General features: G+C 38.3%; 4 protein-coding genes and 1 pseudogene across 5 annotated transcripts; 2 read left to right on the top strand and 3 right to left on the bottom strand.

Moving 5' to 3' along the window:
* Positions 1-71,924: 71,924 nt before the first annotated feature.
* On the top strand, positions 71,925-120,934 carry GPR155 (G protein-coupled receptor 155). Its single transcript, XM_020990995.2, is given in 17 exon segments — positions 71,925-73,042; positions 77,784-77,983; positions 77,985-78,291; positions 85,882-86,281; positions 88,561-88,726; positions 89,986-90,141; positions 93,042-93,125; positions 94,439-94,556; positions 97,488-97,572; positions 97,668-97,758; positions 98,839-99,052; positions 106,948-107,052; positions 111,261-111,394; positions 112,231-112,326; positions 114,717-114,781; positions 116,740-116,877; positions 118,848-120,934. Coding segments are annotated over 16 exon segments (2,628 nt in total). The 5' UTR covers positions 71,925-73,042; positions 77,784-77,815; the 3' UTR covers positions 119,149-120,934.
* Positions 120,935-121,080: 146 nt separating this feature from the next.
* Positions 121,081-126,733, bottom strand: LOC144454550 (ubiquitin-conjugating enzyme E2 C pseudogene; annotated as a pseudogene).
* A 2,550-nt stretch (positions 126,734-129,283) lies between these two features.
* Positions 129,284-158,913, bottom strand: SCRN3 (secernin 3). Of its 2 annotated transcripts, XM_020990999.2 has the most exons (8): positions 158,774-158,911; positions 154,414-154,585; positions 149,249-149,430; positions 148,701-148,897; positions 146,440-146,652; positions 140,154-140,316; positions 139,621-139,801; positions 129,284-132,192 (listed from the first exon to the last, which is right to left on the bottom strand). In XM_020990999.2, exons 2-8 carry the CDS (start codon positions 154,567-154,569, stop codon positions 131,977-131,979), a joined length of 1,308 nt encoding a protein of 435 aa, XP_020846658.1. In that variant the 5' UTR covers positions 154,570-154,585; positions 158,774-158,911; the 3' UTR covers positions 129,284-131,976. The 2 variants fall into 2 exon arrangements, with proteins under 2 accessions (XP_020846658.1, XP_078003094.1); XM_078146968.1 differs by lacking the exon at positions 146,440-146,652 and having other exon boundaries at positions 158,774-158,913.
* Positions 158,914-158,958: 45 nt separating this feature from the next.
* Positions 158,959-193,643, top strand: CIRSR (corepressor of RBPJ and splicing regulator). Its single transcript, XM_020991000.2, is given in 12 exon segments — positions 158,959-159,096; positions 161,830-161,924; positions 163,992-164,065; positions 164,753-164,763; positions 164,870-164,934; positions 165,334-165,382; positions 166,641-166,758; positions 190,200-190,306; positions 191,167-191,252; positions 192,762-192,916; positions 192,919-193,047; positions 193,050-193,643. Coding segments are annotated over 12 exon segments (1,530 nt in total). The 5' UTR covers positions 158,959-159,024; the 3' UTR covers positions 193,619-193,643.
* A 10,101-nt stretch (positions 193,644-203,744) lies between these two features.
* SP9 (Sp9 transcription factor) lies at positions 203,745-207,495 on the bottom strand. The gene is given in 3 exon segments (XM_020990833.2): positions 203,745-206,075; positions 206,077-206,187; positions 207,346-207,495. Coding segments are annotated over 3 exon segments (1,449 nt in total). The 5' UTR covers positions 207,367-207,495; the 3' UTR covers positions 203,745-204,758.
* Positions 207,496-219,837: the final 12,342 nt, after the last annotated feature.

The following is a 219,837-nucleotide window of genomic DNA, read 5'->3' on the forward strand; positions in this document are numbered from 1 at the left end:
ATACCAGGAACAGCAGAAAAAATTAATTTGGCAAATTAGCATCTTAATAACATCAAGAGAAAGTGAGAATCCCCTACCCTGTCAGTACTTTGGGTTGATCTCTTCAGGCTATATTATGATTGGACATGGATAAGAGTGACACAGTCTAGAGAGTCATAAATGGGGTGGCGGCAATCTGCATGATTGGAGGGAGCATGCACATCAGTGAGATCACAGATTCATGGAATTATTGGAGTGATGATTTTTGAAAATTATTATCAATTCTGTATTAATTATAGCTAGGTATCTAGCTACACAGGCGGATCATAGCTAAAATAGACTCCACACTCCCCATCTGATCACCAGCCAACTTACTTTGACATTTGGATGGAGAGGGGTCTGCGTACGTGTTGTTTTGCCATCTTCAAGAATGAAGACTTTCACTGGCATCTTTCTATCCCCAACACCTAGAGATGTTGAGCCTGAGAACATGTAATGGGTGCTTCATAAATCGGGCCACTAGATGGCGCAGTGGACAACATGCCAGGTTCACCTGAAGTCGGGAAGATGAAATTCCTCTCTAGATCTTTCCTAGCTGTGTGACCCTGGGCAGGTTACTAACTAAACTTCTCTCAGCCTCAGTTTATTCATCTGTAAAATGAAAATAATAATAACACCTGTCTCCCAGCAACTCTGTGCAGATAGCAACCCATCCACACCTTTTTAGAACTCAAATAGCTGGATTTTTTTTTTTAGTATTTTAGAGTCTTTTAGGGGAAAGAAGCAAATGAAAACAGACCTTTCCCTGCTCAAAAAAAAAAAACCTTCAAGGCTAAGATCTGGGATCAGTTCACCTCTGATCCAGTCGCTTACATCATCAACATTACAGCACTGTTGCATTCAGTTTACAATCACAGAATTGTTGAGTTGCAATAGGCCTTCAAGATCACCTCATTCAACCCTCTCGTTTTACTGATAAGAAAAATGAGACCCACAGAGTTTTTAAATCATAAAAGGTCACAAAACCAGTTAGTGACAGAGGAGATCACACATTCTCTCAAGATTGAAGGGGGCTCCTTTTTTTCATTTTTGTCTTTGTAGCCTCTGGTATCTAGCATAGTACCTGGAGTACAGCAATCACTTAATAAATGCTTGTTGAATTAAATGTACTCCAATCTATACCTATATAAGAATCCCCTCTATAGCATACCTGACAAGAGGACACTCAGCCTTGCTTAAAGACCTCCTGTGAGGAGACGCCTACTTCCTCCTTTTAAATTGCTAATTATTACAAAATGTTTATGTCAAGCCTAAATTTGCTTTTTTACAACTTCCACCCATTCATTTCTCCTAAGACCCATCAGAAGTAGTCTAATGGCTCTTTGGTGTGATAGCCCTTCAAATATGTGGAGAGGGCTATCAAGTTCCCCCTAAGCCTTCTCTCCAGGTTAAACAGCCCCAAGCCAGCAAATGACCTTTGCACAACATGAACTTGAATCCCTTCACCATCTAGCTTGTCCCTCTCAGGGTGGTCTCCACCCTGAAGAACTGGATACAATATGCCAGGTGTGTTCTAGCCAAAATGCAGAGGTTACTGTTATGCTCTTAGTCTCACACACCATGCCTCCCTTAAGGTAGCCTGAGATTGTGTTAGCTTTCTTGGTTACCATACCATACTGCTAAATTAGTCCAGTAATAATGATAACTAGAATTTATTAGATACTACATCTTAGAAACTGTGGCTTTTACAGATATTATCTCATTTGATCTTCACAACTCTGTGAGGTAGATGCTGTTATTATCCCCATTTTACATTTTACCTTGAACCTAAGACAAACCGATTAAGTGATTTGCTCAGGGTCACACAATGAGTGTCTGAAATCACATTTGAACACAGATCTTTCTAACTCCAAGCAGTTAGGTGGGGCAGTGGATAGAGCTCCAGGCCTGGAGTCAAGGAGACCCAAGTTCAAATCCAGCTTCAGATACTTACTACCTGTGTGACCCTGGGCAAGTCACTTAACCTTGTTTGCCTCACTTTCCTCATCTCTAAAATGAGCTGGAGAAGGAAATAGCAAACCGTTCCTATATTTTTGTCCAAAAAAACCCAAAAACCTCATTTGGGGTCACGAAGACACACACAACTGATTAACAACTTTTAACTCCAGGACCAATGCTCTATCTACCTTACCCCCTAGCATGAGGTCCACTAAAATCCCTAGATTTTTTTCAGACGAATTGCTGCCTAGCAGTCTTTCCTCCATTCCGTACTTCTGAAAATGACTTGGAAAACAATTATATTTATCCCTATGAAATTTCATCTTGTTAATTAAGCTCAAAATTCAATATTCTAGTTTGTCATAGTAGGTCATAGTGCCTGGCGCATAGCAGGTGCTTAATAAATGTTGATTGATTTTGTCCACTGCACGCAGGTGACCTCGGAGGCCAATGTTTTCATTAGATTCTTGAAAGCTTCTCCCTTCTCCTCATCAACTCCCCTGACTTTCTGATGGTAGCTATACATCTAGTGAGTCACTAGTTGTAAGAATAAACATAACAGTTGAAGCCCAGGAGTAGATGAGATTGCCAATGGAGAAAGAGAAGAGAACAGGACTGAAGAGAGGGGGAAGTAAGAGAAGCCAACAAAGGAGAAACAAGGAGAAATTACTAAGATGAGAGATGGGAGATGGGAGAAGAGTCAGGAGCATCTTCAGTTACGGAAGCCAATACAAGACAATTTAGGTAGAAGACGGCATTTTAGAAATTTTTTTTCTTTTTTTTTATTAATTTATTTTTATTGATCAACAATCACTTCCATAAACTTTTGGGTTTTAATTTTTCTCCCCCTCACTCTCCACCTCCCTCCCCAAGACAGTGCGCAAATTGATGTAGGCTATACATATATATTCTAATAAGAATATATACTATAATAATTCTAATAAGCATACATATAAAACATATTTTCACATTAGTGATGTTGTAAGTAAGAATTAGAACCAATAGGAACCACAAGAAAGAAAACAATAAAACAGAAGAAAAAAATAGCAAATAATATGCTTCGATCTGCATTCAAACTCTATAGCTCTTTCTTTGGATGTGGATAGCATTTTCCATTATTGAGACCTTTGGAGATGTCTTAGATCCTTGCATTGCTGAGAAGGGCTAAGTCTGTCAATATTAGTCATCGCACAACATGACTGTTACTGTGTACAACGTTCTCCTGCTTCTGCTCACTTTACTCAGCATCAGTCTATACAAGTCTTTCCAGGTTTTTCTGAAGTTTGCCTGCTCATCATTTCTTATAGCACAATAGTATTCCATTACATTCATATACCACAACTTGTTCGGCCATTCCTCAATTGATGGGCATCCTCTCAATTTCCAATTCTTTGCCATCGCAAAAAGAGCTACTATAAATATTTTTATACATGTGGGTCCTTTTCCCATTTGTATGATCTCTTTGGGATACAGCCCTAGAAAAGCTATTGCTGGGTCAAAGGGTATGCACAATTTTATAGCCCTTTGGGCATAGTTCCAAATTGCTCTCCAAAATGGTTGGATTATTTCACAACTCCACTAACAATGCATTAGTGTTCCAATTTTCCCACATCTTCTCTAACATTTATCATTTTCCTGTTTTTGTCATGTTGGCCCATCTGATAGGTATAATATAATACCTCAGAGTTGTTTTGATTTGCATTTCAAATCAATAGTGATTTAGAGTATTTTTTCATATGACTATAGATGGCTTTAATTTCTTCATCTGAGAACTGCCTGTTCATATCCTTTGACCATTTATCAATTGGGGAATGACTTGTAGTCTTATAAATTTGACTTAATTCTCTATATATTTTAGAAATGAGGCTAGAAAAAATTTTAATAACAAAGGCTCAAGCCTTTCAGCTAACTTTAAAAAAAAAATGAAAGGTCCTGTTCCCTGACCCTTTCAATTCAACAAAGTTTTACTGAATATACCATTGTCATTCTAGAAGTACCCTTACTTCTCTGCTAACCACTATTTATTTTTTCCATGCTTCAAGTCAACAAGTATTTGTTGCACCTACTATGTGCCACAAACTGTACTGGGGATGCAAAGGAAGATAAGAACAGTCCCTGCCCTCAAGGAGTTCACAATCTAATATGGAAAACAACATGTGTCAATTTCTGTGATTCAGTGGATGGTCTTCAGGAGTTGCTATGCTAGCTGTGTGACCCTGGGCAACTCACTTAACCCCATTGCCTAGCCAAAAAAAAAAACCACAAGAATTGCTATGGCCAGACAATTTATCACCCTGCATTCAATCTTGTGTCAATTTAAGTAGATTCTAAAATTATTTATTAAATGTCTGCTACATGTAAAACAGTCTGTGTGTACGTGTGAAGAGCCAGAGATAAAAAGTATGGATAGATAGAGGAAAATTAAAATGAAAGGGAGAACAAATGGCTGAGAGGGTGGGCAGAGAGCAGGGGAGGGTTCATGGAAGTGGCACCTTAGCTGGGTCTCTATGAGAGTCAAGCATTCTGAAAGGTAGAGTTGAGGAAGTGCATTCCAGGCTTGAAGGCTAGCTTATGAGAGCTCATGGAGTAGAAAGGTTAAGGAAAGACTAGTAGTCCAGTTTGGTTGGAATGTAGAGCTCATGAAAGGGCATAATATGAAATAAGATTGGAAGGGCTAAGTGGAAGCCAGACGGCAGGGGACTTTGTTGTTGTTCATCTTTCATTTTCAAAGAGAACCAGTGACATCACGGTGTGATGTCTTGTAGATGAATTGGGTTTAAGTGGGGCAGAGTTGCATGAAGTCGTCAGCCCCAATCTCTTCCGGAGTCACTGACGTCCAGTGGCAAGACAAAAGTCAAGACAACTGGCAAAGGCCCAGGTTGCGGTGGATGACCTTGGCATCTTTGATGTCTGACCAAGCTCTAAGCACTCCACAGCACCTGCTTCAGCCATCTTCATGGCTGTTGGAACAAATTGTTCTCATCCAGCCATGAGTAGGGGACCTTAAATACCAGCCTAACAAGTTTGTTTCACTTTAAAGGCAATAAAGACTTATTGAAGATTTTTGAGGTTTTGATATGGTAATAACCATGCTTGACAAAAATGATTTTGGCAGGGGCATGTAAGATGGATTAGAGATGGAGAAACTGGAAACAAGGAAACCAATTAGGAAGTTATAGCTATAGTAATACAAACAAGAGGTATGATGAGGGCCAGAACTAGGATAGTGGCTATATGAGTAGAGAGAAAGGCAAGGTTGCTGGGAGAGAAGAAGGATGATGTGTAGGTAGAATCCTAGAATATCTACCCAGTTAGATTTTTGAGCTAAAAGGGACCTTAAGCCCAATTCTCTTACTTTACAGATGAGGAAAAGAAACTGAGGCCCAGAGGGATTAAATTATTTGGCCATTGTCACAAAGCTAGTAAGTATCTGGGTTATGATTTGAAGCCAGGCTTTCCTACTTTCAGATCCATTGATCCACTATATCGCATTGTAAGACTAAACAATTGACTGGATGTGGTGGGTGAAGGAGGAAGAAGATTCATGGGCATTTCTGAGCTTAGGAACAGGGTGACTGAATGAAGAATAAGATAATGGTTCCATGAACAAAAGGAGAGGAGTTTAAAGGAGGGATACATTTGGGGAAGGAGAGAATGAGTAGTTCAGTTTGATTTTGGTTTGGGGTTTTTTTGTTTGTTTTTGGCCAGGCAATGGGGTTCAGTGACTTGCCCAGGGTCACACAGCTAGTAAGTGTTATGTGTCTGAGGCCGGATTTGAACTTAGGTCTTCCTGAATCCAGGGCCAGTGCTCTATCCACTGCGCCACCTAGCTACCCCTCAGTTTGATTTTGGAAAAATTGAGTTTGAAGTGCTTATTGGATATCTCAAAAGATATCCCATATGGGACAGGAAGGAGAGAATGTGATACAGGAAGAAGATGAGGAACATGTTACTGATGACAGACCATTTCATTCAGCATGCCCCTGACCCAACCAGAAACTCAAAAGTTTCTATAGTGACCAAGTTATTGGAGGAAACGTATTTCTTAGTACATAATTTCTGTTAGGATCCATTCTAACCAAGGTTGAGATTTTGAGAGGAAGCGACTCAAGACATCAGAATCAAGTTCTAAATGGAGATACGCCTTACCATTCTCAGAGAGATCATTAGCCAGTGTTTCAATTGCTGATGAACTTACTGAATTTACTAAACATTACTGAACTTACTAAAAATTCTGATGCCTGAGAAGATGCAGCCAACTTAACAGCTGGCATTTCCGGGACATGAGGATGCTACCAAGAATTACGGCATTACTCCCGACCAGCTGATGTTTGGACAAGAGCCACATTTACCTCTTAACTTGTGCTTTAGCATTTCAGAAGACAAAGAGGACGTGGAGACTGATGACCAGTATGTCTTTTGGCCAAATTCAGTTGAAAGAGGACAACATCCTAACTCTGGTCTCAGCTTGAAAAGACACAAGGGACAGTATGAAAATCAAGTTTGGGACAAAGCTCCAACCTAGGGGACAGATTTCTACTAAGAAAATTTGGCCTGTGGATGTTCTGGGCTAGGCCTGAATCAGGTTAGTTCACTGATAAGTTAGGTTTGATATTGGAATAAAATGAGATACTTGTAGGATGTCTGTTGTGCCTGTTCTAATATTTCACACGATTAACACAGGTTCAACACAAAGTGTACCTTAATTATGACTTTCCCCATATTTAATCATATCATGCACAGTTACATACAACAGCCAAATGTATAGGTTGCCTGTTCTTATAGCATCAGTATAAGTCAAGGAAGTATATATCAGCAGCATATTCCAAATATTGCACTTCTGCATGCATATCAAAACTACATTCACAGTGAAGAGGTAGTTTCATAGCAACAACACAAATAAAACATAATGCAGCGGCTTGCAAAACATGCTATGTATATTTCATTAATAAATTATGTCTGGCTGCATGAGTAATCATTTCTTCCATAACTAAGTTTGGTCCAGGGAGAGAAAATTATATAAAGGGGGAGATCTTGGGCCTTCTCTCTTCAGAGGGCAATGTATGACCCCATGGAAAACAGGCCTTAGTCATTGGCCTCACTGTATAGGAAGGGCAGGAGTGGGGAACCTGTGGCCATGAGAACACATGTGGCCCTCTAGGTCCTCAAGTGTGGCCCTTTCACTGAATTCAAACTTCATAGAACAAATCACCTTAATAAAAGGATTTGTTCTGTAAACCTTGGACTCAGTCAAAAAGCCGTACTCAAGGGCCTAGAAGGCCACATGTGGCCTCAAGGCCACAAGTTCCCCACCCCTGGTGAAGGGGATCATCTGAAGAATCCAATAATCTCTTTATCACCAAGTCTAATGGCCTTTTTTCACTCCTCACTTTTCTTGACCTCTCTACTGCCTTTGACACTGTTGATGACCTTCTTGATTTATTCTTCTCTCTAGCTTTTCATGACTCTCTTCTCTCCTGGTTCTCCGCCCACCTGTGTGACCTCTCCTCAGTCTCTTTCGCTTAATTTTCATCCAGGTCATGCTAATTAACTGTGGGTGTCCCACAAGTCTCTGTGTTAGTACCCTTTTTTCCTTGTAAAATATTTCACTTAGTGAGCTCATCAGCTCATGTGGATTCAATTATCGTCATTATGCTGATGACTCCCAGATCTACTTATGCAGTTCTAACCTCTCTCCTGACCCCCAGGCTCACATCTCCAACCACCTATTTGGACATCTCAATTTGGATGAGATAAACATGCCTAAAACTGAACTCATTATCTTTGCACCCCCACACCCTCTCCTGTTCCTAACTTTCCTATTACTCTGAGGGAACCACCATCCTCCCATTTACCCAGGCTCACAACTTAGCTGTTATCCTTGACTCTTTACTGTCTTATGCATCCTCCTCTCCCCAGCCAATCTGTTGCTAAGTCCTGTTAACTCTACTTTTACATCTCTCCTATAAGCCACCTTCTTTCCACAGTGACATTAGTACAGGCCCTTATCACCTCACTGCTGTACTGTTGCAGTAGCCTTCTGGTTGGTCTCCCTTCCTCGTCTCCCTGCCTCTCCAATCCAGTTTCCACCCCGATGTCAAATTTATCTTCCCAGAGTGTAGGTCTGAACTCCCTATTCAATATACTACAGTGGCTCCCTCCAGGATAAATATAAAATCTATCTGGCTTTTAAAGCCCTTCATAACATGGTACCCTCTTACCTTTCCATTCTTCTGCCTTACCCCCTCTTCTCCCCTTCCCTTAACCCCAACATACCCTGTGATCACCTAACCTCCCTGCTGTTCTTTGCACAGGATATTGTCTCCTGACTCCAGACATTTTCAATGGGTATCCTCCATGTGTAGAATTCTCTCCCTCTTCATCTCTATATCTTGGCTTCAGCTAAAATTCCATCTCTTACAAAGAGCCTTTCCCCAATCTCCCTTAATGCTAGTGCCTTCGAACACCTGATTATCTCCAATGTATCATATATGTGTGTGTGTATATTTATATATACACACATATATATGTTGTCTGTACATAGTTGTTTATGTGTTTTCTCCTTAAGAGGATGAAATGGGTTTTTGTTTGTTTATTTTTGGCCTCTGTATCCCTAGCACTTAGTACAATGCCTGGCACATAGAAGGCACTCAGTAAATTCTATTTGACTGGAACACCTCAATCCAACTTCATGAGTTTTGAAAGATCAGGAGAGCAAGCCTCTCAGTTTTCCAGTATCCTGGGAACCTAATTTTATAATCAGCTAAGTCCAAGGAGCAAGAAGAAACCTTCTAGGGGCAGCTAAGTGGTGCAGTGCATACAGCACCAGCCCTGAAGTCAGGAGGACCTGAGTTCAAATCCAGCCTCAGACCAAACACTTGACACTTACTAGCTGTGCGACCTTGGGCAAGTCACTTAACTCCAATTGACTAAAAAAAAAAAAAAAAAGAAAAAAAGAAACCTTCCAAACCCAAGAGACTAGGCTAGGATGTCCAGAGCCCCCTGACCTTTCAAAACATAGTTTCAGAGAGGGGGAAAAAAAAACAAAACCAAGGGAGGTAAAAGACCAAGGTCTGTTTCACAGGGCCACATGTCCGCAGTACCATCTATCACCAGTTGCACTCAATGAAAGAATTGAAGAGAAAGTGGATGAGGAAAAAAGAATGTCAGAGGCTGACTGAGGCCTTTTTAGAGGCACATCTAGTTCCAATTTCACAACTGTGGCCAATTGAAAAGGCTTCTCCTCATTTGGTGGCTTGGAGGCCAGAACCAGTTATAGGATGTGTTGTTTTCTCTCTCTGTGTGTGTGTGTGTGTGTGTGTGTGTGTGTGTGTGTGTGTGTCACTTGCTCATAGTCTCTCCCATTTCCATTACACTCATCACTGTTCTCTCAGAAATAGACACCTTCACTTCTCCTACCTGGGAGTGCCATGGGTCTTTACCAGGTCCCCATTAACAGAGGGTTCCCTTCAGATAAAGAAACACAGACTTAGAGCTAAAAAGGACCTTAGAGGTCATCTAGTCCAACCCATTCATTTTACAGGTTAAAAAAAGGAAAACCAGAGAGGTGAAGGAAATTGCCCAAACCTACACAGGTAAGTAGCAGAGTGCAGGATTTGAACCCAGATCCAAATCTATTGTTCTGTTCACTGAACTATGCTGACTCTTCACACTCTGTATTTTTATCAGACCAATTGGTTAGGGGCAGAGCACTCAACAAACTGATCAGACACACATGTAGGGGATATACAATGTGGTAGAAGCTCTACTTTGGCTGAAGCATAGTGCATAAAGGGCAGTAATACAAAATAAGGTTGGAAAGATAGTTTGGATCAAGATTTTGGAAGACCCAGCCCTTTTTTTACTTTCTATTTGTCTTTATTTTATGAGAAAAACAAAACAAAACTTCATCCTTTTTTTTTCAATTTTAAGAATTACTCATTAAAATACTACCAGTTTCAACCAGTCTCAGAAATATAGCTTAGTGGTTAATGGGGAAACCTAAGTTCCAAAGGTTGGGTTTCAGGAGATAATATGAAGTTGTAAATACCACACTTGGAAGTAATGGGGTGAGATTAAATTCCAGGCTCCAAAGTAGACTTTTGTCTACAGGCCCTTTGCCCCTAAATGTTTCAGAATCAGCCCTCCAATTCGGCCTGCCCATTTTCTCGACTACCAAATGCTTCAGGGATGGCTTAGGTCTTGGGCATGACTGTGTACAAAGGGAAAGACCTCTTGTATTTGCTTATTAGAGGCTTACATTTATGAGAAAGATATGGAAGAGTCTCATCCAACCACACACAGAAAAGGGAGAAACATCACAATGTTTGTGGTAGTAAAAACAGGATGCTTCTATTATCAAGGCTTGGGGAACAATTTACCCGACCTTATCTAGATCTTATTAGTACTTTATCTTGCAGCCCTTAGTGTCATGTGTAACATGTGAAATATGTATGAGGAACGAGATTTCTAACTGCTTAAGTGTTTTGGGTTGGGTTGGGTTGAAGGACAGTGGTGAGGTCTACAAGTTTTACTTTAAAATGGTATAGGAGATTCAATTCAATTTAATGATATTTATTGAGAAGCCACAATGTGAAAGCGTTGGGGACAGGGAGGGTAGAGATGGGAGTTTACAACCTTGTAAGATATAGCACCCATTCTTTTTTAAAACTCATCTTCTCTTCTTACATGATTTGTGTTGTCCGGCTGAAATTTAAAGGTGATTTAGAGCTCCCCTCTTAGAAATTCAAGCTCTCTTTTCTGCACATCAACCCCCCTGATATAACTAGAGAAGGACAATCAAGGAACCAAAGAAATAGAAGTCCTGAGGGGTGCTGGAGCCAGTTCCTAACAATTCAAAAATGCCAATTGTTCAATTTTCTTTTTTTTTTCGGTTGGGCAGTGGGGGTTAAGTGACTTGCCCAGGGTCACACAGCTAGTAAGTGTTATGTGTCTGAGGCTAGATTTGAACTCAGGTCCTTCTGGATCCAAAGCCAGTGCTCTATCCACTGTGCCACCTAGCTGCCCCCCAATTGTCAAATTTTCAATGTGAGCACTTTCACCTCAGAAATTGGCTACAAGTAAGAACCTAATTTATGGTTTGTTGATTGTCTAAACCTAAGAAAGTGATGGAGAAAATATTAACGCAGGTTAAACTTAAAGATTTGTCATGCTTTTTAGAGAGGCAGTTGTCAAATATTTACCAGTGTACCCTTGAACTTTCAGGGAGAGTAATCTGACCTGTAATTGGGACAGTTAGCTTGTTGCCTTGCCTATACTTCACCACCCTGAGGAGGCAGGGTAATGAAGGGGAAAGAGGGCCAGAACTGGAATCAGAAGACCTGAATTCAAATCCTGGCTCTGATACTTATTACATAAGCAGTCTTTGACAATCACTTCCCTTTCTGTGGGGCTCAGTAAAAGGAGGAGGGTCCCTGATTCTCTTTCTCTGTACTTCTAAAGCTGTGGTGATGCAGTTTTTCAATTTCTACCCTAAACTGTATTAAATTATTGTATAATTGTACTTGAAAAAGAAAGGATGATCTTGTTTTTCCAATAATAGTATACTGTTTTCCAAAAATGGCTAGGAAGAAAAATTATGTCCTATGCCTATGTCATGTAGGCTGACACTAGAAACTGAGAAATTAGTCAAGGCTAAGGAAATCATGCAATGTATGGCAACTTTCAGCCTGGTACACTATATTGTGACTCTCTAGAGGGCTGAACTGGTCAAAAGGATAAATTGAATTCAAATACTCTATCAGACAAATGTCCAGGAAAACACAAGCTGTGTGACCCTGAGTCAGTCAATTAACTTTTCTGAGTCCCAGTTTCCTCAATTGAAAATTGGGGACAATGGCTACGGCTCATGCTATAGCATTCTGTAGAATTTTATGAAATAATGTACATAAAGTACTTTGGCAAGCAAAGCATTACATAAATGCTGATTGTTATTATTTAAGAAAAATTAAACTGGCAATAGACACCTGGAGACAAATAATAAAGACTGGAAACTGTTAGACCTAAAGGATCTTAGAGTATTCAAATCAAACGAGTAAATGTCTTGTCGATTCTTTCTTTGAAGTGATTCTCAATTCCATTTCTTCTTTTCCATTCCCACTGACACCACCCAGGTCTAAGCCCTTGCTATCTTGTTGCTGGATTATGGGAACCACCTCCTCCCAGGTCTCTCGGCTTCTTATCTTTATTCCAATCTGTCCTAGGTCCCACAGCCAGACCAATCTTCCTAAAACACTGATTTAATCTTTTCTTCAATTACTTAACCTGCTATTATGCCAGTAATCTGTCCCTGGGGCTATTTAACCTGATTGATTGTCTGCTGAGCCTCAGCTCGGATCACTGGTCCCACTGTCCTCCTTACATGCTGTCCTTTCTTCATGCTATTTCCTCATCTAAAGAACCATTCCCTTCCTTCCTTCCTTCCTTCCTTCCTTCCTTCCTTCCTTCCTTCCTTCCTTCCTTCCTTCCTTCCTTCCATACGCTCACAAACACTTAGCTCCTATTATGCACTATGCTAAGATGTTGGTAGCGATGTAAGGATAAATAAAACATGATGTCGGTCCTCCAGAAGCTTATAACTTAATAGAGGCAATAAGAGATACACATATAATTATGATACAAATTAGATCTGGCAATATTTCGGACCTTATCGGAAATCCAGGTTTCACTGCCTCAGAATAACCTTAGCATCACAGACTCACCTCTTAAAAAAAAAAAAAAGTTACCTCCAGTATCAAAAAGGTACTGAGCATAGTCAAGAAACACAAAAGACTCAAGGGAGAGGAAAACTATAGAGGTAACGAACGGCTTCCCCAGTCACCTTTCCACAGGTGAGCATATTGGAAGAAATGCAAGAACATACACATATTAGGGAAACTTCCCGAGGAGCTTAGATACTGCAGCCTCATCATTCCTTATGCCTAGAGCTGACCTAGACTTGCTTTGAAAGTCTACTAGAGAGTAATACATTTCAACCTGCCTAATCACTGCTCCCTTTTGGTCTATGCCAGGAATGGCAAATGCTGCTCAGCTTTGGCCTGCCCAGTCTGCTGCCTCACACAGCCCTGTTGTTAACAATATTCCCCTTCTCTGACCTCTCAGAAAAGGTTGGACTCCACCGGCAAAAATCTAATCTGGGAAGAGACGTAGCTATTGTTGGCAAACTCTTCCATGCAGTCCTCTGGGTTATCCCCTTCCCAATGAATTTGTAGTAGCACTGCCCCATTTCTGTGTGCCACTCCTCATTCTTCCATTTCTTACCTACATTAAAATGGTTTGCTTCTGTTGTTTCCATGGAAATTTGGGGAAACAGGATGGTTTGTTATAGAACTCAAAAACGAAGTCGAATTTTCAGGTTTTTGGCAGTTGCAGCTCAAAGATTATAGGGTTGTTATCTAGAGACGGTGAATAGGTATGGATCTGTCACCTCAATCCTAGAAGAACCTATGTACTTGGATCTATGTGTCCTATAATCAGACTTAGTCTTCAGGTTACAACAATGAAGCACCCTTGTTCTTCATCAGTCCCCCTTTACTAATACCTCTGTTGCCTTACCTACTCCTAGAGGCTTGCTTAACAACTTGTATTCCTTTCTACAGGGGTTATTCCCAATTCCTCAAGGCTGAGCTTTGTAGAGTATTTGATATGTCAGCCAGGAACAGAGTGGTGAGAATCTAGATAATCTAAAAACGTAAGCAATCAAAAACAAAGTATATGACATGGTCCTAGGCAAACTCTGTTGGCAGCAGGAAACAGACCCAGTCGTACCATAAGTGTGTGATGTAATAGTACAGTTACAGCTTGATATCTTGGTTTGCATGTGTTATATGTCCATTGTAGTGCAGGTGAGATATAATGAAAAGAGCAAGAAGTCAAGAAGATTTGGATTCACATCCTGACTCTAATATTTGCTAACTGAGTGGCCCTTGGCAAGAAATTTAGCTACTCTGAGCCTCAGTTTTCTCTACTATAACATAGGTATAATAATAGTTGTAGTACCTACTTCACTTGATTGTTGCAGAATCAAATGAGATGCTAGTTATGGGACACAGACATTGACATGGATACTTAACCTCTCTGTGTCTCAGTTTCCTCATCTGTAAAACCTCACAAGGTCATTGTGAGGATCAAATGAGATAACATGCACAAAACTTTGAAAGCCTAAAAGCATTATATAAATGCTAGCTGTAAATATTATGCATATTATTATGATGTCCATAAAATGCTTTGCAAGCTTTAAGTTAATACTACCTGAATGTCACAACTATCACTATTATCATTGTTATTTACCTAGAATTGTTGGATTGTGATGAGAGCTGAACCCCTAACTTTTTTGAAATTCCTTCCAAAGTTTGGATTAAAATGCATGTCCCTCTCTGATATAATATGTATGGGGAATCCATGCAGGTATATGATCTCCTTCAAAAAATACCACACTATTCTTGGGAGGGGGGTGGACTATAGCTTGGGATTATTAGTAGTAATACCAGTAGTAATAATAGTTAGCATTAATATAATGCTTTAAGGTTCACAAAACACTTTACAAAAATCTCATCCTCACCATGACCCTAAGTGATAAATGCTATCATCATCCCCCATTTTACAAATGAGGAAACTGAGGCAAACAAGGATTAAATGACTTGGCAGGATTGTATAGCTAATAAATTTCTAAGCTGAATTTGAACCTGTTCATTGAATTACTCCAACTCTAGGTCCAACGCTTTATCTACTATACTTCCTAGCTACCTAGAATAACTGGGATGTTCTCAATAAGTGATCCACCAGATGGTGGTATTCCCTTGCAAAAGTGGGATATGAATTCTATAGTCAAGCTCTACCTAAAACTATGCAGGGGGTATTGAAGCTCATACGACTTCTGCCAGGAGTTCTACATGTATTGATCCCAGCCTGGATTAGTATTGACACCGGATAGCCAAAGCTTAATCAGGACATCAGTAGTACAACTAATTAGTAGTTGTACTACTGATGTCCTGATTAAGCTTTGGCTTAATTCCTAGCTGAACACCACTTGAAAATCTTGAAAATTCCTTTGATTCTTCCATTATGAGAAGTAACTATAGCCAAAGTAGAAGCATTGGGAATTGCTGGGTGTGCCCCATAAATTCTTATTTGGGAAAACTAAAAGACTCAGTTCCATTAAATGTTGAGATTATATGATCTCAGTCAAAGTTGGCCAAATACCAACTCAACTACAGCCATGTCTGTTATCCTGAGTGTCCATCACTTGGGTCGCATGCCCCATTCCCTGAATCTTCTCATGCACCAACTCCAAACCAGGCTCTCTCTTCCCAAAATGGTCTAGGTGAGTTGTGCTAACAGTATTGACAGATTTAATTTGAGGTTTTAATCTCTTTCAAATGTCCATGTCGCAGGGCATCAGGGTAAGACTTCAAGACTTCCCTTTATAGTATGGTAGCGCTATGACCTACCCCTAGAGGAATCATAGTTGGGGTCATCCCTGCTTCCCTACCACTGTTGCATATTACCTTCAAGTGAAGCAATAGTTTTGTCCTCAGGATCCAAACTTTAAGAAAGTCTCAATTTTTTTTCATAGATTTAGAGTTGGAAGAAAACTTAAAGGTCACCTATTCCAATCCCTTCATTTTAAAATTGAGGAAAATGAGGCCCAGAGAAGAGAAATGAGTTGCCCAGAGTCATACAGGTTATAAACAACAGAACCAGAATTTGAATTTACTTCTTATCACTTCAAATCCTACACTCAATTGACTCAAGGGTTTTTCACCCCAAATAAATACATGAATCACCCACAGAGAGGGGAAAAAAAAACCCACAATACTACTTAAAATAATTTATATACTTAGTGCTATACCAATCAAACTACGAAAAGTAGAGGATACAGAGCTTTGTCAACTCTTTGGAGAATAAACTAGAGAGAGAGGAGGCAAAGCAGGGAGATCAAAAACAAGGTTGTTGCATTAGTCTAGGTGATAGGTGATAAGGGCCCAAACCAGGGTTAGATCGTATGATTGGAGAGAAAGGGCCTGATGTGTGTGATGTTGTAGAAGTGGAATCAATAAGACTTGTTCCTTTATTGGATATGAGGGGTGAAGGAAAGTGAAGAGTTGAGGATAATTTTGAGATTATGAACCTCAGAAATAAAGTTCAGAAGTGGAATGGGTTTTGAGGGAAGATAATGAGTTCTGTTTTGGACATTTTGAGTTTGAGATGCCTACAGAACATTCAGTCCGAAATCCAATAAGCCATTGGTGATGCATGCCTGCCTGCCATATTTCCAGGCTATCTCTTATGCCACACTTGCAGAGATGCTGCCTACTTCCTGGTTCAATGGAGCCCTGTCTCAGGACAATCTGCAATACAGTGCTACCTTCTGCAGATAAGATCTCTTCCATGTCCTGCCCCCTAAAACCTTCTCCAGGAACACCAAGGCAGCAACTCTGCCTCCTCACTGGGCTCCCATGCCTCCTTTTGCACCTGCCTGATGTGACACAGTTTTTTAGAGTCTAAGAGGACACGGTATCTCCATCTACCAGTAGATTCAACCTCAAGGAAGGACTTCTGACTAATCTTAATATAATCTTATGTCTCCTCAACAGACTTCTCCCCAATCACTGATATTTGGCCTATACTCACTGCTAAATTGTTAATATACTCTCATCTTCTTATATTCACGCAATCCCAGTGATCCTGAACCCCTTGTGGCGAAGGTACAAATCGCATGCCCCATTATCAATTCACCACTCTCTCACACTATTCACCTCAACACTATCCTCCACTTCTCTGTGTCTCAATTCAGACCTTGCCACCCCTTCCATGGTTCTGGAATTCCTGATCCATAATTAACAAAGTTCTCATTCAGACATGGCTCTATGCTGACACTATCCTGACCACTTCCCTTGCCACCCTTCCTGGTACTGGCTACACTTTCTCTCATATTCCCAATTCACTGACTGTGATGAGAAATTTGGAATACTCTTTGCCTCCTCCCCATTGCTACTTTGAGACTTTCTTGACTTCTTTTCCTTTGAGGTCCATGATATCCAAATTTATTACCCAGTCCAGATCCTGGTGTCAATGTCCTGGTCCCACTCCAAGACATTCTCCTTCCTTCCTCTTCTTCCTTCCTTGGCTCACAGTTTTCCTCTCTTCCCTGCCTCTTGCTCTCATACTGGGGAGCTTCAAAAGTCATATTGATATCCCTTCAAATACCCTGGTTTCCCAATTACTCAATTCCTATGACCTACTCCACTGCACCTCAGCTACATACAGAGATGGTTACACCCTTGACTTTACCATCAACCACTTTCTTGTTCAGCAGCTCAAAAACTCCTTTATCTGATCATAACATTTTATTGTTCCATCTTTCTCTATGTCCCATGACATATCCTCTATTCTATCCTCTTCATACACCATAACATCACCTTAAGATTAAGGCCTCCTCCCCTGATTGGTAAGTTCTGGGTCAGGTTACTTCATGAGGGGCCCCAGCCATGCTCACCTTATCCCCAGCTCAAATTACTCTCTGGACTGCTGCATTTCCTCAGCTGTAGCTTTATTCATTCTAAGTTAACTCTGCCCTGGGACCTTCTTTCCTGATGGATGAGTCCCTGGATGGGATCACCATTTCATAAAAGATTCTAGCTGTACTCTTTTCACTCCCATATCAACTCACTGTCCTGCCTGCACCACCTTCTTACCAGCAGCCTTGTCTCTCTCCTTCTTTCCCCACCTTGAGCTTTCCAGCTCTCTTTTGTTTTATCTTTCCCTATTAAGCTCTAGGAGAGAAGGAACTATCTTCTTTCCTTGTATTTGTATCCCCAGCACTTAGCACAGTGCCTGGTAGATAGCTAATGTTTAATGAATGCTTTATCTATCTCTCAATACCATTGTGACCTTTATTCTCTCCAGTCACGACTTTTCAGATCACCTCCCTTCTACTCCATATACATCTCATAAGTTCCTATTAATATACATGTTGTCTCCCCCTAAGAATGTATGTGCATTAAGAGCAGGGACAGTGTTTGCTTTGTTTTGCTTTTCTTCGCATCTTCAGAATTTAGCACAATGCTTTGCTTATTGTAATACCAGATGACTGACTGACAAGGGATTGCAGATTGGTAAAGAGACTAGGGCTGAATATATCTGTCTGGGAGTCATGTGCATACAAATGATTAAATATCCATGGGAGCTAATGAGGTCACTGAAAGAGTGTGGAGAGAAAAGAAAAGAAGCCCCAGAACGGATCCTTGAGGAATAGCTGTGGCTAGGGTATGGAACATGATTGGAATCCAGTAAAGGAAACTGAAGTATCCCCAGAGGGGTAGGAGAACCAAAAGAAATTAGTGTCATGAAAATCCAGAAGAAAAAGTATCCAGTGTCAGATACTGCAGAAAGATCAAGAAGGATGAGCACTGAAAAAAATAACGTAGTTGGATTTGACATTGGTAACTCTGAGGAGAGTTACTTCAGTTGAATTATAAGGTGGACTATTTGTGCCTGACCTATGGTAGAGCATTCTGAGCTAGTATTTGTCTGATAAGCCACAATTGGACACGCTGTAACTTGACTCTAGCATAGTGATGTCATTTTTGGTCCTCTTCAAGAATGAAGGACAACAACCAAAGTGAGTAGTTGAATTTCAAGTGGTTAAGAAATGAGATGAGTGGAAGTGGAGACTTCTCTAGAATTTGGTATGAAAGGGAGGATAGACATAGGAGATCATGGGGGTGCCATGCCCTTGACCTCAGTGGTGTTGAAGGAATAACTGTAATTAGAAGACTTAACTTTGGCAAGGAGAAGGGCTACCTTTTCATTAGATGCTTGAGTAAAAGACAGGAAAATGATGGATGACAATGGTTTTAAGACAGAATAGAGGATAAGGGGTAGTACATGGCTAATAGCTTCTCTTTTCTCAATAAAATATGAAGAGAGGGGGAAAAATCTCTCAGAAAAGATCTAAAATAGTCACTGTTCAATAAAAACACAACTAATGGAAAATAAAAAGATAATTTGTTGCATTATGGACCCTGTTGAAATTAGATAGCATACATTTATAGTAAATCCAGTCAGCATATTGTGAGACCTCTTCTGTGGCATCTCATACCCTATGATGGCACCCAACTCTACCTCAAACTTTTCATAATTGCTTAAGAAATAACTCTCCTCCTTCATCAGAAGAAGTATGGAGTCACCCTTCCTGCACCCAAAAGGCTAGACCTGAATCTGATTACCCATTACACCAAAGGACAATAGAGCTACAGACAAAACAACCTTGTTATTCTCTAAGAAGCGTCACCACATTACCTCATCCTTAATATCCCAATTATATGTTGCCTATGTGCACTAGATATAGAAGCAAAACATGTGAATTACCATTAGCTCTGCTGATTCACTTTGAGTTGGTACCCAACGGCTACCAGCACTACCATCTTGTCTTGCCATGGTACTTGCAACCCCCCTACTATACTGCAAACTCCCTGAGGGCAAGAACTGTGTGTGTGCTATTATTATTTTCATATTCCCAACACCTGGCACAGTGCCTTACACAGAGTAAGCATTCAATATCCTTATTGAATGAATGAACTCCAGAAGCACCTATTGAGTACTAATGTGTTTTAATGACTTCAAACATGATAGCAACTTTTGTTGTTGTTGTTGTTGGGTAAAGGGCACAAAGGTTTTGCTGAGATGTCAGGAATGCCAGCAGAGGGACTCATTGAATGTGCCTGCTCCACTTTTGCACACCCTCCACCTTCATGCTGCCTCAAAGCCTATAAAAGTTTCAATAATGCTTGTATGGGAAGGTCATCATGGGAGCTGAAAGGCCCATTTGTCTATTGACACCCTCAGAAAAATGCCTTGGGAAGTTTGGTCAGAATGGAAGGCATCTGCCTTTCTCTGAAGTGGAGAAGTAAATGAAAATCACTCACCTTGAGCCAGGAAGAAATCAAGGTTGGGGACCATGGGTGGAGAGAAATGAGGAAATGTCTCATAGCAATTGCCTGGCGTACCTTTTTAGGTGCCATTTAGATGGAGCTCTGAGCCAGGTTTAAAAAAAGAAACAGACCAATAATTTGATGGTTAAGTGGTACAATGGATAGAGTACTAGACCTGGAATCAGTAAGACCTGAGTTCAGATCTGGCCTCAGATATTTCCTAGCAGTGGGACTCTAGGCAAGTCACTTAATCTCTGTATGCCTCAGTTTCCTCATCTAATGAGGATGCTAATTACATCTACCTGCCAGGGTTTTTGTGAGGATCATAAAATAATATTTGTAAAGGGCCTAGTATACCTTAAAGCTCTATTTAAATGCTATTATTATCATTAGTCCAGATGGTCTCTGAAAGAACTATTCTAGAAGACCACTAACCATTGGAAACAGTAGAAAACAACTAGATGGCAGTGAAAAAACCTGAGACAGCCCAAGGGACAACAAGCAGTCCTGGTTTCAGCTGCATAGGGGGAGCTTCAGGGACTGATGGCAGAGAGGAAACTTTAGGATGAAGTGACAGATGTGGAGGAGGGACTGAGTCCTGAGAGTAGAGGAGGTGGAGCTGAAACAGCTGCCAGCTAGGAGGTGGTGGAGCTGTGCGTGATATAATAGCGGCAGAGGCCAGAGGCAAGCCCTGACCAGTGACAGCTGGGGAAGCCAAGAACTGCCTAGAGAAGTTAGCTTGACTTAAGGCAGCTGTCCCTTTTATGTCTTGCAGAAAGTGCTTTCCCTCCCTATAGATGCCCTACCCCAGAGGAAATCGACTCTCTTTTCCACTGGAGAAGCAAGTTAGGAAATTGTTTTCTATTAATTTATGCAGGGTTAAGAATGATTTTATTACATGAGATTTCTTGTAGTTATATTTCATTAGGTTTAGTATTGAGGCAGCTAGGTGGCACAGTGGATAGAGAACCAGGCCTGGAGTCAGGATGACTCCTCTTCATGAGTTCCAATCCAGCCTCAGATACCACTAGTTGTGTGACCCTAGGTAAGTCACTTAACCCTGTTTGCCTCAGTTTCCTCACCTGCAAAATGAGCTAGAGAAGGCAATGGAGAACCATTCCAGTATCTTTGCCAAGAAAACCCTAGATGGAGTCATGAAGAGTTGGACACAACCAAGTTATTTGATTTCTGGATATGTTCTTATTCTATATAGATAGATAGATAGATATTCTATATATATCTATATATGCATATATAGATATACATTCTATATATATCTATATATCAAGTCTGTACTAGATGACGGCTTGAGCTGAGAGAATACATTCTCTTTCCCACAAGGAGTCTGTACATTGTATAGGGATCTCTCTTCTACCCCTACCCCACCCACCAGCAGAATGGAACACCCCCAGCACATTTTTAACTCAAATAATGCCATCCTTTATCTATGAAAAGGGTGTAAAAGTGACACCGCTCTCTGACCAGCAATATGATTCATTTTTCACAATAGTTTTACCAGTATTAGGGATGGATTTGAAGTATTTTTTTCTGTCTTGTACCTTGTAACCAAGGCAGACACTTGCAAGATGGCTGGCCAAAATCAACAGACCATGGCAATGAAGTGTTTCTTTATAAAAGATTGAACCTCAAATGTTAACTTGCCTCATTAGCTCCACATTCTAATCATTTGAAGTACTTCAACCAGACTACCTAAAGAGTTGTGGAAGAGTTGGCAAGGTTTCCTTGACCCTGAAACATTGTTGTAAGCTTTTAAAATTACTTAACGCCATTTATTTGACATTTGATTATAATATACCTGGTTTTTTTTTTCTTTTTTGGCTTTACCATTTATTCAGCTGAAGAAAAAAAAAATCCAAATGTTGATTGTGGATTTTTAAAAATCAAAACAAAACACCAAAATCATGAAAAGATGATTCATGAAAGCCGTGACAGGCCTTCATCCTTAATCATCATCTAAAGGTTAAATAATGATCAGATTTCTTTCAGTTGAACCACTTGAGCTGCAGCTTGATCCTTTACCATCATATAAATAACTTTGCTATTAGGTGCTATTTTTCCTTGCAGATGAAATTGATGTCTCTTTGCAGGGTGTATTCTGACATAGTAAAATTGTTATTCTGTAGGTAGGATATTCATAAAAATGTAATTATCGTAATCAGAACAGTCTTTAAGCACAGGAGAGGGGATTGCCAGATTAGTGATTGGCAGTTTTCAATCATTTCCTTTATAATAAAAGGACTTCTTAAAGCAGCTTTTAGAATCACTAATGCCTCACAGAAAGAAGCTATTCTGATCAAACAACAAAAAGCATTGAGAGATTACAATTAGAACACAAGTCAGTTGCCTATGTCTTGTCTTGCAATAGGGTTTGCTCATACCATTTAACTTCCCTCATTCTGTTTGCGCATCTCTTATTTGTAGACAATACTTCTTGGGAAAATGCTTTGTGGTGAAAGGGATAATAGAAAGCAATTTTTTAGGCATTCATCAGAAATAAAGTTACTTATTATAGGAACACATCATTCTTTTAGGCAGGTACATAACAACCCGAAATCTTATATTCAAGTTTCTTGACGCCAAAGACTTAATCTCAGTTTGGGAGAACTTGGTAAGTGGTAGTTTTCATGAGGGTAAGGCTAGGGCAACTGTTGGGCCGTTTTCCTCAGTGGTCTACATGACAGTATAGGAAACATGCTAAATCAATCAACAAATATTTCTTAAACACTTACTGTGTATCAAACACTGCTAGCTGCTAGAAATACATGTATAAAAATGAAATAAAATCCACTCACAAAGAGCTTAGAGTCTACTGGGGAATACAAGAATACATAAAAATATATACAGCTTGAATATAAAGTGAATAAATAGAAATACATACAACATAGTTAAATACAAGATAATTGAGAGGAAGAGGAGCATCAGGAAAAGTTTCATGTAGAAGATGGTACCTGAGCTGCATCTTAAAAGAAGAGAGAGTGTCTATATGGCAGACATAAGGATGGAGGGCATCCATGTGGGATGGCCCACACAAGGGCATGTAAATAGGAGATGGAAGGTCATGTATGAGGAAAAGAAAGGCCAGTTTGGAAGAATGGAGCAGTGCAAGAGAGCTAATCATGTGGAATGAATCTGGAAAGACAGGTTAAGGTCTCTGTATAGGTCTTTAAAAGCTAAATAAATTTATATTGGATCTTATAAGCATAGAAAGCCATTGGGATTAAATGAGTTAGAGGAGTCATATGTTCACATCTGTGTTTAAGGAAAATTATTTTGGCAGTATTATGTAGGATGGACTGGAATAAGGAGAGACTTGAGGAAAGGAGACCAATCAGGAGGCTGTTGCAATAATTTGGTAAGAGGTAATGAGAAAGGGTAGCTAGGTGGCATAGTGGATAGAGCACCAGCCCTGGAATCAGGAGGACCTGAGTTCAAATCCAGCCTCAGACACTTGACACTTACTAGCTGTGGGACCCTGGGTAAGTCACTTAACCTCAATGGCCTTGTAATTTAAAAAAAAAAAAAGAGGTCACGAGAGCCTGAACTCAGGTGATAACTGTGGAGAAAAGGGATCAGAAAGTAAAAATGGTGATGTCTAACAACTGATTAGGCCAGGGGAAGGGGGGATGGAGATGAAGGAGATTAAGGATTCATGAATAATGTCAGGGTTATGAACCTGGAAAACTATAAGGAAGGTGGCATCTTTAACTGAAATAGATAAGTTTGATAAGTTACGTTAAATAGATAAGTTTGGGAGTGAGGGAGGGAATAACTAGATAAGTTTTAGACATGTTGAGTTTAAGATGTCTCCAGGATATCCAATTTGAAATGTGCAATAGGCAATTGGTAATGGGAGACTGAAGCTCAGGAGAAACTTGAGTTACACATGTATGTGTACATATGTACATAAAAATATATACATATACATATATCTATATGTGTATATGTATAAACATACACATATATGTATGTGTGTGTGTGATCTGAATAGAGATCATAGTTAAACCCATGGGAATTGATGGGATTACTGAAAGTATAGACGGGCAAAGAGAAGAGCATCAAGATTCAAAGATGCCATCTATATAGGAGGCAGGTTAGCACTTTGTAGGAGAATTTGCCTCTCTAGATTAGGAAAATGGAAGCAAACAGAACAAAACTGAATAGGCTACAAAGTCTGAAGAGGAAAAACAGATCGCATAAATACAAAAGGAGAAATAAATAATTAAATGCTGACAGTCACCATGAAAAATAAATGGCTGCTTTGAGCAACTATTTCAGGACATGTACACAGCTAGCAAAACTAAGAAACATTAATTAGGATTTGGGGAAGAAAAAAAATAAGTGTTGCAATGCGATTAAATATATTAGCTAGAACGTTACACAAACCTAAGTACATTGACTGTTTAATTAAGCAAGTACTGTATACAGAAGCCCAGATCCTACTGCAGGATCACCATACTGGATCCTATGTCTAGAGAGGGGCTGGCCTTGACATACCAGTGGAGCTCCCCATGTTCTATCCAAGGTAGGCCTAGTCAGGACCTAAAATAAGTAAATAATGGTAAATAAATGCAATAGTAACCCCAGATTCCCCCCACTTATGACCATGGGAAAGAGAGCCCTTCAAATATCTTTTCCCCCAGTTCTCAAATTTCCAGTGGCTCATCTTGGCCTGATATTTTAAATGGTTTTAATTGTAGGAAAAACAATCTATTTTAAATGGTACTTTCTTTCCAAAGAGCACTTTTGTTGTTCAGTCATTTTTCAGTAGTATCCAACTCTTCCTGACCCCATTTGGGGTTTTCTTGGCAAAGATACTACAATGGTTTGCCATTCTTTCTCCATTTCATTGTACAGATGAGAAAATTAAGATAAACAGAATTAAGTGACTTGCCCAGGGTCACACAGCTAATAAGTGTCTGAGGCCAGATTGGAACTCAAGAAGTCTTCCTGACTCCAGATGTGGCACTCTATCCACTTTGCCACCCAGCTGCCCTATCTCAAAGAGCACTACTACCAGTTAAGTTCCACTCTTGCTCACAGTGAGCATTTCTTCTGAAAATTATTTTTGAAGGACCTGACAGTCTGAAAGGGTTTTGGGTAAGACACAGCTCTCTGGGTAAATGTCTCAGTTGCCCTAAGAAATATTAATCCAGGGCTAAACTTCCTTGTACTCACAGAAAGCTGCAGGGTCAGCATTTAAAAAGAAAAGAAAAGCAAATCCCCACAATGAGGAAACTTTCTGTCTATGTATAACCATTCCCATAAGCATTTAGACTTGCATTGCCCTTCTCTATCAAAAACAACAGCTTAAGTAAAGTGAATCTAAATAGAAAATTATCTATTCATTTGATTCTATAAGTATTTAATGAGTATTTCCTATGTGTTGGTCAAGTGTCAAAAATAATGCCCTTTATCTACTCTGGATGGTGAATTTATTCCAATCTAACTGTTCTGCTAAGTCCCAAGGCCCTACCTCAATGACCCAATAAACAATAGCCAATTGTGTCACAGCAGTGTGCTGGCTAATGTTTAACAATTGGCTCTCTGTGGAGGAAATATGTACACTACACACTTTTAAGTTTAATTTGCATTATTAACATTTTACCTATTATTTTCTTCAATCCAGATAATTAGCAAATTGCCAAATTAAACCTGAATTTGTTTACCAACTTCTGAGGTATAAATGCTGCCAATATCCCCGTGCCAGGACCACCCCTCTCTTTCTACTCCTCTCTTTTTACTACTATGAAACACCCTGTTTTCCAGAGCTAAGGCCCAGCAAGAAAGCTGTGCCCTGAGCTTATCATAACAACAATCCTTTACCTTCACTCTCTGGATGAACTCGGCTGCAGCAAAATCACAGGATTGACTCCCATTAGCTCCAAATGATCTCATGCAGCTGCAGGAACCATGTTCCATCACGAAGCCCTGCTATGAATCAAACTTGCCTCATTGTTACCGTTTTCCCTTCATTGCCCCCCACCTACAGCTCACTGCTTGTTTCTTTGTCTGGCCACTACTATATGTATCAAGGCTTGGCCTTACTGCAGTGGGTCTCCTCACTATCAGAGCAGAACCTGGCACGCATGTCGTTTCCCTCCTCCAGTGGAATAAAGAAAGTTTTTTGCTTATAACCACTGTTAGCTCTTTGGTTTTATTTTATTTTATTTTTTCCGAATTAACAGTGATTGCATAACTGCTGTGGCTCTTGGGTCATTTATTTTGTTTGCCAGAGCTAGCAGTTGGGGTATTACTTCTGTGAGCTCTTTGGCATATTTTTCAGAGTTAACAGAGGTTGCATAACCTCTGTGACTCTTTGGTCATTTATTTTCAGAGCTGACAATGCTGTTACTAAACATTTAATAATTGGCTTTGTTGAATGCAGCTGACTATGAGCTGACCTTGCCTGATCCCAGAGTTGTGAATTGCCTGAGGGCAATTGAAACCAGTTTTTTAAAAAGGAGGAAAGAAAGGAGCCCCAGTTCTGACCAGATGTTACCACTCCCCAGCCTCCCCCAGCCTCCTCTATGGACTTTCACTTGTGTAAAACAACTTGGTTGGCAGCTTCCAGAGTCTGTGTTTCCCCTGGGACTGCCTCCCTGTGGAAGCATATTTAACCCTGTCCCTTTCTGTCCCTGTCAGGCACTCTAGTCCTTCAGTGCTGTGTGGTGGTCCTGAAGTGCAATTCCATTGCCTACATTAAAGATTCTAGTTTTTGCTACTTTGATAGCATCAGTTCTGCTGTTGGTATGGTATAAGATTTTATAATGCTTACACCTGAGAGCTGCAAGATTCAGAAGTGGAAGAACTAATTTCATACCCAGCTAGAATGGGAAAGTTTACAAATTTACAAAGTAAGTTCCACCCACATTTATTTAGCTGTATTAAGGTCACCTTCTTACCTTAGAAAGAGGAAAGGTATGGATTTTCAGACTATAGGAGAGATGTATGACAAGGAAAAGAAGGTCTGAATAGCCCTCAATCTTTAGAGAGACAAAGCCTCCTCCCTTGTGTAATTACATTATTAAATGACTCTAGAGAAGTGGAGAGCTACTGGGCTGGGAATACTCCTCAGCCCTAGTTTACTCAATCTTTGTTACATATTTTTCTTTTATATGATAATTTAAATTACTAATGCCTTGGTCTGAGAAAACCCTAAACTCAGTGGTTTCCATCTAGAATCATAACCTGGGAATCTGAGGAAAACCAACCTTACCAAGGTTATCCTGTTGATTGGAAGCCTGCCCGGCTTGGAGACTGGTGAGGCAACATGGAATACTAGATAGAGAAGTCATCTCCAAGCCAAGAACACCCTGGTTCAATTCTCTCCTCTTAGATACTCCCCTCAGCATAATGATTCTGTGACCCTGGGCAAATCACTTGGCCTCTCACTGTAAATAATGTAACTGAGGCATACCTTCTCTTTAGACAATTTAGATCTCTCTTTCCCCCCGAAGGGAGAAGAAAGCAAAGACCAGTTCTTGAGATCTAAATCCCCCTTTTCCCTAAAGGGAAGAAAACCAGAGGAAGACGATGCTGTGAAAATGAAGATTTTTATTAAGCAGGAAAGCAAAACACGCACAAGAGAGCTGTAAGCCTAATGTTGGACAGCTCAGCTTAGTAATGGATGTGGAGAATATATGGATATATACACTTTTCAAACAAAGGAAGGCAGGGAAATGGGGAGAAAGGCAGGAATTGGGTAGGTCCTAGAAAGGAATGAGGTAAAAAGCCTCATTCCCAAGGGGAGGAGGAGATCCAGGAAACAGAGGGAGTGAGGAATTCCAAGTGTCAGAGCCACCGCCCTTTGATACATAAATCAGAAGGCATTCTTGGTGATAAGCAGTCCATAGTTCAAGGCTTCAGCACAGACAATAACAGAAGGGGATGTCTTCCAAAACCATAAAACAGGATGTGTCCGAGAGCCCCATAACCAACAATTAGAAGAGTCTGAAAATATGGATGTCTCTTGAAGGGTCATAAACTATCAAATGGCTCAGAGTCTGCTCCAAAGCTGGTATGAGCTTGATTGGCTTCAGAGTTGCTGATTTTCTGCATGTCCAGCTGGGTTTACTCTTAGTCACTACAAAGGATTGTTGGTATGTCAAGCCCCTCTGTATTTTAACTAATACAGCTAGTCCTCATACAGCTGTTCTCGGTTGCCTGGGTAACTGGGGAGCTCAAGTTGAGGTAGTTAGTATATTCATTTACAAATTCACTTGTACAACAGCAAGAAAATTGGGGGGGGGAGGGAATCTGAAAACTAGAGGCTTCCTTAACAGGCCCTGGAAACTTTTATCTCACTTAGCCTTGGTGCTGTGTTTAATGGGGTTTTTTTCCTCAATAGTTCTATTAAGCAGTTTCTTAAACTAAAGTCAGATGAACACATCAAAATTTCTGAGGGCAAAATTTGGATTTGGGGCAAGAGGAGATTTTGGTGCAAGTCTGTATCTATGTAAAGAAACTTTTGGTCTCCTGTCCTTTAATACATTTGAAAGACTATCACATACTTTACTCTTGTCGAGTCCTGAAATAAATCAATCTCAAAATAAATCAAAATACTGAAGACAAGGCATCTTTATTTGAGATAAAGAGGGTCACGAGCCGGGGGCACCCGTATAACTGATTACAATGGATCTTCAGAGAAAACTTACAGAAAGGTTTTTATACATTCATGTGGACAAAGGGTGGGGTCAGATGAGGATGGAGGCCTGGTCATGAGGTTCCAGCTGCCTTTGGCAATCTGAGCAAGAAAAACCCCTTCATTCTGGTTTTTATCCTTTTCCATCCAATTTGCCCCAAACCTTAGCAAGGACAGTTAGTAGCTGTGACTAGCCCTGGTTAGTTTTTGTTTAGAGGATAAACAAAGCTAAAGATTCCTGTGATGGAGCCCAGTCCAATCTAGTTGAGAATAAAGTACCTTAAGAGCAGGAGTGCAATGATTCTCAAGAGGGAGCAGCTTTTCTTACAGTCAGGATGGTCTTTTGAGACAAGGGAGAATATTACATTTGATATTAATAGCATTAAAATTAATTTTCCTGGAAGATGTGGGGAAATTGGAACACTAATACATTGTTGGTGGAGTTGTAAAATGATCCAACCATTTTGGAGAACAATTTGGAACTATGCCCAAAGGGCTATAAAAAATGTGCATACCCTTTGACCCAGCAATAGCACTTCTAGGGCTATATCCCAAAGAGATCAAACAAATGGGAAAAGGACCCACATGTACAAAAATACTCATAGCAGCTCTTTTTGTGGTGGCAAAGAATTGGAAATTGAGAGGATGCCCATCAGTTGCGGAATGGCTGAGCAAGTTGTGGTATATGAATGTAATGGAATACTATTGTGCTATAAGAAATGATGAACAGGCTGGCTTTAGAAAAACCTGGAAAGACTTGTATGGACTGATGCTGAGTGAAGTGAGCAGAACCAGGAGAACATTGTACACAATAACAGCCACGTTATGCGATGACTAATATTGTTAAACTGAACCGTTCTCAGCATTATAAGGATCTAAGACATCTCCAGAGGCCTTGGGATGGAAAATGCTATCCACATCCAAAGAAAGAACTATGGAAGTCGAATTGCTATCACTTATTTTTACCTTCTCTTGAGTTTTGTTTCATCTTTCTGATGGTTCCTCCTATTGGTTTTAATTTTTACTTACAACTTCACTAATGTGAAAATATATTTAATAGGAATGTAAATGTAAAGCCTATATCAGATTGTGCACCATCTTGGGGGAGGGTGGGGGGGAGGAAAGGGGAGAAAAATTTTCAATTCAAAAGCATATGGAAATGATTGTTGATAAATCAAAATAAATTAATAAAATTTTTTTAAAAAGAAAAAAATTAATTTTCCTGTCACTTTTTTGTGCATCCTTGTTTGTTCTTTTCATCATGGTGATAGTAGTTGTTGCTGCTCTTTGGAACCTCATTGATTCTACCAATGTACAGTTCGTGGATAATAAGGGAAAATGCATGGTTGTACTGAAGCCTGGAACAGCCTACAGCTCAACACACTCTATTCTGTTTGGAGGCTTGGCATTTAATATACATTACATATGTGTCTGCGTGTGTGTTTGCATCATTTGGTCTACACAACAGTGACATATGAGAGTTACTTTTATAATTGGTCTATCTCTACAAACCAAAGAGGAAGAAAATGTCAAGGTATTCAGTACCACTATTAATATTCACCTATTTTTGCTAGAAGTTTTGGTTAGGAATGATGGCCGAGCTATCAGAGTTGAGAGAATTCTACAACCCAGATACAGTGAAGCTGATGAACTGGATTGAGTCAAACACTCCCAAGAAGGCTTTATTTGCTGGAAACATGCAATTGTTTGTGGAATCCAAAATGTGCACAGGGAAGACCTTAACCAATCACCCACACTACAAAGATAAGGTGCCAAGAGAGGAAACCGAGGGAACAGGAGAGATTTATCAGATATATGCAAAGAGATCTATCTCCCAAGGAAGTCAAGAAACAAGGATTCACGATAAATGAATTTCACCTGTAATTCAATACTGCGAGGGTAATCAGCACTCTAAAGGTTTACCTGAGTGTTGATTTTTTTAAAGGCATTTTACATGAACTGTCATTTTCTTTTTATCTAGCTTTTTCCACTGGTGTTCATCACGTTGACAGTAAGCAGATTTCTAACAATGACCTGGAACTTTGTTGTCTGAGTTGTTTCCAATGGGGGAGGGGGAGAGACGGAGGCTGCTTAGGACTAGAAACATTTTTAAGCATACTTTGAATACTATTGAACTGAATCAAGTGACTTTGTAACAAAATCAGTGAAAATATACTTTTGATTTAATTATTACGTGCTATTGAAGTATTACATACGCTGATAATGGCAAAGTAGTTGAAAACAAAGTTTATTGTTCTTTTTTTTGTAAGCTTCCTAGACACTTCCAAGTTTTCATGCTCCTAGCATTCAAATATTATGATGGCTTTGTGTATTTTTTTGATACTTTTTCACTGATATGTGCTTGAGCAGGCACTTTGGTAAAACAATGCTTTTTATTAAAATAAAATTTTCAAGTAATAAGGCAGAAGAGAATGTGTAAGAAGATTGTTTTACTTCATAATATGATATTAAGCTAGAATTTGTTTTGTTACTATCTGGCATTTTTGTTTTAAAGCATGCTTATATGATTTTAACCTTTTTCCTTCATTGATGTTATTTTGCCTCATTGCCAGATTTATGAACTTTGGTAACCAGTATTCTGTTTTTTGCTTTTGTATTTTTTTTACAATATAGTTTTTAATCTACTTTTTAAATGTTGTCTTAACTATGCTACTATTATGGTGTTTTTAGCCAAACTGAATTTTCATACCAGTTGTGACTTATGTCACAGCCTTAATGAGGTAACTTCTATCTTTATTATTTTCTTTCATCTCTGAAAGGTAATTAAGTGCTTCTAAATCTACCCCAATACTGAAATATTTACAAGCAACTCTAGTAGTACATATACCTGCTCAAGAAATTTCTGATGATTACTGTTACAATTAATTTTTAATGAAAATGTAAAAAAGATGCTGCTAATAGCATATTATACATTTAATTAAATCAAGATGGCTAATGAGAATAACTTTCACCACTGCTCTCTGCATCAATGCCAAATGATTTAAAGACTATTTCCTTGTAGTTGTTCTAAGGTACATTAAGGAAGGGATTCAGATGGAGATGTCACAGATTCAAATAATTTTACATTTAGCAAATGCTCTTTGAAGCAGCATTCAGAATCCTTCTGCACTTTCATGTGGAGCACAAAAGGATAGTGAGCTTTTTTTCAAAACTTGCTTAAATCAACACTTGACAGTGGCTGGGCTATTAAAGTGTACATCCAAAGCTCCTGAATAGTTTCTTTCCTGTACCTTTTAATAGGGTTGGAGTCTACTGCAATTTAACATAATGCAATAATAAGACATTTTAATCAGTATCAAAACTTTGATTATGCCAATGATGATGCATGCATATTGTAGCTGACAGCATGGGTCAGTAAGTTCTTCACTGAACGACTTGTGATAATTGAAAACCAAGTATGTATCAGGTGCTGTGTTAGACTGTAAGATTCAAATTTAAATTATCAGCTTTTTCATATATTTGAGCAAAAGCCTAAAGAGCCCCACAAGTAAATCTTCCAGTATCACCTGGACATATTCAGAGCAAGAGTTAGAGACTTTTTCTTAGTCCTTCTGAACCTTGGGGTGATCCCTTTTGGAAAGTTTTCCCTTTTACTTCTGAGATTGTCACTGGGTGCCCAATGTCCCTCTTTTTATCCCATGGCAACTGCTCACCACCCAGATTTCCCTTCTGTCCTATGGCTGGGGACTCACTCCATACTTTTGAGACCTCAATCATCTTTTTTCTCATTTTCTAAGCACTCAGCCCCGGACTAGTCTACCTTGAAGCTGGAACCCAGAAAGTGGGCTCTATTGGAAAAGATACCTTCACAAGATCACCCTGCAGCCCAGGTGGAAAAGACCCTACCAAGTCCTCTCAACCAATCCTTCCACCACAAAGCTGAGGGGAGTTGACAGCTGGATACATCTGTTTCATCTAAAAAGGGCCCAACCCCTGAGTGGACAGCCCAGCCCTCTACAGGTGATTTCAAGCTCCATCCAATGCAGAAAAAAAAATGACTACAGTAGGAGATGTTCTTAGAAACCAGACAGCTACATGAGATGTCTGAGCCCTAAGATATTACAGGCTGATGAAATGGACAGTGAGTTACCCTTCCATTCTTCCCCATGCATCATTGTTCTTTGTAAGGCCAGCTTGCTGAAGGGGACTGCCCTCAGTGGCTCTTGTCACTGCTTTGATTACTCTCTTTTCCTCTTCCCCTCACACTATCTCCATCATGATGAGTCTCATAGTTAAAAACTCTTGCTGATTTCCCCCTTGGTGGACTCCCTTTTAGCCTTGGAAATGTTGTTCACCCTCTTTTTCAGGGACTACTCTCTCTCCTTGAGTGAGGCTGATAACTTTGCACAGCTCTGCCTCATTTAAATCCAATTCACTGGCAAGTCAAGACGTCTCCCTGCTGTTGTCACTGGTCCCCTTCAAGAATGGAAGTTGAACAACAACTCTCTCTCTCTCTCCTTAACTGTTCTTTGATCCTTTTTGGGGAGGGGGCCAGGGTATTGCCCCCATGTCCCTTTTCATATTGGGGTCCTTGTTACTGATGCTGTGGTGGTCCAGCAGCTCATTGAACTCTTCAATGGCTCCCTTGGTCAACAACAGGATTCCTCCTAACCAAGAGGAGGGAATGTTGAATGCAGTTGACTATGAGCTGACCTTGCCTAATCCCAGAGCTTTGAGTTGCCTGAGGGAAATCGAAACCAGTTTTTTTTTAAAAAGGGAGGAAAGAAAGGAGCCTCAGTTCTAACTAGATATTAGCACTCCCTGTTGCAGTGCATTTAACCCTGTCCTCCTCTGTCCCTCTTGCCTACCTAAGTACTTTGGCGCTGTGTGGTAGCCCTGAATTGCAATTCCACTGTCTCCATTAAAGATCCTAGTTTTTGCTACATTGGTAGTATTCTTTATTCTGGGTTGACGGGTCTTTAGAGCCAATTTGAGCCTACAGTCTATTGTTTTACCATGTCCATTCTGACAGTATTGAGTCTTCAACCTTCTAGGCAGGTTCCCTGGAGGCAGGGAATATCTAGTAAGGAGATGAGACTACCCCAAGAGAGTGGGCAAAGAACAGAAAAGAGCCCAATAGAAAATGCCCAAAGAAATGAGACCAATGGGAAAAGATCAGAGATAACAAGTAGCTATTAAGGTGAGGAGGATGTTTCATCATAGACATGGAGTCAACTAGTCTGAAACTATTGCAGATTAAGATAATGAATGAGACTCTATAAGCTTAAAGACCAAAAGGAGTCAGTGTGAAGACCACTGATAACCTCCATTTATAGTAAGAGCTTTACAAAAATTTTTAAAAAGCCAGTTAAAAAGGGCTTCTTACCATCATCACCAAAATTTTCATTGTTGGCAGATTTGTGAAGTGATCCAACCATTTTGGAGAGCATTCTGGAATTATGCCTGATGAGTTATTCAACTGTCTATACCCATTAATCCAGTGATACCACTACTAGGTCTATTTCCAAAAATGATTGGGGAAAAAGGAAAAGAACCTATATGTTCTAAAATATGTATAATAGCTCTCTTTGTGGTGTCAAAGAATGGGAAATTACGGGAATATCTGTCACTTGGGGAGTGGCTGAACAAGTTGTGGTATATGATTGTGATAGATACTACTGTGCTATAAGAAATTATGAGCTCTGTGGTCTTGGAAAAAAATGGATAGACTTGCATGAAATAATGAAGAGCAAAACAAGCAGAACCAAGAGAACATTGTATATAGTAACAGTAATATTGTTTTAAAAACACCTTTGAGTGAATAAGTTATTTTAACTATCATAAATATGCAAATTAACTACCAAGAACCTATGAAGGAAGATGCTATCTGCATCCAGAGAAAGGACTGACAAATAGAAGTATGTGTAGAATGACTTTACATATATTTTACATACATTTTACATATATTTACATATATCTCCACACACATATTTGTGTCTAATAGTAGCTATCTCTAGGGTAGGAAAGGGGAGAGAAAAAAAGAAATTTGCTTGTTAAACTTTATTATATATTTTAAAGGAATAACAAGTTGTACTATTTTGTACAAATAGATTTGCAGTTTGCATAAATAGATTTGCAGATGATTTACAATCTTTTTTAAAATTATGTTATGTTATGGAAATGCTTCTGTTATTCCATAAATTAAAAATAAAAGAAATTTTTAAACATTTCACTCAGAACACTATATTCCAAATGGTTCCATTGGTTCTGCTACTCATTGCCAATATCCAAATGATAGACGCTTCCAACTACTGCATCATGAACTTTCCTGAGCAAACTTTAATCTCAACTTGACTTGCTGACAATACCTAGAACATTCCTAGTATTCTTCCCCCTAATTCAAAGTCACTATGTGGTCAGAGAATGGAAAGTTTTATATTAGCTTACTAAGGAAAAAATTAGTAATGAAGATAAAATCATAGTCAATCAACAAGAAGTTATTAAAGTGTCAACTAATATGCCAGAGATTGTGTTAGGCTCTGGGATCCAAAGGCAAGAATTAAACAGTCTCTGCCCCCAAAGAGCTTATGCTATATACAAATGTATATAATGTGCATGGTAAGTATGAACAGGAACTTGGAAGAATGGGAAATGTCTGGTGAAAAAAGGTGTACTGGCCAAATGTCTAGCGTGAGGGTTCAGTTGCTATATTTGTAATATCAGGAAAAAGCAAGGAAGGCACCTGGCATGCTGGATGATCTTCCTTTGGGTGAACTATGGGCAGTCATGGACAGAGATCACACAGATTGTGAGCTCCACGTTGGAGTAAACATCCAATTGTCATTATGCCAAAGATATATTTCACATTTGTATATAATACATTGAATATCCTAAAATACAGGCCTTCTGAATTAATTTATTTAAAATTAGTTGTACCACTCCTCCCCATCTATACAACTTTCTCCATTAATGTGAATAATTTTTTAAAATTACAAGCTCAAGACAAATTTCCATTGACTTGTCAAAACTTGGAGCAATCGCACATCATTGGACACATTTTTTCCCTTTAAATAGCAGAGGCAAAAAAAAAAGACAGATCTATCACCTGAGCTCTGTTGTAATTTGAAAAGAAGCTATGGAAAGACCCTATTTCAAGAAACAATATGAGCGAAATGTGTTTGCTACATTCATGTGACAATAAAATATATGACCAAGTAAAATGGCAGATTCCTCTGTCTTAGGGAACTTCAAGAGACAACCATCTGAGATGGCTAGTAGGCCTTCCTAGAAGCAGGGTATATAAATTAGATGACCACTAGAGGCCTCTTCTTTCTATGTAATCAATGTAGTTTTCAAAATCTCTTCTCTAAAAGATCTCTTCCTCATTAGACTTTCGGGTAGAGACCAAATTTCTGCTTTGCCAAACATCAAGCATTTATTAAGCATCTACTACTGAGGATGTTGTTCAATTGTTTCAATGGGGTCTGACTCTTCGTGGCCTCATTTGGGATTTTTCTTGGCAAAGATACTGGAGTAGTTTGCCATTTCCCTCTCCTGCTTATTTTACAGATGAGGAAACTGAGGAAAATAGGGTTAAGTGACTTGCCCAGGGTCACCTGACCAGTAAGTGTCTGAGGCCAGATTTGAACTTAGGAAGATGAATCTTCCTGACTCTGGGCTTGGTGCTCTATCTCCTGCACTACCTAGCTGCCCAACTACTGGGAATACAAAGACGAAAATGAATTAATTAGTGCCTTTAGGACTTAAGTGACCTTAAGGAGTATACATTCTTTTAAGCAATATAACACACATGTATGTATTATGCATGTATGTGTACATATGTATACATATTCATATCACATCTTGTATATACATTATATATAGATATATAAGCTTGTGCAATATATATATATACATATATATACACATATATATACATATACATATATATATATACACACATATATATGTATACTAAATAATTCAAGGAAATTTGGTGGTAAAGAGACACTAGTACTGGAATAATAGTGAGTAAAGACCTCATGTAGGAAGTGGCTCTTGAGCTAAGCTTTGAAGGAAACAAGGGATTACCATAGAATCACAGAATTGTTGGAAGGAACCTCAACATTTATTTGAACCTATATGCAAAAAGAAGCCCCACTATAATATACCCAACAAGTAGTCATGGAGCCTCTGCTTGAAGGCTTATAAGGAGAGCTATAGTTTCTTGAAGCCAGCCAGTCCGCTTTTGGACAGCTCTAATTGTTAGGAAATATTTCCTGACCTCAAGCCTTGACTGGCCCCTTTGCAACTTTTACCCCCTGGGGCCAAAAAGAATAAGTCAAAGTTTCCTCCACATAACACTACTTCAAGGACTAAACTCCCTGCTCTCCTCCCCCCAACTCTTCTCTTCTCCCCGTTGACCACACTCAGTTTCTTTACCCTCCTGGTTGCCCTGTTTTGGAAGTTCTCCAACTTATCAATTTCTTCACTAAACAGTGGCCCCCAAAACTGAACAATCAGAGATGAGAAGACTGTATGTATAAAAACACAAAGATGGATGATGAAACGTCAAGTATGAGGAAGGGCAAAATTACCAGGTTGTCTGGATTATTGACTTGGAGACCTATCAAATTTCCTTTTAGAAATATGTACATAGGGCAGCTAGGTGGTGCAGTGGATAGAGCACCAGCCCTGGAGTCAGGAGGCCTCAGACACTTGACACTTCCTAGCTGTGTGACCTTGGGCAAGTCATTTAACCACATTACCTAGCCCCACCCCCCAAGAAAAAAAAGAAACCTATAGAGTATGTCCTTTTTTTTTCCCTAAAAAGGGAATGCTATTTTTGCAAAGTCTTATTAATGGGATATTTTTTGTCTTGGTATATTTAGCATCAAGCACAGTGAATGCAGAGAACTTGTTTGTTGATTGATTTCTTCACATGTAACTATAACTATACCAAATTGGGAGGTTTAGTCACTGAAACTATCAATATATAGAAGTGTGAAAATTCTGTCTGAAAGCTTCTGTGCATCTCTTGTTCTCAATATCCTTTTCTCTCTTCTTTGGTATTGAAATTGTTTGAGCCTTGGTTGATACAAATGTTGCAACATAACAGGTTTCTTTTACTATAACCAGAGGCAACTATAAATTACAGAAAATGTACAGACTTACCTTCCTCACCTGGGAGTTACCTACACAAAACTTAAACTGGATGGGGGGGGGTGTTTGCCTGGAGTGACTGATAGGAGTTAGGATGATGCAATCAGTGGTGATAAGATCAAAGATGAAGAGGGGAAAAGCAAAAGAAATGGAATGAAAAGGAGGGAGAAAGAGAACAGCTCTGCTCTGTTTGGCTTTAGAAATAGTTTGTCTCAGCAGGTTTCTGTGTGACTAGATTTTCAAGACTCGGCTCAGGATTGGACCGACTGAATCCTCTGGGAATTGTTCCCTGGAGTGGCTAATATCCAGGCCATTAGGGATCTTCCTCATGGTTATTATGGAGAATGGATGAAGAGGAGTCTAAGTTTAAGGTGTGTGTGGAGACACAGGAAGACAGAGAGAGAGAGAGAGAGAGAGAGAGAGAGAGAGAGAGAGAGAGAGAGAGAGATGGATGTCCAAACTGACATAGTCCACTGCTGCTCTCAAATTTCTCCCTACCTCAGGATAATTTAAATAACATTTATAAGAATCTTGAACAAGGAAAAGGTGAGAATGTTGTTACAATATAGTTTGGAGTTAACTTTCCAGTTTATTTATTATTCAGTTCCTTCCTTGACAGGTCCAGGAGTTCTCTATCATTATCTGAATCCTTTCTGAATGAAAGAGGGCCCTTTCTTTAGTTGGGCCACCAGCTACATAGATTCAAGGGATGGAGAATGCAAGGATCTAAACAAGGTGAGCTGGTCCCACTCTTAATCCATTTCCCTAAAAAAAAGACCTTTCTTTCCTTTTTTTTTCCCTTTTTCTTAAGGCAGTTGGGGTGAAGTGACTTGCCTAGGGTCACACAGCTACTAAGTATGTGGTCTGATTTGAACTCAGGTCCTCCTGACTTAAGGGCCGGTTCTCTATCCACTGGGCCACCTAACTGCCCCAAGACTTTTCTTTCCTAAGAAAACCACATGTGGCTTTCTACCCTGGATTTATTTGCCTAAGAAAAACCTTTTGATCTCTGCCTTCTACACACTTTCAAATGGAGAAATGTCTAGAAAAGATTTTTAGAGTAGAGACATCATATTTCTCAATATTTTCTGCTGAACTGAGAAGAAAGTTTTTACATTCTTCCTCTTCCAGGAGTTCAAATCTAACCATCTTGGCTTCCTTTAAATCCCAACTAAAATCCCACCTTCTATAAGAAGCCCTCCCCAAACCCTCTTAATTCTAGTGCTTTCACTCTTTTAATTATTTCTTGCTATCATGTATAGCTTGCTTTGTATATATTTACTTGCATGTTGTCTCTACTGTTAGAGGGAGGGGACTATCTTTTGCCTCTTTTTGTATTCCTGGCACTTAGCACAGTGCCTGGCACATAGTAGGTGCTTAATAAATTGATTGATTGATAGATTGTTTGATTTGCTGCTTCAATGGGCACTTATGAAGAGTTTATGGAGTCCCCTGCCTCCATCAGAAAGGTGCTGGAATAAAGGTGTAGAATGAGGCATACATTGTCAGATTTGATCAATTTGTTGAATTATTTTGCTTAACTGTACTTCTTTGTTACAAGGAAGGATGAGGGGGCAGGGATAAGTCATTAGAAAGTGGCAGCAGTGTTTTTAAAAAGCATCAATAAACATTTTTTTTTGAGTTTATAGAGCCTTAGAACCCTCTGATACATATCAATAACACCACCGGGTTTATTTTGAGTGTTTAAGCTTAGTAATCATTCAAAAATTATTTTGCAAACCCCATAGAAAGTGAAAAACAAAAAAGGAAAAACCATTCATTTCTTAGAATTCAAATTTTATGATGAGAAGGAATTTATAGTTTTCATATTAATCAATATAATATATGTAATGAATATACTAATAATTTAGTTTTCTCAAGAGATGCCTCTCTGGCTTCCAGAGTCAGAGATCACAATGCAGCTTGAACTGATTAATCAAAACTCTGACACTCACAATCACTGGACCTTAAGTGAAACAAATCAAAGATTGTAGAACCTGTCCCCCTCATGGAACTCTGGTTTTGTGCTTTAAGGGAGGTGGTCACAACCCCCAAAGACTAGACTCCAGAATTACTGTATTGTAGGACTTACAGTTTCCTCCTTGGAAACTACTGAATGATTGTTTGTAATCCACCTTCACCCATATATAACCTGTGCCTTTACTTCAGCTAAGAGAACATTCCTCACTCTGAAACTGATTAATTAAACTACTTGATTACTGGTACTCCCTAGTTAGGCTTGCTTTGTGAGACTCTGAGCATTCTCAGGTTAGAGACTGGCTCAGTAAAAATCCTCTTAACAGTGGTAAAGTGAAAAGAAAATGACTCCTCTGTGCTCACCATTGTTTACAAAAGCCTTGTGAACAGAGGCCCTGACTAAGCGCTAGAGCTCATATCCTCGTATAACCTACAAAACGCACGCCTTTCCTTGAGGGGCTCTTTCTACTTGTTCTTTCTGCACCTGAACCTGGATCCGTCTCTGCTAAGAGACTTTGTTGCTGCTGTTCCCTTGCGTCTGACTCTTCATGACTCCATTTAGGGTTTTCTTGGAGGGGCTTGCCATTTCATTCTCCAGCTCATTTTATACATGAGGAACTGAAGCAAACAGGGTTCAGCGATTTGCCCTGGTTGGGGAGAAGCAATCACATATTCTGGAAGTGTCTGAGGTCACATTTGAACTCGGGAAGATGAGTCTTTCTGACTTCAGGCCTGGCATTTTACTCACTACACCACCTAGATGCCCTCTGCCAAACCACTACCGAGTTTCTACATGGCCAACAAAAGGCCAGTTAAATATGGTAAGTGAGGGCCTGAGAAGGAAGAGGAAGAGAATCACAAGTAGGATCAGAAAATAGATCTATGAGGTAATGAGTTATGTTTCTTCAGTTCTGGATTAGCGGGAAGGGATGGGATGAAAGAAGCAAGGGCAGGAGGCTTGAGGAAACTAGTTCACCTGATCCCCTCAAAGATAAGAATTCACTGACAATTAAATGTTTAACGGTTGTTTTTGGCTATGCATTATGTGGTGATTTCCATTTGGTTGATGGGAAGAGGGGGCAACACGTGGATTGTGTTCTAGATGTGGAGATAGGGAAGACATGGATTTGAATTCCTCTTCTGACACTAGCTATGTGACCATGAGTAAGCCATTTCACTTCTCCAAGACTCAGTTTCTTATCTCTCAAATATGGATAATTATCTGTGTACCAGTACCAGGGTTATTGTGAGGCTCAAATAAAATAATGCAATGAGTTCTGTATATATCAGGTAATATTGGGCAGGGACAGGGCTGACTCTGGGCAAAATTAGGAAGTGGACAAATTTTACGGCTTCCTAATTCCATGAATCTCTTTAACCTCCCAAGACATTTATATCCCTCTAGCTCTCTGCTCTCCTTTCCCTCTCTTTACCCCAATTCTCCCCACCCCACCATGGCTCTTAATTTCCTCATGTTTCTGTGTGGCTGCTGAAATGGTTTAATGGAAAGGCACTGGATCACATCCTATCTATGCACCAATGAGCAAGTCAGTTGTTATAGGTTAAATTATATAAAATATCCAAGTGTTTTGCAAACTTTAAAGCATATATGCACTGTAGCACTGTAGTTAATGGTAAATAAAATATTCCCCAAATATCTCTGTTTCTGTCTTCTAATCTTTATATCACACTTCCATTCTCTCAGTGAGATGTTAGAAAAGCTACCTTATGAAGCTAATTCACACTCAGGCATAAATAACAGATGGCCATTACAGCATCTCCTCTGCCACCTCGCCCTTTCAGGGGATAATTGTGAGGTTTTTTGTTGTGTGTTCTTTGAGGGAGCTGATATATAATTTTACCAGTTAATCCCAAGTTGGAAACTCTCTGTCAGGTAGCTAAGTGGTGTAAAAAGTGGTGTAAAGGTGCACGGCCTGAAGTCAGGAAGACCTGAGTTCAAATTTGAACTTACTAGCTGTGTGACTCTGCTCAGTTTCCATGTACTGTATATAAAAGAGAGATAAAAATAGCACCTACCTCCTAGGGTTCTTGTAAGGATCAAATGAGACAGTAATTGTGAAGTGCTTAGCATAATGCCTGGTGCTATATGTGTGTGTGTGTGTGTGTGTGTGTGTGTGTGTGTGTGTGTTAGCTGCTATTATTATTATTACCTGTAACTCAGAGTCTTAGACAAGTGCCAGGAGGCACTGACAGGTTAAATTATTTGCACATGACTCTCCCAGTTAGTGTATGTCAGAGGTAGGCCCTAACTCAGGTCTTCTTGACCTCAAGGCTAGGTCTCACCTCTATCTGCTGGCTATGCTACCTCTCTTTTATTTATTGACCCAAATTAATCACTAAATGATAGAATTTCAAACAGTTTGGTTTTCAGTCAGGACCTTTGACTTCATTATTGTAGGGATCTCCTCGTGCGGAAACTCCTTTGTCAATCCGGGAAGCCTTTGGTTTTAGAGTGTTGCTTGGGGCACTAAATGATTGGCCCAGAGTCACATAGCCAGGGGCAAGGTTGTTCCTTATTCTAAGGCCAGTATTCTATCCACTTAAATTCAGGGCATCTCTTCAGGTTGTATGGGAAAGCTATTTGGAAGCGTGGTGGACTTCTCAGGGACCCTTGTATCACACCATTAACATACCTTGCCTATCTGTGCCTGAGGGAAAGACTTTTGTAGACCCTAATCCTCCACACTTCTGAAGGAAACAGTCACTACTCTTCTTCCTGGTCCCCACCAGGTTCCCGTACAGAGCCTGAGGCCCTGGCCACGCCCCCCTCCTCTGATCTTTGTTTGTCAAGGAAATAAGTAACATATGCTCTGGAGAAAAGAAGGCTTCCCAGGCCTAAATCAAAACAAATCTTTGGACCCTAGCATTTTTCCTGTCCAGGTTTCCAATACCCTTGTCAGAGAAACAGATTGCCTAGGGATTCAGCTGAACTTCAAAAGCACTTCCTAGCCATCTCCTTCTCCCAGGGCCATGTGCAAGAATTTTGCACTTAAGGGTCAGAAAGTGTAATTGTCAAGGAAGGGGACTTCCAGCCCAGGCACCACAGACCTCAGGCAAGGCAATGCCTCAGTATGGTCATGGCCCTGTTCTTCTCACTGCTCCACAATGGATCCCAGAATAGGTAAGTTACTTTGACCCTAGAATTCTGATTCCCTTGGTTTATTCCCCAGGGCAAGACTGAAAACAAACCCTAAGGACTTTCATCTCTGTCCAAAGCCCTGGTCTAGACAGGATTCATAGCAGGAGGGGCTTTCTCTAAAGACCAGAACACAATCAAAAAAGTTGGGCTGGCAGCTTACCCATCCTTTTCCCAAGCCACTAACTAAATACAACAAATAACCAATATCATCTTGTAGGTTGAGGGCAAAGGAGAGAACTGGGCCATTTAGTCTTCATAATTTGTTGTTCATAAATCATAACTATCTGCTCAAGCACCACGATTACCTGTTCATGACTTTAAAAAATCAGAGGTCACAGTGAAATAGATATCTAACCATTCCCCAAGAAAACACAAGAACAAGGAAGAACTATCTACTGTCAGCATTTCCAAAGTGGTGAACCAAGCCCTCATTTGCTCAGTCTTGAAGGAATACCAGGCAGTAGTGACAGCTCTCCTCTCACCCACAAAATGGAGAAGTAGTATGGGGGAAGAGGAGAAGGGAGTTTCTATATCTACATGCACCTAGCCAGAAATGCCTCTATCCAAAATCCCAGCAGGCATTGCCACTGAAAATGAGTTCTCCCGCCAGAAGTTATTATCCTTGTTCTATGTGACAGAAATGAATTAACACAATTTGACACAGTGCTAAAAGTTACTTCAAGGTTGCCACCCAACTTTACTTCTTTGCAATTCATCTCCCTCTTCAAAGCAAGTTAATAATTATTTACTGAGCCTGTGCTAGACACAGGGTGCAAAGTACAAAGAACATGGTTCCTTATGTCCTTGCTTTCAAGAATCCTTAAGTTTTAAATACATGAAACTAATAGCTATTCTATTATGAAAAGATAAATTGTGCAATAGAAACTATTAGTGTTTATAACTTCCGAGACATGAAGAGATAAATATGGCAGATAAATATGTCCTTGAGTAGTAGAAAAGACATGGTTAGCTTTTACACAAAGTGAATCTACAAATACGGTCCTTATCCTTTAGGAGTTTATGATTTAAATGGAAATATCTAACCTATGCCTGCTATGGCTCCTTTTTACATAGCACCTAAGATCACGAACAATTAAAATGTTTAGTTAGTGAACAAGTATTTATTAAATGCTTACTATGTGCCAAGTACTGTGCTAAGCACTGAGAATCCAAAGAAAGACAGAAACTACCCCTGCTGTAAGCTTCAAGAAGTTTACACTCTAGTAGGGGGAAGCAGCATGTAAATAACTAGGAATGTATAAGATACATACATAGAGTAATGGACGATAATTAAGAGAAGTGCTCTAGCAGGGACTAGGGGACTGTGGGCTAGGGAACTAGAAGGGACTGGGAAAAGCCTCTAGTTGAAGGAGGGATTTGATCTGAGTCTCTTGGGAAATGAGAAACTTCAAGGCAGAGGGGAAGGGAGAGAGTGCTTCTGGCACGGAGCACAGCCAGTACAAAGAAACAGAAACGAAGTAGGGACTAGCAAGGAGGCCGGTGTCCATGGATTGTAGAGTTCCTGGAGAGGAGTAAAGTATAAACAACCTGAAAAGCTAGGAAGGGACCAGTTTATGAAGAGCTTTAAATGACAAACCGAAGAGCTTCTATCTGATCCAGTGGAGCTCATTGAGCAGATGGTTAGACTTGTGCTTTACAAATGGGGGGGGGCAGCTGGGAGGTGCAGCTGGGAGGTGCAGTGGATAGAACACCAGCCTTGGAGTCAGGAGGACCTGAGGTTCAAATCTGGTCTCAGAGACTTAGCTGCGTCACCCTGGGCAAGTCACTTAACCCCAACTGCCTCCAAAAAAAATCATCTTGGCAGCTGAATGGAGGATGGATTAGAGTCACAAAAAACTTGAAGCAGGAAGGAAGATCAACCTGAAGGCTATTGCTATAGACTAGGCATGAGGTGATGAGGATCCACACAAAAGTGGTGGTTGTTGGAGTGGAGACATAGAGGAGAGATGCTGTGAAGGTAGAAAGGACAAATTTGACAATGGATTACTACCGTGAGATATTGATTTTAAAAGGGTTTCACATACTTCACACTAGAACACTTAACAGTATTATAAAAATAACTCATAAGCAGTGGTCATCCAACAATTGTTTGTTGAAGGAAGATTATGATGATGAAATGGTCAAGTTGGGCAGGGTAATCATTTGGAGGTAGATGTGATGACTGAAATGATGGTAGGGTACATGAGTAGTAATTTCCTATAGGCTGCTGCAGATAAAGAATTGAGGGTTGGTGGAAAGACATTGATTAGGAATATAGAATCACTTCTCTAGAAGTTAAAAAAAAGAGCTTTAAAGTATTGGCTTTATTTGTTCATTAAGTGAGATTGGTTATGCCATTTCTCTCTTATTCCCCCTCCCCTCCCTTTTTTTGAGAGCACTTACTACTCCCAGTATCACTAGGTAAACTCTTCTATTCAGCTTCTATCCCAATACTTCATTGACTACTAATACTGACTTAGAGCTATATGAGATATAGATGCCAAAAGAGAGAAAATATTAGAGTCTCAAATTAAAATTTTGTCCTTGGTTTTTCAAGGTCTTTATTACTAAAAATGGACCAGATCCAATTTAGTATGTAGCATGGTTTTCCCTAGTTAATTCTGACATCTCTTTTTAGTCTTATATTTCTCTCTAAAGGCAAAGATGCCATTTTCAAACAAATCACTAGGTGGCACTTGTGAATTATTAAAATGATTTAAAAAAAACTACAGAGTAGAAGATTGCTATCTTTTCAAAAAAATTTTAATTAATTTATTTTGAATTATCAACAATCACTTCCATAAGCTTTTGAGTTTTAAATTTTTCTCCAAAATGATGCACAATCTGATATAGGCTATACATACATATTCCTATTAAACATACTTTCACATTAGTGATGTTGTAGGTAAGAATTAGAACCAATAGGAGGAACCACCAGAAAGAGGAAACAAAAAACAACAGAAGAAAAAACAATAGCAAATAGTATGCTTTCATCTGCATTCAAACTCCATAGTTCTTTTTTTAGACGCGGATAGCATTTTACATCATGAGGCCTTTGGAGATGTTTTAGAACCTTGTGTTGCTGAGAAGGGTTAAGTCTATTAGTACTAGTCATCACGCAACATGGCTGTTACTGTGAACGATGTTCTCCTGGTTCTGCTCACTTCACTCAGCATCAGTCCATACAAGTCTTTCCAGGTTTTTCTGAAGTCAGCCTGTTCATCATTTCTTATAGCACAATAGTATTCCATTACATTCATATACTACAACTTGTTCAGCCATTCCCCAATTGATGGGCATCCTCTCAATTTCCAATTCTTTGCCACCACAAAAAGAACTGCTATAAATTTTTTTGTGCATGTAGGTCTTTTTCCCACTTGTATGATCTCTTTGGGATATAGCCCTAGAAGTGCTATTGCTGGGTCAAAGGGTATGCACATTTTTATAGCCCTTTGGGCATAGTTCCATATTGCTCTCCAAAATGGTTGGATCATTTTACAACTCCACCAACAATGTATCAGTGTTCCAATTTTCCCACATCTTCTCCAACATTTATCACTTTCCTGTTTTGTCATGTTAGCCAATCTGATAGATGTGATATGGTACCTCAGAGTCGTTTTTATTTGCATTTCTCTAATCAGTAGTGATTTAGAGCATTTTTTCATATTACTATAGATAGTTTTCATTTCTTCATCTGAGAACTGCCCATTCATATCCTTTGACCATTTATCAATTGGGGAATGACTTGTATTCTTATGAATTTGACTTAATTCTCTATATATTTTAGAAATGAGGCCCTTATCAGAGAGACTGGTTGTAAAAATTCTTTCCCAATTTTCTACCTTCCTTCAAATCTTGGTTGCCTTGGCTTTGTTTGTGCAAAAACTTTTCAATTTAATGTAATCAAAGTTATCCATTTTGCTTTTCATGATGTAGAAGATTACTATATTAAATCATATTTACGTCACTGTATGAATGGTACCTTTAGTCAATGTCTACTAACTGAAAAGACAAATATGTAGATATATAAATAATGGATAGTATATGAAAGTCCTAAATTACCAAAGCAATAAATTAGAGGGATATTTGATATACAAAAATAAGACACCATAGGTTTCCTTTAAATTGCCAGCTCCAGAAGGTCCCATTTAAAGTGTGATTCAATTTATCATTATTTAATTCATACACAATCTTTTAGGGACACATCTACTGGCTAAAAAAGGAGGAAATTTTATTAGTACTAAATACCACCACTTTACTAAATAATTTTGCATATTTCTATTACTGGGGGGTGGCAAGGAAGAATAGGAAAATTTACATTTGTAGTCCCTGCTTTTTTGATGGCAAAATAAAAACTTGTAGATAAATGTCTGGTTTAAAGAAATTTGTTCTCTTTTCTCTCATTGAATTAATATGACTTTGGATATGTTACTTAACCTTCCTCTCAGTTTAACCCTCTGGAAAAAATAATGCAAAACTTCTAACATGAGTATTGATTAGAAAATGCTGATAAAGAATAAAATTTTATTGTTAACCATAAATACATGTACTCCTGGAGTTGGAAAGGGCCTTAGGGATTTTTAAGTCCAATTGTCTCATTTTACAGGTAAGGAAAATGAGCCCAGAGAAGTTAAATGATTTGCCCAAGGTCCCAGAGCAAACTAATAGCTATCACAACCTAAACCTAGGCTTTCTGATACTTAATCTAGTATTCTTCCCACTCTATAACACTATCTCCTACATACCAGTTACTACTACCTCAATTCTTTCATCCCTCCTTGGTGGATACAGTGAAAATGTAGACTCTTTGAACAGACAATATTTTCATCTCTGATTACACAGCTAGACAATTGTTTCACCTTACCAGTCTTCATTGACCTATCTAGCGTCTCTTCACACAATAAATTGCTTCCAGTGTATCTGAACTTTTGTGGAAGTCCATTTGTCACTCAAGGATAAAGGACAGCTCTACACATTATTCTTTCCACAGGAGGATGGGTGTCCACAAACCTACTCTTTATTATTCATTATGGACCAATGTTCTGATATGTAGACCACTATGGGTAGGGCTCTGGGGCTATACATACCACCCTGGTCTTCATGGACATCTCATCATTGGTTTACATTGTGGAGATGCTTTTTGATGCTAAATCTTTTATCATATCCTTCTTAACTCTACTTCTTTGAAGTATTCATGAAAAACTGACATTTCAAAAGTAATTTTCCCACATATTCATAAACTTAGTGTATCACAACTTGAATCTAATATGCTAAACATTGGGAGATCCCAAACAGAAAGAAAAGAGTAACCATAGCAGGTATAGTTTATAAATTACCATTTTATGTAATAAATTCCAAAAGGGCATGGACTATGTCTATAAAATTTACTTTGTGCAGAACCTGGCCAAATGAAACATATAAGCAAGTACATAATAAATATTTCTTTAAAAATTATTATAAATAAAACCAATATCAATAAAGACAAATAAACATACAGAATAAGTTATGACACTTTACATTTAACAAAGTAGAAGTGGATCAATTAACAACAAGAAACAAACAAAAACATGTTGTTTTCTTTCTCTTTCCAAGTCCTTCTGAAATTCCACTACTTTTGACTATTGCAAAAATATAGCTGAAGTCAAAATGTAGACCCTTTTGGTTTTGCTGATCTCACATTATATCACTTCATATGTCTTTTTATATTTCTTTTTTTGCTTCATATTTATCATTTTTGTGACACCACAATCTATTACAATAATATAATGTAACTTATTCAACTATTCTGTAATCATCAGTCATACAGATTGCTTCCAGTTTTGGGCTATTATTAAGTGATTGAATACTTTTGTTCTATAGGTCCTTTCTTCCTTCTTCTGATTTTTTCTTTTGATACAGTCCTAGCAATGAGCCAAGAGTTATGATTAGCTTTGCGACTCTTATTGTATTGTTATATTGTTCTCCAGGCATTCTACAATGTTGGTGAGACTATTGAGTGATGACTCTGCCACATTGTCATCAGCATTTTTATCTCTTCTGTCTAAATTTAGTCACTTATCCATAACCAAAACAAATTTTTGTCCTAAAATATAAATACATATTGCTAATCATTTCTCAAATAAATACTAGCTTTAATGTATGAAATTACATTTGTGCTTAATTATAAAAATTTATATTCATATTACATACACATACCATGGTGATGGTGGAGAAATATTATTAAAGGCTTTTGTCTTTACTTGCTGCAATTAAAACTTATGTTTCTGTAAAAGAAGGAGATAACAGCAATTTTATAAATCAAACATTCTAACACAATATAATCCAAAGATATACTAATCTGATATTTACATGCTAAAGAATGACAGAAAGAAAATATTAAAATCGCTGTTTTCTGTAATTAAACTATTATGTTTCTGTAAGAGCATAAAACTTTGCACGTACAATAAAAACACTGCAGTTCATAACATACAATAGTCTCAAATTTGAGCCAAGGTGTTTCTGGCAGCATTCACTGGTGCTGTGTGGTGTGACGGCATGCACAGTGCAAAATGCACATATTGTGTGTTCGGAACCAAATGAAACATATAAGCAGGTATGTAATAAATATTTCTTTAAAAATTATTATAAACAAAACCAATATCAAGGCTGCAGTGGCCATGTGATGCAATATGGGCAAGTGCTACCAGAAACACCTCCGATTCATTACGTGTTTGATTTTGAATTAATTTTTGGTCATTGCACATTTAGAAACCTTTTACTATTGCCAAATTTTTCACAACCCCAACATTCAGTTACACGACTGCAAGAAGTGCAGCTTTAGGCTATGTATCAGTCCTGATGGTTGTTGGATGTTAAGTCTTTATCCTATATATATATCCCTACATAAATCCCTATATATATATATATATACCTGTTGGTAAGATCCAAAACTAGGTCAAGAACTCAGACCAGTAGGACAAAAATCCTCCTGAATCAGATTAGTTTGAGAGTTCTGAAAGTTTATAGGTCCCCAGCTCAAGCTGTCCCTGAGACCCTGGAATTTCTTAACATTTTCTTAACATTCTTAATAATTTCTTAACAAGAAATTGACAGAAGAATCAGCTCAAACATTCCTTTCTGAAGTGCACAAAGCCTGATCCAAACAAAATCTGAAGTCAGGAAGTAGGCTGGAAGAATGAGCAAACAAAAAAATATTCCACAATAAAAAGCTATTATGGTGGCAGGGATACTTAAAACATAAGTCCAGAAAAAAAATTATTTTAAAACATTTATAAGCAAAGCCTCAAAATTAAATATATATATATATATATATATATATATATATATAGAGAGAGAGAGAGAGAGAGAGAGAGAGAGAGAGAGAGAGAGAGAGCGCTTAAGTACAAACTCAATTAGAATTGCTGAAAGAGACAAAGCAAATTTTTTAAGAGTTAAAAGTGTTTTTATATTTGAAATGAGAGTGCTAGAGGAAAAAAATTTTGGAAAAAAACATTTGGATTTTTGGAAGAAAGAATTGGAAAGAGAATTACCAGCTTGGCACAAGAGGTACAAAGCTTTGCCCAAGCAACAAACTCCCTGAAAATTAGAATGGATTGAATAGGACAAAAATCATAAAAGAAAACAGCACAAATCTCTTAGATCCAAAATGGAAACAATCCTCTTGCAATTTCTTGAAACTCCCAAACGAAAACTCCAATAAATATTATGGTCTAAATTCAGAAGATTTCAAGTCAAAGGAAAAATGTTGGGGGGGGGGGAGAAGAGAGAATGGATCTTTAATGAAATAGAGGACTTCAATTTATTCCTGATGAAAAGACCAGAGCTACATAGAAACTTTAAAGTGGAAACACAGGAGTCACTAGAAACACAAAAAGGTAAACATAAGCAAACAATATTAAGCAACTAAACAAGGACAAACTGCTTATATCCTAATATTTACATGTGTCCCCTCAGAACCCTATCCTTATCAGGGGGGTCACAAAGGGAGTTTAATTAGATAGAAGGCCTGGGAGTGGTTCTATTATGTCTTGATGATCTTAAAAGAACAGAAAGGAGAGACTGTGGAATACACTGTGGAGGAAAAGGGAAAGGAAGGAAGGGGGAACTTATCTCATTATCAAGGGGTACAAATAGTAGTCTATACAAACAAAAAGGAAGGGTTGGGGAAACAGTTAAAACTTTAACTTCACTTTCATCTGAACTGGTTAAAGGAGGGAAAAATATTCACAGTTGTGTACAGATATACAATTTTTTCAACAAGGAAATGAGAGACAAAGAGGAGAAAGAAGAGGAGAGGGGATAAGAAAGAATGTAAATTAAGGGAAGAATTAGTCCTAAGCAAAACTAACTAAGCAAGTACAAAAACATTTATAGTTGTTTTTGTTACAGTGGCAAAGAATTAGAAACTGAAAGGGTATAAGGAACGGCTGAACAAGTTACGGTATATAAATGTGACAGAATACTATTGTGCTATAAGAAATAAGGAAGAAGATATTTTCAGAGAAACTGGGGAAGACAAATATGAGTTGATGCAAAGTGAAATGGGCAGAACCAGGAGAATTGATTATACAGTGACAAAAATATTGTGTTATAAAAACAACTTTGAAAGCTGCAGGAACTCTGATCAATCCAATGCAAAAACCACAATTCTAGACCCATAATAAAATACGCTACCTACCTCCTAATATGGAGGTGATGGACTCAGAGTATAGACTGAGATAATTTTGGGGGGCATGAGCAATACAGGAATTTGTTTTTCTTGACTACATATCCTTGTTACAGAGGTTTGTTTTTTCTTTCTCAATTGGGGGGTATAGGGAAGTAAGAGGGACAGAAGGTGGATTTTTGTTGACTCAAAAATTAACTAAAACAAAACATAGATATGATATCATGTCACTGCCTATAAAGAATGGAATAGGAATATACACGCTTACCACCAATCAAGAAGTTCTTACCCCAGTCATCTGCTGGGAGGATGATGACTATGTTTTTCTTATTTACATGGTCCTGTAATGGTACATTTTCATAAAATTAAGAATAAAATGAAAAGTACTTCCTACTGCAAACTTCTCCACAATGCTGTGAAATCAACAGAACAGTCACAAAGGAGCTATTAATCAACAGGTAATATCAAAGGAACTCTAGAACGCTTTGATAAACTGACATTTGAGACCTAACCTTCTCTATCACACAATTCTGATCCTTTATTTTCTGGTTTTCATATTGTGGCTATTTAAAGAAACACCGAAGGAGCTAAAGTCCTTGGATGATACCGATATTCCAAATCTGGCATATAATTATTTATGCTCTTTGCCAAAATTATTTTTTTCTGACAAAATAAGAAAGCTTGTCAGGTACTAGAATAAATACATATGTTAAGAGGGAAACTATTAAAATAGTGAATGTTCATGTTTATGGAATAAATTCCTTAATGCTGTATTTAAGTTAACTTTATTTATTGATTCATATGAACAACTCTGTGCATGCAGTTGATCAGGTGTTTATTAAGGGCTTAATATTAAGGGCTATGAGGCAATAAGCAACAAAAAAAATATATAAGATGAGGTCTATGACCCCCAGGGACCTACTATCTAACAGACAGAACAAGACTTACATATATGAAACAATTAGAGAGCATCATAATAGAGAAAGTGATCAAGTCCCTTAATGCCTCAGTGACAATAAGTACTATAGAAGATCAAGAAGGGGACAATCAGTGGAGACCAAAGTAACTGGGAAGGACTCCATGGGGAAGGTGAGAACTGAGAGGAGTTTTAGGTAATGGAAGGGATGTAGAAGGTTGGAGAGAAGTCGAGGAGATCTGAGTTACTCAGAAAAAAACAAAGGCACCAAAATGGAAATGAACGTGTCATAGGAGGAAAAGATTTAGTAGGATCAAAGGGTTTGTGTTTAGGAGGAGGGAGGGAAAAGGGGCGGGAAGAAGAATTGAATGAATGCTTACTATGTACCAGGCATTGTGCTGAACCCTACAAATATTAGCTCATTTGAGATAGTAGTGGGAAGTATGATTAACTAAATAAAGTGGTGCCTTTAATAATGGCAGGATGAGGACTTTGGACTTGGTTGTTTAAGCAATTGGAAGCCACTGTACATTCTTAAGCAGTTTTATAACATGATGGTAAAGGCATTTTAGAAAGATTATGTGGTGGTGGAGCCTAGAGGCCAGATTGGAGTTGGTAGAGCCTAGAGGCCATGAGACTAGCTAGGTCATATAAAATAGTGATGAATTCTGAAAAGAATGGAGATGAATCCAAGACACACAAGTAAGAAAAAATCAACACATAAGGACATTAAATATTAACGTGATAGGTTTTCAGATTTTCCTATGCTTAGGGGAGCTAGTGGCAGTTGTGCTGACATCTGGACAACAAAGTTCCTTCAGAATTGTTGCCAAGATATTAGGAATAAAGTGAGGGGTGGCCTCCATCCCACAAGTCCTTGTCTCACTCCCACTCTGGCCTCATTTCCTGATCCTTCACTTGTCTTCTTAAGAACAATGGGCAGACAAGATGGCAGAGTAAAGGCGCCTGAGCTCTCTCTCTCAAACCCCTCCAAATACCTTTTAAAAAATGACTTTAAACAAATTCTAGAGCAGCAGAACACACAAAAAGACAAAGTGAAACAAATTTCCAGCCCAAGACAACCTGTGATGTCAACAAGAAAGGTCTGTTACACCAGGGTGAGAGAGGAGCACAGTCCAGTCTTGGCTGCACCAGCACAGGCAGGGCCCCAGCAAACCTGGAGCTGACCTCAGGCAGCAGTGGTGGTTTCCAGATTTCTTAGCCCACAGACACCAAAGACAACTTAGAAGATCAGCAGAAAAGGTCTGTTGGACCTGGGTGAGAGAGGAGGACAGACCAGCCCTGGCCCCCAGCAGGCCTTGGAAGTGACTGAATCAGCAGTGGCAGCAGCAGTGGCTGCTTCAGGAACTCTTAGCCCACAGATGGTAAAGGGATCAAACAACTGGTCAGAAGGAGATTACAGGGGTCTCTTTGCTAGCACTGAGGCAGGACTCTGTTGCTTTACACATACTTGGATCTGGGTTGCAGTCTTGGGTGGCAGTCCTGGAGCAGAGAAGGAGCACTAGTACCGCAGAGCTTGTGGTAGCAATGGAAAGGGGACCTTGCTCATAGTTCCAGTGCAAAAAAGAGTGCTTGTGGTCACTCACAGACCAGAGCACAGGCCAGGAGAGGAGTAAATACCTCCCCTTAGATCATACCACCTTGGAAAAACTAAAAACTTATAGGTCCCTAGAAGTATCTCTGAAAACAACTGCACAAACTCCCTGAAGCTTGGGACATTTCACCCTCCACACTGGAAGCACAGCTTTTTTAAAAAGCCAAGTAATAGGCTGGGAAAATCAGCAAACAATGGGGAAAAAACTCTGACTATAGAAACTTACTTTGGTGACAAGGAAGATCAAAACATACACTCAGAAGAAGACAACAAAATCAAAGCTCCGACATCCAAAGCCTCCAAGAAAAATATGATTTGGGCACAGGCCATGGAAGAGCTCAAAAAGGATTTTGAAAAGCAAGTAAGAAAAGTAGAGGAACAACTGGGAAGAGAAATGAGAGTGAAGCAAGAAAAAATACTGAAGAAAATAACACTTTAAAAAATAGCAAATCCAAATGGCAAAAGAGGTCCAAAAAGCCAATGAGAAGAATGCCTTAAAAAGCAGAATTGGCCAAATGGAAAAGGAGTTCCAAAAGCTCACTGAAGAAAATAATTCCTTAAAAATTAGAATGCAGTAAGTAGAAGCTCTATGACTCCATGAGAAATCAAGAAATTATAAAACAAAATCAAAAGAATGAAGAAATAGAAGATAATGTGAAATATCTAATTGGAAAAAGAACTGACCTAGAAAATAGATTCAGGAGAGATAATTTTAAAATTATTGGACCACCTGAAAGCCGTATCAAAAAAAGAGCCTAGACATCATCTTTCAAGCAATTATAAAGCAAAACTGCCCTGATGTTCTAGAACCAGAGGGTAAAATAGAAATTGAAAGAATCTACCAATCACTTCTTGAAAGACATCCCAAATGAAAACTCCCAGGAATATTATAGCCAAATTCTAGAGTTCCCAGGTCAAGGAGAAAATGCTGCAAGCAGCCAGAAAGAAACAATTCAAGTATTGTGGAACCACAATTAGGATAGCCCAAGATTTAGTAGTTTCTGCATTAAAAGATCGGAGGGCTTGTAATATGATATTCTGGAGGTCTGGAGCTAGGATTAAAACCAAGAATCACCTACCAGCAAAACTGAGTTTAATCCACAAGGGGGAAAATTGACATTCAATGAGATAGAGGAATTTAATGCATTCTTGAGAAAAGAGCAGAGCTAAATAGAAAATTTGACTTTCAAATATAAGACTCAAGAGAAGCATGAAAAGGTAAACAGGAAAGAGAAATCATAAGGGACTTATTAAAGTTAAACTGTTTATATTCCTACATGGAAAGATATTTGTAACTCATAAGATCTTTCTCGTTATTAGGGTAGCTAGAAGGAAAATATAGATAGACAGAGGGCATAGGGGTGAGTTGAATATGAAGGGGATGATATCTAAATAAAATTAAGGGGTGAGAGAATGGGAGAGGTAGAATGGGGTTAATTATCTCACATAAAAGAGGCAAGAAAAAGCTTTTTCAGAGAAGGGGAAGAAGGGGGGAGATGAGAGAGAATGAGTGAACCTTACTGTCATCAGAATTGGCTTAAAGAGGGAATAACATATACACTCAATTGGGTATAGAAATCTATCTTACCCTACAGGAAAGTAGGGGGGAAGGGGATAAGAGAAGTGGAGGGTGATAGAAGGGAGGGCAGATTGCGGATAGGGGTAATCTGAAGCAAACACTTTTGAGGAGGGACAGGGTGAAAGGAGAGAAAAGAATAAATGGGGGAGAGGGTAGGATAGTTAGTCTTTCACAACATGACTATCATGGAAGTGTTTTTCATGACTACACGTGTATAACCTATATGGAATTGCTTGCCTTCTCAATGGGGGTGGGGGTGGGAAGGAAGGAAGGGAGAGAATTTGGAACTCAAAAGTTTTAAAAACAAATGTTAAAAAACTGTTTTTTATCTATAACTGGGGAAAAAATAAAATACCAAATTAAAAAAAAAGAATCAAAATAAAAATGGTGGACTATGAAAAAAAAAAAAGAAAAGAACAGTGGCAGAAAATCTTGCTGCTCTGATTGCTTCACCCTGTATTCACACTCCTTGATATAACATTACTACAGTTTACCAGTCCAACATTGGGCAACTCCCAGACTTTGTCACTGGCTATTCGACTGACAAGCTATTCATGCTGCTTGTTCCTATACCACAGCAACAAGAATCAAAAGAGTAAAATCAATGAGGCTGTGGGCTCAATGGTGATTTGTGAGTGAAAAGACAAATAAAAGGAGATTCAAGAAATCCTGTTTGGTATTATCTACCACAACAGACTGATTAGAAGTCCAGGTCATAAGCTATGAGTTTCAGGTTGCCAGAAGCACCAGGAAAGTCCATTTTTATGCTATTATAGACAGGACTTATTCACCTTCTACCTGGAGCTCCTTATCTATACAGAAACTTAGTTCAAGGTCTAGAGAGTCAAGGAAACCAGGGAAGGGGGAAAGATCCAAAACAAGATTCATAAGGCCTATGTACAAAGAAATTGTACTAAACATTTCAGAGGTCATATGATGATAGAAATGACAACATACATCCTACCTGGAACTGTCATTCCAACCACTCCAACCATGTCTACTGATATCATGGCTAGAGTCATCACAGGGGCCATTATTTTCATCTTCATTTCTGTGGTTGCTACATCCTGAAGTGATTAGTCACCTCTAGAGTAACCAGGACTACCAAAAGCAGTGGGAAGGCTTCAGACAGTCCTCTGCTCTCAGACAATCTTGGAAGATTTTTGAGCAGTGGAATAAGGAATCATTTAATATCAATGATGAGCATACCTGCATAGACTTGTATATGGGGTGTGCTCAGGAACATACTAATATCTCTAAAAAATAATTGGTATTTTGTGTTTTGTTTTTAAAGTTTGTATTTTTAGGTAAGTTTTTAAAAATTCCACTTAGCTAAATTTTAGTTATTTTAGCTTGATGAATAAAAATTATATCCATTATGATTAAAGAGGCAATAAATTTAATAAATGTTTGAAAAATGTAATTCCTTGGGTATATAGCCTAATGAAATGTTCTACATATGCCTGTAGTCACCAGATTGTCCCTTCTGCACTGGAAATTCTTATACCACAGACTGAGAAAAATGTCACATTGACCTTGCCACACCAATATTCCAGATGGAATGAAAGATTAGTTAATCCCCCAAATTCCTTTAATAACAAGGTTCTTTCCACTCAGCACTCCCATTCCCCTATTAGTAACATGTAATATGAGTCTCTCTTCTAACCAGGAGAAAGTTTCTACAGGAGGAAATGGTAGGGATGGTTTCATGTATTACTTTGCTGGTGCAGCACCAAACATAACACTTTACACAGAGGAAGAACTTAACAAATGTTTGTTTAATTGAATTGATGGGAAAATAAATGAAAGTTGTGTTTCACTCAGAGGGTAATAGAAAGGCACAGGGGGATGCAATAGACTGCAACATATCACCAGTGAAGAATTATATAGCAGAAGTGGTTGAAAAGATACCATCAAGTAGAAATAAAATTTGAACAAGTGAGCTAGTGAGATTGAGGGTTGACGGAACAGCTTTCATGCTTCTCTGATAGCCACACAAAGTCAAGCTACTTAGAGGAAGTCCCCTTGCACGTTGGGTTGCTCCCCCATAGGGGATAATGGTTGCACAGGATGAGAAAGTGTGCCTTCAGCGTTACTGTCGGTGCTGCTCGTATAGCTGCTACTGCCTACAGGTTCTGGTGCCATCGTTAGCAATGTCCTGCAAATCAACAAGCTAATGTAGAAGCTCTCCATGTTTTCTGTTCCTTTCTATTTTCTTCTAAATCACCCCCATTTTTCTAGCAACTCCTAGTTGGTGGTTTCTGCCATATACCTTTGGACCATGGCATTCTGGGAAAGTGGTTTTTTGTTTTTTGTCTTCCAGTCATCTGTCTGCTGCAACACCCACATGCACATGGGGACAGGAAGAAAGAGGGAAGGCTCTACTATATTCTAGCTCTTGTTCATGCTTATTACAAACACAAGGGCAAAATGTGGCCCATCCATCTGTTATGCCTCCCTCATACACGACATCAGTAGGCTTCTTTTTTTTTTTTTGGCTTGCACAATTATTTGGTGATGTTGGTTATATATATCCCTTTTCACCTGGAAGTCATCGTCAGGAATAAGCTGCCACCAATTTGTACCTACCACATATCTTTTCACCGTTCTCTGGGTTATCCAAAATTTTTAAATTCTTCTGACATTATGATATTCCATGAGCCATAGCCACACAGCATCACGGAGGGGTTACTGGTATGAAAAAGCTGGGCTTTTATGGTAGGGAGCAGATTGTTATATAACAAACTGTTCATTACATAACAAACCATTCCTTAAAACTAACAGTAACCCTGGGTGCCAAAGGGAACACTTAACTGAATAAAGGGTGAGACGAACAACTGGTCTTGGAATGTGCCATTGTGATATGCTTTTGGATACAACTGGCCAGGATTAAGGGAAAGAATGGACAAACCACAGTTATGAAAAGATTGCAGAGCTTTGCTAAGAGGAAGAACAATGAATTGTGATCCTAGGAATAAAGGCTCTGTTTCGGGATGACTGAGTCACAGGGAAGGTTAGAGCCACCTCCACTGTACACAGGCCCTTTAGCTTGAGAACCAACTGGAAGGAGTACTTCTCTTTAAAGTCAGTAGCACTGCATTTGAATCCTGGCTCTGCTATTTACTACCTTCGATATTTTGGGTAAGTAACTAATCTCTTTGGACTTTATTTTTTTCACCTGTAAAATGATGGGATTAAATTCAATTTGACAAGCATTGAGTGCCTAGTTGTGTAAAGCACTGATCTCAAAAGTCCTTTTCAGCTCTAAAAACTATGATCCAGCAATCTTACAACCTCACCTAACTTGCCAATACAATCAACCAGTTCTCAGACATAAACAACAAAGACATCTGGCAGGGGAAGTGGGCTGTCTTTTCCCAGAAGAATCAGAGAAGCCATAGCCCACTCTGCCTCTTTAAAACCAGATAATTCTAACCAGGGAAAGGGCAATTGGGTAACCCTAAAATGGCTAGGATATAAGTCCTCAGTCTACACACATTTAGGAAACCATCCAATCTCCCTGATTTTTATTGTGTGCATCAAGACCCTTTAATGAAGGCCTTCCTCCAGGCCTATTAGACTGTTGATCCTGTATCCGTGCCCCATCTCTTCCAAACAGTGTCTTCAAAGAGGCAGTATGAAGAAGTAAATAGCAAGAGTGATCTATCTGAAGTCAGAAAACTTGGGTCACTAGCTCTGTGACCTTGGGCAGATTCCTTCACTCTTCTATTTCAATTTCCTCATTTGTAAAATAAGACAGTTCTACTAAAGGACTTATTGCTTTTCCCCTCCCCTAAATCCTCTCTTCTTCCTAACTTTCCCATTACTGTTGAGGGCATGACCCACCCAGGCACCCGGGCTCACAATGAAGGTGCATCCTTGACTCCTCATTCTCTCTCACCCAATTCCCCATTCAAAGTGTTGTCAAGTCCTGTCATTTCTATATTGGCAGCATCTCTCTCACACACACTCTCGTCTCCTCTGACTCTGCTGCCACACTGGTAGAGGCCCTCATCACCTCACACCTGGACTATTACAATATTCTGCTGGTTGGTCTTCCTGCCTCAAGTCTCTCCCCACTCCAGCCCATCCTCCACTCAGCCACCAAAGTCATCTTTCTAAAGCACAGGCTTGATCATGTTACCTTCCTCTCCCATTCAGTAGACTCTGCTAGCTCCTTATTACCTATCAAATACAAAATCCTTGGTTGGATTTTTAAAGACCCTCATAACCTGGCTCCCTCCTGCCTTTACAGTCTTCTTACACATTGTTCCCCTACATGTACTTGTATGATCCGATGAAACTGACCTCCTTTCTGTTCTTCATACAGGATACTCCATCTCTTAACTCTAGGTGATATCACCAACTGTCTCCCTTTCCTGGAATTCTCTCCCTCCTGGTGAAGCCTCCTGGCTTCTCTGGATTCCTTAAAATCTCAACTTCTGTAAGAAGTATCATTTCTCTGAGATGATCTACCATTTATCCTGAATATAAATACATATATACATGGGTATGTATACACACACACACACACACACATATATGTATATGCATACACAGACACACGTACATATAGGTATCTATATATACACATACATATGCATAGACGATAACATATAGACATGTATATGTCTATGCGTCTATATACACATACATGTATATATCTATACAGACATATGTATGTATGTATATAATCTATATTTCTATCTATATCTCATTTGTAATTCTATGTACTTCAAAACATTATTCTGGAAAGTGGATTATAGGCTTCACTGGTTTGCCAAAGGGGTCCATTACACAAAAAAAGGTTAAGGTTCTAGAGAGTTGAAATATAGACTAGAGCTATATGACTAGAGCTCATATTTGGGCAGCTAGGTGGCACAGTGGACAGAGTACCAGGCCTGAAGTTAGGAAGACCTGAGTTCAAATCCAACCTCAGACACTTACTGGCTTTGTGACCCTGGGCAAATCATTTAACCCTATCTGCCTCAATTTCCTCATCTCTAAAATGACCTGGAGGAGGAAATGGCAAACTACTCTAGTATCTCTGCCAAGAAGACCTCAAATGGGGTCATGAAAAGTAGGACATGACTGAAATGACTCAACAACAAAGCCCACATTTTATTGCATTTTAGGTTTAGAAAGTGGTTTGTAACACTATTATCAACTGATATTCATTAAGTGCCTACTCTGGACTAGGCACTATACTAGTCACCAGGGATGCAAGTAAAAAGACAGTACAAGTATTATCATTCCTATTTTTAAAATGTAGAAACAGGTTCAGAGATATTTAAGCGACTTGTCCAGCTTTATATAAAACAACAAAAAACAAGTTACATTTTGGAAAATTGTATCTTTGATGTTAGGCAACACAGAACACTGTTAAGAATATACGGTTTTTGAAGTCAAGGAACATGGGTCCAAACCCTGACTTGAATACTTACTACTTGTGTGACTTTAAACAAGTCATTTTTTTTGTCCCTCGGCTTCAGTTTCCTTATCTGTAAAATAAAGATTTGGATCAGATGGTTTCTGAGGCCACAGAGTACCAAGTGTGAGGCGATGAGAAAGTTCTGCCCACAATGCAGGCAACAAGGGAGTGCATTGAGGAGATCATCACAGAGGAAAGAAGAGAATATTTGGATAAGGAATGGCTTTTCCATCTGATATCTGGTGAAAACTGCAGGAATGAATTGAGATTGGGGCAGGTGCAAACCCCATGGGTCTCTACCCTGGAAAAAGAACTCAATATACAACGTGTCTCTGCAGCAGGAACTATAGCAGGACTATAGTGGCTAGAGCCAAAACCTCTCCCCAAAAACTGGGAGGAGAGAGCCTGGGGCAGTTCCGCCAGGAGCAGTCACTATCTAAGATCCTGCCATGAGAATGTCCAAGACTTCACAATGGACCACTGTCCACAGCTAGAAGGAGCTTCTTTGTTGAGGGGGGAAAACCCTGGCACATTATTATGTAATTCAAGAGTTTTAATCCATTCTTTTTTCTGGTTTTGTTTTTGTTTTTCCTGTGACATTTATTTTTTTCTAGCATGATTATATATACAAAGTTCAATAAGACAAAAAATTTCACTAACTGAGTTTCTTTTCTGGTCATTATTGTTATTTGTTTCCTTTCATGATATTTACTAAAAAGAATTTTATTGACTAGAGAAAGTGTTAGAAAAATGATTTGTCCTAGGAATCAAATAAACCAGGCAAGACACTAGGCCATGGCCATGTTTAAATTCCCCTTGGGTTGGTAGTGAGATCTGTGGTAGTGGGTAGACCCTGAGCTCCAAAAAGCTACTGGGTGGCCGGGGGCTAGTGAATGGATCCTGTTGTCCCAGTGGGTGAAGGCCAAATGTAAGGGTCTGTGGGTCAGTGAGTGGGTGGTTTTCCAAGTAGCCACCACAGGGGGAGGGGTGATGCCCAATTCATGCTTGGTTCAGCTAAGGTTGCAGGGTTCTGGGGTCCCTTTCAAAGGAAAGATGGGACTCCAAGCTGCTGAGGAATGGTTCTGCATCTGGGTTCCACTGAATGGAGGGGTCTCAGTTGAGTGGAGGGTGCTACGGGTGGCCCCCTGCTCTGTGTCAGCTAGGGCCCAAGTCAACAGGTAGACTTGGCTTCCAGTTGCTGTGACAGGATGGGGGGGTATGTAAGTGGGTGGTGTTGCCAGGGGCTAAATGGAGTGGGGAGGAGGTAGGAACTGTAACACTAAGTGTTAGGTAGGGCATAGGTATCAAATGGCTACTGTCCAGGATCAAGTCCTTTCCTCTCTGGTGAGCCTGGCTCCAAGTAGTTGAAGAGGGAGGAGGTCTTGGGGTCTGTTTAGGGGTATGTGTGTGGGAGGAACAGGAGAATTCTTAATAATTGCATCTGGGCCAAGTGTGCTTTTTGGGACTGGGCAGGGCTCCGAGGAAGAGGAGTGTGGATAGGGGTGTCATAGGTTCCTTTTCCTAGGAGTGGGCAGAGCTTTGAGGGCCTCATACAGTGCCAGGAGACAGGTATAGTCTGGCAGCTATTATTATTAATTTCATTTCTTGATTATTTCTGAAAATAATTTTGTTGTATACAGGAGAGGAGGGGGTTGTTTAAAAATTATACACTCCAGGTATCAAATTTGCTAGGCAACTCACTGCTCTTAGGTCCCTTTAAATCTAAATTTATTATTAAGGATGAAGGGTGAGATGAGTTAATAATTGTTTCCCCTGAAGAAAATCTTAAGGAATTACTAATAGCTGCACTAGAGTTCCCTAACGACATGGCCTACTATACATTAAATAGAACATAAACCATGGTTTAGTTATCAGTTGTACTGGAAGGACCTCAGTTTTTCCCATAGAATCCAGTCTAAAAATGGATTGACTTCTAAGAATAGAATTAAAGTGAGGTTGTAGTTCAATTCACTCAACACATTTATTAAGCATGTACTCCATGTTAAGTACCGTGTAAGATACTGCGGACACAAAAACAAACACTTTCAGGACATTTACCTGCTAGAAGGAGCATACCCACATAAGTCAATAAAACATAATAGAAGAGTTAAAGAGTACAAATAGCTAGCCAAATCAGGAAAGGCTTCAGGGAGGAGGTGGTAACTGAGCTGGGCCTTAAACAATGCTTAGCAAAACAATCGGTGCCAAGATGAAGGATGAGTGCCTTCTAGACATGTGTTGAAGCCTATCTGAATGCACAGAGATGGAAAATGGAGGGTTAAAACTGTTAGCTAGCAGTCCAGTTTGGCTAAAATGCAGAGTTTGTACAGGGAAGAACTATGAAATTCTTTCTTTCAAGTTAGTCATTCACTATGACATTCTTCCCAAACTCCAAATGGCATTAGCCACAAATAAATCGTTTTACCCCTAGGCCAGATTTTAAAATCTAGGGGTTTTCTTTACTTCCTCTTTCCACTGCTTCATGAGGGGGTTAATTACTAACAGTTCATCTTCTCAGGCAAATTATTCAAACTGGAGCACCGTCTGTGGCTATAAGTTTAGGTTTTCTTTAAGACTTGACTATTAAGCAGGTGGTTGAGCAGATTTATTGACATCAATAAGCTATAATTTGTCTCTGTTGGAAGTAAAAACTTGTCTTTTCCTTTTCATGTTTACATTCTAGGTCTCTTCCTCTTTTATAAATTTAAGTTGTGGTTAAAGCTAACCACATGGCTTAAAATGGTAAATGTCTCATAACACATCACATTTGATTTCAATGTCATGTTGCTATTTCTTATCTAAGTCACTGATTTAACTTTTGGGTTTTATATTCTAATTTCGGTTTCATTGTTTTCTTGTCTCCCATCCTTAATAATGTACTTCTCTGTACTTAGAATAGATTTAGCATATTAAGTACTGAATTTACTAAGTATTTTATAGAACAGATGAAAAAAGCCTCTGCCTACTGTATCTTGTCTTATGCCCATGTATGACTTAATTATTTGGCAAAGGTGAATAAGTCTTAAAGTCAAGAAATTCATCCTCTTCTTTTTTGGTCATTTGTACCCTTTTGCCATTCCCTAATTTGTGCTTTTGTGAGGAGCTTGCAGTAGTAAATTGAAAGATAATTACAAGGAAGGAATTATCTTGACAATTCAAAAAGTAAGTTGCTAAGACATAATATGTATAATACAACATAAAGCCAAAAGTTGAAGGGGGGAGGGAGTTGTGGGAGGAATAAACCTAGACAAACTGAAAATAGCTAGAAAAATATGAAATACAAATACTTTTAAAAGGCATAGTGGCCCACACCAAAGACCTCTCACATTACAAATGCATATTCCACAGCATCACAAGGGACCTAAGTAACCATCTAATATCACTTATACTCAAAATGAAACCCCACTATAATTTACCTGACAAGTAGTAGTCCAGCCTTTCCTTAGAGACCGCCATGGAAATGGAACCCAAAACATCCCATTCCACTTTTGGAAGCTCGAAGTAAGTTTTTCTTGACACCAAGTCTAAATCTGTCTCTTTGAAACCTAGCTTCTTTCTGTCCTATGGTCCTCATTCTGCCCTCTGGGTCTAAAAAGAACACACTGAATATTTCTTCCATATAGCAGCCCTTCAAATACTTGAACACAGCTATCATGCTCCCCCCTAAGACTTCTCTCCTCCAGGCTAACTAAACATAGCCCTTAAATTTCAAATGACAGTAGTATTCATGGCTCTTCACCATCTTGGATGCTTTTCTAATTGCAGCAAGGTAGCACAGTGAAAAAAGTGCCGGGCCTGGAGTCAGAAAGTTCTGACTTCAAATCCATTCTCAGATACCTACTAGCTCTGTGACCCTGAGCAAATCACTTAACTTCTGTCTGCCTCAGCTTCCACAACTGTGAAATGGGGATAATAAAGGTTGATGAGAGGATCAAATGAGATAATAATTGTAAGGTGCTTAGCACAGTGCCTGGCACATAGCAAGCTATTATTATATGTTAGCTATTATTATTATTACTTCTCTGGATGCTCTCCATTTTATCAATGTCCCTCTGACACTGTGGTGCCTGAAACTGAACATAGTATTCCAGATGTAGTCTGATGAGGGGAAAAGCACAGAAGCCATGCCTCTCTTAATGCTGCTGAAGTTCAGATTAGGGGTTGGGTTTTCTTTTCTTTTTCTTTTTCTTTTTTTTTTTTGGCTTGTATAACCTAATACTGAGTCATATTTGAGCTAGTATACCCAAATTCCCAGGTCTTTTTCAAATAAACTGTTATCTAACTAACTATGTCTCCCTCAGACTTGTACTTGTGAGGGCTTGGTTTTTTTTTTTTTGAACCACAGGTGAGACATATTTACCCTTACTGAATTTGATCTTATTAGACATAGTACAATGCTATAGTCTGTTAAGAGCTTTTTGTTACCCACTGTTATCAATCCTTCACAGCTTTGTGTAATCTACAAATTTGATAAGCACTCCATCTATGCTTTTAGCCACGCCGATGATAAAAAGGTCAAATAAAACATGGCCAGGCACATATCCCTGGTGCATCTCATTAGAGGCCAGTTGCCACCGCCAGTAGCTGCTCTTTGAGTCCAACCATCACCCTGGTCTGAATCCACCTAACACTCCAGCACTGCGGATCAGTTAGTCAACAAACATTTAACTAAGCCCTTACTATGTGCTAGGCATTGTGCCAGGCTATAGGACTACAAAGAAAAGGGGAAAAAAATAGTTCCTGCTTTCAAGAAGCTCAGATTCTAATAGGGAAGAAAATACTCAAACAACTATGGACAAGCAAGATATACACAGGATAAACTGGAAAAAATAAACAGAGGGAAGGCACTAACATTACTCTCAATCTACCTGATTTAGTAGTACTTTTTGTTGTTGTTCAGGGGTTTCAGTCACATCTGGCTCTTTGTGACCCCATTTGGGATTTTCTTGGCAGGGATACTGGAGTGGTTTGCCATTTCCTTCTCCAGCTCATTTTACAGATGAGGAAACTGAGGGAAACAGGATTAGGTGACTTGGCCAGGGTCACACAGCTAGTAAGTGTCTGAGGCCATATTTGAACCCAGGTCTTACTGACTCCTGGCCCCAGAGCTCAATCCATTGTGCCAGATAGCAGTACTTGAGCAAATATAAAAATATTACTTATTGCTTATAGTTCCTTTAGAATTAATGTGCCTTCAATATTCTCCATAGAGATTTTCTGACAGTAATTTTTGTTATTCTAATTGCCTAATGGGGGCAGCTAGGTGGCAAAGTGGATAGAGCACTGGCCCTGAAGTCAAGAGGACCAGAGTTCAAATCTAGCCTCAGACCAAACACTTGACACTATCTGTGTGACCCTGGGCACTGCCTAAAAATTTTTTAAAAAATTAATATTCCAGGTGCCTGAAAACTTTTACTTCAGTTTTCCCTTTTTTTTTTTACTGCTTTTGAAGAAAGTCACATGTCAGAGAGTAACAATTTTATTTAGTTTAGCATTATTCTGTATCAAGTGCTTTGTGAACCTTAAAGTGCTATCTAAATGCTAATTATTATTATTATTATTATTATTATTATTATTATATCAAAAGCATTTCTAGCCTAGAGAAAGAAAGCTATCCCAAATGGCAGATTTTTCCTATGCCCTTGGAAATAACTCCATCCTTAGATGGTTTAAGGTAACAGGAATCTTGAAGAAAAAGACCACAATCTGTTAAAATTCAGTTTTAGGTTAACATTCCAAAACAATAGTCACTTCTCAGTTCCCTTCACTTCTGCAATGATTCAGAAAGGCTTCCTCTGTGCAAATTAATATCTTAACTTTGAATGAAAAGAGATCACTGCCCTTACATAGGTCATCACCCCAGTCACATCAGGGCGGGTAGGGAGGCAATGGTATTATTTAGACTAGAGCTAAATTTTGTTACCATCATTCACCCATTTCCCGAAAGGCCTTAGCTTATTTTCTACCCACTTTCCTAAAGGGAAAAATCTGGAAAGAGTTTTAGACCAGAAAAAAATAGTTTTACAAGAAAGGATGTGTAAAATAAGTTTCCACTGCTTTTTAAAAAAAAAATTTCTTAAATTACATGGATGCTGAAACTGTTTTGTCCTAATAGCCAAACATAGCTAGCATTTTATATAGTGCTTTAAAGGGTGTAAAATGTTTTACAAAAATTATCTCATTTTATCCTCACAATAACCTCTGAGAGGTAGGTGCTATTATACCCTCTTTTTTCAGATGAGGAAACTGAGGCAGACAGAGATTAGGTGACCTGTGAAGGATCAAAGAACTAATAAATATCTGAGGCAGGATTTGAACTTTAGGTCTTCTTGACTCCTGATTCAAAGATCTAGCCACTCAAGGAAAATTGACAATAGGACTTCAGCAGGAATAGGTATATGTCAATTGTTTCTGTCCCTTGCACGTTGTTTTCATCATGTGTTTTCCAGTAGGGTATTTTTGATTACATGAATTGAAAAGACTCAAACTTCATGGTCCCCTACTTAAAAACTTTCAATGCCCTTTATGTGTTCAATAGCCTTTTTGCTGTTTGAAATTTAAAACCCTTCATAGCCTGGCAAAAAACCCTATCTTTCTAGGCTGACTTCATATCACTGACCATTAAGTTCTTTACTGTCCAACTAAACTAGGCCACTTTCTGCTCCCCATACACACACACATCCTTTTGTCCTCACGTCTTTGCATAAATGGTCGGTTCCTTCATGACTGGAATGTTCTTCCTCCCTTCTGCCTTTTAGCATCCTTAGCTCCATTCAAGGGTCTGCTCCTGCTACCTCTTACCTATCTCCTCCAAGGCCTTTCTTACTCTCCTTAGATGTTGGCTGTCACCCCAGAACCCCTCCAAAAATTACTTTAAATTTACTTATCTGTGGTATGTTTCCCTCAGTAGGCAAGGGAATAAGCATAACATAATGCTTATTACAAGTCAGGCATTGTGCTAAGCACTTTTAGAAATAACTCATTTGATCCTCACAACAACCCTAGGAGGTGGGTGATATAATTATTATCCCCATTTTACAGTGGAGGAAACCAAAGGTTAAGTTACTTGCTCAGGGTCACACAGCTAGTAAGTGTCTGAAACTGGATTTGCACTTGTGTCTTCCTGACTGCAGGCCTACTGCCCTCTATCCACCACACCATAAGCTGCCTCTGATACGTATGTGTGTGTGTAGATGTATATATGTGTATATGTATTTTCTGTATATATATATGTATACTATGTGTGTGTTTGTATATATGAATGTTGTTGCTCAGTTTCAGTTGTGTCCCACTCCTCATGACCCCATTTGGGGTTTTCTTGGTAAAGTTTGCCATGTCCTTTGCCAGCTCATTTTACAGATGAGGAAACTGAGGCAAACCGGGTTTTTCTTAATATATGTATATATATACTTATACACACACACATATATACATATTTGGATTTAAAACTATAAGATGGTTTTCATCTTTGTCTTCAGTATCTTCAGCAGCCGTTAGAGTACTTGGCACATAATAGGCTGTTAATATATGCATTTCCCTTTGGGTCAAGTCAAACTCAAGGCACTGAACCTTACTATAACTTAAAATTAACTTAAATTTAAGGCCTTCCTTTCATTAATTATTTTCTATTTATCCTGTACATAGCTTCTTTGTACATATTTATTGGAATGTTGTCTCTTCCATTAGATTGTGAGTTTCTTGAAGGCAGGGATGGTCTTTTGCCTTTCACTGGATTTCCAGGGTTTTAGCACAGTGTGGCACCTAACAGGTGTGTAATAAATAATTAAACAATAAATTATAAAAATTATTTAAAAAATCATAAACTATAAAAATAAATAATGAAAACACCAAATAAATAAATAAATGCTTATTGACTGACAGACTAAACTTTCCAACTTTTACTAATAAGAGCACAGTAAAGACTTACTGAATATTTAATTGAACTAAATCATTTCAACTGTAGGACCTGGATTCTCCCCTTCCCCTCCCCTTTCATAACCAGTCAGGAGAAAACTGGAAGGAAATAGTGACAGTTCAAAGGGAAATAGGGAGGGCTGGCTAAAGTGGAGAGGAGAAAGGAAAAGAGAAGAATGATCACTTGAATGGAAAAATGTCATGATTTCTGTTTTCAGTTTCAGCTTCTCCATTCCCACCCCCTTTTGGTTAGTTTCAGCTCCTCTTGAAGCTTCTGCAATCCATTCACTGAACCTCAGGCTTCCAAGCGAATCGGGACTTCGAGGCAGGGTCAGGAAATGTTGACTTGCCCAGGGTCACACAGCTAGCGTCTGAGACCAAATTTGAACTCAGGTCCTTTCTGATTCCAGGGTTAGTGCACCACCTAGCACCCTGATTGGCAGGTGGGGGGGTAGGGGGACGGTCACTGCTGCCAGCAGGGATGGTGAAGGTTAAAAATGGAAGGCTGGGTAAGGTTTTGGAAATTATGGAAAAAGGAACTGGTATCTAAAGAGAAATAAGTTTCGCAATTTGTCTTACTGGCATGCATTTTGCTCCTTATGAAATGAATAGGCTACCGTGTCAGGCAGTGTCCCAAAAGTCTGACTGCCGTTTTAAGCTTAGGGTTTAAGTAAATGCTTAGTTTTCAGTTCAAAACTTCACTAAGGCTTCTGAGACTCCCTGTATTTACATTGGAATGTGCAATTGTCATGACAAAAAAAAAAAGTGTTTTCCTCTTAGTTTAGCTGGGACTTGGAGAAAATTTTCAGGAGGTCATATTTAATTTGTGGTTTAATTTTGGGGGGCAGACTATAATGCTGAAAATATATTTTTGTAAGGTTACTTGAACATCATTCACATTGTGTGCTCAGAATTATTCCGAATCCGTTAATACTTCTCTGCGTTTGAGGATGCTTAGTTACAAGGCTTCTGAAGGTGATGTGCATTGCCACACTTGTTCTTGTATTAATAAACTAAATCTTTTTTGGAAAGGGAGCGGGGAAGGTCTTTATGATTACAGAAGGTTGGCGCTGTTATTATGTTGCCATTAGGTGACATACAAGGCTTTTAAAGCCCCATGCGTGCTGATGGCCATTCAGCCTTGGACCGCCCGCCCGGCCAGCCGCCTTTTCCCGGTCCGGGGACCATAGGGAGTCTTCCAGGCTGACCCTTGGCAGTGACAGCTGCGGCAGGGGGCGGGGCTAGCGCAGAGTGGGAGAGGGTTCTTTCGGGGCCGCAAGGAGGGTCATAGAGCCCGATCCCCTCGGCGCCACCGCCGCCATCTTGAGGAAAAGGGTCCCGGCGGAAGTAGTCGTCGACCCCGTCCCAACCTCGCCGCCCCCCCCCGCCGAGGCGCAGGGGCGCCTCCGCCTCCCCCGGGTCCGAGCCCTCCGAGGAGGGGCCTGAGCCGGCCTGGGGAGGGGCGCCCACAGGAGGCGGAGCGTCGGAGCCGTCGGGAGCGCGCGCGGGGAGGTTGGGGGCCAAGGTGGGCAGGTTGCGCTCTCCCTTTCCGGGAACTTGCCGGAGGAATCGCCGGCGCTCTGCGGGGAGGCTCCGGGGCGCTGGGAAATGCCCGGGGCTTCCTCCCCGGCCCGCCCTCCCCAAACTCCGGCCCAGCCCGAGGCTCTGGCGGGCGGCGCGGCCCGGCCGGCGGCCCCGGGGCTGCGGCCCCGACAGGTGAGAGGCTCCCGCGCCCCATTCCCCGTCTCCATTGGAGCCCTGGATTAGCCGCGCCCCGGCTCGCAGCCTGTGTGTGGCGCCCACGGGTTCCCACGCACGCCCGGGGCTACGCGGCCTCGACCCCGGGGGGCAGGGGCGCAGACCTTGGAGGGGGAAGGGACGTCCCTGACCCTGCCTCGACGTCCCCAGCTGCGCCCTGGTTAGCAGCCCGCGCGCTGCGGCTCCTCCGCTCGTGAGAAAGTGGGCTCGGGACCTGCGGGGCAGGGTAGAGCTAGGGGAGCCCCGAGCCCTGCTTCGGGCCAAGGTATAAAATGGAAAGGTAAGCTCCTCATCCTGTCCCTCGGGAGGCGCGGACACTGCCCTCTCGTTGAAAACAAACGCGTGCCAGCTCCCGGGAATTCCGTGTTCCTGTGGGTTTGGACACCCCCCCTCCCCCTCGGCTGCGGTGACTTGATGTGTGCCTCCCACGTCCTTCCCTCCCCCTCCCCCTCCCGCTGCCACCCCGGGACGGGGCGACGGCTCGTGCTGCTCCTGCCCCCCAGCCCCGCCGGTCACTCCTTCCCTTCTCCTCCTCCCCTTCCACCTTGCAGGCCAGTGGATGCAGTAGCGTCAGGTTTTGGACCCAAGCGTCTTACCTCGGGCTCCTAACCCACAACAAACCGTTGTCCGCAGCGGCTTCTTGAACCAGGTTAAGGAAAGGAGCCTCTGCCCTGTTTGACGCTCTCCACCTTGAGATTCCGGGGGCCCCCCTTTCATCCGCAGGTTAGTAGTAAGGGGCTTGGTAAGTATTTAGATCGGGAAGAGTTGGTGAATAGTTGCTTCTGCGCACAGGTGAGTGGAAGATGTTGGGTTGTTTTGGTTTTTTTTTTTTTATACAGACTGCAGACCTTTTTTCTCGGGGGATAGCCAGTTGGAATCCACAGTTTGATTTCATATGAACTCCTGTTATTTTAAGCCTTAAATGGTTCACTTCTGCTAAACCAAATACGGATTTCTTAAGAAATTTATGATTTGTTAAATGTTTAGTGAGGATGCGACATTTTCCATTGCATGTATTCTGTTGTTGAAAGATTAAGGGCTGGAAGGCCTTTTTTTGATATCCAACTTTTTTTTGGGGGGGGTACCACAATCCAGACTTTAGCTTTGACCAGTAGGTGAAAATACTCCATGTAACTTTTTTTCAAACATTTTTTGATTCTTTTTATTATTATTTTAAAACTTAAAACTCTTATTTCATTTTTAAGCCTTTTATAATGTTTTCTTCTATTTTGTACATTACTTGCCATGAGGCTATCAAAGTCAACTTGAAAATAATTACTGTAGTTTCACTCCCCACTGATTAACATTTAAGTAGGTAAGAATATGACTTCCAAAGGAAGTAATTCATATTTTACATCAAAATAAATTAAACGAGGCATCGTTATGGCTTTATGACGTGCCTTTTCATTTTAACTGTCTTTAATGCTAAAAGTATTTTCAGACTTTGTAGGCATCTGATTTAGCACATCAGATTTTATCTAATGAATTATTGAATTAGGTTATTTGAGTTAATACTAAAGTAGTACAAGTGAATAGAAATAGTTTCTTTTGTGTGTTACTGGCCATAAATAAAACCTAAAATAAGTAATGGACATGTTTTACCACCTTATTCTCCTAACTTTTCTTGGTCTAGACATATTTATTAACTGATAGTTTGAATGGCAGCATTATATACTGTGTAGATAGCTTGCCTGGGGAGTAGGAGAGACCTGTGTTCAAGTCTAATAGATATTATGGATACTGGCCAGACCAGTCACTTAAATTCTCAGTGCCTCAGGCAACTTTCTCAAGACTATTAAAGTTGAAGAATTGGTGCCTATCTGGGAACTCTCTGTGCTGATGAAATCACATGTCTAATAAAGAGACCCAAACTGCTTTGATTAGTTGTTTATTGGATTTTTATTTCTGATAGCCATTTATCTATTGACCAGTAACTTTCAAGATGGAAATTGGCCCTGGTTTGTTTTTGTCTGTGAATCTATATATATCATATGTTCATTCTTATAGAGAAAGTGATATGATTTTAAACACTTGCTCACATCTAGATTATAATCCAGTATTTGTATAATAGCCATTATTTATACTAGTGGTAGCCTTAGACATGACTAATTATCCCCAGAAATACCTGTTATTTTTTTCCCTAGTATGTCATCAGGCATCTCAATTGCTTGTTCTGCTTGCTAAAAAACTTGTCATTGTAGCTTTTTTCAGGAAGCAACAAACTTATTTCTTGTTTGAGACAGCTAGGTGGCACACTGGATAGAGAACTGGACCTGGAATCAGAAAGTTCTGAGTACTAATATGGCCTCAGGTACTTACTATCAGTGTAACCCTAGGCAAGTCATTTCACTTTATTTGCCTCAGTTTCCTCAACTATAAAATGGAGATAATACTAGCACATATCTCTTGGGGTACTGAGGATCAAATGAGATAATATTTCTAAAGTACTTATCACAGTGCCTGACACAGTGTAAGTACTTAGTAAGGCAATAGTACCTACCCTGTGATATAGGTGCTGTAGTGTTTAAGTACCTACTCTGTGCCTTCAACTGTGACAAGTGCTTTCCAAATATCTCATTTGATCCTCACAGCAACAACGGAGGTAGGTGCCCCATTTTACAGTTGAAGGTACTGAGACAAATAGAAGTAACTTGCCCAAGGTCACGTAACTAAGATATGTTTGAGGTGGGATTTGAACTTTGGTCTTCCTGACTCTAGGCCCAGATCTCCATCCCCTTTGCCTTTTAGCTGTCCCTTAGGTATAGATTGTAGAACTGATCAAAGAGGAGAACCATGACAGTTCATTGTTGTGGAAGTCAGAGGAAGGCATAGTCCAGAGTGTTAAATGCTAGAGAGTAGTTTAGGAGAAAGGAGGACAGCCTTTGGATTTAGTGATAAGGAGATCATCAGTGACTTTAGAAAGATCTCATTCTGTAGGATGTATAATTTGTATGGACTGAGTGGCTGATAAGGTTGTGGAGATAACAGGTAGGGACTTCCTTTTCTAGAAGTTGGGCAGAGGAGGTCAAGGAGAGAAGGGGAGGGAGAAAGAACTATTAAAGGTGTTGTTACAATGAATTAGCATTCACCTTCTGTAAGTGAATTAAGTTAGTACACTCTGATGGCCTAAAAATATTCTCTATTAATGGCACCTGATAAAAGACATCGATCTCTTAAAAAGAAAATGGCTTAATTGAAAATTGGATACTTTCCAGAGGTCCAGTTCATTATTTCTGTTCAGCTTTTAAAAAATGTTATGTTTATAAGTATCCACTTATTAATTGGTTTCTTTGTTCTGCTGTAGTACTGATTAGAGTTCTCATTCATCTATAATAATATTTAACAGAAGTGTAACATGCCTATATGTACCTAGATAGGGGATTTTTTTTTCTCTTTATCTACAGTATATATTTTTATTGTTTTTGGTTGGTCAGTTCTTGAAACTTTTCCTCCCAAGATTAAGACTACTCTATAGGTGATGTTTACTATACTGCATTTCTAATAAATGTAAGTTCTTACACATGGAATAGATGATAATACTGCCTGAATTTTGAAATTCAGGGCTTTTAACTTTTTGTTTTGTTTTAGTTTCCCTAAATTCCTGAATCTGGAAAAAGCTTATCTGTTTGGGGAGAGAAATTGTTGATAAGTTACATTTATTGTTTTTTTTTCTTCCAACAGTCAATAGATTATTGTTTACTTTTTTTGCTTTTTGACACACAGGATGTTTTAAATTTGAGTGTGAGTGTGTGTGTTAGATTACTATAGAATATACATTCTTCTCTTTATCCTTCTAACATATTTTACAGATTGGGACTGAGTAAATAATACTTCCATTATTCCATTTTTTAGCAGTTGAAACCAGTACGTAATGAACTGCTTAGTTCTGTTGCCTTCTTTTTGAAAATAGTAAAGATTCTTGCTGCTACATTATTGCTACCCTTTTTTATCTTCTACTTTTACCACTATTGTTATTGTTGTTCATTTGTTTCCAGTTCATGTCTGACTCTCCGGTGATGCCATTTGAGGTTTTCTTGGTGAAGACACTGGAGTGGTTTGCCATTTCCTTCTCCACTTTACCACTATTACATTGTCAAAATAAATTGCCCATTTAGAGGGCTGTTAGTACTGATTATATTCAGTAATCATTCTTAACTGTTATTGAATAACTTACCTGCCATGTTTTCTTATTATCTAAACAAGTTTAATGTATTCTAGTATCAGTTATGACCTTTTGGAAGCTCTATGAATTCTGTTCTACCATCTTTAGTTAGATTTATTCTCCATTCGAATAGCTTAGGGAATTTTTTGTATTGCTAGCTAAAAGTGTAAAAAATTCCATCTTAAATATACATTTTATAAATTGTGTTCTAAGATGTCAGTAATTACATAAATATTTTCTTATGAAAACTTATTTCTGAGACCCAAAGATTTAGTCCTTTTGAGATTTAGAACAAACATAAAAGCTTAAAACGGAATTCTTTGACTTTCATCTGTTTAAATGAAAAACAAACAAAAAGCAAGGGTAGCACAGTGCAGCTATATCAAACCCACTACCACTTTTTTGCACGTGTGAAAATAAAATTTACCACACTGGCTCCTGATTGTGTACATAATTAAGTTGAGGGCTTTGATGTACATTATGTTGTACCTTATAAGAACAACTTTCCTTGCATATAGTTGGGTCTGACCTACTAGACCTTTATAAGCTTTGCCAGAATCTTACTTCTGTCCTAATGAAAACATGTAATAAAGTTCTGCATTATTGTTATTTAGTATTGTACTTGAACATTTTAAGTAACTTTGAGATTCATCATAGCCTGTTCCATTCTGTTTCTAAATGCAAATAGTAGACACGCTAGTGTATATGTAGAAGTAACTGAGACCTGATCCCAAGAACTGTCTTGCTTAATTTGCTTTTGTATGAACCTGGGTACCATAACACACAGAATAGAATAGCATGGGGATAGGGACTGAGATTTTATTGGTATGGAAAATTTCAAGAAGAAGAAACTCCCACTGCCCATCCAAGTCAGCACCTTCTGTGCAATTTTATAGTGATGCAGCTGCTTAGGATAGGAGAGGTTAAGTGACTCCTTTAGGGTCACTCAGCCAAGATGTGTCAGATGGAACTTAAGGTCTTCCTGGCTCCAAGCCAGCCTCTCTGTCTACTACCACAAGGAGTGTATAAAAATGCACAGTAGTAGTATCTCTCTATAGATATTCTTTAGCTATCTCTGTTTCTTCTTCAACTAAAGTCCTTTTCTGATAAATTCCCATAGTTTGGTGGTTACCTTGAATTTTTGAGGATTGTGCCAGTAAAGTACAAGCTGTAGCAAGTCCTATCAAGACCCTTACGGACTCTGACAAAGAACTTATTTACAGATTTACAGAAAAATCTGTGTATTTACAGAGATATGCAGTAAAGTAAATCTGTCTGAGCACCGATAAGTTCAGAGAGATACAATACCAGGTTGTCTTCAAGGTCATTTTTTCCCCACTTTGGCTCCTGCAATTCTCTGAGATTATCGTTGATTTGATTCAGCAAATGTTGATTAGGTATCTGCTATGTGCAAGGCACTATGCTAAGTACTTAATCTACTGAATTCTAGAAGTATTGCTGTTTATGTCAGTGGAGAGAGTGAGTGTCCATACTGGTGGAATTATAGTTCTTTGGAGTACTGAAATTTCTTCAGGCTTACAAACAGTTCTTTTGCTGAGCTCAAAATGAGTCAGATTCATGAAAGTGTCACATTTTCTATTTAGATTATGAAAGCTAGTTCTGGACCTGTTTTGTATAGCATGCCCATCTTTCTGTATTTTTGTACATTAAAACCATACATGGAAGTTGATGAGATACAAAATAAGGCATGAGATAAGGCAGTAGTATAGAAGGGCAAAGATGACTTAATTCATGATGAGGGTTTGTCATGAAACTTGAAAAATTAATTTGCTCTTTTTCTTTCTCACAAGATAGTGATAGAGATGGCTAGGAGCTGCTTCCTTCCTATTTCTCTCCTTTTCCTCAAAGGTTCCTCACTTTTATTTTAATCAGTTTTCTGCTTTGGGCTTAGGTGGGAGACTTTCAGTAGGAAGTAGAAGCTGATGTTAGAAAAAAAATATTGAAGTTAAAAATATTGAAATTAGAGTTTACCTGTATCTCTTCATTCTCTTCTTAACTCCTTTTCTGTGCCCCTTTTCTACTTGGAAACTTTCTACTGAGATTCCTCACTAGCCAGTAAATATTAGTTATGTCATTGACTTGTATGCTAAGCATTTAGATTGAGAAATGCTTAGGGTACCTTAAGGATTTGTTTTGGGCTCAATTGGGAATTAGGTTGGAACCTTTTATGGCAGTCCTAAAAATCAGTCTGCTTACAGACATATCCATTGCCCAGAAGACTCTCCTAGACCTCTAAGGTGGTCACATGCTAGAGTGGGACATAGGATTCCATAGTGAACCTACAGAGTAGTACTAGTGATATCAGAAGCTGCTGTTGGGAATGTATGTGGCTGTAGGGAGATATAACTCAGTTTCCTGATTTGTAAAATTATGGGGTTGGACAAGATGACTTTTAATCCCTTCTAGTTCCAGATGTATGATCATGTTAACACTCTATTGTATGGTCACTTTATAATTCTCAAACTGTACTAAGCCAACTTATGGCTTACTTCAGCGGGCCAAAGGGAACAGCAAGGAAGTTCTTCTGTGGGGAGAGCACCTATGTAATTGGCACTATTTGATATATACCTTATTTTACTCTAGTTTTTTATCCAACTTGTGGGATATAGAATATAATAATTGCAAATGCGACTTTGTTCTAAATAAACTTATCTTTGAAGGACAACGTTAATATGAACCTTTTTTTATTGTATTTCTCTTTAATACAATTTCTTTTTAATAGTACTTAAAGGGGAATGTGTTTATTTACCTGTTCTATTAACATTGTTATTAGGACAGAGGAACGGGGGAAGGGAATGAAGAATGTATTGTTTCAGCAGAAGTACTCAGATTTATCAAATCATCCTGAATCTTGTTTACTTTTTTCCAGAAGTTTAGTTGGAGTAGTCTGGTGAGAGAAAAATGGATTCCTTTGCTGACCTGACTTCAAGTAACCTCACTTCATCAGTCAATATGACCAGCTCTTTGCCTGCAACAGTAGCTTATCATTTCAATTCTACCAGTAGTCCTCCATCAATGTCAATAACTAGTCTTTTCCCAGCCTTGTTAGAATGCTTTGGTATAATCCTTTGTGGATACATGTGGATACATAGCAGGAAGGGCCCACATTATAACATCAACACAGGCCAAAGGACTAGGGAATTTTGTTTCCCATTTTGCACTTCCAGCTTTACTATTCAAAAACATGGTTATACTTAATTTTTCTAACGTAAATTGGTCCTTCCTTTATGGTATCTTAATTGCCAAAGCCACTGTATTTTTTATTGTGGGTGTGTTAACATTACTAGTTGCCCGTCCTGACAGTCGATTTAGCAAAGCTGGATTGTTCCCTATATTTGCTACACAAAGCAATGACTTTGCATTGGGATATCCTATAGGTAAGTTTTTTTTCATGTTTTTATTATTCAGATTGTTTTATTATTTTATCCAGATGTGTTAGAAAATTTAAGCCTTATTACCAAAGAGATTTTTAAAAGTATGATGAGTTTCTTTCTCTGGGATGTTTAGGATCTCTTTCATAATTATGCTTTTCCTTAAACTTGGATGTTAAAATGAGCTGGATCATATATTTTTCCAAATCTCAGAGTTAAATTATCCTTTAAATGAGTATTTTAAAAATTTTATTTAATATTTTGGTTTTTCCCCAATTACACATAAAAACAATTTTTAATATTTGTTTTTTAAAATCTTTGAGTTCCAAATTCTCTCCCTTCTTTTCTCCTCCTCCCTCATTCAGAAGGCAAGCAATTTGATATAGGTTATACATGTACAGTCATGCAAAACGTATTTCCATGTTAATCTGATTTTTTCTTAAAAAGAGTATAACTGACCTTTAGAATAATGTTGATTACTTCCAAACTTTATTTTTTTCCTTCTCCAACCATCACAATTTAGAATAGGTTTAGTTTTAAAAAGTTGGTCCTTTTGCCATATTTAGGAAACCAAATTTTCATTGCTGTTTTTTGTTTCTAATTGAATGTTTGGTAACTGTACTAAAGGATATTGTAATGTTTTCAATGTAAATATATCCTGTTTCTAGCAAAAGTTTGTGGATCTGAAGACCAGATTTCTGTTTAATGCATATTATGTTTTCAAATTAAAGTTTTCAACTTATGGTAATGGGGTATATGGATAACATGGATAAATGAAACAGTCGCCAAATTCCATTTTTCTGATATTTTTAACTTTTTACCACCAGATATTACCATAGATGCTGAAAGGAATCTGATAGACTGCAATGTTCATCTTTCTTCTTTTTCTCCCTACTTTGTTAGTCCAAATGATGAGGAAACACGAATTGATATTTGTCCTTACAAGAGCAATAGTGGTATAAACTGATCAAGATATTTATAGGAATCTCAAATTAGTAGTGACTCGATTCTGCAGTATTAAATATTTAAAGAAAATAAATAGAATTTAACAAGACTGATAAGGTACAGCTTAAACCAAAAGGTTATTAGGTTATTATATTACAAATTTTATATTTACAATGTTATAAATATTGTTACAAATGTTATTATAAAATATTACAAATGTTACTATAAAAGAAGTGACACTTATTTCATATTTTAAAGTTTGCAGAGTGCTTTACCTAGATTATCCAATTGTAAGCCCACAACAACTCTGTGAATTAGGTACCACAGGTATTATCTCTATTTTACAGATGAGACTGGCTCAGAAAGGTTATAAGTCATTTATGCATGGCTACTTAGTAGGTTAGCAGTAGGACTTGAACCTAGAACTTCTTTCAAATTCTTACATGATTTTGATATATGGGAGACACCTTGTTGGAGAAGAGTCTCCAAGGAGGCATTGTGCCTTCCAAAGTAAATGCTTTTTTATAATTGGCAAACAATAAAAATAGTGTGTGTTTTGCAGCTTTCAGTCCATTGTGTGATGGAAGAGATGTTTGCTGTCAGATATTGTTTATGTATGTCTATCTGTTCTCTTCTAAGACCCTCATCAAAGATACTCTTGCTGCAAGTGAAGATTATTTACATTTAAAAAATTGGCATGCATAGGAAAGTAGGCACTTGAGTCAGTAGCAGTTGGTATTTTTCTAGTTGCCTTTTATGTTTAATACCAAGACGTGAACTTTTTTTTCCCCACTCTTTTAGTATCCTCTCTCTTTTTATATGCCTTGAAACTCATTACTCAATGCCCTCAAAATTAGGTCATCTCCAGGGTTGACCTCCTCTTTATATACTTGCTCTAATCCTGTTGCTTTTCCCATCTGTTTTCTTCATTGTCATCACTGCTTCTTTTGGTAGCACATTCAACACTGTAATATTAGCATCCAAATGTGGTGGCTCAGTTGTCCTTGATAGTGAAAATAGTTTGTTATAAAAATTATTAAAAGTCTTTTCCAGGTTTCCTGTGTCTTCCTCTTTCTAGGTCACCTCTGGGATGCCCTTGCTTTGTTGGGTTGCTTGCCAAACTTTTAAAAAAACTCATTTTTACCTCCACTGCTTCTCATTCTTATGCAGCAATATTGCTCAGAATCTTAAACCATTTCTCTTGTAAGATGTTACAAATAAATTTATGTTGTAAGCTGGCGTTACCCTTGGCTGCCATATCTTTCCACTTGACAAGGATATCAAGTTATTTGTGGCTTGAGATAGTTTTTAGGCTCTTTTAGTCTCAGATCAACTGATTTATGTTGGTTGAATATATATTTTATATATTCATTTCTTATTTTTCAGCATCAGTAACATTTAAATAGTAATAAACATAACATTTAAGTAAGTTGAGTTGGAGTTATTTTAATTGAATGCCATGAACTTTTCTCATTTTTATTTCAAGTTTTATATTAATTTTGATATTTCATTCTGCAGTGACTCCCACATCAGTAACAAGTTATTTCATAACTGTTAAATTATAATCAATTTCATTTTTTCTGGTGTTTGCTACTTACCGCATACAGTGGTTCTTGATTTATAATTACAAGTTTGTATAGTATACATGCCTTTGGCATCCCATTTCCTACTCTCGAACCATATTTTACACCATCTTCCCCCATAACTAACTTTGCATCGAATTAATTAAATAATAAAGTATATTGCCTTATAATCTGAGAAAGGTCTTGATACATTCTTTGTAGAATTTCTTACTTTCTCATCTTTTTTAACTGGTGTTAGTACATAAGCTGTAATCATTTTTGAGGAAGTCTTTCTGCAGATATTTATCTTCATCACTGCAATATAAGTTGAACATATGTTCCATGAAATGATCTATCTTGTTGCCTTTGGATGCATGATAAAAACCAGCTATGGTAATAACTACTTCATTTGCCCCTCTAAGGATAACCTATTAGCCATCCTTCCTTTTGTGTTATGGTTTCATTTTGTGAAGATTAATACAATTTAGTTTGCTTCAATTAATGAATAGATAATTTATTAGTTATGACATATAAGACAACACTTTCACAAAAACTAAAATTTGCAAGTATTCCTTATTGGTTCTGATGAAAATGTTCTAAGTTCTAACTACCACTTGTCTATGGGGCAACCTCACATTTAGCATAGCAGCGGCTGAATTAGGGTTTGTAAGTGGTCTGAAAACTCATTGTTAGCATCCTTTTTTCAACCACTCTGTTACCTTCACTTCTGAAATGGAATGGTGCTGTGGAAGCCCAAGAGTCATATTATATTTTTCTTTCTTTTATGGATTGTCATAGCCAAAGAATTCATCACCAAGTGGTCAACCTATTGGTGATGAGCCCCTCCATCCTGTATTTATAGGAATCTCAAATTAGTAGTGACTTGATTCTGCAGTATTAAAAATGCTGGTCCATAAAAACGGATGTCTGTCGCTAGGACCATCTTTGAAGCCTTTTTTGCATGGTAACACCTTTTACAACTTGTGCTTTGCTGGCATACCCATCAAGAAACCACACCATGATGAAGCATCAGATAAGGATCTTGTGAAGGGATGTTGCACTCATAAAATCAGATGTTTCAAAATATCGAAAATATATGAACTTTATGGAAAGTGGTATGTTGCCTAAATTTTAATAAACTATTGAACAAATTTCTTCCTCCATTGTTAGGAGGTGTTAGGCTTGAGGTATTTGGGCAATTCAAGTTGGAAGTTTAGGATGTTTTGGATAGAATGTAGAGTTGTTGCCTTAGGGAGTTATGTAAAGTAATGTAACCTCATATTTTGTCCACATTTGCAAAGCACAGAATGGTTTTTTTTCCAAATTCACAGTATCAGAGTCGTTGCCTCTTTCAGCTTTAGAAATTATGTGGGGGAGGGGAGAGGATGATATAAACTTAATGCTAGTGTGCTTCAGGAGAACAGTAAAGCTTTAAAAAGAATTCTTACTAGACTTTAATTTCCAAAGCAATTAGCTATCTAAAATGTTATCTTTGCGTTATTACCTAAAAGATGAAACTCTACAAAAAATAGAGTGCTCATTTATATAGTAATTTATGGTTACAGAGTACTTTACATGATCTCATTTGTTTTTCATATTATCACTGTGAAATAGGTAGTAAAGTATTATTATTATCCCCTCCTTGCCAGGTAAATAAACTTAGGGAGGTTAAATGATTTATTTGCCCAAGGTAATACAGCTGTTAGAATGGTGACTAGGACACAGGCCTTTCTGATACCTAAGTCCATTGCTTTTTACACAATAGAACACAGTGCCTCTTATTGAAGAAATGACACATCCATTTTAGTATGTATGGAAGAAGGAGAAATAATACATAGAGTTGGATTCAGTTAAGTGTTTTTCCTCCATGTGTAGTGTAGACCTTGCTAAGTAAGTACCTATATGAAAAACAGAGAATCAGGGTTATATTCTCCAAACACATTATCTTGATGAAACAAGGTGAAATTGTAAAAGTTATGTAACTTAGTTATATAAGTTTTGGAATATGCATCATCTGTTAATACCTAAGAAGGCTACTGATTAGGTAGATAAATATTTACCTGTCTCAATTCATGTTATCCTAATGTAAATTTAGAAACTTATCTTTCATATTCTTTAAATATTTATCTTGATCCTTGTGACTTTTTCTTTTCTTTTCGTCTGTAACATCAAATAAACTATAAACCTATATACCCACACACATTCATTTAGTTTACATAGCACCCATTGCCAAAACAATTAAGTTCTTTACAGTTAGGATATGAAGCAATGTCACTGTTTCACAAAATACACAGCTGGTTGAGAAGCATAGGTTTTGGTGGGTGGAGTAAGGGTTATTTTCAGAGCTCATTGAAACCTTTGTCTACCAGAGTAGTGTTGGAGTCTTATGCAAAGGGGCACCATACATCAGATTAAGTACTAGCCTGAGACTTCCACAATTCATGGGATATAAATGCTGCTTCTGCAGCCAGCTGTAGATGCAATTTTGGGCAGATCTTTCCATCATCTTGTTCTTTAATTTATTCTTTTGAATAAGTAGAGGATAACATCATATTTTATGAAATCCTTTGGGAAAGATAGTAAAACCTGATGATCTTATATTGCAAGATAGTTAAGATAGGCTGGATTGAAGTCAGGGTGATAGTTTACCATAACACATATTTCCTGCAAATATGTCCTTCATCCAGCTGCCATTCATTGTACATGTAGTTCCATAAGAAATTTTATTTTGGTGTTTTTTCCTGTTAAAATACAGTCTTGTGGGGGCAGCTAGGTGACGCAGTGAATAGAGCTCTGGCCTTGGAGTCAAGAGGACCCGAGTTCAAATCCAGCCTCAGACACTTAACACTTACTAGCTGTGTGACCCTGGGCAAGTCACTTAACCCACATTGCCTCACCAAAAAAAAGCAAAAAAAAAAGAAAAGAAAAGAAAATACAGTCCTTTCTGGGAAAGATAAACACATTAAGTTAACTCATATTAAATTTTTGGTGACCTTCATGATGGGAAGGGGAAGCCACCTAAGCACAGTAGGTGCTTGGACATAGGGAAAGAAGCTAGAAGTGAGAACCACCAGATTCTTAGTTATTTTCAGTTTTACTTAGGCTGAAATTTTTTAAAAGCAAGCCCACATATAATACAAATTAATATCCTAAATACAATTATAGAAGGAAGGTTGAAAATACTTCGCTTAAACTTTTCAACATCCCATAAGCACTTTTGAAAGAATTATTTACATATTTGTTTATTAAAGAGTATTCTGATCATTCATGAAAGGTTTTTTTGCTACACAATTTAGTGTAGCTTATTTTATGTTCCTAATGTACAGTTTGAATCCTTTCCAAATATCTTTTCTTAAAATTGTATCTAATGTAAACTCCTTACTAATTGAGATTAATCATAAAATCAGAAGCTTATTTATCATATTCCCAGCCACACGCCTGAAACTCTTTTATAATATCTGACAAATGGTTCATCTAACCTGTACTTGCATATTTCTAAGTGACAGGGATGTGATAAAGCAGTTCTAATTCTTGGGAAATTCTTACACTGAATTGAATTCTATTCCACTTTATATTCTACCTGTTGGTCTTAGTTCTGCTCTTGGGAGCCATGCAGAATGATTTTAATGCTTTTTTTATTTGACAGCCTTTCAAATGTTTGAAGACAGTTGTCAGCTCATATCTTGTCTCTACAACAACATCTCTTGCATACAGTTCCTCTTCTCCCCTCACATAAAACCACCCTCTTTGGAAAAAAAGACCCTCATTGCCTCTCACCTGGGCTATTATATAGTCTCTTATGTGGTTTCCTTACCTCAAGTTTGTCCTCCTCACAACTGTCAAAGTGATTTTCCTCCAACTCAGTTCTGACCACATTGTCCTACTCAATATTCAGTAAGCTCCGGTGGTTCCCTTTGAGGTAGTAGGGCATTGTGTCTATTTTGTATGTAGTAATATATGTAGCTGTTACTTTCCTGATAGAATGTAAGCTCCTTGAGGTTAGGGAGTCCCTAGTGCCTGGAACAAGGTAGGCACTTAGTAAATGCCTGTTGAGTGATTATGTTTTTGCCATCTTTTGTAATCTAAAGAGCAATCTGTTTGACAGAGAAGATGAAATCCAAATAAGATAATAAGTAGTTCATTTTATCTCAGCTATCTGTTCACCTATTTCGTCTATTCCAAGGAACCGATCTTTCCCTTTCTTATGCTGTTAAACATAGTTTGAAGCCATGCTTTTTGTCTTGTTTTTACAAATCTCACATCATTCTGGGCTTTAGTTTTCTTGACTCTGTTCTTTTTTGGTCTGTACCACTTTCATTCCCACTATACAACATTCTGTTTCCCCCCTGAGCCTTTACTCAAATGATCTCCCATGCCTGAAACGCTTGCCTTCCTCATCTTCTCTTGGACTCCATAACTCCCTTCAGAGTTCATGTGCCACCTCATGCATGAGGCATTTTCTGATCCCCTCCAATTGTTAGTGCTTTCCCACCCAATCTCAAAACTACTTTGTGAATATTTCTATTTATTTGTGTACATTTTGTAATCCCCCAATAGAATGTTAGTTCCTTGAGTGCAAATGCTTTTTGTTTTTGTTTTTGTACGTACGTTATCTTACATAGTAGATGCTTTTGTTGTTTAAATATTTTTTCGCTCTACTTTCAGTTTGGGGGTATCTTAAATTCTGATATTTCTGTCCAAACAGGTGCCTTAGATGATGCATTACATTCTAAACCAAGATTATATCATTTCAGTATCTTAAAGCTGTACTGCAGAAAACTAAAACCCATTCTTTCCCCAGCCAGTATTCTACCTGTTAGTTAAAATTAATAGGGTATTCCTTTAGCTATTAAAAACAGTTATTTAACACAATAAATATGCAGTGTTTAATGCAGTAAATGCTTGGAATAGCTTCTTTTTTAACCTTCATCCCCAGATACCCCCAAAAGTATTTTGAACAAAAAAGGCTAATGTGATCAACTTGTATTTAGATTTATTTTGAAACATTCTGTAATTATGCATATGGAAGTGAAACTGTATTTAAATAATGTCATCATTTTATAAATCAATTTTAACTCTTGTTTTCCAGTCGAAGCTTTATATCAAACTACTTATCCAGAATACCTTGAGTACATTTATTTGGTGGCTCCGATATCTCTTATGATGTTAAACCCTATAGGGTTTATCTTCTGTGAAATCCAAAAATGCAGAGAAAATCGTGATACGTCTCAAAACAAAGTGAAAATAGTTGGACTTGGACTCCTGCGTGTGCTGCAGAACCCAATCGTATTTATGGTCTTCATTGGAATTGCCTTCAATCTTATTCTTGGCCAGAAGGTGCCAGTTTACTTGGAAAAATTTCTGGATGGGCTTGGGAGTTCTTTTTCTGGCTCAGCCCTATTTTATCTTGGTCTCACAATGGTGGGACAAATAAAGAAACTAAAGAAATCTGCATTTGTTGCAATAATTCTGCTTGTCACAGCTAAACTGTAAGTTTCCTTTGTTTAATGTGGGGTTTGTATCTTGTGGAAGCTCCAACACTTTAGAAGGGTGCTCTTAGGAAAGCCTTAGCCATGGTTCTGGAGCAAGTCCTCATGCTGCTGGTTTCTTCAACTTAAATGCATTAGTAATGTCCCTACTTTATAAGATACTTAAGATGAAAGGAAAATGTATTTTTTTTCCTAGAAAGTTACTTCTTCATTCTACTTGCATACCTTACTCTTTTGCATTTCACCGAATGAGGATAAAAATGTTCTTGGTTTCACTTCTTGGAGTCTTCTGATTTCACTTCTCTTTCACACAGTATAATTTACTTTTTTTTCTCCCTAGGTGTCCTGCGTGAATTTCATGTTTTCAAATGTTTTGAAACCTTGAAAAGCAAGAAGCTTTCAGATTTTGAGGGAGGTCTAGATCTGTAATTTCACTGGTGTGGAGGAACTCCTGTTGTAGAAACTCCAAATACCAATATTGACCAGAAACTCCTCGAAGTGACTTGCCCATGGTCTCATATATAGTTTGTCAGTCAGGTCTTCCTGATTCCAAGATAGGCCAATGCTTTTCTAATTAGAATGATTTTAATTTAAATGGAATTCGTTTTGTGGATTTAGAAACGAAAAAATTATGTTTGAGGCTGATGAACACTCACCTCCATTACTTGATCCCAGCATATCTAAAAAAAAATGTGTAGCTCCTTAGTAAATTTTTTAGAGCTTATTAGCTGTGGAGTTGTAATTCAGTCCAGGTGACTTACTGAAAGATTATACAGAGTTGCTTGGGACATATGGATAATGTATAGTACTTTTATTTGAATATCTTAAACTCATTAGATGATAATAGCTGCAGCATAATTTGACTTATAACATGTCCTATGTAATATCTAAATGTTCATAATAGCAAAAATTTAGAAAGTTACGTGATTCGTGTACTCCCATTAAGGAAAATATATTTTAGTATTGCTACAGTATAATAATTATCATCCTAACAGTAGTAGTGGTATCAGCCATTCTGTACATATAAAATATAACTATTCTTCCCATCAGTTTATGATTTAGACCTTGTTTTCTTCTTTGTTCCTTAACTTGGCTCATTATCATTGTTTTTTCCTTAGATTATTAAAATCCAGGAGTGTCATATAATCTCTTAAACTTTCTAATGGAGTAGGGTTTTTTTCTGAAAAAGGAGAAATGCATTTAGGCTAACAAGCAAAAGATTTTTTAAAAGTGCTTAAAATGGGGGCCGCTAGGTGGCGCAGTGGCTAGAGCACCGGCCCTGGAGTCAGGAGGACCTGAGTTCAAATGCGGCCTCAGACACATAACACTCACTAGCTGCGTGACTTTGGGCAAATCACTTACTCCTAATTGCCTCACCAAAAAAAAAAAATTGCTTAAAATGTTGAGAGGCATCATGGAATTCAGGAACCGTGGGTTATGGTCTTAGTGTGGTTCTTTACTGGCTCTGTAACTTTGGGGAAGGTCACTTAATTTCCAGTTTTCTTCCACATCTGTACAATGAGGTGTCAGAATAGATGAACTCTGTACTTCCTTAGCTTTTACATCCTGTGAATCCTATGTCTAGGCCATGTCAATAAGTACCATATATGTTGGTGTTGTAGTGCCAGTTTTTATATCAATTTTTATTGAAGATTTATTTAAACTTTGATGGAGGGATCACTTTGATTTGCTATTTTTCTTGTTTGGAAATGAGCAGGATGTACAAATATTTGTATATAAAGATGGAGTTAATTATAAGGATTTTAAAAAAACAACTTGGCTAAATTATTATCAGACTTTTTCTATAACTAATAATGTCTTAATATTCTATTTTCTAACAGCCTACCAAATTTTATTGAAGAGTTTGATTTTCTAAAAAGGATTTCAGTAATTTCCCTGAAAATTTCTTGTCAACTTTCACACCATAAACAGTTCGTAAACATTCAAGTAGACCAATAGAATAAGGAAAAAGAGTTATTATTGAGGTGCTATTAAATCTTGTGCCTGAAATTTTTTACCAAGTTAATTAAATACATCAAGGACCTGTTGATGAGTGAAGTTAAAAATAAAGTCAGAGTCCTTTTAAAAAGTGGTCTTAGGATACATGCTTCGTGCTTTCAATAAAATATACCCAGGTGTCCATACATAAAATATGTGCATTTCTCCATGTGTAACGATATGTTTGTTTGCAAGAGAGGTAGTAGAAAACAGAGAAAATGAGGGTGAACCAGGAACTTGCACTTTTTAATTACAATATGAATGACTTATTTTCTTTTCAGCCTGGTGTTGCCACTTTTGTGTAGAGAAATGGTGGAGCTCTTGGACAAGACCGGTGGTATAGTGAACCATACTAGCTTAACCAATTATGCATTTTTATATGGAGTCTTTCCAGTAGCACCAGGAGTGGCTATCTTTGCAACACGGTTCAACATGGAAGTGGAGATTGTATGTACATATTGCTTCAGAAATAGTTCATTTTATAATAGTGGAGTAGTTTTTACAATGTAGAAATCAATGTTATTTTCATGACTGTGTAACATGGTAGTGTTACTTCAATAGAAACTGATCCCTGTGGGCCACATATTGACTTTAAAAACCACATATTAACACCATCTATGATGTATTTTTATTTGTTTTGTTAAACATTTTACAATTACATTTTAGGTATTGAGTTTGACATCTCTGGTTTAACATATATATACTGATCTAGCAAGTATTTAGATATATTAAATATGTATATGCATTATATATATACACACAGAAATAATATTCTTTTCCTATATGTGGAAAAAGAAACATTGTTAAATAATTCATCTTTTATCTTAAGCCATTTTGAATTTTGATTTTACCTTCTTAGTTTTGAATTTTTGATAGTTATACTTACGTACATTATAGGAAAGAAAATTTTCAGTATTTGAGATATCAGTTCCATAAATAAAAATAATGTATGTAAAAGTGCTTTATAACCACAAAATGCTGTATAAATTAAATTATGAGCAATATGATTCAGTTTGCTAGATATAAAACTCCTGAATTCAGTATAATACAACAAATATGCCTAACACTCATGCTGTTCTAATATTAAATTATTATCAATGATCTAGAATAATATATATATATATATATATATATATACACACACACACACACACACACACACACACACACACACATAAAAACTTGTCACCTTGTAAAACATTGGTCAGAAAAGTTTTGAAGTACTATGAATGAACAAAACTCTTTAAGGAAATATACCAGATAATGTTCATAGCAATTAAATGTTGGAGAGATCCTTTTTTTTTTTAAACTTTTTTTTCAAAAGGTAATTTTCCTTTTAAAATCATGATGTCTGAAGTCTGTATTTCAATTACCATGTAAGTTCTGAAAACTACTTAGAAACTTCTTAAAATATACCAAAAAATATAGGGAGTAGTAGCAATTAACAGTGAAATTTTATACTGTATATATACTTTAGATAGAAAATTGAGTAATAAAGATTACGGAAACGAACTGTAGAAAATGAATTTATCTGGTATCTTTTCAAGGAAACTGAAGAAAAGATTATTGAGTTAGTATCTGTATTCTGCATTTTAAAAAATTTGACATTTGTTTTAGATTACCTTTGGTATTTTCTGGAAACAAAGTTTGCTTCAATTTTTAAAGCAGAATTGTGAATTTTTCCACATCTGGATCTCTGTTTGCAGGTAACCTCAGGGATGGTGATAAGTACTTTTGTGTCAGCTCCAATCATGTATGTTTCTGCATGGTTACTAACCATTCCCTCCATGGATCCAAAACCCATGGCGTATGCCATCCAGAATGTTAGTTTTGATATAAGTATCGTCAGTTTGGTCTCGTTGGTAAGTAACAAAGTAAAAATGAAATGACAAGCAGAAAATAATGTCAAAGGGAACTTTTTTTTTTTGAGATTTGATATTTGACTTCTTAATGGAATAGCAAATCAATTTTTTTTCAAAGTCATGATCCTTTGAATTGTTTCTGGACAGTAGACCCCTCTCCCTACTTCCCGCCCTCCTTCTTTCTGGGGCCACAGAACCTAGAACGATCCCCTCCCTGCTGGCTCTCATCTCTACCACATACTTCTCTCAATATCTTCTTGAAAAAAAGTTCTATTGATACCTTTTGTTTTCTGTCAGAGTAATTGCTGAATATACAACATCCCCTTGTCCTTAGCCCAGAATCAAACCCTCCAAGAAACAAAAACAGAGTTAAGGAAACAGCCTGGATACAGGAACTGCCTTGGGCGCTGCAAGGCTCTACAGCCCTAGCTGTAGTCCACCTAGGGGTGGACTCACTGTATTCTCAGAGAGTTACTGGCCCTGTCCGTTGGCTTTTGTTTAGCCATACTTTTATGCTCAGTGTTGCAATCTCCTGGCTAGGTCCTGCTCTCAGTGAGCCAAGAGGAATTCCCGTACCCACCTAAATGGTCACAGTGGCCATTTTGTGGTAGCAAAGCACTGGAAACAAGGTGGGCACTAGGGGTGTCGTGGTATCTGCATGACTGGAGAATAAGCCATGAGAAGTATTGAGAAATTCTAAGAAATAATAACTCAAAGGTCCACACTGCTCTAAGATCTGCAAAGCTTGTTGGATCCTTACAACAATCCTAGGAGGCCATGTAATTCTGGTCCAGTCCCTTCCAAAGGGAACTTTATTATAGAAGGGAATCAGGAGTTTGAAAATAAAGTTGGTTTTGTTTTGTTTTTTCCTGTCAAGGCCCCAGATTTACAATAAAAGGCCTGGTTTTGAATCTAAATTTCACTATTTTTAGTCCATCTGGTCTTGAGCATGTCATGTTATCCTTTAGGCTTCACTTTTCTTGTATGTAAAAAGATGGGGGTTGGACTAGATCAGGGGTGGGGAACTTATGGCCTCAGGGCCACATGTGGCCTTTTCGGTCCTTGGATGTGGCCTTTTGACCAAGTCCCAAGTTTTACAGAACAAATCCTTTTATTGAGGGGATTTGTTCTATGAAGTTTGGATTTGGTCAAAGGTTCGCACTTGAGGTCCTGTAAGGCCACTTGTGGCCTCGAGGCCACAGGTTCCCCACCCTTGGACTAGATGGTCTCCTTAGGTCTCTTCCATTTCTAAATCCTGTGATCCTAAAGAGTTTAAAATCTGTAGTAGCTTAGAAAAGCCAACTCTGTTTACTGGGCATTATAAACTTTTGAAGCTGCATTCAACTCTAAAAAATCTTTAAGGTTGAATGCAGCTTCAAAAGTAGTTTAACCTCCTCATCTTAATTTGTGGTGGGTTTTGAGATATAATTTTAAGTTGAATGACATTAGCTAAAGTTAGATGATTGAATGTTGTAAGTTCTAGAAGTGTTTAAGATTGTTCATCAAATTTGTTATTGAAATTCAGAACATGTGACAAGCATCTGTAAAAAAAAAAGTATTCATAAATCATAATGTTCTGATTTTAAATCCTGTTTTAAATACCTGGTAAAGGAAAAGAGAAGAATCTGCTGTTTTGTTAACAGAGAAATATAATTGACAAAATGTTGAAATTTCTCTTTTTTGTCATATTGAGGTTCTTAGAATCTGTGCTGAGTCTTAGGGATAGGGACTGTGTGGACAGCATTGCCATTTGCCTAGAGGGAACAAAGAAAGCAGCCAGAAGATTTAATTGTAGGCTGTGTAAAGAGATGGACTAGAGATTTCTTCATTCAGAGAATAAAGCATAGAGAAGTGTTAAGTTTAGGGGTTAGTGCTACATATGTTTTGATATGCTTGTGTATATGGCCTCAGGAAAAGCTATCCATAATTTAGCCTGGCAAGTACCTCAGAGGATGAGCACCTCTCATGGGAGGGCTTGCTGAGCCGTTTTCAGGGCTGTTCATCTACCTTTAGTATCCACCTGGCACTCAAGTCTCACCTGTAGCTCCAAAAAGCCATAGCATACACAGTGGCCCCCTGGTAAACCTTCTCAGCAGATGGGCCAAACCAGGTTGAGGGTAATTGATGGGCCACAAACCAATCGGTGAGTTTGGGGGGTGTCTTCCCCAGGCATGTGAGGACTTCTCCCAGTGGAGTGGGCAAATGAGAAAAAAATTGTTTCATCCACTATTAAGGCGGTTGAAGCAGGCACTGTGGACTGCTTAGAGCTTGGTCAGACATCCAAGATACCAAGGTCATCAACTGCATCCTGGGCGATCACCAGTCGTCCTGATTCTTGTCTTGCCACTGGACTTGGATGACTCTGGAAGAGAGAATGAGGTTGATAACTGTATAACTCTGACTCACTTAAATCCAGTTCACTTGTGAGTCAAGATATCACCCTGTGGTGTTATTGGTCCTCTTCAGAAACAAAGGACAAAACAACAACAACAAATAAAACCTGTCAATTCCAAAGAGCAAAAAGAAAATGACTTAACAAGGTGTGTAGGAGCTCTCCTTTACCTACAGACATTTAACTGACATGTGAGTTTAATAACACACAGCTGTCCCTGCTTCCATCCTGTCCACAAAAAAATTGAAGTGTAGGAATAATCCAAAAATGGCTCTGGATGTCTGTTTGGGCTAGGTATTAGTTTTCAAAGGCTCTATTCAAGGGAGAATTTCAGGTAAAAACATTATTATATCATTTCTCTGATTTTTTGCTTTAGATACTGTGTTTTACTCTGAAATGGAATAAAATAGACTAAAGTAGGAATTTTTAAAAATAGCTAACTGATGAGTTACTAGATAAGTACTCAGTTGAAACCATGTTATAAGCTGTTAACCTCTTAATCTTTCAGATCTGGTCACTTGCTGTTCTACTTCTGAGTAAGAAATATAAACAGCTTCCTCATATGCTAACAACTAATTTACTCATTGCTCAGGTTAGTAAGCTTAGAGGTGTTTAGAATTAAGAATTTCTTAAGGATTGCTCTAACTACTGTGAAAGATTATCATCCCCGTAGGAGGAAGAATATTTGCTTAGTTATAGTTTCCCAGATCTTTTCTAGTAAAAAAAATCACCAAATTATAAACCAGTTACAATTTGATGCTCCCATTATTACCTGATATGAATTATTTCAGTATTTATGGAATATTTTGAAATCAGGTAGGAATTCCTTTAATGGTTCTGAGAATGTTACCAGATTAAGAAAGTCAGCACAGCTTAGAAGTCTGGGTGGTAAGCAGCAACTGTTGCTCCTCAGCCCTTTGCCAGCCTCTCTCTCTCCAAAAATGAAGCTGCCTACAGGCAGCAAATAAAAACATGCACAGTTAAAGTCTTGTGGCTTGCGTTATATGGTGGTTTCAGAGCTGTTTTTTTTTTTTAGGCAGTTGGGGTTAAGTGACTTGCCCAGGGTCACACAGCTAGTAAGTGTCAAGTGTTTGGTCTGAGGCCGGATTTGAACTCAGGTCCTTCTGACTTCAGGGCTGGTGCGCTATCCTCTGTGCCACCTAGCTGCCCCAAGAGCTGGTTTTCTTGAAAGGGGAAAGTATGTGTGTAAAGATCTCTTCGTGACAGAGCAGTATGGCTCTAGGGATCTAGTATTCCCACACTGATGTGTGTCTCTGAAAAAATCTTGGTACCACACTGTGCTATGAGTTGCCTAAATTCTTGAGCAAGAGAATAATGAAGGTTTTGGGAGAAAATGAATCTGTATCACAGGGTTGGTGACTGCTGTGCCTTCATAATTCTTTTAGACATACTTGAATTAAAGGCCATAACACCTCAACAGTGAAATAACTGTGGTCATAATATTATAATATGTGAGATAATTGAATCATTAAAAATAGAACTTTTTATATTTCTAGTTGAATGTTTTGTCATAAACAACTGAAAGTAATATTAACACTTTCTATGTCAAGTTTTTTTTAGCATTATTTGGAAGAAATTTGATAGAATTTGGACAGAAAGTTGATAGTTAAAACCAGAATCATTGTCAGTTTTTATTGAGTATACTATTAATATAATAGATTTTTATCATGCTCTGCAGCACACTGAGATTTAGCTATAAATATTTTAGTCATTATTCAATAGTAATTAAAAGTTATAATATTATCTTTACTGCTAATGAAACTTGCACAGGTATGACTGACTGTTCATAATGGATAGCTTTTCTTTTGTATTAACATGTTATAGTTTTCTTTACTGAGGACTAAATTGTTTTGTTTTGTTTTTTAAATAAATCTTTGTCCACAGTCTATTGTCTGTGCTGGAATGATGATGTGGAATTTTGTTAAAGAGAAGAATTTTGTTGGACAAATTCTGGTGTTTGTTCTGTTATATAGTTCTCTCTATAGCACCTACTTATGGACAGGTGAGTTGTAGTATGAATGGAAGTTGTGTACTTTTTGAATTAATGAATGAAAAAAAAATCTTTTATTAAGCACTTAATATGCCAAGTACTGTGCTAAATGATGGGGATACAAATATAAGAGTAGAGACAGTCCTTCCCCTGGATTCAGGAGAATGGTGCCCAACGAGGGATGTTTTGCTTTGAAAATTTACAAGGGTGAGAAGTGGAGCTATAGGAGAGCAGTAGCATTGGCAGTATTGATTTGATTATGGTTCCAAAACTAGAAAGCAGCTAATGAGGAGTGAGGGTGGCTAGTAAGGTATGGTAATGCCTCCTAGGAATGTATAGGTCATGTGAGGCCTACTCAAATCAAAACAGAGTTATTAGCAAGTAACTAGAAGAGAAGGAGAGGGGGAGTGAAACTAGTAATATTAAGACTGATTTTTGTAAAATGCAGCTAACAAACTAGCTACTAAAGTATTTCCAGAGGAGCAATTCCAAAACAGTTTGAGCAAGGTGAATTATTTAGACTTGGAAAAGATGTGAGGTCATCTAGTCTAATTGAGGCATTTTATAAATGACACTATTTAGGTCTAAATTAAGTGACTTAATCTAGAAAAAGATTTTCTTCACTTGTTGAGTCATATTCAGAAGTAAAAAATCTGCTAAATGCTCATTTAATTGGTCATTTATTGTACACAACATAAAATCTTGGGTAGATTCTCTGGGCCTTAGTTTTTTCATCTGTAAAATGACAGGATTGTACATAATGATCTGAAGGTCCCTTCTGACTCTTAGTGCTAGCTCTGAGTTGACAACCTATAATAAACATGCCAGTGGTGATCTGTGAAATGATTTGGGGTAGCAAAGCTGCAGCTTCCTTAGGCAAAATTGTGAAGTAGGCAAAGTTTCTATTTGGGATCTTCTTCTCAGTTCATTTAAATTTTTAAAAGGAACTCTGAAGATATAAAATGGGAATTAATTGGGTTATTAGTATAGTATAAATAGTGCTGGATTTGGGGTCAGAGGACTTTATTTCAAATAATCCTAGCTCTCATTTACTACCTGTGTGACTTTGGGCAAGTCATTTAACATTTTTAGCCCTCAGTTTTCTCTGTGTAATGAGAGAGTTGGACTAAATGACCTCTAGGTCTCCTTCAGCTCAGATTTATGCTCCTAATAATTTGAGGGAAGTGGACTAGAAGGCTATCTTTACTTCTTAGGAGATCATTCTGTGACCATGACATCATAGAATGGCTCATGCAAAGTACGTGAGAGTGTATTCTGAGGATGTTCCCTTCCTTTTTACTTTCTGTCATCATTCCAGTGCTTGGAGCTCTGCTTGTGCTGGTGGACTTTCCAAGGGGTGAGGAGTAACATGTGAATAGCTACTACCATTCCCCTTTCCCCAACCCCACTCGACAAGTGATACTTAGTATACTAAGATTGTTGACTCAATTAATTTCATCTCTAATGCAAACTCTTGAGTTTTCCCAAAGTAATCTCTAACCCACAGAGGATGACAGACTGCATGCTGAGGACAGAGGCCCACACTTGACAAAAGTAGCTCCAGAAATTTTTTAAGAATTGGATTTTCCACCCCTGGACAGTGTATGAAATGCATGTCCTTTTTTTTTTAAAGAGTAAAGAAAAAGTATCTTTAATCTTTATTCAGGCTTTACCAGTTCTTTCTCTGGGGATGGATAGCACCTTTCATAATTCAGAATTGTCTTAGATCATTGTATTGCTGAGAATAGCTGTTATTCACAGTAGATCATCATAGGATATTTCTGTTGTTGTGTACAATGTTCTCTTGGGTTTGCTCATTTCACTTTGCATCAGTTCATATAAGTCTTTTTTTTAATTATTAATTTATTTTGCTTTGTCGGCAATCACTTCCATAAGCTTTAGAGCTTTAAATTTTTCTCCACCTCCCTCCCCAAGATCGAGCACAATCTGATATAGGCTATATACATATACATTCCTATTAAACAAATTTTCACATTAGTGATGTTGTAAATAACAATTAGAACCAATAGGAGGAACCACCAGAAAAAGGAAGCAAAACACAACAGAAGAAAAAAAAATAGCAAATACTATGCTTTGATCTGCATTCAAACTCCATAGTTCTTTCTTTAGATGTGGATAGCATTTTCCATCATGAGGCCTTTGTGTTACTGGGAAGGATTAAGTCTGTCAATATTAGTCATCTCACAACGTGGCTGTTACTATGTACAATGTTCTCCTGGTTCTGCTCACTTCACTCAGCATCAGACCATACAAGACTTTCCAGGTTTTTCTGAAGTCTGCCTGCTCATCATTTCTTATAGCACAGTAGTGTTCCATTACATTCGTATACCACAACTTGTTCAGCCATTCTCCAATTGATGGGCATCCTCTCAATTTCCAATTCTTTGACACCACAAAAAGCGCTACTATAAGTGTTTTTGTACATGTGGGTCCTTTTCCCATTTGTATGATCTCTTTGGGATACAGCCTGTGAAATGCATATCTTGAAGGTAAAAGGTACCTCAAAGGTCATCTAATCCAAACCTGCCTAAACCAAAAATCCCTTTTATACCATCTCTGATCACTATTCTCCAGGGATAATAGGACATCACCTGTCCTGGTGACTTTGAATGACATAGTTTCAGAATCAAGTTTGTAGTAAAGCAACTGTAATTAAAAGCTTCTTACGTTTTATACCATGGCATTTTTGGATTTTAAAACTGCACTGCTTTACTCGGTAGTGTTTAATTTTTAGTTGCAGTTGTTTTGTGTACTGAAAGTTGTCAAAAAGCAGAATGCTAAAATGTAAGCTCATTTTACAGCTTACTACTTCTCTTGGTCTAACTGAAAAGTGGTTTTAATCAGTGTTCATACTTGCTTTGTTTTTCTACTAATTGCCACATAGTTGACAAATTTTCATTTTTTGAAACATCTTGTTCATAGGCCTTCTATCAATTTCTTTGTTTCTGTTGAAGAAGAAAGAGACAATACAAATTCCTGTAGGAATTATCATTATATCTGGATGGGGGTGAGTTGGTGGCTTTCTTTCTGCTTAATACCTTTTCATATACACAATTGCTATTCAAATGCCTCTTTTCTGTCTCTTTCCTCTTGGTCTTGCAGCATTCCTGCTCTTCTCGTGGGTGTTCTTTTGATAGCTGGAAAACATAATGGTGATAGCATTGATTCTGCCTTTTTTTATGGGAAAGATCAGGTAAGAGGAGTATTTAAGAAAAATCTTTGCATCTTATGAATATCTTCCAATTTACGATCGAAAACCTCATACAACCTGGGGAGAGAAGAACTGGGGTCAGATACCACCTGAAACATATGCTACCTGTGTAACTGTAGGCAAGTTACCAAACCTCTCTAGGGCTCAGTTTCTTCATCTGTAAAATGAGGGAATACATACAGTGATCTTTAAGGTCCCTTTCAGCTCTCAATTTATGATCCTACAATCCTTAAAAATGCTGACAGCATTTAATATAAACAACTTTAGCCATCTCAGATGAATTAAGTAAATTATACTTTAATTAGCATCTATCACTTACATTAGTCAAAACAAGTATCATGAATACTTTGCATTTGTATAAATGTTTTTAGCTGAGGTTCTCCAGTGCTTGAACAATTATTTAATTCTCTTAAATGGGTGTATGTTTTAAATATAATCTGTGTAAAGCCATCAACAGTTAAACAGTAACAAAACAAATTTCTTGAGTCTTAAGTCATTTTTAGGTAAGAATTTAAAAGATAAAAATTTTTGGAAGAGAAAGGTGCTTGAAAGTAGAGAAATAGAGCCCATGTAAAAGTGGGCTTGGCGAATCCTGTAGAGGAAAGAGGAAAGCAGGCTATGTAAAAGAATTGAGGGACTGAAAGACTACCAAATTGTGTGCCTTCTGAGTGAATAGGTGTTATTCTTTCAGAAGGTAGGTCTGCAGTATTGAAGAAACCATCCTGAAAGAGGGAATAGGTGGGTTGCCAAATAACTTGGGTGGGGGGGGGGTGTGGGTGTGTGACAGGAAACTTCATCAGTCAATGTTTTTAAATACCTATTTGATAAAAGAGTATACCAATAAAACATTTGAATCACCACAATGAAAAGCAGAAGAGCATAAATGTTATGCTTTGAACCAGTTAAACAAAAATCTTTTATTCATTCATAAAAGGAAATTCTAAGTCATTTTGAACCATGAATAAGTATTTAATTTTGAACTTGTTTTTGTGTCTTAACGTACTAAGATTGTTAATATTATTGTGAAAAGAATATCATAACTCCTTTTTCTGACTCTGACAGATGATCACCACAGCAGTCACCCTGTTTTGTAGCATATTGATATCAGGCGTATCACTGATGTGTATGAACCAGAGTACACAGGAGGGGAATTACGAGGGATTGGATCGTCGTTCTCAGAACAGCAAAACAGGGGAGGCTGAAAGGACTGCTGTTGAGGAAAGTCCAGTGCCAACAAATGAACCAGAACCGTATACAAGTTCTACTCTAGAAAGAAGTATGTCATTTAAGTCAGTGTTTATGTCTTTATACTTTAATAAATGCTTTGTTTTAAAGGGCCCTAACTGACTTGACTTGAGTATTCTAGGTATTTATTCATCATGTGGGGAACTTGGACCAATGTAATTAGGAAACAACTAAGCAAAGTAATTGGTATGCTGCTTATAGTTCTTGTGGAAAATCATTTGTTAACTTTAAGAGTTGGAATTTACATTCTGAAAAATACATTGTCTGAGAGTGGGTCTAAATGAAATCCACGTATGCTTAGAAAATTCAACTACATTATCTTTTGGACAACAGTAGTGACTGAAATAAGTCAAAGAAGTCTGTATAAAAATTATTTCAATTGACAATAGAAGTATAATTCCTAACTAATAAAATAGTATCTGTTTATCAATATTAGTCCAGATTGAGATTAGCTTTATTGTATACATATCAGGAATGCAGAATTGGAATGCTATTTTTATATATTCATTAGAGAATATAAAGATATCATAAACATAAAACATATCACTCCAGAAAAGAGATGTAAAAAGATATGAGAGAAGAAGGAAGGTATTTTCCCTTCTCTATCTTTTGAAAAGAGAAAGAAAGAAGAGGGGAAGAAAAACCACCCATTTGGCAGCCTTGTGTAAAATGAGATTTTCATAGGGAAGAGGAAAGGAAAAGAAAGGGATTAAGTGAGATAAGACTTCACTGTTTATTAAGTATTTTGGCATCGTTGTAGGAAGTGTTTAAGAAAAATGCCTTATATTATTAATATTTTTCATATTGCATCTGCATTTCAGATGACTTGATAGAGATTAATAGAAATATTAAAAAGATGGGGAGAGGAGATAATCTTGTTGCTCAGAAAATCTTAATAATAGCTAGCATTATATAATATTTTAAGATTTGCAAAGTTCTTTTACAGATATTATCCTCCTTTATCTTTACAACAATCCTGGGAGGTAGGGCCTGTTATTATTCCCTTTTTACAGAGAAACTGAGACAGAGGACAAGTGACTTGCCCAGGGTCACACAGCTATTACAGATCTAAAGTGGGATTTTAATTCAGATCTTCCTGACTCCCAAGTCCACTAGCTCTATCCACTGTACCACCTAGCTGTGCAAATAATTAATGTAATAGATTAGTGGTGTAAAACTCAAATGAAAATGGATCTGTGCAGGCCTATTGAGTTAGAAAGCCACAAATTACCATTATCTGTGTTGAATTATATTTTTATTCATTTTGTTAAACATTCCCCAATTCAGTTTCTCTGTGTCATGTATGTGTGTGTGTGTATATATGTGTATATATACACATATAGTTTTTAAACATAAAATATTTACTTAATGATAAGGCAAAAGCAAGAATAATTATGATAGTTATTCAGTATAAGGCAAATGCAATAATAATCAAAATCTCATTGTCCTGGGTTACATTCTCCCACCAGCATATCATGTGAAAGAGTAGGCACCTGCTTACAAAAACCTACGAGGAAATGCTATGAGTAAAGAAAATCCATATGCCCAAATAGCCATTTATGACTCTGAACTGCAGGATCTAATTTCCTTGGTCCTTTCAGGAATAGTCTGTACCTCATAAACCTGTTTTCTGCTAGATACTCACCTTCTGCTCCACACCACTCTTGTACTAGGCATATCTGCTTCACTTCTGCTCTTGAACTTATGAAAGTGTTACAGGTTCTTTTAATTCACAGTTGCCCTTTAGAGGGCATTGAGAAAATATTTTTCCTTTCTTGTCTTTAATTTAAAATTTTTACTCTAAATTTAACAAACACTAAATAAAATGAGCATTTCCGTGTACAAACTAAGATAGATTGCATAGGCAACTCTGAATCTGTGTGATGTACAACTTCCTTTTCCTTTTAAGTATGTAACTTAAACATGTAACTTTAAAAGTTGTCCTGTTTGTGTTTTCTTGTGAATTTAAAAAATACTTCAGTCACCCTCTTTTCATTTTCATTAAACAACCCTATTGCTAGTTCTCTCTCCCATCTCATCTCCCCTCCAAAAATATTTTTAACAAAGAAAAATAAAATATTTTATGCATAGTAATGAATACTAATAAATAAATTTGTAATTATGCATAGTGAAGCAAAATAAATTCTACCATTGACTATATTTGAAAAGTGTCATTGGATGCACCTTGCATGCGTCACCTCTCTGTCAGAAGGTAGGCGACATGCTTCTTCATCAGTCGTTTAGACTCTTGCAAACAATCAGAATTTTAAAATCATTTAGCATTATTTGTGCAACATCGTTCTCTTGACTTTGCTCACTTTGCTCTGCTCCAGTTCATACAAGTATTTTCAAGTTTCTCAGAAATGATTCCTGTCATCATTTCTCATAAAGCAACAATATTCATAAACCACAAACCATTCATGAACTATTTGTTCAGCCATCCTCCAATTGATAGATATCCCCTTTGTTTCCAGTTCTTTGCTATAACAAAAAAGAACTGGTATAAATATTTTTGTACATACTAGTCTTTTTCCCCTTTCTTTGATCTTTTCAGACCTGGAAGTAATAATTCCTGGGTCAAAATTGAGTGATTTGGTGTGTGTGTGGTGGGGGGGGGGAATCCAAATTGCTTTCTAGAATGCTTGTATCAATTCACAGCTCCACCAGCATTACTTGTATTTGTCATTTCCCTTTTTGTCAATATGACAGTGGAACCTCAGAATTGGTTTAATTTGTATTTCTGTTATTATTGGTGATTTGGAGCATTTTTTTCCATGTCCCAGTTATATATTAATCTGGTTCAGGCAACCCTGGCTAAGGAGTTCATTATCTCTGCAATAGATCATTGATAAAAATCTGTTCAGAAAGCTCAAACTGTAAATTCTCTTAAATTGCTTTTTTGTTTGGCCATATTGTATATAAGTATGTTATTTCTGACCCAAACAAGTGAATTTTCCCTGGAAAGGAGGCTAATTCAATTTTTAAAAAATACAGTTTACTTAAATTTTTAGAAAGCTAAAGCATTTGATTTATAATAAGGAACATCCAGGTAAATCTTTACTAACTATTTCCAGGAAAGCTTTGGTAAAATTGTTGCAGATAAAAGGGGCAGCTAGATGGACAGTAGATAGTGCCAGGCCTGGAGTTAGGAAGATTCATCTTCCTGAGAATTTAGATTTGACCTCTGACACTTACTAGCTTTGTGACCCTGGGCAAGGCACTTAACCCTTTTTGCCTCATTTTCCTCATCTGTAAAATGAACTGGAGAAGGAAATAGCAAACCACTCTAGTGTCTTTGCCAAGAAAACCCCAAATGGGGTCACAGAGAGTCAGGACAACTGAAATGACTGAACATTGCTGATAAAATAAAACTCAACTAATTTTGGGAGCAAAGTATACCATCCTGGGTCCACTCAAAAAAATTCAGTATTGCATATAATGTGTGCCATTATAATTAAATGTAAGTATATTTAAACATAGTATTGAACCATATATAATTTTTTACCTTCCAGGGACCTGAGAGATTGTCTAGTCTGTTTTTCTACTGGAAGCTGCTTCCTCTCTGTAGAGTCTCTCCCAGGTGATTGAGTTCCTGCTTGCTTGTGTACTTTTGGCAATGGGCCAGATAGTGATGTTGAGGAGGAAGGCAGCCCTCTTGTAAATGCCATCTGGTGGTGGTACTTATTCCTCTATCAAGAATTTCTTTATAGAATTTCACAATGAAAGAGACCATCACAGTGATTCCATCTGACCTTCTTCACTTTACAGAGCTGGAGATTGAACCCCCGAGAAGTGATATGACTCACCAGTGATCATACAGGCAGTAGATACAGGCCTGGGATTCAGAACTGGTACCTCAGCCCCAAACCAGTGGTTCCTCTGTCTCACTCTCTTTTTCATGACAACCTTTCACGTCTGAAAGGCTGCCATAGTGCCTTTCCTAAAATCATGCATTAGCTCTGACAAATCAACATTAACAGCAGTTTCTTCATCTGTAAAGTAGGGCTGATGATATCTGTACCTTCTAGGATTATCTTAGGGATCAAGTGAAATAATGTATAGTTTTGCATACTTGGAAATTATGTAAATGATATAATATTTGTAAAGTGTTTAGTGTAGTGCCTGACACAGAGTAGGCACTTAATAAATGCTTGTTTTCTTCCTTCCTTTTTTTAGGAGGCAACTAGGTAGTGTAGTGTATAGAGCATTAGACCTAGAGTCAGGAAGACCTGAGTTCAGATTTGGCATCAGATAGTTACTGGCTGTGTGACTGTGAACAAGTCACTTAACCTCTGTCTGCCTCATTTTCTCAACTATAAAATGGGGTTAATAATAGTACCTAGCTCCCAAGATTGTGAGGATCAAATGAAATAATATTTATTGCAGATTATACAAATGAGATAATATTTGTAAAGATCTTAGCATGGTGCCTGGCTCATAGTAGGCTCTATATAAATGCTAATTCCTTTCCCCAAAAAAGGCAGCTGTGTTGGTCTGTGATTTCTATCTCTGCTAATTCTGAGATTCTATAATTTCTTTCCTCCTTACCTCTAATCTAGGCTGATCTGGTAAGTATTAGTAATTAGCATGAATTTGTGTCACTTAGGTATCCAACCTGGATTCCTTGATTGAACACCCACAAGAAGTATTCCCAAACATTTCATTTACTGTTTCCCAGTCCCTTTACTGTAGGTAAGCCAACAGGATTGTCTCATTTCCGTGTTGATGTTTATTACAAGTGTGAAGTGAAATTGAGAGCTCTGACAGAAACTAAATTCAGTTCAGCAACCTTTGTTATGTCTGCTATCTACAAAAGATTGTGTGCTAGGCCCTGGGAGTACAAAGGTGTAAAATAACTGTCCTTTTCCTCTAAGAGCTCACCTTCTAAGAGGGACAAATGGATGAGTGAAAAGGCGTTTATTAAATGCTTGCTATTTGCCAGATGCTAAACTAAGCTAGGAATATAAATAGAAAAGTAGAAAATTCTCTGCCCTCCAGCTGCTTGCATCTAAGGTGGGGTAGGGGTGGAGACAGCACTTATAGGTAAAGTAGTACCCAGAGTGTTTTGGTGAGTGGAACAATGGGGCATTTATTGTTTTGATTAGTGTTGGTAGAAAGTAGTGTGAGTCTGAAAATAACTGAGGTAAAAGCATGGATCTGGGATCGGCTAAATTTTAGGATCTCTTAATCAGGACAGCCTGATATAGGATTTCTTAGTCCAGGTCAGGAGGGCCAAAACCCCTCTTAGCCTTGATCAGGCAGAAGATGATCGAAGTAGAGGAAAGATCAGACAGAGAGCTCTGAGAAGATTTGAGGAGTGAGAAATCTCTCTTTTAGCTGAGGTGAGGACCCTTGGTGAAGGTGGCACTTGGGCCAAACCTGAAATGAAAAGTGGGGTTTCAATAAGTAGAGATGAAGAAAAAGGGATGTATTTTAAGTATGAACAGAGGCAGAAGAGTTCAGGATGAGATTGAGAAACAACTAATAGTCTACTTTGGCAGGAAGTATGTAACAAAGGAAGAATATAAAATAATGCTGGAAAAGATAATTTAAGCCTAAGGAAAGCCTTAAAGATAATTTAAAGCTAAGAAGACCCTTAAATTGCAGGCTAAGTCAAAGAATAGGAGGCTAATGGGTGATTTGATTACCACTATCTTCAAGCATAATAAGAATTTTGTTTTTGGAAAAAGTGCTGACAAGTTGGCTTGTGAACCAGCACTGAAGCAGTGAACTTAAAACTCTAGAGAGCTGCTGTCAGCAGGCATTTATATTGAGCATGGCTCAATAGGTGCTGAGGAAGGTTTACAGGTGAGAAAAGACAAGACTTGCCCTTAATGAGTTTACAGTTTACTAGAGGAAGTTAAGATCTAAATGAATATGATACAAATTAGAATAAATTGTATATGTTGTCAGGAAAAAACTTAAGTGAGATAATATTTATAAAATTCTTTGGAAACTTTAAAGCACTATGCAGGTACTAGTTAGTATCACTATTATTATTATGCCAGGGTAACAAAGCACTGAAAGGGATACCTTTGGAGATAATTTCAAAATTATTTACCTTTAGTTATTTATTACTTTGCTTACTTTAAGGCAGAGGAGAGGACTGCCTTTTCCATGGTGCTAATTTAACTTTTTTTTTCTATTAGAATTGGACATTAAAGAAAACAATACTCCAGAATCTTTTTTTCCCTTAGGGTCATAGTTTATGAACGTTATAGTACCCATTGTCAAAAGCTCCTTTGGATGCCATGGACCCTGAATTTTAGGATACAGTGTGTTCGGTATTTGAACACTGACATTTACATGATTTGTTGCTAAGGTAATGCTGTTGGTAAATTTTTAATTCTAAGAAAAACCACATCTGGAAATGTGCCAAATTCTCACAAAGGGGACATATAGCGTGCTGCTTAGTAGACATTTTGAGGAACAAAAGTTATGCATTGCCTCTTTCAGTGTTGACTTCTTTATGCCACCTTCAGAATCATTTTCAAAACTGTATAATTTTTCTGTAAAACTTAATTTAAAGGAAATCATTTAACATTTAACACTGATTTTATCATTCATATTTTAGACATGGAAAGCAAATAAGTGTTTTATTGAAGGCTATCACTGCCAAGTGCTGTGGAAGATACAAGAGAAGTATCAACTAAAATCCCTTTTAGTGAGTCTGGTTAGAGAGACAAAATTTGAGTTTAGGGAATAATTAGAGAACAGTCAAGTACAAAATGATATATAGTCTATACTGTATGTGTTCTGAAAATGTGGAAATAAATGAATCCTGGAGTAGAGGGACAAAGTTTCAGGTATTTTAAGCAAGGGAAAAAATACAAACCCCACAAATTCACATTTATACAGAACTGAGTTTTCCAAGTGTCTGTCTCATAGTGACTCTGAATTACTTCATTGCAAAAATTATCTTTACATATGAAACTGAAGCTCAGACAAGTTGAGTAATTTGCCCACAGTCACACAAGTGGTGGGGCCAGGGTTCAGTGAAACCTAGGTCTCCAGACTCCAAGTCTGGTATTTTTTCCACTACACCATGCTGCTTTTCAAATAACAATTATTTATATAATGGAATAGATTTATAAAGCTCTTTCCTCACAAAAACCACGAGAGATATAGGTAGTACAAATCTTTTTAGTTTCATTTAACAGATGAGAAAACTGAGAGTTCAGAAAGCTTATGATTGCTTTTGGTCACAATAGCTAGTAAATGTATGAGGTAAAACATGAATTCAGATTTGACTTCAGGCTCAGTGTTTTTTTACATGACACTATGCTGAGCATGCCATATAGAGGGACATTAAAAAGACCACCCTTCCTGGAATGAAGAGTTTGTGTTGAAGAGTGAGAAATAAGGGTGAGCAGATAAGAATAGGTCCGGTTTTAAGAGTTTTGAAAGCCAAGTAGGGCTTCTTAATCTCGAGTCAGCAAATTTCAGAGGGTCTGTAAACTTGGATGGGAAAAAACAACCTCTTTTTTCCCACTAATCTATAACAGAAACATAACAAATCCTTCATTTATTTAAAAATATTATCCTAAGCAGTCTCTACGCTTCACCAGTCTACAAAAGGAATCCATGACAAAACAGATTTAAGACCCTTGATTTTAATTCTTAAGGAGAGAGAACAGATTTCTGAGAAGAGTGGCAGAATGAAAATTGTATTTGAGAGAGATTTGGAGCAAATTCTGAAATTTCCATTCTAGTTACTTTGACAAAATTAAATGCAATGGGAGAGCTTTTTGGAAACATTATGAAATTTATGTATACATCCTTATCTATGTTTGGATACTTTTTAGAAAAGATGATTCAAGACCATTTTGACACAACATAGAAAAATCTTCTCTGAAAAGTTAAATCACCTCATGAACTTTGGAGTTTTGTAAGTATTAGACCTCTGACCTGACTTTTTTTTTTCAGGCTCCTGTTCATGTTCAGTAGGCAATGGTGAATTGTGCCATTCTGCAGTCGACCCAATAGCAAATACCAGTCTGGGTGAAACTCTAACTCCTTCCTTGGGGACAGGTAAATTAGGCTAAGGATTTTCAAAGGAGATAGTTTCACATTGTTATGATTTAAAGTAACTATATAAAATTTCTGTTGGTGTTAGCAAAAGTAAGTTTCCAGTAGGGACAGCTAGGTGGCACAGTAGATAGAGCACCGGACCTGGAGTCAGGAGGACTTCAGTTCAAATCCAGCCTTAGACACATATCACTCACATATATTTTTATAGCAGCTCTCTTTGTGGTGGCAAAGAACTGGAAATTGCAGGGATGCCCATCAGTTGGGGAATGGCTAAACAAATTGTGTTGTATGTGTTTGTCATAGAATACTACTTTGCTGTAAGAAATGATGAGCCCAGTGATTGTAGAAAAACATGGCAAAATTTGCATGAAATAATGAAGAGTGAAATGAGCAGAACCAAGAAAACATTGTATACAGTAACAGCAATATTGTTTTAAGAACAACCTTGACAGACCAAGGCATTCTGAATATTATAAATAGCCAAATTAATTACAAAGGTCCTATGAAGAAAGATTCTATGTACATCCAGAGAAAGAACTGCCATATACTAACTTTGTTGTATATTTAAAAGGAATAGCAAGTTGTACCTAATAGATCTGCAGTTTCAGGTTTAATCCTTTTTTTTTGCCTATTCTTCTTTGTTACGGAAATACTTGTTTTATTTCTTAAGTTCAGAAATTTTTTAAAAATAAAAAACAAAAATAAATCTGGCCTCATACACTATGTGACCCTGGGCAAATCACATAACCCTGTTTGCCTCAGTTTCCTCATCTGTAATGAGCTTGAGAAATAAATGGCAAATCACTCCAGTATCTTTGCCAAGAAAACCCCAAAATAGGTCATGGAGAGTCAGACATGACTAAAACAAATAAACAACAGCTTCCTGACCCCAAAGCTGGCTTTCTATCCACTATACTACAATGGAACTTGTACGGAATTTTTATAAGATCATTAATCATTCATTTTGTATATTTTTTTTCTTAAAAAGATAAGTTGTTAATGGCTTTTTTTAACATCACCATGTGCTCAGTATCCCTCCCTCTCAACTCTAAGAGCCATCACTTCACTTAAACAAATAATGTTTTTTAAAAGGCAAAAGAGAGGAGGGAAAAAACCAGCATAACAGATCAATACATCAAAAAAATCTGAAAATATGTGCAACATACAATAATTGCAGACCTCCTGCCCCGCCAAGGGATGGTATCTTCTCATATCTCTTCTTTTAAGCTATGTTTGTTCTTTATAATTTTATAATATTAACTTTTGATTTTTTTTTTGAGGTAGTTGTCTCTATTTTTATCACTGTAGTCATTGGGTATATTGTTTTCTTGACTCTGCTTACTTCATTTTGCATCACTTCGTATGTTTCAAGTCACATTCATCATTTCTTACAGCACAGTAATATTCCATTACATTAAAGTACCACAGCTTTGAAAATAAATAAAAATGTGGTCAAAAGATAATGAATGAACAATTCTCAAAAAAAAAAAAAAAAGAATTGAAAACTATCCCCTAAAAGCCTTTCCCCAATCAGTGGGCATCTACTTTGTTTCCAATTCTTTGTTGCCACAAAAAAGAAGTATTATTACAAATATTTTGGTGTACATGGGAACTTTTCTCTTTTTAATGACCTCTCCTTGGAGTTTAAGCCCAGTGATGGAATCTTTGGGTCAAAGAGTATAGACATTTTAGCACTTTATTTACATAATTTCAAAATGTTTTCCAAAATGGTTATACTGATTCATAGCTCCACCAACAATGTACTAATGTGCCTATCTTTCCACAACCCTTCCAACACTAACTGTTCCCAACTTTTGTCATCTTTGCTTATTTGTAGGGAATGAGATAAAACCTTAACGGTTTTGATTTGTATATCTCTTGTTAATAATTTGGAGCATCTGTTCATATGATTATTAATAACTTTAATATTTCTTTTTGAGAACTGTTAGTTCATATCTTTAGACTGAATTTTTATTTTCAAAATTGTTCCTATTAGAATAATCCTAGTACTAAGTACAGTTTTGATTTGTGTATTGGAAAAGAAGGGCTTATTTTTTAGCCATCTAGATTTAAAGCTGGAAGGGACTTTAGAGGTCATAACATCCAGTTCCGTCATTTTACTGATATGGGAAATAAGGCCCAGTGAAGTTAACTCTCTTGCCCAGGACTACACAACTATTGTCTGACACAGGATTTGAACCTAGGTCTACATGATTCCGAGTCTATCTACTATATCATGCTACCTCAGAAGACTAATTACTATTTATTTTCATGCTTAATGACCTATTTCCCTCTTCCTATCTCTTTCCCTCCCCCCAAAAAAATACAAAATGTGGACCTTAATAACCTGCTAAATTGCCTTGAATTCATTAGTTAATTTTTTAAATATCTGTCATATAACAAGTATTGCACAGAAGAAATATTCTCTTTCTTTTCACTTCAAACTAAAAACCAAGGCATTTTTGTCCGAAGGACCATTTTTTAAAATTGTTTTGACTTAGAAGGTAAATGGAAGCTATTTTGCAGATTTTTATTATATACATGTCTTTTTAAAAAATATTTTTTCCATACAAGCTGAGTATTGTTAAAAGGACTGACTTTTTTGCCTTAGAGATTAAAATTCAGCCATGTATTTATCTCGCATCCCTATTTCAGATTATTTAAAGCCATTGAATTGTTATGTATATGTGTTTTGAGTAGGTTTTCTGCTCCATATGCTGACTTAACATGATTTGGGCAAAGGAACCAAAAAAAATGTTCTATATACATGAAACAGATGTACAATTGTAAAAAAAAAATTTACATGTAAAATATTCCATATGTTCTCATGCTGAGGTATTTTTTCCTGTCTTTTCTGCTGCCACCTGCTGGTGTAGACTGAAAATTTAATACTAGTCATCTTTCCAAAGGGCTAACCTTACACATATACATACATGTGCGCGTGCACAGGCACACACCACTCTCTCTTTTAAGGCTTGGGGTTATATTCATTAACTTTTTATGCCAAGGACCTCATGCATCTGTCTAAACAAGGGACCAACCTTTTCTTCAGCTATTCTCTTTTTTACAATCCCTAAAGCAGTTTAACTTGGCATTCTTCCACACAAACGGGTCCTTTGTGCGTATGAGGTAGATAACATCCTCAGAACGTCATCTCAGTTTCCTGCTTGCCTGTTCTTTGCCTCCAGGGCCTGGTCTTTAATAATTTCTCCTTCACTGGTAACCTCCTCCCAGAGTCCTGGTGATCTACACAGTTGTTATGTAGAAAACTCTTTGCAACTTTTACAGCATTACATAAGCATGAACTGCTGTTTTTGTTGTATTCAATACTGACTTCAAACCTATGGGGTTTTGTCAGTGTGGTTGCTTCCATTTTAAGGATAGATCCTAGCTCCCTTAGGCTGTAGTACATGGTTACCACAGGTTGCTGTATCAGAAAATTCATCCACTAGTGGTCATCTCTCTCCAGAATCTTTTATCAGATATCATTGCTCTCACCATGTGAGGACTGATCTTTAATGTCATACTGTGTTAGTATAAAAATCTGTTTTGTGAAAGTTTCTTCCTTTAACTGCCATAGAGTAGCAAATTAGACAGCAAAAGCTGGTGATTTACTAGTGAGGGTAAGCTGTAGTGAACCTAAGCTAAAAGAAATGTGGTTGTCATCATTTTTTCATATAGTGCCTCAATTCTTTAAAAATCTTTAATGCAGTTTGTCAGTTGAATTTTGATTGAATAAAAATTTTAAAGCACTCAATATATACACTATTAATTATTGTAATTTATATTAATTTTATAGCAGCCAGACTGAGAAGTATGAAGCCTTTCTCAAGAGGCCATACAACATGTGTGTGTGTGTGTGTGTGTATATATGTGTGTGTGTAAAACATTACATTAATTAAGAGTGAAATATAGGAATTCTCAATTTGAGGTCTACCTTTTTTTTGATTATCTTAGAATTATACTGTTAAGTAGTAGTATAAGTAATGCAAGTACTTTATAACTTTTCAGATGTAATTTCTTGGGAGGAAGTAAGGAATCTGTTCTTGCTTTGCAGTGTGAAGGAAAGACTCTTCTACAGAGCTCTTATAATATAACCCATTATGGCTCTGGGTTGTAATTGTATGTGTGACAGTTTGCTTAGCCATTAAACAAATTTAAATCCCTTTAAAAAGCTCTGATTACAAATTATTCTTAATGTTTTCTAGGTGAGCATTGTGTGAGTCAGTGTAATTCTCAGAGCTGCATATTAGCTCAGGAAGAACAACTTCTACAGATTGGAGACAAACAACTGGCTAGACATGTGTTGCTGTGTTTACTACTTATTGTCGGCTTACTTGCTGTAAATATTTCTTTTACTTTTATTTGAGGTCCTTTCCCTTAAGTGCTTTGTAAAAATTGCATTTGGCCAACTAAGAAAGCTTAGTTACTTCTACAAATGGTAGTAGGCCATATAGAATCTTAAATCTCTAATCTTCTTTAAAAGGGGGAAAAAATTAGTATCTCATTTTACAGTTACTGTCCTATTTCTGAAAAAAAAAATTTTGTATCCTGCCTGGATAATATTTTTCCATTTACCTTGAACCTAGAATTTGAAAAAAATCTGAGTTTTTCTATTAATCACTCTTTGTCATAGGTAAAAATTAACTATTTTTAAGAGCTACTAATTTCTAATCGTTAGCTGACCTTAATGGACAGACTCTACTACTCCTTTTCAAGAGCTCTTTCCAACATAGCTACTTTTCTGAGATACAGATGTGGCGATGAATAAAATGAACATAGAGGAATCTTTCTAATACTTCTGAGCCTCACTTTTTGTAGAATGGTAGCAACTGCTACAGATTTGATAATCTGATTTTTGCATCATGAAGTGCTAATTTTAAAAATCTGCCCTATTTTACACCAGGCAGCAGTACTGACGTCTTATGAATTAATTAGAATAATTATTAGAATTATTAGAATAGACATCTATATAAATGACATCTCTCAGAAGGATATGTCAGCCTCTTTCTAGAAAGACAAAGTTTATGTATTCTCATAGTGGTTTGCCCTTTAGTTTTCCTTTTCAGGCATTAAATAGTTTTAGATTTAAAGCATTTGTTTAATTGTAACTGTATTCTGATAGGTAAAATGAATAGCTTTCTTTATTTGAAAATATTTTTTATTATTTCTTTGTAGAATCTTTCCAGTTGTTTGTGGTGGCTATTCAACCAAGAACCTGGAAGACTGTATGTTGAATTACAGTTTTTTTGTGCTGTATTCAATTTTGGACAGGTATTTACTAGGAATTTCAAAGGAACCTTTATGTGTATGTAGGTATGCACACACATGTGTGTGCCTGCGTGTGTGTGTGTGTGTGTGTGTGTTCTGTTTGATCAGCTGTGTTATGTGTCAATGAGAGATATGCCTGTCTGTGAATAGAAAAATGTATTATTATTTTAACCGAAGTTACCAGGTTGTGTTCTGAATATTTCAACCAGATATATTGAATTCATCTTCTTTTTTCATTTTGAAAGCAAGAATGGTCATGGAAACAGAGGCACAGAACCTCATGATCTATTTGAACTTTATCATAATTAGGTTAGCTTTGGCAAATAAAAGGTCTTTTATAGCTACACATAAAATAAAGAAAATTATTTAATAGTATCCTTAATAATTCCTGAGCAGAAAAGTTCTAAATACATAATTAGGCTTTAACAGCTTAAAATCACACCAAGACTTGGGGAGACCCTGTATATAGTATATATTTGTCAAATGTTACTTTAAAATTTATTGACAGTTTAATATATCTCCAGTATTTCAGGGAGACATGATTTTATTGATGTGGGTACTCCCTTCTTAAGTACACATTCCAGGTCCTTTCTGTGCTTTAGCAAACAATTTCCATAAATTGTTATGTTAGAAAAATTAATCATCTTTGGGCAGCTTGGTCATGAGCCTCTTTGAACTTAGCCAGGCTTGTCTTTATTTAACAAACATGAAGTCCATCACTGTACTCATACTTGAAGTTTAGGTAAACCTACAAGAGCATGTATGCCATTATTACAGCCTAACAAAATAGAATTTTAATCAATAAGCATTTATTAGTGGAGCAATTAACATATACTCTGATTTAATACTTTTAGATATCATGTTCTTTTTTATTTATTTGATTTGACATTATATGCAACCTGTAGACATTAGGAAAACCCGTTTTGGAACTCATCTCATATTTCATGAAAAGTTTGAGAGGGAAGCTCTACATTCAGGCTAATGCTTTGAAGGAGGAACCTAATAAGAGTGAGGTTCAAGGGAAAGTTGAACTTAGTCAACAAGCATTTATTATGCTCCTAATGTGTGCCAGGCACTGAGAATACAAAGACAAAGTGAAACAACACCCTCCCAAGGATCTTATATTCTACCAGGGGAAAGAAGAGGGGAAAACATTTTTAGATAGATATGTATGAGGTATGTATGCATGTGTGTGTGTATGTGAATATATATATATATATTATATATATATTATATATATTATATATATATTATATATACGTAATACATAAATATATGTACATGTACTATATAAATGTATATGTAATATATACTTATATGTATACACACACACACACACATACACACTTATTTTACAAAGTAAGTATAGGGTAAAAAGAAGCTAGGGGATGCCTTCCAGATAACTGTGCATGAAGAACAACAAGAAGACCAGTTTGGCTGGACTGTAGAATTAGTGAAGGTGAGTAATATTTCATAAACATGCAAAAAGATAGGTTGGATAAGTCAGAGATTCATGTTATTACTTTACTGTTTTATTTGAGACCATTTTAAGATGTAATTAGGATAGTGATATACTTTAGGGCTCAATATAAATTATTTTTTTGCTTTCCTTTTGTTTTGGATTATCTTATTTCCACTGTCCATTAGTCTGAATAAGCCAGAGTTATCTGTAAAACAATTTCTACCCCACATAAAGTTTATGTAACTCATAGTTTGCACTACATGGAAATGTTTCATATGTTTTAGTTGTTGCTAGCACCATTTTCTATGTAGTGGCTTTTATACCAGCATGCAGATAATTCTGAAAATGTGTTGTGAAAGCATATATTATTTAGGGGAAACATGAATTCCTGGATAAATGCACAACATTACATAATAGAGGTGCAAGGTAGGGATCAGGTCCATGAAAAAGTAAAAATTTACAGCGTCCAAAAGTCAGACATTGATTTGAAACAATTACTTCTACTACATGTTTTCCCTCCCAGTAGCGAAGGGCTCTAAGGTTGAGGTAGAAACTACTAAATATCTTCCCAGTCCTATCTGACTCAGCTTGTTCACCAGTCTCTGCTCCCCACTACAGAGAAGAGTAACAAGAATACTACATAGAGAACAAGTCTCTTCCTTTCCTCAACCTCTGGTTTCTTCTAGAGGAATGACACAAAGACTGTTAGCCAAATTGGCAAGACCAGGTACCTAGAACAAGCAAGCAGCAAAATGTTCTTGTTTGAGGGCCTAGAACTTTAAAAACTGCCTTTTTGCTTACTTTTTAAGTGTTGTTTTTTGATTACTGGAGTGAATGTCAGTGGCTTCCTTAACTTTTTTTTTTTTGCTTGAAATTTTATTTCTAGCTTCTAAGTATGTAACATATGTCTATATGTTTCCCCCACACACAGGGTTTTATTTCCTTTGGAATCTTTGGGTTAGACAAACATTTTATCATTCTGCCCTTCAAAAGAAGGTAAACTCAATTTTTAAGTATGTATTTTAATAAAGTCAATAGTAAAGATATTCCCTTAAGATACCGTTTTTAGGCCCGTAATACCTACTGGCAGAAACTGATTATCATGGTAACAATATCATCTGCTGCTTCATATATTTGTAGTAAATAACCACAGATAAGGTACTGAAGGAACCATTGTAAATCCAGTATTATTTCCATTTTAAAAAGAACTATTGGATATTTTAAAAAAACTATTACTGAATTTAAAATGCAGTTTTAAAATATGCTTAAAGATATGTTCTTAAGATAGCAAAGAGGCTTTCTCATCTGTCATAGCTATTTCTATAGCATATCTCTTCCTCAGCAAGAGCAATTTAGATTCTTGCACATTTGACTTTTTTTTCCTCAAGAAAAAACTCATTCTGCTTTTCTAAATTTTGGATTCTACCATTTTCTACAAAGATTGCTAAAGCATCGACCTTTTAGTTATGGACACTTTTCTACAAATACTATAAGCACTGAGTTTAGATCATGTTTTTGTTTGGAAGTTAATAAATAGGAAAACTCCCATTATGGGGAATGGAGTGGCATTGGACATTATTAGGCGTATTAGTAAAAAGTAGAAATGTTAAGAGTTCCCCTTCCCAAGGCACTACATAATAAAGACGCTGGACATATTATAGATTTCACAAATGCTTAAGAGTGGCGACTTTAATCAGTCAGCAAGTAAGTGTTCATTCCTTGTCGGGCACTGTGCTAAGTGCTGAGGACACAAAGAAAGAAAATCGTGGTCTCTACCCTTGTGGAGCTCACATTGTAATGGGGGAGACAACATGCAGAAGAAATGTACATATAAGATATATAGATATAGATATATATCTATCTATATATAGATAGATATATATAGATATCTATCTATCTATCTATCTATCTATCTATATATATATATATATATATCATAAGTCGAGGGTAATCTAATCTCACAGAGAGGGCATAAGGAGTGGGAAGGGAGGCTCCTTGCAGATGGTGAGATTGGAGCCAAGTAATATAGGAAGCCAGAAAAGCCATGATCAGGTTTTAAGATCTAGCATTAGGTTCTGAGTCCCCATTTAGTCTTTTTTTCCCCTCAATTACATGCAAACAAAATTTTTCAGCATTAATTTTTTTTTAGATTTTGAGTCCCAGATTCTCTTCCTCCTTCCCTTCCTCCCCCCATCCTTGAGAGGGCAAGCTGGCATGACCTGCACCGCATGGTCTATGCTACCTTCCAGGCCCAACCACTACTGCAGTGGGACAGACTTTCCTGCTGACCTCCCAAATTCTCTTGGGCCGCAAAATTGTTTTATCCAGCTTTCTGTTGGTTCTGCCACTCCAGAATTTGGTTTGAGGTGTTATTTTAGACTTGTTCGGAGGGGAGTTTGGAAGAGCTCAGCTGAGTTCTTCTTTGTTCTACCATCTTGCCTCTTCCTGCAGTGAGATCTCCACTTAGTCTTAACTAAAGAACAGTCAGAGTGGTCCTATGATGTAGAAATGGAATAATAAACTAATCATTGAACTTTAGTCATTAACAAGAGATTTAGTTCTCTGTTCATTATCAATCAGATTAAAGAATAAATAGACCACAAGTCTGGAATGACTTGCACACAGTAGTTCTACATTCGAGATACACAGGAAATCTGCCATTGTGTAAAAATGCTGAAGTAAAGTCTTTGTTCTCTGTAAAGACTATTTTTAAAATATCCTAAGGAGAATGGAATTTGACAAATCACAAATATGCCAAATTTGTCTTATGAATTTAAGGAATAAAATGTCAGTGTTGTCAGATTTATCATTGCTTCTGTCTTAAGAATGACATGGATATGCCAGGTGGGTGACAACTGCTATTGAACAAGCATGTTTTAATGGGAGAATAGGTCCCATGTTTGTGTTTTCTGTCTTTCATTACACATAGCCTCTTCTTCAATTTTGATTTTCAGATTTGAATTCCTGTGGAATAATAAAGAAACAGCAGAAAATGGATCATCACCTGTTCCTGAGGAGATCAGAATGACCTGTCAACAGTTTGTTCATTATCATCGTGATCTCTGTGTCCGAAGCATCGTCAAGGAAAGAAGGTGGGCAAATGCCTATACAGAGATCCCTGTTAACTAAAATATTAAATGTTGGACACACCTTTCGGATTAAATAATATCATTGACTTGTGCATGTTAACTAAAAATGTCATGGGCCAGTACATGTGAGAGATGGATTATCCCTTAAACAAAACCTCTATAACATACCTAGACCGTCTTTATTTAGATAGTTTTGAAAACCTGCTGACTTTAGTGTCTCACATTAAGTATAGAAACATGATCTGAGAACCAAGACATGAGGATATTAGAATTGAGGGACATTAGTTATTATTGCTTCTCAGAAAAGTTTAAAGACTTTGAATTTAGAAACAATTTTTTTTCATATTCTCCTGTTGATGTGACTTTTTATTGAAAAATATTTTCAAAACTATGACAGTCCTGACACCAGCTACTCTATTTCTCACCTCAAGTCCTAGTCTTTAGTCTGTGGTATCTAAATAATATCCATGAAAACCAATTAATTGATCTTAGCCTCTGATATTGAAATATAAAGGATAAATATGTTGCCATGAACATTTTTTAAATTATGTAATGGGGAAAGTGAAAAAGCAGATAATCAAAGACCAGTATTAGAAACCACATGACAGTTTTCCTTTATGAGAGGTAGATATCTAGACTGGCAAAATCATTTAAAAATAACACTTATGAATAGTTTCCTTCAGCAATTCAAAAGGTTGAGAAAATTGGCTTTGTGAAATTTTTAGAAGAAAATTTCATTTGACACCTTTATACAAGTTCTGAAGTAGAAAGGGAACCATAGTGCTGTTGCTGCTTTTTAGGACTGTTGAGCTATATGGCTGTTGGGTGATGGTAAACCCTCTCTGCTCCACTATACCCTTTCCAGGGTACATACCTCATTATTTAATAGTGACCTTTGTCCAGTTGTAAGGGTACCTGAGATGTCATTGCACAGTCATCAGCAGACATATGTTTTATTGAATGAGTGTCAGGAATCATACTAGATTTTAATTGCCTATTTAAAATTGACAGTAAGAATGGATGTTCAACCACATATTGTTCAGGGCATTAGTCTCACATTTGAGCTGCCTGAAATTTTGTTTACAAATTAAGGTGTATTATATCTTATATGTACCTGAAATAACATTTTAGGTTAATTATGATATTACTTGAGAAAATGTTTAAATGCATATTAGTGTTTTGTGATTTTTGTATGACTTCTTAAATAGTCTACTCATGTAATTAAATGTATTCTTTTTCATTACCTGCTTTCCTCATCTCACCTTGATCTTTGATTGCTGCCTCCTTTTTTTGCTCTGTAACAGTTCTTTTGCTTGACTGATGCTTTTATTGAGTGTACTTCACGTCCATTACGTGCTTCTATTAAAATTTACAGGTTCATTTGGTTCTTTTCTTCTTGTTGCCATAAACTTTGTTTGCTGAGACATGAGGAACCATGCATTTGTATTAGGAATGCATTTGAAATAATCAAAGGTGTCATACCAAGTACATTTTTTTAATCTCATTGTTTTAGTAAGACAGGTTTTAAGAGTCTGATTAAATATATTACTTGAAAAGCAATTCTTGATTTACTATAATTTACAGTATTAATTAAAACATTTGGTATTTTTATAATTGGACAAATTTTATTAAACTTTATGTAGTATAGTAGTCTGTAACAAAGCTATTAGAAAAGTTGATGCTATTGTATAATGATTTAAACACACATTTGTAGTATGTCACTTTTGTGTATAGCTTTCCATGTATTAAGTTTTAACTATTTTCATGAACATAATTATCATATTTTTAAATGATTTTTACAGTTTAACAAACCATTAATATCCAAAATGGTTTCTTTTCCACCATACTTTTTTACATACCAACTATCATGCTGTCTTTGCTTGTTTTCCCATTTTTCCTTGCCTGTCCCCTGTTGTGCAGTGCTGATAGCAGATTTACAGAACATATGGGTGAATCATTCCTTTGACATACAGGTGTGGTGCAAAGACCTCTACTGGAACTTTCTGTGGCTGTGACCTGGTGAACTGGCTAATTGAAGTTGGCCTTGCCTCTGACCGTGGTGAAGCAGTGCTGTATGGAGACAGGCTGGTACAAGGAGGAGTTGTCCAGCACATTACCAATGAATATGAATTTCGGGATGAATATTTGTTTTACCGATTTCTTCAGGACAGTCCCACAGAAAGTCCTCTAGGCACTAATTCAGGTGCATCCTCACAGGAGAGACAGGTAGAAATTGAGCACTCATCCCCTACCTCACTTTCCCCCCAAAACTAAAATATGTGGACCTAAAACACAGAAGGAATCTTTATCAAACCGAAGAACAATTTCCCCCCTACAGTATCATTATTATTAGAGAGCTCCTGTTGAATATAATAATCATCAGTTTGGACAGAAATTGTTAATGATTGATTTGCATGTAATTATGTAATATAATTTTAATAACCAAATAAGCCACTACTCTAAATTGCTGAATTTTGCAGTTGGATATTGAGCAGTAAATGAATCTCATGATTATGTATACTTTGCACTTACCAACTGCACTTCATGGAGAGACTTTGAAAATCGTTTTATTAAGAGGACTTCCTAATTCTTCATTTCTCCACCACCACACAATTTCTTGACAAATGGTGCTTATTCAAACTGGCAACACAATGAATTTATCTTTTTAAAGTATGCTTATTCTTGCTTTTCCATCAGATGGTAGGGGATAATCTCCACAAATCCATAACAGAAGTTAAAATACAGTCTAGTCTCTAACTTTTGTTGTGCATGTTATGATTAGAATAGTTTAACTTACATCACACCAACAAAATTGCTATCATAATTGTTGACTGATGTATCTAACTTTGCACATCCCAGTTCAGAAAATTTTTGCACATCTCATGTGAACCACACTAAACCACTGTTTAGAGAAATTAAAAGAGGAAAGAAGTGGTTCATGTCAGCAATTATTTATCATGTGTCTCTTATGTGCCGTGCACATTGCCATGCACTGGGGATACAAAGATAAAAGTGAAAGCTTTTTACATAATGTCATACTATTTTTGAAGATAAATCTAATATGCTGCTATAAATTTTAGAATTTAATTTTTGGCATGCTGATTCCTAAGCATCTACAAATTTAAGTTATTCATGCTGTGTGCAGTTACAAAATATTATTCCTAGTTTGAAATTGGTGGAAAAAAGATGGAGAGAAAAAGGTGATCATGTTATCTTTGAGTTACTTGATGTTCAGTGTGCTTTATTTATTTCATAAGTTTTAACAGTCACTTTTTAAAAGTGTCTGGAATATGTTGTACCCAATTTGTCTTACTTTTTAAGCCCTGTTTACTAACAAACCCTTATGCTAAATACTTAGCCCCTCTGCTGATTTAACTTAAAATGTTTAGTTTCTTTATATTTAATTGCATCTAACTTTCATTTGAATGAGACAGTTCTATTTTCTGCTTGGATCCTTTTTTCTTTTTTAAGGTGAATAGGACTCATTTTACTATCTTTTAAAATCTGTATGTTTTAAAAAAAAATAGGAAAACCCTAGTGTATTTAAGAGTAAATCTAAACACTTTGCTGTGACATTTATTTTAATTATGTTTTGGGGGTAGTAGAGCAGTTTGTTTTGCCAATTAGATTCACCTTGGCAAGGAAACCTTAGTTTTTTACATTCTAATTGTGACTGTTCTAATGCTCTGAAGTTTGTCTTGATTTTAAGCTTAAATATAACTTATGCTAGGAAGAACTGATTTACAATTGCAGTATTTGAGATGCCAACTTACATGCTTAGTAAGCATCTCAAATTTAAGTTAAGAATCAATTGTTTTATCTCTGCACAAGTTACTGCATACATTTTCTTAAAGGGAAGCAGAAAACTGCATCTTTTAGCACAGAAAGTACTGACAGAAAACTGTTGATCATTAGGATCTGCAAGTTTGGTTAACAGAGTACTTTTGTTATGTTAAAATATTTTTAGAATTAAGGATATGCCAGTTTTATCAAATGAAAATATCTTTGTACCTGTGACCTCAATAATATAGCAAGTTTATCAATAAAATAGCTCTTTTAATTTGTGTTGCAGAAAATGTTTTTCTTATAATTTTTTGACTTATTTGAATAGTGCAAAAAATACATAAGAGGTCTTTTCTGTCATTCCTTAACACCAATCTTATTTTCATTCCTTCAAATTTTCCTTTTTTTAAAAAAAACAACAACAACAACAAAACTTCCTTTATTTATACATTAATGTTGAGGGCTGGACAAGAGTTTAAGGGGAAAAAAAGGGAAAGGAAAACAGTCTATGAAAGAGTCCTGTACAGAAAAAAGAAGAAGACAGGTTATGAGGAAGGGAAAAAGATAGACGCATACATATACACATACACACAAGATGAAGGAAGGTGGGCTGGGCAGCCAGGGTCAGGGCTCTTGGCTAGTCACCTGCTTCATGTAGGTTTCCAGCAGGTACTTTTTAAAGGCTGTGGGGTTTGTCCAAAGTTCAGCAGCATGTGTGTTCAATGGGCTGTCAATGTTGGGTTCTCCCAGCAGGCTCTGGATAGATAGCAGGATGGTCCTGACATCATACAGAGCTGACCACTTGTCCTTGAGGATGTCAAAACAGATATCGCCTTGGGTGTCCACATTAGGATGGTAACAAGGTGTGACAGATTTCACAGTGGGAGCATTATATGGGTAGCCACTGGGGAATTCCAAGGAGAGCTTGTACCTTAGGTCTTCATATACTGTCCCAGCTGCCCCATGGATGGTCCCAATCCACTTGAAGAGATTGTCTGACTCTGGGAAGGCAGAGATTCCTTTGTCTCCAGACATCATTAGGGTCATCAATTCCTGCTGTAACCTCTTGCCCACAGACCCGCGGGCAGCGCCCGCCCCAGCCTTGCCTTCCTCACGGGCAGCGGCAGCAGCACTGGCAGCGGCTGGGTCGCGGTTCTGCAAGGCCATGGGGGAACGGAGATAAAGGAAGAGAAACTCCCGGGCGGCAACTGCCAAATTCTCCTTTTCTTAAATAGTACTTTATTATTTCTGCAGTGTTATGTGCACTACAGGCACTGTATAAGTGCTGAATGAATGAATCTGGGAACCTATAATTTTCTCTCATCTGTGTCCCCTTTTCTTCACTCAAGCAGCCATCACCTGAGTTCAGGCCCTCATCACCTCTCACTTAGACTATTATAGTAGCCTCCTAATTGCTTTCTGCCTCAGGCCTCTTCCTGATCCAATCCATCCTCCAGAGAGCCTCCAAAATGGTGTCTGGAATCTCACCTCTGATTTGATGATCTGTGAGCATTTGTCTTGCATGATAGAAATGTAACTTTATGCTTTAGCATAAACAGAGAAAAAGATTTCTTTGGGGTATTTGTTTCAGCTTGTCCCACTGAAACATCTCAGTGTTAGTAGTACATGCCTGGAATGTTAATTAATGTAGCAGCCATTTAATTTGTCTACTTTCAAAACCAAGTTCTATATCAGAGTACTAGGTGGCACCATAGTGCACAGAGCACTAGGCATAGAGTGAGGAAAACCTGAGTTCAAATTCGTTCTCAGACACTAAGCTGTGTGACCTTGGACAAATCACTCAACCTCTGTTTACCTTAGTTTCCTCATCCACACCTACCTCCCAGGGTAAGATGAAGATCAAATAAAATAATATTTTTAAAGCACTTGCTATAGTGCCTGGCACATACTAGGTGCTACATAAATGCTAGCTATTATTATTATAATCAGAGGAATTCTGAAAAGTGATCTTAAAACCAGACTATTAATTATACATCAACTATCTCCAGAAATTTTAATCTAATTTTTTTAAAAGGTAAAATATTTTACTAAATAGACTTTTAACCAGGGACAATTTAGTTAACTCTTCCCTTCTGTATCCCCACCCCACTCCTTCTTATAGATGAGGAAACCAAAGCTATATAAAGAGTAAATGATTTGCCTAATATCACCTAATAGTTGGCATAACTAGTGTTAAAACCTGCATCTACCAGTCCAATGTTCTCTGCAATGCTCATGTTGCCAACAATTTATTCAAAAATCCTGCTTGTATTAGAACTTTTAAGAACTTGATAGAAATATAGAATACACTCTGTTTTATGTTCAGTATAGATTATGCTAGTAACTCAAACAGTAAAAAACAAATTAATAAAGACATAACCTTGCACAACTAAGACCAAAGAAAGAATTCTTTTTTTTGGGGGGGGGGGCCGCTAGGCAATGGGGTTAAGTGACTTGCCCAGGGTCACACAGCTAGTAAGTGTTATGTGTCTCAGGCCGGATTTGAACTCAGGTATTCCTGACTCCAGGGCCAGTGCTCCATCCGTTGCGCCACCTAGCTGCCCCCAAAGAAAGAATTCTTAACTAAATAATGTGTGGAGGTGATTAGAGAACATTAAAGCTGAAAAGCTTTTGCATGGAAAAAAAATCAGTGTAGTAGAATTAAAAGAAAGGAGTTAACTGGTAAAAAATCTTTACAGCAAATGCCTCTGATAAAAATTTGATATCCAAGATATGTAAGGAATACATACACACGAGCCTTGTCAAAGAATATGAGCAGTTTTGAAAAAAGAGGAAGCATAAGCTATCAACCACATGAAAGGATGTTCCAGATTACTAATAATAAATGCAAATTGAAGCAGCTCTGAGATTTTACTTCATGTTAGATTGTCAAAAGACTTCAGAAGACAAAAATGATAGTTGTTGAGTTGTGGGAAGGCAGGCACATTAATGCATTGCTGGAGCTATGAAACAGTGCATCCATTCTGGGAAGCAATTTGAAGTCAGATTGAGAAAGTCAAATGTACACAGGCCATTTGATCTAGCAATACCACTAGGCATACTACTCTAAGAAGGTCAGAGTAAAAAGGTTCCACATATACAAACATGTACTTTTTAATAGCATGGAACTGGAAGGAAAGGGGCTACTTGACTCCTGGAGAAATGAGTGAACATACAGTGATGTATGAACATAATAGAACTTTTTTGTGTCTCAAGAATGAAGGTTCAGGACTTCCGCTTTTGGGAGCCAAGATGGTAGAGTAAGAGGTGAGTCTCTCTTACTCTCCCTTATTAACCCCTGAAAGCCCAGAAAATATCACCCCAGGAAAAACCCTGGAACAGCTGAACCAGAAGAAAGATGGAGTGCAGCAGTCCAGTAGCCCAGGTAGCTTGAGGGATTAACTGGAAAGGCCCCTCTTACCCTGGGGGAAGGGGAGCAGCACAGAATGGGAGGCATCCCAGCAAGCTAGTGGAAAGCCCCACCTCAGCATACCAGGAGGAGATCCTGAAGCCCAGGTGGTAGAGCAGGCAAACACCAACACCTTGACCCCGAGTGCCTCATTGAGGATGGGGGAACCGGTAGAAACCAGCTCAGAAAACCACCAGGTACCTGGGCATTCTACAGTAAACAGCTCTCCCAGTGCCTCTGCAAAACTGTGGGAAGCAGGCTCCAAGGGGCCCCAGGCAGATAAACACCCTAGAACATCCATCTGAAAGGAGCTGAAGAAAGTGAAAGGAAGGAAAGGCCCAAGTGAGCAGGAACTATCCAGGAGCCACACTACCCAATCCTAGCCCTAGAGTTCTAGTGTTGCTGATTCTAGCGCAAACACCAGGTAAGCTGCCAGAGCCCTACAGCCTGCAACTGCCAGCACTGGAGGCCCCAGCACACAAAGCCAGTGACCAGGCCCTAGGCGCCCAACACAAGAAGCTTGGGTCAGTGCCCTCTGCTCCGTGGCAGGAGAGCTCAATCTCTTTAAAGGTCAGGAAATAAGCAAACACCATGAGCAAAAAGAAACATATAATAGATTCTTATTATGGGAAGAGTGAAGATCAAGGCAGAAATTCTGAAGAGGACAACATTGTCAACAAACCCACATCTGGAACCTCAAAAGGGAATATGAACTGGTCTGACTCAAGAAGGATTTTTAAAAAGGAGAGAGGTAGAAGAAAAAATGGAAAAAGAAATGAGATGTATGCAAGAGAGAGTCAATCGCTTGGAAGTGGAAAGACAAAAATTAACTGTAGAAAACAAGTCCTTAAAAAATGCAATTGGCCAAATGGGGAAGGAGGTACCAAATCTAATAGAAGAAAACAATTTGTTAAAAATTAGAATTGAGCAAATGGAAGCTAATGACTCTATGAGAGAGCAAGAATCAGTCAAACAAAAACAAAAGAATGAAAAAATAGATGAAAATGTTAAAATATCTCTTTGGGTAAAACAACTGACCTGGAAAATCGATCCAGGAGAGACAATTTAAAAATTACTGGTCTACCTGAAAATCACGATGAAAAAAAAAAAGCCTGGACAGTATCTTTCAGGAAATCATAAAGCAAAATTGCCAAGGTCCTAGAACCAGAGGGTAAAATAGCCATAGAAAGAATCCACTAATCACCTCCTGAAAGAGATCCCAAATTCAAAACACCAAGGAATATAGTAGTCAAATTCCAAAATTACCAGGTCAAAGAGAAAATACTGCAAGCAGCCAGAAAGAAACAATTTAAATATCATGGAACCACAGTCAGGATTACGCAGGACCTTGCAGCTTCTACATTAAAAGATCGGAGGGCATGGAATATGATATTCTGTAAAGCAAAGGAGCTTGAATTACAACCAAGGATCAACTACCCGCGAAAATGAGCATGATCTTTCAGGGGAGGAGATGGAAAGTCAGCCAAATAGTGGACTTCCATACCTTCCTGATAAAAAGACCAGAGCTCAACAGAAAATTTGATCTTCAAATACAAGACTCAAGAGAGACATAAAAAGGTAAACCGGACAGAAAGAAATAACATGTTATTAATAAGGACAAACTCTTTACATCCCTACAAGGGATGTAAACTCTTGAGAACTGTATTGTTGTTATACCATGTAAAAGGGGTATACATAAAGGAGGTGGATATAAATTGACTTTGATGTAATGATGAAAAAAATCTAATCAAGTAGGTTAAATGGATCCAAGTAAGTGAATTAATCTGATCTAACTAAGAAAATGTACTAAGAGAAAAGGAAAGGAGGAGTCAGACAAGGGTAGAGGAAAAGGCACAAAAACCTATTACAGCAGAGGGAAAGAAGGGAGGGAGATGAGTATTGTTTGAACCTTACTTTCATCAGATTTGACTTAAGAAGGGAATAACATAATCAGTTAGGTATAGAAATCTAACATCCCCTATAGGCAGTAGGAGGGAAAAGGGAAAAGAAAAGGGAGGGGCTAATAGAAGGGAGGCAGGATTGAGGGAGGCGGTGGTTAAAAGCAAAACATTAGTGAGGAGGGAAAAGGAGAAAGGAGAAAAGAAAAGCATAAACGAGGGAAGAGGATGAAGAAAAAGACACAGTTATCATAATTGTGAATGTGACATATGAATGTAATGGAATACTATTGTGCTATAAGAAATGATGAACAGGCAAACTTCAGATAAACCTGGAAAGACTTGTATGGTTTGATGCTGAGTGAAGTGAGCAGAACCAGGAGAACGTTGTACACGGTAACAGCCACATTAAGTGATGACTGACTTTGATAGACTTAACCCCTCTCAGAAATACAAGGATCTGACATCTCCAAAAGCCTCATGATAGAAAATGCTATCCACATCCAAAGAAAGAATTATGGAGTTTGAATGCAGATCAAAGCATATCATTTGCTATTTTTTTCTTCTGTTGTGTTTCATTTCTTCTTTCAGGTGGTTCCTCCTATTCTAATTCTTTCTTACAACATAAAAAAAAAAGGTTAAAAAAATGAAGATTTGGGGCAGCTAGGTGGTGCAGTGAATAGAGCACTGGCCCTGGAGTCAGGAGGACTGAGTTTAAATGTGGCCTAAGACACATAACACTTACTAGCTGTGTGACTCTGGGCAAGTTACTTAACCCCAATTGCCTCACATTAAAAAAAAAAAAGGCAAAAAAAAAGATTCAAAAAAGTTTTTTTAAAAAATGAAGATTAAGCGAAACTGGGTTAGAGCTCTATGAACTAATATTGAAGTAAGCAGAATCAGAAAAATTTTCATGGCTATGGTAATGTAAAGAAAAATAGTGCTGGAAAACTGAAGAAATCTGAGAAATGCAGTGACCAATCCTTACTTCAGAGGTCTTGGTGGAACACAGGTGGGGGATGTAGTCTACACTTTCAAACAGGGCCAAGGTGTTATTTTGCTCATTCCTCACAAAGGAAACTTGGAGGAGGAGGGGAGGAATCAGTCATTGGGAAATGATAGTGATACTAAATAGAAAAAGCATCAATGAAATACCTAAAAATGCATGTGACAGGACCGCTTTCTATAGGAGTTGCCCCGCCCCTGGCAACATGGGTTAGGCTAGTTCTTCCCTGAATGGTGACAGAACGTGTCCTCCAAATTTGAGTGAGCCAAAGGGCTTAAGCTCAAGCTGTATACACATCACTTGACATAGCTTTCTGACCCTACTGATGTGGTTTCCTGGTCACAAAAAAAGCTCACCCATACGGAGTTCACATTTGGCAGATATCCCAAGATTGCAGGAGTCTTCACATGCTGCCTAGATATAATTCCATGGAGATAAGGGGGCCTGGTTTACCCAAGCTAAGTGCTGCAGTATCCTTGTTTGAGTATCCCTTTTATGCTATAGCTAAGAAGAAACCTGTCTGTTAATTGCTGAATGACCTATAGGTGCCTCATTTTGTACTGACATTGAATCTGAACTAATAAGGTATCAGGCTGAGTCAGGCTTTCCTGAATTATAATACGTAGTTGGATGGGCAGTTCATCGAGCTAATACATAAGTAAATATAACTCGGATAAACACTGAAGATGGAAAATAAACTTGACTCGCTGGAGATCAGGAGATTTGAAAAACTATACTACTTTACATGATTACGATCTGCCCTACAACATAAAAAGCAATCTTTATAACATAAAGTTATCCAGGTAATAATACTAGAAGTCTATGAAACACAGGAACACCATGCCCTTAGAAGAATGTAAAAAAACATCCATGGTAGATGATAAGTCGTTTTCAACAACTTGCCAACAATATGTTAAAAGTGGTGTAAGAGTCTTCATTGAGAATACTGGTAAGTAGAAAAGGAGGTGGGCTTGTCATGTGGCAGTAATAAATGGCCATCCTGAATGCTACGCTGGTATTTGTGAAATATTAAAAATAACCAGAGGAAGGTCTTGAGTGCCTAGATCCTTTATGGAGGACCAATAGAAATATAAAAAGATAGCACTGGACAAGAAGGCATGGAGTGCAGAGTACTCACACTTATATACCACCATTATTATCAATAATAATTACATGTAATGCTTTATAGTTACAAAGTGATTTTGTTGTATACATTATCTCATTTAAATGCAACAATCCTGTAGTAGTATGGTATTATTTTGGTTGACAGTAAAGTTTATTATAAATTACTGTAATTCGTGAAATGGAGATAAGATTTTTAAAAATATTAAAGGGAAAGAGCTAAAAACCTGTAGGTTCAGGTATAAGCTACCAAATGGACTAAAGAAAAGGTGTTAGTTCTGGTGCATGGCAATAGTAGTGAATGATTTTGGAAATATAAAACGTATACCATAGCAAGGCCTTGTTTAACAAATATAAGGAATTTAAGTTCCAACTAAGAAGTTTTGGGTAAAATAGACATTAATGTCATAAAAGATACGAGAAAAATACATAATAATGGCACCAAACTGTCTAGGAGATATTTTGGGTATTTCTAAGTATTGGTATTTTTGCACTGATATATATATTATAAAATCAAATGGGCAGCTATATGGCACAGTGGATAGAACACTGGACTTGGAATCAGGAAGACTTATCTTTCTGAGTTCTGATCTGGCCAGACACTTCCTAGGTAGGGGTCACTAGTGTGACCCTGGGAAAGTCGCTTAATCCTGTTTCCCCCAGTTCCTCATCTGTAAAATGAGCTGGAGAAAGAAATAGCAAACCACTCCACTGTCTTTCCAAGAAAATTCCAAATAGGGGCATGAAGAGATGTACATTACAGTAACAACTAAAAAACAACAACAAAATCACGTTTCCATAGAAAAAGGTCCGACCAAAGATAATTTTTGACAAGGAAGATCTTTGACATGTTATTTTATCTCAGTTTCCTCCACTTTTCAAATGTAAAATGTGGGGTATAAACTAGTCCAGGGGTTCTTAACCTTTTTTTGAGTCATGGACTACTTGTACAATCTGGTGAAGCCTATAGACTCCTCAAAATACTGTTTTTGTTTAATATTTTTTTCCCTTGAATTACATGTAAAAACAACTTCTAACATTTGGGTTTTTTTTAAGTTTTGAGTTCCAAATTCTATCCCTCTCTTCCTCCCCTTCCTCTTACCTGAGATGGTAAGCAATCTATAGGCTACACATGTGCAACCATGTAAAACATTTCTATAGTAGTCGTTTTGAGGAAGGAAAGGAAAGAAGGAAAAGGAAAAGAAGACAAGCTTTATTCTGTATTCAGATACCATCAGTTTTTTCTCTGTAAGTTAGCATTTTTCATCATGAGTCCTTTGGAATTGTCTTGAACCACTGTATTGTTGAGAAGAGCTAAGTCATTCATTGTTGATCATCATACAATATTGCTGTTACTGTGTACAATGTTCTCCAGGTTCTTCTCATTTCACTCTGTATCAGTTCATGTTATACCACAACTTATTCAGCCATTTCCCAGCTGATGGGCATCCATCCCCTCAATTTCCAATTCTTAGCCACCACAAAAAGAGCTGCTATGAATATTTTTGTACAAATGGGTCCTTTTCCTTTATTTTCCTTTTTAAATCTCTTTGGGATACAGACCTAGTAGTGGTATTGCTGGATCAAAAGGGTATATTTTGATTGCCCTTTGGGCATAGTTCCAAATTGCTCTCCAGAATAGCTGAATCAGTCCACAACTCCACCAACAGTGCATCAGTGTCCCAATCTTCCCACTTTCCCTCCAACATTTATCACTTAACCATCTTTGTCACATTAGCCAATCTTATAGGTGTGAGATGGTACCTCAAAGTTGTTTTAATTTGCATTTCTCTAATCAGTAGTGATTTAGAGCATTTTTTCATATAAGTATATGATTGATTTCTTTGTCTAAAAACTGCCTGTTCATACCCTTTGACCATTTATCAATTGGGGAATGACTTGTATTCTTATAAATTTGACTCAGTTCTCTAGAATACTGTCTTTTAAATGCATAAAATAAAATACATAGGATTACAAAGGAAACCAATTATACTGAAATACATTTACCAAAATGTTTAAAGAAACAAGTTCCTGGATTTTAGGTTCCTAATTCGTGACCAATGGGCCTTATACTTTAGATAAGGAACCTGAACACTAGACAGGTGAAGTGACTTGCCTAAATCACGGAGGTAATAAAACAGAAAAGCCTGGCTTTAAATCCAATTGTCTTGCTTCTAGCACTATGAACTTTTATATATGTCACTAAGTGATCCCCTAGAATGCCTCCTACCTCTAAATTCTCTAAGTATTTTACAAGTATCTCCCCAATGCTAACTCCAAAGGTCACGCATTATATAAGCAGGCAAACTTACAATGCTCGAGCTACACACCCCAGTCTGAAGTGTCTTCAGTCTTAAAAAAGGTTTTGGTGCCCTACTTTATTAATTTTCACAAGTCAACTTAATATTTAGTTAATAGCAACATAAAAAATGAATTATATAAATGCACAAGGGGAAGTAGTATGCCTCATCTGGATTGACAGATTACACTAAGAAATTACACAATGAAAGCACTATGATGAGAGACTGCATTTTAGTGAAAACAAAATTGAACCTAAGAGTTGAGACCTAGGTTCAAATCCTGACTGCCATTAACCTAACTTTAACCAAGTCACTACCTCTGTAAGCCTGTTCCCAGATGTCCTGCTTCTAGCACTGTGAACTTTTCTGTAGAGCTAGGAAGCAGCTTAGCTCTAAATTCTCTAAATGTTTTATAGGTATTTCCCCTATAAAATGAGGGATTTGGCCCAGATGTGTCTGAGGCTTTTACCAACCACAAATTCTAAGTGCATATAGTAAAGGGAGCATCAGCTTAGTACAAGAATGGCAAATTTACACTTTTTTCTAATATCAATAATCTATACTTAGGGGAACCATGCAACATAACAGCGCATTTTTTTTAAACACTTGAACAACACAGGCCAGACCTGGTAATCTGAATGTATTGTATGGATCAGTTATTCCTTCAGTATGGGGACTCCCTCTATCAGTGCAGAACAGAATCCCTTCCCAACTCCAAACCTTCTCATTCTATATGACTTTTGTCCATATTTGTTCATAAATCATCCATAAAGGACCCCACTCAACATTCTTGAGACCTTAATTCTTTTAGTTTCTCAAGGATCAATGTGCCTTAGCTGTGCAATGTACTTTTCTCTCTCTCTCTCTCTCTTTTTTTTGTTAGGCAATGGGGTTAAGTGACTTGCCTAAGGTCCCACAGCTAGTAAGTTTCAAGTGTTTGAGGCCGCATTTGAACTCAGGATCTCCTGACTTCAGGGCCAGTGCTCTATCCACTGCACCACCTAGCTGCTCCTGCAATGTACTTTTAACCTTAATAGGGATTGAAAAAAGGGATAAGACCTGTAATTTCACTGATACAGAGAACTCCTAGGAGAAGAAATACCTTATACCAATGCAGGCTGGGACCTTCCCAGAAACAGATTTAAACACTACCTGCTTGAAATAATGCTCAAACACTTCATTTTCTGCATTTCCCCCTGGCAGAATGAATATGAGAGAGTGAAAGGCCATGAGACAAAAAAAATAGCTAAGGCCTAAATTTCTCCATCTTTACACTCCCAGACAAGGTTTCCTCCTACAGAATGAAATAAAGAAAAGAAGAACACAAGTTAACAGAGGCAGGAAGGGCAAGTACAAAGTTTGGAAGTACATAGATGCTGGGAATGCAGATACTCAGCTGAAACTAATTTAATAAGGCTAAAAATCTTTTTTTCCCCCCAAAATACTGGAAAATCAACTATTAGAATTCACTGGTTAGTCACAGTCTTACAAACAGCACATTTGTGTTACATAAAGTGCTTTGGCAGAATAAATACACTGAAATCAAGCAGAAGAGCAATATGTAAATCTTTAAAAAGTTTCTTATTATGGGGCATGGTGGCGCATCCCTGTGAACCCTGCAGATGCGGAGGCTGAGCCTGGTTTTGAATCATAAACTTTCATTTCATTTTTCACACATTGAGAAAAAAGTTTAGCAGCTCTGTTCACATCAAGACCCTTATTCTGAAGGACTGATTCCATCTCTTTGAGCATTTCTTTCTCCAGTGTCCTCATCTTTTCCAACATTTTTCTGCCTCTTTCCTAAAAGAATAATTTTCAAATAAAATATTAATATAGTACAAAATTTCAAAAGATCAACAAATGTATTTATTTAGCCTCTCACTTATCAACCTGTTCATGCAAGATTCATTTTACTTTCTAAATAATTTTTATGGGTCTCTCCCATTCTATCATTTGAAGGCAGAAATGATTAAAAAAAAACCCTTTTAAAGTGCTGCCATTCAGACTTACAAAAACAAACAAAAATCAGAAATAGCCCTAGAGGGAAATATGGGATAGGTTTTTAAGATTATACTTCTTTACCAAGTAAGAAAAGGAAAGAAAATCTCTCTTTTTTTGGGGGGGGGCTGCCTAGGCAATGGGGTTAAGTGACTTGCCCAGAGTCATACAGCTAATAAATGTCAAGTGTCTGAGGCCAGATTTGAACTTGTTTCCTTCTGATTCCAAGGCCAGAGCTCTATCCACTATGCCACCTAGCTACTGCAAGAAAATTTCTTAATGCAGCCCTTGAAAATGTCTGTGGCTTCCCATTTCTGAAACCATTTAAGTAAAATTTTCTGAAATTAATACAAAATGTTTTTCTTGGTAGACCATACTTAATGAGAAATTGGTGCTTAGACATTATAGAACACTTAGGCCTTCTCTTGTGCTCTTATTCTATTCGGCACGATAGATAACTGTATAATACTTAATATTTGGTTCTGTGTTATATTCCCCCCTTGCCAGTGACATCAAAGACATGTCTTAATTATCTTTGTATGTCACTAAGGGCCCAACATACTGATTTCCATGTCTAAGGTGCTTAAAAATAGTTGACAAATGTGTAATGAATGAATGAAAAAAATATACAAGGAAGAAACTAATTTTAAAATTTTCCACTGGAAGTAACTTAATTAGGAATGTGTGGGACAACTGAAAGTTTCTCATATAAAATGGAAGCTATGCTCCAAAAATGTAGTAAGGTTTTTGTAATACAGAACATTATTTTGCCATTTAGATAGTAGGGCCCTTTAAGCCATGGAAAGCAAAAGTTGGTGCTTAATCTTGCCCCAGACCTCTTTCCTCCTAAATCTAAACAATGGTGAAATGTACTCTGGCATAGCTCAGCATAGCCCTACCTCCAAAGCAAATGGATAAGAAAGCTTGCAACATAATTGCTTTAGATAATTATGTTTATACCAGAGACCAGGACACCTGGTCTGGTTTGTGTGATCTCTGATCCGTAATAATGGGGTGCTTGTACTTGTGCCCCAATTTCTCCCTAGTCTCAGAAACACTGTCTCTAACAACCATTCATACTGTGCCTAGCAGTTATTCATGCATGGGCCTCAGCATGACCCTTATCTCTCTCCCTGGTACAGCTACACAGAGTTGGGCTGCTCAGGCCCCAGCCCTCAGATCATGTCTCTGGAAGCCTCCCAATTCCTCAGTAAGTTCCTGTGTTGTGAGAAAGCTTTCCCTTGTTGCAGAGCATTCTCTCATCAAGACAGAGGGAGAGGGGTGTCCTTGACCAGCCCAAGAACTCTTCCTCTTGCCAGACTTCAAAGATCCATCCCCCTCCCTGTCCTGTATACTCCCTGTACTTTCCCATCCATAGCCCCCAAAGACACCTGCATCTTTGGATTACCTCATCAGTGTTCCTCGCATTTCTTTCCCATGTTCTTTTCTACATAAACCTAGCTCGACCCCTGATGGGTGCTGCTTCATTTGGATGTGCACACCCTGGGCAGCCGCTCGCTAATAAACCCACATCTTAAATTACATCTGGGTTTCACTCGCTGATTTCTCGGTACAACAGTTTTAGCATGAGCTGGGCCTAAGTTTCACTTTCCTGTAAATCTTATGTTTTTGGAGAAATAAAGTCCTACACCAGCTGCCCACTCCCTCCCTTGTTTTGTAACCATCACCCCAGCCTTATCTTTGCCAAATAAAGCAATCTTCTAGCTCCCAAGCTTGTTTTGGGTAAAATGTATCTCTTAGTTTCTGGGTAGAATGTAAGGTCTCTTACCTCAACCAATGAGGATAAAGAGATTGAGGTAAACAAGTGGTGGTGGTGGTGGTGGTGGTAGGGTTCTTAGAGTTGTTTGTCTAAGGGTATATAACTGCTTGCTTGCTGCTTGCATCCTGCCTCCCCACTCCAGTCCACCTTGGATAGGTGATGCCCAATTCTCGCAAGACTTGCTAGAATAAAGCTTCTGTTTCTACTGAGAGAAACCTCTGAATTTTTATTTGGGTAAGTGGTCTCTATCCCACTCAGGAATAAAGCCCAACACCATTACTGTATACAAAAATGCAATTCAAAAAAGTTATGTAAATTGCCCCAAATCCCACAACCAGTAAGTGCCAAAGTCAAGATTAGGGCCCATACACCTATCTTTCCCAGTTACTACATTGCTATTCTATAATTAACACACACTACCTGTAGCCCGAAATATTAATAATTTTTTAAAAATTCATAATTTTTAAAGGTATTTCAACATTATTTGACAAAAAAGATCATATTAGTCAGTAAACTCTTTTAAATGTCTACAAAGACTACCCTTGGAGTGGAACTCCTATGCTTCTGTACCTTTAAATACTTCCGAAGAATGTATATAAATTAAATACAGGGAGTGAAAGCAGTGACTTGCTTGAGCTCTCCCCCAAACCTCTCCAAATACTCATAAAAAATGGCTCTAAACAAATTCTGAAGCAGCAGAACCCACAAAAAGACAGAGTGAAACAAATTTCCAGCCCAAGACAACCTGGATGATTGATCAGAAAGGTGTATCGTGCTGGGCTGGGAGTGCAGTGCAGTGCAGCATGGACACACAGGCCACAGCAAACCTGTAGCAGGCCTCAGAGGACTGAATTGCGGGCAGCTGTGGAGATTTCCAGACTCCTCAATCCACCAATGCCAAAGACAACTTAGAAGGTCAGTGGGAAAAGTCTGTTTCTGTCGGTGGTCAGAGAGGAAGGTGGGGTTTCAGCTCCATTCCCCAAGAGCGTGGCCGGGGGGGGGGGCAGCTGCTTCCTGAGCTTCCGGCCCACAGACTGAGGGGGAATCCAGTGGCTGATCAGAGAGGGACTGCAGGGATCTGTTTGCCAGTGCTGAGGCAGGAATCTCTTGCTTTGCCCGTGTGTGGATCTGGGTCACAGTTCTGGGCGGTGCTGGGAGGAGGAGGCTGGCTGGTGGAGCTTGTAGTGGCTGTGGAGAGGAACCCCTCCTCACAGTTAGGACAGAAAGGAATACTTGTGGTCACAGGCCAGGAAAGGAGTAAACACCTCCCTTATCATACCACCTTAGAACTGAAAATTTACAGGTCCCTACAAGTATCTCTGAAAACAGCTACACAAACCCCTGAAGCTTGGGACAGTACACTCTCCACATTGGAAGCAGACTCTTACCTTAACAAAGAGTTTAAAACTCAAGTAATTGGCTGGGATCATGAGCAAGCAGTGCAAAAAGAGTCAGACTATATTATCTTACTTTGGTGAAAAAGAAGATCAAAATATACAACCAGAAGAAGAAACAAAAATCAAAGCTCCTACATCCAAAGCCTCCAAGAAAAATAGGAATCAGTCCCAGGCCTTGGAAGAGCTCAAAAGGGATTTTGAGAAGCAAGTAAGGGAAGTAGAGGAAAAACTGGGAAGAGAAATGAGAGTGATGCAAGAAAATCATGAAAAACAAGTCAACAGCTTGCTAAAGGAGACCCAAAAAAATACTGAAGAAAATAACACCTTAAAAAACAGCCTAACCCAAATGGCAAAAGAGGTCCAAAAAGCCAATGAGGAAAAAATGCCCTAAAAAGAAAAATTGGCCAAATGGAAAAGGAAGTCCAAAAGATTACTGAAGAAAATACTTCCTTAAAAATTAGAATAGAGCAATTGGAAGCATAGTGACTTTATGAGAAATCAAGACACTGTAAAACAAATCCAAAAGAATGAAAAATTAGAAAACAATGTGAAATATCTCATTGGAAAAACAACTGACCTGGAAAATAGATCCAGGAGAGAGAATTTAAAAATTATTGGACTATCTGAAAGCCATGATCAAAAAAAGAGCCTAGACATCATCTTTCAAGAAATTATCAAGGAAAACTGCCCTGATATATTAGAACCAGAGGGCAAAATAGAAATTGAAAGAATCCACAGATCTCCTCCTGAAAGAGATCCCCAAAGAAAACTCCTAGGAATATTGTAGCCAAATTCCAGAGTTCCCAGGTCAAGGAGAAAATATTACAAGCTGCCAGAAGGAAACAATTCAAGTACTGTGGAAACACAATCAGGATAACACAAGATTTAGCAGCTTCTACATTAAAGGACCACAGGGCATGGAATATAATATTCCGGAGGGCAAAGGAGATAGGATTACAACCAAGAATCACCTACCCAGCAAAACTGAGTATAATCCTTCAGGGGAAAAAATGGTCATTCAGTGAAATAGAGGACTTTCAAGCATTCTGATGAAAAGACCAGAGCTAAACAGAAGAATTGACTTTCAAATACAGGACTCCAGTGGAACATGAAGAGGTAAACAGGAAAGAGAAATCATAAGAGACTTATTAAGATTGAACTGTTTACATTCCTGCATGGAAAGATGATATTTGTAACTCATGAGAACTTTGTCAGTATTAGGGTAGTTGAAGGAAAAAAATTGTATGTATGTATGTATATATAGATAGAGGGCACAGGGTGAGTTGAAGATTAAGGGGTCATATCTGGAGAATAAAATTAAGGGATGAGAGAGGATGATACTCGGAGAAGAAAGGGAGAGGTAGAATGGGGTAAATTATCTCACAAAAAAAAACAGAAAAGAAAAGTCTCTCACAGTGGAGGGGAAATGGGAAGGTGAGAGGGAATGAGGGAATCTTATTCTCATAGGATTTGGCTTAAGGAGAGAATAACATACACATTCAATTGGGTATGGAAATCTGTCTTACCCTACAGGAAAATAGGGGGAGAAGGGGCAAGAGAGCAGGGGGGTGATAGAGAGGAGGGCAGATTGGGAAAGGGGTAATCAGAAGTAAATACTTCTGAGGAGGGACAGGGTCAAAAGAAAGAATAAATAATGGAGGGCAGGATAGGATTAAGGGAAATAGAGTTAGTTTTTCACAACATGTCTACTAAGGAAGTGTTTTGCATAACTGAACATGTACAACCTATATTGAGTTGCTTGCCTTTTCAATGAGGGTGGGTGGGGAGGGAGGAAGGGAGAAAATTTGGAACTCAAAGTTTTAAAAACACATGTTTTTTTAAAAAAATGTTTTCACATGCAACTGGGAAATAAGAAATACAAGAAATGGGGGTACAGAAGTCTATCCTGCTCTACAGGAAAATAGAAGGAGAAGGGGATAAGAGAAGGGAGGGGGGAGAGATAGAAGAGAAGGCAGACCAGGGGAAGGGGTATTCAGAATGCATGCCATCTTGGGGTGGGGGGAGGGGCGAGAAATTTGGAACTCAAAAACTTGTGGAAGTGAAAAAAAAATAAAAACAAAATCAAAGAAAAAAAAATAAATACAAAATTGATCACCTGCAAGTGATATAATTCTAAATTTTGCCTCATACACTAAAATTGTTTCAATAAATTTCCATCCCAGTTCTGCAATATTTCAGACTTCTTCTGGGATACTAAATTCAGTTCTGGGTGCCATATTTTTAAGAGGATACCGATAAGCTAGAAAGCATCCACAATGGACCTTGGAACTCATGCCATGTGAGAATCAAATAAAGGAATGGACTGTTTAGCCTGGAGAAGAGACGACTTCAGTGGAAGATGACAGCTGTGATCAATTATTTGAAAAGCCACCAGGTGGAAGGGGGATTAACCTTCTGCTTGGTTCCAGAGAACAGAACTTGAAGCAATCGATGGAAAAATTCCTAATAATTACAGCTATCTAAAAATAGTTGAAATGCCCTGAGAATGGTGGCTTTCTCCTCAAGCAAAGGCTGAGTGACCACTTGTTAGGTGTTTTATAGAATGAATTCTGGTTTGAGTATAGGTTAGTCTAAAGGGATTCTAAAGTCCTGTCCAACTCTGAAATTCTGTGATTCTAGAAAGAAATTTTCAAATTTTAATTAAAATAGGAGAAAGAGGAACTAGTGATAAAGAAAAATAGGCAGAGTCAACACATAATTATAAATCAACTTTTCTGAACAAAACTGGTTTCTGAATTTTTTTCCCCACTGAACTGACCAACCTGTTTTCACAGAATCCTAACATTTTGAAGGGGATCTCAAAAACTATCTAGTCTAACCTTTACTTGAGTGAGAATCCTATCTACAATGAACCCACCAAGTACTCATAAGGTTTTTGCTTAAAGACTCATGAGGTACCTATCACCATGTGTGTGGCATCTCATTCCTTTAGGAGAAAGCTAACTGTGGTAGGAATTTTTTCCTAACATAAGCCCCAACTTCTCTATACAATGATCTTCATTACACCTTCTGGGGCCAAGCAGAATAAAGTTAATCCCCTTCACCATGAGTCTCTTTATATGCTTTAAGAGAACAATCATGACCCCATAAGTCTTCTTTTCTCCAAGACAAACATCTTCATTTCCTTCCAACAAACCTCTTATGGCATAACGTTACCACCTTGGTTGCCTTCCACTGGATACGTTAAAGCCTATCAATGTCCTTCTAAAATGTGGGGCCCCTAACTAAATGCAAACCTCCACATGCCCTCTGAGCAGGGCATCATACAGAGGAACTTTTACCTACCTATTCCTGGACGCTACCTCTCTCATGACACTTTGAAACTCATGAAGCCTTTTTGGTTGCCATACTACACTGTTAAAATCCTTATTAACCCTAACTCTAAATCCCTAAAATCTCTTTCAGACTAATTGCTGTCCAGCCATACTTCCTGCAACTTTTATTTGTGAAGCTGATTTTTGAACCCAAGTATAAGACACTGTGCAGTCCAATTCTTATCACCACTATTTGCTAGTTTAAAAATAAATGCTATGTCAGAAAGAAACACAAAGAACATAAATGACATGCTGGAATGTTCATATATTCAGAAAAAGAAAATAAATGTCACATTAGAATGATAATCCATCCTGCCCAATATTACCTTTTAATGTGACAACAAGGGATACTAGATAATAGACTGAAATATCTGCCTTTCAATGACTTTTACACTGAGATATGACTTTAAGTAAGAGGTATATCCTAAAAGGATGTCACAAATATCCCATTTTCCTCAAATACATATTAGAAAATGGACATATGTGATTTCACCAAACTCTTTCTTTCAAGAAGTTGAAACTCAAACTGGTGACTGTGGATGAAACACAGGTTAATTGACTCTTGATGACCCTGAAACAAACTGTAAGCTCTATTAAGGCAGATCTTTTGGCTCATATAAACTTTGTATCTCACCACAACCACGCCTAGACCTATTGCAGGTTTTCCACATAATGGACATTTAATAAATGTTTGTTCAGTTAAATTGAATTTTCATACCTCATTAGACTCTATTATTTCAATTGCCTGTTCATGTTTGCGATAAAGAGCATGTCTTCTGTCAGGTTTACTCTGAAAACGTGGCTTCTTTTTAACTGGATCTTCATGTCCAAATGTTGGTGAGTTAGTTTCTAGTAACTGAGTCATATTTGATACAAATATGAATGGTTTAAAAACAGATCTAGAAGCAAAAAAGAACAGTCTTTATTACTGTTGGGGCAATCAAAATATAGAGAATATTTAATACACTCATTTTCTTCCATTACTCCCTCTAGGAAAGTTTCCATTAATAAAGCTATGTTTAACTTAAGTAACTGAAATATATTAAAACATATTAACATTCTCTTCTTATAGAAACAAAGGATTCACTATTGGCAATTACAGAAGTGAGACACTAAATATTTACAAGAAGATATATCCTTTATTTTAAACCTTTTAAAAATTAGTTATCTCATTAAAATTAAAATGGTATTAATTTAAATAAATGTTAAGCTTCTTTTCCCTACCCACTTATCATTCATCTCTTACTTCACCTTTCAGGATTAGGGGTTCCTGTAAAGAAATGAATGCATGGAAGGCTGGGATCTGAAGGCAAAACAGAAACCATGCTGCCAGTAGTCTGAAACTCTCCCTCCATATTAATGCCACTTTCTTTATCTCGGAGAATTTCCATCATTGTTTCAAAAGTCATATTTCCTATTGAAAAATTTGAAAATCAAATTAGTTATGCAACTATGCTAACAAATACGAACTCCAATTTGTGCAGTTTGGCATTACCGCAATTTACTTTACAGACCTGTATAAGTAAGACTCATTTCCCCTAAGTCCTCCTACCAGAATAGAAGCTACAACAAAAACCTGTTAGAATTATATCTGTAGTTAACTTGTCACACACTCAAACACTTTTGCTTAGAGAATGCCCTCTTACATAGAAGATGTTTTCTCTGCTCATCATGAATAATATGAAATATTGGTCTTAGGATAAACATCACCTAAGACACTAACAAAATATAAGCCTTGTTATCAAATCAACTACATTAAACTCAGGCTTATCACCAACTAGGAATAAATTTAAGAGAACATTAGCTACATAAATTATTATAGCTAAGACAGAACTCCCAAAGAAATAAAAAGCAAAAAGGGAACAATGCAAAACACATGCAACCAATCCTATTTCCCACATCAACTATGAAGAAAGTTATTTCAGTAACAATGATTTTAATATTACTACTTAGTTATTTTCCAATGGGAGGCAAGTAATAAAAGAATACTACATTTAAGCATGGAGACTGTTACATCACAAAAGTCTCTTCCTTCACCAAACTGGGAAATGTTAAGTCCATGTCTGCGATAACTACAGCATGATTGCTATTATGAAGAAAAAGAATAGGGGCAGCTAGGTGGTGCAGTGGATAGAGCATCAGCCCTGGATTCAGGAGGACCTGAGTTCAAATCCGGCCTCAGACACATAACACTTACTAGCTGTGTAACCCTGGGCAAGTCACTTAACCCCACTGTCTAGAAAAAAAAAAAAAAGAAAAGATACTGAGTGAAGTGAGCAGAACCAGGAGAACGTTATAAACAGTAATAGTCACGTTGTGCGATGACTAACATTGATAGACTTAGCCATTCTCAGCAATGCAAGGATCTAAGACATCTCCAAAGGCCTTATGATGGAAAATGCTATCCACATCCAAAGAAAGAACTATGGAGTTTGAATGCAAATCGAAGCATACTATTTGCTATTTTTTTTCTTCTGTTTTGTTTTGTTTCCTCTTTCTGGTGGTTCTGCCTATTGGTTCTAATTCTTCCTTACAACATCACTATGAAAATGTGTTAAATAGGAATGTATATGTACAGCCTATATCAGATTGTGCGCTGTCTTGGGGAGGGAGTAAAAATTTAAAACTCAAAAGCTTATAGAAGTGATTGTTGATAAATCAAAATAAATTAATAAAAAATTTTTAAAAAAGAATAACTGACATTTATATAAGCACTTTAAAACTCTGCAAAGTCCTTTACAGAAAGTATCTCTTCTAACCCTCACCATGGCCCTGAGAGGGAGGTGCTCTTATTATTCTACTTTGCAGATGAGAAAACTGAGGCTGATACAGATTAAGTGATCTGCCAGGGTGAAGTAGCTAAGAAGTGTCTAAGACAGGATTTGAATCCAGAGCTTCTAGTGTCATTGGATCACAGAATACATGGTGGGGAAACAGAAAGAATAAGGTGTAATAAGATTGGAAGGGTGGTTATGAAGGTTATGAAGGACTTTAAAACACAAACAGGATTTTATATTTGATCCTGAAGATAATAAGCAGCCAATGGTGTTTATTGATTATAGAGACAAAGTGATCAGATTTGCACTTCCTGAAAATCAACTTAATAGCTGAGTCAAGGATGGATCAGAATGGGGAAGAGATCTGAGGCAGGAGACCAACCAACAGATGATTGCAATGGTCTTAAAGGGATGAAGATCTGCACCAAGGTGGTTTCAGTGTGACAGGAAAGAAGGGGGAGTATGCCAGGGGTGTTAACAAGGTGAAGATGACAGGATCTGACCACTGAGTGGACACGGAGTATGAAGAGTAAAGGATGATACCTAGGTTACAAGCCTGGGTGACTGGGAAGATGGTGGTACCTTTCACATTAATAGGCAAGATCATAAGGGTGGGATATTTTAGAGGAGAAAATGAGTTCAGTTTTGGATAGGTTAGGTTTAGGATATCTATGGAATACCAGGCCTAATAAACAGTCAGAAATCCAAGGGAGGTTAGGAATGGAGAAGTGGATTTGAGAATCATTTACATAAAGATGATAAATGAAACCGTGAGAGTTGATGAGATCACCAGGTGAAATAGTTCAGAGGGAGATGAGGGTCCAGGACAGCCTTGGGAAGATCCTACAGTTAGTGATCATGACACAGATGAAGATGCAGTAAGGAGATAGAAAAGTGATCAGAGAGGTAGGAGGAGAACTGGAAGAAAGGAGCACCACAAAATTCCAGAGAAAAGAGAATCAAGGAGAAGAGAATGATCAATAGTGTCAAAGGCTGCAGAGAGGTCAAAAGGAAGAGGATTGAGAAAAGGTCATTAGATTTAGCAATTAATGAATCGTTGGTAACTTTGGAGAGAGCAGTTTGGGTTGAACAATGAGGTCAGAAGCTAGACTGCAGAGGAAATAAGAGAGAGGAAAGGAATTGGAGGTATCTCTTGTAGACAGCCTTCTCAAGGAGTTTAGCCACCAAGGGGGAAGAAAGATATAGGAGAAGAGTTAGCAGGGGTGGATGGATCAAGTGAGGGTTTCTTGAGAATGGAAGAGAGAGACATGGGCTTATTTGCAGGCAGTAAAAATGCAGCCAGTAGATAGGAAGGGATTGAAAACTAATTAGAGAGTAGGGATGATAGAGGGGCAATCTTCTGGGGAAGACAGGATGGAATGGGCTCACACGCAAGTAGAGGGGTTTACCTTGGCAAAGAGAAGGGCTATGTCTTCAAATGAAACAAGTGAAGGAGGAGGTAACAGCAGAGGGCATCTGGGGGATGGGTGATGAGGATAGGAGCAGAGGAAGATCCTACTGAACAGTCTTAATTTTTTCAGTGAAATATGAGGCAAGGTTCTCAGCAGAGAGGGTGAGGGTAAGAAGAACTCTAGGAGGTTTAAAGGGGGAAGAAAAGGCTTAGAAAAGCCACTGTAATGAGTGGAATAGTGAATCAATTAGAGAGATGTAAAAGGAACGTTTTGCCCCAATGAGGGCCAGTTAAGATTATGTAACATAAACTAGTAGTGGCTGCAGTCAAGAGTTTCATGATTTTCTCCAGCTTTGTTCAACAATGTGTATGTAGAAACAAAGTTGGGGGGGGGGCGGTAATCCAAGGCTGACAACTTGGCAAGGCAAGATTTTCAACAGGATAAAGGGGCAAGGGCTTTCAGAGAAGATGACAGTATAAAGTTGAACTGGTTCATCAAGAGGTCACAATGGGGAAGGAAAGAAAGTATAGCCCGTGCAGAGGTGATGGCCTGGGAAAGAAGGGGGTGGAGGGATAGGATGTCAAAGTGAGGATGAAAAGCAAGGTTTGGGATCAAGAGGGAGAGGGGGGAATGACAAAAGTTTATGATCAGATAAAGGAATTTCAGAGGTCATCAACATAGATGTGCAACACTTGCAGGTGTTGGAAAGATCAAGGGTATGGACAACCCTTGATGATGGAGTAAAGGCCAGCTAGTCTTACATATTTAATACATTTTCCAAATAACTCTATCATAGCAATGTTTCTGTCAGTGTTTTTCCACTATAAAATCTCTACCTTTAAATTGAGGTAATCCCCTACATATATAATCAAATAAGTAAATTTAAAGAATTTGAAGTTCCTACGACCTCTTCCTTTCTATGCCAAGTTATTTTTCTTACATTTCATTAAATATGTATACAGTAAGCCATCAGTGGCTTTAAAATGCAGAGAAAATAGCTAATTGTTTTCTATAAATGACCCTGTTACAAGAGAAATGATCTTTCTATATTCAGTTTTTAATAAATTAAGAACAAAAAGCAAAAAAAAGATAGGGCAGCATCTAAAAGCAGCTCTTAATATTTTTTTGAAAGAAAAAGGCCAAAAAACTACCAAAAACACCAAACAAAACCTATGAATCAGACAGATAACAGGAACACCTCGTGTGATTTTAAAATGGTTGAGATCTAAATTCCTGAAAATAAGGATTTATAACGAAAACAGTGACAGAAACATAAGACCGCTATAATACAGGTATTATGAAAATGTCTCCTCTGTTCAAAACCTACAATTCTCGAAATAAAAGAAGGATTTACATGATCACAAGAGTAGGACAGCTACAAGTAATCCACTAGCAACCATTGAATAAGTAGTAAGACTGTGGTGGTAGGGCTCAGTAAAATGAATAAAAAACACAGGGGTGCAATTTCATTGCAATTTAAACTAGTTATTTCAAATGCATGAGTGAATGTATTTGCAATTTGGATATACGTGCAGCACAGTTAATAGCTACCATGAAGAACAGTTGGAAGAGAGACATAGCAGTGTTGGTCTACAGAAATCTAAAGAAAAGTTACAATGAATAGAAGAAAATTAAATGTTAGTGTGAGGAAAAAGGCCTTCCCTCTTTTGAGGATTCACAGTAAGCTAAACAGATTGCCCTTTTCACATAGAAAAATAAAAAATTTAGGTGCCACCTTTTTTTTATTACAGCTACCTATGAATTTAAAAGAAATTCACTTTCCAATTAACTTGTAATTAAACAATTTAATTTTAACATATTACAAAGCAGATGATGAATTCAAAGCCCTTTTCTTTCCTCCTTTAATTGCCCTAATAACTTGTGATTCTTTACATCTCCTCTTCTTTCAAACTTCAACAATGACCTTTTTATATAGTGTCCGATGGCTGTAATTGCTAAGCCAAAAAACAATTACTGTCATAAATAAGAATGCACAATCCCTTAACACAACAACTCCAAACAAGCATAAGTTTCTAGAAACTTGTATAAACTCATAAAAAATGAGCAATAAAGAAAAACAAATTCTGAAATCTTTCTAAATGTTCTCTGCATTGAATAGGTTAAAAACTAGATAACCTCTGTGTGACCCTGGGCAAGTTACTTAACCCCAGCTGCCTCACCAAAAAGCCAAAAAAAAAAAAGAATTCCTGGAAGAGCTAAAAACACAAACAAAACAAAACAAAAAACTAGATAACCTGAGAGTTGATTTTCTAATTAAAGTGCTGGCATTATTTGAAAACATTTTCATTAACAAAAAAATGTACAAATCTTACTCCAGAAAAACTGAAAACTAACTAGTAATCTGTTTTTTAGGCATCTGTTGATACTGTGGAAAAGTCTAAGCCATCAGTCCACCACTAGAGAGATTACTAACTTAATAAAGTGAAATAAAGGTGATCTCAGTTTACATTCACATTTACAGGGGTCACAGAAAAGAAAAAAAGGGAAAACTAATCTCTTCTTCAGTACAGTGTACTTAACTATATTTTTTCCCTCTTCCTTCAGATGTGACCATTTTTTTTTCAAAGAGATCATCAATATTTCAGTAACAGATCCAGTGATGTAGAAATGAAACAGCACTCAGGTACCAGACATAGTAATTAAGAAAATGCATTTTAAAACATTATCTAAAAGCCCTACTTTCCAAATGGGAAAAAATTAATGAATTTTGTTTAAGTAGTATATTTATGAAATAATCTCTATAAAATAAATTGTTCATAGAATGTTTCTATGCTAAAGTGAAAAGCATTTATTGATAATATCAACAAAGCTATAATATCTCTTTTCAAAACAGCAGAAAATATGAAAATGTTGTGGAACATTAAAATATTCTATATTTCATACATAATACTAATTAACACATAAGCACTAGTGAAAAAAATTATAGCCCTGGACTGTCTCACTTATGAAAAGCTGCATTCTGATTGACTTTCAGAACCCATTTGTGCTTCAGCCAGTGAAGCAACATGTTGGTCACAGAAAGTATGGTTTTTATTATGTAAACAAAACAGACTCCTTTTGGTGAAACTGGCTTTTTTTTAAAGAAAATATCTGCCATTTAGCAGTTTGCTAAAAGATAATTTTTCTAGCATAATTTTGGAGTTCAGCATGTCAGAAATTATTACATCAGAAGCAACAATTAGCCTAGAACATAATAATGAAGTTTTAATCAAGTCATTAGTAAGTGTAAGACCTCATAATGACTGCCTATTTTATCATTACTATATAGGAATATACAAAAGCTTACAAAATTTCATTCAAATAGTATTATTTAAATAAAAAGATTACCTTTGTGTTTGTTCAGAAGCTGGCAACCCTCATAGTATCTGCCTGATGAAGTAGTAATCCAGGAACTATTAAGAGGGCCATACACAGCAGCAAAATTAAATTCCTTTTGACCATCCCACCAACCTTTATCCTTAGCATGTTCTCTCATTTTTGGATGCTCTCTGTCAATCTTGGTTGTTATAGAGAGTTGATTGGAAATATTACGAACTCCCTCTGTTATTAAAGAGGAAGAACAAAAATTATACAGAGCCAGATAGATCAGCAAGCTTTTCTTAAGCAGCTACTATGTGCACTTTGCTAGGCACTAGGGACATAAAAGGACATAAAAGGAATGGTTCCTGCCCTCAAGGAGCTTATACTGTATAGGAAGAAACACCACATACATAAAAAAAATACAGAGTAGATACAAAGGAATTTTCAGTGTGAGGCACTAGCAGCTGAGGGCATCATGAAAGGCCTCATGGTAGAAGATGGCACAAGCTAACCGATGAGGAGATATCATGCCTTCCAGACAGGGAGAGACAGCCTATGCAAAGACATGGAAAAGGATAATAGAAGTTCCAAAGAGTGAGGGAAGGAGAACAGTCAGGCTGTGAAGAGTTTTCAATGCTAAACAGAACAGTTTGTATTTGAACTTAGAGAAAAGAGCTAAGAGAGCTTTTGGAGCAGGGGAGGAGCATGGTCAAGCTTGTGTTTTAAGAATCTTACAGGTTAGCTAAGTGGCGCAGTGGATAGAGCACCGGCCCTGAAGTCAGGAGGACCTGAGTTCAAATCCGGCCTCAGACCAAACACTTGACACTTACTAGCTGTGTGACCCTGGGCAAGTCACTTAACCCCAAAAGCCTAAAAAAAAAAACCATAAAAAATAAATTAAAAAAAAAAAAGAATCTTGCACTGGCATAAGTGTAGAGGATGGTCTGGAGGACAGAGATACTTTAGACAAGAAGACCAATTAGGAGGCTTTTGCAAGAGGTGATGAAGGCCTGAATAAATGTGTGCTAAACTGAATTGAGTTTTGTGAATTGTTTCTTATGATTTACTTTTACTCACAGAAACGTAGAACCTTTAAAAAAAATGCTAAGTAGACAATTTAAAGAACAAAATCATCTACTGAAATCTATTATTGGAAAGGCCAGTGAAAATTTTATCTAAAGAGATAAAAATGACAATGGCTAGCATTTAAGGTTTGCACTTTAAGGTTTGCAAAATGTTTATATACATTATCTCATTTGATTCTTATAACAACCCTGTGAGATAGGTGTTATTATTATCCCCATTTTCCAGAAGAAGAAACTGAGATCCAGAGAGATTAAGTGATTTGCCTATCACATGGATAATAAGCATCTGAGGCAAGATTTTAACTCATCTTTTTGACCCCTAGTCCTATGTTTTAACCACTGAGTCACCTAGCTGCCTGACTTCCTAACTGTGTGAACCTGGGCAGGTCACTCAACCTCTTTGGCCTCCTTTTTTTTTAATCTATGAAATAAGGGGGGGGTCTGATGTGATGATCTCTAAGAACCTTTTAAAAATCTAAACCCATGATTCTAGGCTCTTTGGATGTAATGTTTCTATCACTCATTGTGGAACAGTTATAGATAGTACTGTACCATTTTGTATTATTATTTAACGTTGTCCTCTGTGTCTGCCTTGCCTTCCCAATGAGACTAGAAGGTGTTTGAGAGATGCAACTGTGTCTAACAATTCTTTTCCATCATCCAGAGTGCCTGCTAAGCACACAGCAGATATGTATTTCACTCAACATCCATCTATCACCTAAAAGGAATAAAACTAATGCAAAGCATTCTCAAAAAATTGAATTAGATTTCTTAAAATAATGACTAGTTTTTATATTTTAATGTACACATATAAAAGCCTTTCATCTAATCTAATTACCTAGGATGGTCAAATGCTCAAACAGCTACTCTCCAAGCCCACACCTCTATATTTCAGCCCCGAGTGACAGAGGGGAAGAACAATAAAATATAATAAACAAAAAAGGACAAACGGGCTACCTACTAAAAATTAGAGATATTTCACATTGACCAAGTGAGGAAATTGCATTTCACATTAGCCAAGTAAGGAAAAATAACCAGAGGGAGTTCATTTCTCTGTCTTTTCCAAACCATTCTCACATTACATCAGATTTATGTCTTAGACAAATGAACACCTTTCAGCCCTGAGGAGTAATCCAGTAAAGTGTGAGAAATTGGGAGTATTTAATGTATTATAAAATGAATTCAATAATATGTTGTCCATACCTTCTACTTTTTCTGCTGCCCAATATTGTCCTATGGTCTCGAGAATCCATGCTTCATGCCGATCAGCTATCAGAAAACTATTGTGATAGCTAAATACCATACTCTCCGAACAATTTCCACCCTGTCCATATTTTTCTAGTAAATCAACAATGACACTGACTGCTTTTTCAGCTGTATCAGCTCTTTCAAGTCCAAGCCTAAAATAAAATGTAATAAGTTTTTGTAAAATATTTGCATTTTTAAAAAAATTGTTGTTCATAAGATATCATCTATTAATTTCAACATAACATTCCTTTAAAAATAACAACCAGGCTGACAAGTATTGTTAAACTTATCCTCTATGACATTTGTAACTCTTAGTATTTCATCTTTCTGTTCTGTGGTATTTTAGCCAAAACATTATGTTTTCACTCACTAAGAGTAATATAACAAATATCAGAACATTTTGAAACAGTATGGCATTATAATTTAAAAAGTAAAATTAAGTTCTACAAAATATGGTTTATTTGGTTTTATTTCCTACTAAACCCACAAGTATATCTGATAACCTGACAAGGTCCATGCCAAGTAAGGCCTCTTCATCGCATACTGCTTCTCTTCCCCATACAGCTTCATTGCCAATGCAAACTCCATGTTCATTGGCTCCCATTTCTGCACCCCATAACCAAGATGGCCGACTTAGTATAACAGCATGTGTTTCTTTCACTTGTTCAATTTGTATATAGGTACACTATAAAGAAATTTATAGTTAAAAAAAACTGTTAATGATTCAATGAAAGTTGGAATTCAATAGTTTTACAGTCAAAACTATTACAAAACTGTTATAAAAGTAACAAAAACCACTGGACAGATGTCAACAATAACTAAAACATTACAAAATATATTCAAAACTGCCCTAAAAAATGAACCAACATACCACGTGAAAACAATCTAAAACACAATATTCTTTTTAAATGAACCAATAAAAAAAGTTTGCAACATACAACCAAAAAGAAAAAACCTGCAATATCAACTTTTAAACATAAGCCCCATATAAAAACATGTAGCATGCAATGTTAAGGTTCCATTAATTACTCTACACATTACATCAAATAAGATCACAATATTTATATTTATTACATCTTAATGGTTAGGAAATAACTGGTTACTGACTGGGACATAATTTTTGAATCAGATACATATATATATACATATATATACGTATATATACATATATACATATGTGTATATATATATATAGTCGAAGAATTGGCTTATTAGAGAAAAAAAATCAAAATCAATACTAAGTAAGAAGAAATTAAAATCAGAAGATATAGCAACTTAACTAAAACGACTCAAACTTGTCCCATTTAAGTAAACTATTGATTCAGAAAAAAAATTGTTTAAAAGGATGGACATCATTTCCTAAGGAAGTTTAACTTACATAAACCAATCACCATAACAAGAAGACCAAAAGTGCCTCAAAACTGCCTCAGAGTATAAATATTTAATCTCCCTTCCAAAAAGAAAGAAGTGACAGCCAAGGCAACAGCAACTTTAGAATATTAACTCATTTGTAAAATCTTAATGAAGAAGGTAGAAAATTATAAACCATATTGTCTCTTAACAGCAAGAAGCGGAAGACAATAAACAAGTGAACAGTAGAAAAGATCTATTAACATCACTGTTGAAAACTATTTTTTCCCATTAAGGATAATACTGCCACAATATCTGGACTCTAACATTACAATCCCTAAAATGCTTTGTGAAATATTACAAATGGCACAACAGAAAAGAAAGATATGAAGAGCAATCAGGCTAGAATAAATGAGGAAATATACGTGAAGATGTTACAACCATAAGAGTGTTGAAAGACAAAGTCTCAAAATACCTGAAAGAGGAGAATACCAAAACCTTGGGTGGGAAAAATCATATATTTTACTACTGAAAAAAGGGAATCAAGAAAACACCAATAGAAAAAGAAGAAGAAAATATCCATAACTACCAATTCATATGCCTACATTCCCATTGCTATAAATTTTTTATGAGAATAACCTACATAATTATCAAGGGCGTACTTCATCAAGGAATTAGAAGAGAACATTAGAAAGGCAGAATTAGAAAGAAAGGCAGACCACACTTGACTGACTTAAAGATTCAGAGAATATAAAATGTTACTTTACTTAATGTTTGTTGACTACAAAAAAGAATGTGATTCAGTTCAGCAAAATGACATCTCCTTCAACAAAGCATCTCTCACACGTACGTAAAAGTCATACGAGATTTCTTAAAAGATGCTACAGATATAACTTTAGTTGATTATCCACTGATTATAAGTATAAAGTAAGGCATAAAACTAGATAGTCATGGAGAATGTCCAGGGCCAAGTTGAAATGAGAGATTCTTTATTGATGAGAGGTCCTCCAGATGTGCCTGTTTGGGGATGATATTATGCTGCTTGTATCAAATCCTGTAATATTGTTATGACTCCTAAATGAAATCAATAACAACAAAGATTTTAGCCTAACTATCCACATAGGAAAAGCCAAGTGGAAAAAAGTATGCCTGTTGTCCAGACTATGACAGACAGTTGTACAGACTGTATAGTTGTTCCATCAACATATATATCTTTGTAGACAATGAACTGGGCCCAGAACTAAATGGGAGGTGAGGTCAGATTGTATTTGAAAAACTATATGGTATTTTAATTATCTTAAACTTCTCCCTGAAACAAAGGTCCACCTTTTCAGTACCCGTATTTTTCTGGTGATGTCATATGAATACAAATCTTACAATACTGGTTTCCGAAGTTTTCAAACTGTGGGTAACTCAAAGGACAATGGAAAGACACATGATGAGCATGAAAAGGTTTTATCGCATCATCTTACCATTTGCTCCATTCTAATTTTTAAGGAAGTATTTTCTTCAGTGAACTTTTGGACTTCCTTTTCTATGTGGCCAATTCTGCTTTTCAAAGCATTCTTCTCCTCTTTGGCTTTTTGGACCTCTTTTGCCATTTGGGTTAGGCTATTTCTTAAGGTGTTATTTTCTTCAGTATTTTTTTGGGTGTCCTTTAGCAAGCTGCTGACTTGTTTTTCATGATTTTCTTGCATTACTCTCATTTCTCTTTCCAATTTTTCCTCTACTTCTCTTACTTGCTTTTCAAGATCCTTTTTGAGCTCTTCCATGGCCTAGGACTGATACATATTTTTCCTGGAGGCTTTGGAGTAGGAGCTTTGATCATGTTGTCTTCTGGTTGTATGTTTTGATCTTCTTTGGCACTAAAGTAAGATTCTGTGGTCTAACTTTTTTGCGCAGTTTGCTCATGATCCCAGACAATTATTTGACTTTTAAGCTCTTTATTTAGGTAGGGGTCTGCTTCCAGTGTGGAGAATGTACTGTCCCAAGCTTCAGGGGTTTTGTGTAGCTGTTTTCAGAGATACTGTTAGGGACCTGTAAATTTTCAGTTCTTCCAAGGTGGTATAATCAAAGGCAAGGTGTTTATTCCTTCCCTGGCCTGTGCTCTGGTCTATGAGTGACCACAGGCACTCTTTTCTGCCTTGGAACTGTGAGGAGGATTCGCTCTGCACCACCACTACAAGCTCCACCAGTGGTCCTCCTCACCCCAGGACCTCCACCCAGAATTGTGACTCAGATCCAAGCATGGGCAAAGCACAAGAATCCTACCTCAGCACCAGCAAAGAGATCCCTGCAATCCCCCTAATCTGCTGCTCATTCAGTCTGTGGGCCTAGAGCTCCAGAAGCAGCCACCCACCCAGGGCTGCACCAAGACTGGGGCCCTACTGAACTTGAAATATGTTTCACTCTTTCTTTTTGTGGGTTCTGCTGCTCTAGAATTTGTTTAGAGCCATTTTTCACAGGTATTTAGAAGGGCCTGGGGGAGAGCTCAAACAAGTCACTGCTTTTACTCTGCCATCTTGGCTCACTCACATTATATTACCAATAAAATACATAAGAGATGTAACATGAAACAAACTATCAGAGAGATAGATAACCAGAAAAGAACAAGTCACTCAGAAAGTGTGAGGGATAATCAATGAATAGTCCATGTGAACTCAGTAGTACTCACATATTGTCAAGAGATCTAGAAAAAGGCTACAAAAGATATTGGGCAACCTCCCAGGGAGGATTTACTAGACACGGACGAAGCCTGGATGTACAACCTGCATCCTTGGAGGGGGCTTCCACGTTGACGAGACAACAGATTCATCAAAACACTAAAGTAATTTTCAACTAATTCTATATGAATAGACGCAATAAGAAGCATCATACATCATAAAGATCCCCACATTTGGAAACAGAGAACCTGCTTTCAAATCTTAGCTTGGCCACTTACTATCTATGTTACTTAGGGAGAAACTTTGCTGGGTTGGTTTCCTCATCTGTAAAATTAGAGGGTTGGGTTAGAAGGTCTCCACTAGATGACTTCTAAGATCCCTTCTAGATCTATGGTACTATGACAGTGACATCATTAGGTCTACTTACCCTTCTTTGATGTCTGGGAAAAGCAAGATTATATTATAAGATTTTTCAATCCTTATCTTTCTTGAATCAATTCAATTTGACAAACAATTTACTAAGCTCCTACTAGCTGTAGAGCACTACGCTAGACACTATATGAGATCTAAAACAAAAAGTAATGGTCCTTGCCCTCATTTAGTTTATAATCTATAAGGAAAAAGCAACATATACATAAAAGCTATAATCCAAACAGAACATAAATTAATTTTTAATTGAAAATTTTTTTTGCTATTCTGAACTTGATAAATACCACCAAATATAAACATTTCCACATACAAAGAACAACGTACTGTATATAAAACTGCACATCTCTTTTTATAGCTTGTATTTTTTAAAAGTACATAATAAAGTCAATAAGGATAAGTGAATTTTTAAAAAAGTATTTTGCAAAGACAGAGATAGGAGGGAGAGCTCCAGGAAGACTTCATGGAGAATACAGCATTTGGGCTTAAAACATAAAAAAGACTTCAACAACTTGAGATGGAACAGAGGACACTATAGGCATATGGAACAACAGGGAGAGAGGGAGGGAAATGCAAGATTTGTATAGGATAATGGGTTTCCCAATTTGGCTAGAATATAAAGTTACATACTAAAGAGTAATGTGAGATAAAGCTTGAAAAAGAAGAACACAACAGACCATGGTAGGCCTTAAATGCAAGGATAAACAGTAAGGTGCAGTAGACAGAACACCAGGCCTGGATTCAAGAAGACCTGAGTTCAAATGTGACCTTAGACACTAACTAGCTGTGTAATCCTGTTTGCCTCAGTTTCCTCATCTGTAAAACAAACTGGGGAAGGAAATGGCAAACCAAATGGGGTCAAGAAGAGTCAAACACAACTGAAAACGACTAAACAACAATAAGCACACAGACACTGAAGAGTTTTAAGCAAAGAAGTTACATGCGAGTGACAGTAGAATACAAGATCCCAAAGGGTAGGGACTATCTCATTTTTTGTCATTGTATCCCTAATCTCTCGTATGGTATTTTGTAAAAAGAAAGTAATTAATAAAGCCTTACTGAATTGATGTGAACCAAATATTACAAAAGTGTATCTATTTTTACTGGATTTTTTCATACTCAATTTCTTGAATTTTTAACTTACCTATCCCCTGGAATAATATCTTACTCACAAAAAAGCTATTCACAGTTCTTAAAAATGGCATATTGAACAAAACATTTTACTTAACCTCAAGTTTTTTTCCATGGCTATGAAATGAAGCAGGAAAATAAATTATTTCTTGTACTTCATCAAAAAGTCTATCTGAATTTTTTCCAAAAATAATCCTATTGCCAATTGTTGCAGGAGGCAAGGCCACAAATGTGTCACAAGAAGTAGGTTCCATGTTTCTTGAGCCAATCCTTAAAAAAAAAAAAAGTAAAAAATTATTAGAGGAAGGAATGTAATTTGGAAAATAAATCAAACAAGGAGTTTTATTTGAGGATCAAGAGCTACTATTACATTACGTAAAGTTCAAATTTTCTGCACTATTTGAAGGGCCTGTGACTGTTAGTGTCACATATGCAAACTGTGATCCTTCTATGACTTGAAAGAGTCTTTAAGAGTCTGTAGACAAAAAAATCCATCACCCTGCAGTGAACCTGGGGGAAAGCCACTCAACACTTCAGCTGGCCCTCAGGTGACAGACATGCAGTTTGCCTCTACTTTAAATCTTGCTAGCCTGGTAAGCCCTTCTAAAACTTGTGTTCCAATCATAGCCTTTAGGAATTCACCTCCACTCCACAATCAAGCAATGGGACAGAATTTTAGTGGAACAAAAAAGTTCCTAAGAACTTTTAAATTACATGTACTGTATCACACCCTCTCCTGTTTGAATGTGGGCTCCCAAAGGCTATGCTACTGGAATAAAAGCTCCGACGGTCCCATTACAAGTCTGAAAGACTTCACTATACAAAGAATGATGACAGACTCCACAGTGGTGGTCTAAAAACCAGCCTAGCCAAGTCTTGAAAGGCCAATCCCAGGGAACTCATAGGGCTCATGAAGGTCCTCTCCTATGGTGGGGAGCAAGTAATTATACACATTAGTGGAAAGAATACCTATATGAAATCATGGATTCTTGAAGTATGAATTATATGGATCAAAGAAAATTGTATAGGATACGCACCATTTTATTTGTAATAATACTTTAAAATATATATATATATATATATACATACATCAAATATAAATGCATATGTATAATTTATAAATCTTAAGTAAATCTTTGTCTTTGGATTCAGAAAATAATTTTGAATAGTAATATAAGGCAGACTAGATCTAAATTTTATACCAGACTCATTTATACCAATCAAATGAGATATTTGTAAAGTACTTTGCAATAAATGCTAGCGAGTATTATTGTTATTACTGTACCAGCAAATCCAAAAAATTATGTCAAAGTTTACAAAAATTCTCAACTATTTAAATTCTCAGTTGTCTAAAACTGTCCATTGAGCATTTCAGGATGTCCCATCAAATTCAACATATCCAAGAGAAAATTTTTAATCTTTTCCCCAAAAAGTATAAATTTCGAAAACTTGTATTTCTTAATGATCTTGTGAGTCATGACCCAGATGGGGTGCTTGAATGCTTGTACTGGGACCCAATTCCAAGACCATATTTCTCCCTAGCTCCAGGAACACTATCTCTGGCAGTTTCTCCCCAGCCCAAGGACACTATGCCTACCAATTACTTATGAGTGGGCCTCAGCAACACACTTATCTCTCTCCCTGGTGCAGTTACATACCGAACCTGTAGGAATTATTAATTTAAACTGGCTTTGTACTGGGTCATAAAGATATCTGTACCCACTGGACTATCTGTACCAATCCCTACCTCATTATTTGCCTCCTGGACTCCTCATTATGTGTATTCTAGACTTAAGACATATGTATACTCCCTACATCTATCTTGTCATTGATTGGTGGCAGACTGGGCAACCCTCAATCGATGCTGACTGCTAGTTAACTTAGTGACACAGCAGACCTAAAACCACACCTCCATGTGCCCCCCCCTTAGGTTTTTCCTGGTGAATTCTGGGTAAAACATCTGCACAGTAGATACAAAAAGTACATGTTCCTTGAAGAACTGACCACTCCTTAACCACTCCCTAAACCCAACCTGAATCACCTAGTTAGCATATTTGGCATATGTTTTACTATAGCTTATCCTATATAAACTTTAGCTGAACCGCTCTCTAAGGTCACAGGTTCCTTAAGAACTTTTGCCCGCTGAAAAGCATAACAATAAATCTTTGCCAACTTGACTTAAAGAATGCTTGAGTCTGTGAATTCATTCCAGACAACCCTGTCCCGTACTCTGATCCCTGAGGGATCTCTGAACCCCTCAGAGCAAAACAACCCCCCCAAAGCTTAAGAAGTACTGAGGGAGTCCCAAGTGGAAAAAGTTTAAGAAATCCTGATCTAAATAAACTCACAATGTTCTATTCTTCAATTTCTAATTTTCCTTCTAGTAGCCATGTTATTTTTATAATTCATCATTACTTTCAAATATCTTGTATTTCCCTCATTTTATAATCCTATAAACACCATAAAGGCAATGTACATTTGATAAATAATATTATATGCACAATATTACATACATTATAGCACTAATGCATTAGTATACTAGCACTGTGAAGAGAAATCCAGGGAAAGGCCTAGTACACTGGTGGGACCTCCTATAGTGAACTTATGGAAAGACATTGACAAGAGTCACACAGCAACTGGGCAGACACAGATAGCTAGCAATCTGCAGATCACCAACACATTGGGAATATCACAGGTCCATTTGAGTGAATTTTTAAAGGCCTAAACAAGGACCATGAGCTTTGTGACTATGGCTATAGAAAAAAGAACATAGGAAATTCCAGGCTCACCACCTGCTATGTGACATTCAGGAAGCTCCTGCCCCTCTTTACACCTTAGTTTGTAAGAGAGTAATATCTAAGGTCCTTTCTATCTAAATTCTGTGCATTTAATTCTTCTCTTTCCCCTTTTCCACCAACTGGTGGAAGCCTCATTTCTGCTCTTCCCACCTTGACCCTAGCCTGGTTCCTTTCCCATTCCTTCTTTGTACTGGCACTCACAGATGACTGCTTACTTATCGAGACACCTCTCTAGTCCTAGCTGCCCTTTTTCTTATACCCTCAACTCACTGGTCATGGAGCAACAGTCAAATTACTCCTAATTTTCCACTGATACTTCCAGACTCCCCCTCTACCACCATCACTTAGCAACCTCTACTCTTCCGAAACTCCTATTATACAAATTCATCACCCAATCAGATCCTTCTGGTCATTAACCACTGACCCCATCTTCCTCCTTTCTCAATGAGTTCAGGGCCAGGTTGTCTTTTTTTTCCATCCCAACTCCTGCCTTCATACTCAAAGACTGTAACATACATATTTATATTCCCTCAAATATTCTAATTTTCTAGTCTCTCAAGCTACTCATTTTCCATGACCTTCTCTTTCCACTCTACTTCAGCTACAAATTGATGGTCACAATCTTGATCTTGTCTTCATCCACAAATGCTCCAATTCCATGTTCATAAACTCCAAAATGCTTTTATCTAAACATAATCTTATCATTTTATCTTTCCCAATGCCTTACGCCCCCTAACCCTGTTCTCTGTACTCATCAGGCCCTCCAATCTCCTCTACTCCTCAAGATTTTCCTAAGTCTACAGCCTTCCTACCTTTCCAATCTTGACTCTTTGGTGACCCTTGCCCTTTGTTTTATAGCCAATCAAACCTTGCAAAACCCCCACTCTAAATTACTTCCCACCATTCTCTTCTTTCACTCCTACTCAAGTGCTTGCTGCAAAAAAAATAAAACTGTAAGAAGTCACAAAGCATGCTGATCAGGTCCATTATAAATTTATTTCACCTACTCTCAAATGGGCCCTGACAGCAAGACAAGCCTACAACTTCCTAACCGATTTCTTATCCCACTCAGCATAGCAACTGTTCCAAACTTTCTCGTTTCTCCTCAAACCTTTGGTGTACTGAGGAAGGTGTGATTTTCTGAGCGGATGAGATTTTTTCAGGATTATAAATTTCTGGAGACTACGATGAGAGGGAAGGGCGGTTGGGGACAGAGACACAAGCATTTATTAAGCACCTACTGTGTGCCAGAACTAAGCACTTTACATGTACTATCTCAGTTGGGCCTCATAACAATCCTGGCAGGTGGGTGCTATTATTATCCCCATTTTATGGATGAGGAAACTAATGCAGGCAGAGGTGGAGTGACTGGCCCAAGGTCACACTGTCTCAAGCTGGATTCTTCTTAACTAGAGGCTCAGCCCAGCATGTCTTCCTTAACGTCACCCTTCGCCTTCTCCAATTAGAGGGAGGAAGAGGCAGCAGGGACTGAGAAAAGAGGTCTCGACCTGCAGGGCTCGCTTTGGGGGCCGGGAGGATCCCTCCCTCAACCCTGTCGGTCCACCCGTGACCATTAAACACTCGCGTCCCCTTCTCCCCAACCTCCCCAGCCTCCCCAGGCCCCGCACGCCCCCTGCCCGGCCCCCTGCCCGGCCCTCACCTGGGCCAGGGGCTCACTGGAGGCTGTGACGAGGGGCGGGGCGCCACACACTCTGAAAAGGAGAGGCGACGGATGGAGAAAGAGCGTGGGGGTGTCAGTTACCGGGTCAGGTTAAGGGGAGGAAAGTTCGGTGGGGCGGAAGCCGTGCCCTCCGACCCCGGAAGTTACCTTTGAGCATCGGAGCAGTTCCGGTTCGATAGTGGAAGGTTGTTGACGTCAGGAGCTGCTCGGTCTCGGCGTCTAGCTCAAACATGGGGAAATCATTCGCTAACTTCATGTGCAAGAAGGACTTCCATCCAGCGTCCAAGTCCAACATCAAGAAAGTAAGAGGGGCCGCGCAGAGGAAGCGCGGTGGGGCGGGCAGGGGACGGCATTCGAGCCGGCCAAAGGCGGGACCCTCCCCAGCCCTGGGCCGGCCAAGAGCGCCCCGCGATGCCGCCGCCCGGGAAGCGGGTCTGGAGACCCGGCGGAGGCTGCGCGGCCCGTCGGGGGTCTCGGGGAGCTCTTGATAATTCTCTCCTCGACCCCGTAAGTCGTGGAGATGCTGTTCTGCCTTCTGTGATTAATGATCAGTAGTTTACTGAAATGTTCTGGAACCTCTTTAGAGTGGTTTAATGACAGCCCGGGTTTTCAGTAGGGATCCTGAGCCTACGTATTAGTTTACTCCATCCGCAGAGAGGCTGATGGTACTTTTAATTGAGCCCAGGTCTAGACTACAGGTGCTTAAACGACTCATTATTGTGCCTCCTTGTTCTCCTAGTCCTCTGCCCCATCGTCTTCTGGAATAGATTTCTCCTGCCTGGAGGGGGTCAGGAACACTGTCCAGATCATTCAGGATTAATTTTAGGATTGCTAACATCCAGCAGGCTGAGCCCACCTCCTAACCTAGTCCAAGGTGCTTGTTGGATTTTTTTGTTTGTTTGTTTTGTTCTTTATTCCGTGCAGCTTTAGCTGGAGCAGTACAGGTAGCTTATGCTGAAAAGAGATCTAAATTGAAACAGGAACAGCATACAGAAATAATGCCACTGTTAGACTTAACATTTTGAGTAGAAGAGGCAACAATGTAATGGAAAAATCATTTGGGTTTATGTACCCCCAGATTTGAATGGGCATAGAAGGTTTTTCTCCGTGGGTTTCTAATTGACATTTCGAAGCCCCACAAAAATCACTCTGATACCCTTGTTCTTTAAGTTTTGGTTGCTGCGTACCCTACTCTACTGATTTCCTTTGATCATCGGTTTTCCTTTTTATAAATTAATGTTCTGTCTCTCTTCCTCATTTCCCTACCTTAAGAAATAGTACTCTTCCTTCAGGGACCATACTACCTCCTCCGTGAAGTAATCTCTTTTCTCTAGTCTCTTTGTATGCCAGGATCTAGAGTTTTGATTCTATTTAATGAGCAGTGATGAGCCAGTGAAGTTTTGTGAATAGGAAAGAGATATTGGAACAGTGCTTTAGAAAGATTACTCAGAATATGATGTGAAATATGATCTAAAATAGAAGAGACTGGAGCCAGGAAGAGTGGTGGGGAGGCTGAAGAGATTAGGGCCTTAACTAGAGTGGTTGTGCTGTCAGTTCATAGGGAAGCTACTAATGAAATGGAATGGGTATGATCAACAGGACTTGGTAGGTGATTAGACATTTAGAAAAAGGGAAGTCATGGATACCTGCAAAGATATGAGCCTGGATGATTGGGAGAATTGTTAGGGCTTCCTAATCTTGGCTTAAAGTGAACAATATTGAATGATTATAGGATTTAATAGGGCCTGTTGTGATAATTTTTAAATTTCTTAATTATTAGTTTTAATTACTAATTTTTGATACCTTTTTATTAAGTCTTTTTTATTTAGGGCCCAGGGTTGCCCCTTTTTGTTTAGGAGGTTACTTGGATGGCAGAAGCCTTTTCCCTTGGAATGTCAAAATTAACTAAAGGTCCTCTAAGATTCCTGAGATTAGAAACCTAGAGGGAGGTCTGAGAAATTTAACTTTATTTATTTATGGAAGGGTACCAACCTGATCTGACCCTGTAGCTACCTTTTTGTTTGTAAATAACCCTTCTGTATTACCCATTGTAAACATTGCCTCATAAGAATAAATATTGTAAGGTATAGTTTTTTGATATGCAGTTCACTTTAGTTCATAGGTAGACCCCCTAACTTGTTCCTGTGGATGTGGTGGGGGGGTGTTGGTAGGAGTTCCTCAAGAGGTTGTCTCCTCTTCCTCACGGATATATGATCAAAAATTATTCCATTGTCTCTCTGATGTAATTGAAAATTACATAAACTTTGTTAGAATCCTGATCAGATTTCAGAGTTATTTTCTGATCTCTGGACCTATGCTTAAACCTATTAAAGGCCTACTGAATGGTGTCATTCTTCACCAATAGTTACCCCTCATAAGAACTAAGTGGAAATATTATCTGCAAAATCTGGGCTTTGAGCGTTCTAGACTTGTGATTTCATTGCTAAAGGAAACTCCTGGTGAGGAAATTTCCTCTACCAAAGATCAGAACCTCCTTGGTAACTTAAAAATCTTAAGAGAACTGCCTAGGGCCACCAAGAGGTTAAGTGATTTGCTCTGCCAGTATGTATCTGCGACCTGTACCTGAACCCCATATCTTTGTAACTGGGGTCTGCCCTTTATCCACTATGAAAAGTTTCCTGTTATGCTATGCAAATCTGTTGTAGAATAAGGTTTTTCCCCCAAGTATTCCAAAAGATTGGTAATTTCATTATTATGGAAACTCCCACCAGCAGTGGAGATCACAACCCTTCCCTGTCATGGAACGAGTTGGCTGTGGCCAAAAAATATTTATTATTTGGTAGCCAACTTTCTGGTAAGACTCTCTCCAGACTTCACAAGGCTCATTCTCAGATAAATAAATAGTTTGTCACCCAGTACATATCTTTCTGCTGGTAATCTTCTGGGGCTACAATGGGAAGAGACATCTAGGTATGTCTTTGAGGAAACTGACTATAAATAGTAGAATTTAATCTTTTTGTAAAAAGGAAACTTAAATTTAAATACTAAGTTTAATGTTTTACTTTATTAATAAGGTATGGATGGCTGAACAGAAAATATCATATGATAAGAAGAAACAAGAGGAATTAATGCAGCAATACCTTAAGGAACAAGAATCATATGATAATAGGTGAGAAATGGCATGATGTTTGTTTGTCTCTTTTTTTAAGTTAGCAAAGAGCTAAAACTCTAAGTGACAAAAATCACCTACCAGTATACTATAGTTTGAACAGATCTTTTCTTTTTGAGCCAGGAACCTACTAATAACTTTATTCAAGCAGTGTTGTAAACCACAATTCCAGTATATTTTTTCCTTAGAAACCAGCATCTTGACTGATTCAGAACTTGGAGTTAGAAAAATATTCCTGTGTTCCAGAAAACATTTTCCAAATGGTCCAATAGTTCTTTTTTGAACAAATCATTTTTAGGCAATCTTTACACTAAAAATTAATGTTTTTGATTACGTGAAGTTATTACACAACAGTCCTCAAATCATAATTTGTCTTTAGAACTGTGTTTTTTAGATGTTTTACAATTGGATCTTTCCTGTTGTGACTTCTTAATTTTACCTAACTATCCATATTGGACAGTGTAAGAGAAGAAGTGTGGTATAGTTATTAGAAGGCCAGCTTCAGAATCTGGATGATCTGGGTCTAAGTCCTGCCTCAGACATATACTTGCTGTGTTGCTTTAGGCAAATCACTTAACTTAACCCCAGGCAACCAAGTCCTGACGTTGCAGAACTATTGTTTGTCTGAATGGGTAGGAGATTCCTTGCTGCTGAGTACTCTCTATACCTATGAAATCAATGCAAACCCATACCTAAAAACAACCAAAAAATTCAGTACTATAATAGGCATTTTGTGTGTGTGTGTGTGTGTGTGTGTGTGTGTGTGTGTGTATTTAGATCCTGAAAGTATAAATGAATGCTGATAGCTGAAATCTCTATACACCTTCAAGTTTACAAAGTATTCTTATGTACATTATATATGACTATCACAGCAACCCTGTAAGGAAGAACTACAGATTTATCATCCCCATTTTATCAATGAGAAAGTGAGGCTTTAAGAGGCTTAGTGATTTTTCTGTATTCACTCAACTAGTCAGTATCAGAGACAGAATTCAACTTAGGTCCTGAGTGATTCTAAGTCTGGTACTCTTTACACTATACCAGGCTACCTCCCCAAATGTATAAAAAATTATTTTACATACAGTACAGTACCAAGCTAGACAAACAACCTGTTGCATGGCATGGCATATGCATATAGTGGTGGACTCTAGGCCAATAAGAGACCATTCTTTACCGATTTCTCTCAAGCTTTGATTGTTTTCTACATTGAATAAAGGCATACATTGTGAATAGCTGATATAAGCCATGAAGTAGATAGTTTTGCTATGAGTGCCTATACTCTGTTAGGGCTTTTTCTTCATGAAATTTTCTGGATCACTTTGTTGTACCCTGGGTTCCACAGAAGAGTTTGAAAAATGCTGATTTAGACCTTAGCATGAAATCATTTTCCTGATCTTTGTAGCATAGCTGATGCAGATAAAGTCCACCAGACTCTTTAACTTGACACCTAGGTCTCAAAATTATTTAATACCATTTCTTTGGCTTTGATTCTTAAAACTGTTGATCATTTTTTGACTGAATAGAGATATTCACAATATTTATTTCAGGTTACTACATGATGATTTAAGCAGTCATCAACTAATTTGGGGTAAAGTGAAAACATAGCAAGGGAATGGAATGTGGTAGCATTATTTACTCTAGCAGGCTGCTTTATACATAGTATGCATTTAATAATTGTGTAAATTGAACTCAGTTCTACTTCATATGAAATATGCAATAGTGACATCTTTGAAGTCCTGCTGCTTTTCTTTAGTACTTCATTAAGTTGAAGAAAAGTCTCTGGGGATGGCAAAGGTAGTTCTCTCTTTTCTTTCAGCAGATGTGCCTGGGGCTTTCAGTATAGGGGTAATCATGTAATTTGTTAGTCAAACATTTTGTACTAGTTCTTTAAATTTACATGCAGAAACATAAGAGTATTCTTGCTGTTTGTGAAGTAAAAGTTATAGATGTCTCACTAAAAAAATATTTTCTATCAGTATAGGTTCTGCTTTTAGGAAGGATTATTCTTTAGAATGCATTTTGTTCTTCTTTTGTATAATTTTCAGATCTATGTCTTCTTTCACTTAGGTTACTTATGGGTGATGAACGTGTAAAGAATGGCCTTAATTTTATGTATGAGGCCCCACCCGGAGCTAAAAAAGGTAAAAGCATGGTTGCTTTGTTTTTGAAACATCTTGGGGAGGGGCAGCTAGGTAGCACAGTGGATAGAGCACCGGCCCAGGAGTCAGGAGGACCTGAGTTCAAATACTAGCTGTGTGACCTTGGGCAAGTCACTTAACCCCATTGCCTAGCAAAAAAACAAAAAAAAAAGCCTAGGGGAGGGGAGGGGTCCAACTAATAATTAAGGAGTATTATGCTAAATATTAAAATGGTATTGTACTTCTATGAAGATAATTAAGTAACTAATAAAGGAAGATAAAAAAATATTTGTACTGCCTAATAATACTTAGTTTTCTTTCTTAAAAGAAAAATTCAGTGTGAACACAGATTTAAAATTTCCATTTTTGCAAATATCTTTATTACTGAATACAATTCATAAAGAAATTGGAAACATAATATTCCCATTTCAGTATGATGGATGTGCTGAAAGTTTAAAAATGAGGAATTTTACATGCTTATCAATAGTCTTATTTTAAATTGCTTTCAAATTATTTATTGTTGTAAAATTTAACTCTGTGAGATGAAGAAGCAAGGAAAAAAGAAATTGAGTTATTTGTGAATTGCAATATGAGGCCATTATAAATGACTACATATGGAGTTAATAGAGTATATGATTTAAATTAATGTTCTTAAACCTGTCTTTTTCATGTGTTTGATATTCAATCAAGAAAACAAAGAGGTAAAATACTATTTTTTGTTTTTCCATTTACTTTAAATTCAACAAAATGTATCACTAATTATAACATTTTATGGAAAATTTTAAAGACTCATATTTATATTTTTAGCAAGAAGATGCAAAAGGAGAGACTGAATACAAATTTGAATGGCAGAAAGGAGCCCCACGAGAAAAGTAAGAACTGTTACCTTTTCTAAATAAAATTTATAAATCATAAACTTTTTTTTGTTTTTTTCCCCTTTTTTATTTCTTTTGTTGTCTCTTCCTTTCATCTAAAAAAAAGGGATTTTTAAAAAATGCTTTCAGGTGACAGATCTGCTTGATCTTGGCAATTTTTTATTTAATATACCTGCTTATTCTGCAAATTCTGAACTGTCACACTCAATACCAGGTATAACTGTGAAGTGCCTTCTCTATTGAGAATTGTTTCTTATTATGATTTTTATAGTTCTTTGCTTGTTGAAATAAAATAATGTGATAACCTATGAATTATAAAACTTTTTCAGATTAACTGTTACTGATGACTGAATTATTTCAAATTTTTGCAATATGTACATTTTCTGTACTTAATAGATATGCAAAGGATGACATGAATATCAGAGACCAGCCATTTGGTATTCAGGTAAAGGATGTGTTTCATTTTGTCAGAATACTATTTATATTATAAATTGTTCTTTAATTACACCATTCAGCAAAAGTGTACGGTGTGATTACTTTTACAGTGTTCACAATTCAATTTCTGTTAACATCAGATAACAAAAGAAAATGCAGAGGTTAAAAAACAACATGAAGACACTGCTAAAATATAGGCAAGACAGTTGAGTGTGTGCAGTAGGTATTGCTTTAAGCTTTTGGTCCCTTGAGAGCTGTGGGGATTTTTTGGTCAGGATCTAGAAATGGGCTTATCAAGTCTGGGTCCCTAGGTCACCGGGTACCTAAGATTTTGTCATCACCTTACGTGTTTTAATATTTTGAGTACAGCCTTACTCAAAGCTATGGAAGTGTGCTTTGTGATTTTGTTCATATGTGTTGGTGTTTTTTGCTCACAGTAACTAAAAGAAGTCTAGAGCATCATTCGTTATGGAGAACAAGAGGAGCCAAACCTATACCAGCTCCAGCTTGGACTCTAATCCCTCCACACACTTAGGAAAGGGGAAAGGACTAACAGCACGCCCTGCATAGAACCCTGGAAGTAACCTAACTGTTGTGGTCCCTCCATTCTTGAGGCTTTCCACAGAATTCCTTCAGACCCTCCTATAAACATTCAGTGAGCCTGTTTTGGCTCTCGATCTGAGTTTGAGAGCTGATTTTTTAAAATATAAAAATTCCTTGGCTCACGAACTATATAGAAACAGGTAGCAGGCCAGATTTGGCCCATGGGCTGTAGTTTGCCAGTCCCTGCCTTAAAGCAACATAATGTTTTTGTTTTTGTCTATTGACTTGAAAACTGAAAAAAATAGTCTGTCCCCTACTTGGGGGCTGGCTTCTCGATCCAAAATGACTCTTTATGTACAAAGCAGAAAAGCTATAAAGAATTGAGTCTAGATAATTCAAGGCTGAGGGGTAACTTAATAATTGCCATATTAAAGAGGTAGTCATTCTGTTACCACTTAAGATGGTAAAGAGAAAAAGGCTTAAATTTCACCTTTAGAAATTTAGGTTAGATATTAGAATTTCCTTAGATTTAAAGCTGTTAATCACTGGATTGGAGTTGCTAAAGGAGGGTATAACATCTCTTTTCCTTGATATCTTTCAAAATAGGTTAAAACCTATCATTCCAAAGTAATTTAAATTCAGTGCTTCATAGGCATAAAGGAGTTAAGATAGCAAGAAAATCTGCAAAATATTCAGTAACCATAACAATACTTCTGATTCCTTAGGTGCGGAATGTGAGGTGCATTAAATGTCACAAATGGGGTCATGTCAACACTGATAGAGAGTGTCCTTTGTTTGGTCTTTCTGGAATCAATGCAAGTTCAGTTTCCAGTGATGGCTCAGGTAGGCAATGGACAAAGATTTATTTTTTTATTTGGGTTTTCATCCAGGGCACACAGAAGAAGATAAAATATGATTTATTTGGTTGCCTTGCTATATTTGGATTGGTATATCACTTGTCCAAGAATGAAATTGAGGTTGTATCTCTAGATCAGAAATGGTGTAATGTCAAAACTTTATCCGATATCATTTGATAAAATTAAATTTGATTTTTCTGGACCAAGAATCATTGACCATTGTTCTAAGCCTTAAGTACACTTACAACATTGTTAGATTTGTTAAAATGGGGGAAGGGGGGAGGAACACACCCAAGAAATTGAAATAGTTGTTTCTCATGTTCTAACTCTTCCTTTCTGAAAATAGGTGGAAATGAAAGCCACACCCATCTCTTTTCTTTCATGGCAGATAGGTTGGTGAAGTGGTTAGAATGCTGAAACTGAGGTCAGGAAAATAAGAGTTCAGATCCTGCTCTAGATACTTACTAGTTGTGTGACCCAATGAGACATCTGTACTTCAAGGTTTTGCAAACCTTACAGTCTTATAACCTTACAAAAATTACAGTCTTCTATCTTTTGTACTGCTGTGTATATAAAATTGTCATATTAAATTGGGGGTGGCACATAGTGGGCACTTAATAAATGCTTGTTGATTGAAACATAATAGAAGTAGTCAGACTTGCAGCCTATCCAGAATAGTTTGAATTACATTTGGTTTGTAAGGTTAGAGTTGAGCAATCATCAAAAAATTATTTCTGCTCAGTCAGGACACAATCTAAAAGCATCAACAAATTGTTTTCACCTCCTCCTCTTCCTCCCAGGCGTAATATTTGTCCTTTTATTAAATTTGATTTTCTATGCCTTGGTATATTTTACCAAAAAAGAGTTAAAACTGGGAAGACTTGACCTGAGTATGTCTGTGTCTTACTAGCAATGAGAGGCAGCAACACACATAGGATTGTGAATCTAGAGCTGAAAGGGATGTTAGAAGTCCTCTGGCCCAGCCCTTCTCTTTTTGCAGAGCTCAGAGAAGTTATATGACAATGCCAAGGTCACACAGAGAGACAGGATGCAAACTCAAGGCCTTCTGATTCCAAATTCGCAAGCTGCCCTAGCTGAGAGGCATGTCCATGTTCTGGACCCCAGGCTCAGAACAAAAGTTCAAGTCCAGTGCCAGGGATGTGGTTCCCCATTTCCCCCCAGGTTAAGCCAAAACACAGATAATGCCAATCTAGCCCATAAACGGGGCCCTTTCCTCAGAGCTCCTTACTCCTTCACGCAAGACAGATTGAGCCTGTGGGCCACAGAATGCTTGTTTCTGATGTAAGGAATTAGAGTTTAAAATGTTAGTCCGTCAGGATCAGGTTTGGCACAGTCCATAGGAGTGGAAATTGAATTTCCAATTTTCTATTGATCTTTATGAGTCTAGCTCCTTGTGTGGTAGAAGGACAGTACTGAGCGTTGGTCATTTGGTATAGATGTTTCCTCAAGAAGACTGACCACAGTCCTTCCTGACTTGAAGTCTGCATATTTGGATTTAGATTTTGTCTCAAAGCACTTATTCTAGATGTGTTTCCATGGTCAAGTCACTTAACTTCTCTGTGCCTTAGTTTCCTTATTTGTAAAATGGAGATAATACTTGTAGTGCTTACTTACAGGGGTGCTATGAGGACCAACCAAATGAGGTGATGTATGCAGAGTATTTTATAAACTTGAAAGCACTATGTAAAAGTACTATTTCTGTTACAGCATTGCTTCCTCTCTAATTTTTAAATATTTCAAACCAATGCAGTTTGATTCTTTTCCTCTGCCTATCTTCCTCCCAATTTTGAGGAGGAAACAAATTTTATATTTTTTTCTTTTTCTCCCCATAATTCCCTCTCTAGTGGGCCAATATAGAAGAGACATTAAGGAGTTCTCTGAAAGCTTGGTAAGAAAAGTAAATAACTTTTTTCTGTAATTTTAAAACAAGTTTGCAGCCACTCTTCATTTCATGTGTTTTTGTGTGCCTTTGGCAGTTTTACCATCAATCATAGGATCAGAGTTAAATCTGCAAGCAGCCTCTGAGGTCATCCAGTCCAATCCTCTAATTTTACTGATAAGGGAATCAAGGCTCAAGAGGGCTGAGTAACTTGCTATGACCCAGTAGTGTCAGAGATGTCCTCTGACTCCAGAGCCATTGTACTTTCCACTATTTTATGCTCACAAAGATACCTCCTGTAAAATGTTCTCTGCTTCTGACAGGATGAACCAAGGGCGCTTTCGAGATTGTTGGTAGACTTTTAAAGTAGGGATGCTCCATTCATTGAGGTAGATATTTAGATCAATGTCACCAGTAGCTACTATGTCCAGAATCGAAAGTTCTCCCCCAGAAGTATGAATAGTGGTAAAGGACTCTTTCTCTTGCTTTCAGTAAATAGGGTTATTTCAGCTGCTCTTAGCAAGCATTCAGAGGTGTCCTGTTGCCAATCAGAAACAATCTTACTCTGAGAGAGATTTTTTTTAAAGAAAATATTTCCTCTTCAGAGTGGAGAGAAGGAGCTCAAGTAAATATGGTAATCCTCTCTATTTAACAAGGACCTGCTGATAGGATTTAACTGTGAGGAACAGTAGAAATAGGTAGTGTATTCATTTGTCTTTCACTTTTCACTAAGCATGAAGAAAATTCTCTGCAAGGTCTCCCAAATGTATATGCTTCTATTCTGTATCCTCATGGGCCTTTCTTTATACTGGGAGAACAGGAGAATCTCTTTGCAAAGTGTCATAACTCTGATGAGGTAGTCCCTAACTTAAAATTTTTAATTTTTAAAAAAATCTTATAACAGTGATTCCTTATTATTATAATGATATAGTGTTTTTTATATTTTGTGAAATATTTTTATATCTATGATGTCATTTTATACTCTTAACCCTAGCAAAAGTACTTACCTGGTGCATAGCTAATGCCCTCAAAACTCAGAAGAAAATAGAACTTTGGCATACAAGACTAAAACATGAGAAACAGTAATGACTAAGAAACTTACTTTAGGACAGTCCAATAAGTATAATCCTTTCTAATTGGTTCTTAGTAAGATTTTTCAAATGTCCATTTAAAATTTCTGCATTTTATGAGGCAACTGATGATGATGGTGGTGGTGGTGATGATGATGGTGATAGTAATACCTGGCATTTATATACTTTAAGGTTGGTACTGTACTATATACATGTTAACTCATTTGATCCTAACAACCTTTAAGGTAGGTGACATTACTCCCATTTTACAATTGAAGAAACTGAGGGACAGAGAGGTCCAATGGCTGGGCCAGAATGACACAGTGAAAGAGTATTTGAGGCAGAATTTGAATTCAGGTTTTCCTGACTCCAAGGTCTGAAGTCCATCCCCTATACTACCAAGTTAGTTGTCATTTTGGTCTTAATATTATCCAAAATTTTATCTGATGAAAATTAGAAGACATACCCTTGATTGGCTAAGATCATCTTGATCAGATGGCCTCAGTAAGTCACATTTGTATTTAACAGATCCCCAAAACAGAGAATTAGTCTCAGTTACGTCCCATAAAACCAGCTAGTTGCCTTTTAGAAAAATCTGCACAAGTGACTGTGTTATTTTCCATATCAATCAGTCAGTTCATTTATGGTTCTGGATAAATCTTCTATGTCTGTATTGCAAAATGAGAAGAAATAGAAGAAACATAGTAATTCCTTAATAATATACTGTGATGGTTCTCATTATTAGAGCATAAATTCTTTGAGAGCAAAAACATCTTTATTAGTACCCCCCAACACACACACACCCCATTTAGTACAGTGAGTAGAATTAGAGCTCAGTAAGTATTTGTTGAATGAATTAATGAATAATGAAAAAAGTTTACCTCATGTCACAGTCTTAACACAGATGCAGAATGTATGATGATGCAATTATTACTATATTTTTAGTGATTCTAAATTTGTTCTGTATAAGGCTCTTTTTAGATTATACCACTAAATAAAGCTTAATGATTTTGAACTCAACCTTAACTTCATCTTGTGATTAAAAGCTTATGAAAAAAAATTGAGCAAATGTGCTGGGCTTATTCTTTAGCTAGTGATTAAAGTTAGTAAATCCTTCTGCCTTAAGATAGATGAACTATTGTTAAACTGTTAAGATTTCAAAAACCCAATGTCCTGTTGTGTATGCTTGAAAGATGATTTAATGAGGTGAGCCTTCTATCTGAAACAAATGTCTTAGTTAAATTTTAGCACTTTTGCTGAATCTTTCATTATAAATTATGTTTAGAGACTGTGCATTTGACAAACTGTATATCATCAGTCAAGTATTAAACTCTACACATAACCTGCTATAAAGTTGACAGTATTTGATTAGATTATGTAGTAGAGACTTTTTTTTATTACAGTAAAGGATTAGAGTAATTGGAGATAATTTCATCAGAAGGGTAGGGTTTTTGGGGGGGAAAGACCTTTAATAAAGGATAGGTAAGATTTACGTATGTAGAAAGAAGTGGAGAAAGCATTCTAAGATTGGAACAAACGTGGTAAAGTATAATCTTACCTGCATTAAGAACAATAAAGGGCCGGGCCTGGCCTGACCTGAACATAGACTCAAGTAGTATTTCAAAATAAGGTTGAATAGAAACTAGATTGTAGAGGACCTGAAAGTTGGGCAGATGAGTTTGGACTAGATGTGATAGACAACAAAAAGCCATTAACAGGTTGTTGAGCAGGTGAGTAACATGGTAGAAGTGGTATTTTCAAAAAGGAACTTAGGGTGACTCTCAGACATTGGACAACCTGATGCTATTCATGAGATCATACATTTTTCTTAGAATGCTCGTCCAAGTTGTAAATAACTAGAACCAGCTAGAGAATTAGCAGGTCTGTTTATTTGTTGTGGTCTGATAGATATGTTCAGAGGGGGAGAAAGCATGTTTCTTTGCCTCTTCTCTTCATAGAGGAAGATGTCAGGGAGGCATCTTACAAGTTGTTACAAATGTTAGGGAGGAACTTACAAATCTAGAATCCTAATCCTTCCTAAACTGTATTTTAAGACTAGTAAGCTGGAGGTACTACACCAAGTGGGTATAAGTGCACAAATGTGCTGGGCCAAATTAACAAACATAGATAAATCATGGAGACCAATGGGAGAGAATTGAAGGAACTCATGTGTGAAAGTATAGCACTGTTGATTGAAGTATGTAACCTAACGACCACTGTACTGGAGAACTGATAGAATGTTGGTTTGAGGAGTTCCAGAATATAGCTAGGGCAAACTCATTGAATTACTATAGAATTACCAGTGACTTAAATGTAGTATATCTATAAATTCATGATTAAGCACTTTTTAATTTGATTGATCAGGATAGCAACCATCAATTCATATTTATGTTTAAAGTTTAAAAGGTAAAAACTTAAATGGCCTATCTACTTTTTTTTAAATGGTCAATATTTTATCCAAATAAAAATTGCCAGGGACCAGAGCTACATTTCTCATTCAACTCAGGTGTCTGTCTCTGAAAGAGGCAGAAAGACAAGTACTGTGGAAGAATGTGGCTGTTTTTCTTTGATGTAACCCTTAAAAGTTAGAGACATACTATAAACATCCTTATTTCTCTCAGTAGCCTATTATAAATGTTTCATCTGTAAATGTGTCTAAGCCTTTTCCCAGTCTCCTTATGTTTTCAGTATGTACCACTTTCTAGTGGTAATATAATGAGCTTCTAAAATACTACTCACTGTGTGAAATACTTTAAATTTTTGTTTTCAGTTTACGTCTATCAAAGTTCTAGGGGCAACTGGTTCAATTTAATTTGTTCTGGACTCTGATGAAGCAAGCTGTGTTCTCTTTACAAACTGTTCCTAATTTTATAGGCTTTGATTTTATTCCCTTTTGGTCTTCTTCATCTTTCCAGATTAAAGAATCCTAATTTTTAGCCTGTCAGGTAGAGCAGCTGTCTTGATCAGTTCAGATGCCCTACTAAGTGTTCATTAGTTCCATTCTATCTTTGGTCACTCACAAATTTGGTTTCATTGTCTGTCCTTATGCTCAAAGAGCTATTATTACCCTTTGGGTTACTTGAAACTTAAATTATTCTGAGCTTAACATGTACCTAGAACACCCTAATGGGGTCACAAAGAGTCAGACACGACTGAATGGAATGCAGAGTCTAGAATCTGAGTATTTTCTAACTTGCTTCTCAAGTACATTTTCAAATATTTCTTCATGAAAATACTAAGCAAAAATACCTACAACTATTAAACTTTACACTTTATTCTATATCTCTATTATGTCTGTTTCATAGGATACTATAAGATGCTTCATAATTATTTTATAAAGGGAACTTACAAATCCAGAATGAAAGAAATTGTGGATTTATATGCTTTTTTAGAAGATTTGTGTTTTTGTTATTAGGTTCTTCTAATCATACACATAAAAGAACTTTCCCACCTTAGACCATCTTCAGGAGTCACTGTTGCCTGAAAATGCATTATTTTGTGGCCAGCCTTCTGGTGAGCAGTCTCTCAAAACTTAACTCATCAGCTCCTGAGATGAGGTGTATAGTACAGAATCTGTACTTAAAGCCTTTCCAGCTTAGTTTAAAAACCCATAGTTATGTTTGTGAACTTTAGTGAGAGCAGATATGCTTAGTATAAAATGTAATAAAATCTCACAATATAAAATGCACATAATGCATTTTTATCTACTCTATCAAAGCTTGAGTTTAATGCTTGATTGTGTTTCCTTTACTGTAGTTTTTACCTTGAATTTAAATTCCTAGCTTTTTGCAATGCAGATACAGAAAATTAGAAAAGATATGAGACTGTGTGTATCCCAGAATGTACGTTAGCTCAAATGCTAGCAATAATACAAAGTAAATGATCCGAATTTAAATTCATAGTCAGGAAATTTTTTTTAAAGTTCTTAAGGGATTTGAACTTGCTCACTTTCAGTGTTGTCAATTTATATAACAGTCCCTTGAGAGGAAGATTAGACTAGGACTGGCGGTGAAATCAGGAAGACCTGCCATCAGGTTACGCCTTGGGGCCGCGCCCGCGCCCCCCGGCCCCCCCCAAGTCACATCACTTCTCAGTGCCCAGGGCTATACTGTGTTATCTAGATCTACAAGGAGTTCTTTACAATGTTGAAATTACAAGTCTAAACCCCCTAAAAGAGTCCCTTATCATTCAATACTTTTATACTTTTCAGAGCATTTTCATATATATTATCTCTACAAAAATACATAACAAATAGTTATCAGAGAGCTAGCACCAAAATTCTTCAGAAGAAAGCTATTTTATAAAAAGCAAGATGTATGTGATAAGATTCATGATTTCATATGCAGTGATTCTTTTCTGTTCTACTTTGTATATGAAATGCTCCTTTTTTGGTCGTACAGAATTTTTAAAAATTTAGAGAAAGGTACTTTATGAATCCAAATTATACCCCAAAATTAAGATACTTTGTGATGTTAATTTACTTTAGTTGCATGTTATACATAAAGCTATATATGTAACACAGTTTGCCTTAATTATGAATCATAATACCAATGGGAGAACATTAATAAGTCTATCATTTAGACATTTCTTGACGTGACTTTTTTTTTAATTTAAAGATTTAGAGTTTTATAGTAGTAGGTTAAAAATCCATTGAAAGAACTGGGGATGTGTTTTTGGTTATAAAAATATGGTCTTGATACCTAAACCAGGAAGAGACAAAGCAGAGGAAGAAAACTATAGACCAATATCGGTACTAATCATTTCAAAATATTAAACAATATATTAGGACTGGGAGGGAGTGGGGGGAGGGGTGGGCCATCCTGTGGAAGAGGGATTATACTTCTATCATTTGGTCCCAGAGGGCAGAAGGACGATCAATGGGTGGAAATTGCAAGGAGGCAATGTCAGGAAAAATTTCTTAACCATTAGAGCAGTCCAAAAGTTGAATGAGCTGCCTAAAGAAGTGGTGGGTTTCCCCTTCTTGGAGGCCTTCAGGCAGATGTATTAAGGAGTAAGGATTCTATTTGACATGTGGGTTGACCTGGATGGCCGCTAAGGACCCTTCAGCTTATGTGATTGCCAGTTTCCTTTTCTTGTGATGAAAAGACACAAGTGGGGAAGTTAGAAATGTAGGTTACTGTAAGACATGCACATACTGCCTGGATTTATGAAAAAAGCCTGGAGTCATTAAAATTGCTTAAAAGTTTGTCATGTCTAAGGAGTTGGAGAAAGACTAGTGATATTTCTAACAATATTCTAAGTATCTAATCTCCCTAAGACATGTCCTCATTATGACTGAGACATCTAGTAAAAAGTTTTTTAAATTATGATGAAATTTTATCTGTGGTAATCTTCAAACAGTATTTTTAAATTGCAAGCCAGTAAACATATTGTGATTTATAAATGAAGTGGAATGTTGTTGTACTGTAAGAAATGACAAATATGAGGAATGTGGAAAGGTTTATTTATATGAACAATCAGATGGAAAGGCAAAATGAGACAGTTGTATGTTAAACACACACACACACACACATACACACCTGTGTGAAAACACAGTGACTACAGTAATAGAAACAAATATGTCACTGAAAGGCAGCTAAATTCAGATGACCAAGTGAATAGCTGATAAAATGCACCTCCCTCTTCTCATAGAGGTTGGGGTTTGGGATACAGAATGCTGTATACATCGCCAGTTGCAGTCACTGTGCAGTTGGTTTTGCTTAGCTCTTTGGGAAATGACTGTGATGTAAAAACAAAAGGCACCATTAAAACTTCTTTAAAAACCAATAAAATTATAAACCAACAATTTTTTTAAATTAGAAGAAATGTTCATTTGAAATTCGTAAGAAACATTTTATGATACATTGAAAACTGGAAGTTTGGTTGGTTGGGGAGTTTTTTGTGCATAAATAAGTAGGCATAGAGAGCATTTTAAAAAATGTTTACTTCTCTGGACAGCTGAGAGTATGACAAAGCTATAAATAATCACAAATAGGATTATTATAGAAACATATCTTTAACTTTCACCATCCAATTTTTTTTTTTGGCTAGGCAATGGGGTTAAGTGACTTGCCCAGGGTCACACAGCTAGTAAGTGTTATGTGTCTGAGGCCGGATTTGAACTCAGGTCCTTCTGAATTTAGGGCCGGTGCTCTATCCACTGCGCCACCTAGCTGCCCTTCACCATCCAATTTCTTATAAGAATTTAGTGGAGTAGATACATTTTACTGTACAATATAAATCATTAAATTGCGTTTGGTGCCCTACAGTTCTGGACTTGGAATCAGAAGACCTGGGTTTCAATCCTAGCTCTGCCACTTATTAGGTGTGTGTGTGACATTGGGCAAGTCCCTTACTAAGATAACAGATTTAGAGCTAGATTATCCAATCTCCCTCATTTTAAAAATGAGTAATTGAAGACCTGTAAAGGATTAGTGACTTACCCAAGATCACACATCTCAGTGATGTGGTTCTAAATCCAACACTTTGTACTGTGGACCTCTATATGATAATACACATAAACTACCTTACAGGATTCTAACTCATTATAAACCTTAAGACACTATATAAATGTGAGCTCTGATGAGCATGCATCTTTGTAAGTATAGATATAAATGGACAGTTGTCTTTAAAATCTCTTCAGTACCTCTGCTTAATGTCATGAGTTGAGATCTGTAATTCATTGTGGATTTAGGTAGTTTCTTTTAAGGTGGTTGGAGCTTAGTTCAGTTTTTATTGCTAAGTAGATGCTCCATTGAATTGCCCGCCTTTAAGGTAGGCCTGCTGTAACCTTTAGAAATTCTTGTCTGATGATAATAGAAACTCTAAGAGCTTCTCAGAAACAAAATCAAAGCTATACTGTATCAAACAGGAAAGCAAGTAATAACAATCCTGTATTCAAAGTTTGAATGCCAAGAAAAATAAACTGACCAATTTCCTAATCCACTTGCTGATTTGAGCTAAAAAATACAATCTTTTCATTTTAAAAAAATCACCTATTGAATAATGTCTCACCAGCGAATAGAGATTATTTTTGCAATAAGGCAATTTCAGTGGATGTGGTTATCATGGGATAATCACACCCCTGGGGTACAGCCTTGTGTCTGTAATCTCCCAGGAGTGTAATTATTTCATGATAACCGCACCCCCCTGGTGTTACATTATTTCTATTATGAAATTCTTAGTTTAGTATATAAAGTAACTTACTTTGATCACTTGAAACTGCAAGGTAGTGTTAGAATGTTCCAGCTGTGAGGTTTACAGAGACCAACTATAAGATTTACTACTCCTTTACAAAGTTAAATTAGGCAATCAAAATGCTTCTTTGTACTAAGCTGGTTTAGAATATGGTTTCTATTGATAAGATCTTCTTAACTTTCCATTTTCATCATCAAGATAACAGCAAAAATTATATGTGAAATGTGTAAGTTTCAGCAATAAATTGAATCCACATAAAATGTTTATATTAAAATATAGTTCATTAAATGACCACTAAGATTACCTTATGATTGTGTGCACTACAGCCCTTATTTTCCCCCATAACCGTTAGCATTTCTTATTTATATTCTTATTGTGCATAGCAACTTAGCTATCAGTTCTTTATTTTTAAATCTAATGTTCTCAGTACAGCAGTTCCTTTTAATAATCATTCTTTTTTAATTTTACTATTTAAATACAGCAGAAATTTGTTTTACTATTGGTACATTTTCTAATATACCAAAAAGCCCTGCAATAGGTTAAATCTCATAACTATGCTGTTTTCTCAAGAGCATAAGACACAAATATAGCGATCCTTCATTAAATGAAAAGGATAGTTGAATTCCAGTCAAATTGACCAGTTACTGAAGCTTAACTTTTTCATTGGAAGTTAGTGGTATCTCACCTTCCCATGTGCTATCACTTTATTAATCTAAGGGAAGCTATGTGGAGCAGTGTGGAAGGAAAGTGGGATTTGGCAGTAAAGAACCTGGGCTCAATCCTGACTGAGCCTCCTACCACTTTTATGATTTGAGGTATGTCACTTAAATTCCTTGGGCCAAAGTTTCTTTATATGTAAAATAAGAGGATTGGACTGGATGACCTCTTGCTCTAAATCTTAAGTCTGTAATGGGGTGGGGGTTGGGGGGGAAACAAAACAAATTGCACTGATGAGACACACAGTGAAAAAAATGTTGGCTTTGGAGTCAGCAGTCATGGATTTGAATTCTGATTCACTGTTTACTGTGTGCTCTTGGGCATCACTCAACCTATCTGGGCCTTAATTTCTTTATTGATAAAATGAGAGAGGGCTGACAAGGTGATTTTCTGAGACTCCCTTCTAGCTCTAAATCATCCATGGCCTATGAATTCTGTATTTCTGTGGTTATTGTAGTACTTCTAAGGGCCACAAGTCATGTCATTCTAGAATTAGTCATTCTGATTTAGCCCCACCATTTAGTTCTTCCAAAAAAGTTAGGCTACATATCCACTAATACTGCCCACCTAAACCAGGTCATTTGTTCCCTCCCTTTGACACTTATTTGCTGTGTAACCCCAAGCCAATAATGTCTGAGCCATCATTTTCTCATCTGTAAAATGGGATGATGATATAGGCATGACCCACTTAACAGTATTGCTGTGAGGAAAGTGTTTTGTAAACTTCAAAGCATTATATAAATGAATTATTAATATTGTTTTCCCTCTTTTTTACCAACTGAGCATTTACCCCCAAAACACAATCCTGACTATTGTAGTATGCTTCCCCACGTGATTGTAAGCTCCTCAGGGGCAGTGACCATTTTGCATTAGTCTTTGTTCCACCTCACCCCAGTCTACCTCAGTGCTTTACACATAGCTTGTTTAATTGGATTGGATTAGCAGGAAACCAACAGCACTCTGCTGGGTCACTTGCTTGCAATATCATGTTGTTAGAAAAATGAGATAAAAAAATACAATACATATATACTTCAGGAATTCGTTATTTCATTAGTGTGGGTATTAGCTCCACTGATAGATGTTACAGAGTAAGCGATATTAATTTTACAAAAAAATTAATCATTTGATGACCAGCTTTCTAGTGATGTCTCAAATGATAGCTAAGCAGTCCGTTACTTGACCCATATTTTAAAAAATCTTTATCGGTTGGTACACCCTCCCATAGTTGTACTTCACCGGTAAAACCTTCCAAGACCCAGGTTTGCCTGTATGCTACAGTGAGCACCAACAGAGTAAAACTGGAAACCCCTAGAATTTCATTAATTTGAATTAAGGGCAAATGTATTGAATTAGCTTGCTTGATTTTAGTTTCTTGAATTTGAAATTCCAGGCTCAAGTTGCCATATATTGCAGTACCTATGTAATTTTAAAATAATACCACAAAATGTTTTTGTAAGACTCTCAAATGTCCATTGAATTACATAGAATTGCATGTAATTTAAATTTTAATTATATATAAGGAGTATATTAATGTCAACCATGGATACTGAACAAGATGTTGGTTTTGTTGCCTGTGGCTGGCATTTGGCCCTTTTCACATTTTGATATTCAAGGTTATCTGAAAATGTTGAAACAATCATATTCTGTTCATAGAGGAGTGTTGCAGATTTGGGACATCATTCTAAAAGTAGTCATTTTTCTGGATGGACTAGGTTCGTATTTAGCAAGTTGTCAGTGAAGAAGGGTTTACTCCACTGATGAAGAATTGTCTGTGGAAGGAACTACATCCTCTTTTCCATTGAAAGGACCCTGTTGCCTCAAGGGGAGATGATTGCCAAGAAATTTCACAGAATTTATCTGATCATAAGTTTTAATAAGCATAACCAGACATCTAGAAAAGTGCCTTAGCAACCCTCTGTGCTCACAGAGACTCTGATAGGCAGAAAAGCAACTCTGAAAATTCACGTGATTCTGCCATAGATTTATCTAATGGCCACTCCCTCAAGAATTGGAACTCTTGTGGGATAGCTACTAAGACAGACCAAAATCTGGCAGAATTTCATAATAGAAATATTCTTTATGCAAACAAACTAAGTATCAGAAAAATGATTCCAAAAGCTAATAAATGAATGAATGGTTGGTTCATAGCTGAATCAAACTGAGGATACAGTTTCTGTCTCTGTCTTCGTTTTCATATATAGTGAACTAGTCAGAGAACAGCTGAATTTTTTGTATTTAAGGAAGCTTAGTGGAAAATGAATATTAACATACACAGGAGAAGACAACATAAGAAGCCTGTCAAGTTAGAGAAAGTACAAAGTCAAACTGGTAATGCCACAGTGCTCCCTCCAAAGGTCTGAACACTAATAATCATGATTAATACTTTGTAAAATCTTTGACCATTTTACTTTAAGCCATTACCGGTGATTAAACCATTTGAAACTGTTTTTAATCATTATCATAATTCAGCATGATTAGATTTGTTATTAAAGTGGCTGTAACACAAAATTCCATTGTGATCTACTAGTTAATTGTAGTACTGTTACATCATAGAATTTAATCTCAACTCTGTTTTAAAAAAATATGAGAGGTGGTAGAAGCTGTGTATTTCCTAATCTCAGAAGGATATTATGATGTGTGTGTTCCACACCCACCCATAATATAAGCCCTCAAATCATTCTCTCATTTTTTTGTATATCCTGCTAAAATCATATTAGATACTCACAATCTGCAGGCTGCATGTCAAGAATAAGCTTGTGACTACGTAGAAGAAGGAGGAGAATAACTTAGTACAACTAGTGAGCTAGTTGGCATCTATCCAAATCACCTGTGGACTTTGAAGAACACTGTTTATTCTTTCTGCTCTCTGAAGCAGCCTAAGCTTTTACGTGTTTCCCACCCATAACAAAATAATCTATTCGTAATCTAACTTGTAAAGACATAACATTTGGTATAGAGGAGGATATAGATCTACATGCACGTGCGTGCGCGCACACACACACACACACACACACACACACACACACACACACACACGGGAGGCAAAAGAGATACTGGATAGAGTACTGAACTTAAAGTCAGAAAGACCCACATTAACATTCTCATCCTCTCTCTGACACTAGCTGTGTAACCCATGGGTACTTCTTAGCCTTCCTGAACCTCTAGCAACTGTCTAATGGGTCTTTGATGTATTGCTTTGTATATTTTTATTTTTAAGATAAGCTATACTTAAAGTCTTATTTTAGTTTGCTAGGACATATCAGAACTCTGGCCTTCTGCTTTAATGAAGTGATCACATATATTCCTAGTCCTGTGCTAGATAAAGAAAAGTTCTCTCTGGCTTTCAGGGATATAATCTAGTTGTAGGATAAAACCAGTTACCAAGGTCACAAACTTACTGCTATGACCCATATTAAAAACAACAACAACAAATAAGATAGCATGAGATAAACACTATATTCACTGCAGTTATGACTACAAAGAAAAATCTTTAGGTTATAGTATATCCCAGATTGTGCAGAGAAAATTTAGCACAGAACTATAAATCTGGGAGGGTTTTCCAGACAGTGCCTAACCACCTAAAACAAGTTCAAAGCTAGAAGATAATAGCAATATTTAGATGTATATACCCAAGCCTTTGATATATGTAACAAGGGCTGCAGAGCTTGTCTGTGCCCTCTCCTAAGCAGGTAAATTCTGTTTTTATTTTTTTTTCTCCATCGTTACAATGGAGCATTAAGGCTGAAATTGACCTAGAAGATCAATTAGTACAATTTCCTTATTTTAAAAATTATATAGCTAAGGACCAGAGAAATTGAGTGACTTTCTGAAGATCATACAGCTAATTGATGGTTGAGACTAAAACTTAAGTCTTTAAGTACTAAAACCAAAACAATGTATAGTCTAATGAAGGAAAAATGCTGAATCCCAACTGCTTTAGTGAATATTTTCAATTGAATGTTCTCCTATCCCAACTTCCCTGGCTTATTAATGATATCATAATTCTTCAAACATCACTTAGGTAAAAAAATTTCAGAGACTTTGATTCGTCCCTGAAATCCAGTGATGCTGGCCTGCTTGCTGTTCCTCTCACCTGACACTCCATCTCCTGACCTGATTGCATTTTCAGTAACTGTTCCCCATGACTGGGATTCTCTCCCTCCTTGTCCTCTTCATTTCCTGGTTTTATTCAGGTCACCACTAAAATCCTACCTTCTACAAGAAGTCTTTCCTGATCCCTTTTTTGAAAACTAAGCTTTTATCGATGTCTTGTTCCCATAGTTTCCTCCAGTATTCCTTTCCCTACCTCTCCCAGAGACCCATCTCATAGAACATATAGTTATTTTTAAAGACAATAAGAAAGAGGGGAAAAAATGAACATAACTGATTTTAAAAGTCTGAAAGTATGTGCAACATTTGCTGATCTCCCACCTCTGCAAAGGGGTGGAGTGGGAGCATCTTCTCACATTTCTAATTTCAAGGCAAGCTTATTCTCTGTAATTTTGTAATATTACTTTTGAGGGTGTGTGTTTCTTTCTGTTTACATTGTTGTAGTCATGTGTTTTGTTTTCTTGGCTCTGTTTACTTCATTCTTTATCAGTTCATGTAGATCTTTCAGTGCTTATCTGTATTGATTGTATTCTTCATTTCTTACAACACAGTAATTCCTTTACATTGATGTACCAAAAATTTGTTTGGTGATTGCCTGGTCATGCTTTCACAGAAAGTATTGCTATAAATATTTGGTTGTATGTGGGGATCCTGGATCTCTTTTAAGGCCAGGGGCCTTCCCTTTTCAGTTATCTGCATTCGTCTTGTAGATTTCTTTTTTGTACATAGTTGTTACATGTTGTCTCCCCCATTAGACTGAACTAACTCCTTCGGATTAGGGATTGGTTTTTTGACCTTCTTTGTATCCCCAGCACTTAACACAGTACCTGGCACATGTAGCTGCTTAATAAATGCTCACTAACTTACTGAATGATAACATCTCCTTTATATCTTATGTTCTTTCTTCCAAATATCTTTAAAATTTATTTCTTCCTTGATAACTACAGTGCCATCACCTAGATTCAGGCTAAAGTCAGTAAAGAAGTATTAAGTACCTACTCTGTGCCAGGAACTGTGCTGGGTACCTGGGTTAGAGCTAAGAATAAAAGTCACTCTTCTAAAGCAGCTTACATCCTAAATAGACACACATGCATATGAATTTAATACAAATATATACAAAATAGTTAAATGCAAAGACAGTAACTATTGGGAAAATATTAATAACTCTTGGGAAAAGAACTTCAAGCTTGAAGATGGTACTTGAACTGCTTCTTGAAGAAAGAGGGGGACCCAATTGAGATGTAGTTAAGGAGGGGATGAATTCCAGGCATATTTCTTATGTCAGTTACTTCTCAAGATCATATAGCCACCAAGTGGCAGAAACAATACTTGAATGAATTTCTTAGTGACTCCTAGGTTGGCACATAATCCACAGTGCTATGCTACCTCTCAAATCCTAGTTTGCCTACATTCAGTTCAGGAGTAGAATTTTAGTAAGCACCATCAATTTTAGATTGGAGAAGGAAATGGCAAACCATTCCAGTATGCCAGGAAAACCCCAAAAGGAGTCCTGAAGAGTCAGACACGACTGAACAACAACAAAAAAAATAGATACAAAGATGAATAAGACGTGGTCTTTAACCTCAGAAGTCTTTTCATCTTCGCTTTTTAAAGTCTAGTCATCAAAGCACAGTATTCTAATGAGGGGTTGATTAATATATGCTATGAATTGCATCCTCTTTCTTCATGTCATTATCTTTTTCATAGGTGTTGTCTTGGATTTTTTCACAAGGATACTACAGAGCTGATAGATACATTCAGTTTGTGACACTGTTCCACACTTCTACACATCTACTTTGGCTTCCCTATTTGTGTCTAGTGTAGTGAATCTTTGTCTGTCCTATTTGAAGGGGACAGAAAGTAGTTGTCCCAAAGTGCACTTGTACCTATTAAATTTAATTCTGTTTTAAGGGGCCACTTTGCCATGTTGTCAGTTATCTAGCCTTAATTTAAATACAGCTGGTCCCATCTCTACCATTCCACTCACAATTTAACTGTCTTCCTTTATCACAGGGGAGAGTTCCATTGGAGGTAAGAAATTATATTGGGAAATGGCTAGTGTTAAAAACAAAAGAAATAGATAAAAGAATTTTAAATTGAGTGATGATGAATAAGACAACCAAATGTAATTCACTCACCTCTAACTACAGAGGCTCACTAAGGTAGACAATAGTGAAATCATCGAGGCTTTTCTAGAACATGTTGATGTGAACAATTATAACATGGCAGTTTTGTCCTAGAATAAAGTTTCATATTTCCTTGCCTTTTGTGTATCTTTCAGAAAACATTTAGGGGTAAATTAAATGTTGAAATTCTTCTTAACATTGAACATTTTAATAACAATTAAATTGACTTTCTTCCCCATGAACTCAGATAAGGACAATAAGAGGCCCTATTGGTCTCAGCATCCATGAAGATGAACTGGCAATGTGTCAGGAAAATTCCCAGTATGAAAGAGTTTTATTACAATCCAGTACAATTGGTTCTTGCATAACCCTTAGAAAATCATACATAAAACATTTTCATTTATATAAATAAAAATCACCCACACACTCTATTAATAACCAGTTCACTTTTTATTTGGGACTTATATGTTGCTTGTTCTTACTGTGAAATTTTTAGAACTGTTCACTTAGGCTTTCTTAAAAGCAAAAATTCTGTGATCACATTAGGAAACAAGTATGATTCCTAACGATTCCTCCTAGTCATAAATCCTGTTCCTGAGCTTCTACACGTAAGTGGAAGCCCTAAAACATCCTTTTACAAGTCAGTGACAGGAGTGGCATGCAAACTTAATAAAGGCAGTTTAGTGCTTTTTTTTTAAGTTAATGCATAATGTGTCACATCAGATTTTATTTTTAGTTATGCTGAGGTTTTGAAGGGTTTTTTTTTCAACAAACAAAAGTCTTTTAAGCCTATAACTTCATAGATATCACTCTGGTAAACAGACTGAAAAGCAGTAACCAGACACATTTACATCACCTGTTTCCTTATTCTATTCCATTAGCTGGCAACAGCTTTGTGCTCAGTGTCAGTGATGTCCTATTTAAAAGGACTACCAGCTCACAAAGTGTCACTCATGGTATCAGGAATGGGGGAAGGAGTTCCTCAGAGACGATCGGCAGCAATGCAACACCCTTCCTCCGTCTTCCCAAGTCAGCACCACAGAGCCCAGGTAGAAGACACGATCAACTGGAAGGTCTTTTTAGTTTAAATAATGGAACGTATTTGACCTTGAGAGGAGTAGGTGCACCTCCTTCTAGTAGTGAAATCAAGAATGTAGACTGGAACCTTCATTATGTGCCACAGAAAATCTCTGTATCATAATTATAGCTCACATTTAAATGACACTTTCTTAACAAAAACAAAGGAACTGAGGCCCAAGAGAGATCTTTGAAATACTAAAATAAAATGATCAAATTTACATTTTGCTACTGAATATTTTCACCTGAGAGGTACCCCAGCATAGTGGATGGAGAACTGGCTTCAAGGCAGGAGAACTTGGGTTCAAGTCCTGCCTCTGAAACATGCTAGCTTTATGTACTCTGGGCAAGTAATTTAATCTCTGAGTATCTCAGGCAAGTCTCTAAGAAGGTATTGCAGAATATTCACTCATCGGCGTTGGACGATGGGATTTTCTCACTAGAAGTTCCATATACAGATGAAATCACATATCTGGACCAAAAAAATTACTTGTCAATGGCCATTCCTCTGTTTTGTTCTTTTTCTTGGTTAGTCTGTCTAGTTAAGGAGTTTCTTAACCTGGAGTCCCTGAACTTGTTTTGTTTTTTACTAACTTAATAACTCTGTATCAGTAGAATTGGTAGCCTTTGTAATTTTCAGAGTTTTATTTTATACACTTTAGCTATTATCCTTAGAGGGTGTCCATTGGTTTTGCTGGACTGCTGAAGGGGTCATTAACAAAAACCTCTGGGGCAGCTGGGTGGCACTGCCATATAACACTTACTAGCTGTGTGACTCTGGGCAAGTCACTTACCCCCAGTTGCCTCACCAAAACAAAACACAAACACAAACCTCTAATCTTGTTTTTTACATATAGAATTTGAATTTCAAGTACTACCTAATTCTGCTTCTGATTATAAATTGCAACAAACTTAAAGTGAGATCACTTGAACATTTCAGGAGCGATTTGCACATTGAATATATAGGTTATTTATTGATTTAGCTTTCTGAGTATGCTATCTGTGTGCTCTAGAATACTGAGACTAAACCTATAGCTGGTGCTGGTGCTCCATAGTAGCCTGCTAGGGTTGATCTCCCTGGTGAGAACTTATTAAGTTCCCATCAGGTTGCTTTCTGTAATGACCCAGTGAGATCAGCAGGAAAGTGAACTTGGTGAAATTGTTCTCAGAAGTGATCCAATAATAGATCCCTCAATAGGAGTTCAACCCAATTAAAGTATCTGGAGAAACAAGCAGGTGTAATCACTAGGGGCTTTTTCTGCAAACTCCATTGTCTTTAGGGTGATTCTACCAAGTTCCATCTGGAAATAAGACAGATGCCCATCAATTATCTTTATCTATGAACTGTACAAGCAGCTTAGATAACAGAAAAATGGTCCTACCAGTTTCACTGTCTAAAAAGGCTAAGGCCCTTCGATTTGAATTGCAAGAAAAACACATAGAATTAGGAGATGTGTAGCATCAGAATTTTTAGATTCTATTCAGTGCAGGAATTTGTTTTGCTTCACAATGAATATTTGTTATAAGAGTTTTGCTTTTACTTTTTCAGCAGAGGTTTAGGAAGTTGGAAGAGAGGAAAAACATTTTGTTAATTAAAAAAACCTAAAATGTAATATAATTACCACATGAAAAACAACCGTTTTTGTTTCCAAACTAGAGAGTTTTCATCTATATTTGTCTTAACCTGTTTTGTATCATAGATTGTAAACTATAAAGAGCCGAGATTGTTTTTCAGTTAATGTATAACCAGTTTGACATGCTGAGTGTTTAATAAATATAATTTAACCCTACTTATTCCAGTCTTCAAACAGAATATTTGATGATGCTAAAAATAAAATATCTTTTAAGAATTCATCTTTATTTACATCTCTTTTCTTGTTCAGAAGTAAACATGACATAGTGGAAAGCATATTAGACTTGGGGTAAGAAGGCCTTATTTCCAGTCCCATCTCGGATGCTTAATAACTTTGTATTTGTGGTCAAGTCACTAACCTCTTTGATCCTCAGTTTCCTGATTTGTAAAGTGGGGATAATACTTGCACTACTTCATATAGGGTTGTAATAAGCAGAGAATTGTAAATTGTAAAGAAAATATCATTAACTGATTCACAGCTGCTTTACTACTACTACTACTACTACTACTGCTTGCTAAATAGAAAATCATCATTGATTCTACTAGTAAATTACAGAATTGTAATTACAGAAATGAGGAGTCTCATTAGAAATAGTAGTCCCTCCAAGGAACCCCCAAGGACATAGATATCATGTATGGTAAAAAATTATGTTAAATGTGAACAGGTGATTGTATTTTTCCTGTACTTCATATATATGAGAGCAGAACAAAATATTGTCACATTCTTTTTCTCTTCCCTTTCTTCATGGTCCTGATTCTTTATTGCTTTTTTCATCTGCCATTGGTCAGACCTTTTGTTTGGGGGATAGGATTTTGAATAGAGGTGGGGGGTTTGTTTTGCTTTTTAGCAGAACCCTTTATGTTGCAAAAGACTAAACTAAAATGTCTAAGGCTATTCAGGAGGAGTATTTATGTATAATTTTATCATAGATGCTCCTCTCTGAGCAAAGATTTTTTTTTAACTGCTAAGACTCTTACATTGAATGAGACCCATTGGGAAGAGTTTTATAGAAGTGGATTATAACCACTAGTATGGTGGTAAAGGGGAAAAAAGTTATTTTATTTTTGTGTGTGTTAAAAAATATTTATAATATATCCAAAACAATATCAGAACCATTTTATTCAATTTGTTATCATCAGAATTGTATCTTGGTTTGTGTTTATTCCTAAGTGTGCAAAAAAGCCACACTGAAGGTTTCACATAGCCCATGCTTCCCATCTTTGATTCTGCAGAAAACATTTAATTGGGATGATAAAGAAGTATTAATTTTAGCTGGGGGTGGGAATAGGATCAAAAGGTTTTTATATTAGAAGGGTCTTTACAGATCACATAATCTAAATCCGTCATTTTGCAGATGACGGAACTGAAGCCTGGGGAAGTTAAGTGTTGCTTTGGGTCAGGATTAAAATTCAGGTCTTTAGATTCCAAATTCTTTCCACTAGATGATGCCTACTGACATTTGTTTAAGTTGTAGCTAGTACATACTAAGAATAATTAATCTAACAAGGGAAAAAAAAGGACTTTCATTTGCTTGGAGCAGTTATAAGTACCGGAGTAAAGTCGATGTGGAAACTATGTTTTCTAAAACTTCTTATAAAAATAACCCATCTTTTGATGAAAACTGATGAAATTAGTAACCTCTCATCATAATGGAAATGTTCTTTGGTCCCTTATAGGTAATACTACACTGAGTGGTTTTTTCAGCTTGATTCCTAATATATTAGCTTGCTTAATTCATTTGTTGTTTAATGAAATTGTTGACAAGTGTGATTTTGCAATTTTAGCACAGTCATTTTATGCTTTGTAAATTATACTCTTAAATATGAAGTTCAGATAGCCACCTAAATGAATGCATCATAGAATGTTTAAACCCATTAAAAATGTTTAAACCTATATGTTACATTGTTAAGGTTAACAAATTGTACTTGACTTAAATGCAGCCAATGGGAGTAGCAATAAAAATTCATTTTTATTTAGGAATTTATTATTTTTGGTTCCTGTCAGATTTCATACAAGCATATTGGATTAGTTGAAATAATTTAAAACAATTAGTGATAATTAAATTTCATGAGTAGGAATAAGTAATACTGTTAGCAACCCAGAAATCCCTATGTTGAGAAGACTCCCTTCTCTATAAATAATTAGAATGAAGTGTAAATGTTTTTAGTATATTTAATAGATATTAATTTTATGTGTTTACTTTTTTCAGTAGATTAAGGTAATATTACCTTTATTTAAGGGGCAGCTAGGTGGCGCAGTGGATAGAGCATCAGCCCTGAAGTCAGGAGGACCTGAGTTCAAATGCAGCCTTAGACCAAACATTTGTCACATTACTAGCTGTGTGACCCTGCGCCAGTCACTTAACTCCAATTGCCTAAAAAACAAAACAAAACATTATCTTTATTTAGTACTACCCCCCCTAAATAGACTCTTTTCCTCTATCTTTCCACTGTCAACTCTAAATTATTCAGTGACAGGGATAGTAAAGTCTGTAACTCAGTTGTATGATAATCGTACCTGGTTTGAACTTGACACAAAAAAATTTTCCAAGGGAAACAACCAGGCATCAAAATGGACAAATTCTAATTTCATCAACTTTCTTTTCCCATAATCACCCTCTAGTGAACATGGCAAAAGAAGTTAAATGTCTTAAATGTATACTGCTTTTGCATTCAGAACTGGATCCATGAAGATATTCAAGCCACAAAATGTTTTTAACAAGGTCATCAAATGCCCACATTGTATTACTATTTGACCACTTTCAAAACACTCAACAGATAGGGGATAAGGAAAATAAATGCAGAAAGGAAGGATGTATGCTCCAGTTTCCTGGGAGAGAAGGTGTATGGAGGAAGAAGACATACTCAGAAATCTGTTCAGGATTGTTCTGTATTTGTGTGTTTTTCCCTTTTTTTCCTGGCCCATTCTTGCTATTGCTACTTATTTCATACTTACATGACCAGAAGGAAATCTTGGGTTGAGTTCCTGCTCATGGTAAAATGGCAATTTCAGCAGTAAACAAGAGCCATCCCTGCCTTCAACTCCCCCCCCCCCAACAACACCACAAATTTATGTTTTGCTAGCCTCTCTCAAGTTCCTTTTCACCAAGCCCAAGCTCACAATTCAAAATTTCCAGGTCCAGGCATACTGTATATGTAGTATTTGGGAATTTGACTTTTTTCATTTGATGTCAGCATCCACATAAGGAAAAATTGTTTTTGTGCCTTTAAAATACCCATTTTTAATTGGCTTTTGGTAGGAAGTGGCCATTGTAAATTTAATTATGATCTTTTCCTCATTCTTGTTAGGTTTCAAAATCTCAAATCCAACAATAACAAAATGTATTTTTTCAATATGACAAAGTTACATAAGAAGAGAATCCCATTGCACGTAAAGAAAAATGCAATTATTTTCTATTTTGAATCTCCACACTGCTGTTTTAGAAAATCATATCTGATTATTTGCTCAGCAGAAGATTATTGAGTTGATTTAGCTGTGATTTTACTTAACAAAGCTTCAACTGCATTCCTACTGTGGAGTCCAAAAAAGGTAGAGAGATATAAATGATACATTCAAACTGTGATTTTTGTGAACAGGGCCATCAATGCACCCCTCGGAGCTAATAGCGGAGATGAGAAACAGTGGGTTTGCACTAAAACGAAATGTACTGGGGAGAAACTTGACCGCAAATGATCCATCACAGGTAATGATCTTTTTATCAGTAAGCTGAAAATGTCTATAAATCTAAATGTGATTGCTTGTGAATTGCTACTTAATGTTTTCCAATATGCATGTCCATAGGAAAGCAAGAGAAAGCAATGGAAAATGTTTAAGATCTATTGTAGTTTTGCTTCTTTACCAAGATGGCAAATAAGAACTTATTTTTAAACCTCTCTTTTAATAAATGAAACCTCCTCTGGTTAGTATAAATGGGCTATCCACTGGCACCACTGGTTAGGGTTCTGAGTATGCTTTGATGCTTCCTTGATCCTAAGGAATCTGGATGACAGAAACCAGTGGGGGGAAAAAAGAAGTATATAAAAGCAACACCCCCCCCAAAAAAAATGACAATACGGTATTTTAAACTGTTATTTATTGACTTAATTTTTTTAAAGTTGTCCACATATGGAAACACCATGTTTCTCAGCATTAAGGGGGATTGTACAAATTAAGAAGACAGCTCATGGAATAAACATGAAATGTAAGACTCAGTGTTCTATTGAAAATTTGAAAGCAAAAATGGGAGCAGCTTTAAGGTTCCTTTAAAGGCCCATGATCTTATTCATTATGTAAATTTCTTAAATTCAAAATAAATCTCAAAGGTTTGACATGATTCAGCCTGAGGGAAGAAGGTGGGGAGGAAAGCTATGATATGTGATGATTTGTAGCTCTGGCATCCCTCCTTAAAACACCCTGATGCTGGCTCAGATGTTCATCTCTGCCCCAGTTCATCATATCCCCCTGGGGTGTTTTTTTCAACCACTCACCCATAAGTATTTGTCAAGCAATCTTATAACTTGTTAAGAAATTTAGCATTTTAATATCAGTCTCTTGTTGGTACAGGAATATGTCGCAAGTGAGGGTGAAGAAGACCCAGAAGTTGAATTCTTAAAATCACTATCAACTAAACAAAAACAGAAACTACTCAGGTAATTATACCAAAGTATATACTTGATGACTTGAGCTATAATTTTCTTTATGTTGAATTTTAATGTACATATTTAACTGCATGTGAGCCTAAGGGTTTACAGCAGATACTTTGCTCTCCAATTCCTTTCATCACATTAATTGGTTTTTAAAGTATGACTATAGTGATGAAATTTAGTAAGAAAGAACTGTGAATATACATTTTATACTTAATTTATAAATTTATGGGGGGTTTCCAGTATACTTAAGAGACATTTATAGATTGTGCTTTTTAGAAGAAATTTAAAATTTCTGTCTTTCTCATTTTCCTTAGAAAATATTTGCAGTTTCTTAGATTTTTGGTTTTTTTGTTTAGTTTTGATTTTTTTCATTATTTGAAGTAAACGAGTTTTGGGTTTCTAATTGATATCTAAGTTGTCTATATCTTTCTGCATATCTGTTTACCCCTGAAATTATGAAATTTCTTCTAGAGTACCAATAGAGGGAGCTTATATTTTGTAGGTACCACAGTGTTAGGAATTTTTAGAGACTGGTAAATTTGCCTTTCCATTTTATGTAGGTAGAGGCTAGTAAAAACATATATGTATCTAATAAACCAATTAAATAGTCTAGAAAATTAAAAAAAATTAAATTCTAAATTACTTGGTAATAGGATTAACAAGTATCTTAATTATTTAGAAAAATACAGAATTCTAAAAAAGAACAGTGGCATCATACATTAATTTTGAAAAGGGTATCAATTTGTAAAGAAAGGTAAATCCATTGAGTTTCAGGTTGCCATTTTTTTAATTTAAAAAAATGTTAAGTGACATTTTTATTATACTTTAAAATAACTACACATGTATAGTATATAATTTTTTTAGCCTAAATTTACCTACACACCCAAGTTCCAAGGCATCCCATATAGTATTGTTTTACATACCTATTAGACTAGGCTTTCTTTAGCTCAGAATGACCATTTTAACATCTTGTAGTGTCAAATTCTGAGTTGGTACTATGAGCAAAAGAGAAAAAAATAATAAGATGGAATTAAATGAAAAGCTATTCAAAGAATAGCTTCTGGATTTGATTGGTTTTGATACATTATAGCTTCCAAATAATTTTATAATTTGAAACATTGTTCTTTACTTTTTTAAAAATTAAGTCTGCGTAAGAGAGAGCAAAGGGAGAGAGAAAGAGTATGTGTATTATAAGACGTTATTTGTATAGATAGATGAACTATATAATGTGCAAAATTCTTTCCAGTTCTAAATTTATTTGAAAGCCCCCAGGCTGTTTTTGCACTTGACCTCATCCCTTTAGGAAAGAATAAGTTCTGCAGAAAAGGGAAGTAATAGTGCATTTAAATAATTTAAAAGAAAACTTTGTCATTTAATAAAGTGTAGAAGTGGTTATTTTAAAGTCAGTACCAACACCTTTAAAAAAAAAATAAGTGTACAATCTTGAGCCACTGAACTAAAATCAAGGAGCTATGTTTAGCATGCTGATTACTCTTTTATCTCCAAATAAAGGAAATTGGATCGCCTTGAGAAGAAAAAGAAGAAAAAGAAAAAAGATAGAAAGAAGCAGCAGCTGCAAAAGAAGAAAAGCAGAAGTAAACACAAAAAACATAAGAGCAAGTCCTCCTCCTCCTCCTCTAGTTCTACCACCTCCTCTTCCTCTTCATCCTCTCTTCCTCATCTTCCTCCTCTTCCTCATCCTCCTCCTCCAGTGAAACTTCAGAAAGCAGCACTGAGAGTGAGAGTGACAGCAAGGAGAGAAAAACACGAAAGAAGATGGCTTCTAAGAAGAAAAAAAAGCCAAGTCTTCAGAAGGTGACAGCAGTGATTCTGAAGGGAAAGGGGGAAAGTCTGGGAAGGCCAAACTTGATGAAGAGCCCTCCAGTAGTCACAGTCACAAGGAAAAAGCAAAGGAGAAGTTGAGGTTTTCAAAGCAAGAGAGTTTTGGGGAGAATACCAAGTGGAGCTACTGTGGTTCTGAAAGAAAGTCCAGAAAGCAGAATCACAGCCCAGGCAAGGGGAGAAATAGTGGGAGCCAAAGCAGGCAAGACAGGGATCACAGAAGCTCCAGCACAAGTCACAGCAGTTCTGGCCCAAGACAGACAAGAAAGAGACCAGGCCGGAGCCCTAGCGAAGAGCAGCGCAGAACAAGGGAGCCCCCAAGCTCCAGCACATGTGTGTACAGAGGTGAAAAGAAACCCAGAGAGGACTCCAGGGGTGAGCGTGCGAGGGCAAAACACAGACAACGAAGCAGGAGTGAGACTGAGTAAAGAGAAAGGATCTGCGACAGGTACCTGGAAATAGAAATAGCTCCACTGTTTATTGACTACCTTCCCCAAGGGCTAAATTATGTACTATTGTCTTTCTAATAAAAAGCTGTGTTTTCATTTTCCACTCCTGTAAACTGTCATTTCACGCACAAAACTCCATCAGTACTGTGAGAATGAATCTTGTGAATATTTGTAAGTAGCCTGTTTTTTGTCTGTAGAAATATTTTCTTTTGGTGTTTTTTGTTTTCCTGTGCTAAATGAACACTCATATAACTTTGTAAATGACATTTTCTTTGTTTTGAAATATCTTTTAAAAAAAAGAACGACAGTTCATTGAATGGGTATAATTTAATTTGAATTTCTTATTGTTTTTAAGGTTTAGATTTGCTTTGGGCAAAGCACAATCTGTGTAAAATCCTCTTGTAATATGGTTAAATGCTAGAATAATATTTCTAACTCCTTCTGGGGTAAGAAGTAGCCTGAATATAATATTTTGGGCAATACTTGAGGGAGTTTGGGTACTGGATTTTTTTTATTTTTAAACTTCTACCTTAGAGGGCAGTTTTCATGAGCTAAATAATGGTTTTAAAAGTTCTGTAGAAATGTATAACATGTTTTGGCCTCCTGCAGTGTATAATGGGGTGAGGACTATCTTAACATCACGAACCCCTGTTGGTCTTTGTCACTGTGGAGTCAAGTTATTGTTCGATAATTTTTCAAGACATGAAAAGAATACTGTTTGCAGCCTTAACTGTTTCCAGGTATTTCATTCTAGGCAGTAGGATATTAACTTGGATGCCTTTTTTCTGTTGGCACACAGCTGTTAAGCTTTTATTTTTCTAAAGGCTTAAGTTTTCACTTCATGTCATAAAGATGAACCATTTTAATAAATTCCATTATTTTTTAGAAGTAGTGAGAAACATTGCTTTTTGATGTTGTATCTGATTTCAGAGGAACAAGGTTCTAAAATCAAACACATTGTGTTGCAAAACATCCTTAAAGTCAAATGTTGGGAAAAATAAGATAATCAAGAAGTATTTTCATATAAATTGTCCAAGAGACAAGCAGAAGCCAAATAAGTACCTACAAGATATGTTATGTGTACAAGTATTTTTATCATGTTTTCACATTTTCAGGGTGTAAGTGTTTAGATTCAATTGTGTAGATTTTGAGGTTCTTACCTACCCCCTAACAAAAAAAAAAATGAAAAGCAATTGAATGCCTTCAGGCAACTGAAGTAAATATTATTGAATCAGGTTTTCCTTTGTTTAATTACTTTCTTTGATGGATCTATAATTTGGAGCATTAAAAGTAAAGCTACTTTATGTGTTCCCACACCTGAGAAATGCATTATCAGTACTAAGAAAAATTTTAATCCTATTAGATTTAATTGCCGTCATACTGACTTTTTTCTCTTCTTCGTTCCTCTTTGCCAACAACTTTGTAATTTTTTGAAACAGGGCACTTCACTGTTAACACCTAAAAGAGTTTTTTGGCCAAACTAGTTTGGCTTTGAATGAAAAATAAACCAATGTAGAGCAGTCCTTTAGCCTTCTGACACTTGTCTTTCTGTAAACCAGTGGCCTAAACATTGAGAGGCAAATGTCCCTTTTGTACTTAGAAAGCCTTTTTGGATGGTTTATTTTCTTGATGTTTTAAGAGACAGTGTAAGTCACTTAACTGGGCAAGTCATTTAACCCCAATTGCCTTAAAAAAAAAAGAGTGTAAAATGCAAACAAAAGCCCAGATATAACTTGTCTGATTATAAGGAAGACTCTTACCAGACAAAACATTCCTCATACACACAGTATATAGTTATAGTGCCTTTGAATTTTCAATACAGCTTTTGGCATGAAGCACCTAAGGTGACTTTGGCTAAAGATCAGAGTAGGACTTGAATGGCTTTCATCTCAGCTTTCCACACTTAAAAATCAAAAGGAGAGGCATTTTACACACACACACAGAAATAATAAACAGTTTTATGGAGACCTGCTTTGTTTTATATGCCTTAATGTAGATAATAAGGAAAATAGCTTGAAAGTAATTTTGTTATCTTGACATAGCTGTGAATTAAAAACTCCTAATTCTAGGTTTGTTTTTCTGATTGTTGTAATAGGAATGTAAATTACAGGAGAACATAAGGAAATGAACTAACTAAATAATTCTACAAGATCTTTTTCTCTGGTATCACTTTCCTGTGCAGTTTTCTAATAAAGGATTTGGGAGAGAGTTGAAACCATTCATAAAATAGATTCTCTACATTCCCTGATGTCAAGGAAACACAATAACCGTTTTAATGGACGTCAACTTAAACTATCTTCTACGTGATGTTGCCTTAGAAATGGCTGAACACGTGTCCATTTTGTTTGAGTATGAGTATTCCATCCTCATTTTTTCCTGCAATATATTAACAATAAATCTGAGGATTAGTTGCTGGCAATCTTAGTGACAGGCTTTCCATTTCCTGTTTGTCTATCTGTCTTTAGAAGGGGTAATGTACACACTTTAGTTCTGACTGGTTCACTAGTACCAGTGATAGTCGTTTGACCTAATTTAACATGAGCAAATTAATTCCTGTAGGAGGTGCTGTTGATTTACAAATGGCTAGGAAAGAACTATGGTTTCTGTGGTGAGACTTGATTGTTCCAACATCAGTGTATGGACATGTGCCCTTAGGCAGAATTGCATTTAGTAAATCTATGCCAAGATAGACAGATGGCAGCACATCATTTAGCAGCCGGTTGGATTACCTTGCAACGTTAAATGCAGATTTTTTGTTGTTGTTGTTTTTAAGGGAACATGTTGATCATACCCTCTTGGAAAGCTTTGGGAAACCTTTTTTGTTGCTTTTCCAGAGAACCCATGCTGGTAGTAAATCAGATCAGTCTCATTCTCTGCAAGCCTGATGTTTCCGGTTTTAATCACTGAACATTTAGCATAACTTAGCGTTGACCTGCAGGTGTTTAAAAATCTGCCTGGGCCCCCAGGACTATCTGTCTGTATCACCTAATGACCCCTTAGTCACAACACTATCAGAGAGTGGTAGGTAATACATTCTGCCAGTCCCTATGCTCCATTCCTCTCTGCAGTCTGCTCTCCAGATCTCAGGGAGAGCTTTGCTTTAGCTAGATGGTTTCTTTGCATTTAAATAATAAATCAGTAGTGGTAACCTATGGAGAAAAATAAGGTTTGTCATTATCACCGTTTAAAAGCCCTAAGGAAAGTTTTGTGGTTTTTTAATTCAAGAGATAGTGCAGCATTTTCAGTTTTTCAGTGCATCTCAAGCAAGAAAAGAAATGACAAAAGGGATTGGCAAGACTGGACCCTAATCTTAATGCTAACTGACAGATGAAGGGAGCTCACCTTTGCAAAGTCCCAAAAGAGAGAACTTGTCTTAGTCTCTCATTCAGAGACTTAAGAGCCTAAAGAAACAAGACATAGCCTTCCCTCCTTCTTTTGCCTCTTCACACAATACCATGCCTCACCTCCAGAATTAGGAGGGGAAAAAAATAGGTGAGGGAGAGGAGCTGATGAGAGGAAACAGGAAGGGAATTAGCTACAGTGTAAATTGCAACCCTCCATTCCCCATAGGGAAAATCAAAAGTCTATCTTGCTGTCACAAGGGCCTAAAGCAATTTATGACAGGGAAGATGCATTATGTTCTAAGGAACAGACTCGGAGGTGATGAGAGTCCAAGGCTCTTAGCTGCTGTGGTTTCAGCTGCTTTAAGACTAGCCAAGTAGCACTTTTTCCCAGTGACTAGACGCAGGGGCAAACAGTGAGTGCCTGCCTGGCTTCAGATAAGTCCCAGTGAGGTCTTGGCTGGAATCACTGGACTTCTGTTACTTCTAGAGAAAGGCTCAGATGAAGGGAAGCTGGTCGTCCCTAGGTGTCCTTGTGCTTTCCTCACCCAAGTGCCTCAAGCAAAATGCAGAACACATCCCAAACTCAAACAAAAGTGAACAGGGGAAGGGGAGAATCAGCTATCTATGAACAAGATTTCAAATCCTGGCTAGAAAGATCTAAGGTAAAAGAGCCATTGGTTTGCTCCTTCCCTCGCTTTACAGCATTTCCTTGGCTAGGCCTCTCGTCTAGCTCAAAGAGGATTCCCCTCCTCTCTTCCAGCATCAGTGGACAAACTCTTTGGGGAGCCATTGCAGATACTAGAGCTGAAGTTCTTAAGAGAGAATTAATTTTATCCCCTGCCTGCCAGGCTCATAGCAGTCCACATTCATGGGAATAGCTTAAGATGAGGTGACAGAACCTGAAAAACACAACCTATTCACCTGTACTCTGGCATGTTTTGAGCTCCCTGGTCCCCACCTAGACCCCCCACTCTGCTTAGGAGCACAAGTAGTTAGAAGAGGGAGCTGATGAATTTATCAACCAGCCTACCTTCTTCCTGCTTTCAATGTTGACTCCACAGGTGAATCACCAAGAGTCACTTTTTTTAGCTTCAGTTTCTGTTTCTCTTATTTCTTCTATCCTGGGCAATAATAAAAAGCCTGAAAATCTCTTGGAGGCTTGATAGTCACAATATCAGCCATCATTAAGAAGGAAAGAGGATAGGGAGGGAGGAAGAGGGGGGAGTAGAATCAATTCGTAGCTTCATCTTAAAAAAACACAAAAAATAATGCCCAAGAGGAAGAGTCAAAATGAAGAAAGGGCTAGGAAAACCTGCATGCTTCAGCAAAATGAAAGGGTCCCTGAGAGCCAGGTGACCCTGAGAAGTCGCATCCGACATCACATCAAGGACACTCCCAGATATCTTTCACCTAAAGTGGATATGTATACACAACTTATATACAGACATGTATCTGAATATATTTGCCTCATGTATTTCTATGAACTCCCTAGTCTGGAAGGGATGGGGGGGTAAATAACACTGAACGGTTAAAATTATGGAGAAGGGATAATAACTGATTACTAATTTGAAAGTAAATAAACAGGTGACTTTTTCAGATCAAATTCCTTCTTGGATCGTTACAATAAATATCTCTGAAGGAAGCTCTCTATTTATGTTGTCATTGATTAATTCTTCACTACCTCATTTGATTTCGATTTAGAACGATTTGATTCTAATTTAATTAGCATGTAATTTGGATGTACATAATTACTGTAATTATGACATTCAGGTAAGGCAGCTTTAGGCTGAAAGGCAATTTCAAATTTTCTAGCAACCTACTTTGTACTGGGAAATGGACAAGGACTTTGCGCCCTGGTACCCAAGTAGTAATTAGCACATCTTTGAAATAGGCAGTGCAGTGGGGTTTGTATTAAAACAGCAAATACAAAGCCGGCCGAATTGCCCACTGAAAAGGTAGCTAACGTGTTCCCCCGGAAACACGCTACATTTTACTCAGTGCGAGTTCGTGGGAGATTCGTTCCTTGGAGCTGGCGCTCTGAGGCTACAGAGTCCTGCTCGCCGCTGAGCTGCCAACAGCTCCGCCGCAGGAGCGCACTCGGGGTGGGCATGTAGGTTGCTGCTTTTAAAATAAAAATAAAATAAGGCGGATGGGGGAGGGGGGCTGTCGAAGAAGAAGAGGGAACTGGAGGAGAGAACAATCCACATAGTGGAGAGAAAATTATCAAACCGCCTCCGACTGCTATCCAATTTTAGAATTTGATTTAAAAGGAAAAAGGTGGGGGCAAAAAGGGGTATGTTTGCGCTGCAAGACAGCTTTGATCCCCAGGGAGGATATGTAGGCGATGGGCTTAGGAACTTCTCACCTCCCCTCTTCCTCTCCCTCCATTTCCTACACACACACACACACACACACAAAATGCAGCCTCCCAATCATTCCCAGCAGTCTGGATCTTCAGTCTCAAGCTGGGGCAGGGACCATCGGTGTGTAAACCGCAGGGTGAAATTGTACCCTGGAGGGGGTGAGGAGATGTCGAGTGTCAAACAGACAACTACCCCTACCTCCCCATCCCTGCCTTCTCTCTCCCTACTTTTCCTCTGAGGACCACTTTAATTCTTCTAGACTTAGGGGTTGGGTTTGGGATTTTTCCCCTTCCGGGTTTGATCAACTTGGTTTCCCATTTCGTCATGGAAACTTTTGGCCGGCCTAGCCCCCACAGAGGACAGGTTTCCCAAACCACCCAGAGATTCCTACCAGCACCAAAGGACCTTGGGGGAAGAAGGGACGCAGGCTTTTGGTCGCCCCTGTGGGTGGTCAGAATGCTGGAGTTCATGCAGCCTGCCAATCCGGGGCCCAGCGTTAGAGAACCAAGAGTTCTAGGACATTGAAGTTCCATTTGTAAAAGAACGTTAAATGGCAGCAATTCCAAGTCTAGGATCAAGCTCGCGTTAATTTTTCGTTATACTTTGATTTTTGAATTGCCACGTTTCAGGAACGATCCCGTTTTCTCGACCTAGAGCTGTAATAGCCAGAGTAGTAACACAGTGCGTTCAAAGTAACGCCTCTTTATCATACCTCATCTCCTCTTTTCCTCTGGAACCCCAAACCTCTGTTTTTCTCTGCTGGACTCCCTAGGTCTTTAATGCTTGGGTGCTAAATAAAGCCCATTGCCTTTTCCTGCGTTGTTTCGCCGGGACAAGGGGGAAGTGCTGCCCTTCCTATCCTAGAGCTCTAGATGGCGCCAGAGAGCCACAATTACAAGCATCCTCTCAAAGGAATCAAGAGCGACTGTCAAACATAAAAGCAAATCAGAGTTTTCAGTTTTTTTAATGTGTTAAGAATGTTATTCCTTAAGAAAATTTGTAGCTAAATTATTCTCACTTAAAATAAACACTTAGTATACCAATTACACAAATGGGCGGGATTTATGTAAGATTTACTTCATCTGCATTTTTGTAGTGGAAGAGAGCCTTGGTGAATACAGATAATAGATGCAAATAAGATTAGAGTTAAAATAAATAAAGTTTTCATCTGAATAGAAGAAAATCATTTTTACATGACTTTTAACGATTTAACGAAAAGTCCACACATGCATTCAGGTGCACGAATCTAATCTCAAAATAATAATTTTTTAAAGGAAACGCTGTAATTCTCAATCCTCTCACCCTCACCCCCACCAGGTAGGAAGCTACCGAGGGAAAAAGAACAATGACAACAGCAGAAAATAGAACTCCTAGTGGATCAGAAACTTAGACAACGAGTTCTGGTGGGGCAGGAGAAGTCAACTCCGGAGCTGGGCCCTCGACCCCCGAAGCCTTGCTCCAAACCTGTTTGGATTGGGGCTGGGCGGTGGCAGGGATGGGCGAAAACTTAGCCGAGCTCCTGGTACTGAAGGTGAAACTCGCAAAACAGAGAGCATCTGAAATGACACCGAATAAAGCGAAATTAAATTTTCAAAACGTGGGGCCAATAGCGTCTTCTAAACCAGCTTCTCTGAACTAAACTCCCCGAACTAGAAAGGATACTCCAATTCTCTTAGCTTTGTCCTAGGCTCCCCCTCACCCTGCGGGACGCCGAGGCCCATCCTCCCAAGCCGAACCAGGAGAGCCCTGTATGCCGGCACTTAGTCTCCCTAAGGAAATGCTATTCAAGAACATGGTTTCGAGAGGAAAATTAAGGAGTTTTTATATGATCAGTTTTATTTACTTTCCCAAAACGTCGCCAGACCTTCCTCCAAAACTTATTCTTATTCACATACCCATTTGCCAACCAACCACTTGCGTAAAAATTTTTCCGAACCCAAACCATTCAGCCTTATGGGTTTATCTACTGATGCCTACAACATCTTGGGAGTGAGGGATTTGAGTTTTACTGAGAGAGTGATGCCTGAGGGGGAGAGGGGTGCCTTTTTCTTTGTTGTTGGGTTTTTTTTTTAACGGAGAAGGAGGAGAATGTGTTTTCCCCCTTCACTCTTTTCTTTTCAGGTTACACGCTCTCTATTTTCCTCGATGAAGGAACCGGCTCTGCAGCCCCTCAGCCGTTTCCCCAGCTCGGTTTCTGGGGAGTCTGCAGATGATGGACGTTTTTTGACCTGCGGGGGCAAAAGCAACGCAAAAAGGTCCTTGATCACTGAGCTGAGAAGTGTAGCCCTAGCCGGAGAGAAACTGGACCTGGATGGTCAGGTCCTTTGATCTGTTTTTATTATACATGGGAAACAAAGCTGACTTCTGCCCAACACCCAGGGAGCATCGCATTCCTCTGAAAACCCAACAACATTAACAACCAGCTAGGAGGGGAGATCCCAGCCCAGCAGCCCCGGCGACCTCACTTGTTTATTTTCCCCTGGCGCGACAGTGTCATCCTCACCAAGCTCTACTCTTCTCCCATCCTCCCTACCCCACCCCCAGCCAATTCCCACCCCTACTTCCAAATACCATGCATCTTCCACCAGCTTTTTTCCAAGTATCAACCCGCCTACTCTGGGTGGGAAGACCGAGAGAAAACACCCAAGGGTAACTCTGATAACATCTGCTCGAGGTGGCAGAGAAAATAGCAAAGGGAAAGAAGGAAAAATCCGGGAAAAGTAGTACGGTGTAGGAAAGCTGTGGGAAAGGCAAGCTAGGGAAGGCCCGGGGGGGGGAGGGAGCAGGGGCACAATGGTATCACGTTGCTAAATGACACCAAAGAGCTGTTCTGAATGCCCCTGAAAAAAATGCTGCTGGCAGGATGGATCCCTTTCTGTCCCGCGTGCCTGGCGACCTGCACTAGTACTTATCATCCTTAAGAGTCTGGTACTTGGCTGTGCTTTCCAGATCGGTATTTTGAGAGAGGATGTTTTGTTAAAAATTAACGGGTTATGGGAATTTTTTTTTTTAAGATTCAAAATCCTCATTCGAGTTTATATGACCGGCAGTAATAAAACAGAATTTCCGTGGGGGCTGGCTTAGCTTGCGTTTGCTATTGTGTAGGGGGCGCTTAGAAATATTTTTATTCTTTGAACACGGACTTTATTTTCTAAATTAACATTTTTTGAATTGCGAAATTATCTCATTTAACCATTTTCTTTTGCCTCTCTCCCTTCTCTCTTTTAAACTGTGGCTGTTAAGTTGGTGGTCAGAAGACAAAGGGAGTGAAAATAATTTTCATTTCAATAATTGCCTTCTGGTCAATTTAACTGTGCCTTATTTTGAAAGAGACTGTCTAAATGAGATTCCTGTCCCAAATGTGTTCCCAGGCCTTATCCCAGCCTTTAATTATTCCTGAGTTTTTTTTCTTCAGAATAAGACGCTGCGCTGAGTAATCACAAAGAAGTCAGAGAGCATCCTTGAACCTTTTCAATAGCAGAGCCACTGATATTCAAATAACCTGCGAGGGCCATTTGACTGCATGGGGACATAAGCATTTCCAATTCACTATTTGCATAGATCAACTGTCTTTGAAAAGGGAAGGAGCAGTTGTCTTCCATAACATTAAAAAGCCTAGTTATCAAATCAAGTGCTTAGTTTGGGGGCTTTTAAAACATTTACACTTTATCTCAGGTTGCCCTTTACCGTTTGACATGCAAATTTGGTGCAGTTAATTTAGACAATTAAAAAGATCTTCAAGGGAGCTTTGTCACGGAGAATATTCCGAGTTTTCCCCGTGGACCAGCTGAGATAAAGTTGGCCAGAACAAATGATGTCTAGGAGATTAATTAGATATTTGATAAGACATGAATCCCTAATAAGGGAATACAAGGCACAGGGGGCTGCTGTGTGCTCTAAGTCAAAATTAATAACATTTAACAAGATTTTCATTTAGGCATGAAATGTCTTTTCCGGAGTCTGACTAGCGATTTATCCCCTGAGATCACCTCGCAACCTACGCAGCCTTGAGAGGCTAAAGACATTTTTGTAATGTTTTAGTTTTTTTACTCGCTTAAAAGACAAACAAAAAATCTACAGTTTTACTATGATCTAGGAGTGTTCCCTCCCACTGGAGTTTTCATGTTTTAAAAATGCAAACTGCCTCTCTTCTATCAAGCCTCCAGGATTTTAAAAATATCACCTTTTGAAAGAGCTCACATTAAGAAGGGCAACTAACATCTTTGAGAAACAAATTTAGCTGTTGAAAAATAGACTATTTTGCCTTTTCAGACATTTCTATATCTTACGGGGTTTTTTTAAAATGAAACAGATATTCCCTATATCGACTACTACTAACATTGATGGGATTTTCTCCCCCACCGGGAAAAAAAAAGTCTACCCAAGGAAGGGTTGTTTGGGGGGGAGGGAGGGAGGGAGGAGAAACCGGGAAAAGGAAGTGTATTGTTCAGAGTCCTTTAATAATAGCAAAAGGAAAATATTATGATGCCAGGATTTTCTTCATACAGATAAACGCATTTAATTTCTTTAGATGACCTTAACTTACGTGTTTGTGAGTGAAATGATAACTCAACATTTTAAATATCTTTACATATATACTGACTTCCACAAAGTGCATCAGAAAATTTAAAAAAAAAACCTCCCTGAATTTCAGGAATTCACAAAAAAAAACCCTATTCGAATAAACATTTACAAGAAAATAAAAGAGAACACAATCTTTTGAACCCTATTTATACAGATGTTATGAAATACAGAGAAATTGTCTTTAGACTTCCAGTTTAATTTCTCACCTTAAGCCTCTTTTTTGATGCTTCCTTTTTAAAAAGTCTCATTGTAAATAGATATCATCAAGCAGGACTTGGAGTATTTTATATATGATATAATCCACACAAAGGGTCTGTTTTTATAGGTCCCATTTGTTTTCAAATGTTCTGACAGCCTCTGCTGGGTGGTGGGGTTTTGTTCGTTTTTTTGAGATGGGGAAGAGGTGGATTAAGGGGAGGAGGTTGGGCTGAGATAGAGGGAGAGTTTGTGTATTGCTCTTCACTCAAGAAGTTTGTATATCGGGGTGTGTGTGTGTGTGTGTGTGTGTGTGTGTGTGTGTGTGTGTGCGCGCGCGCGTGTGTGTATGTGTTTTTCTGTGTCTCTGTGGGTTAAAAAAAAACTGCTTTGAATTTGCTGGGATTGTTATTAGTAGTTGTCCCTGGACCAAGCGTGGCATATTCAAGTCTCCGCTGCAGTCTGGAAGAGAGAGATTCGCCTAGAGCGGGGCGGGTCACACCTCCCGCTCCAAACTGGCGCTGGAGCTCACCAGCGGTTCCTTCTCCTTCTCCTTCTCCTTCTCCAAACGCGGGGAGCAGAGGAGGACTAGGGGGAGACGGGAGGGAGCCTCTCTCGCGCTCGCTCGTGCTCACCGCATCTCTCGCTCCCATTCGCTCTCGCTCTCGCTCGCTCTGCGTGTCTGTCTCTCTTGCTCGCTCGCTCGCTCGCTCTCCTCACTTCTCACCACCTCTAAGAGTCGTTGGGCCCCGAAGCGGATTCCTTGCCTCCCGCTGAAGCAGCTGCAGCCGCCGCCGCCGCCGCCGCTGCAGCCGCCGCCGCCCGGGCCGCGCTCACCCCGGAGTCGTGAAGGATGAGGTCCGGGGACTCGGAGCGGGGCGTCTCCAGGTTGCTCGCGTCCGTGTCACTGTCGCTGCCCTTTTTGCCCCCGCCGCCCCCGTTGTGTGTTTTAATGTGTTTGCTCAGGTGGTCGCTGCGCATGAACCGCTTGTTGCACACAGGGCAGGCGAAGCGCTTCTCGCCCGTGTGAGTCCGCAGGTGCCGCTGCAGCTCGTCCGAGCGCGTGAACCTCTTGCCGCAGAAGAGCCAGTTGCAGACGAAGGGCCGCTCGCCCGTGTGCCAGCGCAGGTGCGCCTTCAGGTGCGACGTCTTGCCGTACACCTTGCCGCAGCCGGGGATGTGGCAGCTGTGCAAGCCCTTCCTCCGCAGGCTTGCCCCGGCGGGCCCCAGCCGCTCCGCCTCCTGGCAGTTGGGGCAATCGCAGGTGGCCCGGCCCGAGTAGCGGCGGGCAGAGCGCGCCGAGCTCCCCCCGGCGGCGGCGGCCGCGGCGCCTGTGATCATGGCGCTGGCGGCGGCCGCCACGGCGGCGCTGGAGTCCGTGTAAGAAGGCAGCACCGGCTTGAAACCCTCCTGGGTCAGCAGGTGCTGGCTGGTGGAGAGCAGGTGCGAGGCGGCGGCAGCCGAGGAGCCCAGGCCGGTGGAGCTGAAGGCCGAGTGCGTGAGCGAACTGAAGTCGGGGTTGTAAGTGCCCAACTGCGAGTGCAGCGAGGCCTGGGGGGCGCCCGAGTGCAGCGAGCTCTGGAGCCCCCCCGCCGGGTTCTGCACCTCCAGCCACGAGCCGGGGTTGGTGTGCACGTCCCACCACGAGGAGGCCGCCCCGTTGGTCACCTCGCCGGCCGCCAGGGTGGAGTGGAAGCCGGACTTATACCAAGACTCGTAGGGGTGCGCCATGCCCACGCGTGGGTACAAGCTGTCGGCTGCCGACGTGTGCACCTTGGAGATGAAGGCCGACTGACCGCCGGCTTCCTGGGGGGACACTCCGGCCGCCGCTGCCGCCGCCGCCGCCGAGTTGGAGAAGAGGCCTCCGTAGTCGCTGCTGAAGGCGGACGACGTGGGCGACGTGGAAGCCAGGCAGAAAGCGCTGTTGGCGGCACCCGAGCCACCAGCCAGTCCGCTGGAGCCTCGGCTGCTGGTGGCCACCGCGAAGCCCGAAAGGCTGGAGCCTAGGTTACAGCTGGAGGTGGAGCGCTTCCAGGGGTGGAAGCCCCCCCTTGGCGAAGGCGCTGGACTCCGGCAGCGTCGTCAGGGGGCTGGTGTTGCCGATCTTGTTGCAGGTCGCGGCCAGCATGGCCAAGGGGGTCGTTCCAAATCTTGGCTCTTCCTAAATGGGGTGGGGTAGGGGGAGTATAGAGCGGGATAGAGGGAGGAGAAGGGGAGGAGGATAGGGTGGGGGAGGGAGAGGGCGGGAGGAGGTGGGGGGAAAGACACAAAAGTGCACCCGTGAGCAGCCTCATCACCCCCGTACTAGACAGTCAAGGAGGGGGGCGGCCCCCCATTTCACACCCAACCCCCTCCCATAACACTCCGCTTGGCTTCCGCACACCCCCTTTGCACACACAGAGGGCAGCCAGCGCACCATGCTAGGGCAGAGGGAATCAAAAGGAATGCTCTCTGGGATCCAAAAAGTTGCTCTTCTTGGGGGAGGTTAACAAATAAAAGATGCATCCACTTATCCAGCGACACTCGCAGCAGCAACTCCAACCCAGAAACGGGGCGCGGGTTTGCTTCACTTTTTAGCCTGTCGTGTGCAGAACCAGACCCCTTTTTTATAGAATCGACCCAAATCGCCTTTTAGGGATAGAGGGAGAAGGTAAATATAACAATAATAAATACGAGGGGTGGGAAAGCGGTATTATAAACAGCGGCACAGAGACCAAATCGAATGCCAATCACTGAATCAGCCATTTCCTCCCAAATCTTCCTATGATTTTGATCTCTATTTTAATTTAAAAATTTTTCCCATTTACAAAAAAACAAAAACCAAAAAACAACCCGATTCTGAATGCAACAATAATCCGAGATGAAACGACATACGGCGACGGATTCCAAAGTCACAGAGAGGTTGGGCAAACCGGGATAAAAGCACAAACGTAAACGTTTGTTTACGCGACTAAACAGACTTCAATGCAAATAAAGCTGCTTTCTGGAAACCCCACGGTAGCGTAATTGCAACATTTCCCAAAGTTGGGGGAAGGGAACGAGGGGGAGGGGAGAATAAGCCACGAGAAAGAACGAAACCCCCCCCTTTTAAAACCAAATCAAAGGGAGCTTGCATACAAATTGTTTTATTGCAAAGGCGTTTCCAGAGCTCCCCAAACTTGAACGGAATCTGCCCAGAAAATGCAGCAAGAGTCTTTAAAGAACCAGAAACTGCATTACAGCAGCAACAGTTTCTCAAGCAACCGTCCCCGAGAAGCCATAACAAAAAAATAAAGTCACTTAAAATGTGCAAATATATATATCTGAGCCTCCGACTTACCCCAAGTATAGACGTAGCCATAGCACGTCCCTTGGCTGACTGCTGGGGCCGAATGGGGGGCTCTGCCAGTCGCGGCGGAGAGGAGGAGAGTTTCCTCAGCTCCCTCCTTCTCTCCCCGCTTTACACCGCTTGCACTAAGTACACTCCTGGCTCCTGTGGGCAAAACTCAGCCTAAGTGTGGGGAGCGCCTGCTTTGAAGTACCGCTGGCTAGGACTCTCACCCAATGAGGGCGCAGAGAGAGCAGACAGGAGCTGCCCCGTAGCCAATCAGACACTCCGAGGTGCCAGAACCAGGGCTCCGGGCGCGTGCCAGTCAAAGGCAGAAGGGGGGGGAAGGGAACGCAATGCTTTGGACTGAAGAAATTATACTGCAATTAAAATTTTAAAAACACACACAACAACAACCTAGGTTTAAATAACGCTAAGATTGTTACACAAAACAACAAAACCCAAGAAATGCAAAGTTAAATGTGACTCTTCCCCCACCACTTGTAGGAAAATGGGGTGGGATGGGGGAGGCACGGAGGAGGCACAAACCAGGGCAGAAGGGGAGAAAGAAAATGTCAGTTGTTAAATTTGCATTTCCTGACTTTTGCTAGTCTATATGATAATTTTATCATTTTACAACTCTCTCTCTCTCTCTCTCTCTCTCTCTCTCTCTCTCTCTCTCTCTCTCTCTCTCTCTCTCTCTCTCTCTCTCCCCTCCCCAATCACTTTATATGCAGTCTGTATTGCTATCTGTGCATCTATTTACCAAGTCACTTATTACTCCTATATCTAATTTCTATACGCTCTGTTATCCTGGAAAAGAGGTACACTAGGTAGAGAAGCAGAACAGAAAAGACAGAATCTTATTTAAAGAGTCCTCAGTCCTCTCCACAGCCCTCCAATAAAAATATCCCATATACTAATCCAAAGGAGACCCTGAGCATTATTTACCCAACAGCTTAAAATGTCTCCCTAAATTGACACTTTAGTCTGTCAGGCCTTTATCTTAGTCCCCAAGACCCACTGCGCCCTAAAAACACCACTCTCAGAAAAAGCTTCTCCGAGTCTTTCGAAAAGTTTCTTTTAGCTCTTTATATACCAGGCAGTTATTAAATTTGATCAAACAGTAGGAGTTTTTCCAGGTTTCATTTTGGAGAGATGGGGAAGAGGGAGATAGGAAAAAGTGCCTCTTAACATACTTTACCTTGATTTGTTTTTATTTGTTGTAACGACTTCCAAAATCTGTGTGAGAATTGTTTTCTTCTCCCCCTCCCCTATTCTTCCCTATTTTGTCTGAGGGAAGTTTTTGTTGTTGATTTGCTTATTGCAGCGAGTTAGGCTTTAAGTGTTTGAGTGCAGCCTGACATCTGGTTTTCAAGCCACAACTCTACATCCCACCATTTGAAGCCTACTAACGGATGGCGGAGAGGCTGCTTGCTCCTGTCTCACACCGCAGCAGCGCGAGGGCGCCGTTGTTAGCCTCTTCTTCCCCCACCCTCGGCTGTGGCCTGTCTGTACTGTGTACACTCTGCACTCCCCTGCGAACTACAGATTCTTTACCTGCTCTCTTCTTTTGCTGAAATAGATACGTACAAGTCGTGGGTCCTGGGTGCATTGCAAACTAGTTTCTGTTATTTGTAATTTTCGGAAACTTCCCATGTCCCTGCATTACTGTCATCCCAATAGTGGGGTGGGTAGATAGATAATGCAAGTTTAGATATTAGGGTTCCATGTAGTTGGCTCTTTGGGGACATTAAAAATGCTGATATCATTATGTTTCTTCCTTTTGGTGTCGCTCCCTTCTTTCTCTTCTCCAAGGCGGCAGCTGCCCACGATTTTTGAACCAGAAATATGAATACATGCATACATGCAGTCAGGGTATTAGTTTAAAATTCGTTCTTTCTCCCCCAACTCTCCAATCTAAGTCATCTTCAAGTACCCAACCACTAAACGCCAAACCTGAGGTACAAAAAATGTATGGAAGGGGGAGGAGGGGGAGAGGGAGAGGGAAAGGGAGGGAGAAAGGAGAGCGAGCGAGCGAGCGAGAGAGAGAGAGAGAGAGAGAGAGAGAGAGAGAGAGAGAGAGAGAGAGAGAGAGAGAGAGAGAGGATTCGTGCCCCCAGTGTTATTTTGCTATCGCTGAATCTCTTTGGTTAAAAGTGCGACCATCATAATATTATGCTTTGCCTTGAGACTGATCCAACCTGTAGTCAGTGTAGCCCGGTGGGCAAGAATATCCCTGTAGGTCTCTTAATCTTCAACAAAGTACTTTGGCAAGGAGTGTTTTTAAGGTGAGAAAGGATAAAGAAAAATTATATTCTATTTCAAAACGCCCTCCCAAATGGAGAGAGAGAGAGAGAGAGAGAGAGAGAGAGAGAGAGAGAGAGAGAGAGAGAGGAAGGAGAGGGAGGAGAGGGAGAGAGAGAGAGAGAGAGAGAGAGAGGGAGAGAGAGAGAGAGAGAGAGAGAGAGAGAGAGAGAGAGAGAGAGAGAGAGAGAGAGAGAGAGAGAGAGAGAGAGAGAGAGAGAGAGAGAGAGAGAGAGAGAGAAACCCTGAGCCCAGCTTTAACAGTAGCCTGCTTACCCAGGGGAGCTGTAGTGATAATCGGGTAGAGGCGTTTGAAGAGCTCCCCTGGGGGTGGGGGGTGGAGGGAGCCTAGCAGCCCGGACAAGCCAGAGAGCCCGGCAGGGGCACCGGGGAGTCATTCCCCAACAGGTGACTCTTTCCCATAGGGGGAGGACTGGCACTCCTGTTTATTTAGAGGCCCGGCGTTGATTTACTAATAGAGGTGATTGTTAAGTGGCAGCGAGGCGTTTCAGAACCACCTCGGAGCAGCCCAGGGAGGAGAAATGGCGAAGGTTTCCCCCCCCATCCACCCACTCCCCCCTCCTCTCTCCTTAAGGAAACCTGACAAAGTAATAAATATGACGATGCGAAAAGCCACTTAGCGCCGGTGACATTTTAAAGTCAACCATTTAAAACAATTCACGCCAGCACCTCATACTCTTGGCTCCCTCGTTCCTCTCCTTCCCTCTTCTCCTCCCCCTCCCCCCTTTCCCGTTTCATGTTTTCAAACGTATTTCCAGCTGTCAGCATCTATGTATACGGGCATGTAGTTATTTCTAGAGATACCCACGTCCTGATCACAATAAAAGTTAGTGAAATCTCCCAACCTAAAGAAGACAGCTCTCCATGTTTCATACACCGGTGCCACTTAAGCGGGGTGGGGGGGGGGCCTTACTAGGAAATCTTTAGGGGGAGGTCCAGCTTTTTTTTTCCCCTTTCCTCTGACAGATTTTTTCATACTCTAAAAATCTAGTTTTTAAACAAAGATCAATGTGTTATGCTAAAGTGTTGAGCTGACTGTTAAAACATTTGGGGAAATAATGACAATGTAACAAAGGCCTGGTTTGGAGTGAATCATCACCCTTTTAAAAGTTAAAGCAATTTTCAGGAGAATAGCTTTCAGCAAACGCTTTACATTATTCAAAACGGCCAAATAATGCTCTATTATAGCGCCTGAATGCTGCCAGTCAGCCCATAAGTGCAATTTGTGCAAAGGCTCGGTGCCTTATCTCCACTTCTTTATAAAGAGGTGAATATAAAACAATTTCTTCCAAACCCAGACAGAGAGCACGAAAATTGCTTCCCTTTCTGCAATCAGGGCAATTTAACTGGAGTGCAATTAGCACTATTAAATGTCGATTCTGCATAAACAAATCTGACTAAGAAGCGAAAGTGGGGTGAGAACCTCATATACACTGAAACTGATTTTTTAAAATTATGTATCCGGGTCCTTTACAATTGATCCGTGACGTTTTCTCCTTGGAATATATTTACATTGTAAATACACTATCGTGAAATACACTTTTATTTTATTAAAAAGAAACACCCAACAACTCAATAAGAATCCTAATAAAGAAGAATGGGGTAATTAAAGGGAGCAGTTCACTTCCTTTGAACAAATATTGTTTCCCCCATCTTGCCTCTCCATTGAGCTTTGATCTGAGCCAGTGCTAAAGTTACAGTGTTTAGAAGGCAAAGCTGAGGAACAATTCCTTCATTACAGCTGATTGGAAGGATCCGGGGTTCGTGCGCCACGGATGAAATGATTCTCCCTCGCGTTCAAGGAAGCAAGGTTCTGGGAGAGAAGCGCCAAATAGGTTCTGAATAAATCGATATAACAGCTGGTTAAATGTAAGGTGGCAGCACAATTTCCTAGAAACCTCAGAAAGGCGCAGACTTTACCCACGGATGTTACAGGGATGCAATGGGATGAGATGGAAAGGGGACAGAATTGGGTGGGGATGGGGGGGAGTAAGAAGAGCAAGGAAAGGAGGAGGGAGGAGGGAGGTACAGACCTTTTCCAGTTCAGTTGCAGTCTGATCTTCTGCCACGCGGAATGGGTGTGCGGGGGAGACCTGCAACAAGCACCTGTCTGACAATTCATCGCACCCTGCCATGTTGTTGGTTTTTTCTAAGCTACCGTGGATCTCTTTCTGAGTCCTTCTCCCAGTTTTGCTTTTCATTTACATTTCCTATGCTCCAGCAATGATTTTCGGGTCAACGAGATATGGTAGTTGGGGGGATAAATGAAATAACTTTAGTTAAGAAAGGGCTTTCCTTCTGTACTTATCAAAGACTGGTTATGAAAAGGGGAGCAAGGAGACGATGTTAAAATACAGACCTTGGTGCCTGTTGAGTCCAGAAAATTCTCCTTTTCTCTCAACTCCTCCCCCCTCTCCTCCCCAGTAGAGTTTTTCATTTGAGGGCAAAGATGTAGCCAGGCTTTTGATTAGAAGAGACTCTTTTACACTTAATTCTAGTACTAATAAAAGAGGAGGGGGAGTTAGCACTGCGATCAAATGGATCAAGGAAATTAATTGAAAAAATTATGGAACTCTCCCACAATTTCCAAGAGGCTTTCATTTCTTATTTGTTACATAACGTCCTCTTGCTGCCCCCACCTCTGCCAATGAAAGGAACAGGAAGGATCAATTGACGAATGGATTTTAATCTTTCCTCGGTCTTGAAGGTGCCACTGCTATTTAGAGGTAACAGGGAGATGCAGATTTCCTTACATCTGTGAGGAGGAGGAGGAGGAGGAGGCTGCTAGAGAAATTGAAAAGCCCTACTCTATTAAGTGCTTTCCCAAGGTTTGCCTACATAACTAATTTTCCACCTCGAAATGTATTTGGACCATCCATATATTTTAAGCCTTCCTTGCTCTGTTGATCTGAGCCAAAAACACATGAACAATTAAAGGAAAGACTCTGGTGTGTCAAAGGAAGGAAGGTGACTGTAGACTGTATGATGATTTTAATTACTGCAATTATTGGAAGATTATTCAACAAGCATCATAGATTTGTTTACTGCATTAGGAAGAAACTATGGGGAGCGTTTTGCTGAGAATTTTACCATCTCACATCACATTCCCCACTAGCACGTTCAGGTAGGTATAAAGGAGTCATGACAGGTTTAGACCGAAGCAGGTTTGAAACTCAAATCAATAGGAGAATTCATCTTCAGGCCCCCTCTGCTAAAATGGATACATTTTCAAGTAGGGAGTTGCATAATTAAACTCCACTGGAACTATCTTTAGAGAGACTGAAGCTTCCTTTTCATAGAAATCGTGCGAGATTGTGAAAGAAAGCTCTGATGACTTTAGCAATTAGCGAGCATTTCCAAGCGAGAGCCCCTGCTCGTTAGTTTGCCGCTTTCTTCACATGTAAGCTAACATCCCGAAGGCATCATACACGGAGGCTTTCGTAACTTCTCTCCTTTCCCCCTCCCTCTTCCTCTGGGTCCTTGGAAGAGCCATTGAAGTTAATCGTGAGAGGAAGTATGTTGGCACCCACTCCGTACCCGAGAAAAAAAGACAGACTTTTTTCTCTTAACCCTTGATTTTTTCCCCCTGCGCACTACTCCCGAGACTATCCTGCCTTTTTTTTTTTTAAACAAACTAGACACTTAGGAAGATCCGATGTTAGGTATGTGGGTTTGTGACTAAGGAAATTCGAACTTGGTGCAGATATAGACGTGAGTGACTGTTAACAGGCGAAGTGATTGACATAGCCAAGTGCTTTTTGGTCCACAATGACCAATAAATCCTAGCTCAGGTTTTGCTCATTAATGAATTACTGATTTGGAAGAGAGAGGGAAAAAATACTGTGAATCTCCCCAGTGCAAGCTACCCTACTAGTCACCTCCCTCCTGTTTCTTCCCCCTCCCCCTCCCCGAAAGGGTGCGAGGACTGGGAAAGGAAAGGAGATGGGGTACCTCTCTTTGTGCTCCTTCTAATTACTGGATGTCGAGCTTAAGGTGAATTTCTGCTCAGATCATGAACCATTCCACGTTCAAATGCAAGCTTGCAGTACTTTGCTAGTGGCAATTAGGAGCCTATTACAAGCCATTAGATTGATCAATGTACCTTAAACAATGTGAATGATTTATGCGGCCAAGAAGAAGAAAAAGGAAGGGGGAGTAAGGCGGGGGGGAGTAAGAGACCTCCAAACCCCTTACATCCACTGCATTACTCCGGAGCCCAACCTGGCCTGGAGACTATCCATCTTTTTTGAACAAAAGCGATTTATTTAGAAAACTTAACACGCCGAGACAGGCCGGCTTCGGTTGTGTGGTAGGTGTGGGAAATCCCAGCCTCTTTGCCTTTCTCCCTTTTACTTTCCTTGCGAATAGTTCCTTTCCCCCCAAGAGTAGTATTTAGAAGGACCAAGAAAGGCCAAACTCTTGGCATACCTTATACCTGAAGAGAGGAAACAAAGACTCCAGCGGACTTTAGAGTCCTAAAGCTGTTCCACACCCCAGCCCTCTCCACACACACCCCCATCTGTACTGCATCTGAAAAAGAAGACGGGGTGAAGGACGAGTGTGGGGAGCCGGTGCTGGGACTTACATATTTGTTTAACGAAGTGCTAGGGAAGCTTTGTTGCCTTTTAATTACCAGAGGAATACGAAAACCATTAGTCCTTGAAGTTTCAGACTGGGCTAGAGGAGCTGCGACCCAGCTCCCGACGTGCCAGATGACTTGGGGGATGGGAAGGGAGGGGAATCCAACCCACATAACTTCTCGCTATGGCTAAATATTTCAGCTAATCTATAGAGCGAAGGAGAAATTACAACAGAACTGAAACGATCAAAGGAAGCCAAATCCATCCCCCTTCTCCTCCACCCCCGTCGCCTCCTCCCACCCTGGGGCCGTGAATCTGTTTGCAGTTGTCTCCTCTTCAATAGACACACATTGATCTTCTCACGACAAGGAAATTCCTTCCAGTTTTTCGAGAGCCTGCAAGAAGAGGACAGACACACTTCACACTTGCCAGAGAAACAGAGAGTTCCCATTGGTTCTTCCCATTCTCCCTCTCTTTCCCCCCCCTTCTGAAAGGAAAAGGGGTGGAGGGATTCTGGGGTGGGGGGTAGGGAGGGATTAAGGAATACTCCCAACCCAAACCCAGCCATATTCTTCCCTTTTATTCTTCTTTCCACATTCCCCCACTAATTCCTCTTCCTTCTGTCTTTTTCCTTTTCCTCCTTACTCTCCTTAGTCTTCTGCTTCCTTCTCTCTCCCACCTCTTCCATCATCTTTCTCTTTCTTCCCTCCTTCCTTCCTCCTTGCTTTGGTTTCCTCCTTTCTCCCTCTTCTTTCTCCTCTTTTTTCACCCGGACTTGGAGCAGCCTAACATCGTCTTCGGCAACCCTCCTTCTTTTCCTCGTTCATTTAAGAGCAAGGGCATGCGCTCTGTGGTTCCCAGTGGCCCTACAGGCGGGAAAGGGCTTCGTCCTGGCTTGTTCATAGACTGACAAGACTAATCTTTTTGTTCATGTCCAGATTTAGAGTAGGAAGCATTCTGGACCGAAAATCAGGCGAAGGGCAAAGTGGAAAGAGAGAAATAATTTACAATACTCACCTTTCCAGCCTTGTCTGACACTAGCCAGTTCTAGGCCTAGCCTCTCCAGCTTCCTCTGTCTCCCTTGTCTAGAATGAATTCCCTTACTCCTCATTTCTGCCTGCTGAAATTCTTCCCATCCTTCAAGGCTCGAACTTAGACATAGCCTCCTCTAACAAGCCTTCTCTTATCCTCTTCTCATATAAAAGTGATCTCTCTCCAGCCTTAAATTTCTCACATAACACCTTGTCTACACTCTTTATCACATTTTCATTTGTATTACAGTTATTTGTCTACAGGTCACCTCCAACGTCAATTATATTTTATAATAAAGTTCCTTCAGGAGCAAAACTGTGTTGTTTGTCATACCTGAGGTTGGAAGGATGCCTTACACATAGTATGGAATCAAAATGTAGCTAGTGAAGCTTTGCCCAAGGATACCAACATAGAAGAAATCATTCCTGGAAGATGACAGCCTTGTGATGGCACAACCACTTTTCTGGGGCCACTTGCCTTCCCTGTTACTGCGGTTCCCAGGGATAAGATTGAGGTCCTCTTCCCATGTGCTAAGGTTTATGGCACATGGTGTCCAGTGATCCCAGTAGCCTATGTCCTTGGATCTCCACCCTACTGCCCAGCCTGACTTTCTTGCTGCTAGGTACATTGCCTACCTTATCCTCTGAAGTCTCATTTCTTCATTCATGGGCTCTTCTAATACTTCATCTCAGAGAGCAGGTTATCACAGAATCTCAGATTTGGGAGGGAACCCAAAGGCCATCTGGTACACCCCACACCTGAACAAGAAACCCCTCTACAATATAACCTACAAATGTTACCCAGCCTTTCCTTAAAACAGAGCTGTAACAAACTATTTTTGCATCTGTGTTGAGCACAAACCAAGACCATAAGGCCATTACTATTGGGAAGGATTTGTTGGGATGGAGGTGGGAAGAGCAAGGATAAAGAAGAGGGTAAAGCCTCAGTTGACCTGTGCTAGTTATATCTTTGGCTTGAAGATCTTCAGTGAGGAGGAACTTTAGGAGACAGTCAATTTTTAACATATCTAATTACTAGGAGATTTTTCCTTACCTCAAGCTTAACTTCTACCTATTGCTCCTAGTTCTGCCTTCTGAGACCAAGCAGAACAAGTCTAAACAAATGGACCCAAAGATAGTCCTTCATATTCTTGAAAACAGCCATCATCCTGTTTCTACCACTTACTGGCTGTGTAACTAGTACAAGTTATTACTTAACTATTATTTAACTACTGTGTGACTCTACAAGTCACTTTAACTCAATAAGCTTCAGTCTCTGCTTCCATAAAATTATTCAATATGCCACTGTAGAAAGACACAGGATTTTGGAGTCAGGGTAAAAACATCAGCTTTCTAATTGATGCAACTAGCCTATTGTTTTTGCCAGTAGCTATCTCACTCCACCCCCACTGGTAGTATTGTTCTCTTCAGTGGAAGAGTCCTGAATTCGGAGTTAGAAAACACAAGTTTACATTTGAGTCTACCACTTATCATCTGTATGCCCTTTTGAAAGTCATTTAATCTCCCAGGACCTCATTTACCTCATCTATAAAATGAAAGATTGGACCACATGATCACCCTATACCCCTACTAAGAGCAGACCAAGATCCACCTTCTTTCCCTCCTCTAAACTATTGGACTCCTCTATGACCACATTTCCCCCACTTATACAATCCTGACACTTTTCCGAACTTTCTTCTGACTTAGTCCCATAGCTCATTTTATCCATGTAAAGTGTAAGCCCCTTGAAGGCAGGAATTATTTTATTTTTGCCTTTGTTCTCTCTTCTCCCCTCCCCCCCATGGCTAGCACAGGCAAAGGGTAAGTGCTTAATTGAAAGAATGAATCTTATCCTGCTTTAAGGGCTGGGGTAGGAGTTTTATTTTGTTTTTAGGGTTTTTATATGAGTTCAAATAGTCTAGTAAAGAAGATTTAAGATTCTTTTAAGATTCTTCAATGAACCTGGTGTCTTACAGACTTAGGCCCAACTTTGTGGACTCTTGTTTTTCTGGATACTTCCACTGATACACTGTAGATGAAATCAGGTTCTCAATGTTCTTGTCCTTCTCACTCCTACCTCTACTTCATTTTCCTAGAATAGAGTGGGATTGGTGAGTCCTAATAATGCTTTACACACAAGCACCTGGATGCAAGTTATGAGGCTAAGATGGTCACTGTTTCCCTTCAGGGAGAGCCTAATGAAGAAAGAGGGTTTCAGATGAGAGCTTGCCAGACACCAGGCTCTGTTCTTCCTTAGAAAGCCTATATAACCCACTGTATACAAAAACATTCATACACAATTATGTACACAAATATATCTACACATACATGTTAATTCATGCATTAGAAGGAAAGAGAGAAGGAGAGAGAGAAAGAAGAGAGAGAGGAGAGAGAGAGAGAGAGAGAGAGAGAGAGAGAGAGAGAGAGAGAGAGAGAGAGACATTTACACACTTACCTAGAGAAGAGAGCTCACTAATCCAGGGTGCAAACCCTCAAGCCTTCAGACACACATACATCTCCCACTCCCATTCTAGCTTGTTATTGGTACCTTTCTCTCTAAAGGGTGGAGTAAGCCCAGACTCTCTCCACGGAGCTTTTCTAGTTTCTTCGGAAGGCCTGCCTGAAGTAAAAGAGAATGACAATTCCAGACAATTCCTTCAGAAACTCTCACAACTGCCTCTCCCAGTGTCTCTAGCCCCCTCCTCCTTGTCTTCCTCCCTCTCTCCTTCCGTGTCACTTACACCATCTGCTGCTGCTGCTGCTTCTCAGTTGTGAAGCCCCCAGCCAGTGCTCCTCTTTCCGCGAAGGCTGCTGCCACGGGCTCCTCCGTTACATCTGGCATGCATTGCCCTTTAATTGTCAATCCCATTATTGTGATCAAGTGAACTTTTACTAATCTCCACATTTATTGTTTAGGTAAATAGATGCTGCGTTTAATCAATACACAGGGCCACACCAATAGCAGCGCCAAGTAACTTAAGTCAACTGTAAAGAGTTCAATGTGTGTATAATTACAGAGGACGGGGCACATTCACTTCGACTGAATTCGCTCTTTTTTCATTGCAAAAAGAGAAATGGGGGTTGGGGCGGGAGTGAAATCCCCATTCTCGAAGGGAATTAAGGACCTACCAGTCCTCCAAGGAAAATAGATGGACTTTGCGGGCTCAAGTCGTCTTGCCCAGCCAAAGGCACTTTACAGAAAGGCAGCGACCAGCCCAGGGACTACATCAAGGCTGGCCCTGGAAAACACCAGCTGCGTGATTAGAAGATCAGCGCTCGAGCCACTTCCCTCCCTCCCACCTCCCTGACTCTTCAGGGCGCTGCATCTTGGCCCTCGCCTGCTCCTCCTTCCTCCTTTCTCCCGGCCTACTGCGGAAGGTGGGATGAAAGTGGGTTTCAGTTCGGGTCTAACCCCTAGGGGAGGATCGGGGGCATTTCTGGCTTCGGGAGGTGCAAGGAGTCAGGGAATGCTGCTCAGACGTGGGCTCAAAAATATTTACATTCAGACAATCCTTTCTACACTGTCTCTTTTTCGTAGCCCTCCGAAAACTCGGCAGTGGGGTCCCCTGCTGGGGAGTCAATCTTTTGCACGGGTTTCTCCGGGGCATTTGCGGAATAGGATTCCTCTCCTCCCCTTCTTTTATTGTTTTCCAGTTCCAATTCTAACACTACTGGACATTTGCAAAAGAGGATTTCAATGAGGCCCAGAAGGGAGAAGAGTGGGCTCCAGCGAAGTAGGTGAGCCTACGTAGGAGCGAAAGGGAAAGTGACATTGCCTCCTTTTAGCAAATCCCCTAACTAAATGCTCTTTGGTTTGGGGGCCCGCTGGGTCACAGCGTTTCCCGCAGGCAAACGCTTAAGAGAGGAATTTCCCATTCAGCTCTGGGATGACTCGACTTTTTCTACCCAGCTCTGGCACACCCAGGGAGAAATTCGGAACCCAGGTCATCTCCTGTTTGTAGCTCTGAACTCTCTGTGTGTGTGTGTGTGTGTGTGTGTGTAGATATAGAATATATATAGAGAGGATATAGATATCCGTATACATATATATAAACGTATATGTGTACACATCCCTTTTTCTCTTCCCGTCACCCTCCCACTCCATCTGTTCGCCCAGGGTACTTCTCAAACTCCAGCCCCTCCTTTCCCTCCTCAGAGAGAGTTGCCCTATGTAAACAGCCAATAACAAGGTTGTAATCCGACACCCCTGTGGTTAATCCGTCCCGCTTTCAATCATCAGGATTCTAAAGTAAGCTCCCTTTTCAAGTTTAGGGTGTCAGCTCAACCTCTGTACTAAATTAGAGCTTGAACTTGAATCAAGGCCCATGGTGTTGGGTAGCGACTAGATGGTTTTCTTTTTTTTTTTCTTTTGGCAATTAAACTGCAGTAGTTCACATATAAACTCTCTCTCTCTCTCTCTCTCTCTCTCTCTCTCTCTCTCTCTCTCTCTCTCTCTCTCTCTCTCTCTCTTATTCTCTTTCCCCCTCCTTTCCTCAGAACGTCAGAACAACATTTTTTAGAACAGGGAAATGAAACACAAATGTCTGTGAAATTAAAAAAAAATC

The sequence above is a fragment of the Phascolarctos cinereus genome, unplaced genomic scaffold (genome assembly GCF_003287225.1).
Source record: "Phascolarctos cinereus isolate Bilbo 61053 unplaced genomic scaffold, phaCin_HiC Scaffold_726;HRSCAF=1367, whole genome shotgun sequence".
Lineage (NCBI taxonomy): Eukaryota > Metazoa > Chordata > Mammalia > Diprotodontia > Phascolarctidae > Phascolarctos > Phascolarctos cinereus.

Coding starts and splice junctions, on each gene's coding strand:
- SCRN3 (XM_020990999.2), bottom strand. CDS start 154,569: ATGGAACCTACTTCTTGTGACACATTTGTGGCCTTGCCTCCTGCAACA. Junction 139,802..140,153: donor GGAACCCCTAATCCTGAAAG/GTGAAGTAAGAG, acceptor TTTTGCTTCTAG/ATCTGTTTTTAAACCATTCA. Junction 132,193..139,620: donor AAATAATAGAGTCTAATGAG/GTATGAAAATTC, acceptor TTATTCTTTTAG/GAAAGAGGCAGAAAAATGTT.